At 43.0% G+C, this 243,793-nt stretch overlaps 10 protein-coding genes and 1 non-coding gene across 22 annotated transcripts; 7 read left to right on the top strand and 4 right to left on the bottom strand.

Moving 5' to 3' along the window:
• The first annotated feature begins 8,377 nt into the window (after positions 1 to 8,377).
• Positions 8,378 to 10,184, top strand: LOC106583998 (cilia- and flagella-associated protein 144). The gene is made up of 4 exons (XM_014168727.3): positions 8,378 to 8,661; positions 9,418 to 9,477; positions 9,561 to 9,664; positions 9,782 to 10,184. Exons 1-4 carry the CDS (start codon positions 8,523 to 8,525, stop codon positions 9,893 to 9,895), a joined length of 417 nt encoding a protein of 138 aa, XP_014024202.2. The 5' UTR covers positions 8,378 to 8,522; the 3' UTR covers positions 9,896 to 10,184.
• A 1,898-nt stretch (positions 10,185 to 12,082) lies between these two features.
• Positions 12,083 to 30,421, bottom strand: ebna1bp2 (EBNA1 binding protein 2). Its single transcript, NM_001141750.1, is given in 9 exon segments — positions 12,083 to 12,723; positions 12,876 to 13,080; positions 13,216 to 13,345; positions 13,483 to 13,558; positions 13,678 to 13,767; positions 14,622 to 14,745; positions 15,103 to 15,278; positions 30,027 to 30,110; positions 30,260 to 30,421. Coding segments are annotated over 9 exon segments (1,008 nt in total). The 5' UTR covers positions 30,335 to 30,421; the 3' UTR covers positions 12,083 to 12,675.
• A 399-nt stretch (positions 30,422 to 30,820) lies between these two features.
• LOC106584022 (cilia- and flagella-associated protein 57) lies at positions 30,821 to 56,572 on the top strand. 2 transcript variants are annotated; one of them, XM_045706152.2, is made up of 21 exons: positions 30,823 to 31,279; positions 31,476 to 31,789; positions 32,415 to 32,677; positions 33,003 to 33,159; positions 33,370 to 33,662; positions 34,592 to 34,757; positions 34,876 to 34,989; positions 35,334 to 35,546; positions 37,330 to 37,503; positions 39,329 to 39,490; positions 39,789 to 39,944; positions 44,780 to 44,873; positions 45,090 to 45,280; positions 48,702 to 48,875; positions 49,691 to 49,849; positions 51,243 to 51,386; positions 52,091 to 52,207; positions 52,390 to 52,524; positions 52,613 to 52,756; positions 52,992 to 53,118; positions 54,751 to 56,572. In XM_045706152.2, the coding sequence occupies exons 1-21, from the start codon at positions 31,123 to 31,125 to the stop codon at positions 54,942 to 54,944; spliced, it is 3,648 nt and encodes a 1,215-aa protein (XP_045562108.1). In that variant the 5' UTR covers positions 30,823 to 31,122; the 3' UTR covers positions 54,945 to 56,572. The 2 variants fall into 2 exon arrangements, with proteins under 2 accessions (XP_045562109.1, XP_045562108.1); XM_045706153.2 differs by lacking the exons at positions 44,780 to 44,873; positions 45,090 to 45,280; positions 48,702 to 48,875; ... (5 more) ...; positions 52,992 to 53,118; positions 54,751 to 56,572 and adding an exon at positions 40,920 to 41,348 and having other exon boundaries at positions 30,821 to 31,279.
• Positions 41,855 to 41,907, bottom strand: LOC123729953 (U7 small nuclear RNA). The gene has a single exon (XR_006761649.1). It is a non-coding gene; the product is annotated as a U7 small nuclear RNA (small nuclear RNA).
• A 319-nt stretch (positions 56,573 to 56,891) lies between the features above and the next one.
• Positions 56,892 to 68,323, top strand: LOC106584021 (transmembrane protein 125). Of its 2 annotated transcripts, XM_014168784.3 has the most exons (3): positions 56,892 to 57,530; positions 61,918 to 63,209; positions 64,435 to 68,323. In XM_014168784.3, the coding sequence occupies exon 3, from the start codon at positions 64,742 to 64,744 to the stop codon at positions 65,420 to 65,422; it is 681 nt and encodes a 226-aa protein (XP_014024259.1). In that variant the 5' UTR covers positions 56,892 to 57,530; positions 61,918 to 63,209; positions 64,435 to 64,741; the 3' UTR covers positions 65,423 to 68,323. The 2 variants fall into 2 exon arrangements, with proteins under 2 accessions (XP_014024259.1, XP_014024260.1); XM_014168785.3 differs by lacking the exon at positions 61,918 to 63,209.
• Positions 68,194 to 113,762, bottom strand: LOC106584019 (AP-1 complex subunit mu-1). 5 transcript variants are annotated; one of them, XM_014168777.3, is made up of 15 exons: positions 113,525 to 113,762; positions 106,722 to 106,846; positions 104,443 to 104,944; positions 103,014 to 104,314; positions 92,382 to 92,538; positions 91,490 to 91,557; positions 91,261 to 91,391; positions 81,528 to 81,675; positions 76,284 to 76,410; positions 74,034 to 74,176; positions 73,819 to 73,890; positions 73,249 to 73,407; positions 70,802 to 70,927; positions 70,575 to 70,650; positions 68,194 to 69,599 (listed from the first exon to the last, which is right to left on the bottom strand). In XM_014168777.3, the coding sequence occupies exons 4-15, from the start codon at positions 103,053 to 103,055 to the stop codon at positions 69,577 to 69,579; spliced, it is 1,272 nt and encodes a 423-aa protein (XP_014024252.1). In that variant the 5' UTR covers positions 103,056 to 104,314; positions 104,443 to 104,944; positions 106,722 to 106,846; positions 113,525 to 113,762; the 3' UTR covers positions 68,194 to 69,576. The 5 variants fall into 5 exon arrangements, with proteins under 5 accessions (XP_014024252.1, XP_045562417.1, XP_045562418.1 ...); XM_045706461.2 differs by having other exon boundaries at positions 113,549 to 113,762; XM_045706462.2 differs by having other exon boundaries at positions 113,573 to 113,762.
• Positions 113,763 to 135,174: 21,412 nt separating this feature from the next.
• On the top strand, positions 135,175 to 163,799 carry LOC106584018 (tyrosine-protein kinase receptor Tie-1). 4 transcript variants are annotated; one of them, XM_014168774.3, is made up of 23 exons: positions 135,175 to 135,475; positions 136,295 to 136,603; positions 136,770 to 136,880; positions 137,116 to 137,271; positions 137,406 to 137,537; positions 137,773 to 137,913; positions 141,215 to 141,343; positions 141,531 to 141,676; positions 141,891 to 142,035; positions 142,303 to 142,488; positions 142,665 to 142,802; positions 143,335 to 143,625; positions 143,914 to 144,204; positions 144,722 to 144,915; positions 146,478 to 146,688; positions 151,152 to 151,262; positions 152,163 to 152,353; positions 154,429 to 154,542; positions 155,209 to 155,279; positions 158,876 to 158,916; positions 159,294 to 159,390; positions 159,620 to 159,719; positions 161,769 to 163,799. In XM_014168774.3, the coding sequence occupies exons 1-23, from the start codon at positions 135,433 to 135,435 to the stop codon at positions 161,838 to 161,840; spliced, it is 3,420 nt and encodes a 1,139-aa protein (XP_014024249.1). In that variant the 5' UTR covers positions 135,175 to 135,432; the 3' UTR covers positions 161,841 to 163,799. The 4 variants fall into 4 exon arrangements, with proteins under 4 accessions (XP_014024249.1, XP_014024248.1, XP_014024251.1 ...); XM_014168773.3 differs by having other exon boundaries at positions 135,176 to 135,475; positions 151,149 to 151,262; XM_014168776.3 differs by having other exon boundaries at positions 135,178 to 135,475; positions 142,303 to 142,461.
• A 4,880-nt stretch (positions 163,800 to 168,679) lies between these two features.
• On the top strand, positions 168,680 to 173,361 carry LOC106584017 (thrombopoietin receptor). The gene is made up of 12 exons (XM_014168772.3): positions 168,680 to 168,921; positions 169,566 to 169,686; positions 169,837 to 170,015; positions 170,179 to 170,330; positions 170,606 to 170,771; positions 170,873 to 170,984; positions 171,111 to 171,271; positions 171,543 to 171,685; positions 171,832 to 171,991; positions 172,081 to 172,159; positions 172,272 to 172,359; positions 172,540 to 173,361. Exons 1-12 carry the CDS (start codon positions 168,804 to 168,806, stop codon positions 173,050 to 173,052), a joined length of 1,992 nt encoding a protein of 663 aa, XP_014024247.1. The 5' UTR covers positions 168,680 to 168,803; the 3' UTR covers positions 173,053 to 173,361.
• Positions 173,362 to 180,449: 7,088 nt separating this feature from the next.
• On the top strand, positions 180,450 to 184,704 carry pr38a (Pre-mRNA-splicing factor 38A). Its single transcript, NM_001141758.1, has 10 exons — positions 180,450 to 180,640; positions 181,061 to 181,220; positions 181,403 to 181,524; positions 181,625 to 181,710; positions 181,789 to 181,899; positions 182,022 to 182,131; positions 183,176 to 183,202; positions 183,423 to 183,508; positions 183,690 to 183,738; positions 183,914 to 184,704. The coding sequence occupies exons 1-10, from the start codon at positions 180,511 to 180,513 to the stop codon at positions 183,957 to 183,959; spliced, it is 927 nt and encodes a 308-aa protein (NP_001135230.1). The 5' UTR covers positions 180,450 to 180,510; the 3' UTR covers positions 183,960 to 184,704.
• A 2-nt stretch (positions 184,705 to 184,706) lies between these two features.
• Positions 184,707 to 196,082, bottom strand: LOC106583997 (interferon-induced protein with tetratricopeptide repeats 2). Its single transcript, XM_082967898.1, has 7 exons — positions 195,796 to 196,082; positions 195,494 to 195,556; positions 195,245 to 195,298; positions 195,058 to 195,125; positions 187,523 to 188,259; positions 186,895 to 187,093; positions 184,707 to 186,235 (listed from the first exon to the last, which is right to left on the bottom strand). The coding sequence occupies exons 6-7, from the start codon at positions 186,897 to 186,899 to the stop codon at positions 184,972 to 184,974; spliced, it is 1,269 nt and encodes a 422-aa protein (XP_082824024.1). The 5' UTR covers positions 186,900 to 187,093; positions 187,523 to 188,259; positions 195,058 to 195,125; positions 195,245 to 195,298; positions 195,494 to 195,556; positions 195,796 to 196,082; the 3' UTR covers positions 184,707 to 184,971.
• A 4,796-nt stretch (positions 196,083 to 200,878) lies between these two features.
• pomgnt1 (protein O-linked mannose N-acetylglucosaminyltransferase 1 (beta 1,2-)) lies at positions 200,879 to 229,976 on the top strand. 3 transcript variants are annotated; one of them, XM_014168768.3, is made up of 21 exons: positions 200,879 to 201,077; positions 203,464 to 203,628; positions 203,742 to 203,844; positions 204,034 to 204,149; positions 204,432 to 204,497; positions 205,130 to 205,243; positions 205,455 to 205,572; positions 206,901 to 206,999; positions 214,660 to 214,787; positions 214,895 to 214,965; positions 215,137 to 215,212; positions 215,334 to 215,417; positions 215,647 to 215,688; positions 215,784 to 215,842; positions 219,589 to 219,661; positions 223,926 to 224,054; positions 224,157 to 224,282; positions 224,478 to 224,587; positions 224,862 to 224,997; positions 226,180 to 226,289; positions 226,510 to 229,976. In XM_014168768.3, the coding sequence occupies exons 2-21, from the start codon at positions 203,509 to 203,511 to the stop codon at positions 226,589 to 226,591; spliced, it is 1,962 nt and encodes a 653-aa protein (XP_014024243.1). In that variant the 5' UTR covers positions 200,879 to 201,077; positions 203,464 to 203,508; the 3' UTR covers positions 226,592 to 229,976. The 3 variants fall into 3 exon arrangements, with proteins under 3 accessions (XP_014024243.1, XP_014024242.1, XP_014024244.1); XM_014168767.3 differs by having other exon boundaries at positions 200,892 to 201,077; positions 203,367 to 203,628; XM_014168769.3 differs by having other exon boundaries at positions 200,940 to 201,077; positions 203,467 to 203,628.
• Positions 229,977 to 243,793: the final 13,817 nt, after the last annotated feature.

The following is a 243,793-nucleotide window of genomic DNA, read 5'->3' as shown; positions in this document are numbered from 1 at the left end:
ATTAATAATCTAGACAGCAATGTGAAGCTATGACGAACATACCCACTCCTTGTATCGCCACCTAACCTAGACACAACCTCGCCACTTTAACTCACCCTTTTTCTTACCACCCTTCATACCCCTACTCTCTCCCCTAACTCCCCCCCTACTTCACCCCTGGTCTATCCTCACATCCACCTCCTCCCACCACTCCATCACTTCAATTTTCCCCTCCTTCCCCACCTCACCCTCACCTCCTCGGAGACACAGAGAGAGAGAGGGAGAGACATGGAGACAGGGTCAGGCCCCTCACTCTCTAAGGAAACCCAATCCCTCTTTTTTGCTCGCTGTAAGTGGGTAGCTGCCGACTGACAGACGCGACATCTAGCTGGCCTGTCACTGCGAGTGTGTGTGTGTGTGTGTGTGTGTGTGTGTGTGTATGTGTATATATATATATATATATATATATATATTTATTTGTGTGTGATTTCTTACATAAATTACACTGTTAATTTAATGTGGCTGCTTTCTAGTCGTCCGCGAAAGGAGGGCAAGCTTTTAAGAGATTACACACCAGGTGCTTAACAGGAGGACAAGACAGAGCCAGTTACAGCCAGGGCAGAGCTCTCCTGTCAGTGTTAAAGTTGGTTCAAGTGGATGTAACTGATATATGAGATGAAAATATAATGACATGTCTCATGTCTGGATGAGTCACATTTCACGAGTCAGTTGTCATACAATGTTAGCCTACCATGTTAGCCTATGGATTATCTTGGCAAAGGAGATATGCTCACTAATAGGGATGTAAACAAATTTGTGAACAACATTTTAGAGAAATAAGCTTTTTATGCGTATGGAAAATGTTTTTATAGCTCATGGCACATGGGATCAACACTTTACATGTTGCGTTTATATATTTTTTCAGTGTATAAACATAGATTGAATGAATCATATCCCCATGAACATCAATCTCCAGCTTCCTTTCAAAGTCTGGTGACACAAGACTATATCCTTATTGCTATCCAGAGCCTGTTTTCAGCCTTTCACTAAGGGCAGTGTATTGAGTCATGAAGTGACCTTATCACCTCCAGTGACGTGACCTTCGGGTCATTTTATGATCTGCCTCTGCTCTCTCGTTCTCTCTCTCGCTGCCCTGTCCCTCTCCTCTACACCTGCAGTGACCTGTGACCTCTGGGATGAGTTCTGCTGTCATGACTTCCTGTCACCTGTGAGGTATGCCAGGGGACGTGGTCAGGTTAGGGCATGGCCCCGCAGGTGGATCCCCTTCCTAAACAAAGATCACTCTGCTCTTGTCAGGAATGTGACATGGAGGACGACCCTGGTCTCTTCTGCCATCCCTCTCTCAACAGCAGTACCATTCAGAAGAGGTGAGGCATGGTGAGCCGTGGACGCCGCACTGGTGTCATTAGCCCTGAGCTAAACGCAGGTTGGCATTTATTGTCATGAATCTTTCCCTGAAGGCTGCTCGGCAAAGTCGTAACATCTGATTTTAAACCTTAACCACACCGCTAACCCTAATGCCGAACCGTAAATACATTTTTGTTTTCATGAATTTTTACAATATAACCAACTTTTCTTTGCAGCCTCCAGGGCAAGATTTGTGACAATAAATGTCAACCTGCGCGCTAAGCTGTCCTGCTATGACAACAAAAAATATGAAATTGATTTGTCTCCCTCAGGTAGGCTTTATTGCATATTAATGAATTTGGATAATGTTCCGTCAAACATATTAAAAAAGGTAGGACATGCCTCCAACCCATTTTCACTTGTTGAATTTAAGACTTCATGGCATCGGCGTAGTTAGGGGTGGGCTTCTAAGGCTGCAACCCTGAATGTTTTCAGTCCAGCCCCTAACCTTTTGATGGTCAAATATTGTGAAATTGCGGCCTGTCAAAAAATACCATGCAAACACCTCGGAACGGACAGACAGGCTGTTTGAATATGCACCCAGCGGTTTCTAAAGCCAGCATGGCATGTTAAATTTGTTTTCTTCCTATAAATTTGGCTCTAGCGCATGAACAGCTTGGGCTATTAGCTATTATGACCCCACAAATGAAAGCTAAGACTCCTAGGAACATACAGTATATGTGCCTTCTGTTTCCCTCCACAACGTTCACAAGCCGCGCATGAGTCGTTCGAAGGGACTTTGACAAAACCACTGAATGACTGGGGTAAATTAAATTGAATTAAATTGGGATAATCTTCCTAGAAATTTGGCTCCAGCCTTGGAACGGTTATTCTATTAGCAATTATGACCCCATTCCTGAAAGTTAAGACATATCTTGTGTTCTAAGAAAGATGAAATACACAATGATTGCCTGATGATCTTCCTTCTGCTTCCCTGAATATTCCAATACTTGTACGATGCATTTCAATCACTTGAAAGCATACTTAATTCAGACTTAAATTTTGCATTACCTGATTTGACATATCTTTGTGTTCTTTATAAAGGCCAGATTCAAAAGCTTCATCATTTTTCTTTACAGATTTGTTTCAGGGTCCTAAAATTGAAAAAAAAAAAAGAAAAGAAAGTGTGATGGTCCATGCTATCACTATTTTAAAACAGATATGTGTGTTAATAGGGCAGTAAATATAGTACAGAAAATGCACATATTCAGTGGAATGCACTGTACTTTTGTCATTGTAAAGGTCTGCCCCATCTCTCCTTTGAAAGAAGACAGACATTGGATTATGATGATTTGTCTGACAACAATTGTAAGCATGTTATTTTATTTTACTGAACTGTACACTCACCATACAGTTTATTAGGTACACCCCTCCATTCACGAAACTGGATCGCTTGAGTCGTGTGGCCATGGCTTGCTATATAAAGCAGGCAGACAGGTATCCAGTTACTCTTTGATTAAACGTGAGACTGGGCAAAATGAGTGACCTAAGCGACTGAGTGTGGTATGATTGTTGGTGTCAGGCACGTCAGATCCAGTATCTCAGAAACAGCCGCCCTCCTGGACTTTTCATGAATGGCAGAGTCTAGGGTTTACCGAGAACGGTGCGACAAACAAAAACACATCCAGTCAGTGGCAGTCCTGTGGGCGAAAACAGCTCGTTGATGAGAGAGAGGTTGAAGGAGAATGGCAAAAATCGTGCAAGCTAACAGGCGGGCCACAGACAAGCAAATAACGGCGCTGTGGTGTGCAGAATGGCATCTTGTAACGCACACAAATGATCAATCCTTGACACGGATGGGCTATTGCAGCAGACAACCACTCCAGGTTCCAATCCTATTAACTAGAAACAAGAAGAAGCGGCTCCAGTGGGAACAAGATCACCAACACTGGACAATCGAGTGGAAAACAGCCTGGTCCAACGAATCCCAGTTCCTGTTGCATCATGCTGATGGCAGAGTAAGTATTTGGAGTAAAAAGCATGAGTCCATGGACCCATCCTGCCTGGTGTCAAAGGTACAGGCTTGTGGTGGTGGCGTACTGCTGTCCAATCTGCAGCAACTGCGTGATGCCATTGCGTCAGCAAGGACCAACATCCTTGTGGAACGTTTCCGACGTGTAGAATCAATGCCCCGAATAATTCAAGCTGTTCTGGAGGCAAAGGGGGTCCAACCCAGTACGAGATGGGTGTACCTAATAAACTGTCCAGTGATTATATATTGTTAAGCGGGAGAGAGAAAGAGTGTGAGGGGGCTTGGGTAACAGTGCGATTCTTTAAGCAGTTTGGCTCATTGGAGAAGCCCCGTTTATGCGTGGTTCTAATGTCTCTGTTATCCTAATCTTGTCCACATTCTGATGGTGCTCGAATTTTTAGACATATATAGATGATTAAAAGACACATTGTGATTTGATTGTGATCAGTCCTTCCTGACCACCTCCGGATGTAGTCAGTCACACATTGTTCCTGGATCTGCACAGTGAATCCATTTAAATCACAATTATCCTGCCCTCTACAATCATTGACAGGTTATGCCATTGACTTATCGCATCAACATGTCTCTTAAAATAAATAAATATTATTTTGAAAGACTATCTGCATTTAGGATGTTGAAATTCATTTTTTTCTGGGTGAGACCCCCCAGACCCCCCTACTAAGGTTCCCCATCTTTGGGCTAAGCCCCCAATTTCCTCAAATCCTAGCAACGCCATTAACCGAATCAATGGGGTGTTCAGCAGACACACACACACACACACACACACACACACACACACACACACACACACACACACACACACACACACACACACACACACACACACACACACAGCACACACACACACACACACGCACACACACGCACACACACGCACACACGCGCACACACGCGCGCGCGCGCACCCGAGGGTGCCCCGTCTCTCCGCCTCACTCCTCTAATGCCTCCAGCTAATCAGCTCTGTTAGCAAACAAGGCAGAGAGAATCACCATCCTCCACGCTCCCTGTCTCACTCCAGGCCAGTGATATTAATGAAGATGAGCTAGTGTAGTCAGGAGGGCAAATAGGAGGACAAATTAGATTAAAACACGACTACATAGTGGAGGGCAGAGGAGCGCCATAGATGAGTGAGCTCACATCACCCACTACTGCAACCCGGTGGAGAAACCATGCAACTGCCTGAGACAAGAAGAGAGCAGAAAGCATACAACACAGGCCTCTTGCCTTTGTGACCAAAAAACAAAGATACTACAGTCTGCAGGGAAGGGTAGACTATAAAGTAACTTTGGTCAGATATCTATTCTACAACAAGGTATATTCTAATCTGTGCTGCTCTAATTAGCTGCGCTCAACCAGTGAGAAAGTCTACTACTGGAGGCACAACAGGGAGATTTGAGAAAGGAGCAATGGTGACATATCAGTAAGATCTGATCTGAGGACGGCTTTCCCACGACTGGGGTGTCTCCACTGCACCTCACATAAACAAATCACAAGCATCAGCTGTGTGTGTGTGTGTGTGTGTGTGTGTGTGTGTGTGTGGTGTGTGTGTGTGTGTGTGTGTGTGTGTGTGTGTGTGTGTGTGTGTGTGTCTCCAGATAAACATTCCCCTGCTATCACCTGTCCTGCTGGCTCCATTGTGAGCATAGTATGTATACATGGCTAGACTGAATGGCACTGAATGTGTGGGTAGTGGTGCCTGCTGCTCCACCAAACACAAGTGGAGAGGGGAGACTGGAAAAACACTATCTCACTCAGCAGCTACACACACACACACAGTCAGCCAGTCCCTTCCTTGATGTCGTACCACAGTAGTGTACAGTATGTGTAGATGTGTGTGGGCATTATCTTGGTGTGTGTGGAGACAATAGGCCACGAGAGGAGGGCTGTGTTAAGAGTTGTGTTCAAAATGGGGTGGTGGATGACTGGCAGTCACAGACTGCGCTAGGCTCAGAGGCTCCAGGTACAAACCACAGAGAAATAATTCTCTCACGGTCTTAGGTCTTCACTGGAGATAGCAAAGTCTATGTACAAACACACTGTCTTCTATGGGCTCTCTTCTCTACTGGCTGAGGAGCAGGGTTAGATGGGATTCGTCACTACCTTATCATCATCTCTAAGGTAGTCTTGTTTGCCTGTTTATGTGATAAAAATATAGCTATTTATGTCTTGTATCGCTATTTGATTTGGCATTTTTTTAAATGTCAAATTCCTTTTCTGGAGTCTTTAAAAAAATAAAAAAAGAAGATCTCCCCACCGATTCCATTAATCCCTAAGGAGTCTGATGCATAACATGCACCCTATTTCATAAAAACATCAGTTTATGAAAAAAAAATCAATTTACATCTTCAAAGTGCTATTTCATGAGACATTTATACAGTTCCCTTTGATTCTCATCCACAACCACTCATGTTCCAAAAGGTCATGTTCAGTAAATGAAAAGCTACACAGGAAGTTCATTAAATGACAGTTCTAAATTCCAAATTCCACCACCAGTGTGTTGTTCTTTCCCCGTGGTAAGTAAATATCAGCAGAGTTCATTAGTGGTCATAACTAAGTGGATTAGAGAGTGTGAAGGAATAAAACGCAGGCTCTTGTTAGTTCTGTGTTGGATTAATCAGGGAGAAAATGGCTGTATTATACTGTACATTACATAATGTTTAATTAGCAGGCTAGTTGGAGGGCAATTTGTAATTAGAACATGGCTTCGTCGGGAAAGGTCAAAAGCTGTTGATTGCCATGACGCAGAGTTGGCCTGTCTACTATGGAAAGGGTCGTGAATATTGAGCCGTTATTGGCTTTGATACTGAGCCATGTTCTGGGGCACAAACTCTCGATCTCTCTCTACTTTGCACACACATTAGTTCTATACGACATTATATGGTGTATAAAGTTGCCTTACAATCTAATGTTCTTTTCCATGGCCTTTCTAAATAATAGGTATATTCAAAAATAGTTACAAATTCTTCCATTATGGCCGGAGGATGTGAACTACATCAAAATGCCAACCTGACAATCTAAAAACATTGCCCTCTCTCTGTTCTCTGATCCAGAATGCAAAAGGAGAGAAAGTGACTGTCTTGACATTAACATGGATGGACATTGTGACAGGGGACAGAGGGATGTGCTTGACATGACACACCCCGAGTCCCTCACACACATACAGAGAAATATCACAAAACACGAGACAAACTCTCTCACTCTCACACACACACACCACACACACACACACACACACACACACACACACACACACACACTGGAGCCTACTAATCTGCCTCTAGATCTTCCCAATAACAAAGCTGCACTCTAACACAAGCTGATTCTCCAACTCCCTGGGAAGCTAGTCCATTTTTCCTGTTATTACTTTGTATATTTTTCATTATTTTCCGGAGACAACAATAACCCTTAAATCAGGTTACGACATGGGAAGGGAGAACAGCGGAGGATCTCTGACTTTATTAACCTGTCTCTTTCCATGAGGGAAGCAGTGACACAGAACCATCCAGCAGAGAGACACACTGCTCAGAAACCCTCAGAAGGGGAGGGGGGACAATAATAATTGTCTCAGAACAGGGGGAAGGAACGAGGAAGGGACTAAGGAAGACTGGAGGAAGGGAAATGAAATGAAAGGGAAATTAAATAAAAGGCCTTATGTGATGGGACAAGTGCAGGCACTTCACAGCCGTGAGATTGTCATCACTGCTTTGCAAATACACCAGTGATCCTGAGGGACCCATCCAACCAAATGCTCCATTTACAAGAGGAAGTGTGTGTGCGCCTTTGTAAATGTGCATGTGTGTGAGTGAGAAGCCCTGATTGTGACACTACAGATGGTAGACTAACTCAAGCGTAGTTCTGCACAATCTGAAAACCTCAATTCGGTTTCCAAGCATCGTGCAGTCAGTCACTAGACTGTACTTTCTCCCATTACTGTTAAATATTCATAACAGTTAACCCAGTAGGCTACATACAGTACATCAGCAACACGGAGACGATAACAGATGGAGATGGGGAAAGAGCAGCTGAACACTAAAGTGCTCCAAGTATCTTGTGCCAGTGTCTGCCTGACAAATACCATGTCCCAAATTGCACCCTTTTCCCTATATAGTGGACTACTTTTGTCCAGGGCCCATAGGGCTCTGGTCAAAAGAAGTGCCATGTAGAGAATAGGATGCCATTTGGGACACAGTCCGAGTGTACATCTAAAACATTCTGATTGGTGAGATTGTGGAGAAAAAAAATCACAATATGAAGACAAGAAAAGGTAAGATTGATAGCCACTCGCAAAACCTAGTAGGCATACAACATAAACCTAAGACAAGACAAATGGGTCTCTATGAAAACTCGGAATCAATATCAAACACAACGGTCTTCGAAATTAAATCAACAGCAGTCTGAAAAACAAAAACTCACAGACTGACCAAGCAATAATCTCAGGCTATATATATATTATTCGTCGAGCCTATCAGATATAAATATAGCCCTAGAGACGAGGGCGGCCGAGGACAACCAAGGTCTTGTATTGGAACTGGACACCACCTCTGGCATGGTTAAATAGAGGGAGACCGGGGATCCTCATGTCAATACAGCTATGACCTTGTCATCACATTCTACTCATGCAGCCAGGCCTAAATATAAAAAAAACACGTACTGAACAGAGCAGCTCGTGTAAAGATTTAAAGCCCCAAACGTTTGATATAGTATCTCTAGATATCAAACAAGCAAACTTGGCTTGCATTTCACAATATTTTCTTTGATGTTTTTCAATTGCCAACGTTGAAGTAAATTGATTTAATGGTGGCCTACAAGACAGAATGCACTCTCTTCACTAATAGGGCAAGAGCACAGTAGACTACAGCCCCTGTAGCTCTGAACAGAAATACATTTTTAATTTCATCCGTGGCTGACTGAAAGAAAATGTGTATTGTGCGCCCTCGTGTGGCCACTAAATACCTGTACATTGAGGTTCTGTTTACTGTTGCTAGGCAAAGAGAACTAAAGAAAACTTGTATGCGATTGATAGCTAGTTTGTATTTCGAAGGCTGGCTTGCTACAAAGTTGCACACTACGTAGTGTCTCGCGTGTTTTCTCTGGATTGCGGCCGAATTTTACACGAACCAGGATGGCAGCGGCTAAGCAACCAAAAGAAAAGCATCCTGTGGATATTGTTCATCAGAACGCAATTCACGTCGAGACCATAAAGAAGGAGAATAGGAGCCAACAATTGTACACGCTATTTAGCGTAAACCCGTACAAAAGACGTAAGCACATTCAACCGCCGTAGAAAGGTTTGTGTATTAATGTGAACGATGAGGAATTTCATGATGAACAACTACTGTAATTGCTTTTTGTCCAATCCCCTACTGTGTCATAACCTGGTCACAAGCTAGTATCACAGGAATGAAACCACTTCAAAAGCTTTAGCTATATACAAACTCAAAGACATGGACAAAAAAAAACTAAAACACCTAGCTATCACCACACTCCAATTAAGAAATACAACCTCCTGAGTTAACAGCCTTTTATGTTTTGCCCGACACCTCTGCTGTTTAAGATCACTCAGTTAGTAACATACTGCAAGGACAATACCAGGACGACAAGAGCTTCAACCAGAGGAGTCTGCTCAACTCAGTTTAGGCCGACAGCTTTTTCAGTCAGAGCGTCTGGATTATGGAACACCCTGCCAACCAGTGAGAGTATTTTTGCTAGCTTCAAGGCAGACCTGAAAAAGTGTCTAGTGTAAAACCAGTCATGTGAAGATTAAGGCATTCTGCTACTTAAAATGTCAGATACTGTAGGACCAAAGGAATTTAAACTCTGAAGTAGTATCATTATATTGTATATTTTTGCCTATTTTGATTTGTTATATATATACATATATAGAGAGAGAGATATCTTAAGCGTTATATTGTAATGATGTATTGAAGTATATCGTTTTCTGTCCGGGACTACATATATCAGCTGTCTAGCTAAATCTCTGACAAATAAACCAATAGTCATCTTCTTTTACTTCTCAGTTCATGTTTTGACTGACAAGCCTATGGCCAGCCCCACCCACGACAACATAGAGGAGGATCGTAAGTATGATGGCTAGCTTTTCAATATTATCGGAGATGTTGGCCAGTCTCTTAGATTATGTTTCCCCCCCCCCCCCCCCCAGCTGCTTTCCTGAAGATCATCCACAGGGCTTGTTTGGGACCAACCAAGAAATACACTCACCCCCAAACTGAGAGCCAAGAAATAGGCTGGATATCCAGACCTCTGGTAAGAACTCCCACTTTGTGAGTGATTATGAGAATACGTTTCAAAGTTGTGTCCCTTAGCCTGCTCTGGCACTCCTACAATCTCATTTTTCCTAAAATAGCTTTTTTGCCCTGTCAGATTGTTTCAGATCGCAGTGATAAGAGGCTGAACTGGCCATGGCACAACTCTGAGATCACCAAGTACATGGATGCAGCATGGCGTCTGAAAGAACAGACACAGAACCTGGGCTAGATCTACGGCCTACTACAAGCTGCCTACAAGACCCAATTTGGATAAACTACTGGACCATTGGCCTCTTTGCTGGATATCAATTGAGAAATATTAAATGGAAACATGGCTATGAAGAATATTGCTTTACTGTCCCAAGCAAACAACTGGTTGCAGACAGACCGACTGTATAATGTCAAACACCATAACGTCATACAGAAAATAAATATTGAACTAGTACAAATCATTTATCAAAAATAAAACAGATACAGGAGCAGGTATAGCCTGGTTCCAAGTCTGTTTGTGCCCTTGCCATCTCCATTGTGGTCATTGTCAAGCCAAACATGACACTGCATGACAATGAGTGACAAGGAGTTTGTATAATACCACAGACTGGCACTCAATTCTATTTGTCACATGCGCCGAATACAACAAGTGTAGACCTTACCATGAAATGCTTACTTACAAGTCCTTAGCCAACAACGCAGTTTAAGAAAGCGTTAAGAAAATATTTACTAAATAAACTAAAGTTTAAAAAAAAAAAAAATCAAGAAACGTACATAACAATAGCAAGGCTATATACAGGGGGTATGCATAGATAATAGACAGCGAGTAGCAACATGATAGTTCATTTGTGATGTGGACACCAAGGAACTTGAAACTCTCAACCCGCTCCACTTCAGCCCTGTCCAGCCCTCCTTGTCTTTCTCACATTGAGGGAGACTGTCGTCCTGGCACCACGCTGCCAGGTCTCTGACCTCCTCCCTATAAGCTGTCTCATTGTCGGTGATCAGGCCTACCACGGTTGTGTCGTCAGCAAACTTAATGGTGTTCGAGTCGTGCTTGGCCACGCAGTCGTGGATGAACAGGGAGTGCAGGAGGGGACTAAGCAAGCACCCGAGGGGCCCCAGTGTTCAGGATCAGCGTGGGGGCGATCCGTCAGGAAGTCCAGGATCCAGTTGCAGAGGGAGGTGTTTAGTCCTTAGTTTAGTGATGAGCTTTGTGGGTACTATGGTGTTGAACGCCACTTTGAAGTTTGTGGAAATGTCAAATTAATGTAGAATATAACACAGATCTGGTAAAAGACAAGATATATATTTTTTTTGTACCATCATCTTTGAAATGCAAGAGAAAGACCTTAATGTAATTTTACAGTCCAGACTTTGGGCTCTAGATGGCAACAGTGTAGGTGCAACATTTTAGACTGATCCAATGAACCATTTTAGACTGCCAAAATGTGCCTAATTGGTTTAATACATTTTCACTTCATAATTGTGCACTCTCCTCAAAACAATAGAATTGTATTCTTTCACAATAGCTACTGTATATTGAAAAGTGCAATTAGATTAACAAGAATTTACATTTGCTGCCCATATCAGATATGTCTGTGTCCTGGGCGTTTACTTACAACCTCATGCTAACCACATTAGTCTACATTAGCTCAACTGTCCCACGAGGGGATACACACACCAATCCCGTAGAGGTTGAAGGTGTTCCTCACATCGGCTACGGAGAGCGTGATCACAGTCGTCCGGAACAGCTGGTGCTCTCATGCACGCTTCAGTGTTGCTTGCCTCGAAGCAAGCATAAGACATTTAGCTCATCTAGTAGGCTCAGTCACTGGGCAGCTCATGGCTGGGTTTCCCTTTATAGTCCGCAATAGTTTTCTAGCCCTACGACATCTGACGAGCATCAGACCCGGTTTAGTAGGATTTAATCTTGGTCCTGTATTGACGCTTTGCCTGTTAGATGGTTTGTCTCAGGGCAGTGGGATTTCTTATAAGCGTCCAGATTAGTGTCCCACTCCTTGAAAGCGGCAGCTCTAGCTTTTAGCTCGGTGCTGATGTTGCTTGTAATCCATGGCTTCTGGTCGGGATATGTACGTACGGTCACTGTGGGGATGACGTCGTCGATGCACTTATTGATAAAGCTAGTGACTGAGGTGGTATACTCCTCAGGCTAAACCAGGGGTTATTCTTGCACCAAATAAAAAGTTTAGAATGAACATTTACCCAGATCTATAGAAAGTAACACATTGGCCCATCACATATTAATACTATTGATAGATGTTAAAGGCCAAACATGACAGCTGTTCAATATTACAAAATGTCATGTCACTAGGGGTAGTGAATCTGTGTCAACTCGCAGACTTGAAAGTGTGGATTTTGCAAAAATCTGTAAGTATTAACAAAAACTAAATGACAGCATACATTTTTTGAAGTGGCTTTATCATTGTAAACACCGTCATAAAATAGCTTCACAAACTTACACGCGTTACAACAATGTATAAAGGTTTATTTTAAAAGAAACATGGATTTATTTTTCTTTTTTACAGACAGTAATAAAAGAAACAAAATGTAATGGTCTTTTGATGTCCAAATTCATGTTTGGGGTTTTAAACCACCCCTCCGCTGCAGAGGGAGTGTAGCAGGGCAGTTATTGAATTTGGCGTGTATAGTACGGTACCGCTCAGTCAGGTTGTGCACAAGGTGACATTCTAAAGCTCACATGCAGCCAAGTCCACATCTAACCTCCTCCGTGATATTCTAGGAAAGATCATTCTGAGGGCAGGATGCAAGTGGACATTTTGGGTCATAGTGACAAAGTCCTCCATATCAGTCCACTGCCCTAAGGGCTCAATAACAGGTGGTGTGTGTAATTAAGTATAGAAAGAGAGCACTTCTCTTTAATATATGCGCTGGGATGCAATGTGTGTAACCCAAGACTGATGACGAGGTGCAAACCTGGCTGATGTCATAGACCGAGGGACCAATCAAACTGCAGGACCTTCAGCACTGAACTCCTTAGGAGCGACCCTTCATCTTCTTGCGTGCATTCTTGCCCGGTCGTTTCTGAAAAATCACAAAACATATTAGAAAAGGAGCAAAATTACAAAAGAACTACGATTTCAAATAATATAACAGGGGGAAAAAATGTAATTAAACAATCAATTATTTTTTACTTTAATTCAAAATGTGATCAATGATGTCTGTCAGTCACTTACAGCCCCTCCTTTGGCGGGGCCCCTTCCTCCTTTTCCTCCAGGTCCCGCTTTGCCTCCTTTCCCTCCCTTTCCTCCTTTCCCATGAGCCACCTTGGCACGAAACCCTGACACATCATTGTGACTGTCCTTGGTGTTCCACTTGGATCCACTCTTCTTTCCGCCAAAGCCAAACCTCTGGTCCTTATACTTCCTCTTCGCATTGGGGCTGTCAAGTCAAGAGGTTTGAGTCAAGGTACAGTACACACAAATGTGTTATAAAAGCACTGAATACAATGAGTATAGGTAGGTAGTGGAGAATAAGCATTGTGCAGAACATTCACATCTGTGTGTGGCGTCTTACCCTTTCTTGTTCATGGCTTTTTTATCAGGCGTTTGGCCTCCTGCTGTTTTCCCTGCTCCTCCTTTAGCTGGAGCTCCTCCTTTAGCCGTCTTCTGATCTCCTTCCAGGAAGTCCAGTTTGTCAGTCATGCCTACGAGAGAGGAGGGTGTTTAAACGTTATGAATCGCATTTGGCGGTTTTAGCGGATGCTGTCAACCAGAGGAACTTACCAACGACAAGTGTGAACAAGTTGGGTCGTAACCACAACACGTAGAACTGAGGACCTACCTTTTTGATACTTCTTCACAGCAGACATCATGGCCTTCTTGTCCTTCTGTCTCTTCTGAATAACCTCCACTTGCACCTACAAGACAGATTTCATATGACCACATGTACCAAGATGACATAATAAAAAGTTATGTGCCAGTGAGACCACCACTGCTGTCCTTTAAGGAAAAAGAGATGGGTGGAGAGGATACTAACCTTCTTGCCGTACTTCCTCTGTTCTCTTAGTTTCTTGGCCTTTTCTGACTTCTCCATCATTGTCTGCTTCATGATGAGTTTCTTCCTGATCTGTAGGAAAAGACAAAGGATCGCATTATGCATGACCACACCAGTGTTTCAGTGCCAGTAAAATGTCAGAATTTTGCTGGACAAATGTGAGCTTTACCAGCCATACCAATAGAAATCCATTTGAATGCCTCCACGTGTAAGGTAAAGTTTTACTAGGAGTGCCCACTAGCGATTTATTGACACCACGATGGACGTGAGTGCAATAATAATAGCCCACCAAGGGTACGTTGGCGCCTTGCATAAAGCACGTCTCCCTCTGTCCATCTGGCTAGTCAATTTATTTTTCCAACTTGTGCCTTTATCCTTATTAAAGTAGCTAGTTAGCTAGCTTGATTTGCATTTCTTAAAATATATTTAAAAAACAGCCAACTATTCGACCAGACATTAGTGGAAGAGGAGGAAATCAAAATTACTTCATCTAAATACTCCTTCTTGGTGGACTTGTATGGCACGTCTCACCTGTATGCATACAGTTGTGCCAGTCATAGTCTCACTGGTGCAGGAAACTTTGTGGGCCAGTACCATGATACAATGTTGCTAGTCGGCAAGCGAGAGCCCAAGACAGACTGGCAGATTAGAGATTATGCAATAAGACAACCTGAACCAACCTCCATGCATAGCCAATGTGATTTAAAGAGGATATTGATTTTTGTCAGGATACTTTGTCAAATAATGTTTTTAAGCATTTAAAAAAGTATTATATATCTGCCATAAACAGGCAGTTACAGAAAAGTAAAACAGCAACTCTTTTTATAACCGTTTTGGTGTCAGAGATCAACCCATACCTGATGCAATTAAGTCACATACACATGGCAAGATATCTCTGGGTCTAAGGCTAAGTCAGGGCATCCTACCTTCTGCATTTGCTGGTCCGACTTGGCCATCTCTGCAAAGTAGTCCTCAGGCCTCTTGGTGGCTATCTTAAGCTTCAGGAGCCGGGGCATTGCCTCCAGAACAGCTGCTTGGGCTTGGCGGTAGCTGGAGGACAATGTAAGAGAGGATGTGTTACAATTGCCATAGCTTAAAGAGCATAATATTACACCAAAGTCTCTCTTCAGTATGATATGAATGGATTTTTTTATTTATTTAACTTGCCAAGTCAGTTAAGAACAAATTCTTAATTACAATGACTGCCTACAATGGCCAAACCCTAAGCAGGACGACGCTGGGCCAAATTGTGCACCACCCTATGGGACTCCCAATCACGGCTGGTTGTGATACAGCCCGGGATCGAACCAGGGTCTGTAGTGACGGCTCTAGCACTGTGATGCTGCGTCACACGGGAAGCCCCACACCCATGTATTCAACACCCATGTATCAGGGCAATACACTCACAAGAACATCTCTCTCTGGAAGTCGTCATCCGGGTTGATGTCTCCGCTAGCCTTGTTGTCAAGTCTGCCCTCGGACTTGGCAACGATGTCATCAGCTGGGAGATTGACCATGTCCAGTCTCTCTACCCAGGGCAGTGTGTTCTTACGGAAGTCGGCGAGGCACTGTTTCAAACCCTCCTGTACACAACCATGAAGAAAATAAGTATTAGAAAAGCCACCGGTGATTCACATACTAGGCAGGGCAACCCCCCAATTTGGTGACTTCTGGCATATCAACAAAAATCTATCACAGCACGTTTTTGGACTAATTCAGCAGTTTTACCTTATTAAGTACAATACCATTGGAAACGACCGTTGAAAGTTATTTATATTCCTAAAACTTACAACAATAGTAATCATGTTATTTATTTTAAATTTTTTAAGACAGTGTTGCATTTTGATTTTAGTGGGTCGCCAACGCAGTAAGTGTAACACTTTGTTAATCACTAGGGTTTCTGTTAGCCGGTAATAGCCGGCATTTGGCAACAACAAAAAAGCCCCTAAATAAAATTACTGTCGCCAGGCCAATTGTCAGGGAGAAAAAAAAAAATAATAATCATTGCAAAATGTTTGGCCTATTCATTGATGGAAATACCGGTCGATTAGGGGAATAACGGTACATGTAGTGGTGCCGAACCAGTCGGTATGCACTGTAAATCCAAATGAATAGCCTATAGGCATTTTTTTTCGTTGCTATGCCTACGCTGCGTTTTAAGCCTGCCTGGAGTAAATCTGAGCTGAAAAAACATGTCAGGCTATTCTGTTCAACTCTTAATTGTCGCATTTCAAACTGTCCTTTTGTGAGGCGCAGCCAGGAATGAGAACTGGAGGATGCTCCATCATCGTTTAAATCTCCAGTTTGGGAACATTTTGGCTTCCCAATAGATTACAACAGCGATGGACAGAGCGTTGTGGATAAAACGTTAACAGTATGTCGCCAAACTCAACGAGAATAGGGTATGCGGCTGGCAACAACTCAAATATGTTGACACATTTACGCCAACATCCCTCCAGTATACCAGAGCAAGATGAAAAAGCAAAGAAACACCACAACACCGTCTGTCTCCCCTCTGCATTCAAGCAGCTGATTCTGACTTGGCCAAGAAAATAACAAGAGCGATAGGTAGGCTGTGTTTACAGTCTTTGGTTTATAGCCGTGGCTATGCGCCTATTCTCGGTGGCTGAGAATAGAAGGTTCAGCACCTCGTGAAAGTGCTCGAGCCACGTTACAAATATAAGCAAACCAAAGCTGTGGCGTGGGTCCTCAGATCCTCAAAATGTTTTAGAGCTGCACCAATGAGAGCTCCAACACTTGGTAGTATCTAACAATTCACAAATCTAAAAAGAATGGAATTAAGAAATATAAATATTAGCACGAGCAATGTCAGAGTGGCATCATCTAAAATACAGTAGAAAACAGTATATATAGTACCAGTCAAAAGTTTGGACACCTTCTCATTCAAGGGTTTTTCTTAATAGTGACTATTTTCTACATAGTAGAACATTAGTGAAGAAATCAAAACTACAAAATAACACATATGGAATCATATAGTAACCAAATAGTGTTAAACAAATCAAAATATATTTTAGATACTAATAAGTTGCCATCCTACGCCTTGATGACAGCTTTGCACACTCCTAGCATTCTCTCAACCAGCTTCATGAGGAGCTGAAGGAGTTCCCACATATGTCTGAGAACTTGTTGGCCTCTTTTCCTTCACTGCGGTCAAACTCATCCCAAACCATCTCAATTGGGTTGAGCTTGGGTGATTGTGGAGGCCAGGTCATCTGATGCAGCACTCAACTGTCCTTTGTCAAATAGCCCTTACACAGCCTGGGGGTGTGTTTTGGGTCATTGTCCTGTTGAAAACAAATGATAGTCCCACTAAGCACAAACCAGATGGGATGGCATATCGCTGCAGAATGCTGTGGTAGCCATGCTAGCTGTGTGCCTTGAATTCTAAATAAATAGCAGACAGTGTCACCAGCAAAGCACCCCCACACCTCCTCCATGCTTCACGGTGGGAACCACACATGCAGAGATCATCCGTTCACCTACTGTGTGTCTCACAAAGACACAGCGGTTGGAGCCAAAAATCTAAAAAATAAAACCTCCATCCCAGTCTCAAATCTCTGGAAGACTGAAACAAGTTTCCCTCAAGAATTTCCTTGTATTTAGCACCATCCATCATTCCTTCAATTCTGACTAGTTGTCCAGTCCCTGTCGATTAAAAACATCCCTACAGCATGATGCTGCCACCCCGCTTCACTGTGGGGATGGAGTTCTCGGGGTGATGAGTTTGCGCCAGACATAGCGTTTTCCTTGATGGCCAAAAAGCTACATTTTAGTCTCATCTGACCATAGTACCTTCTTCCATATTTTTTTGTTTGCTTATTTTTTTCTTTAGGCAATGGCTTTTGTTCTGGACTCTTCCGCAAAGCCCAGCTCTGTGGAGTGTTAGTCTTAAAGTGGTCCTATGGACAGATACTCCAATCTCTGCTGTGAAGCTTTGCAGCTCCATCAGGGTTATCTTTGGTCTCCTTGTTGCCTCTCTGATTAATGCACTCCTTGCCTGTGTTTTGGTGGCCGGCCCTCTCTTTGCAGGTTTGTTGTGGTGCCGTATTCTTTCCATTTTTTAAATAATGGATTTAATAGTGCTCTGTGGTATGTTCAAAGTTCCTGATATTTTTTTTTATAACCCAACCCTGATCTGTACTTCTCCACAACTTTGTCCCTGACCTGTTTGGAAAGCTCCTTGGTCTTCATGGTGCCGCTTGCTTGGTGGTGCCCCTTGCTTAGTGATGTTGCAGACTCTGGGGCCTTTCAGAAGAGGTGTATATATACTGAGTAGAGGTCGACCGATTAATCGGAATGGCGGATTAATTAGGGCCGATTTCAAGTTATAACAATCGGTAATCTGCATTTTTGGACACCGATTGTGGCCGATTACATTACACTCCACGAGGAGACTGCATGGCAGGCTGACTACCTGTTATGCAAGTGCAGTAAGAAGCCAAGGTAAGTTGCTAGCTAGCATTAAACTTAGCTTATAAAAAACAATCAATCTTAACAATCACTAGTTAACTACACATGGTTGATGATATTACTAGTTTATCTAGCTTGTCCTGCGTTGCATATAATCGATGCAGTGCCTGTTAATTTGTCATCGAATCACAGCCTACTTCGCCAAACGGGTGATGACTTAACAAGCGCATTCGCGAAAAAAAAGCACTGTCGTTGCACCTAACCATAAACATCAATGCCTTTCTTGGAAATCAATACACAAGTATATATTGTTAAACCTGCATAATTAGTTAATATTGCCTGCTAACATGAATTTCTTTTAACTAGGGAAATTGTGTCCCGTGCAAGCAGAGTCAGGGTATATGCAGCAGTTTGGGCCGCCTGGCTCGTTGCGAACTATGTGAAGACCATTTCTTCCTAACAAAGACCATTAATTTGCCTGAATTGTACATAATTATGACATAACATTGAAGGTTGTGCAATGTAACAGCAATATTTAGACTTATGGATGCCACCCGTTTGATAAAATACGGAACGTTCTGTATTTCACTGAAAGAATAAACATTTCTTCGAAATGATCGTTCCCGGATTTGACCATATTAATGACCTAAGGCTCGTATTTCTGTATGTTATTATGTTATAATTAAGTCTATGATTTGATATAGCAGTCTGACTGAGCAGTGGTAGACAGCAGCAGGCTCATAAGCATTCATTCAAACAGCACTTTCGTGCATTTGCCAGCAGTTCGTCGCTGTGCTTCAAGCATTGAGCTGGTTATGACGTCAAGCCTATCAACTCACGAGATTAGGCTGGTGTAAGCGATGTGAAATGGCTAGCTACTTAGCGGAGTGCGCACTAAAAGCGTTTCAATCAGTGACATCACTCGCTCTGAGACCTTGAAGTAGTTGTTCCCCGCGGCTTTTGTGGAGCGATGGGTAACGATGCTTCGAGGGTGGCTGTTGTCGATGTGTCCCTGGTTCGAGCCCAGGTAGGGGCGAGGGGAGGGACGGAAGCTATACTGTTACACTGGCAAAACTATAGTGCCTATATGAACATCCAATAGTCAAAGGTATATGAAATACAAATGGTATAGAGAGAAATAGTCCTATAATAACTACAACCTAAAACTTCTTACCTGTAAATATTGAAGACTCATGTTAAAAGGAACCACCAGCTTTCATATGTTCTCATGTTCTGAGCAAGGAACTTAAACGTTAGCTTTTTTACATGGCACATATTGCACTTTTACTTTCTTCTCCAACACTTTGTTTTTGCATTATTTAAACCAAATTGAACATGTTTCATTATTTATTTGAGGCTAAATTGATTTTATTGATGTATTATATTAAGTTAAAATAAAAGTGTTCATTCGGTATTGTTCTAATTGTCATTATTACAAATAAATAAATAAAGCCAATTAAATGGGTATCGGCTTTTTTTGGTCCCCCAATAATCGGTATCGGCATTGAAAAAGCATAATCGGTCGACCTCTAATACTGAGATCATTTGACAGATCATGTGACACTGTATTTAACTAATTATTTGACTTCTGAAGGTAATTGGATGCACCAGATCTTATTTAGGGGCTTCATAGCAAAGGGGGTGAATACATATGCACGCACCACTTTCTTTTTTTTTAAGTTATTTTTTTCATTTCACTTCACCAATTTGGACTATTTTGTGCATGTCCATTACACGAAATCCAAATAAAAATCTATTTCAATTGCAGGTTGTAGTGCAACAAAATAGGAAACAACGCCAAGGAGGTGAATACTTTTGCAAGGCACTGTATCCGAGGACGCGTGTTCAAAATCGTGAAGCATGGATTCCGATTGGTCAGACCAACATTGAATAGACTTTAGCGCGGGTACTTCCTGTTTGAGTTTTGCCTATAGGAAGGTAGGAGCAGAATGGAGTCCTAATCTGATTTGCCGAAGGGAGGGCCTGGTAGCCAACCCAGACGGGAGAGTACCTATGGTCGAGAGTTTTTGAATTGCGAGTACTACAGGCAATGTGTTCATAGAACTTCGGTAGTGGTTTCCTTTGTTAAAATCCCCAGCTACAATAAACACGGCCTCAGTATGTGGTTTCCAGTTTGCATAAAGTCTAGGGGGAATATACACGGCTGTGACTATAACCATAGAGAAATCTCTTGGGAGGTAATACGGTGGGCATTTGATTGTGAGGTATTCTAGGTCGGGTGAACAAAAGGACTTGAGTTGCTGTAAAAAAACAAACATGCACCTGCGCCTTTCTTCGTCCTGGAGAGGCCCAACATAGCAATCCGGTCACAACAGACAATGCAAAGAACATTGTGAATGCTGAACACTGAATGGCATTTAATTATCTGCTGAACTGAAATTGAACTGTGACCACATAACCGCGATACATACCTTGGTGAGCCATTACACCCATACAGTCGATGTAAATACATTTGACCACTCATGCTTATTGTTCCATGGGTTAACTTGCATAATTTTATGGAATTAAACTGGCGCGTGTGTTTGTGTGTTAGTTGTTTTGTTTATCACACGCACACAGCATACAGATACAGAGCCTATGAGCGGATAATCTGTCAAACAGCGCGAGTGATGCCGCTACAGCTTCCCATACAGCTCATTCGTTGCCAATGGAGTGAAACATGCTTTTATAAGCCCAATCATTGCGTAACAATTCTAAATGCAATCGCAAACTGATTGCATATTTAGAGCTCCCATCATTTAAAATGTCTAAACTTATTATAAATCTCTGTCACATGAGACCGGCTGCATGTGCCTTTGACAAAGGTTTTGTCCCGCAACTAATTGCATTATGGAGCAAACATTTGTGCACAGCCTACAGCCTTGTGTGCATTGCTGCGCTTATAATGTGAAGAAATAGCTTATCAACATTTTAAGCTAAACATTCTGATCTGTTGCATCAGCCTCATTATTTATAAACCAATGTAGCCTAGGGCTACTGGTTGTATGAATTAGGGCTCTATCGTCCCATAACTGTACCAGTCTGTTTGGAATAACCCATTTCTTTCTCGCACAGAACGACAAGCTGACCAATAGAATAAGTCAACTTTTTTTTTTTTTTTTTACTATGAGGGATATTAGATTGACATAGGCTAGTGATTTTGCTGTTCATTACTCATCTTGTTGGCGTAGGAAAAGTAAATGTGGCAGTTATTCTAACATCTTCAAAGTGCGCATCGGAATTTGGTAAGAACTAGTGCTTGACTTAGTGCTTGACTGAAATAGGTGCCAGTACTCATTTTGGTTGCCAGGACAGTTTACATTTAGGGGCATTCTGAGCACGCCTCAAATCAGGTTATGCACGTTGAACTCAATAGAACATAAGGAAGGGTGATATGGCCAAAATATACCACAAAATAATATAATTTCAGCATTTCCTGCACTCATTTGAGGTCACTTCCATACTGCCACGTAGGGCTGCACGATACTGGCAAACAAACAATCTAGGCCTCATTTTTAACCAAATGTTGCAATTGCGATTTGACTTGCGATTTAGAGCAAAAACACTTGGGTGAACTGTTGGAATCATGGAAATATAATGATTTTTCTAATTCTATAGTTAGTTGTTTGACATGACAACGAATGAAAATGCCAGGAAGAGTTATTGTAGAGTGTTAATAAGTCTTTCCCTGGGGACCCTATAATCTTTGGCTACATTGAATGTTCTCTTAGCTACTTCATGTAGCTAACATATTCAAGCTCTCCCCTGTAACTACTCCCCAGGTCGTTGCTGTAAATGAGAACGTGTTCTCAGTCAACTTACCTGGTAAAATAACGGATAAATAAAATAAATAAAAATGTTCCTCGTATTCCTCTGATACTGTGTAAACAACATACTGATGTAGGTCTAGACCATCACTGGTATTATCAGGCTGTATAGCTAGTTACGTTTGCTCTGACTCTGTACATATATTAGCTAGCTAACACGATTTAGGCCCGACTTACTAAGAAGTCAAACTAGTCATTTACAGATATAACAAACACAAATGAAGAGTGTAATTACAGAACGCTAGTGGATTTATATTAAAAAGAAAAGTGAAAACAGCATCAATGTCACCAACAGTGTTGCATGTGCTGCATTGACCATGCAGACGGAAGGCAAGTGTCTCCTGGTCTAGGAACAACAAATGCGCTCCTTGAGTGACAAGGGGTGGGGCTAGGTCTGTGTGGAAAGCGGCATGGAGAGAGAGCGGACAGAGATGACTCATGTAGCAGAGTAAACTATAAAAATGAACGTTACGCTGTGTGTATCACATTTAACAAACTAAAAATTCTAATGGTGTTATAGAAGGTAACGTAAAAACCTAAAACTGGTCTGTGCACACTTGGTAAATATGAGCAAAACAGGCTGCGTAAAAAAAATATTTTCTCTTTATCCGCTTGGTTTTTCATTCAAAAATATTCACAAAAATGTACTTCAAATGATTCATTTTTTTCAATGTGAAAAATGTTATAAATATTTTTCTCTGAAACGTGTGCCACAATTATTGGCACGCCAAGAAATTCTTATGAGTAAAATCTAATTGAGTTATTAGGAACACTAAGTTGTAAGCCACGACTTCCTGTTTCACTGGGGTGTAAATATGAGGTGACACACAGGCCAAGTTCCCATAGTCATCCATCCCTATGGGAAAGAACAGAGAATACAGTAATGATGTGCGACAAAATGTTGTTGAGCTGCACAAATCAGGAAATGGCTAATAGAAAATAGCTCAATGGTTGAAAATGCCCATTTCCACTACGAGGGTTGTGGGTTCGATACCCACGGGGGACCAGTATGGAGAGAGAAAAAAAAAAGTATGAAATGTATGTATGCATTCACTACTGTAAGTCGCTCTGGATAAGAGCGTCTGCTAAATGACTAAAATGTAAATGTAAAGCAACTGGAGATGTTAACAACCGGCTTTGGAAGAGGACATGTTTCTATATTGACCCCACACACAGTGAGGAGGATGGTTAGAGTGGCCAAAACATCTCCAAGGATCACAGCTGGAGAATTGCAGACGTTAGTTGGGTCTTGGGGTCGACATAAAAAATAACTTGCAGTCAAACAAAAAACTCAAACCTTACTGGAACTTTCAATAGGACTGGGTTGTATGACCAAAATATTGCTTTTTAAAAATTAAACACCAGAGGTGAGTTTGGTGTAGACAGAACGATGGCCATGCAGAAAGGTACCTCAGCCCCCACTATGAAGTATGGTGGTGGATCTTCGATGTTATGGGGTTGTTTTTCTTCCAAAGGCCCTGGACACATGGTATCATGGACTCAATCAAGCACAAGCAGATATTAAATCAAAACCTGACTGCCTCTGCTAGGAACCTTAAACTGGGCCGGGGTTGGATCTTCCAGCAGGACAATGATCCAAAGCACACCTAAAAATCAACACAAAAATGGTTCACTGACCACAGAATCAAGGTTGCCATGGCCATCCCAGTCCCCTGACCTAAACCCCATAGAAAACCTGTGGGATGAGCTGAGGATAGTCCACAAGTGTGGACCTCAGAATCTGAAGAAATTCTGTATGGAGGAATGGTCTCAGACCCCTTGCCATCTGTTCTCCAACCTCATTACGCATTATAGGAGAAGACTCAGAGCTGTTATCTTGGCAAAGGGAGGTAGCACAAAGTATTGGATGAAGGGGTGCCAGAGAGAAGTGAACAAACCAATTTTCTGTTCGTTAACCTGTTTGGGCTAGGGGGCAGTATTGAGAATTTTGGAAAAAATATGTGCCCATTTTTAACTGCCTCCTACACCAACTCAGAAGCTAGAATATGCATATTATTGTTCAGGTTTGGATAGAAAACACCCTAAAGTTTCTAAAACTGTTTGAATGGTGTCTGTGAGTATAACAGAACTCCTATGGCAGGCAAAAACCTGACAAGGTTTCATGCAGGAAGTGGCCTGTCTGACAAGGAGTCGTGCGTCTTGCATCTGTTTATTGAAAAGTAAGGATCTTAGCTGTAACGTGACAATTCCCAGGGCTCCAATAGGATCTCAGGACGCGGGAAAATCATGAAGGTTGACGAGGCAGCCTCAGGCTGAAACAGATTATCATCTTATTCAAGTGTCCCATTAGGTGACAATGGAGTGAGGCGCGTGCGCGATTAGCCCCCGTGGAGTATTTTAATTCGGCTGTTTAGTTTATTGCAGATTCCCGGTCGGAATATTAGCGCTTTTCTACGAGATAAATGGCATAAAAATTGGTTTTAAACAGCGGTTGACATGCTTCGAAGTACGGTAATGGAATATTTAGACATTTTTTGTCACGCCATGCGCTATGCTCGTGACCGTGGATTACCATTCTGATAGTGTCTAGAACTCACGAACAAAACGTCGCTGTTTGGATATAATGATGGATTATTTGGGACCAAACCTACATTTGTTATTGAAGAAGAAGTCCTGGGACTGCATTCTGACAAAGAACAAGAAAGGTAAGAACATTTTTCTTATAGGAAATGTGATTTTGGTGAAGGCTGAACTGCGTGGGTGTCTAAATAACTAGCCCTGTGATGCCGGGCTATGTACTTAGAATATTGCAAAATGTGCTTCATCCGAAAAGCTATTTTAAAATCGGACATAGAGTGCATAGAGGAGTAATGCATCTATAATTCTTAAAATAATTGTTATGCTTTATGTGAACGTTTATCGTGAGTAATTTAGCAAACTGTTAGAAAATTCCCCGGAAGTATGCTAGTTCTGAACGTCACATGCTAATGTAAAAAGCTGGTTTTTGATATAAATATGAACTTGATTGAACAAAACATGCATGTATTGTATAACATAATGTCCTAGGGTTGTCATCTGATGAAGATCATCAAAGGTGAGTGCTGCATTTAGCTGTCTTCTGGGTTTTGGTGACATTATATGCTGGCTTGAAAAATGGGTGTCTGATTATTTCTGGCTTGGTACTCTGCTGACATAATCTAATGTTTTGCTTTCGTTGTAAAGCCTTTTTGAAATCGGACAGTATGGTTAGTTTAAAGAGAGTCTTGTCTTTAAATAGCTGTAAAATAGTCATATGTTTGAGAAATTGAAGTAATAGGATTTTTAAGGTTTTGAAAATCGCGCCAAAGGCTGCAAGTGGCTGTTATGTAGGTGGGACGAATTCGTCCCGCCTAGCCCAGAGAGGTTAACTTTTGGTAAAAAAAATATATTTTACCTTTATTTAACTAGGCAAGTCATTTAAGAACAAATACTTATTTACAATGACGGCCTACCCCGGCCAAACCCTAATGACGCTGGGTCAATTGTGCACCGCCCTATGGGACTCCCAATCACGGCCGATTGTGATACCGCCTGCAATCAAACCAGGGTCTGTAGTGACGCCTCTAGCAATGAGATGCAGTGCCTTAGACCGCTGTACCACTTGGGAGCCCCAAAACTAACCACGACCCTCCATAGTCTATGGGGGTGCCACAGGGTTCAATTCTCGGGCCGACTCTCTTCTCTGTATACATCAATGATGTCGCTCTTGCTGCGGATGATTCTTTGATCCACCTCTATGCAGACGACACCATTCTGTATACATTTGGCCCTTCTTTGGACACTGTGTTAACAAACCTCCAAACGAGCTTCAATGCCATACAACTCTCCTTCCGTGGCCCCCAACTGCTCTTAAATGCCAGTAAAACAAAATGCATGCTCTTCAACCGATCGGTGCCCGCACCCACCCGCCTAGCATCACTACTCTGGATGGTTCTGACCTAGAATATGTGGACAACTATAAATACCTAGGTGTCTGGCTAGACTATAAACTCAACTTCCATACTCACATTAAGCATCTCCAATCCAAAATTAAATCTAGAATCGGCTTCCTATTTCGCAACTAAGCCTCCTTCACCCAGGCTACCAATCATACCCTCGTAAAACTGCCTATCCTACCGATCCTTGACTTCGGCGATGTCATTTACAAAATAGCCTCCAACACACTGCTCAGCAAACTGGATGTATTCTATCGCAGCGCCATCCGTTTTGTCACTAAAGACCCATATACTACCCACCACTGGACCTGTATGCTCTCGTTGGCTGGTCCTCACTACATATTCGTCGCCAAACCCACTGGCTCCAGGTCATCCACAAGTCTTTAATAGGTAAAGCTCCGCCTTATCGCAGCTCACTGGTCACCATAGCAACACCCACCCGTAGCACACACTCCAGCAGGATATCCCACGGGTCATCTCCAAAGCCAAAACCTCATTTGGTCACCTTTCCTTCCAGTTCTCTGCTGCCAATGACTGGAACGAATTGCAAAAAATAAAAATGTCACTTAAGTTGGAGACTTGCATCTCCCTCACTAACTTTAAGCATCAGCTGTCAGAGAAGCTTACCGATCGCTGCAGCTGTACACAGCCCATCTAACCAACTACCTCATCCCCATATTTGTTCTTGTTTTTCTGCGCTTTTGCACACCAGCATTTCTACTTGCACATCCTCATCTGCACATATATCACTCTAGTGTAAATTGCTAAATTGTGATTACTTCACCACTATTGGCCCATTTATTGCCTTACCTCCTTACTTAATTTGCACACACTGTATACAGATTTTTCTATTGTGTTATTGACTGTATGTTTGTTTATCCCATGTGTAACTCTGTTGCTGTTTTTGTGGCACTGCTTTGCTTTATCTTGGCCAGGTCGCAGTTGTAAATGAGAACTTGTTCTCAACTGGCCTACCTGGTTAAATAAAGATGGGGGGGGGGGGGGGGGGGGAAATGGAAACAGTGACAACGGTTGGCTGTTATTAAAGTGATAGATTTCACTGTCAAATTTGTGTATTGGTGTGTGTGGCCAGCGATTTATGGAGACCGCCCCGAATTATTCGTGCCATTTGAGAAAGAAAATGATAGCTGCATTCTAAGTCCTGCAACCCAAAGCGTGTATGACAAAAATCAATAATACAAAATCAAAGCGATATATCTGTTTCAAGCAATTGATAGTGTCATGTTAACTATAAACTTCTCTACTAACAGTATGTAGTAACACACTGTCCACGTCATGGAGTAACGTAATATAAATTAGATAGTAAAACAATTCATTAACTTAATTTAGGATGATAGTAAAATGAAGCAAACAGACTTTTCCAATAATCATATATCTCACTAGTTTAACCTGTTAGGGCTAGGGGGCAGTATTGACACGGCTGGATAAAAAAACATACCCGATTTAATCTGGTTACCACTCCTACCCAGTAACTAGAATATGCATATACTTATTACATATGGATAGAAAACACCCTAAATTTTCTAAAACTGTTTGAATGGTGTCTGTGAGTATAACAGAACTCATTTGGCAGGCAAAACCCTGAGACATTTTCTGACAGGAAGTGGATACCTGATGTGTTGTATTGCCTTTAAACCTATCCCATTGAAAAACACAGGGGCTGAGGAATATTTTGGCACTTCCTATTGCTTCCACTAGATGTCACCAGCCTTTACAAAGTGTTTTGAGTCTTCTGGAGGGAGATCTGACCGAACAAGAGCCATGGAACGATGATGTCCCATTAGACACCTGGCGCGCGAGTTCATGTTGGGTACCCTCGTTCCAATACGTTATAAAAGAGTATGCATTCGTCCACCTTGAATATTATTCATGTTCTGGTTAAAAAAGGCCCTAATGATTTATGCTATACAACGTTTGACATGTTTGAACGAACGTAAATATATTTTTTCCCCTCGTTCATGACGAGAAGTCCGGCTGGCTTAGATCATGTGCTAACAAGACGGAGATTTTTGGACATAAATGATGAGCTTTTTTGAACAAAACTACATTCGTTATGGACCTGTGATACCTGGAAGTGACATCTGATGAAGAGAATCAAAGGTAATGGATTATTTACATAGTATTTTCGATTTTAGATCTCCCCAACATGGCGGCTAGTCTGTATCGCAACGCGTATTTTTCTGGGCGCAGTGCTCAGATTATTGCAAAGTGTGATTTCCCAGTAAGGTTATTTTTAAATCTGGCAAGTTGATTGCGTTCAAGAGATGTAAATCTATAATTCTTTAAATGACAATATAATATTTTACCAATGTTTTCTAATTTTAATTAGTGACGCTGACTTGACTGCCGGTTATTGGAGGGAAACGATTTCCTCAACATCAATGCCATAGTAAAACGCTGTTTTTGGATATAAATATGAACTTGATAGAACTAAAAATGCATGCATTGTCTAACATAATGTCCTAGGAGTGTCATCTGATGGAGATTGTAAAAGGTTAGTGCATCATTTTAGCTGGTTTTATGGTTTTGGTGACCCTGTCTTTGAATTGACAAAACATTACACACAACTCTTGTAAATGTACTGTCCTAACATACTCTAAATTTATGCTTTCGCCGTAAAACCTTTTTGAAATCGTAAAACGTGGTTAGATGAAGGAGATGTTTATCTTTCAAAGGGTGTAAAATAGTTGTATGTTTGAAAAATTTGAATTTTGACATTTATTTGGATTCAAATTTGCCGCTCTTGAAATGCACCTGCTGTTGATGGAGTGCACCACGGGTGGCACGCTAGCGTCCCACCTAGCCCATAGAGGTTAACCATTTAGAGAGAAGTTGTTTTTTATATAGCTAACTCTCTCTCCTCTGCTCTCATCCTTCTAGACCTATCTGCTGCCTTTGATACTGTGAACCATCAGATCCTCCTCTCCACCCTCTCCGAGTTGGGCATCTCCGGCGCGGCCCACGCTTGGATTGCGTCCTACCTGACAGGTCGCTCCTACCAGGTGGCGTGGCGAGAATCTGTCTCCGCACCATGCGCTCTCACCACTGGTGTCCCCCAGGGCTCTGTTCTAGGCCCTCTCCTATTCTCGCTATACACCAAGTCACTTGGCTCTGTCATATCCTCACATGGTCTCTCCTATCATTGCTATGCAGACGACACACAATTAATCTTCTCCTTTCCCCCTTCTGATAACCAGGCGGCGAATCGCTTGACAACTCCCTTGTGTCCTCCTCCCAGAGTGCTAAGAACCTTGGCGTGATCCTGGACAACACCCTGTCGTTCTCCACTAACATCAAGGCGGTGACCCGATCCTGTAGGTTCATGCTCTACAACATTCGCAGAGTACGACCCTGCCTCACACAGGAAGCGGCGCAGGTCCTAATCCAGGCACTTGTCATCTCCCGTCTGGATTACTGCAACTCGCTGTTGGCTGGGCTCCCTGCCTGTGCCATTAAACCCCTACAACTCATCCAGAACGCCGCAGCCCGTCTGGTGTTCAACCTTCCCAAGTTCTCTCACGTCACCCCGCTCCTCCGCTCTCTCCACTGGCTTCCAGTTGAAGCTCGCATCCGCTACAAGACCATGGTGATTGCCTACGGAGCTGTGAAGGGAACGGCACCTCCATACCTTCAGGCTCTGATCAGGCCCTACACCCAAACAAGGGCACTGCGTTTATCCACCTCTGGCCTGCTGGCCCCCCTACCTCTGAGGAAGCACAGTTCCCGCTCAGCCCAGTCAAAACTGTTCGCTGCTCAGGCACCCCAATGGTGGAACAAGCTCCCTCACGACGCCAGGACAGCGGAGTCAATCACCACCTTCCGAGGACACCTGAAACCCCACCTCTTTAAGGAATACCTAGGATAGGATAAAGTAATCCTTCTAACCCCCCCCCCCCCCTTAAAAGATTTCGATGCACTATTGTAAAGTGGTTGTTCCACTGGATATCGTAAGGTGAATGCACCAATTTGTAAGTCGCTCTGGATAAGAGCGTCTGCTAAATGACTTAAATGTAATGTAATGTTATCCTGAACAGTTTAACCAGGCTTAACGATTATAGCCTACATAGGACGTAACAGTCTTTGGAAACAATGGTGGGTTGCGCATGTCAACACTCACCACATTGTTGACACTCTTCTTCGGTTCTTGTGTTGTAAAGTTCAATCCAGGCTTTAACAAACCCTTTGCAAATGCATCTTGAAGCTAATGAAAAAGAAACACCGCAAATTAAAGCTTTTTATAACCTAGCTAAAGTAAAGTTAGCAAAGACATCGCTAACTAACGTTAACTACTATTTAACTTCGCTAATGTTAGCTAGCTACCAAGCACCACGCTATAGAATATCCAGTTACCTCTCCGTCAGATAATTCGCTGTCATCCTCCTCAGACGTCTCACCTAATTGCTCGTCATCTTCGTTAATATCCATGGTATTGTTAACGAGAATCAGTGGATACAAACAGTTATTTGATGTAAAAAGCGGTGCTCACATGGAGCGGTTCACGTGGGAAGGAAGTGGCGGCTTTAACAATCCTCCGAAAATATCTTCCGGTGAAACACTCAGCCCGAAGAAATCAAAGGTTCTTACCCGACGTTTCTTTTTGCAGTATTTACAGTTTTCCTGGATTATAACTCGTGGAGAAAAAAAGACCAGAAGAGTCAGGACAAAAAACATATTCAATTTATATTGATATGGGTGTATGCTTTAATAACTTATATTCATTGTTTATTATGTAATTACGCATTGTATGAATGCTTTTCCATAGTGATAGAATCTAACGATAACATTCTATTCATATTATATTCCACGCCTCGGCAAAACATAGCATGTTAATTTCTGGATGTATCAATGATTTAAAAATAAATAATGAATAAGGAGTTGTGAGGAATCAACAATTTTTTTTCTCCAATAAATGTAAGTAGCTTAGTTAAATAAGAATCATTATTTTTCAAAGTTGAATGTATGGTTCCAAGTAAGGCTATAAAAATGTGCCTATTGTAGATCAGGAGTTGTAGATGTAAATGTACAGGTCCAATAGCGCAATTTCAGATCAAAGTGAAAAGGATCAATATGGTCTTAAATAATTTAATTAGTGTCCTTTAGATTTTTGCTTGCCACATCGTAAAGATAAAGATCAAAACCCTTCTGAATTAGTTTTTTCTTCTTTCCTTTCACTGCCAGATTTTAGTCTGCAGCTTTGATTTGACAACACTCTGATGTCTGCAGTGGTGGCCCAGTGCCACTACAGCTTTGGTTTGCGGAGGGGCGTGGCCAATAACCTGTTCTACTTTGATGAGCAGACTGTCATCTTCCCATCCGGGAACAACTGTGTTCGTTATAACATTGATCAGAAATGGCAGAGGTTCATCCCAGGTATCTGCATGCTCACATCTCAGGAGTACAACAATATGGCTAGTCTCTGACACTACATCACTTTCTCTGAAATCTATTCGTAGACAAATATAAACCTGGCATCATTTGTTGTTGTTGTTGCTCTTAACAACTTGTTAAAGATATCCAACTTCCAGTGATGTTGTCTTTGTGATTCATCTTTGATTTTGCTCCTTAGGTTTGGAGAGGAGTCAGGGAATGTATGCCCTGGCTATCAGCTCAAACCGCCGCTACCTGGCGGTGTCGGAGCGTGGAGAGAGGGCCACCATTACGGTGTACGACCTGCAGCACGAGCAGAACCGGAAAAGGAAGGTGCTGAATGGAGGGGACATCCATGTCCAGGAGTTTGTCTCCATGGCCTTCTCCACCGACTCCAAGTACTTCATTGGCCAGTCAGGGGCGCCAGACTACACCCTCTTCTACTGGATGTGGGAGAAGCAGAAGGTCATGGCCATGGTGAAGACCACTGTGGCCGCTAATCCAGTCAACCAGGTATTGTCGGACTGCTCTCTTGTCATTGGGGCCAGGGAAGAGTCCTTGGCAAGGAAATGGTGATGTGGAATGATCCGCGTGTTCATTCAAAATAGCAGTGTTATTTTTCCATAGATAAGGCAGGGTTTCCCAAAGTCTGTTCTGCCCCCCCCCCCGGGTGCACATTTTTTTTCTTCCCCTAGCACTACACAGCTGATTCAAATAACTAACTTATCATCAAGCTTGGATTATTTGAATCAGATGTGTAGTGCTAGGCCAAAAAACTAAACGTGCACCCAGGGAGGGCCCCAGCACCGACATTGGGAAACCCTGAGGTAAGGCATTAAATCGCATTCCGGGTCCTTGCTCCTTACTCTGTTATCATATTAACTCTGTAGCTGATCACACACATACTTATTTACTTTCACAAGCTATATTATGATGGCACTGTCTCACACTCAACACGCTTAGAAATGAAGGTGAAGGTGCTATGGAAACATAATACACTCTTTGGAAAAAGGGTTCCAAAAGGGGTTCTACCTGGAACCAAAACGGGTTCTACCTGGAACCAAAAAGTGTTCTCCCATGGGGGCAGCCGAAGAACCCTTTTGGAACCCTTTTTCCAAAGAGTGTATTATGTTTCCAGGTCAGCTTGAACCCATACGACAACACCCAGATCTGTGTGAGTGGGAATGGGGTCTTCAAGCTGTTCCGCTATGCAGAGGGGGTTCTGAAGCAGTCCACCTTCCATAAGCAAGAGACCCATAACTTCCTATCCCATGCCTGGATGTCTGAGGAGAGGGTGATTGCAGGGACAGAAGCAGGCAGGCTGATGGTGTTTGAGTCTGGAGACCTCCGATGGGACATGAGTGTGACCACCAAGACCGCCATGTCACAGGACCCAGACAGGTGGGCATAAGGAGAGAGGCTTGTGCTGACACAGTAATAACCTATCTATCTACCATGAAATAAGATGTTACCAAATTAGCTGTTTAGGAAAGCTAGACCAATCTAAAGTGCTCTTGGATATCATACCACAGAGGCAGTTAGAGTCCAGTTTGGGCAACTTCTTTCATTGCACAGGGCACAGAACAGATGTCACACAATTTCCATGCCTGCTGTGTTTCTTTTTACCTGCACACCTAAGAAGGTGAAAGCCGAAACGTCTGTGCATGTTACCCTCCTAATGCCGTAAAAATAATAATAATAATAATACAAATAAAATGTTTTACAGTGCAGAGGGAAATGATGAAGAGACCCCTCAGTTGCCACGGGTTACGGTCATCACAGCTTACTCGAAAGGCTTTGCCTGCTCGGCCGGTCCTGGGACTGTGTATCTGTTTGAGAGAACCGACGACAAGGACAACTACAGGAAGACCAGGGAGATCAGGGTGACAGAATTTATTTCACCAAACTATAACAATCACTCAAGCGAGCTGTATAACGCAAATCTAAGCACCTTCTGTACAAACAGGCTATTTGTAAAGAGTTTTCTGATAATGTCTCTGCCTTTGTTTTTATACTTGTGTGTTTGTATTAATGTAACTGTGTTGGGTGTGCATGTATATGTGTGTGTGTGTTCGTGTATGTGTTCCATTCAGATCCCCCCAGACCAGTGCAGTCACGAGCCCAGCCATGCAGAGCAGCAGCAGATAGTCTCTCTGGTCATCAGTCCATCAGAGGAGACAGTAGTGACCAGCACAGATCGTGGTCAGCTCTACAGTATCACCCTGTCCTCTGCTGAGATGAGCAAGGGGGAGCAGGTCCAGTTTGAGTTCCTGTCCCACTCTTTCCACTCTGGGTCTATCACCGGCCTGTCCATCTGCATCCGCAAGCCCATCATCGCCACCTGCTCCCTGGACCAGTCTGTACGCATTTGGAACGTTGAGACCAAGTAAGAGCTGCGGGTTTCGCAATCCCTTTTAATACAGATTTTCTGGAGTTTATGTCAAGTCTATACAGTGTCCCAGCCTGTGATGATTAACTCAGCTCCTTTGTTGTTTTAGACACTGAATGGTAGTTACAGTATATCTGAGAAAAAACTATTCCTGGCTGGCTGTTAGGTTTTCTAGAGCCTATATTAGGTCTGTTTTTAGAGCTATATTAGGTCTGTTTTTAGAGCCTATATTAGGTCTGTTTTTAGAGCCTATATTAGGTCTGTTTTTAGAGCCTATATTAGGTCTGTTTTTAGAGCCTATATTAGCTCTGTTTTTAGAGCCTATATTAGCTCTGTTTTTAGAGCCTATATTGGATCTGTTTTTAGAGCCTATATTATGTCTGTTTTTAGAGCCTATATTGGATCTGTTTTTAGAGCCTATATTAGATCTGTTTTTTAAAGTCTATATTAGGTCTGTTTTTTAAAGCCTATATTAGGTCTGTTCTTTAAAGCCTATATTAGATCTGTTCTTTAAAGCCTATATTAGGTCTGTTTTTTAGAGCCTATATTAGGTCTGTTTTTTAAAGCCTATATTAGGTCTGTTCTTTAAAGCCTATATTAGGTCTGTTTTTTAAAGCCTATATTAGGTCTGTTTTTAGAGCCTATATTAGGTCTGTTTTTAAAGCCTATATTAGATCTGTTCTTTAAAGCCTATATTTAGGTCTGTTCTTTAAAGCCTATATTAGATATGTTCTTTAAAGCCTTTAATAGATCTGTTTTTTAAAGCCTTTATTGGGTCTGTTTTTAAAGCCTTTATTAGGTCTGTTCTTTAAAGCCTATATTAGGTCTGTTCTTTAAAGCCTTTATTAGATCTGTTTTTTAAAGCCTTTATTGGGTCTGTTCTTTAAAGCTTTTATTAGGTCTGTCTCCCTTTCCGTTCCCCTCAGCACCCTTGAGCTGTATAAGGAGTTCCAGGAGGAGGCGTTCAGCATCGCCCTCCACCCGTTTGGCCTGTTTGTCATGGTGGGCTTCTCTGACAAGCTGCGACTTATGAACCTGCTCATAGACGACATCAGGACCTTCAAGGAGTTCACCGTGCGAGCCTGTAGAGAGGTCAGAATGAAGAGTTCTCAGTGCCAACAGTGCCTCATTGTAGATAGCTGAACATCACTGGTACTAGATTTCTAGCTATTCCAGCTCTTGCAGTGTACTGTATGCTTTTTCCTTTTAGTGTGCCTTCAGTCACGGAGGACACCTGTTTGCTGCGGTCAATGGAAACGTCATCCACATCTACTCCACCACCACGTTCGAGAACATCCTCAACCTCAAAGGACACAATGGGAAGGTTAGGAATGGTACACTGGGGGCGGTCACTGATGGTTTACGGTGTGATTCATCATCAGAGAGTAAGACCCTAGCTAGCAAGCTCCAACTAGTCCACTAGCAGCCTGCCTCCTGCATATTTTCTCGCCCACATCTGGCAGCCGCTTGACCAACCACAGTTCCAGTAGGCCTCACCTCAGGCCAACAGTTCCTGGCCATGTGACCTGACCAGGAAAAACGTTTGGCCCTAGTTATAGCTTTAAGTTTTTCCTGGTCAGTTCACCTGGCTCGAAACACTCAGGGTCGTAGAGATAACGTGACCGCAAGTGGGTATTTTGTTTGAGGCTCGCCTGTCTCCATCTACAGGTGCGCTCCATAGCCTGGAGTGGTGATGACAGCAGGCTGGTGTCGTGTGGTATGGAGGGGGCTGTGTACGAGTGGAACACCCTGACCAGCAAGCGGGAGTCGGAGAGCGTCCTCAAGTCCTGCAGCTACACCAGCGTCACCATCTCCCCTGACGCCAAGACTATCTTCGCCGTGGGGACCGACTGTACCCTGAAAGAGATCCAGGCCTGTCAAGTGAGACCCCAAAAAAGTAACATGTTTCTTCCCTCTAGGGAGTTTTCCTGTATGTTGCTTCTGCTTTGCTTGCTCTTTGGGGTCTAGGCTGAGTTACTGTAAAGCTTTTCTTGACAACTGCTGATGTAAAACATTAGATTCAAATGTTATTGAAATGTCAGATACTCTGACAACTGCGTATTAGTTTTGAGATATAGTCAGTTATAATGATGCTATAAAATTACATCAGGTTTTTCTTGTAATCAAATCAACAACAAAAAAAATTCACATGCGCCGAATACAACAGGTGTAGACCTTACCGTGAAATGCTTACTTACAAGCCCTGATCCAACAATGCAGTTCAAGAAATAGAGTTAAGAAAGTATTTATTAAATAACCTAAAGTAAAAAATAAATAAAAAATAAAGAAGTAACACAAGAAAATTACATAACAATAACAAGGCTATATACACAGGGTATCGGTACCGAGTCAATGTGCGGGGGTACAGGTTAGTCGAGGTAATTTCTAAAGTGACTGCATAGATAATGAACAGCGAGTAGTAGCAGTGTAAAAACAAATTGGGGGTGGTGTCAATGTAAATAGTCCGGGTGGCCATTTGATTAATTGTTCAGCAGTCTTATGGCTTGGGGGTAGAAGCTGTTAAGGAGCCTTTTGGTCCTAGACTTGGCGCTCTGGTACCGCTTGCCGTGACTGGAGTCTTTGACATTTTTTGGGGCCTTCCTCTGACACCACCTAGTATATAAGTCCTGGATGGCAGGAAGCTTGGCCCCAGTGATGTACTGGGCTGTACGCACTACCCTCTGTAGCGCCTTACGGTCAGATGCCGAGCAGTTGCCATACCAGGCGGTGATGCAACCAGTCAGGATGATCTCGATGGTGCAGCTGTAGAACATTTTGAGGATCTGGATATAATAATAGCTATAAGATGGTTTTAATAATTGAGGGGTGCAGTTAGAACTTATTAGCCAGTTCTAAAGTATCTTCTTATTCTTACTATGCAGAAGTTTCCCTCGAGAGCGGTACTATGCTGACTGTTTTGAGTTAATATTTTATTTCCCTTAACTCTTCATAACATTTTTTGATGGTGTCAGTTTCCAGCTGTGTGAAGTGAAGTTCTGAAAGGGAAATAAATAATGTGTCTCTCTCCGTCATAATGACCGGGGCCAGAGAGTTGATTAAATTCACACTCAGCTGTCACTTCTTCTCATCCTTGAGTGACGGCCATCTTTCTGACAGTCTATGAAAATAATCAGGAAAGAGGATACAGTCCGTCAGATAGAGCCCCTTTGAGTTATTCTGGGCTGCTGGAGCTTGGAGAGAAAAACCCACAACAATCATAAACATCTCAATTTGGAAGAGTTTTATCCAGTCCTGAATAGATCAGTGGTTTTGTTGGATGTTGGATGCCTTCATCCTTCCCCATTAGGCTATTTGCATTCCAAGTGTTGGTGAAGTAAACAACTTTCACTGACAGAATATCCACTTCAATAAATTAGTCCCTCGGGGTAACTTAGCTCTACTTAAAAATGTGCATGTACACTCCTGGATGAGGCTGGCATAATAACGCTAATGTTATGCTTGAATGTTAACAACACTTTACCTCTGCTGAATTTGTTTCTTGCCATCCCTTGATAGTACCCTTTATATGGTAGCTTTTATATGGTAGCCTTTATATGGGCTTTTCCTGGTTAAATAAAGGTTAAATAAAAAACAAATTGGTAGCCTTTATATGCAGATCCACTGTGTCCTCATCCCCTGGCTGTCCCTTCTCTCTCTCTGTCAGATCCTACGTGAAGTGCCCGCTGAAGATGTGGCTTACACCACCATCGCTATGTCCCGTTCTGGGCGCACGCTCTTCACTGGAACCTCCATCGGAACCATTAGGGCCATCAAGTACCCCTTGTCCACCCAGAAGGACTGGATCGAGTACCAAGCCCACTCTTCACCTGTCACCAAGGTACGACTTGCAATACCTTCACAAAACAGTAAAATACTGTGCATTGCAATGGAATACTACACAACGCAGCACAATTTGAGCGATTACAGTATAATGAACCACAACAACACAAAAACACACACAACCTGTTTTACAAGCATTTCGCTACACCCGCAATAACATCTGCTAAATAGGTGTATGTGACCAATACAATTTGACTTGATTTGATTTTTGATGACGCGCTGAATTCAATTCAAAGGCCATTGATTTGAGTGCATTCGGGAAAGTATTCAGACGCCTTGACTTTTTCCACATTTTGTTACATTACAGCCTTATTCTAAAATGGATTCAATTGTTTTTTTCCCTCATCAATCTATACACAATACCCCATAATGACAAAGCAAAAACAGTTTTTGAAAATTTTTTGCAAGTGTATAAAAAAATGTAACACTGAAATATCACAGTTACGTAAGTATTCAGACCTTTTACTTAGTACTTTGTTGAAGCACCTTTAGCAGCGATTACAGCCTTGAGTCTTATTGGGTATGACGCTACAAGCTTGGCACACCTGTATTTGGCAAGTTTCTCCCATTCTTCTCTGCAGATCCTCTCAAGCTCTGTCAGGTTGGATGGGGAGCATCGCTACACAGCTATTTTCAGGTCTTTCCAGAGGTGTTCGAACGGGTTCAAGTCTGGGCTCTAGCTGGGCCATTCAAGTACATTCAGAGACTTGTCCCAAAGCCACTCCTGCGTTGTCTTGGCTGTGTGCTTAGGGTCATTAGGGTCAACCTTCACTCCAGTCTGAGGTCCTGAGCGCTCTGGAGCAGGTTTTCATCAAAGATCTCTCTGTACTTTGCTCTGTTCATCTTTCCCTCGATCCTGAATAGTCTCCCAGTCCCTGCCACTGAAAAACATCCCCACAGCATGATTCTGCCACCACCATGCTTCACCGTAGGGATAGTGCCAGATTTCCTCTAGATGTGATGCTTGGCATTCAGGCCAAAGAGTTCAATCTTGGTTTCATCAGACCAGAGAATCTTGTTTCTCATGGTCTGAGAGTCTTTAGGTGCCTTTTGGCAAACTCTAAGCGGGCTGTCGTGTGCCTTTTCCTGAGGAGTAGCTTCTGTCTGGCTACTCTACCATAAAGACCTGATTGGTGGAGTGCTGCAGAGATGGTTGTCCTTCTGGAAGGTTCTCCCATCTTCTCAAAGGAACCCTGGAGCTCTGTTAGAGTGACCATCTGGTTCTTGGTCACCTACCTGACCAAGACCCTTCTCCCTGATTGCTCAGTATGGCCGGGCGGCCAGCTCCAGGAAGAGTCTTGGTGGTTCCAAACTTCTTCCATTTAAGAATGATGGAGGCCACTGTGTTCTTGGGGACCTTCAATGCTGTAAAAATGTTTTGGTACCCTTCCCCAGATCTGTGCCTCGAAACAATCCTGTCTCGGAGCTCTACGGACAATTACTTCAACCTCATGGCTAGGTTTTTGCTCTGACTTGCACTGTCAACTGTGGGACCTTATATTGACAGATGTGTGCCTTTCCAAATCTTGTCCAATCAATTGAATTTACCACAGGTGGACTCCAATCAAGTTGTAGAAACATCTTAAGGATGATCAATGGAAACAAGATGCACCTGAGCTCAATTTCAGTTTTTTAAAATTTCTAATAGCCTTTTGCTTTGTCATTATGAGGTATTGTGTGTAGATTGATGAGGAAAAGTTTTGTTTAGTCCATTTAAGAATAAGGCTGTAACGTATCAAAATGTGGAAAAAGTCAAAGGGGTCTGAATACTTTCTGAATGCACTGAACGGAAGTGTTGAAGTGTGTGTCCTCTCTGTGTTCAGATGGTGATCACTTTTGATGACCAGTACCTGCTGACGGTATCTGAGGACGGCTGTCTGCTCATCTGGAAGATCATAGACAAGGAGGGCCGCGGCCTGAAGAGAGACAAGGAAATCACCTACGCTGAGGAGATCCTCATCACCAAGTCAGACCTGGAGGAGAAGGTAGCCCACCATGTTTTTTTTTTAGCATTACACTGGCATGATACATGGGTTGGGTGTGTTACATTATTGTAGGTTTGCGAGGGCTATGGTCACTCCTACTCTAACCTAATTAATCACATTATCCCTGTCCTGCTGTCATCTCATCCTCTCCTCTTCCCCCCCTCTCCTCCCTTGCTCTCATGCCTCCTTTTCTCTCTTCTCCCACTCTCTTCACTTCACTGCTACTACTCTTCTTCTCTCTCTCTACCTTCTCCCTCGCTCATTCTCTTCCTCACTACCTCCTCTCCTCCTATAACAGAACCAGGTGATGTTAGAGCTGAAGACACGTGTGGAGGAGCTGAAGATGGAGAATGAGTACCAGCTCCGTCTGAAGGACATGAACTACAACGAAAAGACCAAGGAGCTGTCAACTAAGTTTGTTCAGCAGATGGAGTCGCTCAAGACCAACATACAGGTGAGACAGACAGGGCTTCAAACATAATCATTTGCCTACCTCAAACAACTTAACTAAATAAAGTACTTCTGAGGACAGACGAGAAGCAAGTACAGGGAGTGAACATTTTAATAAATAACCGACATGAAACAAACAAGGACAGCGTCTGGACAGGGGAAACATAACGACAATAATGCTGACACGGCGATCAAACTGAGGAACAGACAGATATAGGAGGGGCAATCAACAAAGTAATGGAGTCCAGATGTGTCCAAAGTAGTGCTGATGCGCATAGCGATGGTGACAGGTGTGCGTAATGATGAGCAGCCTGGCGCTCTCGAGTGCCAGGGAGGGAGAGCAGGAGCAGGCATGATAGTACTCATCAATTTGATTCAATTAATTTTGTAAATTAGAGTGATGAAGCTACATTTAGATGGTAAATAGGCTCTGAGATAAACACTAATATGGCATGAACTAGTACGGGAGACCGGGGGCAATTGTAACAGGGACCTTGAATTTCTCCAAACAGAAACAAGCTAGAGTGATGAAACTCTCTCAGCACATGCCCATTTAGGTTCTCTCCCTCACTATTTGCAGGTGAAAGTAGTTTTTATGACTGCAGCATTTTTCTTATACTGTCCTGAGCATTAATGTCCAAGAATTCAAACTATCATAATTTTCATCACTATATGTTGGCTAAACATTGACATATTTGACATGTCACTATTGTTGTCCCTTGCTAGGCACATGAGATTTTGTCATTGCTACTGGGTTGGTGTTAAATGCAGTGTTAAAATGAACCCGAGCCAAGCAGCCAATGATGAAAAAAAAGTTATTAACTTTAGGATTGTACGAATTACACATTAAAGTACTATAGATACTATAGTACTATAGATACTATAGATTGCCAAAGAGGTGGTAAACACATATTACATTTTTTTACATTTATTTAACTAGGCAAGTCAGTTAAGAACAAATTCTTATTTTCATTGACAGCCTACAGCGGCCAAACCTGGGCCTATTGTGCGCCGCCCTATGGGACTCCCAATCACAGCCGGATGTCACAACTTCCGCCGAAGTCAGTCCCTCTCCTTGTTCGGGCAGTGTTTGGCAGTCGATGTCACTGACCTTCTAGCCATCACTGATCCATTTTTCACTGGTTTTGTCTTGTCTTCCATCACACCTGGTTCCAATCCCATCAATTACATGTTGTGTATTTAACCCTCTGTTTCCCCTCATGTCCTTGTCGGTGATTGTTTGTTGTATGTATTGGTGCGCGATGGGTTTGGTACCCACATTCTTTATTTTGTATATGTTGGTTTTCGGAGTTTGTGAGCACTTATTAAACAACTCCGTTTATACCAAGTTCGTTCTCCTGCACCTGACTTCCTTGCCACCAGCACGCACGCACACATTACACCAGATGTGATACAGCCTGGATTTGAACCAGGGTGTCTGTAGTGACACCTCTAGCACTGACATGCAGTGCCTTAGACTGCTGGGCCACTCGGGAGCCCAATATCAGTTGGGCACCATCAAACTATTCAAATGTTTTGAGAGGAACCGAATGGCCATGCGCAAATAAGGGTGTTACTGTAAATATTGGTTACACTCACATGTCAAAATACTATAGTATATTATGGTATAAATACTATAGTATTCACTGTAGTGTTTTTGCGGACTTTACTGTAGTATTTACTGTAGTAAAAGAACTGTTGTGTATATACTATAGTAATTAATGTCGTGTTTTTGCGGACTGTAGTATTCTGTTGTATTTACTATAGGGTTTTTGCGGACTATAGTATTTTGTAGTATTTACTATATGGTTTTTGTGGACTGTAATATACTGTTCTATTTACTGTAGTGTTTTTGCAGACATTACTGTAGTATTTACAATAGTATTTTTGTTATATTATCTTTGACATAGAAGTGGAGGCTTTCTCCTTGAGGAAACCTACTGGAGAAATACTAAAAGAGCACATTTTCCATAACCTGTACGTAGGTAGGACTGGGGTCTGAACGGATAGTTCAGAGCTTCTGCTCTTTTCGATAACCTGTAGGGAACACATTATATGGCATGTAGTGTGGCACAAATTAGGATATGGGGGAGGGTAATGTGCAGGGTATATGCAAATGAAATACTTTAGTATTTACAATAGATAAAAAAGTGTAGTGTTTTTGTGGATTAGTGTGGACTGTAGTATTTTTGCGGACATTACTGTAGTATTTACTACAATGTTTTTTGTGTGGATAATACTGTAGTATTTACAGTATACTCTACAGCAGTGGTTCCCAAACTTTTTATAGTCCCGTACCTCAACCTCCAGCTACGTACCCCCTCTAGCACCAGTGTCAGCGCACTCTCAAATGTTGTTTTTTGCCATCATTGTAAGCCTGCCACACACACACTATATGATACATTTATTAAACATAAGAATGAGTGTGCGTTTTTGTCACAACCCGGCTCGTGGGAAGTGACAAAGAGCTCTTATAGGACCAGGGCACAAATAATAATATAATAATAATAAATCATTTTGCTTTTTATTTAGCCATCTTACATATAAAACCTTACTTGTTCATCAAAAATTGTGAATAACTCACCACAGGTTAATGAGAAGGGTGTGCTTGAAAGGATGCACATAACTCTGCAATGTTAGGTTGTATTGGAGAGAGTCTGTCTTAAATCATTTTCCACACACAGTCTGTGCCTGTATTTAGTTTTCATGCTAGTGAGGGCCGAGAATCCACTCTCACTTAGGTACGTGGTTGCAAAGGGCATCAGTGTCTTAACAGCGTGATTTGCCAAGGCAAGAAACTCTGAGCGCAGCCCTATCCAGAAATCTGGCAGTGGCTTCTGATTAAATTTCATTTTCACAGAACCGCTTGTTGAAACTTCGATGAGGCTCTCTTTTTCAGATATTGGAAGGGATAATTGAAAGGGATAACGAATACAGTTGTTTGTGTCGTCCGTTTCGGGAAAGTACCTGCGTAATTGTGCACCCAGCTCACTCAGGTGCTTCACTATATCACATTTGACATTGTCCGTAAGCTTGAGTTCATTTGCACACAAAAAAAATCATACAATGATGGAAAGACCTGTGTATTATCCTTGTCAATGCAGACAGAAAAGAGCTCCAACTTCTCAATCATAGCCTCAATTTTGTCCCGCACATTGGATATAGTTGCGGAGAGTCCCTGTAATCCTCGATTCAGATTATTCAGGTGAGAAAAAACATCACCCAGATAGGCCAGTCGTGTGAGAAACTCGTTATCATGCAAGCGGTCAGACAAGTGAAAATTATGGTCAGTAAAGAAAACTTTAAGCTCGTCTCTCAATTTAAAAAAGCATACTTTGCCCCTTGATAACCAGCGCACTTCTGTATGTTGTAAAAGCGTTACATGGTTGCTGCCCATATCATTGCATAATGCAGAAAATACACGAGAGTTCAGGGGCCTTGCTTTAACAAAGTTAACCATTTTCACTGTAGTGTCCAAAACATCTTTCAAGCTGTCAGGCATTCCCTTGGCAGCAAGAGCCTCTCAGTGGATGCTGCAGTTTTTGTGGGCGTACATATAAATAATAATATTTATTTCAAAAGTATTACTTATGTCTATGATAATTCATAAACAATAGTGTTTTTTTAAGTTAAGTGAATGTATTTGGTTTATTTTTTAGGAGTTACATTTGACCCCAGCTACTGTTACTGAGACAGATGTACTGTACGTTCCTTATATTAAAAAAAGGGACTGGCCTAGTTCAAGTGGTCTCAATTGCCCCTGGTCTCCCCAACATCTGATTTACCTTGTACCAAGTAACTCTGAGTCTGTTTACTGTACTGTACAGTCTTAGCAAAAAAGGGTTCCAAAAGGGTTCTTTGTGGGGGGATAGGGTTTTTGCAAGAACTGTTTTTGGAAGGCAAAGGGTTCTACCTAGAACCTTTAACATCCTAAGAACCATTTTTGGAGGAAAGGGTTCTTTGATAATTCTTTGTAAGGCAAGAAGGGTTCTACATAGAACCATATATCATATTTCCCAGCATGCGCTAATGAAGGGTGATTTTCAGAATAGTTTGTTTTAATATCTGTGTTTTTGTGTCACGACTTCCACCGAAGTCGGCTCCTCTCCTTGTTCGAGCGGTGTTCGGTGATCGACGTCACCGGCTTTCTAGCCATCGCCCCTCCATTTTTCATATTTCTATTTGTTTTGTCTTGTTTCCATACACACCTGGTTTTCATTATCTAATCACTGCATGTATTTAGTCTGTTCCCCTCCATGTCTTTGTGTGTAATTGTTTATTGTTATGTGCGATGTTCACGCGCTATACTTTTGTACATGTTCCGTGTTTTCTTTTGGGCACTTTGATGTCATTTTGTGCCTATTTCTTGACCGGAATAAAAGTGCGTCTGTTAAATCTACTCTGCTCTCCTGCACCTGACTTCGCCTCCCGTACACAGCCGTAACATTTTGCATGTACAATGATTGGTTGATTATAAAGAACATTCTAGGTAGAACCTTCTGCAAATGGTTCTACCTAGCACCAAAAAGGAACAAAACGAAGAACCCTTTATGGTTCTACTTAGCGCCTTCTTTTCTAAGCGTGTAGCTCAGTATAATACTTTTAACACGGCTTAACTTTCAAAAGTGTTCAGCTCTCATTATGGTATGCACTGAGTGTACTTTGCCTTGTAGGAGTCGGCCTTGATAAGAGCTACTGCTAGATCGATACATGGAAATGAGAATTGAAAGTGGCTCTGGCTGGGCTGGCGTAAGGTGAACACCTCAGTGAGGTGCATGTGCTGAGATATCCCTCTCGCTCTCCACCTTTCTTCATCCCTCTCTCCATCTCTCCTGTCAGATCCTGAAAACAGAGAGAGACAATATGGAGGTAGCTAATCAGGAGACCATGTTCGAGGTCATGGAGAAGCACGCCAAAGAGCTGCAGGATATGGGTAAATTCTGTTCTATTCTGTTCTATTCTATGCTATTCTCAGTTCTTGTCCGTCTTTCAGAAGAAAACAAAAGTGACCTTTAGGTTTGGAGTTAAGAGACTTGAATGACTCCCATTGCAGTGTGTACATTGACAGCAGCACATGATAGCATTGACTGTGTTTTATCCAGGGTGCTCATTGGATATCCTCTCTGTCTCTCTCTCTGCGTTCCCCTAGAATCGGCCAACAGTCAGAAGCTGATGCTGGAATATGAAAAGTACCAGGAGCTGCAGTTCAAGTCTCAGCAGATGCAGCAGGACACCGAGAAGCAGCTGCAGCAGATGGACGAGAGCAAGACTGCTGCCCTGGAGGAGCTCACCCTCTACTACGAGGGAAAGATGCAGGAGAAACTACTGGTGCTGGAACAGGTAGTGGATACTAGGATGTCAAGGGGTTGTATGGGGATGTTTGGAGGTGGGATTTGAGGCTTTATATAGAGTCCTCACAGATAGGGGCCTGTTTTTTTCCCCTCACCAGGAATAACTTTGGGTTAGGGCCCAGAGTTCTTCCTGGCCAGATCATGTAGTCTGGAAAAACTCCTGACCTTACTTCAAGGCGATGTAGTCTAGTCAGGCATTTAGCGGCAGCCTTCACCCTCCCTTCTGTCCCCCCTTTCTCCTCTCCTCTCCCCCCTGCTGTGACACTGATTGGAAGCGAAGAGACAAATGAATATCGAAGCACCGGGTTCTCCATCGAGGATGTCTGCGGAATCTTTAAGGAAATGCGACGTCAACTCCCATCATTGCTAATGGGGGTGTGAGTGGTGGGAGAGGGGTGGGCGGGGTGGGGTATGTGGGGGGCGCAACACTGGGCCTGCATAACCACCTCATTATTTCATTCTGAGAGAGAGAGAGAGAGAGAGAGAGAGAGAGAGAGAGAGAGAGAGAGAGAGAGAGAGAGAGAGAGAGAGAGAGAGAATATCCCCTTTATTGGGTAAAGACCCCACACTACAATACATCACATTACCATTTAGCCCTCAACTTGCACAGCAAGTTGACAAAACACTGGAAGAGAATCCTCCTGAAAGGATTCACAGAACGCTTCATTCCCCCGCACCCAATACATTTCCAGAAATGTTTGTAAAAAGTCTGATGGCAAACCATCAATACCAGGGAGGCCAGAGGAGATCTGCATAACTGCAGTGGACAGTTCCTGCAGAGTAATGTCAGAGTCCAAAGCAGCTCTCTGCTCAGGGCCCAGTTTAGGAAGTCCTTGAAGGAACTGTGCAGTGCACACAGAGTCACAGTCTTCCGCCCTGTAGAGAGCAGAATAGAAATCCACGGCATGGATTGGCGCTGAGACACCGACCACTCTAGATTAAAAAAGAAAGTGCAAAGAGCGGCCATATCCCTGAGAGAGAGTAGCAAAACGAGACTTCTCATGTAAGAATGACCCCAATTCATGTATTTTCTCCAGTGAAGTTCTGTCCAGAACAGGGCCATTCTGAGTGAGCAGTTTCAGTTCAATAGTTTATATCCTGCTCAAGTACTCTGACAGTTTCTTTCATCATCCCTTGTGGCTCAGTTGGTAGAGCATGGCGCATGCAATGCCAGCGTTGTGGGTTCAATTCCTACGGGGGACCAGTATAAAAATGTATGGACTCACTCTTCACTGTAGGTCGCTCTGGATAAAAGCGTCTGCTAAAATGAACAAAAAAAATATTTAAAAAAAATACTAAATAGTAGACGGCGGAGTATACTGTTGACTAAACACACGGATTTGGGCCTTCCCAACCTTTCACCATTGACTCAAAGTTTCCCTTTGTAGCGCTCCACAGGGCCTGCATAATCACCTTATTATTTAACTCTGTAGAGAGAGAGAGGCGCACATGAAATGCAGAGCATCTCAATAGCCTAGTCCTGACTGGGATAATTGAGGATGTACTGAAGGTGCATAAACAAACACCCAACGATGGGATTATCCATCTTCTTCACAGATGCCGTGCTAGGATGACCTAACCTCTCTCTGTGTTGTGAGGCAGAGCTCCCGTTCATACCCTCTTTATCTCTCTCCTTCTGTCCTTCGATCTCGTGCCCTCTGTCTATTTGTCTTATCCTTCTTATCCTCACTCTCTATCCTTTCACCTCTCTCTTTCTCTGTATCTCATTCCTTCTCTTCAACTTAACTCTTCCCATATATCTTGCCTTGTTATTTGCTACCTCTTTCACCTTTCCTTTTTCTTTCTCTATCAAATTTTTTACATTTACATTTTAGTCATTTAGCAGATGCTCTTATCCAGAGCGACTAACAGTTAGTGCGTTCATCTTAAGATACACTACATGACCAAAAGTATGTGGACACCTGCTCGTCAAACATCTCTTTCCAAAATCATGGGCATTAATATGGAGATTGTCCACCCTTTGCTGCTATAACAGCCTCCACTCTTCTGGGAAGCATTTCAACTAGATGTTGGAACATTGCAGCAGGGACTTGCTTCCATTCAGCTACAAGAGCATTAGTGAGGTCGGGCACTGATGTTGGGCGATTAGGCCTGGCTGGCAGTCGGCGTTCCAATTCATCCCAAAGGTGTTCGATGGGTTTGAGGTCAGAGCTATGTGCAGGCCAGTCTTCCACACTGATCTCGACAAACCATTTCTGTATGGACCTCGCTTTGTGCACGGGGGCATTGTCATGCTTAAACAGGAAAGGGCCTTTCCCAAACTGTTGCCACATAGTTGAAAGCACAGAACCGTTTAAGCATGTCATTGTATGCTGTAGCGTTAAGATTTCCATTCACTGGAACTAAGGGGCCTAGCCCGAACCATGAAAAACAGACACGGACCATTATTCCTACTCCACCAAACGTTACAGTTGGCACTATGCATTAGGGCAGGTAGCGTTCTCCTGGCATCCGCCAAACCCAGATTCGCCCGTCGGACTGCCAGATGGTGAAGCGTGATTCATCACTGCAGAGAATGTGTTTCCACTGCTCCAGAGTCCAATGGCAGTGAGCTTTATACCAATCCAGCCAACGCTTGGCATTGCGGATGGTGATCTTAGGCTTGTGTGCGACTGCTCGGCCATGGGAACCCATTTCATAAAGCTCCTGACGAACAGTTCTTGTGCTGACGTTGCTTCCAGAGGCAGTTTGGAACTCGGTAGTGAGTGTTGCAACCAAGGACAGACGAGGTACGAGCTACACGCTTCAGCACTCAGGGGTCCCATCCTGTGAGCTTGTGTGGCCTACCACTTCGCAGCTGAGCTTTGTTTTTCCTAGATGTTTCCACTTCACAATAACAGCACTTACAGTTGACTGGGGCAGCTCTAGCTGGGCAGAAATTTGATGAACTGACTTGTTGGAAAGGTGGCATCCTGTGACGGTGCCACGTTGAAATTCGCTGAGCTCTTCAGTAAGGCCATTCTACTGCCAATGTTTGTCTATGGAGATTGCATGGCTGTGTGCTCAATTTTATACACCTGTCAGCAGCGGGTGTGGCTGAAATAGCCAAATCAACTCATTTGAAAGGGTGTCCACATACTTTTATATATACTGTATAGTGTAGCTAGGTGAGACAACCACATCTCAGTAATTATTTTAATAAAGTAGCTATCAGCAAAACCAGTACTAGTAGGACAAAGTCAAGTGTTAGTACACGAAAAGCAAGGGTGTTGTTTATTTTTTGTGGGGGGTGAGGGGGGGTGCTGTGGGAATATTTAAGATACTCTTTGAAGAGGGTAGGGTTTCAGATGTTTTAGAAAGATGGGCAGGGACTCTGCTGTCCTAGTGTCAGAGGGAAGCTTGTTCTATCATCTCCCACTTATTTCTCACTCCGTCCCGACCCTCTGTAGTGTCAGGAGGAGTCTCGTATCCAGGCGAGGAAGTTTGAGGAGAGCAGGAAGCAGATGGAGGAGGATGGAGACAGGGAGATCCAGGACATCAGGATCCGCTACGAGAGGTGGCTGAGCGACGAGAGGGAGACCAACAAGCGCATGAAGAGAGACACCGGCATCATGAAGAAGAAGGTAGAGACATGATCTTCTCACCCCCACTCCTCCAATCTCTCTCAAAAGTTTCCTTGATTCCCTTTGTCCTCTTGCCTTCTTCTCAGAACATCAGAGGGATAAGAGGAGCGCATTGGAGGAGAAGATCAGAGGTTCCTCTTCTCAGATCTTCTCCAATGCTCTCCTTGCTTTCCTCTGATATTTTGAGAAGGAAGTGGGGAGAGAACGGGAGGATGCAAGATTCACCCCTACTTTGCTTCCAAGTCCCATCCCATCTTACACACCCCACTCAACCCTCTCCCACCTAGCCCCTGCCTGCCTTTTCATCACACCTCCCAGTCAGCTCTTCTCTCCCAGCCTGCAGTGTGGTAGATCATAATTACAGCCAATCAGACGCAGCATACAGCCGGCTGACTGCAAGCAGGGCTTGTCCATCTGTCCACAGTTAGGCTCTAATGTGCTCCCTCTGCATGCTCACTCAATATCACAGGGATCACTTTAATGGAAATGGATGACGTTGAATCAGATCCTCTGCATATTCAGCCATCCTATACACCTGGTCCCATTCTGTCTCATTCTGTCTATCTGTTGCCTTTTCTTGTCTTCTCTCTGTCTTTTTTGTCTCCTTCCCTTTCTTCCTAGATCAAATCTGCCCATTTTTACTGTCCAATATGGTTTTGGATGTGGAGGCCTGATTATGGGTTATGGAAGCCAGAAAGAATATGACTTTTGTGTAAGTGACAATGAGTTATGAGGATTGGTGACTGATGACATTTTCCTCCTCTCCCTTCTACCCCTCCCTCACACACGCACACACGTACACACACACACTGCAGTTCAGCAGCCTGCAAAAGGATATAGACAACAGCAATGTGGAGACGGAGAGGATGAAGTTGGAGCAGCAGAAGCTAAAGGCCATCGTCAAGTCCCTGGAAAAGGACATCCTGGCGCTGAAGAAAGCGATCCAGGAGCGGGACGAGACCATCCAAGACAAGGTGAGTGAGTGGCTGGGGTGAGGGGTGCAAGGGGTGAGGGGGTACAAGTCAGATGCCGTGGAAAGGAGAGGGTTAGTTTTGTTCCAAACGCAGCGAGGCAGAAATGATTGGTTTGCCTCCAAGGTATGCAGAAACATGGAAGGCATAGGTGACTGGACGTCACCGAAACGGTTAAAACACTGAGGAAGGAAAACAGTCCGTTTTGTATCATGGAGATCTACTGGTATGATTGTGCTCCAGTTCAATTTGTTCTAATGCCCCTCTCTCAGAATCAAACACAATCAACTCATACGCTATTATAGATTGTCCATCAAAACGTTTCCTCTCCCCCATCCATTCATCCTGATTGAGTCCCAGTGCCATGCATCACACCAGGCAAGGTGACTGTAAGACTCTCCACCCCCCCAGCGGAAAACAGCACTGAGCCTTGAGAAGTGAAGGTCCACTAATGACTAATCCCACTCAGACACCTGCTCTATGAGCACGAACTCACACAGGCACACACGCGTACGTGCATAGGTGCACACACATGCACGCAGGTATGCACACATGCATGCACGACGTGCGTCAGTGCGTAAAACCTTAACAACATGCATGCTGCTGTTAGCGCTATTGATGTGTGAGACACTGTAGCATGTTATTTCTCTTAAAGAGCATGTACATATTTTACCATCAGTGTTATGAGGGGTAGACAGGGGAGAAAGGCATTTGCATCTTTCTCTGTTGGCTCTCTTTCTGCGTACAGGGAAACTTAATTAGTGTGTAAATGTCACAGATGCTGTCCTATGAAAAGATCACCCCCCTACACACACACACACACACACACACACACACACACGATTAAATGGTTTCAAACAGCTAATTGGACAGAGAGTAAATTTGAACAAAATGGTTCTGCATCAAAAGAGGATCCCCCAGTTCAGTTGAAACACCTTCCTCTTCATGAATAAAGATTCACACTCAGCAGCAATAACCTTGGCATCTGTTGTTCCTACGCTCTCTTGTCTGGTTTGCTCGCTTGTCTCTAACGATAATATATTTTAACATTAGGAGGTGCTGCCCAGAAGTTAAGCCGAACATTTAGATTTGGATCACCAAAGGGCTTTTATTGTTGAACTACCGATCCAAAATGACATTTCCTTTCAATTTCATGGGATCAAAGTTCGGAAGAGGACCATGAACATAATTGAACTTTTAAAAAAGTGACTATAAAAATCTCATGGCTGTTAAATGTGTATTCAGTTAGTGTGAATACGAACTTTATACAGAGACCTGAAGCATATTTATGTTTTCTTACCAACTCCTATTGTTGTTGTGTGACAATGAGTTGGCAAGACAGCACAAACAGATCTGGGACCAGGCTAAAGTATTGTCCTGTTCCTGTGTACTGTAGGAGAAACGCATCTATGATCTGAAGAAGAAGAACCAGGAGCTGGAAAAGTTTAAATTTGTCCTGGACTACAAGATCAAAGAACTGAAGAAACAAATAGAGCCCAGAGAGAATGATATCATGGAGATGAAGGAGCAGATCCACGAGGTAAAACAAGATGGCTTCTCTTCTTCCTCCTTTATCAGCTCTTTAACGGGTTAACTGCCATTTCTGAAATTGTTGGAAACCATCACTGAAATGTCTCTTGAATACATACGTTCTATCGGCGGTTGTCCACAGTAGGCTAACTGAAATGGCTCTTTGATTAGAATGAGAATTCAATATTCACAGAAAAAAAAATCAGTTCCTGCTTTTGCACTTGTCGTCATTGATACTTTTTGAAAGCGCCTGCCAACTTCAGGCCCTTTTCATCTACATGGAAATGAGCACTGGGGTCCATATCGATTTAGGGTTGATCAGGGTTTAGATGAGTCCTATAGATCAGCTGTGTGAGATAGAGGGAGGTGGGAGAGAGTGGAGAATATGGAGATCAAAGCTATGCCCCCCCCCCCCCCCCCACACACACACACACACACACACACACACACACACACACACACACACACACACACACACACACACACTCTACACTCACACTTGTATTTTCCTACTAGCACTGACTTTACACATAACTACTTAATGTGAAGGGAAAAAAATGACTTACCATGACTGTGATAATGTGGGTGTCTCGCCTAGCTGTCTTTAGATGACTGCACTAACGGAGTTGCTCTGGATAAGAGTGTCTGCTAAATGTATTTTTTTTTTTAAACGATGTAAAAAAAAAAAGGCTATTGGCTTCCGGTGATTTGTAGATGGAGGAGGAGCTGGATACCTTCCACAAGAAGAACACTCAGCAGGAGCTGGACATCGCTGAGCTGAAGCTCAAACTCAACACCACTGACAAGGAAATGCGCAAGGGTCTGCAGAAGGTGTGTACTGTATACGTAGCGAGAGAGAGAGAGAGAGGTCCATACGTTTATATTTGTGCATTTATCTTTGTCTGACTATCAGTGTCACCCAATTTGTCTGACAAGTCCACGGTCTTCACCCACCGTCTCACCTCCATCCCTCACGTTTCCTTCTCTTCCTCCCCCTCTCCCCTCCTTCACAGGTGAGAGATGGGGAGGCCCTGGTACGCAGGTTCAAGACGGACCTCCATAACTGTGTGGGGTTCATCCAAGAGCCCAGGAGGCTGAAGGACAGCATCAGAGACCTGTACGACCGCTACGCACAGCAGAGTGACGTGGTGAGACAGCGTTTTCTACTGTGTGTTCCTGTTAAGAAGTAGCGAATGAATACACGTTTTTTTTATGGCTGCTCTTCATGTCTCTCAGCTGGATAAAGTTAGCGTGGACGCAAACGTCCAGAGGGAGTACGCTCGGCAAAGGGACCACCTGGAGAGGAACGTGGCGTCCCTGAAGAGGAAGCTGGCCCAAGACAGCGTGGTCCACCATGCTGACAACGTCAAGATCATGCAGGTGACAGAGACGAGACTTTTCAGAAAGGACTGTTGGAGTAGGTGGATAAGTGTGTCTGCGTGCCCAAAACTATTTTCATATCATTTGTGGATTTGGCTTCATTCCCATTTATAAGACAAGCTAGGCTTGTCGTTTTAGTGTCGTAGTCCTTGACTGGCTGACAGACAGACGGACGGACTAATTGACTGACTGGATTACTTGATTGCTGAATTGGATAATTGATTGGTTGCTACAGGAGAACGTGACTCTAATCAGTGAGGTCAACGACCTGCGGCGGCAGCTGCATCTGGTGCGTTCCCAGGTCCATGACTACAAGAGTCTGATGGGAAAGAAGGGCCTGAAGCAGACCAACACACTCAAAGGTGACCTCTTTCTCTCTCATCGCTCTGATTTACAGTAAAGAGAATAGAGTGCAGCTTTCTACTCCTTGGAAAGATTGGTTGAGTTAAGTTCCCTGAACTTTTCTTTGAAGTACAGCGTACATATTTCTAGCCACTGGGTGTCACTGCGTGAATAGTCTGTATAATAACTTTTATATTCATATACAGTTGAAGTCAGAAGTTTTTCAACCACTCCACAAATTTCTTGTTAACAAACTATAGTTTTGGAAAGTCGGTAAGAACATCTACTTTGTGCATGACACAAGTAATTTTTTCAACAATTGTTTACTGACAAGTTATTTAACTTATAACTCACTGTATCACAATTCCAGTGGGTCAGAAGTTTACATACACTAAGTTGACTGTGCCTTTAAACAGCTTGGAAAATTCCAGAAAATGGTTTCATGGCTTTAGAAGCTTCTCATAGGCTAATTGACATCATTTCAGTCAATTGGAGGTGTACCTGTGGATGTATTTCAAGGCCTACCTTCAAACTCAGTGCCTTTGTTTGACATCATGGGAAAATCAAAAGAAATCAGCCAACACCTCAGAAATACAATTGTTGACCTCCACAAGTCTGGTTCATCCTTGGGAGCAATTTCCAAACACCTGAAGGTACCACGTTCATCTGTACAAACAATAGTTTGCAAGTATAAACACCATGGGACCAAGCAGCCGTCATACTGCTCAGGGAGGGGACGCGTTCTGTCTCCTAGAGATGAACGTACTTTGGTGCGAAAAGTGCAAATCAATCCCAGAACAACAGCAAAGGACCTTGTGAAGATGCTGGAGGAAAGGGGTACAAAAGTATCTATATCCACAGTAAAACGAGTCCTATGTCAACATAACCTGAAAGGCCGCTCAGCAAGGAAGCTGAGCTCCAAAACCGCCCATTTACAACGGCACATGAGGACAAAGATCGTACTTTTTGGAGAAATATCCTCTGGTCTGATGAAACAAAAATAGAACTGTTTGGCCATAATGACCATTGTTATGTTTGGAGGAAAAAGGGGGATGCTTGCAAGCCGAAGAACACCATCCCAACCGTGAAGCACGGGGGTGGCAGCATCATGTTGTGGGGGTGCTTTGCTGCAGGAGGGACATGTGCACTTCACAAAATAGATGTCTTCATGAGGTATTATTGTGGGAAGCTTGTGGAAGGCTACCCGAAACGTTTGACCCAAGTTAAACAATTTAAAGGCAATGCTACCAAATACTAATTGAGTGTATGTAAACTTCTGACCCACTGGGAATGTGATAAAAGAAATAAAAGCTGAAATAAATCATTCTCTCTACTATTATTCTGACATTTCAAATTGTTAAAATAAAGTGCTGATCCTAACTGACCTAAGACAGGGAATTTTTTACTAGGATTAAATGTCAGGAATTGTGAAAAACTGAGTTTAAATGTACTTGGCTAAGGTGTATGTAAACTTCCGACTTCAACTGTAAGTGCTTTAGAAGTGGGTGTCTGGTCACGGTTTCATTCCAAGAAGGCATACGTTGTTTGGGGTAAATCCTAAGAATTTAGGGTAAAGTCCTATTGGTCGACTTCTACTTCCCAATAAAGTAACTCCTGCATGATCTCACTCTGTATTTGGTCCCTATACCCAGCCCTGCTGTCTCCCAGGGCCAACCCCAGTAACATGGTGGTCCGTCTGAATGAGGAGGACGAAGGGGACCGCATCATCCAGCTGCAGCGCCTGGAGATCCAGAGACTGAGAGAGGAGATCCAGGTCCTGATGAAGATACACCCCTACAGACCCCCCTCCACCGCCAAGCTACCCTCCCTCCAAACCAACACATAACCACCACCACCACCCCTACAGACCCCCCTCCACCGCCAAGCTACCCTCCCTCCAAACCAACACATAACCACCACCACCCCCCCTACAGACCCCCTCCACCGCCAAGCTACCCTCCCTCTAAACCAACACATAACCACCACCACCACCCCTACAGACCCCCTCCACCGCCAAGCTACCCTCCCTCCAAACCAACACATAACCACCACCACCCCCCCTACAGACCCCCTCCACCGCCAAGCTACCCTCCCTCCAAATCAACACATAACCACCACCACCCCTACAGACCCCCTCCACCGCCAAGCTACCCTCCCTCCAAACCAACACATAACCACCACCACCACCCCTACAGACCCCCTCCACCGCCAAACTACCCTCCCTCCAAACCAACACATAACCACCACCACCCCCCCCTACAGACCCCCTCCACCGCCAAGCTACCCTCCCTCCAAACCAATACATAACCACCACCACCACCCCTACAGACCCCCTCCACCGCCAAGCTACCCTCCCTCCAAACCAACACATAACCACCACCACCCTCTCTCCAAACCAGTACATAACCTCCTCCTCACCACCACCACTCACCTAACACACAGGCCCATGCAGTATAAGACCTCCACATCATAATAAAATTAATTTAAAGAAAATGTTTACATATTTAAAGTGCCTTACATATTTAAAGTGCCTTTTAGCAGAAGTAATCATTAATGGCACTTAAAAAAAAAAAATGAAGCAACTTGGAAATAAAAAGTAGAACAATTCCTATTTGAGTTTTTATATGTATTTTTTTTATGAGATGGGCCCATTGGAATTTCCAAAAGTGAATGGAGGCTTTTCTTGTTAGGGTGGATCAAATCAATAAGTAATTGTGTCAGACTGGAAATTAGGAATGTTTTATGACAAACTATTCATTAACAAGAACAATTGACATTGTTGGGTATTGTTCATCAAAAACAGATTAAATATTTTATAGGCTTGTCAGTAGCCTTTTTGTGTTTTGATTGATGCATGTGGTGTGCATATTTAACAGGTCTGCTCGGTGAAAGGGTATTCCTGTTGACGTTAACATAAAAACCAACACATAACCACCCCTACAGATTCCCCTCCACGGCCAACCTACCTTCCCTCCAAACCAACATATACCCACCACCACCACCCTACAGACCTCCCTCCAGCACCAAGCTATCCTCCCTCTAAACCAACACATAACCACCCCTACAGATTCCCCTCCACCGCCAACCTACCTTCCCTCCAAACCAACATATACCCACCACCACCACCACCCTACAGACCTCCCTCCAGCACCATGCTATCCTCCCTCTAAACCAACACATAACTACCCCTACAGACACCCCTCCACCACCAATCTACCTTCCCTCCAAACGAAAACATTCCCACCATCACCCCCACTACAGACCCCCCTCCCCTGCCAAGCTACCCTCCCTCCAAACCAATACATAAACACCACCACCACCCTCTCTCCAAACCAGTACATAACCTCCTCACCACCACCAATCACCCAACACACAGACCCATGCAGTATAAGACCTCCACATCATAATAAACTGAATATAAAGAATAATTTGACATATTGAAAGTGCAGAAGTAATAATGAATAAAAAAAATGTAGGCAGCTTGGAAATAAAAAGTACAATAATTAATATTTGAGTTTTTATATAATTGTATTTCTTTTTTTATGAGATGGGCCCATTGGAATATCCAAAAGTGAATGGAAGCTGTTCTTGTCAGGGTGGATCAAATCAATAAGTCATTGTGTCTGACTGGAGATGATTAATGTTTTATGACGAACGATTCATTAACAAGACCAATTGACATTGTTGTTTATTGTTCATCCAAAACAGTCTACACCATATTGATTCAATATTTTATAGGCTTGTCAGTATCCTATTTGGGTTTTGATTGATGCATGTGGTGTGCATATTTAACGGGTCTGCTCGGTGAAAGGGTGTTCCTTCTTATTACAACCATAATAATGGGATATGGCAAAAACGATATGCCTGTCATTCTCTGGCCCTGAAAAAGTATTGGGAAAATCCTATTTTGTCTGTTTGCTCCGTGCTATCTCAACCGTACACACCCCCCAACATGAGATGTGTTTATAATTCCAGGCTAGAGCGCGGGCTTTCCCCGTGGGACGTCGGCGAAAGGTCGCGCGCTGCACTGTAGCCCAAGTAGGATAACTGCATACGTGGAGTGTGTCTGAAAGTGTAGCCCGATCCGCTCTCGCCTCCCAACCCGCGTCGCTGCGGCGTCTTGTGACCAGACCTGCAATAGGGATAGTCCGCTCGACCTGAGCACTGTTCCGGGAGCGAGAGGCACACACTTCCATCACCCTCAGTGGCTCCACACCGCAGAAAGGTAGTCTAGTCAGAGTTGTGCGTTGATTATCGAGACGAGACTGTTTCAAACTGTTTCTGCACGCACCAGATTAGCCGCGGCATATGGTTGGGAATTGGAAATACCTCCCGGCGCCCGAGCGCAGATCTGTGTGTGGAGCGGTTCCGTTTCACGCCACTGAGAAACGGGGATTAAGAGCGACAGGGAACGTGTGAGCAGCACGGACAGGTAAATAACGTACTGAATATAAATGCCAGACAGACAGTGAATGAATCGCACAGTCGTTTTGATCAAATCAAGTCAAATTACCAAAAGCACACTGTAACTTTCTGTTATAATATTAATCGATCCACCTCTTTTTAGTTCCTTTCTGGGCTACTTAATTGAAGTAGGTAGTCAGACCACTGCATAGACTAGCCTATTTCCCATTTTAAATATCCAGTTAATTAATAGAGGTGAAAGGAGTTCATCATATGACAGTGTCATATAGCTTTATGACAGCCTTAGGAAATGTGTTACTGTATGTTAATTGAAATGTCTACCATGTCACCATTCTCATGAGACAATCATCACAGAGTAGGCTACATTGGAGATGTAGCTCACTGCAGTTGCAACACATTGAATTCAAATAACCCGATGTATTTTCTGAAAGACTCCAAGCCTTTTTTCCCTGAAAGTTATCTCCCATGAAAATACATTGTTGCTCATAATTGAGGTATTCTTCACATTTTTTTTAAGTGGGAAATTGGTCACTTGCTTGGTCCACCCCCTCAAAGGTATTTCTAAAACTTTCATCGTGGTTATGAGCTGTTTGACATACGTTTTAATTATTAGTACATTAACAAATAGTGTGAGCAGACCAGTGACCTTACGATACATTTTTTTACAGTCATGAGTTAAAAAAAACAACATTATCCTGTCCATTCTTCAGTCAACATATGATGCAAATAATTTAGTCTTGTCTGTTTTCAGTCACATTTATGCCATACTGGATTAGCTGAATAAATATGAACCTTTTGTTGACCGACCGAATGGGTGGAACAGGACTGAATTGTCTAGTGTGTTTTGATTTAAGTGAACCAGGAAGTAGCCTATCCTGTAACTTTTTTCTGTCAATATCACATCACACCCTAATCTTTGGACCACAGTGTTAGTGTTGTCCAAACTCTGAACACTGTTATGATGTAACTGTGTCATGGACCATGACTCCACTTTTATATAGGCTACCATACAAAAGCAAAGGTCAATGCATGCTTGTGTATGGCAGGGAGAAACCGAGAGAAGGAGAGAGAGAATAGTAATTGAATGTGTGATGTTTAAGGAGCGTGCGCGTCCATGTACAGTTGAAGTCGGAAGTTTACATACACCTTAGCCAAATACATTTAAACTCAGTTTTTCCCAATTCCTGACATTTAATCCTAGTAAAAAATTCCCTGTCTTAGGTCAGTTAGGATCACCACTTTATTTTAAGAATGTGAAATGTCAGAATAATCATTACAGAGAATGATTTATTTCAGCTTTTATTTCTTTCATCACATTCCCAGTGGGTCAGAAGTTTACATACACTCAATTAGTATTTGCCTTTAAATTGTTTAACTTAGGTCAAACGATTCGGGTAGCCTTCCATAAGCTTCCCACAATAAGTTGGGGGAATTTTGTCCCATTCCTCCTGACAGAGCTGGTGTAACTGCGTCAGGTTTGTAGGCCTCCTTGTACGCACACGCTTTTTCAGTTCTGCCCACAAATCTTCTATGGGATTGAGGTCAGGGCTTTGTGATGGCCACTCCAATACCTTGACTTTGTTGTCCTTAAGCCATTTTTCCACAACTTTGGAAGTATGCTTGGGGTCATTGTCCATTTGGAAGACCCATTTGCGACCAAGCTTTAACTTCCTGACTGATGTCTTGAGATGTTGCTTCAATATATCCACATAATTTTCCTACCTCATGATGCCATCTATTTTGTGAAGTGCACCAGTCCCTCCTGCAGCAAAGCACCCAAACAACATGATGCTGCCACCCCCGTGCTTCACGGTTGGGATGGTGTTCTTCGGCTTACAAGCCGAAGAACATAACAATGGTCATTATGGCCAAACAGTTCTGTATTTGTTTCATCAGACCAGAGGACATTTCTCCAAAAAGTATGATCTTTGTCCCCATGTGCAGTTGCAAACCGTAGTCTGGCTTTTTTATGGGCGGGTTTGGAGCAGTGGTTTCTTCCTTGCTGAGCTGCCTTTCAGGTTATGTCGATATAGGACTCGTTTTACTGTGGATATAGATACTTTTGTACCCATTTCCTCCAGCATCTTCACAAGGTCCTTTGCTGTTGTTCTGGGATTGATTTGCACTTTTCGCACTAGTGTACGTTCATCGCTAGGAGACAGAACGCGTCTCCTTCCTGAGCAGTATGACGGCTGCGTGGTCCCATGGTGTTTATACTTGCAAACTATTGTTTGTACAGATGAACGTGGTACCTTCAGGCGTTTGGAAATTGCTCCTAAGGATGAACCAGACTTTTGGAGGTCTACAATTTTATTTCTGAGGTTTTGGCTTTTTTCTTTTGATTTTCCCATGATGTCAAGCAAAGAGGCACTGAGTTTGAAGGTAGGCCTTGGAATACATCCACAGGTACACCTCCAATTGACTCAAATGATGTCAATTAGCCTATCAGAAGCTTGTAAAGCCATGACATACTTTTCTGGAATTTTCCAAGCTGTTTAAAGGCACAGTCAACTTAGTGTATGTAAACTTCTGACCCACTGGAATTGTGATACAGTGAATTATAAGTGAAATAATCTGTCTGTAAACAATTGTTAGAAAAATTACTTGTGTCATGCACAAAGTAGATGTCCTAACCGACTTGCCAAAACTATAGTTTGTTAACAGGAAATTTGTGGAGTGGTTGAGAAACAAGTTTTAATGACTCCAACCTAAGTGTATGTAAACTTCCGACTTCAACTGTATGTGTGTGTGTCACAGATGTACAGTACCAGTTAAACGTTTGGACACACCTACTCATTCCAGGGTTTTTCTTTATTTTTTACTATTTTCTACATTGTAGAATTATAGGGAAGACATCAACACTATGAAATAACACACATGGAATCATGTAGTAACCAGAAAAGTGTTATATTTTATGAGATTCTTTAAAGTAGCCACCCTTTGCCTTGATGACAGATTTGCACACTCTTGGCAATCTCCAGGTTCATGAGGCAATCACCTGGAATGCATTTCAATGAACAGGTGTGCCTTGTTAAAAGTTAATATGTGGAATTTCTTTCCTTCTTAATGCATTTGAGCCAATCCGTTGTACTTTGAAAAATCTCAAATATATTTTGATTTGTTTAACACTTTTTTTTTGTTACTACATGATTCAATATGTGTTATTTAATAGTTTTGATGTCGTCACTATTATTCTACAATGTAGAAAATAGTAAAAATGAAGAAAAACCCTTGAATGAGCAGGTGTGTCCAAACTTTTGACTGGTACTGTGTGTGTATGACACAGATTGTGGTCTACCCTGTGCTGTGTTAGGTAGGTTGCAGCCTGTGAGGATGAGGTTGTAGGTTAGTCTCCTGTTTCCCAGAGCAGGGAGATCTAAATATGCCGAAAGCTGCCTCTAAACCCACAAAGCGACACTGAGATAGAAAAAAAGGAAAAGGTGAACAAAAAAAACAAATAAGTAAACCAGTTTCCTGTCAGCAGAGTGGAGCAAGGCAAGGGAGACAAGACGCGAGGGCATGTTAATTGGTGATTTGATTAGTGGTTTAATATTGCAGCTGTGCTCAGTACAGGCATACTGGGGCCATGGACTCAACGCAGGGAGTTTATCAGGGAGGCCGCTAGGACAAAGCAACGCAGAAAGAGAGAGGAAACAGTCTGCATCCTAGGATAGAAATGCTGTTCAGAACACTTTTCAGAATCGGGTAGGATTATGATGGGGCGTATGGTTACCGTGTGCTTGTGTTCTGTTGTTGTTTCTCCATCCAGTTTTCAGAAGAGCTAGAGCCATGTGTCTGAGACCAGCAGGCTGGGAAATACCAGTGTTTTCCTCATGTTATATGTTTGTATGAGTCTCTTGACCGTCTCCAATTAAAATAGCATTAAAGCAAATATGGGATGGTGTGACTAAACCTAACTGAACCGAACCTGCCCTCCCAAACCTCGCTACATCTCTCTATATCTCCCTTCCTCTCTCATTGCTGACTGAAGGCATCCTGGGTCTGATGGTCTGATGTCTAAGGAGGACACAGTGACAAGGAGACCGAGACACAGGCAGTGAGTCAGCCCATTGTCCTCTCACTGTGCCTAGCCACAGAGAGGGTCCCCAGGCCCCTGACTGGAAAGTGACAGGAACAGAGACACGGCCTGAATAAAGAACCATTCACAACCCTCTGTCTCTTTCTCTCACTCCATCTCTCTCTCTCTCTCTCTCCTTCCCTCTCCTTCTCTTTGTGTACTTACTAACCTCGCCCCTCCCGCTCTCCTTCCCTCTCCTTCTCTCTGTGTACTTACTAACCTCTCCCCTCCCTCTCTCATCTCTCCCTCACTCTCTCCCTCAATCCCTCCTTGTCTCTTTTCCCCTCTCTCCACCCACCACGCCACCTCTACCCAGAACATCCCAGCCTCATCCCCAGACGCCTGCCTGCCGCCAGCCCCAAGCAGCACCAGCCTCACAGCCTCCCAGCCCCCATGGCACTTGGCACTGATTCCCACCGCAAGGACAGATGGTGCCAACCCTGACCCCTCTCCTCGCCCGCGGGGGACCACACCGCCACAGAGAGACCACCCATTGACAGGAACAGGAAGAGGAGGGAGCTCCGTCGCCACGGCAACTCCTAGCCCCACATCCTCCCCAAGGGCCTCAGATAAACACATTCACACAGCAGGACCTCGGTGAGGTCCCTGTTTTGTTTGTCGCCGGCTAATTTGTGCCTTTGAGATTTCACCACCATCAGACTTTTTCTTTAGGCGTTCCATTCCATGCCTGTTTAGACTGATGAGAATGTGCTGATGGACCAGGACCAGTGCAGGAGTATGACATTAGTTTGCTGAAAGCCAGTGAAACTTCATCCTGTCTGGTACTTCTCCTCTTTCCCTCCTGGCTGGCCTGGCCTCTCAGGCCTGGATGAATTATTAAACGGACTCTACAGCCAAGCTCAGGCTCAGTGCTGCTGGGAGCTCTATAGGCCTCTTTAAACCCTTGCTGATTGAAGGGATCGGAGTCACAGGTCATAGGTCAAACGACACTGCAAAGAGGAAAGAGGTAGAAGCAGTTTCTGCCGTTTAACTGCAGATCAAAGCAAAACCTCTGCAACTCTCTGGCTCCCTTGGCTCTCATCTCCTCCAGACAGAAGTCAAACAACCACAATTTTGTTTATTCTTTACTGGAAATTATTATTATATTGAACCCATTAATACTTGATCTACAGACTGATGACCATATAATGGCCGACTCCTATAAAAAAATGTAAAAAACAGAACAGCACTTCAACACAAAATTAGACACTAATGGCTTGGTGGGATGAATTCAGCAGGGCCAAATAACAGAGGAGGGAATACGGTGTCCCTAAAGCATAGCAGGTAATTGGAGAAAAGCACAGCTTCTCTGTCGAGCCGACCGACAGACTGACCTTCAGGCTGAAAACTCGGGAACCAAAAAGGCATGAACTAACTGATTTCCAAGGCTTACGGTTATCTCAGGGATTTCATCATCATTATCACAGAGAACATTTGCATCACTGAAATATGCTGCTCTGCACAAAACCACCATCAACGTTGTTAAGGTGCAGACGTTTGGGAGAAGCCATCGTCTGCACCTGTCTGCTAGAAAATACGGAAGAGAGACTACAGTAGAGCACAGGGAGAGAAAACAGAGGAGCAGACGATAACGGTATTTATATTGAGGTCAGTGTAATCTGGGTGATATGATGGAGAGGTCAGCTGTGATAAGAGAGAAGGCAGAAAGGCTTAGCGAGAGGGAGGGAGAGGGAGAGGGAGGGAGGTTGAATGTGTATAGGTGTGTGTGAGTGACTGCATGTGAGAGAGAGAGAGATGTGTAGGTGTGTGAGGTGTAGGTGTGCGAGTATTGTTTTTGTCCAGCTCATATGCTACCTCAATTACTGCCTTCTATTCCTGTTCTGTCAGTGGCATCAGATCCAAACCTGCTGGGATTTAATTAGTGACTCAACAACACTCTCACACACTGTACACCTCTCTCCCACACACTGCACACCACGTTCTCACACAGTGCGCGCACACACACACACACACGCACACTGTGTACACACATCCACCTCACAGTTATGAACTGAAACCACGTCGAACATTGGGAGTCCAATAAACACAATGCACTCTGTGTAATTAAGTATCCCTTCACTTCACACCTCATGTGAACGCCTTGTCTCAGTGTGCTAGTCCCTGTGTGTTGGTGATGAGGACTCATCGCACCCCGCTGCCGTTCAGCTTCGACAGACAGGTAGTGTTTGTGTAAGCAGGCCTGCCGCTCTGTGCTCGGCTCGCGCCTCGGCTCGCGCTGCTGACTTTGATAGTAAACACGCTGACAGGCTTTTAAAGACGAGTTGTCTGCGGCGTAACCTTGAGAGTCGCTGGGACTACAGGGACAGCTTATTGATAAAGGGATTAATACTTGAGCCCCTTTGTCGTTTGCGCCGCTATCTTAGAAACATCACCCCCCGGGGGAATAAACAAGAGGTTGCTCACAACACGGAGGACGAGAGCTGGGTTACTACACATAGGTACAGGGTGCTGGCCTGCATGCACAGGAGGAGTGAACCGTAAAGATGACAGGCCATGGTATGAGAGAGAGAGATGCGAAATAGAAAGTGTGTGTGTGTGTGTGTTGTTTATTCGATTAGCCTCCGATAGTGGTCTCACCTGATTGCCTCTGTACAAATTTGCAGAGGGAGAATGAGGGGGTTTCAGGTTGCCATTTCAGCAGTATGGTTTCAGTCAGTCCAAACACATCTCTCTGCAGGCTACCTCTGTTTATATGGCAGGAGCTCTACTGTTTACAGCTGCTGTAAAGATGGCATATGCCGCAGTGTGTATGTGCGTGTGTGCGTGCATGTCAGCAGGTGGCTCTTATCTTCCCTGTCTCTCCTCTCCCCAGGTATCTATCAGGATCCATCCTGGTCCCGTAGCTCTGAGGGTTCAGTGACGGGCTGTCCTCTCAGGCTGCAGTGGATTACACGAGGGACCCTGTGATCCACAAATAATACCTGTAATCCAGTGAGAAGGAACTGTGATCCGGAGAGAGGCCCAGTGATCGATCCACTAAGGGCTGCTGTGATTCACTGAGGACTGAGACTTTCAGAGAGAAGGAACTATGACCCAGCACTGAGCGTACCAGTGGTCCAGGTTGTGTCCTGCTAGTGTTCTGCTGTGGTGAGCGTGGACGTCAGGCTGGGAGAATCAGGATGCCAGAGCTGGAGGACTTCCCCCCGATGCGGGGCGACCAGCCGGCTGGTCCTGACCCGGTCCAGATCCAGCGCAGCATACTGGACGAGCAGGTAGAGCTGTGGTGGTTCCGCGACCCGGCCAAGTCTCTGCTGTGCTACGCCGTCGCCGTCCTACTCATCCTGGGCTGCGGCCTGGGGGGCATACTCCTCCTCTCCACCACAACCAGCTTCTCTAGTGACTGGCGCATGGGAGCGGGCATGGCTCTGTGTCTCTTAGCCCTGGCCGTCCTCCTCAAGCAGCTTCTGAGCTCCGCCGTGCAGGACATGAACTGCGTCCGCAGCCGGAGGCGGATCGATATGCTGAAGAGCGGAGGGCTGTCGGATCTGTTAGTGGTTCTCATCACGGGGCTGTGTCTGGTGGTCTGTGGGGCCGTGCTGCTGAAGCTGGCACTAGGACACCACATGCCCAAGCCTGGCGTAGCCCTTAATGACATGTTCATCTCTGGGGTGGTGTTGTTAGCTGGAGGGGGGTCAGCGGTGGTGGGGGTGGGAGTGTACACGGGGGTGCTGTTCCTGTTGGAGAGGACGTGGCCGGGACAGAGGTTCAGGGATAGGGCCATGGGGGTGTTCACTATCTCTGGACGACACATGGACCAGGGTAGGAGGGAGACCACCTCTAGCTTGGCTAACCTCATCTGACCTGACCACCAGAGACATGGCATGGGACAGGTAGCCCAAAACAGCAGATGACCGCAACACTCATATGGCCCAGATCTTATCCATATGTGGGCACTGGGGAGGGTTGGAGCTTATTGGTCAGCTCTGGCTTGAGGTATGTGGGCTTGTAATTGCTGGGCCCCATTTGGTGTGAACGTGGGCCACATCCACCTTGCTGTCTGGGAGGGACCAATGGACATCACATGTGAAAAAGGCTTTTGAGCAAAGTGGCCGCCTTTGAGCAACTAAGTATCAATTCAATTTTGCAGGTCCATGAATTGCATTATGGGATAGAGAGCTGTGTCGACACAACACGTTCTATTTGAATGATTCAAGCATGGGCCATTCTTGGATAATTACTTTTATGAGATGGAACCCCAGCAGAGCACTACTCTATAATGTGAAATAAACAGAATGACAGTGACACAGACACTGGTCCCGGACACAGAACAAAAATGAAGATTCATAATGGGTCTAATGTAACAGCATCATCCACTACAAAAGCAGTTGGTGAAAAAGCTGCTGGAAGGAAGAATCATATCATAGATGAATGTAAACAGACTACTGTACTGTGGGAAGTGATTTCCTGATAAATGTCACATTTTGTCACCTTTTTATGTCACAGGTTTACAGCTGGGTTGGGTAGTCAAAGGCCTTGCAACTCTACAAAGAATCTGAGGAGAATGCCATTGTCGCCTGGTTGAATGGTACAATATGGTTTAATTGAACAAAGCATCTGTGTGTGTGTGTGTGTGTGTGTGTGTGTGTGTGTGTGTGTGTGTGTGTGTCTGGCCCTCACAACTCCTTATCAGGCAGTGCATGTGAGCTGCCTGTCGCTCAGAGACAATAGGGGTCACTGAGGCGGCCATAGTTGTTGTACCGACGGCCGGCCAGGCCAATGGACAATGGGCAGGCTGTGGATCGTAAGGGGTTGGCATCGCCCAGTACGGCTTTCCCTTACCACCCTCTAACACACACACACACACACACACACACACACACACACACACACACACACACACACACACACACCGCAGCGGCAGTGACTGTGGCTGTAATCCCTCATTGACAAGGGACTGTTCTCTGACCTGAAGTCTCTCTCTGTCTGTGCTGTGCAATGCTATGCAGGACATGCTGTTTGGGTGGTGGTACCAAGTAGGTTTGTGCATTCATGACAGAGAGTGTGAGAGACGACAGCCATGAAACAGTGATGGGAGAGGAAGCGAGAAAGAGAAAACAGCACAATATAGCGACACGAGAGAAACCAGACGAGAAAGAGAGGAGCAGAGCTAAACCCTCAGGTGCAGTCCACCTTATAGGCCATAGGGGGCCCATACTCACAAACTTGTGCTTAAACTATCTGCTAGCTTTTCTCATAGGCAAACCTGGCACAATTGGCCATCTGGCTACCATGAGTCATTTGTAGGGTGAACAAAAATATAAACGCAACATGTAAAGTGAAATAAAAATAAAAGATCCCCAAAATGTTCCATATGCACAGAAAGCTTATTTCTCTCAAAGTTTGTGCACAAATTTGTTTACATCCCTGTTAGTGACCATTTCTCCAGGTGAGGCATATCAAGAAGCTGTTTAATTAGCATGATAATTACACAGGTGCACCTTGTGCTGGGGACAATAAAAGGCCACTCTAAAATGTGCAGTTTTGTCACACAACACAACACCACGGATGTCTCAAGTTGAGGGAGTGTGAAATTGGCATGCTGACTGTAGGAATATCCACCAGAGAAGTTGCCAGAGAATTTAATGTTAATTTCTCTACCATAAGCCGCATCCAACGTCATTTTAGAGAATATGGCAGTACGTCCAACTGGCCTTACAACCGCAGACCACGTGTAACCACACCAGCCCAGGACCTCCACATCCAGCTTCTTCACTAGTGGGATCGTCTGAGACCAGCCACCCGGACAGCTGATGGGTTTGCACAACCGAAGAATTTCTGCACAAACTGTCAGAAAATGTCTCAGGGAAGCTCATCTGCATGCTCATTGTCCTCACCAGGGTCTTGACCTGACTGCAGTTCAGCATTGTAACCAACTTCAGTGGGCAAATGTTCACCTTCGATGGCCACTGGCACGCTGGAGAAGTGTGCTCTTCTCGGATGAATCCCGGTTTCAACTGTACTGGGCAGATGTCATACAGCGTATGTGGCGTCGTGTGGGCGATTGGTTTGCTGTCAACATCTGGATACCATGTCTGAAGGAAGTTGCTATTTAGCGTTTGCACAATTGCTAACGAGATTTGGCGCAACGACAAAGTCTAGCTGTTCCTGTAAACTTCTGGTCATTGTGCTAAGCTAGTTAGCATTTTCTCGCAAAACTACCTCTAACTTCATACTGGACACAGATACATAAAAATGGTATCCACAACTTCATCTGACCCTGGGAAAGTAGATAATGGGCTTCATTACCAAAATCGCGAACTACCCCTTTAAGGACGCTTTTATGAAAAAGTGTTGGATCACGTCGAACTACGTCAACAATTTCAGTTGGCTGATACGGAATTTGTTACCGGACATTATCATGCTGTTCAGCTGGTCATACTTAGCATAGTGGCTAATTGTGCCTGGTTTGCCTATGAGAAAAGCTAATTCCGAGACATTTTAAACCAAAGGACTAAACCTCGGTTTAAGCAAAAGTTTGTGAGTATGGACCCAGGGGGTTCAGCTCGTCTGTCCCCATCTTTCATTTGATAAAATACAAATCTCACTGATATAGATGAAAATAACTAGAAGAGAAGGTACAAAGTCATTTATTTATGTATACATCCCATTGTATCCCATTGACTTACATACGGTTAATAAATAAGATATTGAGAGATTGAAAAACACATGTACTAATCATTAAAACCCCACTGGAGAGAATATCTGAAAGAAAATCTTCATATTTGTTCTGTTCCTCAAACAACTATTTTACAAGGAAAGTGTAATATGGGATTTCATACAGTAGGCCTACACACCGCAAACTCATGCACATAACAAATTGACTCTAGCGTCTAGTCTGGGCTGAACCTTTCAACTCTATTCCTCTGGCAGAGACCCAAGGCTGATATGAGGGGTTGGTGCCCAGCAGACTACAGTAACTATACCAACCAACACCTGCTTTGGAAAAGTTGGGTGGTTTATTTTTTATGGAGAAAAATAAATAAATATAAAAACACTAATTTTAACACATTTTGGCATACAATAGCCAGGCAAGGTCTTGTTCATACTGATCCACCTGTATTTCTGGAGGTTTATTTCTTTCTTTTGTGTATTTTCCTCAAGTTATCTGTACCGCCAGATAGACAAAACTACTTCCTTGTCAGTAAACCTAAAAGAAAAATAATTCCTTCAGTCTTTTCCATATAGTTGTAAACTGAGTGCAATACAAAGATGGCGACCGATGGCAATATTGTTTATTTTGTATTTTTTAGTAATCATTGATCTGACCAGCTCGGTGTTCATTTCATGAGACTGAATGCTGTTACAGAACTGACCCTAGATAACATCAACTGATAACCACACCCACCAGATACAAGTTTATATCAGTGCTGTATAAAAGCCACGTTTCAATGTTCACAGACTTTCAACCATGTCTCACACCTTGAATTCTTACGGTAAATAAAATACACTATGCCTTGAGAATAAACAAACTATACAATTTTTACAACAAGACCAATAGGAAAACCCTACATTCATTACTCTATAAACTGAGAAAACATGTCTCCAGATGCTGTAAAACTTTGTCAAAGGTGACACATCAGTCGACTTCTGAAGGGAGACTATGGGAAGGTCTCAATTGCATACTCCTCGCGTCGTCTCTCCTCGTCTCCTTCTCAAAACCCATTGGAGGAGATGGTCAGAGGGGTGGGACCTCTGGCTTTCTCATCCAATGGGTTTTGAGAAGGAGACGAGGAGAGAGGACGCAAGGGGTATGCAATTGAGATCGCCACAGAGTCTTTTGGGTACTCAATGTGTGCAGATCAGGGGCATGATGGCTGCCTGGTCCTTTTGGAGAATGGTGAAAATTGTTACCCTTTCCTTGTCCTCTGCTGTCCCTCACTCCCAGGGAGCCAGAGCCAGAGAGAGAGAAAGGGGGAGGGAGTGAAGATCCATTCATCTGGCAGCAGGCTTGTCCTTAGTTTGTCCGAAGTTGGTAATCTGCCAAAAGAGGGAGATGTAACGGTAATACATTAACACTGTTCTACGCATCATCACTTTGCCCCTGTACTGTGGCGATCACATTAACGTTCAAATTAGCGCTGTTAGCATCTAAACCCACAAAACTGGGGCTCGGCGTGACTGTGGCTTCTGCCGAGTCCCCGACAACCGGATGTTCAGGTTTTCAGGGGGAAATGAAAAGAGAGCCTTTGACATGACTTCCGCTTTTGGATGTGAACAAGGCGACACATCTTAACTCCTCCACATTTACTGGATTGGTTGAACAGTCAGAATAGAACCTCCCCTTACATTTAAAAAAAATTAATAATAATCTCGTCAAGACCAGTATGTAGGGGATCTAGTTTCATGCGTTTGCTACGTTAGGTTAGAGTGACAGTGATCACATTGGGGTCAGTGGAGCATTTATAAATGGCATTACAATAACCGCTTAGAACTCGCTTATGAATAAGTCAACACTGCCAGTGTAAGGTATCTGTGGTGCGCCTCTCGCTCTCTCTTTATCCCCCTCTCTATCTATCTCTTTATCTTTTCTCTCTCTCTCTCTACATCTCTCTCTCTCTCTACATCTCTTTCTCTCTCTCTCTATTTCTCTACATCTCTCTCTTTCTCTCTCTACATCTCTCTCTCTCTACATCTCTCTCTCTCTACACATCTCTTTCTCTCTCTCTCTATTTCTCTACATCTCTCTCTTTCTCTCTACATCTCTCTCTCTATTTCTCTACCTCTGCTGATTACAGTGGAAAGGTGATAGTCACCTTGGCATGCAGAGCCAAGTGACATGGAGAACCTAATGGCACCAAGGCATAATTCAGATCCCCCATGCCCCAGCTTTATAAGGAGGGAGGTAATTGATATGAAAGCTGGGTTCACTACTGGGCCGTATTGTGCTGAGACAAGGAGTGTGTGTGCGTGTGTGTGTGTGTGTGTGTGTGTGTGTGTGTGTGTGTGTCTCACCTCCACTCTGTGTTATGTAGCGTACCCATGGTAACGCCTGATAGCCGCTCTTCTCAATGATCTTAAGATAGCGTACCTGAGGAGGAGCAAAGAACAGTTACAAAAACAACAGACACACACCACACATAGTCTGCTCCTTCCAACCTGTATGCATTATTCAATGAAACTCATGTGTGGTTCTACGAGGGTTCACTGTTAACAGAGATAAATGGGTTCTGTTAACTTACCTGGATACCAGATACAGTGAAATAGGGGATCTCAAAGTTGACAGTGATGGGCCTCTTCCCCTCCAACTCATCACTCTCCACACTAGGCAGCCCAAAGTGAGCCCTCATCATGTACTCCTTGCCTCCCTACACAAAACACACACTTTCATTGGGAAATCTGTGGCATTTCTCTTCTGTAGGGTTCTTTGTAACATACCTGATCTTAACAAAACAAAACTAGCTAGACTACGCATTCCTATACTTGTAAAAGTCTCCTCACACCTGTGCTGGTGTAGGATACATCAGCAGTTCACAGGACTGCCTTGTCCCATCAAGGTAAAGTAAACAACTACAGAGGTGACTTGAATGTCGTTGGTCCCACATTAAACCCATTCCCCTACCACACACACACACACACACATCACTATAACACCACTACACAGTTATTAAAACTGTCCATGCGGCTCTGTTGTTTTTCAAAGCCAGGAAGGATGTGGGTTTACAGCAGCAGAGAGAGCTGACAGTCATGCTGAATGTAATGTTAATAGCCAGGCCATGGGGTTGAGTGCAGTATCCTTATCGGTCTTTATCAATATGAAGTGTTAGGGCGTTTATATTTCCTCTAAAGCCGTTATCAGTCATTACTTGGCTAACCTCCCCTGGGTTCGTCTGGTGGCAGTGTAAAAACATGTTATCTATAAATGTGCTGCTTCCTGTGAGAATACTGTATGTACTGCCTGCCCAGAGAATGGTAGGACAAGACTCTATTTTTACTACTTAGTTACCATTCAGTCGATAATTACACACAGGGTTGTTCCACCTCAAAAAGCTCACGAAAGAAAATAATGTTAGTGTTCCTGCAACATTATTTTGTTGAAATATAATTTGATCTCTGAGAAATGAAGTTAATTGATTGCATCCAAACTGGCCATTTTAATTTATAGGATTCATATAATATTTAATAGATATAGATTTGGACAAAACGTTTTTGACTAACAATGAGTTGGACATAAGGAATAAGGTCAATAGCCCCCCACGGACACCCTACACCCTACGTCAATCCCACCCCAACAACGAGTAGATAGTATCAGTTCACTGTGTCTGACAGTAGTACGGAGCTGCGGCTCTGAGTATTGTTTCTTCATCCTATGTGATGTATTCCCAGTGAAATTTGTGACGTTTTTTTTTGAAATCCTCTTTTTATTGAAGTTGTTAGGTTTATGTCCCATCCTAAATTCTGTTATTACCAGAATGTTAAAGGGATAGTTCACCCAATTTACAAAATGACATTGGTTTCCTTACACTTTAAGCAGTCTATTGACAAGGTATGATAAGCAACTCATGCTTTGGTTTTGTTGGCCACTGTTTCAAATGCTAACTTTTTAGCATTTGTGGCACAAATCCAATGCAAGTCAATGGTACCTATATCAGTAATTTCACGCTTCATGTTTAAATCATACTAAAGTATCTAAAAAAATAACTCAATGGTGTTACTTATAGATTATTTGGATATGAGGTGTGAAAATGCTAATATAGGTACCATTAACTTGCATTGGATTTGTGTCACGAATACATACTTAGCATTTGAAACAGTGGCCAGGTAAACATAACCAAAGCATGGGTTGCTGTTATACCTTGTCCATAGAGGAAACCAATATGTCATTTTGTAATTTACGTGAACTATCCCTTTAACATTAATAGCAGGAACAGAACCATCTAGTGGTCAGAACCCGGTATTATCAGGATGTAGGATGGGACATAAACCTAACAACTTCAATGACTTGTTTCTATGAATGGGGGAGAAAAAAACAAAATATTCCAAATTTCACTGAGAATACATTACATAGGATGAAGAAACAATACTCCGAGCCGCAGATCCATACAACTTGTCAGACTTAGTATCAGTTTTCTATCTACTCGTTGTTGGGTTGGGATTGGCGTGGGGGGGTCCATGGGTGGCTTTTGACCTTTTCTTTGGATTCCTCATTTAATTTTTTAAAAGTTTGGTCCAATCGAATGTAAGGTAATATATTTATTGAATATTATATGAATCCAATAAATTAAAATGGCCAATTTGAGTGCAATCAATTCTTAATTTCTCAGAGATCAAATTATATTTCAACATAATAATGTCGCAGGAACGCTAATCTTATCTGTTTCTAACTAGAGAAACGATTTCAGAACAATCGGAGATGGTGGGTGTGATGGCTTCCTGAAAGGACATGGAATGACCCCATAGTATGGTAATGAAGAGTACAACTGTTGTATAGCCCTTGTATTACTCTTGTGTGCGGAAGGCTTGAACAAATAGCATCTAAAAACACATGGTGACTGTTACAATATCTATGACAATAGCAGAGAATGCACTAACAGGAATGCATCGACTGCCATCTGTAATAGGTCATTAGCATAGTAAATGTTTAGTTTATCTCATGACGCTAGCTGTGATGTACATGTAGGCTACTTACAGGGAAGGACTTGATGTTCCACTGCACCACGCTCTTCTCGGGAAGATACTTGCAGCTGCCTGTGCTCGTCTTGAATTTAGGCGAGTCGGCGTCGCTGGGCACGGGTACCATGATGGCTACGTTGTTGGCAGTGGAGCGGCTCTTAAACTGACTCTTGGCCTGCAGGGTGGAGGTGAAAAGGTAAGGGTCACGGGGTTACCGACAAGGACGTGCAGTGACGGAAAGAGGGGGGGGGGGCAATTTATGGGGTATAACCCGCTTTTACAATACAGTGATGATGACACAGTCATGAGGAAAGAAACACAGCCATGGACATGGAACGGAGGCTATCGTTTGAAGAATTTCCTCTTCAATGATTAACTTGCTATGAGTTTAAGGGTGAGGAAACAGTCCCAACCCAAAGGTTTTCGCACATTGAAGCAAAAAATGGAAACATAACATGGATCTGCGTCTATGGACTTAAGAGTCTAGGTCTGGGTCAATGTACTTAAGAGAGGTCAGTGTTGGAGCTATGGTGAAACACAGTAGATGTTGACAGTTTGACAGTGAATGATGGTGGACATCCTTTACCTTAACCTTGATCTCAACTCGGCTGTGGGAGAACTTCTCAATCACACTCTCGATCCATATAAGAGGCTTCACCTGTCACGGAAAGGCCAGGAGAGGAGAGAGAGAGAGAGAAGGTCATCAGGTTAACATTGGGCAAGGGAGGGGTGTGTGTGTGTGTGTGTGGTGTGTGCGTGTGTGTGCGTGTGTGTGTGTGTGCGTGTGTGTGTGTCACTGACCGTGGTGTTGAGGCGGTAGGACATGAGCTCACTCTCTCCGTCCGGGGGGATGAAGGAGATGGTTCGATCGTTCTCGAAGCGAGACAGACGGACACACTGATGGAACTGGACATCCTCCAGCTCTACCGTCTTACTCTTCTCTCCTGATACGACACACAGGCAAGGAGGGGGTTATTGTATGCTATGTCCTAATCCAGTCAACTCCTTAGGAGTGCACATTGGATAAGGGCAAAATCTCAATAGCAGTCCATAGCAGTTCACCAGTCCCAGTTAAAATATTGTACATTCCAGACACCTTATTTGCCTCGGATACTAAATTTAAAAAAAAAAAGGCTAATCTCCTGTATGTTCCACTGTCATCCTTCCTGATCTGAAAACACACAGTGACACTGTACACACACACCACTGTTTCTTCTTCATAAGTACTTTATAAAGAGTTCCATCAATCAGCTCTTACAAGAGAAAGCTTCGGGAGACCACTCTCTTCAGTAGTGGGCTAGAAAACAATGTCATGGCAATGTGGATGTGTACTGTAGTGAGAAAGCCTAATGTTCTTGTTGTTTTCCCCAGAGTAAATGGTCCAGCAGAGCTGCTGTTAAAAGCTCTTATAATGAATCGGGGCCGTTGGGCTTTCTCTTAAATCCCCCCCGTGAACCTAAAAAGAATAACCCTGTCCACAGCAACGACTGTATATGAACGGACAGCCATCGATGGATGCACGTGACACCACTCATTCCTATGTGAAGACTCAACAGTGCACTGAAGCCAAATGAAGTCGGTTAAGAGGCGTCGTATGGATACAGAACTAGAACACAGAGTCTAGTCTTTGGAGAGACCTACTAGACAGCTCAAATCCCAGCAGGTAAGCCCTTTGGAGCACTGGTCCACGACACAGGTATGATGTCCCATGTTGCATCATCACTGGGTAACTGTGGAAAGGTGAAAAAGGAGGCACAGTCCTTTATGTTTTGGCTCTAAGGGGGTGTACACAGTCCCCTGTGGTTCACCTGAAAGGCTGTGCTATCTCCCTAACGAGGCAGCGTAACACTCATGTATCCATATCAGATAGGAATCCTGCGTTTGATTTGTTTTCACAATTTGAACTGTTTCAGCTCTCATATATCTCATGTCTCATCAATCTACTTAAAATCTCTCCCTGTACGCATGTGTCTTGATTTCCCTGCAAGTTTCATCTGTATGATTTCCTCACACCCAGATTTGACTGTCCTCGCTCTCCCGTCTCTTCCACAAACTGTATGTAGTAACAGGCTCTGACCAGAAGAAGGTGATGTTAAACCCATGTCTGTTCACGCGTAGAAAGCCAGTCACAACAGTGAGCGTGACTTCACCTTGAAAAAAAAATGCTTATTAGTAATCAAACACACAAGCATTTGTGGTTGAAAGTTACTTTAGGATTGCAGTGGGGTGTTTCTTGAAAGGGATCCATACGTATAACATGCACAGACACAGATCAGTAAACACACAAATAAGAAAGATATTAAAGTGTATGCCTCCTCCTCTGATTATGGTACAATAGGGTGAGTGCAGAAGCCCATTTTAAATTCACATGCTTATCTATTCATAATTTGTCGGAGTAGTTTTCCTTTTCTGTTCCAGACATCCAACTCCACTTCCAGTCCGTGGGCAGCATGCACATGTGAGGAGCCGTCCAGGGGGCATCTTTCATCTGCCAACAGCAGCAGTAGCCTCGGGGAGGGATTAGCAATGGGGCTAGACCAAGGAAGAGTAATCCACCAGACGCCCCACAACCAGGGCACATGAGGGGTGAGACCAGGGACTGGGGCGGTGAAGGGGGGGGGGGGGGGGGGGGTGGAGGTAGGGATGGGGAGCAGTGGAGTGGTGGGAGCAGGGATGGGGAGAGGAGGCAGGGGGAAAGGGGGTGAGTTGGGCAGGATTGGGAGCACACTGAGATTTTGAAGGGTGAGGATTTCACCATGGGAGTGGAAGATAATTGTCCATGTTACCTATATTATGACCATCGCTCTCCAAGGCTGAAGAGTCAAATTATTTGGGTTTGGTATAATAGTCTTTACCTCTTGTTGTCCGTTTACATACTTGTAGGAGTGTGTTTGTACAGTTTGTGTACTTGTGTGAGTGTGTTGTGTGTGTGCACATTACACATTACCCAGCAGCCAACCTGTTTGCACCCATTTAATGTATAAGTAAAATACTGTGAAATACAAACACCATATCCCCTCAGTGTGTTATACTGCATGTGTTGTTACTCACTTCCTGTGATCTCGAAGAGCACTTTGTCGTTGAGGCCCAGTCTGAGCTCTGGCATTCCAGACAGAACCACTTTGAGCTTGATGCTGCCCATGATCTCACTACGCAGGACACTGCCGGTCGCACTTACCTTGCACAGGGAGACAGACACGGTTACATTAAAGGGAAGCTGAAGTAAAAAAAATAAAAATACTTCTCTGGTTGAAAAAGGCCTATGTTGCATCGATATTAGTCAGAAACGTTGATTCAAGTGTACAAATTTACTCCAAAGTGTAGTAAATTTTTCATAAAGTCAGTATTTTCCCAAAACAGAGATTTGTGAGATTTCTTAGATACAGTGGATATTTGAGGGTTGGGTTTTGATTTCAATCATGCCCACTAACACGGCATGGTAACGCCTAGGGAGAATTGTCATGCACGGAGAAACATCTGCGCTGATTGTGCTCTATCCAATCGTTTACATAAAAGATAACACATTGCCAATGTTATGTTGAAAGTACACTTGGCCCATAAGCCCTTTTATGGAGTGACCACTTGCTGATGTGGCCACTTGCTACTAGCTAGCTTCATTGACAAACACAGAGATGGAACTTTGGCAATGGTAAACAGTGTGTAGTTTGTGCTTTACTTACAATAGTTTGACAGCTTGCTGATGAAGTTGTGGATGCAGCAGCAGCTGACTCGATACTGTCTACCTAGTTTCCATGCAAATATTTTAACTTGAGAAATACTGCAAACACCTTTGCCTGATGTAAAATTGTGCAACTAAGACCACCTCGGCAAAAACGTTCAAATTAATTAGAGATTTCTTCATTTATCTTCGAATAATTCTGACTATTTTGAGGGCGAAATGTTGCTAACGTGACTCAAGAGGGACAAAAAACAATAACTCCCAGGGTACAATATAGCAAACATAACACACCCCCAAGATGCAAATCTCACTTATTCTTAGTGAGAAGCAGAAAAATCCAGGCAGAATCGGTGAGTTCAGCCCCCCTTTAAATAGGGAGAGACTACAGCAGGACATTTACAGTTTAGATAGTCTTGTGTTACCACACTCGCAATGCGAAGTCTCCTTCATCACGAAGGAACCAAAGAAATCAGGAAACCCTGGATTTCAGTATAGATATGACAAAAGGAGTTTTAGAAAGGATGAGAGAGGTATGGAAAAGATGGGGGGGTATGTTAGAGAATGACCTAGAGACTGAAGATGAAAAAGTGTATTGTCACAAAAAGGGAACTCTTGGGAAAGCCAGCTATCTAGTTAAATGGTAATGTGGCATGAGAGGCCCATCAGACTTGCGCTTCCTTAAAATCAGTCAGTTAGCCAGTTATTAGTCTCTGTCTCTGACCCCTGGGATACATAAAATGGGCTCAAGGGGCTGGTTACGTGTCAGACCAAAGGGCCGTGGGTATCCTGGTATAACACCGTTACAACAATCCTCCGGTTTCTGTGGTAAGAAAGGAAATCTGAAATAATTTCCTCCCAATTACTTATGACAATACATGTTGGGGCTCCCGAGTGGCACAGTGGTCTAAGGCAGTACTAGATGCATCACTACAGACCCTGGTTCGATCCCGGGCTGTATCACAACCGGCCATGATCGGGAGTCCCATAGGGCTGCGCAGAATTGGCCCAGTGTCGTCCGGGTTAGGGGAGAGTTTGGCCGGGGAAGGCCGTCATTGTAAAATAAGAATAAGAAGTTCTTAACTGACTGGCCTAGTTAAATAATGCTTCTCTGACACAACACTGATTAATACTGTCAACCTGACCTGGTTTCTTAGTCTGCACACTGCAAATGATTATCAAATCTTTAAATATATACAGTTGAAGTCGGAAGTTTACATACACCTTAGCCAAATACATTTAAAAACTCTGTTTTTCACAATTCCTGACATTTAATCCAAGTAAAAATTCCGTTTTAGGTCAGTTAGGATCACCACTTTATTTCAAGAATGTGAAATGTCAGAATAATAGTAGAGAGTATTATTTATTTCAGCTTTTATTTCTTTCATCACATTCCCAGTGGGTCAGAAGTTTACATACACTCAATTAGTATTTGGTAGTATTGCCTTTAAATTGTTTAACTTGGGTCAAACATTTCAGGTAGCCTTCCACAAGCTTCCTAAAATAAGTTGTGTGAATTTTGGCCCATTCCTCATGACAGAGCTGGTGTAACTGAGTCAGGTTTGTAGGCCTTCTTGCTCGCATAAGCTTTTTCAGTTCTGCCCACAAATTTTCTATGGGATTGAGGTCAGAGCTTTGTGATGGCCACACCAATACCTTGACTTTGTTGTCCTTAAGCCATTTTGACAACTTTGGAAGTATACTTTGTGTCATTGTCCATTTGGAAGACCCATTTGCGACCAAGCTTTAACTCTCTGACTGATATCTTGAGATGTTGCTTCAATATATCCACATAATTTTCCTACCTCATGATGCCATCTATTTTGTGAACAGTACATATCCCTCCTGCAGCAAAGCACCCCCACAACATGATACTGCCACCCCCGTGCTTCATGGTTGGGATGGTGTTCTTCGGCTTGCAAACATCCCCCTTTTTCTCCAAACATAACGATGGTCATTATGGCCAAACAGTTCTATTTTTGTTTCATCAGACTAGAGGATATTTCTCCAAAAAGTATGATCTTTGTCCCCATGTGCAGTTACAAACCATAGTCTGGCTTTTTTATGGCGGGTTTGGAGCAGTGGCTTCTTCCTTGCTGAGCGGCCTTTCAGGTTATGTCGATGTAAGACTTGTTTTACTGTGGATATAGATACCGTTGTACCCCTTTCCTCCAGCATCTTCACAAGGTCCTTTGCTGTTGTTCTGGGATTGATTTGTACTTTTCGCACCAAAGTACGTTCATCTCTAGGAGACAGAACGCGTCTCCTTCCTGAGCATTAGGACGGCTGCGTGGTCCCATGGTGTTTATACTTGCATACTATTGTTTGTACAGATGAACGTGGTACCTTCAGGTGTTTGGAAATTGCTCCCAAGGATGAACCAGACTTGTGGAGGTCTACAATTTTATTTCTGAGGTGTTGGCTGATTTCTTTTGATTTTCCCATGATGTCCAGCAAAGAGGCACTGAGTTTGAAGGTAGGCCTTGAAATACATCCACAGGTACACCTCCAATGGACTGAAATGATGTCAATTAGCCTATAAGAAGCATCTAAAGCCATGACATCATTTTCTGGATTTTACCAAGCTGTTTAAAGGCACAGTCAACTTAGTGTTCGTAAACTTCTGACCCACTGGAATTGTGATACAGTGAGTTATAAGTGAAATAACTTGTCAGTAAACAATTGTTGAAAAAATGACTTGTGTCATGCACAAAGTAGATGTCCTAACCGACTTGCTGTGGTTGAAAAACCACTTGAGTGGTTGAAAAACGGGTTTTAATGACTCCAACCTAAGTGTATGTAAACTTCCGACTTCAACTGTACATATATCAGACTATTAGAAATCTAATTTGAACAAAAATGGATCTACCCTGGAAACCATGTTTGATGAATTTGTTACCATTCCACCAATTCCGCTCCAGTCATTACCATGAGCCCGTTCTCCCCAATTAAGATGCCACCAACCTCCTGTGCAGCACGCCTGGAGTTTTAAAAAAGGCACGTGAAAGACTCTGAGAGCATAAGGAAAAAGATGCTGTGTGCAAAGCATAATGTAGGATATAAACAGGCACAACTTTAGACTGGGGCTGTATACAGCCAAAGCAAGGCTGAAATGGCTTCAGAACAAGAATGTGAAACTCCTTGAGTGGCCCAGCCAAAGCCCAGACTTGAATCCCATTGAAAACCTGTGGAAAGACTTGAAGATTGCTGTTCGCCACCTCTTCCCATCTAACTTAACAGAGCTTCAGAAAATCTGGAAGGAAAAATGTGACAAAATCCCCAAATCCAGATGCGCAAAGCAGATACAGATATACCCAAGACCAGCAGCACGGTCGACCTGGCCGTGCTGCTGCTCCAGTTTCAACTGTTCTGCCTGAGGCTATGGAACCCTGACCTGTTCACCGGACATGCTACCTGTCCCAGACCTGCTGTTTTCAACTCTCTTGAGACAGCAGGAGCAGTAGAGATACTCTCAATGATCGGCTATGAAAAGCCAACAGACATTTACTCTTGAGGTGCTGACTTGTTGCACCCTCGACAACTACTGTGATTATTATTATTTGACCATGCTGGTCATTTATGAACATTTGAAGGTCTTGGCCATGTTCTGTTATAATCTCCACCCGGCACAGCCAGAAGAGGACTGGCCACCCCTCATAGCCTGGTTCCTCTCTAGGTTTCTTCCTAGGTTTTGGCCTTTCTAGGGAGTTTTTCCTAGCCCCTGTGCTTCTACAGCTGCATTGCTTGCTGTTTGGGGTTTTAGGCTGGGTTTCTGTACAGCACTTTGAGATATCAGCTGATGTAAGAAGGGCTATATAAATACATTTGATTTGATTTGATTTGACTCAAAGCTGTAATCGCCGACAAAGGTGCTTCTACAAAGTATTGACTCAGGGGTGTGAATACTTTTGTAAATGAGATATTTCTGTATTTCATTTTCAATAAATGTGCAAACATTTCTAAAAACATGCTTTCACTTTGTCATTATGGGGTCTTGGGTTTCTAAAAATATATATATATAATCCATTTTGAATTCAGGCTGTAACACAACAAAATATGTAATGAATCAAGGCGTATGAATACTTTCTGAAGGCACTGTAGTACAGTAGTAGATGTATATACAGTAAAGCATAGTAAAACTATAAACAATAAAGCTGAGGTGTAATAAAGGCCTTTTTATCAGGGGGTGCTGGCTACTTCCTGCGGGTGGCTATGGGAAAACCTGGGACTATTTTAGACTTAATAGTCCCTGTTACCCTAGAGTAGTTTTTCCCAACCCTAGTCTTCGAGTACTGCCAAAAGTACACATTTTTATTGTAACCCTGGACAAGTACACATGATTCAACTTGTCAACTGATAATCAAGTCCTCGATGAGTTGAATATGTCTTTGTCCAGGCCTACGTCAACAAATGTGTACTGTTGGGGGGAAACAGTGCCCTAGAGACACCACATTATTAAACAGATACAATAATCACAGACTGAAATCATAGTGCAGACCCTCACTAGCACGTTGTGGCTACTGTGTTCATGGTATACTAGGGACCTTTTGATACTACCCATGATTAAATTACAATACTTGAGGTGTTTTTACTGACATCTGAGTGAAAAGCCTCCTCACCAGCAGGTTAACGGACTCAATGACGTCCATGAACACCTCGTTCTTCCTGTACTTGATGCCCTCTGACCTCCAGGACACTGCATTGGTGACGGTGGCGGGGGGGCGAGGGGCGCCCACATCCAGTTTGTGACCCTGCTGGGTGATGTACCTGCAGAGAGAGGGGTTGGGGAGAGAGGGGGGAGTGGGGGAGGCGAGAGGACAGATACCATGTAAGCTTATTCAGAGGAAAAAGAATGCTGTCGTCGCTACCTCACTTTCCAACTAAGGTTCGAGAACAGAGGAGAAAGCAGAATATGAAAAATATTAAAGTAGAATTCAAGAACGTGAGGATCAGTACAAAGATGTTTGTTGTCTAGGTGATATCAATCTTTCTATATATATTCATGATTAATGAGCTTATGATAAGATACCCCAGAATAGAAAGTTAATTTTATTAAACCTCACTGGATTAGATAGATTAATGAAAGGATTTGTCTTGGGTTGTGAGCAGGTTAGTCATGGGTGTAATTGGAACAAGGGGGTTTACATTGTGATTCTATTGTGATTGTAACCAAAAGACTAAAATGGCACTAAACTAACTCTAAGGCTCAAATCATCCTGGAGTGCATTTTGTGTGCTCATTTAAAAGGTGCAATCTGCAATAGTTAAAAACGATAAAGTTGACCTGACTGTCAGGCCTTGTACCCATAGCTCTGTGAGAGTGGTTACATGTCTCTAGCCTAGCTCCATCCCATTGTGTCTTTAAACACAGTAGACCTTGCATGTCTATTATCTACTACTGGCTGTACTATCAATACCTTAAGCTGCAGGATGATGTGATGAGACGGGGAGTGGGTAGGAGGGAGATGATATACAGTACCTATGCAAACACATTACCGTTTATTCCGTAGGTGGAACACCTGCCCGCTGCCTCTACCTCTCACTGACAAACAACCAGGGTGACAGACAGCAACGCCATGTACTTCCTCAAATACACACACACACAGTCCTGCCGCCCGACCTGTAATCCCACCAGATAGATCTCTCCTCTGCCTGCATGTCTCCCAGATCTCCCTGTGGTAATGACAGACTGATCCAATCTCAACCATAGATCCTTCTGATGCCTGCAGACTTTCTTTCCTCCACTACCCTTCCCTGGGCTCCTCTGAGAATCCCCTTATCGCTCAGCTTGAAAGAGGCTTGTGTGGTTCAAAATGTGTCTGCACATTGCAAAGGCACTGAAAGCCTCCCCCCAAAATTGCCCAACAAATTACATTACACTGGTTTGAATTCACCACTTGACACAGGATATGGTGACCTCATATAGTGTTTTATGGTAATCCCACGTGATACAGGGAGATCATCTCATCTTAATACCTCATCTTGACTCAAGGAGAGTGGAAAGAGATGAAAGTCAAGTGGAGACAATTATTCTTTTTTATTTCTACTTTATTTATTTAACCAGGTAGGCTAGTTGAGAACAATTTCTCATTTACAACTGCGACCTGGCCAAGATAAAGCAAAGCAGTTTGACACATACAACAACACGGAGTTACACATGGAATAAACAAACATACAGTCAATAATACAGTAGAAAAAAAGTATATACAGTGAGGGAAAAAAGTAGTTGATCCCCTGCTGATTTTGTACGTTTGCCCACTGACAAAGAAATGATCAGTCTATAATTGTAATGGTAGGTTTATTTGAACAGTGAGAGACAGAATAACAACCAAAAAATCCAGAAAAACGCATGTCAAAAATGTTAGAAAATGATTTGCATTTTAATGAGGGAAATAAGTATTTGAACCCTCTGCAAAACCCTTGTTGGCAATCACAGAGGTCAGACGTTTCTTGTAGTTGGCCACCAGGTTTGCACACATCTCAGGAGGGATTTTGTCCCACTCCTCTTTGCAGATCTTCTCCAAGTCATTAAGGTTTCGAGGCTGACGTTTGGCAACTCGAACCTTCAGCTCCCTCCAGATTTTCTTGGGGATTAAGGTCTGGAGACTGGCTAGGCCACTCCAGGACCTTAATGTGCTTCTTCTTGAGCCACTCCTTTGTTGCCTTGGCCGTGTGTTTTGGGTCATTGTCATGCTGGAATACGCATCCACGACCCATTTTCAATGCCCTGGCTGAGGGAAGGAGGTTTTCACCCAAGATTTGACTGTACATGGCCCCGTCCATCGTTCCTTTGATGCGGTGAAGTTGTCCTGTCCCCTTAGCAGAAAAACACCCCCAAAGCATCATGTTTCCACCTCCATGTTTGACAGTGGGGATATTGTTCTTGGGGTCATAGGCAGCACTCCTCCTCCTCCAAACACGGCGAGTTGAGTTGATGCCAAAGAGCTCCATTTTGGTCTCATCTGACCACAACACTTTCCCCCAGTTGTCCTTTGAATCATTCAGATGTTCATTGGCAAACTTCAGACGGGCATGTATATGTATTCTTGAGCAGGGGGACCTTGCGGGCACTGCAGGATTTCAGTCCTTCACGGCGTAGTGTGTTGCCAATTGTTTTCTTGGTGACTATGGTCCCAGCTGCCTTGAGATCATTGACAAGATCCTCCCGTGTAGCTCTGGGCTGATTCCTCACCGTTCTCATGATCATTGCAACTCCACGAGGTGATTCGCACCAACTGTTGTCACCTTCTCACCAAGCTGCTTGGCGATGGTCTTGTAGCCCATTCCAGCCTTGTGTAGGTCTACAATCTTGTCCCTGACATCCTTGGAGAACTCTTTGGTCTTTGCCATGGTGGAGAGTTTGAAATCTGATTGATTGATTGCTTCTGTGGACAGGTGTCTTTTATACAGCTAACAAGCTGAAATTAGGTGCACTCCCTTTAAGAGTGTGCTCCTAATCTCAGCTCGTTACCTGTATAAAAGACACCTGGGAGCCAGAAATCTTTCTGATTGAGAGGGGGTCAAACACTTTTTTCCCTCATTATAATGCAAATCAATTTATAACATTTTTAACATGCGTTTTTCTTGATTTTGTTTTTGTTATTCTGTCTCTCACTGTTCAAATAAACCTACCATTAAAATTATAGACTGATCATTTCTTTGTCAGTGGGCAAACGTACAAAATCAGCAGGGGATCAAATACCTTTTTCCCTCACTGTATACAGTGTGTGCAAATGAGGTAGGATAAGGGAGGTAAGGCAATAAATAGGCCATGCTGGCGAAGTATTTACAATATAGCAATAAACACTGGAATGGTAGACGTGCAGAAGATGAATGTGCAAGTAGAGATACTGGGGTGCAAAGGAGCAAGATAAATAAATAAATACAGTATAGGGATGAGGTAGTTGGATGGGCTGTTTACAGATGGGCTATGTACAGGTGCAGTGATCTGTGGGCTGCTCTGACAGCTGGTGCTTAAAGCTAGTGAGGGCGATATGAGTCTCCAGCTTCAGTAATTTTTGCAGATCGTTCCAGTCATTGGCAGCAGAGAACTGGGAGGAAAGGCGGCCAAAGGAAGAATTGGCTTTGGGGGTGACCAGTGAGATATACCTGCTGGAGCGCATGCTACTGGTGGGTGCTGCTATGGTGACCAGTGAGCTGAGATAAGGCGGGGCTTTACCTAGCAGAGACTTGTAGATGACCTGGAGCCAGTGGGTTTGGCGGCGAGTATGAAGCGAGGGCCAGCCAACGAGAGCGTACAGGTTGCAGCGGTGGGTAGTATATGGGGCTTTGGTGACAAAACGGATGGCACTATGATAGACTGCATCCAATTTGTTGAGTAGAGTGTTGGGGGCTATTTTGTAAATTACATTGCCAAAGTCGAGGATCGGTAGGATGGTCAGTTTTACGAGGGTATGTTTGGCAGCATGAGTGAAGGATGCTTGGTTGCGAAATAAGAAGATTCTAGATTAAATTTTTGATTGGAGATGCCTAATGTGAGTCTGGAAGGAGAGTTTACAGTCTAACCAGACACCTAGGTACTTGTAGTTGTCCACGTATTCTAAGTCAGAACAGTTGAATAGCATGCATTTAGTTTTACTTGCATTTAAGAGCAGTTGGAGGCCACGGAATGAGAGTTGTATGGCATTGAAGTTCGTCTGGAGGTTAGTTAACACAGTGTCCAAAGAAGGGCCAGAGGTATACGGAATGGTGTCGTCTGCATAGAGGTGGATCAGAGAATCACCAGCAGCAAGAGCGACATCATTGATGTATACAGAGAAGAGAGTCGGCCCGAGAATTGAACCCTGTGGCACCCCCATAGAGACTGCCAGAGGTCCGGACAACAGGCCCTCCGATTTGACACACTGAACTCTATTAGAGAAGTAGTTGGTGAACCAGGTGAGGCAATCATTTGAGAAACCAAGGCTGTTGAGTCTGCCGATAAGAATGTGGTGATTGACAGAGTCGAAAGCCTTGGCCAGGTCAATGAATACGGTTGCACATTAGTGTCTCTTATCGATGGCGGTTATGATATCGTTTAGGACCTTGAGCGTGGCCGAGGTGCACCCATGATCTGCACGAAAACCAGATTGCATAGTGGAGAAGGTACGGTGGGATTCGAAATGGTCGGTAATCTGTTTGTTAACTTGGCTTTCGTAGACCTTAGAAAGGCAGGGTAGGATAGGAGGGGGATGACCGCGGCAACTTTCCAATCTTTGGGAATCTCAGACGATACGAAAGAGAGGTTGAACAGGCTAGTAATAGGGGTTGCAACAATTTCTGCAGATAATTTTAGAAAGAGAGGGTCCAGATCATCTAGCCCAGCTGATTTGTAGGGGTCCAGATTTTGCAGCTCTTTCAGAACATCAGCTATCTGGATTTGGGTGAAGGAGAAATGGGGAGGCTTGGGCAAGTTGCTGTGGGGGGTGGAGGGCTGTTGATCGGGGTAGGGGTAGCCAGGTGGAAAGCATGGCCAGCTGTAGAATAATGCTTATTGAAATTCTCAATTGTAGTGGATTTATCGGTGGCGACAGTGTTTCCTAGCCTCAGTGCAGTGGGCAGCTGGGAGGAGGTGCTCTTATTCTCCATGGACTTTACAGTGTCCCAGAACTTTTTGGAGTTTGTGCTACAGGATGAAAATTTCTGTTTGAAAAAGCTAGCCTTAGCTTTCCTAACTGCCTGTGTATATTGGTTCCTAACTTCCCTGAAAATGTGCATATCACGGGGGCAATTCGATCTAATGCAGAACGCCACAGGATGTTTTTGTGCTGGTCAAGGGCAGTCAGGTCTGGAGAGAACCAAGGGCTATATCTGTTCCTGGTTCTACATTTTTTGAATGGGGCATGCTTATTTAAGATGGTGAGGAAGGCACTTTTAAAGAATAACCAGGCATCCTCTACTGATGGGATGAGGTCAAAATCCTTCCAGGATACCCGGGCCAGGTCGATTAGAAAGGCCTGCTCGCTAAAGTGTTTTAGGGAGCGTTTGACAGTAATGAGGGGTGGTTGTTTGACCGCAGACCCATTACGGATGCAGGCAATGATTGCTGAGATCTTGGTTGAAAACAGTAGAGGTGTATTTGGAGGGCAAGTTGGTTAGGATGATATCTATGAGGGTGCCCGTGTTTACGGATTTGGCGTTGTACCTGGTGGGTTCATTGATAATTTGTGTGAGATTGAGGGCATCAAGCTTAGATTGTAAAACGGCCAATTGGGCTTGTTTGGTGTGTTGGTTTTGGTCCTGATTCTGCCCAGAAATGCTAATGATGTATACAACAAGAGCATCTGAGTTGGCGGTAAAATCGTCAGTCATACTACGAAACAACACACACAAACACACTCTTTCACATACACACACACACACACACAAGGGAAGACAATGGAGGGGAAGACAATGGAATGGTAGCCAGGCCAGGGCCCGGTTCTCAAAAGCATCTTAAGGCTAAGTTTATCGTTAAATCCCTCGTAAGAGCACCTTTCATATCTGAGCCGTTTCCCAAAACTGTCTTTTATTAATGTTGCACTTGAAAGCGATCGTAATCTAAAGACCACTCGTAGAACAGCTAAGTGCGTTGTTAGATCACTGTTTTCCCTCTGCCTCTCCCGCGTCACTTAACACACAGAAGATCTCCGCTAAACATAGAATGAAGATGTTTATTTGTCTCTGTGACCTCCAAAAACATCATAGTTTAATATAAAAAGCCAAAAAAGTTTGCAATGACTACGAGGGGTTGGGTTAAATGCGGAAGACACATTTCAGTTGAAGGCATTCAGTTGTACAACTGACTAGGTATCCTCCTTTCCCAACGTAATAAACAAGCGAAGCAAGGATATAAAAACATATCTAAAAATGAAAACCGATAACCTAATTATACGAGTGCTAGATTAGACCACATATTGACATCACTTTCATGTAAGTGCAATCGCTAGATACCTAGTATTAGGTCATTAGGCTACACCTAGGCTACATTATATGAAAGCTCAAGCATTTCACTGTAGCCGAACCAATAACTTAAAAGGTCAACATATTACTGTAGGTATATGTACATTTGTAGTCTAGGCCTTTATCATCCTATTTTTAGGGCACGTTGATATTTTCTAAATAGCGAACGAGGGAATGAGCGACTTTGACTTTGGCTTTATTCATTCTTGCTCACAGTTTACACAAACTGAATAAATGCTGAATTTAGCCTACATAATAAAACATTGCATGCAAAATATCAGGAAAAAAATACTAGCCTTTATAGTCGGGAATAATTTCCGCAAGGGACAGCTCCTGTAACGGCACAGTTAAATTCCACTTTGTAATGAGTGCATCGTTAAACAGTCATAAGCCTAAATTCCATAGCTATCGGGAAATCGCGCCCAGGTGGGCTGTATTTTAGGGTAAGGGGGGGGGGGTTGTTGTGGAAGGGCCTGATTGGGGGGAGATGGAAAAAGAGGAGAAGAAGGGGAGGATGGAGGAGCATCGGGATGAGGTGGAGGGGCTCCTTGGCGAACCGAGGAGCAGAGCTGAGCTCGTCTGTCTGGGTGTCGAGTGGAGCCAGCTGACAGTGGCATTGTGTATGTCTCAATGGGAGACAGGCTAGCGATTATCAGCCCTATTCAGGCCCACATTCACAGACAACACAGACAACACACTGATAAAGACCTCATCAAAGCTCAGGGCAAAAACACATCTTCATACGTCCACATCAGACAGTCACCATATTATCAAAGTAAACCATCTGTTTGAGCAATTATAAAAAGACAAAATTACATTATATGATGTAACAAACAGGCTTTCAATTAAAGTGTAAGACTAATTACAAACAGGTAATTAAGGAGACAAGATAGGCAGATTGCCATGGTAGTCTGGACTTAATTAAGTGAACACTGCACCTTCTGCCAGAACATGGCACCATTCCCAGGGGCAAGTAACAGAACAGGAAAACAAAGTCCTGTTAACGAGCTAAACCCTCTGAACCCTATAGGCTACTGCATATTGTCTGGCACTAGCCTAGATGCTAGTCTTTTATGGCATCAAACGGCAAGCCATCTAGTAGAGAGATGAGTAGACAGAGGTGTTGACTGACTCGAACTGACTTTACTCTTTAGCAGAGAAAAAAACATGAAATATAAAGTCTTATTAACATGCTAAAGCAGGGTTTCCCAAACCTTTTTGGCCCACGACCCCATTTTGATATCTGAAAAATATTGCGACCCCACCCATGTGAAAAAATAATGTAATTAACAGCCAATGTTAACTTTTTTATTTGGGGCTATGTCAGTCAATTGAAAAACATTCAAACAGTATTTCTGATTGTGATTTGAGAAGACAATTGTATACTTTTCATGTGGGGCAGTCAATTGCAAATTAGTAATGTCTCTTATCTCACCACCACTAATGAGATGGGTGTGCTTGATGCATGTCTCGTCGGAGCTTCTCAAAATCAGGGGGCGTGGTCGACAGTGCGCACCTCATCTCTGCTGTCACATCCAACCTGGATCGTATTTGGTTTTAATACAGACGAGAGCACTGAATCCAGCTTGACACTGATATGAGCTGGCGAAGGGTTGCCTACCATGTGTTTTATGGTGATTTCGAACCAACTGGGAACTCTGAAAAATACTAAGACAAATCATGACGTCAGTGATGAAAGTCAGAGCTCTAGAAAAAGGCCCGAGTTCCCGAGTTGGAATTCCGAGTGGCATGACCGTTCAAAACAATTTTTTCCAGTCGGAGCTCGTTTCTTTCCGAGTTCCCAGTTGTCTTGAACGTACTGAAGTTGGAGATTTCCGAGTTCCCAGTTATTTTGAACGTGTAATTAATGCTCAGAGGGAGACGGCAGGGTATTTCCTTTGAGCCAGGAACCAAGCCTCCTCTGTAGTGAACCGTAAATGTGTTGTCTGTAGCATTCGGTCACATGACAGCTTGATCAGCTGTACAATTCCATTTACCGTCATGTCAACTGAGCCAGGATCACAGTCAAACGGATTGGGAATGAGGTCAGTCCCAAAGTGCTCTTCCAAGCATTGGAGGTGAGCAGCCATCACTCGTATGGGACACACTGATGTTGTTTTCTGTTATTTTCTTTTCATTACACAGAAAGTCAACCAAGTCAGATTTTTTACATCCATTGTGAATGACAAAAGTTCCTCTCTCAATGTGAAAAATCTTTCCAACACCGCCTCAATAACCACCAAGCCTCGATGTGAAATAGAACAGTCATGCTCTGATCCCATATCTCTACATAGTTTTGCGAAAAGGCGTGCGCGCAATTGATGTGGTTTGATGTAGTTTACAATCGAAGATACCTGCTGCAGTATATCTCCGAGTTCCGTGCTCAGCTCTTTTGCCACCTTTTTCCTCTCGGTTTATCATACAATGTGTCCATATGGCAGATGGAGACACATTCATAACTAGAGTGCAGAGGCCTGCCCGCCGTCCTGTGATAGATGGAGCCCCATCTGTGCAAAAGCCCACCATTCGATCCCATATGGAATCAGTTTTTTGTCAATATAGCCACGCAGCACACTGAACATCCCCTATGTCTTTTCATGTTCAGGAATCGGGAGACAGAACAATATGTCCTTGTGAATAGCATCTCCCGACATGTTTAGCATCCCCCGACATGTTTAGCATCCCCCTACATGTTTAGCATCCCCCGACATGCATGGGCATCTCGGCCCTCACAGCTAACGTCAGTTTGAAAAGCATACGCTGGGGAGTTTGAGTCGTTCAGTTAGAGTTTCCTCTTGATTGCTAGCAATAGCATACATTATTCCGTTAACAGTGCTAGCTGACAAAGGTATTGATGCGAGTTTCTCTGCCCCTGCCTCCCCACACATTCTTTTCACCATATCAATTGCAGCTGGTAATATCAAAGTCTCTGCAATAGTGCGTGGTTTCTTATCCGGCCTAGCCATTCACCATGGGAATGATTTAAGTGCAACGGTCAAGTGCGGCCCTTTTCCATGATCTAAGGGCATTCTCTTTAGATTTTAATAATTTTCATTTACATTTTTATGGTTAACCACATTACAATAATTTTGAGATACAAATACGATATTATAATATATATATATATATATATTTTTTTTTTGTTGCAAATATATATATATTTTTTCAGGATTTTGTAAATTCTCCCGCAAGCCCCATTTTCATATCAAGCGACCCCACCTGAGGTCACGACCCCTAGTTCGGGAACAGCTGAGCTAAGGCCTTTGAACCTTATACTGTAGCCTACTCAGCAATATGGTAGTCTGTTGGATGGTAGTCTGTTTTAGCATTGCCCCTGTGTTGCAGTCTAAAATGACAAGCCTTCCAGGCCAGACTGTAGTCTTGACTGACTGTAACTGAGTCCTCTACTCACTCTTGCAGGATCTTGCTGTCTGTGGTCTGGGGAAAGCCAAAGTCCATGACCTCGTCCATCAGCTCATACACGATCACAAAGTTGTCACGGATACTCTCCTCCTCCAGCTCCTTAAAGTACTCCTTAAACACCTACAGATTTACAGACAACTTAATACAAGATCAATACAATACCAGAATAGTAAGCACGGTGTATTATAGTAGGTATTGTCAGTGAAGCACACACTCACCTGTACTATTTTGTAGAGGAAGGAGTATACCAGAGCAGCATTGGCATTCTTCTTGGTCATTGCCACCACTAAAGGACGACTGTTAAGTATGTACTAAACTGTTGAACAGAAAAAGGTACTGTGCCACTGCTGTTTTAAATCTATCAAATGGAACATTTACAATCTGCAGTTGCTACATCTATTTTTGGACTTATATATTAATGATACATATATTGACTCTTGAAGAATATAACTTAGAAATGCCTCATGAGCTTAGTTCAACTGCCTTAGCCCAACAGAACCCAAAATATAAGCTTGCTTTACTCCAATGTTTGTAAACAAATTAAATGTAAACAAACACTAGATGGCCTGAAAACATGGTTAAAACTATAATTTGATATCATGGGATGGTCAGCCCATGCATCCACAGCCCTGTCTACGAATTTGAGTGGTTACATTTCTCTAGCCCCATCCCTCAGCTTTTTACCAAATCAGATCAACTTTTAAAAATGCACACCTGTTAATTGAAATGCATTCCAGGTGACTACCTCATGAAGCTGGTTGAGAGAATGCCAAGAGTGTGCAAAGCTGTCATCAAGGCAAAGGGTGGAAACTTTGAATAATCTAAAATATAATATATATTTATTTAACACTTTTTTGGTTACTACATGATTCCATATGTGTTATTTCATAGCTTTGATGTCTTCACTGTTATTCTACAATGTAGAAAATAGTAAAATAAAGGAAAACCCTTGAATGAGTAGGTGTGTCCAAACTTTTGACTTGTACTGTACACAGCGCGACATCATGAATCTGCATGCATGCAGTGAGGGTGTGAACTGTGAATTGTGTGATACGTCTCGTGAGCAAGACAGAAGCTGAGACAGACGGACTTCCTGTTTGGACAGGATACGGTAGAGGTTGCTGTGTTTGATCCACAGGAAGTGTGAGGAGCCGCTGGTCACCAGGGGCGACGTGTCTGCGTCCTCCTCCATCCTCATCATTATAGGCATGAAATGGTCGATCTCATTCATGTCCATGTTTCCCATGTAGTTACGACTTATCAACACCTACAAGGAAAACACATAACATAAAAATAGAGGGTGAAGATTTGTAACATGTCCATGTTGCTCTTGTAGTTACGACATATCAACACCTGGCCAATTAGATAACGTGACATAAAGGGCATTGTAACACATTGATGTACATTCATTTTCTATTCAATTCACTTAATCTTCATTTAGATAGTATATTTCAATCAGCAGAAATTCTAAATGTTTTCCAAGGAGTCCATAGTGGAAGATATGCAACAAATTGAAAAAGATCCGAAATGGAGCATATGTCCTTCCCTCGTTCTGACGGCTCAGCGGTGAGTTGTGTAAGATCATAAAATTGTCTGTCGAAATGGGCAGCAGCCTTTGCCAGGAAGACCACTGTTAAGAAACAGTAAATTACTAGTCTGTGATCACAACACCCAATCACAGCATTGTGCAATATACACTGGAGTGGCCCGAGGGAAGCATCACTCTCTCTCTCTCTCTCTCTCTCTCTCTCTCTCTCTCTCTCTCTCTCTCTCTCTCTCTCTCTCTCTCTCTCTCTCTCTCTCTCTCTCTCTCTCTCTCTCTCTCTCTCTCTCTCTCTCTCTCACCCACCTATGTCTTACTATACTTGTGAGCAGTGGCAGAGCCCCACATTTTAAGCCCAAAGAATTATAAATAAAAAAAAGTGCCTGTTTTGCATGTTATTTTGGCATTAACACGTGACACATTTCAGTTTGTAAACATAGTAAAAAAATTATAAAAAATAAGTAATTGCGTCAATAAAGTCTTTTTTTTTTGCTTTCTTGAGTAAGGCAGCTTCAAAATGCAGGTGTTTCAGCCTAGCTCAGTGCTTTCTGTGGTGGTAGGGCAGCAAGCGGAAAATACGGAGCGAAGGTGTTGGTAATGTTCTCTAGTTGCACCGTGATTGGCACAGTGTTCTGTCACTCATGGGGACACTACGTCACCGCCAAGTCTACGGGTAAAGCAAAAAAATTCAAGCCTCTTGGGTGCTGCCATAGAGTTACATTAGAAGTGCCCATCCAAGAAGGCTCAAGGTCATTGGCCACAGATAAAATTACGTCAAATCACATTACATCTACAGTAGCTTTGATTGGACTGATCATGTCAACATCATACTTAAAAAATCTTAGCTAGCTGTCATCCTCATGAATCAAGTTGACAATCTACTGGCAAATCCTTTTTAATCCTTGTCATTTAAAGAGAAATAATGAAGAGAAATTAAATAAAACGTATCGGTGCTAATCGGCCATTGCACATAAACATTGGAAATCGCAAATTCAACAATGAGTGGTTTGGAAGGAATCAGTGGCTAACTGCAAGCATTGCAAAGCAATCACTAGCCTGCTATTTAGTGTAGTGGCTGTGTGTGTGGTCCCAAGGGGATTAAGGGTCTCTTTCCAATAAAAAAACTATAAACATTCAACATTGGCCATGCTGCCAATGAAGCATGATTTGTGCCGCGCTCAAAACTGTATAATGCGAAATCTGAGTTCAGTGAGTTCAAGACAACTGGGAACTCGGGAAAAATTAGCTCAGACTGGGAAAATAATTTTTGAACGGTCATCCAACTCGGAATTGAAAATCCAGAAGTTGAGCCTCTTTCTAGAACTACGACCTGAAGATCACTGACGTCATCATGATTCAACCTTGTTTTTTCAGAGTTCCCAGTTGTCTTGAAAGCACCAGACTTTGATGACAAAATTTGCCCACGAAGAACTGCCGCGCCAACTTCATGTTCAAGTGAGCACGACAAAGTGTGTCCAAAAATGTCTTGTATGCTGCTGCATAAATTACGTAATATGCCAGAGCGATATGTATGCTGTAGCTAAGAAAAGTAATACTAAGTATATGTTGTGTAGTAAACTGTTAGTAGCTCATGTGCCTCACCCTAATAATTTGGTCTATTTTCCCCTCTTAATTTCGCCTATTGTTCTGACTTGGTGGTGCACATGTAGCCTATAACCTGTTTTAGAGAAATGTAATCAACAAATATTGTAAGAGCTTTCATTGTCTACTTATATGCCCCCTTTACTTATCCTACGGTTCTGACTTGGTGTACAGGGAAAATACTGTAAGAACGTCCCATATTCTGAATTCTGTCACTGTACATTTCAAAAGTGCTGAACAAATAGTTATATTGACTACATCCGTCCTAGCTCGCTCATTAATGTCTTAATCGAAATTACGGATTGCCTCTTGTCGTCCCTTTATGCCATAGCTTGTACATCTCAATTGTCTGTAGAAACCACAATTGTTTAAGCATATCATGTTTTTTTAAAGGCAGTAAATGAGGCTGAATGAACTGTTTAGCTGCCAAACAAGGCTCCAGGTGTGGCAGTGGTAAGGTGAGTTGACTGCTGTTGGAACTCTGCTGTTGGGACTCTGCTGTTGGGACAGCTTTATGTAGGCCCTAACAGTTTGTGGGCCCTGTTTGTCACCGTTATAGTGCAATTAATGTATTGTTGAGTGTTGTGTAGTGGCTTTGCTGGCATGCATCCCACAAATATTTTTTTTTGCCCCACCAAGATTTACATGGTAAAATTGCCACTGCTTGTGAGGACTTTTTGGGGACCAACAATTGATTCCCATTCAAAATCCTATTGTCCCTAACCCTATACCTAACCCTAACTCAAAACCTAACCCTAACCATTACCCTAACCTCCAACCCTAACTCTAAACCTAACCATTACCCTAACCTTAACTCTAAACCTAACTGCTAACCCTAAACCTAACCCTAAGCCTTAAATAGCCTTTTTACAAGAGAGGCCGGCAAAATGTCTTTGAATTTTAGTTGGTTTCCTATTCTTTTGAGGACTTCTGGTACTCACAAGTATAATAAAATGTGTACACACACACACACTCATTTCAACACAAATAACAAGATGAGTCAGCGTTGAGAGTCGCTGGGCTGGAGCCCTCACACTCTGAAATAAGTGTTGAAAGAGATCAAAGCCTATGCTTGAGGGATCTCACACACTGAAGACATGGCCTCAACCCTCTGTACTAGAGGGGCCTCTGTGCCGGGGAGATCACACAGGGCAGAGACAACAAAAGAGGAGGAAATAACAAATAAGACAAAGGAAATACCAAAATGAAAAACTCATCACACAGTGAAAGGATACGGACAGGCGGAACCCCAGACAGACGGACAGACATTTCAAAGGTTGTTGCATATAAAAATCAGTCTGCCCTTGCAGAAAACACAAACGCTACCTGAATGTTAAGAACGTAGAGGAAAATGATAGATTTCGGTGTTCACAATTATTACCATTTTGAGAATAAATATGGCTTTGGAGGACGTGTTTGGCTTCTGCTTAAAATTTACATTAAACTGCCATTGAGGTTCAAGGAAATAAAAAGTTTAAATATCGTTCAAACCCATTGTCACCAACCCTTCATCATGGCCATTGCAAGTTCCTCATTCCTGTTTTAATCCCCAGCCACTGTCTGCAGTCATCCTGAGCTGACAAACCTCACTCCAGCCACCTTTTGTTTTTCATTAAAACACTTTCTCTGTTGAACCATTACATTTGTATTCTGCTAGCCTAGACTCCAGCCATTATACAGTGTTGGGGTCTGGTACCGTGAGACTAATATTCTGCTAACTCTAAAAAGGTGAACCTAAGGACACACACACACACACACACACACACACACACACACACACACACACACACACACAACAACAACTCCAATGGAGTTAGCCAGTGCATCTTGCTACAGTACTGCAGAGACCAGACAGACAGATCTGACAGACTGCTGCAGTGATGTGGTAAGTGTTAAGAGATTGAATGAGAGACATGTCTGGGAATATGAAAGCAGGCTTATGGTTCAAGTTCAGTGACACTGTTGGCTGACAAACAGTCAAACACACTGGCTGACTATGAGGGCCTGATTTATTCACTCACACACAGACACAGACACACACACCATATCCCCTTAAAAAAATGATGGGATGATTCAGCCAGGGGAAGTTTGTTTGGCAATGGGACACTGGTTATTGTCAATGAGGCATTGTTTACAATCAATAGGAACTACCGTCTGTACGACATCTCAGTTAAGGTAAACAGACCAGAGATCCCTCAGGTTCCATCTCAAATGGCACCCTATTCCCTATGTAGTGCACTACTTTTGAACAGGGGTCAAAAGTAGTGCACTGCATAAGGAATAGGGTACCATTGGGAAACAAGCTCAGTGATTTGGAGGTAAACATCCATGAAAGATCTATGACGCTACCAGAGGGTCTAAAATGACTTTCCCCTCTGAGAATGACATGGTTTGACAATCAAACACACATCATGGCTACTATATTTCACCTTGAAAACAAATGTCAGGTTATATTTATGAACATGTCCCATCACGTCAGGCTATCTATACATTGTGGTGTCTAGTTTCTCATACAGTGCATTCGGAAAGTATTTAGACCCCTTCCCTTTTTCCACATTTTGTTACGTTACAGCATTATTCTAAAATGGATTAAATAAATGTTTTTCCTCATCAATCTACACACAATACCCCAAATGAAAAACAGAAATACCTTATTTACATAAGAATTCAGACCCATTGTTTTGAGACTCGAAATTGAGCTTAAGTGCATCTTGTTTCCATTGATCATCCTTGAGATGTTTCTACAACTTGATTGGAGTCCACCTGTGGTAAATTCAATTGTTGGACATGATTTGGAAAGGCACACCTGTCTACATGTCAGATGAAATCTCGCGTCTTGTGACGGCCGGCCGCCCAACAACCTGCCCACTTGACCCTATCCCCTCCTCTCTTCTCCAGACCATTTCCGGAGACCTTCTCCCCTACCTCACCTCGCTCATCAACTCATCCTTGACCGCTGGCTACGTCCCTTCCGTCTTCAAGAGAGCGAGAGTTGCACCCCTTCTGAAAAAACCTACACTCGATCCCTCCGATGTCAACAACTACAGACCAGTATCCCTTCTTTCCTTTCTCTCCAAAACTCTTGAACGTGCCGTCCTTGGCCAGCTCTCTTGCTATCTCTCTCAGAATGACCTTCTTGATCCTAATCAGTCAGGTTTCAAGACTGGGCATTCAACTGAGACTGCTCTTCTCTGTGTCACGGAGGCTCTCCGCACTGCTAAAGCTAACTCTCTCTCCTCTGCTCTCATCCTTCTAGACCTATCTGCTGCCTTTGATACTGTGAACCATCAGATCCTCCTCTCCACCCTCTCCGAGCTGGGCATCTCCGGCGCGGCCCACGCTTGGATTGCGTCCTACCTGACAGGTCGCTCCTACCAGGTGGCGTGGCGAGAATCTGTCTCCGCACCACGTGCTCTCACCACTGGTGTCCCCCAGGGCTCTGTTCTAGGCCCTCTCCTATTCTCGCTATACACCAAGTCACTTGGCTCTGTCATATCCTCACATGGTCTCTCATATCATTGCTATGCAGATGACACACAATTAATCTTCTCCTTTCCCCCTTCTGACAACCAGGTGGCGAATCGTATCTCTGCATGTCTGGCAGACATATCAGTGTGGATGACGGATCACCACCTCAAGCTGAACCTCGGCAAGACGGAGCTGCTCTTCCTCCCGGGGAAGGACTGCCCGTTCCATGATCTCGCCATCACGGTTGACAACTCCCTTGTGTCCTCCTCCCAGAGTGCTAAGAGCCTCGGCGTGATCCTGGACAACACCCTGTCGTTCTCCACTAACATCAAGGCGGTGACCCGATCCTGTAGGTTCATGCTCTACAACATTCGCAGAGTACGACCCTGCCTCACACAGGAAGCGGCGCAGGTCCTAATCCAGGCACTTGTCATCTCCCGTCTGGATTACTGCAACTCGTTGTTGGCTGGGCTCCCTGCCTGTGCCATTAAACCCCTACAACTCATCCAGAACGCCGCAGCCCGTCTGGTGTTCAACCTTCCCAAGTTCTCTCACGTCACCCCGCTCCTCCGCTCTCTCCACTGGCTTCCAGTCGAAGCTCGCATCCGCTACAAGACCATGGTGCTTGCCTACGGAGCTGTGAGGGGAACGGCACCTCCGTACCTTCAGGCTCTGATCAGGCCCTACACCCAAACAAGGGCACTGCGTTCATCCACCTCTGGCCTGCTCGCCTCCCTACCTCTGAGGAAGCACAGTTCCCGCTCAGCCCAGTCAAAACTGTTCGCTGCTCTGGCACCCCAATGGTGGAACAAGCTCCCTCACGACGCCAGGACAGCGGAGTCAATCACCACCTTCCGGAGACACCTGAAACCCCACCTCTTTAAGGAATACCTGGGATAGGATAAAGTAATCCTTCTAACCCCCCCTTAAAAGATTTAGATGCACTATTGTAAAGTGGTTGTTACACTGGATATCATAAGGTGAATGCACCAATTTGTAAGTCGCTCTGGATAAGAGCGTCTGCTAAATGACTTAAATGTAAATGTAAATGTACATAAGGTCCCACAGTTGACAGTGCATGTTAGAGCAAAAACCAAGCTATGAGGTCGAAGGAAGAGTCCGTAGAGCTCAGAGACAGGGATTGTGTCGAGGCACAGATCTGGGGAAGGGTACCAAAACATTTCTGCAGCATTGAAGGTCCCCAAAAACACAGTGGCCTCCATCATTCTTAAATGGAAGAAGTTTGGAACCACCAAGACTCTTCCTAGAGCTGGCCGCTAGGCCAAACTGAGCAATCGGGGGAGAAGGGCCTTGGTCAGGGAGGTGACCAAGAACCCGATGGTCACTCTGACAGAGCTCTAGAGTTTCTCTGTGGAGATGCGAGAACCTTCTAGAAGGAGAACCATATCTGCAGCACTCCACCAATCAGGCCTTTATGGTAGAGTTGCCAGATGGAAGCCACTCCTTAGTAAAAAGCATATGACAGCCCGCTTGGAGTTTGCCAAAAGCCATCTAAAGGACTCTCAGACTATGCGAAACAAGATTCTCTGGTCTGATGAAACCAACTCTTTGGCCTGAATGCCAAGCGTCATGTGTGGAGGAAACCTGGCACCATCCCTACAGTGAAGCATGGTGGTGGCAGCATACTCTGGGGAGGTTTTTCAGCGGCAGGGACTGGGAGACTAGTCAGGATAGAGGGAAAGATGAAAGCAAAATACAGAGAGATCCTTTATGAAAACCTAGTCCAGAGCGCTCAGGACCTCAGACTGGGGCAAAAGTTTACCTTCCAACAGGACAACGACCCGAAGTACACAGCCAAGACAACGCAGAAGTGGCTTCAGGTCACATCTCTGAATGTCCTTGAGTGGCCCAGCCAGAGCCCAGACTTGAACTCGATCGAACATCTCTGGAGAGACCCGAAAATAGCTGTGCAGCGACGCTCCCCATCCAACCTCACAGAGCTTGATAGGATCTCCCCAAATACACGCGCGCCAAGCTTGTAGCGTCATACCCAAGAAGACTCAAGGCTGTAATCGCTGCCAAAGGTGCTTCAACAAAGTACTGAGTAAAGGGTCTGAATATGTATGTAAACGTGATATCAGTTTTAAATTTGTAATACATTTGCAACAATTTCTAAAAAACTGTTTTTGCTTTGTCATTAAAGGGTGTGTAGATTGATGAGGAAAAAAAGATGTATTATCCATTTTATAATAAGACTGTAAAGTAACAAAATGAGGAAAAGGTCAAGGGGTCTGAATACTTTTCGAATTCACTGTATATTACTTAAGACAGCAAACGTATGAGTGTAGTTTAAAAGTAGCCTAGTGTACACACATCCAGAATTGCATGCGCACAAAGTAAAGTAATGAAATAAAGAATAGATACCACACAATGATAAATGCTCCAATTGTTTAATTTGCTTAATAAAACAGCTTGGGATCATTCATCAGTGTGTTGGTGTAAACGTTTTATTTCAAATATATGATTGTAGTCAGTGTACAAAACAAAGCAGCCATTTATCAGCATAACAATATATTTCAAAGAAAGACACATTCAGTTGATCAATACAGCATAAAAAGCTACATTCATAGCATCTCAAACTTCAAGAACAAGCACACAATGTGTTGATACAGTGACTGTATCCTGACACTCTAGTCTCGATCGATCGATCGATAGATAGATACATAGATAGATAGATATCCTCAGCCTCCAGTACAGCCCGTCTGGGTTGGTTTTAGCAGGGAGAAGGCCTGAGGGCAGAAAAGGCTTTAGCACTGATAGGGATCCAGGGATCCATCCCCGTAATACCCTCAGGCTCTCCTTCTCCACAACATTATTACCACAACCACACGAATAAGGGAAGTCAGGTTTGGCTTGATTAGCCTATAGTCTGCTGTCTGAATGTGCAGGTACCCCCGTACCCCCCCCCCCCCCAGACTTTGTATGCAAACAACGGTCCATGAATGAGCCAATTAAACTAGGCTATTATTGCACCTTATCTTGTGTTCATAGAGTTGCCTAATAAGACATTAAACGTGACATGCCAGCCCATCGGGGGCAGCCGACGCTAGTTTCTACTTAACAGTAAAGGCTGTTTGAGGGACATTTATGTTTTTTCTTTCAGAAATGCTTTCTTGAACATGTGAACTTTCATGTGCCTTAATTACAAACTTGTATGGGATCTGTAAATATTCATTTGTATTTTTATTTTATTATGAGCCTAGTTTAGCCAATGAGAAAGCACTTAGCTATATGTGACCCACCACCTGGATTCGGTCATATGTAGCAACATTTGACATTGGATAAAAGTAGAGACTCCGAGCTAGAAAATTGTATATCATACTGTGCAGTTGAGGAACAATGAGAAAGTCATTTTGATAAACTTGTAACTCCACGGTTGAGAAAATGGCCTGTGAATGGTTTGGTACACCTACTGGAGACCTTTCCTTTGTCTACACCCATTCGGCATTGTTCACACCCATCTCTTTAAGGATTCACAGTGTAGTAAACAACCAAAGGTTTTCAAGACTAAAAGTGGTGAAAGTGGTAGCAAAAAGTAGTAGTAAAAATAAACTTCTAGTCCTTGGCCTATATTCTAATCTGATTTTGGTGCAGGACATGTTGTTCTTCACATTACCGTCTCTGGTAAACACACACCATATCACGTTTACTCGTCACATGCACAGGGTACAGAAGGTGTAAACGGTACAGTGAAATGGTTACTTGCAGATTGGAGTCTTTTGTTTAGACATGTAGCTAGCTAGCTAAACAATGAACCATAATCCCAACTCTTAATGCCACGTTCAAAACAACTGGGAACTCATATGGAAAGCTGTGAAAGCCTGTTTGCAGATGAAGAGAGAGGTCCCAATGAAGGTCCCAAGACTGAGACTAAGGGTATAACCTATATAATGGATTATACAGTATGTTAGAAAATGTTGTATACAAAAATGCAGTTAAAACATCACACACAATGTATATACCTTCTATAACTGGAGCAGGTCAACCCTGCTGGAGGTCTGCTGGGTGTGCAGGGTTCTGTTTCAGCCCAGCAATAACACACCTGATTCAACTTGTCAAACCTACTGTAATGAGTTGATAATCAAGTGTGCTATTGCTTGGCTGGAACAGAAGTCTGCTCACCCCGTAAAGAGCAAGGGTCAGTGGAGCAAGGTTGGCCACCTCTGGTATAGATTTATTTTTGTTGTTCACCTGAAATTATTCTTTCGTAATAATAACCTACTTGTATTACTCAATTATCTATTGTTGTTTAGACTGTAAAGAACGAGTGTCAATGTTGATTAATCACAAATCACAATCCTGCAATAAATAGGGGACGGAGTGATAACATTATCACTTATGTGCTGGCTGTTTAAACTAACTGCACATCTTTATCAGTACAATCCTATCCTGCCCTGAATGGAAGAGTTTAGTTCTTCTCCAACACCATCCATCCATGATGAGCCTGTCCTGCACACTGCTACTCCCTCGATTTTTTTAAAAACAAGTTTCGCCATCTGTGCTGTCCACGCCTATACTGTGAGTCTCCTATCCTCCTCAATTGTTCATGTCACCAGCCTCCACTGGCGTTGAACCATCATAACTATATTGAAATAATCTATCTAGCATTGATTAAGGTTAAAAATGTTATGGCCCCCCCTAAACGGGGTCTGTGCCACCCCATTTAAAATGTTCTGGACATGCCACTGCCTACACTGCTGAGAATGTGTATAAGTGATTGAGAAATAACTTGTCAAGACATTCGTTTTACTTGATGTAGGTGTAGGGTTCAGAGAGTGCTGAAGTAGATTGCTATTTCTCTGCTGATAAAAATTGAACGGAAAATTGAGCCGATCACGAAGTTAAATCGCTATGTTGTGAATGTAATATGACATTTAAGTATTCAGAAATAAACGACATTTAGTTGTAAGTAATCAAAGATAATAAACAAGTATGTAATTTTACTATAGCCTGCCCTACCGCTATCTTTCATATTCTTATCTGCGCTTATAGTTTTATGCATGGATTACTGCGCTACACTGGCAGGTGCAGCCTGTGCTCAGCGCTGTTGATCTCGATGCATTAACTATAAACTTCTCCGCCACATAAACTGTCAAATCTCAACTCACCTTGCCTTTAAGATCCAGAATGAATATAGCAGACGCCGACATCCTGATAAACTAATACCGGACAATATACTGATGTTTCACGTTCAATATCCCTTACAACATTATATTCAGTGAACGTCCTCTCTCGCTCTTTTCCGGGTAGTATTTCGTCGTCAGACCTGTCGAGCAGCTTTCAACCCAACAGAGCAGGCAAAACCAACCCACACTGTGGACAGTCATTCTGTGCGAGAGTCGCTACATCAATGAATGGGTTTACATACCACGGTATCGATTATCTTCTGTTCTTCTTCTAAACTACTACCAGGAGTGTTTGTCTATTGTACTATATAAAACATTGTTATACCTTATTATAGATCGATGCATACCTGTGTTTCAAAATAATGTGATGGCTTTTTCTACAGAAGTGTGCTACTGAAGTTAAAAACGTTTATTTGATCTACAAATGTAACAAAGTGGAGTGCAAGCACACACAAAAAACAAATTATGCCAGAACTCAAAAAAGCTAAATCAAAACAAATGGATTGATTATTTGATCCACTTTGTATAATCATTTTCCAACATATTTGTATTTCAAGTCCATACAAACAGTCAACCCTACTTGGAAATCCAATGAAAGACACACATCCACAGGTACCCTATTGCAAAGCTACATTGAGTTGGCTCTGTTCTGAGAGAGATTGCTATTGTCAGTTTTGTATTCATATGTGACTGTTTTTTTCCATCCCAAGATGATGGAGATAGACATGCATATATTTAATATCGGCATTGGCCCTAATCAGTGTCCAAATTGGCTACAGTGACCTCTCTCTCTCTCTTTCTGTCTCTCTCTGTATGTATGTCTGTCTGTCTTTCTCTCCCATCTCTCTCTCCCCTCCCATTCCACGTCTTCTAGCCAATGGAAAATACCATGTCATCCTCCTCTTCCTGCAGTTCCAGTGCCCTCTTAGCCCTCTCCCTCTCGCTGGCTTGTATGTAGTTATCCTCTATGAAGCCATCATCATCATCATCCTCCTCATCCTCCATGTCCATCTCTCCCTGGGGGACAGCAGCAGGGTGGGTGCTCCGTGCCTGTCCCCCATGGTTATGCATGGAGAAGCCTACCTCCAGGCTGTTGGGGTCACACTGGCTGGCTGTGTCCCCCTCGATCAGCCGGGTGTGACGGTAACTGGCCAGGTAGCGGCGGACCAGCTGGCATTTGGCCAGGACAGCGATGAGGAGGGAGAGGGAGATGGCCGTCACCAGTACTGCTACCAGGTACTGCCAGCTTTTGGATAAACGGCTCTGACCACCATCCTCACTGCCTGTTGGGAGAGGGGAATAGCTTTTACTGCTCAAATCAGTAAGCGTGACAACAGATAATTGATACTAAGTACATAGAAATTAATTGATATAATGAAGCAGAAGTAAGTTATATAACTGAGATCCATACCATTAGTTGTAGTCATTGAGTTAGCTGGAGTTGGGCTGGGAAGTTCAATGACCTCTGTTAACAGTTTCCTATGGAATGGTGTTCTGATTCCTGTCGACGAATCATCAGAGCCATGGTCAAGCTCTTGGTTCCCATGGAGATCCAGGAAGGATATAGTTTGAGCAGAAACAGACAGGGGGGCTTGCAGTATGTTGTGCCCCAGAAACAGCTTCCCTAACCTTGGTAAACCCTGCAGAGCTCCAGCCTCCATGGAGGTCAATTTGCAACCACTGAGGTCTAGTATCTGCAGGAAGGGCAGGCTGCAGAAGTGGCCTTTCTCCAGCAGAGGGAGGTAGTTTCCTGAGAGATTTAGGTTAACCAGCTGATCCAACCTCTGTAGTTGTCTGAGGTGTTGAGGGTTAGTAAGGTTCAGGTGGTTATGAGAGAGGTCCAGTGCGGTTGCATTGTTCCATATCTCTGTTGGAATATGGGCCAGTTTCCTCCAACTGCAGTTAAATGATGCCTTGTGGAAGAGATGGACAAGATTGGTCAAGCCAACCCTTCCAATTTTGTGGTTGCCATTTTGTTAGAATCAAGAAGAGTTTTGAAAAGAATAAATCAACATTAGGATTTTCTCCCTAAAACCATTGTATGGGTGAATTGAAAGGGAATTATTAAAATGGTGATGTTAAAATACATGAGGAAGGTCTTTCCACCAAGTCAGTACCTATAGAGAAGTGTAACTTGGTAAAAAAAAAAAGTTTGATTTCACCTAATTATAACATTCTGTCATAAAGAGCACATGTTCAATGTCATGTAACCAGTTTTCCCAACTCAAGAGGTGAAATTTAAAAAAATACTCTAGTAAGTGTCTATTAAGTGCCTTTGTAGGACGTCATCGTAAATAAGAATTTGTTCTTAACTGAATTGCCTAGTTAAATAAAGGTCAAATACATCAAATAAAAATAGAGCCAAATAAACAGGGTTCACCGTAACAGGGTTGACGACTTCTTCTTAAATCAGCCATAAATCCCCTTGTTAGAGGGGGAATGGAAGCTTCTTGTGTGCAACAGAGAGTAAAAAAAAGGTGTACAATTTGAATTTTTAAAAACATATCTAGCCTGTCTACCTATGGGTACCAGGGTTGACGTGTTATGCTTGATCCGCTCCGTTTTCCACCACAAAACACCAGAAAATGGCCAAAAAGAGTACAACCAGCTCACCTGCTTGTACTCTATGATTTGGCTATTATATTTATTTATTTATTTGTATTTTACCAGGTAAGTTGACTGAGAACACATTCTCATTTACAGCAACGACCTGGGGAATAGTTTCAGGGGAGAGGAGGGGGATGAATGAGCCAATTGTAAGCTGGGGATGATTAGGTGGCTGTGATGGTATGAGGGCCAGATTGGGAACTTAGCCAGGACACCGGGGTTAACACCCCTACTCTTACGATAAGTGCAATGGGATCTTTAATGACCTCAGAGAGTCAGGACACCTGTTTAATGTTTCTTTAAAAATAAATATTTAAAAAGGAATAGTGTCACCATATTAAAACAAGAGTTCAGTGCACATAACAGGGTTGACCATAAAATGAGGGACAGACGTAAATGAATCACTAATCACATGAAATAAATCATCTTCAGACATGACTTTGTCAAAACAACAAAATAACTAAGGCTGTACAATGATAGTGAAATGTGGAGAAATGTTAGGATTAAGGGGGTTAAAATCTTCCTAGAGGGGACACGGGGTTGACGGAGGGACATGTCAAAATGCAGTATTTTTGCACTTTAGCAAGCCTTTATTCACATAAAATAAAACGGATTTATTGAATTGTCCATGTGGTCTATATGAAAGGGCACTTCATTTAATATAACAGGCTTTTAAAATTCAATATTGGTGCACAATGTCTACTCAAAAAATCAAAGGCCCTCATTTTGTCAAATGACCCAGGAGTCTTTGCAACTGTCTAGTGCTAATAACTAAATATTGAATGTAATCACTTTAAAACAGAAAGATAAAAGAAAACCATCTAATATTTAACGAATCAATTTGTGAAAAACAAATAGATTTGCTGAAAGAAGCACAATCTTGACATATAATTCTAATGTTGATATCCTATAACGAAGTAGACTTGACTCCCAGAGGTAACACTAGTTTACTGTATGATCAACAACAGGAAAAGTGTAGCACAAACAGGAAATTCTCCATCGTGTCATCCTCGTGTGACTGCTTAGAACTGAACAAAGGGAAGAACATGGGGAGAAGGACAAAGCTGTGTGTGTCTTTCTTACCGTGCCAGTATTGACAGTACACGGGCCAACAATGTGACCGTGAAGTGTGTTCCAACTAACTGTTCCCCAGAAACACAAAACCACACACAGACCGGGGCCCCAGGACCCCATGGTTCCCCTACTTCCTGTAGAAATGACAAATGGAGAAACACAATACATATTAATCAGACTGAAAAGTAAGTCATAACTAGAATTGGACTGCATTTGTGTAGCCATTATAACCTGACTTATAGGGTATATAGGGCCTATGACCTAACTGAAATATACCTGACCAGGAAAAACTACTGGCCCTAAAAAACACCAGAATTGGGTTGAAAAACATAAACCGTTTTTGACATGTTCAATCAAAGCTGCAACCAGTGACCTCTGTGCTCTTCTGTAAGTGAATATGTTAAATGTACATTTGTTTGCATGCGATGTTGATTCATGCTGTCATAAATGACTTATTGCACTCTGAAGATGTCTATTGGCATGTTCTCACAAAGACAACAGTCAGTCCATACCAGTTTAGTGTTCCCGCCAGGTTGGTGTTGTACATTTTCTATGAAGATGTGTGTACACACTTTCTATGCACTAAAAAGTTGATTTAAAGTGTTTAGTTATAGAATGAAGAGCTTTTCACACACAATAGCAATAGCTTTTGTTCTGCAGAGTGCTCTTATGTAGTTCTTAGAACCACTTGTATCTTTCTCTCTCTTTATTTTTTCACCCTTCCTTTTCTGTTTTCAGAGTCCTCTTGGCACCATGGTGATTTTTCGCAGAGGGGCCAGGCTGGCTGGTCGGTCTGCCATTAGGCCTCTTCCCCTCTCCTTCTCCTGCTATTCAGCTCAGCATTGTTGGCTGTAAACACCCGAGTGGGGCTCTCTTTATCTCTTCCTGTCCTCACACAGCCAAGGCACAAAAACAACACTCCAGGCCTGGGAGCTATGGAAAGCCTAGGAGCCCACAAGAGGCTGTGTGTGTAATAGTAGGGTGTGTGTATGTGTGTGTGCGTACATCTAGCGTGTGTGCATGCTTGTCTGTGTGTCTGCATCTGCATTAGCGTTTGTGACTGCATGAGTGTGCACTGTATGTTTAAGAGTAGGCTTTGAAGGCCTCCTGGGTGGCGCACTGCATCGCAGTGCTAGCTGTCCCACCAGAGATTCTGGGTTCGAGCCCAGGCTCTGTCGCAGCCGGCCGCGACCGGGAGGTCCATGGGGCGACGCACAATTGGCCCAGCGTCATCCGGGTTAGGGAGGGTTTGGCCGGCAGGGATATCCTTGTCTCATCGTGCACTGGGCCGGGCGCAGTGCACGCTGACCAGGTCACCAGGTGTATGGTGTTTCCTCTGACACATTGGTGCGGCTGGCTTCCGGGTTGGATGTGCATTGTGTCAAGAAGCAGTGCGGCTAGGTTGGGTTGTGTTTCGGAGGATGCATGGCTCTCGACCTTCACCTCTCCCGAGTCCATACGGGAGTTGCAGCGATGAGACAAGACTAAGTACTACCAATTGGATACCACGAAAATTGGGGAGAAAAAAGGGGTAAAAAAAACACACCTCCCTCTCCCTCACACACTCCCATCCCTCCCATCCCTGCAGCTCTTGCTGTTCTGTAATGGGTTGCCTAGGTCCTGTCCTTCTCCTCTCTCTCCTCTCTGGGTATAGAAGTCACACACAAAGCCATCTGATCACCTGGTATGGCTACTCTGTGGTGCAGCTGAGCAAGTCATCCTTCCACCTTCCTCCACCTCCTCAGTCCTCATTCATGGTGCCATATATATATTTGTGTTATTCGTTTTGCGTTTTGCATGGGAACTAAGCTATGCCATTGTTTGTCAAGAATGAAGGACATGGTTTGATCACACAGTGATTGGAAAAACAGCTGGCAAAGTTGTTTATGAGGAAGATGTTTTAGGCATGCAATGGGTACAGGGAGCCTGCTAGGCAGGCTAGGGTGGTATTCTTAAAAATAGTTATTCTTTACTTTGAATGAGTTTCACATCTACGACTGCAACTATGTTAATTCTACTGTTTGTCCTAAACAAAGAAAGTGTCAATGGGTACAATCGTTTCTAACATTTGCATAAAGGCCTACACACTCTGCAATGTCATCAATAGAGCCAAGCAAGTACTGCAAACAAAAACACCATGATACTGATATATTTAGCTTTAGAGGTTAGTCAGATAGCAGAGTAATACATTTGACGGACTAATACCTCTTACCAGTGTTGTGTTCAAGACCACCTAAAGCGAGACTGATTCAAGACCAAGACCAGAGGGGGACAAGGGGTCTGAGACCGAGTCAAGACCGAGGCCAGAAAAATGAAAGTCCAATTCAAGACCATGATTGTAATTTTGTCAAATCACCACCATAATAAGAGTTCAAAATGTCCAGTTTTTCTGTGTTCATGTTTCAGACCAACATATTGATTCTTTTGACATTCTAAATAGTGAAAAAAAAACGCATGCTGAGGGAAAATAGAGCCACTCTACAAATGATTGCTAACCCAAACACAGTGGGGAACAATGGGCCTTCTACTCCTTCAGAGAAGGGCTAAGGATTTATAAAATAATGATTATAATAATATAACTATAATGATAACTATATTACTATTTTCAATGATGTTCTAATTTAATTGCTTCAGTTTTTGTTGGAAAGGAAAGGGCTAACACTGATGAGAAAAAAAAGATCCAATCAAGATTTTTCTTTGCTGGTCTCTGGGGAGATAAATCTAGCTAGCTAAGTCAGCCATTTGCTAGGCCATCAGAACCTAGATAAAGACATCTGCTATTCACCTGTATTAGGGCACAATTTTGGAGTGCCAGTGGAAACAACCAATCACATTTTGACTTAATGAGTGGGACCGTTTTTACTAAAACTTATGGAAACATCTGCCTTCTTGAAAGTCAACGTACAACCTGATTTCCCCCCTAATCCATATCAGTGATTTTTTTGCTACTTGCCAAAACAACAGCGTTTCTGGTGCTTGTGTAGTTTATAAGGAGCTTGTTTTAAAAAATACAAGTAATATGATTATTGTGGCAGATGTTTGTGTATATAGCACATGTTATGCTTAGGTTTTCAATATATCACAAACTGTTTCTGCATATTCGAGCAGTAGTTTTCCCACGGTCTAGCTAGCTAGCTTTTGTTGTCGGCTAGTTTGCAGTGGCTGCGGCAGGTGTTATCAAAGAGGATGTTGTTGCTAATTTGTTAGCTTCTCCCTTTCAAGATTAACTTTAATCAAGAAGTGAAGTTTCAAATGATCATCTGGTGAATGGAACTGTGTTTTTTTTGTTGCAGCTCTCTTGCTGTTGTTAGCCATCTCTTTGAAAATAACTCGTTTGTGAAACATTGTTGCATTTATAGTGGAACTGACAGCATTTTATCAACATGACATCTTATTAAAATTTGTTCATACACACACCAAGGAAGAATTAAAACATTTTCTGACAAGCGACTACTTAGATACAGTATGGTCATTTTCATAAATTCTTAGTATGTTTGTAACGACGGTCGTCGGGAATGGACCAAGGCGCAGCGTGTTGAGTGCTCATAATTAACTTTAATGAAAACACTTATACAAACAAAAAACGATGGACGACGAATACAGACTTGAAGGCAAACGACAGCAATTCAAGTGACAACCTCCCACAAATTACAAACACACCCTAATATATAGGACTCTCAATCAAAGGGAACTAAACAACACCTGCCTTCAATTGAGAGTCCACACCCCAATTAACTAAACATAGAAACAGACTAACTAGAAAGAACATAGACTAACAGAGCAGTGACCAAAAAACCCCGGAATACATAAATCAACTACCCTCTACATAATACACACACCCCGAACCACATAAACCAAATACCCTCTGCCACGTCCTGACCAGCCTACACTAACAAAATAACCCTCATACTGGTCAGAACGTGACAATGTTTGGGAATTATGTATACCAAGGCATAGAGTGGGAAAGTGGCTGTGCATTTGGACAATTAATAGACACTGCAGTAAATAAAACGGAATAAAAACATCTGTCTTGTCCAGTCCCGGAGTCTACACAGACCGGTGTGCTATAGCCAATCTGAGCTACAGTGGACCTTCATACAAACAAGCCATTTGCCACACGGGCCTGCTATCATTCACTTTCAACTGGACTGTGTGTTTATAGGCATGACTTTAGATCATTAGAACTCATTCGCCAAAAGCCACAAAATACACCTGAATGGATTTCTGCAAATATGTATTGATCAAACAACCATGAACAGGTAGGCTCTCTCTCCCTCAGTTATGCACATCAACAAGATCAACAACTAATGCTAGCCAGAGCGAGATTTGCTCAAATCTAATGAAGAAACATTAGATAAACCCTCATACGTTTTCAGCTAGTTGGCCGTCAAAATAGCTCTGATAAATGATGGGGGAATTGTAGCATCCTTGTGTATAGCCACTGAAAAACAATATGAGGGGAAAAAGTCAGTCACTCACCCACTCCTCCAATGGCATGGCATGACATCCTCCTAGCAGCTAGCTAGCTATCTAGCTAACGTTAGGCGCCGTGTTTTTAGCTTGCTACATAAATAGATCCGCTAGCCTATTAGCCACATTATGACTGACTTGTGATCATTGCCCTTGCTGTTTTGATTGTATTGACATTCCCAGCGTTAGTTACATTTTGTCCTTTTTCCCTCCAGAATATTCAGTCATTGAAACTGAAACAGTGCGTCCCGAATGGAGGCAGCAAACAATGTACCAGGCCAGCTGTGATTTACAACCTAAAGACAATATATTTTTGACTACCAAGAAATGTATTAGTGAATTATAATAATCATGCATTGAACCTCGTGTATCTATTCTGCCAACAATGCCTTAGTGTACGTCATGGAACGTTGAGTAAAAAAAAAAAACTATTTTTAAAACGTCTTATGAAGTTGGTTTTGAAGCATAAACTGGGAATTTGATATTTTTTTACTTATATTATGATTGTCTGTTTCATATCTGTTAAAACGCTGTCAGTTCCACTTTAAACTTTAGGTCAGTGATTACTTTGTGTGCTAAACATGAAATGTTTTTTGCAATGGGAAGTAATAGTTGTACATTTTGATTGGGAAATGCTTAATGGGTTTTGTTTACTTATGATTGGGACCTACTGGCTTATTATGTCAGAGTTTATAGACTGCTTGTCCTTTACCATCATGCTGTGTGTGACTGCTGTCTTTCCATTGGCCCTATGCAGAGGTGTAGTGGTGCATGGAGAAGTGGGTATACTCTAATTTAGCTAAAAAGTTCCCCATGAAAAACCCTGTCTGAAAAATCATTTTTTTTGTGTGAGTTTTTCTATGGATTTTTCAGGTTTTTTTCCCTCATTTTTTTTATATTGAAAAAAAATACACATTTGATGGTCAGTCCACGACAATGCTTCAAGCATGTTAATCTGATTGGGTGGGCCTGTAAGGGCCTGGCTCCCCAGTGGGTGGGCCTCTGTCCACCCAGGCCCATCCATGTCTATGCCCCTGATGCGAACAGCACATAATGACAATTGCAAATCACAAATAGCCAACTAACCAACACTTCGGACTAAACTTTTTCAATACCTGGTTTGCATACCCATTGTTGCCTTTGTTTGTATTTGCTGGTAGATATCATACGTGGAAACGTCTTTCCTACCCTACCGGCTACCGATGTCAGTCTTCTGTGAGCTGCTCCATGTTAAAAACCAGTTGATAGGTTGTTTTTTTTTACTCATGCTGCCTGCACATGATATTCCGCTGAAACTAGGCTATGTGTGTGGCGCGCATGTGAATACTTCTCACGTTCCTTGCGATTGTGTAGGGTACTTTGTGCATGATTTCTCTATTGTACTAAAAGTCGTATACCTCCACTACACTACTTTGATACGCATCAGTGTGTTTTAAGAACTGAAAAAAAGAGAATATACCCTCCACTACACCACTGGTCCTTTGTGTTTTACGAGAAGTGCACTCTCCTAACATGAGTGCGCTGGTATTACGGTTGCTGTCCTTTCAGAATCACGAACCTGTCACACACTGAAGGCGAATATGTTTGGCACTGCGCAAACATGTTTATAATAGATATAAAGGCTGTTAAGATATTAATGTTTCATATTTGGCCTGGCGAAGCGGTTTTATGCGCTGACTGAATGGAAGATGATAATTAGGATTTTTTTTTACTCCGCTGGTCTCGGGAAGAAATTACGAATCCTCACTGTCCCGAGACCGAGTACACCGAGACAAGACCGAGACGCTCAATATGTAGTCTCGAGGCCGGGATCGAGTACTACAACACTGCCTCTTACCTTTAGCGCTCTACTTCTCCTTTGTAATGTAACTGGACCTCACCACAACATCCTGCCTGAATGAACAATGGTCTACATTATTATCAACACCCTGGCTGAAAAGTCAGCTGCTGTCAAAGGTTTAGCCTTATTTTGTGTGGGCATGATTGACTGGTAGAGCAGCATTGGCTTGCAATATGATATCTTACTCAGAAATGGACCCATACATCTATGTATTTATTTCTCTCTCATTAATCTACTTCCATTTTATTATATATCGCCATATCCATTAAAATATCATTTGTGATATACAGTATACTAGTTGAGATTGTTCAAAAGGATCTTTCCATTTGGTTATTATACTAGTACGTTGTCGTAGTAATATATACCAAGATACTGTAATTAGTGTATGCACTGAAATATCAACAGGGAAGTCATATGATCTCAGTGTTGACAAATGTAAACAATGTAACACAGCCCAAAAGGTAAAAGTGTTGAGAAAGTCCACTCATTAGAAGTGTCCTACCTGGTCAGCCTGGTCTATATGTACCTGAAACTCAGGTCCGGATATTACCTTCTTCCTTATAGCTCACATTGAAGCAGCATTGTCACTGAACGTTTGTTTTCACCTTTGCTATAAAATGGAGGCTGAAAGGGGTGCGTTCGCCTCAATCATGTTGTGAAGGACAAGTTAATGAGTAACTTTGTAACTACATAGGTGCGCTCGCCTCCTACTTTCACTAGACCTGGCCTCAGTCAATATTGCCATGCAGTAAAGAAAGAAGGTGGTTGCTTTGAAATTACATGCTTTGTCCTGCATGTCCTTTTGTTGACACACAATAGCAGTCTGTACTACAGATAACACTTTCCAGTTATCTGAGTTCACAGCTGAGAACCCATGTTATTTACACATCAATACAAATTCATATTTACACATTACATAGGCCTACTTATCAAAACACGGTCTATCTACAGTCAGGGTATGATATAGCACAGACAATACTGTACATTTAAACTAAATGTAATCAAAAATGTGATCTATGTAACGCCAAAATAAATTATTTATCACCAGAGGCCCATAAAAAATAACTAGTAATTCAGCATACTCCAAGAAAGGTTCAAATCTAAACTTTCTGGTAAAAAAAGTTATAAATTCCTGAGGTGTAGTCCCTTTTGAGGACACAAGCTCAAGTGCACAGTACAAATATGAAAAATATTTGATATGTTGTATTTCCTATTCAACAAAACTGCATGGATAAGGCTTGAAATGCTTACATGCTTTCTAAATATAGCATAATCAAATTATAAAACCACTAACTATAAGATTTCACCTTCCTTATAACTGTAAAATACATATTTGTATGTTTAGTGTTAGAGAAAATGTGCATATTTTCTAAAGGTCTCTCTTAATCAAAACGTCTGCCTCCATCGCTGTGAACGTCTCACAGAGCTCTAGCTAGGCTTCCTGAAATCATTAGGAACTCACCTTTCATCTAATAATAATCTTGTCTGTCTATGACAAACAGCAAGTGTTTTCTTTCTTTAAAATCTATTCATTATTTTTGATTAATGGCTATATATCGATCTCTGAATGTGCTACCGTGATGAAACCGCTCTCTCCTGCTACACTACAATGTAACGATTGTAGGATTCAGCCAGGAGTCTGTGTCTGTGTGAACAAGGGCTGTCACTTAATGCAAACCATTTCGATCTATGGTATACACAGATCGATTTATAAGCTAAAATATCGGTTGGGACTAGAACCACACAGGTCCCCTTTACGACCCCTTTACATTTATTAATAAATCACAAATTGGATACCCCACAGACACACCTTGCTTTGATCTTATAAAACCACCTCATCTCTGAACGTCTTGAGGTGAGAGAGTGAAACAGAAAATATATGTGTAAAGCGTTTTTGTGTCTAGTTAAGAGGTTTCAGCCTTGAGGGAGAAAGCAGGCCTTCTGCAGCCCTGGAAGGAAAAGAGGGGTGACCCTGAAAACAATAGGGCCACATCCCAGCCTGCTCCAAACCTGCAGCATGCACTCCATGCCTCAGACCCTCTGTGTGCTTCTAGCAAGTTTCTAAGAGGCCTCAGTTGGTCTTAAGGCAGGCAGACGGGCAGGACAGTAGGGTCATATTTATTGGGGGGGATTCAGATTTAGGAAATGTACGGCTTTCCTACACACAAAATGTACGCCATTCCTACACACGCCTTTCCTACGCACTTCTCAGTATTTGCTATTCAGACTTACCTTATTCAGTCCTGTAATGCACTCTGCAGATGTGCCTACCTTCAGGGGAGGACTGGGACAATAATTAGTTTCTGGCATTTTGATCACACCAGCCCACATCAATGCATGCACCCCCACCTGCACCATCCCCCTACCACCCACCCAGCTGGCCACCAACCATACATACACACCCCATCCCCACACGTACACCCTACAACTGACCCGACACACCCTACTTAGACAAAGGCAGTAGTGCTGACACTTAACATTGGCAGTACAGTACAACATTTCTCAACCATTTCTGTACCAGTGACTGACGAGACATGGTCGTCCTCCTCTTTTTTAACCAGCTCATGTTGAAAACAAATACAATATGTAAAAACACACTGGAGATACAACTGACCACTATAACTTTGCCTCTGCTCTAGCCATTTTGTTTTCCTCCATGTTGTGGTGTCTATCTGTCTCAGCATCTTCTCTGCTGCCAATCTGTTCTTCTTTTATTGTCTGTCTGTCGGTTTAAGACTTATACAGTTGAAGTCAGAAGTTTACATACACCTTAGCCAAATACATTTAAACTCAGTTTTTCACAATTCCTGACATTTAATCCTCGAAAAAATTCCCTGTCTTAGGTCAGTTAGGATCACCACTTTATTTAAGAATGTGAAAAGGCTGAATAATAGTAGAGAGTAATGATTTATGATTTATTTCAGTTTTTATTTCTTTCATCACATTCCCAGTGGGTCAGAAGTTTACATACACTCAATTAGTATTTGGTAGCATTGCCTTTCAATTGTTTAACTTGGGTCAAACGTTTCGGGTAGACTTCCACAAGCTTCCCGCAAAGCACCCCCACAACATGATGCTGCCACCCCTGTGCTTCACGGTTGGGATGGTGTTCTTCGGCTTGCAAGCCTCCCCCTTTTTCCTCCAAATATAACGATGGTCATTATGGCCAAACAGTTTTTGTTTCATCAGATCAGAGGACATTTCTCCAAAAGGTACGATCTTTGTCCTCATGTGCAATTGCAAACCGTATTCTGGAGTTTTTATGGCGGTTTTGGAGCAGTGGCTTCTTCCTTGCTGAGCAGTCTTTCAGGTTTTGTTGATATAGGACTCGTTTTTACTGTGGATATAGATACTTTTGTAAGTGTTTCCTCCAGCATCTTCACAAGGTGCTTTGCTGTTGTTCTGGGATAGATTTCCACTTTTCGCACCAAAGTACGTTCATCTCTAGGAGACAGAACGCGTCTCCTTCCTGAGCGGTATGGCGGCTGCGTGGTCCCATGGTGTTTATACTTGCGTACTATTGTTTGTTTGTACAGATGAACGTGCTACCTTCAAGCATTTGGAAATTGCTCCCAAGGATGAACCAGACTTGTGGAGGTCTACAATGTTGTTTTCTGAGGTCTTGGCTGATTTCTTTTGATTTTCCCCTGATGTCAAGCAAAGAGGCACTGAGTTTGAAGGTAGGCCTTGAAATACATCCACAGGTACACCTCCAATTGACTTAAATGATGTCAATTAGCCTATCAAAAGCTTCTAAAGCCATGACATCATTTTCTGGAATTTTCCAAGCTGTTTAAAGGCACAGTCAACTTAGTGTATGTAAACTTTTGACCCACTGGAATTGTGTGAGTTATAAGTGAAATAATCTGTCTGTAAACAATTGTTGGAAAAATGACTTGTGTCATGCACAAAGTAGATGTCCTAACCGACTTGCCAAAACTATAGTTTGTTAACAAGAAATTTGTGGAGTGGTTGAAAAATGAGTTTTAATGACTCCAACCTAAGTGTATGTAAACTTCCGACTTCAACTACATTATTAAAGCCAAACTAACTAGGCTATATTGCAAATACATTTTTGTCATATGTGTTCCCCTGAATCAACACCTAACCATAGTGCTAATTACTATTACAGGGCTTCAGACTAACATTTTCCCATGTTGTCACTGGTGTCACTGACTTTGACAATTGGTTGCACCAGCACGTGATTTGGTCGGACCCAAATCATGAGTAATCATCTTATAAAGTAAGTCATAGTGCTTTATTAAGAAGTATAATAAATAGGCTACTGAGGTATTCAATAAATAAGTTGTTTCATCTAACATGTCCAAGCAGGAATGCAAGACTCAAGATATTTTGTAAAACCTAGTCCAGTGACTGTCAGGAATTTTGGGTTCACAATTAGACTTTAGGTGCTACGTTTTATTGTCAAAATAGGACTCCATAATTTTCAGATTTTTTTTTTCAATAGAGATGAATTACATGTATCTTTATGTGCACTAACTAAAATCATAGGCTAATTAATTTGGGGTTCGACACCCGAGGAAGTGGAAACTCAAAAACACATGATCTAACTAGATATACTATCCACTGCTAGTATCCATTAATTCAGCCAACAGTAAATGTAATGTCCTAAAAGACTTAGCAGTTGTAGGCTACTACCATTGAGATCTATGGCCTCACTATGGCCGGTGCGCACTTTGCGCGCGTAGTTGCAATAGTTGCTATTGAGCTGACTATTGAGTTGAGAAATAATATCTACAGAAAGCTGAGGCCCTTCTCTCTTCGAAAGGGACGAGTGGACGCACCTTCCAAAGCTGTGTTTTTCCCGCAATTGCATTTTCAAATATTATACAATCAGAACCAATTTTGCTCTGTGTTTTAATTTTATATGTGAGTTTGCATGACCTCATCTCAGCCTATCAGAAAACCAGGCTGGCCCATCTTGGTAGGGGGGCTGGTCGTTGCCCACTGATAAGTCAAACGGTGATTATAGATTAGTATAACAGAGAAATTGTGTAAAAATCTTACAAATAAAGAACTTAACAGGCCCATGTACCTGCCAACCATGTCACCTTTTCGTTTTTGTATTTTTATGTAAAAAATATATATTTTTGTGTTTGTCAATTTTGACCAGCCCACCCAACTAAAAAAATGACCGAGCCCATCTGGCATTTGCCAGAATTGTCAGATGGCCAATCCACCCCGGCTACCTTGTGCGCTCTGAATAAATGTAATTCAACCAAATCCACCCATTTACTGGCCAACTGATATTCTCATGGAGTTTTAATTCAATATGGGTTTCAGAACATTTATGTTAAGCTACCCCTTTAAATTCAGTGTATCTTTTATTCAAATTTTGTGGACAGAGATTTTTTTCTTTTATTTAACCTTTATTTTAAACAGTGAAGACTTATTGAGACTTACAGTATGTCTCTTTTTCAAATGCGCCTTGTATAATACAACATAAATATTCACAATTATACACAACAACAAAAAATACACAGTACCATTTTTTGTGGAATTTCTGTCCTTAACATGTTTGAGCCAATCAGTTGTGTTGTGACAAGGTACACAAGATAGCCCTATTTGGTGAAAGACCACGTCCATATTATGGCAAGAACAGCTCAAATAAGCAAAGAGAAACGGCAGTCCACTTTCTGGATGACCGAGTTTTGAAGTCAGTGGAATTCAAGTATGATAGCTAAGGAGATGGAGAAAACACCTGTCTGTGGATGACATCTTCAGATTAAGGGCAACCATGGTATCCGACAGGAGACATGTCCATCCATGATGTATACGGGTAAGACAGTCTAGCTAGCTACATTTTCAGATATTACACGTTTCTAATTTTGACAGAAAGTGGTTTCATTTCATGTTAAAGTGTACTTTTAACTAGCCAACGTTAGCTGGCTGGCTCGCTAGCTAACGTTACGTGTATGATCTTATTATTCGTATTTCATAGCCATTTGCTTGACTAGTTATAGCCTAATGTTAGACCTGGTTAGTTAGCTACCTGCAGATTCATGCAGGCTAGTCACGTTATGAGTTGGGATTATGGTTCATTGTTTACCTAGCAGGCTACATGTCTTAACAAAAGACTCTCATCTGAGTGTGCCAGAGCGCAGAATAACTGATGAATTTACGAACGCTCAACACCCGTTGAATATGGCCGGAGTCAGTAAATGTCGGCAAAAAAGCATAATCAAATTGTTGCCAGCAGCACAGTTATAGTCACCAACGCTCTGGATAACATGAAAAACATCTAACCAGCTCTGCTAGTGCGAGTAAAATGCAGGCCGTCTCAGGAGGTTCCGGGCTGCAGGCCGTCTCAGGAGGTTCCGGACTGGGAACTGTCGCTGGAAGCTCTGGACTGGGAATGCGCACTGGAGGCCTGATGCGTGGGACTGGCACAGGTGGCGTCAGACTGGTAACACGCACCTCAGGGCGAGTGCGAGGAGGAGGCACAGGACGTACTGGGCTGTGGAGGCGCACTGGAGGCCTGATGCGTGGGACCGGTACAGGTGGCACCGGGCTGATGACACGCACCTCAGGGCGAGTGCAGAGAGGAGGCACAGGACGTACTGGACTGAGGAGGCGCACTGGAGGCCTGATGCGTGGGACCTGTACAGCTGGAACCGGGTTGATGACGCGCAATTTTTTGGGGGGCTGCCTCTCGCACTTGCCTCGTGGTTGGTATAGTGCCTCATAATATCGCCGCTCCGCCTTCGCTGCCTCAATCTCCTCCTTAGGATGGCGATAATTCCCAGCCTGACTCCAGGGTCCTTTCCCGTCCAGTATCTCCTCCCAGGTCCATTCCTGTCTCTCCTGGGCACGCTGCTTGGTCCATTGGTGGTGGGAGATTCTGTCACGATTGTCGTAGGAATAAGCGGACCAAAGTGCAGCGTGTGTGTCGTTCCACATTTTATTTATACTGTGAAACTATGCAATACATAAATAAACTTGAATGACAAAAAACCAACAAACCGTGACGCAGAGGTGAAACAGACACTACTCAAAACTAATCTCCCACAAACCCAGGTGGAAAAAAACCCTACTTAAATATGATCTCCAATTAGAGACAATGAGGACCAGCTGCCTCTAATTGGAGATCATCCCAAACAAAACCAACATAGAAATACAAAACTAGAACATGAACATAGAAATACAAAACAAACACCCCCTGTCACGCCCTGACCTACTCTACCATAGAAAATAACATCTTACTATGGTCAGGACGTGATAGTTAGTTTTGCTTCGTCAAGCCTACCATTGTTTTTCCCTCTGTTCCCGTCTCTCGATTGTTCCTGTTTTGACCTTTTCTGCCTGCCCTGACCCTGAGCCTGCCTGCCATCCTGTACCTTTGCCCCACCTATCTGGATTACTGACTCCTGCCTGCCCTTGACCTGTCTTTTGCCTGCCCCTGTTGGACTAAGTGTATCTGAGGAATAAATAGAAACATATTTTGACTTGTTGAAACAAAGTTTAGGGGTAGATTTTCAGATTCCTTTCTCTGCAAGTTGAACAAGTGGATTACTCAAATCGATGGCGCCAACTAACTGGCGCCAACTGACTCGTTGGGATATAAAGAAGGATTTTATCTAACAAACACTACATGTTATAGCTGGGACCCTTTGGATGACAAATCAGAGGAAGATTTTCAAAAAGTGAATATTTAATCGTTACATAGGAAACCTGTGCCACTGGAAAAATATTTTGATGTGGGGCACCATCCTCAAACAATCACAAGGCATGTTTTTGCTGTAATAGCTACTGTAAATCGGACAGTGCAGTTAGATTAACAAGAATTTAAGCTTTCAGCCGATATAAGACACTTATGTACCTAAATGTTTAAAATCCATAATATTTATGATTATTTATTTGAATTTCGCCGATCCTTTTAATAAACTGTTGTTAATTCGACGTTATCTGCATATGGGTCTTACCTGAAAGTACAAACTGGCCCTGACTGACCCAACAGACCTGGGCCAGCTGCGCAATACCATCTCCTCCCAAGGAGCCACCATCGGTAGGCACAAGGAATTGCTTTGTGGCCTTATGGAGGGGGTCCAAACATTGGCTGAACACCATGACCGGGCATTGGCTGGAGAAATTCCACAGGTTGTCTGGGAGGCATTCCATCACAGTGGTTACCCCACAACCCCTCAGTAACTCAGCTGTTAGCAGTGCCATCTCATCGGTCACTCCACCTTCAAGAGCCCTTCTCACCTCCCCCGGAACTATTCAATGGAGAAGCCGAGCACCTGTCGGGGATTTCTATCTCAGCCCTCCTCCTTCCCCTCGGATCGCTCCAAGATAGCCTACCTCATCACACTGATGTCCGGGAGGGCTCTAACCTGGGCTACTGCTATATAGGAACAACAGCCAGCTATATGCGTTAGTCTGGATGGGTTCGTGGGAGAGATGAAGATTTTTGATGCCCCGTTCTACATTTACATTTTAGTAATTTAGCAGACGCTCTTATCCAGAGCGACTTACAGTAGTGAATGCATACATTTCAAACACTTCAGATTTATTTTTTCCCCCGTACTGGTCCCCCGTGGGAATCGAACCCACAACCTTGGCGTTGCAAATACCATGCTCTACCAACTGAGCCACACGGGACTTGAGAAGCTACCTGGGAATACACCACATAGTCTGCCACACAGCAGCAGACTGCTGTGTGGCAGACTATGTGGTGGATTTCCGCAAGTTTAGCAGCGGAGAGTGCTTGGAACCAGGAAGCGCTGTTTGATATCTTCCTGCACGGCATCTCGGAAGTCAAGGTTGAGCTTGCTGCTCTGGAGTTACCTACAGATCTCGATTCCATCATCACGTTGACCATCCGATGGCCAATTACGGGAACGACGGAGGGAGAGGAAATTCGATTTCGCTCGCACGTCCAGGGATTCCACCTTGCCTCCTAGTCATCCCAGAAGTCCCCAACGGTCCTGTTGCCAAGAGAACCCGAGGCTTCCTGACCTCCTCGAGAGCCGCGGAAGATGGCCGAGTCACCGCTTCCCGAGCCTACAGTGGTTCCTCCTTTAAAAGTTGCGGCACACCTTGCATGCTGCCTCAGCATTCTGTGGCATGTCATTTAAACTGTTCTGTGTTCTTTTTCTCTCTTCCTCTCTGCCTATCTTGTTGTACATGGAACCTGTCTCACATGCACAGTTTGGAGGAAGAAGGATACCTTGACCTGTAGAATTCTATCCACCTCTTCTGTGTGGGATATGTGTTCCTACCTCGTCTGCGGGCAGATCTGCAGCATTTCAGAGAGTTGGAATAACCACCCTTAAATACGGAGGCGAACCTGACACCTCACCAGCTGTGGCACATCGGAAAGCTCCAAACACCTGTGCACATTTTTGTTTTTGCCTTAGCACTACACAGCTGATTCAAATGATCAAGTCATCATCAAGCTTCAAGTGGTATTTATGTCTAATAATGACATTATATTCTATTGTTTGTCCTCATGTGTATGTTTTTCAGCATAAAGTATTCTTTGGCCACTTAGTGTGGACACCAGGTGAGACCACACACACACACAATAACAGTCTCTCTCCTTTACTTCATCCCTGTCTCCCCCTTCTCCCTAATTCCTCTAGGTTATATCAGCTGTGTCGGTGAACCTGTCCCGCATCTGAACTGGCTGACACAGAGGGCACAGCATGATCATAGGTGAGGTCAGGTCAACAGGAAGTATTATTAAAGAGCTGGGACCCTGGGAACCTTACCTGGGACCCTTGGGATTGCAAACAGAGGAAGATCTTCAAAAATAAGTGATTTATTTCATCGCTGTTTATGATTTTGTGAAGCCTGTGCTGGTTGAACAATATGTTGATGTGGGGTGCCATCCTCAGACAATCACATGGTATGCTTTCGCCATAAAGCCTTTTTGAAATCGGACAACGCAGTTAGATTAACAATAATTTAAGCTTTTAAATGATATAAGATACTTGTATGTTTATGAATGTTTAATATTACGATTATTTATTTGAATTGCGTGCCCTCCAATTTCACCGGATGTTGTTGGCTTGTGTCCCGCTAGCGGGACGCCTATCCCTAAGAAGTTTTTAACTTGCTAAATTGCGATTTTCGTAAATTAACTTTATGACAAAATATGTACAAAATATGCACAATTGTTTGTCTCTACATTAACTAACATATTCCTCTCAATTGTACATTTTTAGCTTGACTCGTTATGACGTTATAAATCTACTTACATCTGCTTTCCCCGTAATGTTTTGTCAGTCATCTTTGATGAAGAAAGCCACCAGGGATGGGTGGTCCGCGTCAAATTCATCATTGGAACCACTCGATACGATTGGTCAAATAAAAACCTTGGGACCCAAATGCATAATGAGTGCTCTAACTCCCCCTTGTGGTGGTCTGAAGCAATGAAGCCATGATGCTGGGTACCTCTAAGTCCCGCAGTGTAAGCTCACAACTTTTAAAGGAGCCACGGTATGCAACTAGGCAGAGCTGGGCTGTCACCAGCGGAACGGCAATACAGGATCAACCCGAAGAGTTGTCTGTATTGCGGGACTCTTGGTCATTTTGTGTCCCCTTGTCCTTTAAAAGACCAGGCTCACTGGTAGGAGCAAGTACTCTGGTGGGCCATATGGATAACTTTTCTGCTTCCCTTGCTCGCACCCCTTTTCATGCCATTCTGCTGTGAGGAAACCAGTCTAAATCTCTCCGGGGTCCTCATTGACTCTGGAGTCGATGAGAGCTTTTTGGATGATACCCAGGCTTCCGAGCTGAACATCCCCTCTCCGTTCCCATGGATGTTAGAGCGCTGGACGGGCGCTCTATAGGCTGGGTCACTCATAATGCCACTCCTATCAACCTACGGGTGTCAGGGAATCACAGCGAGACTATTTAATTTCTACTCATCAGTGCTCCTCAGATTCCCGTGGTTTTGGGATTCTCCTGGCTCCAGCAACACAATCCCCTCATCAACTGGTCAACGGGGTCATGGGCTGGAGTCCGATCTGCCACGCCCATTGTCTGAAGTCAGCGCAACCTGCCCCCGGGACGTCTCCCTGGGGCTTGGAAGGTGCTCCGGACCTCTCCACCATCCCTGCAGAGTACCAGGACCTCCGGGAGGTGTTCAGCAAGGCCCGGGCCACTTCGCTTCCGCCACACCGAGCCTATGGCTGCGGGATTGACCTTCTCCATAGCACCACGCCACCCCGGGGATGTCTGTACTCTCTGTTGGGACCGGAGACCAAGGCTATGGAGACCTACATTGGGGACTCCCTAGCTGCAGGATTTATCTGTTCCTCTCCTGCCGGTTCAGGGTTCTTCTTCGTGGAGAAAAAGGACAAGATCCTGTGCCCATGCATTGACTACAAGGGCCTCAATGGCATTACTGTTCAGAACCGCTACCTACTACCACTCATTTCCTCGGCCTTCAAGCCGCTCCAGGGGGCCACTGTTTTCCAAGCTGGATCTACGGAACGCCTACCACCTGTTGCAGATATGAGAGGTGGATGAGTGGAAGATGGCCAGCGGCCACTACGAGTATCTGGTCATACCTTTTGGCCTCACCAATGCCCCTGCTGTGTTCCAGGCTCTGGTAAATTATGTTCTCCATGACATGTTGAACCGGTTTGTCTTTGTCTACATTGATGACATCCTCGTTTTCTCCCGCTCTCCCCAAGAAAATGTGCTCCATGTCCGGCAGGTTCTTCAATGCCTTCTGGAGAATCAGCGGTTTGTGAAGTGCGAGTTCCATCTCTCCATCATCCCCTTTCTGGGTTACATCATCTCTGCTGGGAGTGTCCAGATGGACCCCGGGAAGGTGAGAGCGGTGGTGGATTGGCCTCAGCCTACATCCAGGGTGCAGCTGTTTCCTGGGGTTTGTCAATTTTTATTCCCGGTTTATCCGGGGTTACAGCACCCTGGCTTCCCCCCTGTCTGCACTCACCTCTACCAAGGTTCCATTCACGTGGTCCTCTGCCACTGACCAGGAGTTCCGGGACCTCAAACACTGTCTCACCACTGCTCCTCTTCTTGGTTCATCCTGACCCTTCCCTTCAGTTTGTGTTGGAGGCCAATGCTTCAGATGTCGGAGTGGGGTCTGTCCTGTCCTAACGTTCTGCCCTGGACCTTAAGCTGCATCCCTGTGCCTTCTTCTCCCACCGCCTCAACACCACGGAGAGGAACTACGATGTGGGGAATCGAGAGCTTCTTGCGGTGAAGATGGCACTGGAGGAATGGAGGCACTGGCTAGAAGGTGCGGAACATCCGTTCATTGTGTGGACCGACCACAAAAACCCGGCAGATAACTGGATGTTTGTGCCGGACGCTGTCCGATCCGCGGTCCTGGAGTAGGCCCATTCCTCCAGGCTTGCCTGCCTTCCGGACTCCCGTCGGACCCTGGCCTTCGTGCGACAATGCTTTTGGTGGCCTACTATGGTTCCGGATGTCGCCGCGTTTGTCACCACTTGCACTGTCTGTGCTTAGAACAAGACTCCTCAGCAAGCTCCGGCTGGTTTTCTTCAACCACTGCCTGTCCCTCACCGTCCCTGGTCCCACATATCCCTGGATTTTCTCACAGGTCTCCCCCTGTCTGAGGGCAACACTGCCATCCTGACTGTGGTCGACTGGTTTTCCAAAGCTGCCCACTTCATTCCTCTCCCCAAACTACCCTCGGCCAAGGAGACGGCCCAGCTCATGGTGCAGCACGTCTTCCGGATCCATGGATTGCCCGTGGACATGGTCTCCGACCGGGGTCTTCAGTTCTCATCCCGGTTCTAGAAGGCGTTCTACACCCTCATTGGGTCTTCGGTCAGCCTGTCCTTTGGGTTCCACCCCCAGTCCAATGGCCAGTCGTAGCGAGCCAACCAGGATCTCGAGACTACTCTCGGCCCTCCTCCAGACCACCTCCAGGTATCGACGACAAGCGGATCGCCATCAGACCCCGGCACCCAGGTATCGTCTCGTACGGAAGACCCGGGATCTGCCCCTCCGTGTGGAATCATGCAAACTCTCCCCCCGGTTTTGCGGCCCGTTTCCCATCTCTAAAATTATTAACCCCTCTGCTGTTCATCTTTTGTTGCCCCGTACCCTTCGTATACATCCCACCTTTCATGTGTCCAGAGTTAAACCCATGTCTCACAGCCCTTTGTTTCCTGTTTCCAGGGTTATGGCCCAGAGGAGAGGTGCTTGGTCCCCACCAGGGACATCCTGGACCCAGGCCTCATCGCGGATTTCCAACGCCGACACCAGTGCATCAGTGATCAATTAATTTGTTGTGGCAGAGAGAAGGAAGTAGAACCCTTCAGGATTTAGCCAGGTTATCATTTTAATCCAAAAGAGTGGTTACTTAATAATCAGATTTAGTCTTATTTGTCTTACACAATTATTCCTCAGTTGCTTAAAAGCTTGCTAGTCCGGGCCTAAGCCTGTGTTCCTGGTCTTGAACCAAGCGTCATCTCTTTTTTTGAATGACTTCTGATAATTCCGGAGTGTACCAGGCATTCAATCTACCTTTAACCTTTCATTTTATGAAGGGAGCATGATTATCAACAAAAATACTGACGACATCGGCAAAAAAGGTCCTCTTTGTGATGATGCAAAGCTTTGATTTTTGTATTCTCACATCACTAACACAAACAATTGGGGATCAATGAAAGTCATCTAAGTATATGCATACTCGTCTCCATTTCAGCACCAATTGATAGATTTAAAAATTCTCTGATCTTGTAGATTATTTAAGTTTAGGAAATGATTTATAAATCATAAAAAAACAGGTTTGAGGGCCTTTACGCACAAAAGACAGAAAACGGTAGTTAGAGTCATTCTGAAAATTGCCACAATCAGAGTCTTCAACCCATGTTAATGTTGGATGATTAATGTACATAGAATTATAGTAGGGAGAATAGTGTACAGTAGTAGGCTATACCTTCATCTATTACCTGCACTAACCATGGAACTGTGTGATGACACGACCAAGTATTGCGCCATGCGATGGGTTCAAACTGTTACAGCTTGGTCTGCGCTCCACTCCATAACGATTTAATTTAGCCTACATGTCTTTTTTATATGTTCTCTACTGTTACTAATGATCCTCAGCAACAACCACACGTTCGTGCCAGCGTTTACAGAGGAAGCAACACATTTTTTTATTTTTATGGAATGATAATGTAGGTTGTACCAACTGAAGGGAACTAACAGTAAATTGGCAGCTGAATATGTGTGGTTATTATGCCTACTGACGGTCGATACTGATAGTGGCTAATATTTAACATGATAGGGAACAGAGAAAGTCAGGGTAACCTATAATTAAGAAATTGTAGCGTGGCCATCCCTTGAGGTTAAAAGGCAGTACAATTAAAACATCTGCATAATGGCACAGCATTTCATATGTTGATATGCTTCAGTTTGCTGCCATATGACTGGTTTTTCCATTTGTCTAAAATAGATGTCATTGAAATGTATATTTATATTTACAATTCCCTTATCCAAGTGGATTACTCATCTACTTGCTCTTATAAATAGCTCTTATCAAGTTGTAAATTACAGTGCACGAATGGTGTTATTTCTATTGGAAAAAATGAAGTGCAAAATATGCTTTTCCCACTTGGAACTGGTAGGTTCGCCAGACCTTATTCATGGTTTCCTCACGTATAAAGGTGGTGGAATTATTAGGGAATTAAGTCAAGGTCAGAATATGCTGTATCGGTAGACACACCTCTGTCACACCTTCATTTATTCCATCTCCATCCCAAACGAATAGCGGGTGAATAGCATGCTATTCTCATGCTTAAATTCAAGATCAGAATACGCATAGAGAAAAGTGCATAAAAATATAATTATGTTCTATTTATGTGAGCTTAACTCGGGTTGGAATTCCCCCCCCCCCCCCCCAGGCGCCAAACAAAAGAAAACTGAATGAAACAGGGAGGGACTACCTGAACTTGTATAAAAATAATTGTTTTGTTTTTGTCTTCCATTGCAAAACAATTCTGCTACGATGTGCCCTAATTAATGTGACCTTGCAAACTGGCCACTCAGCAGTCAAGCAATCGTAGGGTTTCTCCAGGGGTTGAGTGCTGTTTGTCTCTTTTTAAAGCAGGGTAAATAACAACACGTGTACATGTGTATAGTATATTACAATGGAGGGTGGGGGTCTAGCTGTTTGCATTTCACACTTAAAATGTCATTAAGAGATTAGATTAGACCTGCACTTTAGATTCAATACCAGAGCTGACCTTCCACTGCCTGTGCATCAACATGCATCACTATCAATACATCACACTGTTCTTAGATACCTCATCTTTAGCTTTTGGGAACTACATTGTCCCTTATCCCTGGGCTGAGGGCTGAGCAAGCACCCAGAAGACAGGCTTTCCTGTCTCCGCCCCTGCTCCAGGCTGCCCATGCCTGGTTCTGTCTGACTGGGCTGCACACTGGGTGATTCCTGCCCTGCGCTCCAGCCACTTCCTGAACACATATCAGCACCTGCAGCACAACGTCCTGTGCTCAAGAGCCTTCCACTGGCTAGAGCGCGAACTGACTAGCAGAGCTCATGGGTTTGTCTCTCTCACTGTCATTCTTCAGCTCTTTGTCACTCTCACATGCTCGCTAATTTCTTCTCACTCTTTTTTTCCTTAGTCAAACTTTTCTCTCTCATTTTTTATCTTCTCCTTCCCTTTGTTTTGTGTCCTCGGGAACACATTCTGTTTCTTTTTCTCTTGTTTTATATTTCTACTGCTATATTTACTACTCCCCTCTATTTATTTTGCTTTCTCTCTCTTTTTCTCTCCCCCTCCCTTTTGTCTTTCAGCCAACGACTCTCCAAAGGGTTATTCAACTTCCTAATCTACTGTAATATTCCAGAGACATTCTGTCTGGATAAAGTATCACAACCCCTCCCCTTCCTTGTTAATCATAATTTACATTTACATTTTAGTCATTTAGCAGACGCTCTTATCCAGAGCGACTTACAGTAGTGAATGCATACATTTCATACAATTTCATAGATTTTTTTTGCTGGCCCCCCGTGGGAATCGAACCCACAACCCTGGCGTTGCAAACACCATGCTCTACCAACTGAGCTACAGGGAAGGCTATAATATTCCGATGGGAAAGCTATTCTATTCCTGTAGTCCTAATTACAATTTCAGCCTATCAGGCTGAGAAAGCTCGAATATAAGTAGAAGTAAAAAAAGGGCTGATTTGATCTTCATGCTCTTATTCTCTAACTCAAACCATATAGTTTATTGTAGTCTCTTAAATTGGCTACTCATACAACACACATAGTAATACATGTTGTTATGATTAGCACTTCCTTCGTTTTATCTGCTGATTTTCTATAATCACATCAGTGGAGTTTTGGGTGGTGTGTGTGTTCGGGAAAGTACATGCTTATGAGCGTGTATATGCAGACATTAGGTATGGCCATTGTAGACTCAGGTTTGTGCAGTAAGAACAATCTCCGTGCCCTGCCCCTGTTCGGTGCTCTGTTGCCCCGGAGCTATGGGTTAACCCTGTTCCAGAATGGGACCCATGTCACCCAATCCTCCTCCTTCCCCACCCCCACTCCCACTCTCACCCTCTCCCTAACCCCATCCTCCCCCTGCCCCACCCTCACCCCAGGGCAGCAGCTGGGAGGCTCGCTGGGCCTAATGAGTACCATGTTGTCTTTCCAGGACAGGACAAACTAAGGGAGGGAGGGTACAGCTGGAAACATGGCGCCCGGTTCCAAGTACATGGAGCAATAAAGTGGTGCCAATTTCCACTCAACTGTCACAATACAGAGGACGCACAGAAAGTGTCTAGAATGGTTTGTAACGAGAGAAGCCAGTATAAAACCATTGCACTGTCTCAGTCCTTTTAGATATCACTGAACTTTAGAGATGCACTGTCTTATTGATTGATTGATAACTGATACGTTGATGGCAATGGGTTGTGGAATTACATTAATGCCAATTACTTAATTGGAAAAATGTGTAATTATAAGTTCACAAAAACAAGCTGTCTAGTAAATCAAGCTGAAGAAAAACATAAATATGTATTGTGCTTCTACACATTAAAAACAACAGTTTTACTGCAGCAGGAAAAACCTGGGATTGGGCATCGGATAGGTCATAGGATAGCTGTGTGTTGTGTTGAGCATGCTGTAAGATATACTCTATCTGCATGACTCAACACATTTGTTTGGCGATAAGAAGACTGTTGAGGAACAGAGGAAATGGGAAGGATGGAGCAAAACCGAGCAGACATTCTTTCCATGGGCACTTCACTTGATTCATGAGGAGTGTGCAGTGTTTCAACTGAACGTAAACTGTTTTATCACTGCACATTGTTTTAGAGTCTTAGAGTGATACTGACATGATATGATCATGGTGTGTGTGTGTGTGTGTGTGTGTGTGTGTGTGTGTGTGTGTGTGTGTGTGTGTGTGTGTGTGTGTGTGTGGGGTGTGCAGCTTGCAAAACCCTAGACTATCACATAGCCTTACCCCCAATCTATCTCCCTAATGCTGAGTGCCAAGCAGAGATGCACCTTACCATGTTTACAGTCTTCGGTATGACTCGGACGGGGATTGAACTCGCAAACCTTCCAATCTTCCAATATACTACATACTAGCTAGCTAAGCATTTAGGATAGTGGTTCACTCGACGTTATGCTTACCTTATATCATCTTTCCACAAGACAGTGACACACGCCAACCTCACATCCCTCTGCTGACTGTCACTTCACTCAGTGTCACCCCATCTGACTAACCACAACACTGTCTTCATCTCCTCTGATGATGGAGGCGGCTGGGTGGATGCTGTTTATTATTACACAGAGCTGTGGCCAGATAACTTCTCCAGAGCAGGCGTGGGATTTGCTGAGTGGTTTATTCCACTGGCTGCCCGGAGGAGCGGGAAACATGACAAGGCAGGCGAGATGACAAGTGTCATCACCATGGTACACACACACACACACACACACACACACACACACACACACACACACACACACACACACACACACACACACACACACACACACACACACACACCACACACACACACACACACACACACACACGAGAGAGAGAGAGAGAGCACTAGAAGTCTCCTTGACTTGTTGTTCAGCCATACTGATGACAGATAGACAGCGCTCTGACTATGAAAGTGTACAAAACACAGGAGCCCCACGGCTTGAGTTTCCGAGCCCGGCCAAAGATTTCACTTCTTTATCTCTGGGTAACTCCCTACACGTTATATACACACTGAGAGAGGTTTAATGTAATCACTGGTTGCCCTGAAGCCCCCAGGGGTCTGGGTTAGGGTCCCAGGAGTCGATTTCCTTCCCAGACTGAGGAGAGGGGGCAAGGGAGGAAGGTGGTCTCAAGGGGCCAGAGAGGTGTACACTGCACCTCTACCCCAGCTCACAGGGGCGTGCGCGAGTGAGTCAGTGCATGTGGAATTCTGCCAGCTCTTCACACAATGGGTGGAAATGGGAATTTAATACAAACGTTCTCACAGTCTCAAGGACCTTACCCCCCCCTCCTCCTCCTCACTTTCACCCCCACTCCCGACACCACTAAAACCACAACTAAATGTCCAAAAAGTACTAAAACATGGAGGGGAGTGTGCAGCTGTAAATTCAACTCTACGGTTTGAAATGTATTCACAGACCAGCTTTGTCCACTAGATTTTGAGGTTTGGTGTTTTCAATTCAGATTACCTTCAAGCAATAAGACTGTTACAGTTACAGTGCAATATGCAAGATAATGGATGCTGCTGGCCAGCATATCCTACACTCTTGGGAAAAAAACTGCGATCTAAGAACATAAAAGGGTTTTTCGGCTGTCCCAGTAGGAGAACACTTTGAAGAACCCTTTTGAGTTCAAAAGAGTTCTACCTGGAACCAAAAAGGTTTCTCCTATGGGGACAGCACAAGAACCCTTTTTCTAAGAGTGTACTGCTCTTTACAATAACAGTAACAGAATACAATCATCATGTGATATGAGCCAATGTAAACTCCATAAACTTGATTGTTTGCTCTCCCACTGATGACCTTGTGCGAGGCAAGCGGAGACTGGGCGCTTTGCCTTTGTCTGGCTGTGCCATCTAAAGCAAACCGAAATAATCAGCAGCCATCGCTCTGACAACAAACACTACTGATAATTACCTCAGGACAACAAAGAGCTCGCTGGACAATGGACCATGTCTGAGGAGTGGAGGGCCTGGTTTCCACCCTTTATATCCCCCTAAAACACGCACGCAGGCAAGCACACATGTACATGCGCACCACACATACATGTAAATGTATGGGTGCACACACACACACGCAAGCACACACACACAAACACCCTGTCTCATGCTTCTTGAAGCCTCACTGCAGCCAGCAGTCAAAGTAACTATGTTGACACAGCATCCAGTCTTTTCCCCTGTGGGCTTCCTCTCAGAGTCCACTCTCCCTGCAACTACCAAGATGTCTGCTTGTCTCCCTGCATGTCTGTCTGCCCACATGTTCTACTCTCGCTCCAGCTATCTCTGAGAGCACACAATACCAACTTATGCACAAAGATTGCACAAATTTCCTCCAAAAAACATGTATGAAAATGACTTATTTATTTGCATTTTAATTTTCTTCTGAGAACTAGTGGTGCAACATTTTTCATTCTTTCTGGGAACAAGCAGTGTAAACTCAGTACTGATGCAAACAAAATAAGTGTGGAATTCACGTGACTCTGAGAGAGTCTAGTAGTGTGACTGATTAGATGAGTCTCTGTCCTCATTGTCTTCATAGATAAGTCAGTCTTGTGAGCATAATTTTTGTGACCCTGTGTAGAGGAAATAGGAAGGACCTCTTAAGGTCTATTTACATTATCAGGGACATGGAGGTCTCTGTCATAGAACCGAAGAGCCAGCAAACCTGAACCAACACAGTATAGTCCTCTGTTTGGACTGTATCAAAATGAAAACATTCTGACCTGGAGACATAACAATAGTCTCCTGCTCTGGGCACCTCATCATAGTCTTTGCATAGCAAAGTCTTTGTATTATCCTTTGTGTGATCACATACAATGGTACAGTAAAATGTTGTTTCCTCACCTATTTCAAGCAGCTTAATACAATGACATAAGACAAGCATAACAAGTGAATTGTAGGTTATATCAGAAGAGTATTTATCTGAGCCCTCCAAACCCTCAGAAATAATTATGCTCCATTTAAAACCAGTTAAATGTAACTAAATGCAATCGAAAATGTAATCTACATAAATCCCCAAAAGTAACTATTTATCATGAGGGCCATAAACAATAACTAGTAATGCTGCATACTCCAAGAAAGGTTAAGATCTCACCTTTCTGGAAAAAATAGTTGTAAATTGCTGAAGTGTAGTCACTTTTGAGGATGCAAGCTCAAGTGCACAGTACAAATATTATAAAATATTTTGTGATGTATTTCCTATTTCAACAAAACTGTATGAATAAGGCTTGACGTTACTTATATTTAAAAAGCATATAAGATAAACTAATTATAAATTGACTAACTACAAGATTTCACCTTCCTTATAACTGTAAAATACATATTTGTATGTTTAGTGTTAGAGAAAATGTGCATATTTTCTAAACGTCTCTCTTAATCAAAACGTCTGCCTCCATCGCTGTGAACGTCTCACAGAGCTCTAGCTTGGCCTCCTGAAATCATTAGGAACTCACCTTTCATCTCATATTACTTTTGTCCAACAGAAAGTGTTTTTTTGTTTAAAATCTATGAATTGTTTTAGATTACTGGTTCTAAATCAATCTGAATGTGCTACAGTGACGAAGCTACTCTCTCCTGATGTGGTATGATGTAAGGATTCCAGGCATATGTGTTGTTAGTGGATGTGATGTAGGGTTCAGCCAGGAGTTGATGGACAGTTGGAAGAGCGAATGAAATGGTAGGAGGGATATCCCAGCTTCAAGTGGTGTCAGATTTCACATCCTGCTTCACACAGGCAAAATAGACATAATCCTGTATCCATGAGAATTAGGGCTACCGCTCAATGCAAGCCATTTCGATCTGTGGTGTCCACAGATTGCTCTATAAGCGAAAATGTCGGTTGGAATCGGTACCAGAACATCACAGGTCCCCAAAACGGGATTTTACATCTAAGAGGTTGTTAAAGAAAATCTTGAACTCTCTCATCGAACACAGGACATTTGAAACAATTAGAAGTTGGGTCAACTTCAATTGTCTGGGGCCATCAGGAAACATTAAAGAAAACATTACATTTCAAAGCCTGCCCCTCCAGAAATGAGAAAAGTGTGTGGTACTTTAAGTTTCTCATAATGAGCGTTAAAAAGTGAGAGACTGGACCTGATCCATCTGATTGCAGCTGTAAGCATAGATACAACAAGCAGAATGTACATCATCTTTTGGACCCTAACCGAAAGGTTGCTGGATCGAATCCCAAGCTGACAAGGTAAATATCTGTCATTCTGCAAGGCAGTTAACCCACTGTTCCCCGTGCGGCGATGACGTGGATGTCAATTAAGGCAGCCCACCCCCACCCCCCACCCCCCACCCCCCCCCCCACCCCCGCACCTCTCTGATTTAGAGGGGTTGGGTTAAATGCGGAAGACACATTTCAGTTGAATGCATTCAGTTGTACAACAGACTAGGTATCCCCCTTTTCCTTTCCCTTCCCTTTCATCAGACTGGTTGGAGCAGTGAAGGATAGGCCAAATGACCACAATCTGCAGGGATTACAACTAACTTACTTCAGGGAAAGAACACACCTATTACATTACCCAGCTGTTGTTATTTCATAGATCTGGCTTTGAAGTTTCAGAACATATCTGCAGAAAAAAAAATTGTGCATACTATTAGCATGGCAAAATTATGTGTCAGCATTGTGCATGTAGAGTGATAGAATATGTCTGTTTTTGTTGGGCATCTTCAAAACAGTGTGCAAATACATAAAACAATGAAGACATTTGTTGCTAGATCATTTTTCAATTATTGACTTGGCTAACAATGCATTTGGTGGACAAATGGAAATTGATTGTGAAAAGAACTTAAAATTCTACGACGAGTATAAAGTCTAATCTATAAAATTGTGCAACATTCTTCTCCAGATCCTGAAATCAAAACCAATCTTGGCTGGAGAGTAAAAGCGACCTCTTTCCCCTCGTGACGCTCTTCCTTCCTCTCCCACCCAGAGTAACCCCATTTTACGAACAACAGATTCAGAAGACTCAGATCGGAGAGGAGAATGTGAAACGGTCTGGAACAGAAACAGGGACAGAGTTATCGTTAAAAACAGTTACTGGAATTTATGGAAATGGGCAAAGACGCGCGGTTCTTTGGCGCGCTGGGGACCACCGATGGAATGTAGAAGTGTCTACTTTTAATGAAATCATTGGATTAGACACAACTGATTTCGGAATCGTCGCTGTGAGGATTACAATTATGATCTACATCTTATTTTTGTTGTGCCTCATCCATGTGTCAGGTAAAAGTCAAACTATCTTATTTGTATCCTAGAAATAATAGGTAAATCAATTATTATCTTCTAAAATTACAGTACATGGCTCAAGGTGCTTGTCCTTATTATATTAACAATGTCTACAGAGAGTGTAACCTACAGTAACCCCAGAAAGTCTAACTTTTGCAAGGCAAACCTAACTACGATTTCTGAACATCAAAATGAATTTGACACAACAAATGACGGGCTACAATAAAAGTCAAAGTGGAAAGCAGAAGGCAGCAGCCCCTTGAGAGAGCAGGAGCTCATACCAGTTTCCTGCCATTGTTCTGTAGATCAGGTCTAGAATGCCACAGAACAGGAATGTCATTGGATTTAATGTAGCAAAATGACCCACCATATGGTTTTGTTATTTAGCTCACAATGATTTAAGTTGGGGGAACTGATCCTAGGTCAGAATGTAACTGGAATGTGTCAAAAGGTTGTTGTGTTATGCCTGGCCTAAAGCCTTCAAATAAAAATCTGGACCTCAAGCCAGTTCCACTGCTTATTTTCATTATTTCCTTGAAATCAGGGACAGATTTAGACCTGGGACACCATGTGGGTGCAATTAATTATTAGGTAGAACAGAAAACCAGCAGTATTCTGGACCTGGTAGTCGTAGGGTACGATTTAACTAACCTTGCCCTAAGGTCTAGTAATGTTTGTTTAGATTAGAGTAGATAAACTGATCTTACATCAGATTGTAATAAGCAATAGGTCATTACAGTAGCTGCCCTTTGTTGTTTTACCTCATAACAGTTCAGATGACTGTATCAAATGAGTGGTGCCATCTCGTCCCTACAGGTGCGGTGACAGACCTGACCGTCATCTCCAACGCTGAGGCCTCCACCCCTCAGCTCTTCTCCATCTCCTGCCTCACTGGGGAGCGGGATGCAGCAGAGCTAGACCTGGACATCAAGAAGGACAACAGCATCCTCATCCTCTCCTCACGGCCACGTTACAGAGTCAAAAGGCCCAAGACCAAGGAGGTGGTGGCGAACGAGTTCGTAGGTGTGATGGACCAAACAGGCATCTTCTACTGCCATGCGTCCCAGGGAACTGATCCTCTTATAAACCTGGGTAAAGTGACACTCATCAACAACTTTGCCAAAGGTAAGGAAGAGGCTCTAACTGAAAGAGAGAGTGTGTGTGTGTGTGTGTGTGTGTGTGAGAGAGAGAGAGAGAGAGAGAGAGAGAGAGAGAGAGAGAGAGAGAGAGAGAGAGAGAGAGAGACAGAGAGAGAGCGTTAACTTGTATTCTTCTGTATTGTTCCTATCAGCCCTGTTTGTCCCGGCCTACCTCACGGTGACAGCAAACAGAGGAGACACAGTTCACCTGGCCATGCAGGTCCTGAGCTCCCAGAGAAGAGACGTCACCTGGAAATACAACGGTGAGTCACACAGGGATAGAGGGAGGCATGGATGGGTGGATGGATGAAGGGCAGGCATTTATGTGTGAGCAGGGAATAGATTCATCTAAATGAAACGATGGCAATATAGGCATTGTTTAATCATTCCCTTTTGTATTTTATAACAAGTATAAAGTAGCCCCACCGTGTGGATTATAACGTATTCACATTATTAAGAGCTTGTCCTACGTGCTGACTCGCTGTGTCGTAAAACCAGGTAACTATTTCTACACGACCCACTGGGGTGATGTGTCCAACAGTACGGCTGTACTAACCCTGGAGGACGTGGCTAAAGCCAACGAGGGTATCTACAGCGCCGGCTTCGTGGGAGACAGTCCCATCAATGGAGCCTGGATGAGGCTGATTGTCAGAGGTACAGTAGGGCTGTTCTCATAACATATTTATTAATACTGACCATTACAAGAGTATGTATGATGATTCACATATGGATGAGGTGCTTGTATTTGGGTGGGTTGGCCACTGACGCTCCTCTACTGTCTTGCACAGACTGTGGCAGTAAGAAGTGGGGTGCCGACTGTGACAAGGACTGTCCAGAGTGTCTCAATGGAGGGGTGTGTCACCACCGGGACGGGGACTGCATCTGCCCACCGGGGTTCATGGGGATGCGCTGCGAGACAGGTGGGTGTGTGTGTTTGTGTGGGAGGGGGGGGGGGGGGGGGGGGGTGGCAATATGTTAAAGCATAAGATTATAGTTGTTGAAGCTGACACATACTACAAATTAGCAATAGTGTGTGTGCTTGCGTGCGTGCGTATAAGTGCATGTTTGTAAAGGCAAGTATATTATATTGCCAAACTGTCTGAAGTAACTGTACCAGTCCTGTACTGTATCTATGTGTACTGCATTCCCTCCCAGCCTGTAGAGAGGGAATGTTTGGGCTTAATTGCCAGGAGTCATGCAGGCCAGAGATGGACTGTAGAGGGCTGAGGTTCTGCCTGGCTGACCCTTACGGATGCTCCTGTGCCAGTGGCTGGTCTGGGAACCACTGCAACAGATGTGAGTTCATTTGCTATGCAGTGCATTCAGAAATGATTCAGAGCCATTGACTTTTTCCACATTTTGTTACGTTACAGCCTTATTCTAAAATGTATTGTTTTTTCCCCTCATCAATCTACTCACAATAGTCCATAATGACAAAGCAAAACAGGTTTTTAGACATTTTGCAAATGAAGCTCCTTTAGCTGTGATTACAGCCTCCAGTCTTCTTGGGTATGACGCTGCAAGCTTGGCACACCTGTATTTGGGGAGTTTCCCCCATTATTCTCTGCAGATCCTCTCAAGCTCTATCAGGTTAGATGGGTCGCTGCACAGCTATTTTCAGGTCTCTCCAGAGATGTTAGATCGGGTTCAAGTCCGGGCTCTGGCTGGGCCACTCAAAGACATTCAGAGACTTGTCCCAAAACCTCTTCTGCGTTGTCTTCGCTGTGTGCTTAAGGTCGTTGTCCTGTTGGAAGGTGAACCTTTGCCCTGAGCGCTCTGGAGCAGGTTTTCATCAAGGATCTTTCTGTACTTTGCTCCGTTCATCTTTCCCTCTATCCTGACTAGTCTCCCAGTCCCTGCCACTGAAAAACATCCCCACAGCATGATGCTGCCACCACCATGCTTCACCGTAGGGATGGTGCCAGGTTTCCTCCAGACGTGCGCTTGGCATTCAGGCCAAAGAGTTCAATCTTTGTTTCATCGGACCAATTAGTCTTGTTTCTCATGGTCTGAGAGTCCTTTAGGTGCCTTTTGGCAAACTCCAAGCGGGCTGTCATGTGCCTTTTACTAAGGAGTGGCTTTCGTCTGGCCACTCCACCCTAAAGGCCTGATTGGTGAAGTGCTGCAGAGATGGTTGTCCTTCTGGAAGGTTCTCCCATCTCCACAGAGGAACTCTGGAACTCATTCAGAGTGACCATCGGGTTCTTGGTCACCTTCCTAACCAAGGCCCTTCTCGCTAGATTGCTCAGTTTGGCCGGGCGGCCAGCTCTAGGAAGAGTCTTGGTGGTTCCAAAATGGTTCCATTTAAGAATGATGGAGGCCACTGTGTTATTGGGAACCTTCAATGCTGCAGATATTTTTGGTACCCTTCCCCAGATCTGTGCCTCGACACACTCCTGTCTCGGAGCTCTACGGACAATTCCTTCAACCTCATGGCTTGAATTTTGCTCTGACATGCACTGTCATCTGTGGGACCTTATATAGACAGGTGTGTGCCTTTCCAAATCATGTCCAATCAATTGAATTTACCACAGATTAACTCTATCAATCAAGTTGTAGAAACATCTCAAGGATGATCAATAGAAACAGGATGCACCTGAGCTCAATTTCGAGTCTCATAGCAAAGGGTCTGAATACTTACAGTGGGGCAAAAAAGTATTTAGTCAGCCACCAATTGTGCAAGTTCTCCCACTTAAAAAGATGAGAGAGGCCTGTAATTTTCATCATAGGTACACTTCAACTATGACAGACAAAATGAGAAAAAATCCAGAAAATCACATCGTAGGATTTTTAATGAATTTATTTGCAAATTATGGTGGAAAATAAGTATTTGGTCAATAATAAAGTTTATCTCAATACTTTGTTATATACCCTTTGTTGGCAATGACACAGGTCAAACGTTTTCTGTAAGTCTTCACAAGGTTTTCACACACTGTTGCTGGTATTTTGGCCCATTCCTCCATGCAGATCTCCTCTAGAGCAGTGATGTTTTGGGGGTGTCGCTGGGCAACACGGACTTTCAACTCCCTCCAAAGATTTTCTATGGGGTTGAGATCTGGAGACTGGCTAGGCCACTCCAGGACCTTGAAATGCTTCTTACGAAGCCACTCCTTCGTTGCCCGGGCGGTGTGTTTGGGATCATTGTCATGCTGAAAGACCCAGCCACGTTTCATCTTCAATGCCCTTGCTGATGGAAGGAGGTTTTCACTCAAAATCTCACAATACATGGCCCCATTCATTCTTTCCTTTACACGGATCAGTCATCCTGGTTCCTTTGCAGAAAAACAGCCCCAAAGCATGATGTTTCCACCCCCATGCTTCACAGTAGGTATGGTGTTCTTTGGATGCAACTCAGCATTCTTTGTCCTCCAAACACGACGAGTTGAGTTTTTACCAAAAAGTTCTATTTTGGTTTCATCTGACCATATGACATTCTCCCAATCCTCTTCTGGATCATCCAAATGCTCTCTAGCAAACTTCAGACGGGCCTGGACATGTAATGGCTTAAGCAGGGGGACACGTCTGGCACTGCAGGATTTGAGTCCCTGGCGGCGTAGTGTGTTACTGATGGTAGGCTTTGTTACTTTGGTCCCAGCTCTCTGCAGGTCATTCACTAGGTCCCCCCGTGTGCTTCTGGGATTTTTGCTCACCGTTCTTGTGATCATTTTGACCCCACGGGGTGAGATCTTGCGTGGAGCCCCAGATCGAGGGAGATTATCAGTGGTCTTGTATGTCTTCCATTTCCTAATAATTGCTCCCACAGTTGATTTCTTCAAACCAAGCTGCTTACCTATTGCAGATTCAGTCTTCCCAGCCTGGTGCAGGTCTACAATTTTGTTTCTGGTGTCCTTTGACAGCTCTTTGGTCTTGGCCATAGTGGAGTTTGGAGTGTGACTGTTTGAGGTTGTGGACAGGTGTCTTTTATACTGATAACAAGTTCAAACAGGTGCCATTAATACAGGTTATGAGTGGAGGACAGAGGAGCCACTTAAACAAGAAGTTACAGGTCTGTGAGAGCCAGAAATCTTGCTTGTTTGTAGGTGACCAAATACTTATTTTCCACCATAATTTGCAAATAAATTCATTACAAATCCTACAATGTGATTTTCTGGATATTTTTTTCTCATTTTGTCTGTCATAGTTGACGTGTACCTATGATGAAAATTACAGGCCTCTCTCATCTTTTTAAGTGGGAGAACTTGCACAATTGGTGGCTGACTAAATACTTTTTTGCCCCACTGTATGTAAATAAGTATTCTGTTATTTTTTTTAATACATTGCCAAAAAATAATATATATATATTTTTTTTAATACATTTTAGAAAAGGGCTGGAACGTAACAGAATGTGGAAAAAGTAAAGGGGTCTGAATACTTTCCGAATGAACTGTATGTAGGTTTATGGCATATCTTAGATTGCCCAATTAATATTGATTGTAATTGTACAACCAACCTATCAACATGATTGCATGTGTTGAAATAGATACATAGAGTACATAACATGCATAGACATATCAGGTAACAATTCCATCACGACAGACTTATCAGAATCCCAACAAGGATTTCCCATCCTAATGTCACCTCTCCCCCTCTTCCCCAGTCTGCCACAGGGACATGTACGGGGCAGACTGCAGGCTGCGCTGTAAGTGTAAGAACGGTGGAGTGTGTAACCACTTCAGTGGATGTCAGTGTCCCACTGGCTGGAGAGGACAGCACTGTGAGAAATCAGGTAGGTAGCATTACTTCCTCCTCCTTTTCCTTGCGCTCTTCCTCTTTTTCATCGCCATTGACACTACCAACATCAATATTAATCACATTATCACAAGTAGCAGTAGCATCTTCGCCATCAACATCATAATCATCACCTTATTTATCATCTTCCTCTTCCTCTTCATCATCTGTTTCTTTCCCATCAGACCGTGCCCCCCAGATCTTGAACATGGCCAGTAGTCTAGAGTGGAACCTTCACTCCAGCCCCAAGATCCTGTGTTCCGCCACAGGCAACCCCCTGCCCAGCCACACCAGCATTGAGCTGCGCAAACTGGACAGCACTGTGCTCAAGGTAGAGGCAATGGAAGGATGGGCGGTCATTTTACATTTGATTATTCAATTACTGGGAAACAAACTGTGATGGTGTAGTCAGTGAGATTTGGTGAAATTCAATGTTTTTGTAATAGTGAAAATATGTCAATATTTTTTATGATAATGTCAGTTGGCTCAACATTACTTCAGACTGTAAGCAGCCTTACCAAAATATTTTTGGAACTCTAATTCAGGCGTCTCGTACCACCATGGATTCCAATAAGAGCACAGCCCAGTTTGATATTCCCCGTCTGTCCACTGAGCATGCTGGGTTATGGGAGTGTAGGGTTTCCACCAATGGGGGACAAGACTCAAGGAAGTTCAACCTCATTGTCAAAGGTGAGAAGAGAAAAGTATTTTACTGGTCTATTTCAGTCAATGTGAGGTGCTTAACATTGAGGGCAGGTTTTCCAGACAAAGACGAAGCCTAGTCCTGGACTTGAACTTGCTTTTTAGTCCAGGACTAGGCTTGATTTGTGTCTGGGAAACCAGCCCTAAATATACACTGAGAAATGGTCTAGCGATATGGATTTAATGTTCTGGTTGAGACTCATCAGATCACTCATTATTCAAATTCTCACCCACTTTACTCCCCTCTCTCGCCAGAGCCACCGTTCCCCAGCACCCCTCCCAAGCTGCTGGAGAAGAGGAGTAAGCAGCTGGTGGTGTTGCCTGTGGAGTCCTACAGAGGAGACGGACCCATCGACTCCACCAAGCTCCTCTATAAGCCCATGGAGACAGGAGACTCCTGGTCCTCCATCATAGGTGCATACAGATGGCGTTTGATCTCATGTAAAGTCACAACTACTATCCTGGCAACATAATATATCATCCATTTCACAGGAAAAATGGCCTTGCCTCAAAACAATGCAAGACAATTTGCCAATTTGTCATTATCGATATTAGATCCCTACTCTATATGGCTAATCCTGTCTGATTCTCTATCTCTCTGTGTTCCTGTCTCTTAGTGTACAGTAGAGAGCCTATAACGCTGATGAATCTGAAGCCATCTACACGCTACCACGTCCGTGTCCAGCTGACCCGTCCTGGGGAGGGAGGGGAGGGGACTCTGGGGCCTGAGGCCATCATGGAGACTGACTGTCCAGGTGAGCAGCAACAGTACGCCGGGATTAGTTTTTGCGGTGTCGAAAAGCAATAGTCAGAGCAGAGGTTTGTGGTCCCGTGTGGCTCAGTTGGTAGAGCATGGTGTTTGCAATGCCAGGGTTGTGGGTTTGATTCCCACGGGGGACCAGTACAGGAATTTTTTTTAATGAAATGTATGCATTCACTACCGTAAGTCGCTCTGGATAAGAGCGTCTGCTAAAATGTAAATGTAGTAAATTGGTGATGGTGTCTGTGTGTGTGTGTGTGTGTGTGTGTGTGTGTGTGTGTGTGTGTGTGTGTGTGTGTGTGTGTGTGTGTGTGTGTGTGTGTGTGTGTGTGTGTGTGTCCAAGTGGACAGCTGAATGCAGGTTCTAAATCTGAAATAATGGTTCTTTAATTCTGTCTAGTGACCTAATCAGAATGTTCTTTGCCCATCTGTAAACGAGAGGCTGTGTCTCAGTAAATAGGAGAAGGAGAAAGCATCCCAGGCTGGAGGACCTTTCCATGACTGTGTGTTCTGTGTTGCTGCTGTAGAGCCCACTCTTCGACCAGAGATTGACTTCAGCTCGCTGGAGGGCCGCAACGCCACTGTGCGCTGGCTGTTGCATGGCAACGCGGACAGGGCCAGCGGGTTCTTAGTGCAGCTCTTCGGGCCCTCCCCCTCAGGAGAGATGCTGAGAGAGGAGACCACCCTGCTCAATGTGCTCTCCACCAAGTTCTACAACCTGCAGTACCACCAAGACTACACAGTGATCGTCAGGCTGCTCAACTGTGGCAGTCTGGGGCCCGCCTCTAAGCCGTACAACGTCCGCATAAACAGCCAGGGTAACTAACAAGAGCTCCTCCTATTGGCTTAGCAGTGAGTGTTGACAACTGTCATTGGTGGATGGTTGGTGGCTCCCCCTGCCCTCATATTGTGTCCGGGTTAAAGATGGGTGCATAAAAGAAAGTACATTTAGGAATGGATGACTTACTAAGGAAATCCAGAAAGAAATTCAAGCACTTTAATGGTACAGTTTGGCAATAGCCATGTAGCCTAAGCTAACACCTTCTGACCAATACTAACCCCGCTGATGTCTCCTCTCTGTCCCTCTCCTCCCCTCTTTCCCCCAGGTCCCTCATCTCCTCGGAACGTCCAGGCCCTGCCCCTGTCTGTGTCTGCAGTGCAGGTGAAGTGGCAGCCCCCTGAGGACCCTAACGGGGGCATAGTAAAGTACATCATAGAGTACCAGCCGGTGGGTCAGGGCAGCCTGCACCCCTGGGTCGACACAGACGATGGCAACAAGACAGCTAAAGATGTGACAGCGCTCAACGGGAGTACTCTCTACCAGTTCAGAGTGAGGGCCTTCTCTAAAGTACCCGGGGAGTGGAGCAAGTTTGTCCATGCCAGGACCCAGGGAGATGGTGAGAGATAGTTTTAAAAAAAACATGTATGGAGTAAAAGGTGTTAAACCGGTTAAAAAGGCATCAAAGTACATGGATTTAAAGATTTCTACTTGAAAATCTAAGTTTTTTAGACCTTTTCAGAACTCAAAAGTGGTCAAATGTCAAGGTTTGTTTGAATCCCACATGATCTGTTGTTTAGATCAAGCAATACTGTAATCCCCAATGAATAACAAAGAAGGGTACCTCCATCTCATTTAATCACTTTAGATGCCAATCTTTCCCACTCATTTGGGATTGAGGTGTAAAACTGGATCTAAACAACAGATAGTATGGGACATGGACTCATTTTGACATTTGAACACATTTGAGGTCTGAAAATGTCCCAAAAATGTTGAGTGAAATTTTTGAGTGAACATAGATTTTTTTTTTGTGAACTATCACATTAAAATGTGAGGATACTTACATAATAAATAGGATAGAGTCAATGTTCATCTGCATAAGAGTGTGCATCTCCTCATATCACCTCTCCCTCTAGGTCCCCAGGACTTCACTCCTACCACCCAGGGTGTGGGGGGGCGTCCAGGCAGTGAGGGCTACTATTTGTTGGTAGCTGTGGTGGGGTCTGTGACGGTCACCTGTGTCACTATCCTGCTGGCCCTGCTGGCTCTCTTCTGCATCCGCAAAACTCTGCTCAACCGCAGACGCACCTTCACTTACCAGTCTGGATCGGTGAGAGAGAGACAAAGAAAGAGAGAGAGAGAGAGAGAGGACTCACAAACACACAAATATGCCATAAAAACACACCTAAACTATAGTACCAGTCAAAAGTTTGGACACACCTACTCATTCCAGGTTTTTTCTATATTTTTACTATTTTCTACATTGTAGAACAATAGTGAAGACATCAAAACTATTAAATAACACATATGGAATCATGCAGTAACCAAAAAAGTATTAAACAAATCAAAATATATTTTATATTTGAGATTCTTCAAAGTAGCCACCCTTCGCCTTGATGACAGCTTTGCACACTCTTGGCATTCTCTCAACCAGCTTCATGAGGTAGTCATCTGGAATGATTTTCAATTAACAGGTGTGCCTTGTTAAAAGTACATTTGTGGAATTTCTTTCCTTCTTAATGCGTTTGAGCCAGTCAGTTGTGTAGTGACAAGGTAGGGGTGGTATACAGAAGATACCCCTATTTGGTAAAAGACCAATTCAATATTATGGAAAGAACAGCTCAAACAAGCAAAGAGAAACAACAGTCCATCATTACTTTATGACATGAAGGTTAGTTAATCCGGAAAATGTCAAGAACTTTCTTCAAGTGCAGTCGCAAAAACCATCAAGTGCTATGATGAAACTGGCTCTCATGAGGGCCGCCACAGGAAAGGAAGACTTACCTCTGCTGCAGAGGATAAATTAATTTGAGTTACCAGCCTCAGAAATTGCAGCCCAAATAAATGCCTCACAGAGTTCAAGTAACAGACACATCTTAATATGAACTGTTCAGAGGAAACTGCGTAAATCAGGCCTTCATGGTCAAATTGCCGCAAAGAAACCACTACTAAAGGACACCAATAAGAAGAAGAGACTTGTTTCTGCCAAGACATTAGACCGGTGGAAACCGGTCCTTTGGTCTGATGAGTCCAAATTTGAGATTTTTGGATCCAACCGCCGTGTCTTTGTGAGGTGCAGAGTAGGTGAACGGATGATCTCCGCATGTGTAGTTTCCACCTTGAAGCATGGAGGAGGAGGTGTGATGGTGAAGCATGGTGGAGGTGGTGTGATGGTGTGGGGGTGCTTTGCTGGTGACACTGTCTGTGATTTATTTAGAATTCAAGGCACACTTCACCAGCATGGCTACCACAGCATTCTGCAGGGATACGCCATCCCATCTGGTTTGCGCTTAGTGGGACTATCATTTGTTTTTAGACATGACAATTACTCAACACACCTTCAGGCTGTGTGAGGGCTATTTGACCAAGAAGGACAGTGATGGAGTGCTGCATCAGTTGTCTTGACCTCCACAATCACCCGACCTCAACCCAATTGAGATGGTTTGGGATGAATTGGACCGCAGACTGAAGAAAAGCAGCCAAACTGTCCAAACTTTTGATTGGTACTGTATATTTCTTCACTAACAAGTTGGATAACCTGATTAGATAAATAAACATTCCACACTATCTCAAACTACACATATAGACATGTTATGAGAAACACACCTCAAATCTGATCATTTCTATGCTTTGATAAAAGAAATCCAACAAAGCTATCATTGCAACCCGTAGGGAGAGGAGACCATCCTCCAGTTTAACTCTGGGACCCTGACCCTGACAAGGAGGCCGAAGCCTACCTCTGAGCCCCTCACCTACCCCATCCTGGAGTGGGATGACATCAAGTTTGAAGATGTGATCGGAGAGGGCAACTTCGGCCAGGTCATCAAGGCCATGATCAAGAAGGACGGGGCCAAGATGAGCGCTGCTATCAAGATGCTAAAAGGTAGTAGGTACCACACACACATGTACCAACGCACGCACACAGGCAAGCACTCACACACAGTGACGGTCGGTGATGTTTAAGATGGAGGATGATATATTTTTTATGAGCATGGCCTTATTTCTATTACAACATATTGGATGACTGTCATTCATATTCCATTCACCCAGCTCAATGTAACATCGATAGGTTTAGGCTATTACATGATACTCAAATTTTCCCTATACCCATCATGATGTTGCTACAACCTAGTCTATGATTGACAGTTTACAACGTAGGTGCACAGGTTGAGAGAGCATTTTGAGTAATCGAGGTGACAGACAGTGACACATTCAATACCGGCTTGCACACTATTGCTTGCATCTAGCTGATCTAGGGTGTAATCATTAGTCCAACAGTTGCAAACAAGTGTTTCTAATGGACAAATTCAGGTATGTTTATCCCAATTTTGTTCCGTTTGCTTCCGTTTAAGAAACATTTTTCAACAGAATCGGCGGAATGAATACACCCCTGATCACACGTAAACACAGTTCACTTTCATAGCAGCCACGTATGAACATTTTGCTCGTTGTACAATTCCTTCTCGCATCTACGCACTCTCCTCTCAACTTTTCCTTTCACTTGTGGACTTCAGTGCTAACCGCTAAACACAGCCTACATCGTTGTCACCATATTAGCTAATGACATTAGCAACGCCATAGTCAACATAGCTATTAGAACTACTAATGTGTTAGTAAACCTGCTACAATCATGCAGTATAGTATACAGTCAGCATCAGTTTAGCAGTTACACCGGAGGGCCCCGGTAGCAATAAATAAATTAAAACCGCTACAATCATGCAGTACAGTATACAGTCAGCATCAGTTTAGCAGTTACACCGGAGGGCCCCGGTAGCAATAAATAAATAAAACCAAAAGCTTACCATGACTTGGAAGAGTTCCAGTGTTGGATAGCCATAGCTAGCTAGCTAACATAGCATCCCTCTCTGTTTGAGCTGGGTGTTTGAGTAGGCTAAACTAGCTAGCTAAGTGAAAGTTAAAAAAAAATCTCTCTCTCTCTCTCTCGCTTCTCCTTCATTTTTAAAGAAATGAATTTGTTCAAACTGTTCAATTATTGTTTTTCTCTCTCTTTGCGTCAACTACTGACCACATTTTATGCACTGCGGTGCTAGCTGTAGCTTATGCTTTCAGTACTAGATCCATTTTCTGATCCTTTGATTGGATGGACAACATGTTAGTTCATGCTGCAAGAACCCAGATAGGTTAGAGGACATCCTCTGGAAGTTGTCATAATTACTGTGTAAGTCTATGGAAGGGGGGGAGTGGGGGAACCATGAGCCTCCTAGGTTTTGTATTGAAGTCAATGTACACAGAGGAGGACGGAAGCTAGTTGTCCTCCGGCTACCCTATGGCCCTACCCTACAGAGTGCTGTTGAGGCTACTGTAGACCTTCATTGCAAAATAATGTGTTTTAATTAATTATTTGGATTATTATGTGAATATACAGTACCGTTCAAAAGTTTGGGATCACTTAGAAATGTCCTTGTTTTTGAAAGAAAAGCAAATTTTTTGTCCATTAAAATAACATCAAATTGATCAGAAATACAGTGTAGACATTGTTAATGTTGTAAATGACTATTGTAGCTGGAAACGGCAGATTTTGTATGGAATATCTACATAGGCGTTCAGAAGCCCATTATCAGCAGCCATCACTCATGTGCTCCAATGACAAGTTGTGTTAGCTAATCTAAGTTTATCATTTGAAAAGGCTAATTGATCATTAGAAAACCGTTTGCAATTATGTTAGCACAGCTGAAAACGGTTGTTCTGATTAAAGAAGCAATATAACTGGCCTTTAGACTAGTTGAGTATCTGGAGCATCAGCATTTGTGGGTTCGATTACAGGCTCAAAATAGCCAGAAACAAAGACTTCTTCTGAAACTCATCAGTCTATTCTTGTTCTGAGAAATGAAGGCTATTCCATGAGGTAAATTGCCAAGAAACTGAAGATCTCTTACAACGCTGTGTACTACTCCCTTCACAGAACAGCGCAAACTGGCTCTAACCAGAATATAAAGAGGAGTGGGAGGCCCCGGTGCACAACTGAGCAAGGGGACAAGTACATTAGAGTGTCTAGTTTGAGAAACAAACGCCTCACAAGTCCTCAACTGGCAGCTTCATTAAATAGTACCCGCAAAACACCAGTCTCAACGTCAACAGTGAAGAGGCGACTCCGGGATGCTGGCCTTCTAGGCAGAGTTGCAAAGATAAAGCCATATCTCAGACTGGCCAATAAAAATAAAATATTAAGATTGGCAAAAGAACACAGACACTGGACAAAATAACTTCATTTCTCAGAACAAGAATAGACGAGTTTCAGAAGAAAATTCTTTGTTTCTGGCTATTTTGAGCCTGTAATCGAACCCACAAAAGCTGATGCTCCAGATACTCAACTAGTCTAAAGAAGGCCAGTTATATTGCTTCTTTAGACAAAAAATGTGCTTTTCTTTCAAAAACAAGGACATTTCTAAGTGACCTCAAACTTTTTAACGGTAGTGTATGTGAATATACTTAACACTTAAACAACACATCCTAGATCTGAATGAAAGAAATAATCTTATTAAATACTTTTTTCATTACATAGTTGAATGTGCTGACAACAGAATCACACAAAAATAATCAATGGAAATCCAATTTATCAACCCATGGAGGTCTAGATTTGGAGTCACACTCAAAATTAAAGTGGAAATCCTTAAAACAAGTCAAAATGAGGCTCAGTAGTGTGTGTGGCCTCCACGTGCCTCCACGTGCCTGACCTCCCTACAACGCCTGGGCATGCTCCTGATGAGGTGGCGGATGGTCTCCTGAGGGATCTCCTCCCAGACCTGGACTAAATCATCCGCCAACTCCTGGACAGTCTGTGGTGCAACGTGACGTTGGTGGATGGAGCGAGACATGATGTCCCAGATGTGCTCAATTGGATTCAGGTCTGGGGAACAGGCGGGCCAGTGAGGTCTAGCATTGTCTTGCATTAGGAGGAACCCAGGGCCAACCGTACCAGCATATGGTCTCACAAGGGGTCTGAGGATCTCATCTCGGTACCTAATGGCAGTCAGGCTACCTCTGGCGAGCACATGGAGGGCTGTGCGGCCCCCCAAAGAAATGCCACCCCACACCATGACTGACCCACCGCCAAACCGGTCATGCGGGAGGATGTTGCAGACAGCAGAACGTTCTCCACGGCGTCTCCAGACTCTGTCACGTCTGTCACATGTGCTCAGTGTGAACCTGCTTTCATCTGTGAAGAGCACAGGGCGCCAGTGGCAAATTTGCCAATCTTGGTGTTCTCTGGCAAATGCCAAACGTCCTGCACGGTGTTGGGCTGTAAGCACAACCCCCACCTGTGGACGTCGGGCCCTCATACCACCCTCATGGAGTCTGTTTCTGACCGTTTGAGCAGACACATGCACAATTGTGGCCTGCTGTAGGTCATTTTGCAGGGCTCTGGCAGTGCTCCTCCTGCTCCTCCTTGCACAAAGGTGGAGGTAGCGGTCCTGCTGCTGGGTCGTTGCCCTCCTACGGCCTCCTCCACGTCTCCTGATGTACTGACCTGTCTCCTGGTAGCGCCTCCATGCTCTGGACACTACGCTGACAGACACAGCAAACCTTTTTGCCACAGCTCGCATTGATGTGCCATCCTGGATGAGCTGCACTACCTGAGCCACTTGTTTGGGTTGTAGACGCCGTCTCATGCTACCACTAGAGTGAAAGCACCGCCAGCATTCAAAAGTGACCAAAACATCAGCCAGGAAGCATAGGAACTGAGAAGTGGTCTGTGGTCTCCACCTGCAGAACCACTCCTTTATTGGGGGTGTCTTGCTTATTGCCTATAATTTCCACCTGTTGTCTATTCCATTTGCACAACAGCATGTGAAATGTATTGTCAATCAATGTTGCTTCCTAAGTGGACAGTTTGATTTCACAGAAGTGTGATTGACTTGGAGTTACATTGTGTTGTTTAAGTGTTCCCTTTATTTTAATTTTTTTGAGCAGTATATTTAGTATAGTTTTATCTAAAAAGGATATTTTTTTTTATGTTTCACTATTTTTATGAAATTCACTGAGGAGGATGGTTCTCCCCTTCCTCCTCTGGGGAGCCTCCGCTGACACACACTTACACTACCACACAAGCATGTACACACACGCACACACACACACACACACACACACACACACACACACACACACACACACACACACACACACACACACACACACACACACACACACACACACACACACACACACATCACTAAATCATACTCACACACATAACAGTCGAAGAAACAAAACACATTCTAACACATTCCTACACACACATGTCTAAAGTCAGTGATATAATGTTACAAAGCTTCTTTCTCTGTACATGTTTGTAACTTGCTGTGTGTGCTGTTTTGTTTTAAGCAGAGTTTGCCTCGGAGAATGACCACCGGGACTTTGCAGGAGAGCTGGAAGTGTTGTGTAAACTGGGCCAACATCCCAACATCATCAACCTCATAGGAGCCTGTGAAAACAGGGGTGAGCACCCCACCTACTGGCCATACTGGGCAATGCTCTTAATTGATACTATACTAAAGTATGGACATTGTAATCTCAAGGGAAGACTTTTAAAGAACTGTATCTCTTTAGGAAATATTTAAATACATATGTCTGTATTCTTATATGATAGCTATAGTATGTTGATAGTGATTTTAATATTTAAATTTGAAACTCGGTTACACTACATTGTGTTAACGTACAGGCTTACTTTATATACATTTCGACCAAACTCTGAGCATGAAATTTCTATTTCCTAACCACTTCTGACAGTTTTGGGAAATAATTGAATTGCCTGATTCTCTTTGTACAAAGATCTACGATTGATAACATATTGTGGGGAGGAAGTTTAGAGTGGAAAGTACATTACCGGAGATTAAAAAAAAAAAAATCATCCTATTAAACCACCGTGTTTCACAATCCTAATGGTTCTCAAGTAGCCTTGACTTAGCATTGGTGATTCTCTCTCTCTATACAATTATGATGATCACAGCACAGAACTCGAATTCTATTTCTATGGATTACAGTATGATACTCTGTTAATGCCTTCCTGCCTTGAGCATGATATTCTTATGGAGCCACAGATGGAACTGTTAGCGGGCAGAGGTGTGTCTGTGATGGCCAATACAGCACGGCTTGGAACACTGCTCGTCCAATCAGCATCCAGGATCCAAACAACCAGTTTTATAATGATGATTACAGCACAGGACAAAAATTATATTTCTATGGATTACAGGATGATACTCCATTAATGCCTTTCTACCGCTCCATGGCAAACTTTTCTGCAAACGGTATCTCGCTAAACAACCTTCTCCATACAGTGTACCAGTAAATCATAAATGTTCTTTACTTTCCCCTAACTGCCTCTCTCTACCTGTGTAGGGTACCTGTACATTGCTATTGAGTACGCCCCATATGGAAACCTGCTTGACTTCTTGCGTAAGAGCCGAGTCCTAGAGACAGACCCTGCCTTCGCCAAGGAGCACGGCACAGCCTCCACCCTCACCTCACAACAACTGCTGCAGTTCGCTGTCGACGTGGCTACTGGCATGCACTACCTTAGCGACAAACAGGTAGAGTATACACACAGGCATAGCTGTGGGAAGTAGTGGTGCTGAGGGTGCTGCAGCACCCCCTGAAAAATCGGAATTTAAAAAATGTATTAGGAAACAAAAGTAGTGCACTTGGCCTTTACTAGTCCTGTATTAGCAAACCAGTAAAAAAAAGTATATTACCAAACTTGGATATAAACAACATAGAATTGGAACCCCCCCCCCCCCCCCCCCCCCCCACCCAAACTACTTCCTGCGGCTATGCACACAGGTACAGTTGAAGTCGGAAGTTTACATACACTTAGGTTGGAGTCATTAAAGCTCGTTTTTCAACCACTCCACAAATTTATTGTTAACAAACTATAGTTTTGGCAAGTCGATTAGGACATCTACTTTGTGCATGACACAAGTAATTTTTCCAACAATTGCTTACAGACAGATTATTTCACTGTATCACAATTCCAGTGGGTCAGAAGTTTACATACACTAAGTTGACTGTGCCTTTACAACTTGTAAAATTCCAGATAATGATGTCATGGCTTTAGAAGCTTCTGATAGGCTAATTGACATCATTTGAGTCAATTGGAGGTATACCTGTGGATGTATTTCAAGATCCTACATTCAAACTCAGTGCCTCTTTGCTGGACATCATGGGAAAATCTAAAGAAATCAGTCAAGACCTCAGAAAAAAAATGGTAGACCTCCACAAGTCTGTTTCATCCTTGGGAGCAATTTTCCAAATGCCTGAAGGTACCTCATTCATCTGTACAAACAATAGTACGCAAGTATAAACACCATGGGACCACGCAGCCGTCATACTGCTCAGGAAGGAGACGCATTCTGTCTGCTAGAGATGAACGTACTTTGGTGCGAAAAGTGCAAATCAATCCCAGAACAACAGCAAAGGACTTTGTGAAGATGCTGGAGGAAACGGGTACAAAAGTATCTATATCCACAGTAAAACAAGTCAGCAAGGAAGAAGCCACTGCTCCAAAACCACCATAAAAAAGCCAGACTACTGCACATGGGGACAAAGACTGTACTTTTTGGAGAAATGTCCTCTGGGCTGATTAAACAAAAATAGAACTGTTTGGCCATAATGATCATTGTTATGTTTGGAGGAAAAAGGGGGAGGCTTGCAAGACAAAGAACACCATCCCAACCGTGAAGCACGGGGGTGGCAGCATCATGTTGTGGGGGTGCTTTGCTGCAGGAGGGACTGGTGCACTTCACAAAATAGATGGCATCATGAGGTAGGAAAATTATGTGGATATATTGAAGCAACATCTCAAGACATCAGTCAGGAAGTTAAAGCTTGGTCGCAAATGGGTCTTCCAAATGAACAATGACCCCAAGCATACTTCCTAAAGTTGTGGCAAAATGGCTTAAGGACAACAAAGTCAAGGTATTGGAGTGGCCATCTGTGGGCAGAACTGAAAAGGCGTGTGCGCGCAAGGAGGACTACAAACCTGACTCAGTTACACCAGCTCTGTCAGGAGGAATGGGGCAAAATTCACCAAACTTATTGTGGGAAGCTTGTGTAAGGCTACCTGAAACCTTTGACCCAAGTTAAACAATTTAAAGGCAATGCTACCAAATACTAATTGAGTGTATGTAAACTTCTGACCCACTGGGAATGTGATGAAAGAAATAAAAGCTGAAATAAATCATTCTTTCTACTATTATTCTGACATATAAAATAAAGTGGTTATCCTATCTGGCCTAAGACAGGGAATTTTTATTTGGATTAAATGTCAGGAATTGTGAAAAACTGAGTTTAAATGTATTTGGCTAAGGTGTATGTAAACTTCTGACTTCAACTGTATGCCTGTGAACTCTAAATTGCGTCCTTGAGTTGGGAGGGTGGTTGCCAATTCTATGCTGTTTATATCCAAGTTTGGTAGTATCCTTCTTTTTTTTACAGCAATGCTATTCAATACACAAATGATGATTGATAAATATGACAGGGAATCTACAGGAACCTACATCAATGTAGATTTCCTCTCAGCATAAATTCATATGATATTCCCAGATGTGAGCTTCATGTTTTCACCCCCCCCCCCCCCCTCTCTCTCTTCTCCTCTCTCCCTCTCTAGTTCATCCACAGAGACCTGGCAGCGAGGAACGTTTTAGTGGGAGACAACCTAGTGGCCAAGATAGCAGACTTCGGTCTGTCCCGAGGGGAGGAGGTCTACGTCAAAAAGACCATGGTGGGAGCTCAGTCACATACAGCACAGTGCATTAAGGAACAATAGCTAGGATTCTAGTTTGTATCATCATTGGTCAGCCAACATCAAATAGAACATTCTGAAGAGAATGTGAAAATGTTGCATGGTGTCTCACACAATAGCACTACATACACTCCCCTCTGTATGCATTTGGACAGAGAAGCTACATTTTTATATGGCACATTATTCACCATTTTGTTCCTATTTCATCAAATATAATCTGAAAGACTGCAAATGTATCCAATGAGTTTCTGGAGTCACAAGCTTGATGAAGTCATTGAGTGCAAAGAATATGGGACCAAATACTAAACCTTTTGAAAACATTTGCTGGAGTATAGAGCCAAATGTAAAAATGTTGCTTTACTGTCCAAATATTGTACATATGGAGGGGAGAGTATGTCAGAAATGGAAATAAGACTGACGTAAAAGTATCAACTGAAGAGGGCAGGAGTGTTTGACATGGCAACAAGTTACCTTACAAGACCAATGTTCCCTTACAACTAGTAATGAGAAGAGAGAAGCACAGGACTTGACCCTTATAATTCTGTACCAGACATACTCCATACTGTCGGTTAAAACCACATTTTACAACTCAATTATACCACGTTTTCTAATGGGATGTCTTGGCTTTTTCTCTTTGTGTTGCAGGGGAGGTTGCCAGTGCGTTGGATGGCGATAGAGTCCCTAAACTACAGTGTGTACACCACCAAGAGTGACGTGTGAGTATCTGACTGGGAAACGTATATTCAACTATACTGAACAAAAATATAAACGCAACATGTAAAGTGTTGGTCCCATGTTTCATGAGCTGAAATAAAAGATCCCAGAAATGTTCCATACGCACAAAAAACGTATTTCTCTCAAATGTTGTGCACAACATTTGATTACATCCCTGTTAGTCAGCATTTCTCCCTTGTCAAGATAATCCATCCACCTGACAAGTGTGGCATATAAAGAAGCTTATTCAACAGCATGATCAATACACAGGTGCATCTTGTGTTGGGAACAATAAAAGGCCAATCTAAAATGTGCAGTTTTGTCACACAACACAATGCCACAGATGTGTCAAGTTTTTAGGGAGCGTGCAATTGGTATGCTGACAGCAGGTATGTCCACCAGAGGTATTGCCAGAGAATGTAATGTTTGTTTCTCTACCATAAGCCACCTACAACGTTTTAGAAAATTTAGGAGTACATCCAACCAACCTCAAAACCACAAACCTTGTGTTTACCACACCAGCCCAGGACCTCCACATCCAGCTTCTTCACCTGCGGGATTATCTGAGATCAGCCACCCGGACAAACTGTCAGAAACCGTCTCAGGGAAGCTCATCTGCGTGCTCCTCATTCTCACCAGGGTCTTGACCTGACTGCAGTTCGGCTTCGTAACCAACTTCAGTGGGCAAAGGCTCACATAAGATAGCCACTGGCACGCTGGAGAAGTACGCTCTTCACGGATGAATCCAGGTTTCAGTTGTACCGTTTTAGATGGCAGACAGCGTGTGTGGCGTCATGTGTGTGAGCGGTTTGCTCATGTCAAGATTGTGAACAGAGTGCCCCATGTTGGCAGTGGGGTTAAGGTATGGGCAGGCATAAGCTACGGACAATGATCACAATTGCATACATTTCACCCATTGAGCATGTTTGGGTTGCTCTAGGTCGACGTGTACAACAGCGTGTTCCAATTCCAGCCAATATCCAGAAACTTTGCACAGCCATTGAAGAGGAGTGGGACAACATTCCACAGGCCATAATCAACTGATCAACTCTATGTGAGGTGGTCACACCAGATACTGACTGGTTTTCTGGTCCATGCCCCTACCTTTTTTTTTAAAGGTATCTGTGACCAACAGATGCATATCTGTATTCCCAGTCATGAGAAATCCATAGATGAATTTATTTCAATTGATTGATTTCCTTATATGAACAGTAACTCAGTAAAATCTTTGAAATTTTTGCATGTTGCGTTTATATTTTTTTTCAGTATAGAACAAATCTTTAATTTATCTTAGACACTTATGCCATGTCTTACACAGCTTCCAGTAAGGGCTAGAAGATAATACAATGCCAGCAGTCACATAATTTTGCTCTCTCTCTCTACCTGGCTGTCCAAAACAACAAATCATGTTCCCTCCTTCCTCCTCCCCCCCAGTTGATGGTGAACTGCTAACATAATGCAGAGGAACTGATAACAGAACCCAGGAAGCCTAGAGGCATGGCCAGCCCACTCATTAGACAGGATTAGGATTAGGCTTTTTAGGTGAGCGCTGATGCCACCCTGTGATAAGCAGTGCCCACTTTGTCAAAGGCAGGGGCGCAAAATCTTTTGCTTGTCCATTCCCTGCGCTCCTCCTCCAGGGTGCTGTTAGAGAGACACATTGCTGCTGCGCTCCACCAAACGTTCTGTCAAAGAACAAATCCTCTTATAGAAATCGTGTAGCAGATCTAGGATGTGATAGAAAGAGTATGTTGCCTTTTCTGTAGCCTACAGGCTGGAGATAAAATGTATGACAGTGTAATGAGACGGACACTTTTGACATCATGCAGGTTTCTCCGATCAAATAGCCTAACCTAAAATGGCGCCCAATCAAATAAAAAATGTGCTGTCATGTTAACAAACAACATATCCTAAAAACAGGACTGGTCAAAGTAAAATGAACAACATGGAATGGACAGATACAACTGTTGTCAATGAGTTTCACCCCTTTGTCATGATTAGTGGTTTCAAGTTTGTATCTGTACATTTTGGACAAGCTGATAATAGCAAAAAATAAAATAGGCCTACTTCTGCATTTCCTTCTATGTAAACACATTGCAAATAGGCTCACGATAACTCCTGATGAAGTTGGGTAGCTGATATTCAGAGCTTAAATAACCCCATTGATTAGTCACAGGAATAAGGACTAATAAAGCCAATGCAACAGCTTGTTTTACAAATGGTGGGCCTACCACATGGATGGGCGTTCATAAAATTCCATAGTGGGCGACATGGTAGGCTACACCCCAGTAAGCACGAGTCGATGTCTTTTTTTGGTGTTTTACAAAGGTTTGGCCTACCACATAGATGGGCATTCATAAAATGTTATTTCAGGCAACACTGTAAGCACGGACCAACACTGACGCTTTTTGGATGTCTTTTTTTTTGGTGCAGTCCTGACCGGCCTTGATTTCGACATCCACGGTCGTTGGTTTTTGGTCTAGTCCGTACCAAATCTGACACAAATCATAGACGTTTATCTTTGGTTCAGATTCTGTCTGGTCTGGACCAGCCTTGATTTGGCCCAAACATAGATGTCTATAAATTACGTATTTTCAACTTTCATTCAGAATCAAAAAGGAACCTGATTTCAATTTCCGGAAAATACACATTTTCAACATCTGGAAAATACGTATTTTCTACTTTCATTCAGAACTTAAAATGAACCTAACTTCATTGTCTGGAAAAGACGTCTTTTAGACGTATTTGACTTAATTTTGCTGACTGGGACTATTTTAGTTTAGCAGGGGCACATTTTTTGGTCTTGCCTAGGGCGGCACAATGGCAAGGACCGGCCCTGCCAAGAAGAACATAGAGCCAGTGGACAGCCACACTACCACACAGAGCCTGTCAAACACTGACTATTTATACCCGGCTACAGGAAGTGGAACGAACGAGGCTGGTTAGGTTAGCAAAGAGGAGAGACGTTTCTGTAGTAAACAAGTTAACAAGCTAGCTACAGCACTAAGTGTGTGTGTTTGTGTGTGTTTAGCCTTGTGTTGATGAGAGCAAAGGCACTAATTTTGTGACACACCACAGAATATAAACAAAGATAACCAGACCGAGAGAGAGAGAGAGAGAGAGAGAGAGAGCGCGAGAGAGAAAGCGATAGAGAGAGAGCAGGAGAGATTGTTTACTTCAAGCTGAGTCAATGGGTTCCTCATTGTATTTGTACAGAATGACTGACAGTTAACTGATTAACTCGCAGTGAGTTGGCTACATTATCTTGTTAGTTGACAATCACATAGTCAGATGGTGGCTCTGTACAGATAGTGAAGAGTACTTGTTGTTTCTCTCTTTGCTTTTACAGTTGTGAGGCTGCTATAAAGTCATCTGATTTTACTGTAATAAGACACTAGGATGCATTTACATGTCGTGCTATTACAAGATTATTCGGTATCAGTCAGTTGCATTCACAAGCTAATGTAAAAATATGTAATTAACATACATAAATAATTGAATTACAAGGCCACTAACTGTTCAATATCACTTAGATCTTCCTCATTCTCTTCCTATATTTTCCCTCTTTCTCTTTCCTCTCCCTCTTTCTTTTTCTCAGGTGGTCTTTCGGTGTACTTCTATGGGAGATAGTGAGTTTAGGTAAGTTGATGTGTAGTGATGCTGTGTGAATGTTATACACATTATTAAATGAGGAATAGTAATAGCCCATAGTCCTAGCAATGTGGGTTGTCACAGTGAAAAAATATATATCCAGTTCCCCCACAGCTTTCACACCATACGCCAGAGAGAGAGGGGGAAGGTTCCCCAGCTGAGAGTTAACAGAGTAGGCATGCACAGAGAGTCAGCAGAACATCCCCCCTCATCTGGCTTGCCCGCCTGATAATGATGATGATGATGACAATCATGACAATGACAGAGAATGACTAAGACAAAGATGAGTCAATCAACTCGTTTCTCTGTGTCACTGTAGCAACGTAAAAGTGACCCGTTCCCCCTGTCCTCTCTTTGTGTATCAGGTGGTACTCCCTACTGTGGGATGACCTGTGCTGAGCTCTATGAGAAACTCCCTCAGAGCTACAGGATGGAGCAGCCGAGGAACTGTGACGACGAAGTGTAAGTGATGACCTGTGGTTGGAACTGTGTGTGTGTGTGTGTGTGTGTGTGTGTGTGTGTGTGTGTGTGTGTGTGTGTGTGTGTGTGTGTGTGTGTGTGTGTGTGTGTGTGTGTGTGTGTGTGTGTGTGTGTGTGTGTGTGTGTGTGTGTGTGTGTGTGTGTGTGTATGTATGTGTATACTGTATGCGTGCACCGTTATAGCTGGTTCATTAGTTTTTTTTTTCTTCAGGTATGAGTTAATGAGGCAGTGCTGGAGAGACCGGCCGCATGAGAGACCTCCTTTCTCTCAGATCTCTGTACAGCTCAACAGGATGCAGGAGGCCAGGAAGGTAAGGAGACATTCACCTACAGTTTCACTTAGGACTCATCTTTTCAATAAGATAGCAATTCCCTGATCTATCCCATAGGGCACAGAGGTAACCTGGTTCCAGACCTGTTTGCATTGTCTTTCAGGAGTTGGCTGAGAGGGTCCTAATTAGATAGAATTCCTCTTCAAATTGCATTCCTCACCCTAGTTCTCTAAATGATTCTACAGTCATGGCCAAAAGTTTTGAGAATGACACAAATATACATTTTCACAAAGTCTGCTGCCTCAGTTTGTATGATGGCAATTTGCATATACTCCAAAATGTTATGAAGAGTGATCAGATTAATTGCAATTAATTGCAAAATCCCTCTTTGCCATGCAAATGAACTGAATCCCCATAAAAACATTTCCACTGCATTTCAGCCCTGCCACAAAAGGACCATCTGACATCATGTCAGTGATTCTCTCGCTAACACAGGTGTGAGTGTTGACGAGGACCAGGCTGGAGATCACTCTGTTATGCTGATTGAGTTCGGATAACAGACTGCAAGCTTCAAAAGGAGGGTGATGCTTGGAATCATTGTTCTTCCTCTGTCAACCATGGTTACCTGCAAGGAAACACGTGCCGTCATCATTGCTTTGCACAAAAAGGGCTTCATGGGCAAGGATATTGCTGCCAGTAAGATTGCACCTAAATCAACCATTTATCGGATCATTAAGAACTTCAAGGAGAGCGGTTAAATTGTTGTGAAGAAGGCTTCAGGGCGCCCAAGAAAGTCCAGCAAGCGCCAGGACCGTCTCCTAAAGTTGATTCAGCTGCGGGATCGGGGCACCACCAATACAGAGCTTGCTCAGGAATGGCAGCAGGCAGGTGTGAGTGCATCTGCATGCACAGTGAGGCGAAGAGGAGGATGGCCTGGTGTCAAGAAGGGCAGCAAAGAAACCACTTCTCTCCAGGAAAAACATCAGGGACAGACTGATATTCTGCAAAAGGTACAGGGATTGGACTGCTGAGGACTGGGGTAAAGTCATTTTCTCTGATGAATCCCCTTTCCGATTGTTTGGGGCATCCGGAAAAAAGCTTGTCCGGAGAAGACAAGGTGAGCGCTACCATCAGTCCTGTGTCATGCCAACAGTAAAGCATCCTGAGACCATTCATGCGTGGGGTTGGTTCTCAGCCAAGTGAGTGGGCTCACTCACAATTTTGCCTAAGAACACAGCCATGAATAAAGAATGGTACCAACACATCCTCCGAGAGCAACTTCTCCCAACCATCCAGGAACAGTTTGGTGACGAGCAATACCTTTTCCAGCATGATGGAGCACCTTGCCATAAGGCAAAAGTGATAACTAATTGCCTCGGGGACACTAACTTCGATATTTTGGGTCCATGGCCAGGAAACTCCCCAGACCTTAATCCCATTGAGAACTTGTGGTCAATCCTCAAGAGGCGGGTGGACAAACAAAAACCCACAAATTCTGACAAACTCCAAGCATTGATTATGCAAGAATGGGCTGCCATCAGTCAGGATGTGGCCCAGAAGTTAATTGACAGCATGCCAGGGCGGATTGCAGAGGTCTTGAAAAAGAAGGGTCAACACTGCAAATATTGACTCTTTGCATCAACTTCATGTAATTGTCAATAAAAGCCTTTGACACTTATGAAATGCTTGTAATTATACTTCAGTATTCCATAGTAACATCTGACAAAAATATCTAAAGACACTGAAGCAGCAGACTTTGTGAAAATTAATATTTGTGTCATTCTCCAAAATGTGGCCACGACTGCACACAATTAGAAAAAAAGGTGCTATCTAAAACCTTAAAGGGTTATTTGTCTGTCCCCATAGGAGAACCCTTTGAAGAACTAGTTTTGGTTCAAGGTAAAAACCCTTTTGGTTCGATGTAGAACCCTTTTCGGTTCCATGTACTGTAGAGCCCTTTCCACAGAGGGTTCTACCTAGAACCAAAAAGGGTTCTCCTATGGGGACAATTGAAGAACCCTTTTGGAACACTTTCTTCTACGAGTGTACTATCTAACTACCATCATTTCTCTTAACCTCCCTCCCTAGGCCTACGTGAACATGGCGCTCTTCGAGAACTTCACCTACGCCGGGATTGATGCCACGGCCGAGGAGGCCTGACTACCAGCCCCCACAGCCCCCAGCAGGTCACGTAGCCCACGGGAGAGGCCCCGAGGCTCAGCCCTGCGTTACTGCCGCCCCCCTGCTGCTGCCCAATGTGGGGACCGATGGAGTAACAGACGATCCACCTGGACCACAAGGGTATAGAGGGAGGACTGTGAAAGGACACTGTGGAGGTCTTATGGGGGCTGGGAAGGGAGATGAGGAACTGGACACTGCAGTCCTTTCTGAAGGAAAGTATAGAAGAATAAAGGGCTGCATGATGTGCTTAACAACCCTGCCAGGTGGGTTGGCGGGTGGGGCTGAGGGTTGCCTTTGGGCGTGTTTGGGAGATGTGACACTAGACTTGGGACACGTTGCGGTCCTTGTTTGAAGGACAGGATGGACAAGGAAGATGCTCCATGACATGATACTACACTGCCGGAGTCACATGCTATTATACTGCCAGAGTCTGATGGGTGCTCAACGAACTTTCAGCCCTTCATCCAAACGGAGAGAGGACTTTTTTTGTGGACATATGCTCACACGTGTAGTTAGCTGTCCATTCTGAGATGGATTGAGATGGATCCGACTGGGGGGGAAAAAAACAATGTAGCACTTGTCTATTCACTTATTTCTTGTTTTGTTGTAGGGGAGAGTGGGGTAAGTTGAGCAATTTTTTACATTCATCATCACTCCATTAAGGGAAATATAGTATCTTTCCATCAACGATATCTACATATATTTCAGGATGTTGTGTATCCCTGGAAATAATAAATATGCATGTAAACATTAGTTTTGAAAACATAGCGTGACCAAATAAAGTGGTCTCTTGGTGCCACTTACCTGTGTACTGAATTAACTATTACCACTACATTTTTTAAATCATCGTAAGCATATTTTAACACAGGCTTAACACCTAACAAACACTTTATTCTCGTTTTTGACACTTTTAATATAGACCCTGTCGTTACCTCATGTCCCAGTGATAATGCCATGCATTATGCCTGGAAAGAAAACACTTGAATTTGCTCAACTTGCCATTGGCTCAACTTAACCCAAGGCAAACATTTTGACTATATTAGCCCACACAGCTACAAGGATGCACTTTCATGCTAGGTTTAGGCCCTCATATTGAAGCTCCCGTAGGGCGGTGCACAATTGGCCCAGTGTCGTCGGGGTTAGGGTTTGGCCGGGGTAGGCCGTCATTGTAAATAAGAATTTGTTCTTACATTTACATTTTTACATTTTAGTCACTTATCAGACGCTCTTATCCAGAGCGACTTACAGTAGTGAATGCATACATTTCATGTCATGCATTTTTTTGTACAGGCCCCCCGTGGGAATCGAACCCACAACCCTGGCATTGCACACACCATGCTGGCATTGCAAACACCATGCTCTACCAACTGAGCCACAGGGAACTGGCTTATCTAGAATCTAGAAACCCCAACTGATGCATAGAACAATCTTAAAATTATCTACTTTGGTTTAGATAAAATTATCATGAAATCTCTAACACAATAAATGTATTTGACTTGGTGAAAATGTGCTTATCATTTTTTTCCATGTGGTTTCTTCCTTCACAGACTCCATGAAATGATGACCTCTTCCTAAATATTTGGTCAAATTATTAATTTTGTGTATTGTTTCCTAGAAACAAGGGTGGCTCAGCTTACCCCTTTGGCTCAACTTACCCCACTCTCCCCTATGCCGTTTGCTTTACATAAGAATGTACCTACTGTACTGTATTTGTTCCTTAATGTGTCCTTATAGAATATATCATCCTCTTGTAAAAGTGTAGTATAAATCTTATATACAGACAATTTGTTTACCTTTGTGACATACTGTATGCTACCTGTATCCCTTTGGATGGTGTATCTACTGTAACTACTCTGTGAGAAAAGGTTTTGTTTTCAGTTTTCTTAAATAAAACCTCTCAGTGGTGACTGACTGGACTGAAGCACATAAATAACTTGAGCTTTGAATCTAAAGTAGTACATTTTACTCTTTCATTTTTTTTCTGTTGGATCTAACCTAGCATCGCCGGGAACCCGGTTTTGTGACAACGACATGATTTTGGAGGTATGGCAATGCGAGACTAGATCTAACCCGTCAACAATGCCCCTATTGCCACTGTTTCTCAGAGTCCTGGAGTAAGGTAGAATAAAGTGTTGTTTTTACTCATGGTGGAGAGTGGGGGCACACTATTGGCTTACTATTGTCCCTCTGAATGTCAGCGTGTTTGGTGTCAGGGCTAAACCGCAGCCCAGGCTCTGACCGGGGAGGCCTGAGGTTGACAGGGCCCTGGCCTCTTCCCTGGTGCACAGAGCTGATCTTTTAGGACAAACACCGACACACACCGACACCAACACACACACACACACACACAGGGCCTGGCCTCTTCCCTGCTGCAGGGAGCTGATCTGTCATTGGATTTCCTCCTGCTGACAGGCAAAGCACTGAGGACTGACACGCAGGGCCCCGCTGAGTTGAGCTTCCTGACAGCAGAACACATACACACATACCGTAGACAGTCACACACACACACAGGCTCACAGGCACACACAGACGAATATATACACACACATACATGCACACACACATGTTTGTCTTACCAAACAATTGATTCCCATTCAAACCTCACCTTAACCCTGAACCTAACTCCTAACCCTTAACCCTAACGGTGAATGTGCTTGAAGATGGCGACTCCCATGTACTTACCACAAATTCCTAGTTTGCTAAGTTCGCCATATTCTACATTGCTCTCTATTAGCACAATATACATTATCCAAATTATAGCTCAAAGATGGAGTCAGTAAACAAAAAATATGAAAAAGTAGATAGTGCTGATTTACTGGCAGATTGAACCAGAGCATTGTAGTTTAACAACTCTGTGGGTAGTGCTAAAACGATGACATCATATCTGAATTCCTCCATCTTTATGTACCTTTGCCATTCTAACCCTAACTGTAACCCTAAAATAGCCTTTTTCCTTGTTTTACTGTCCTTAGGACTTCTGTCCCCACAAGGATAGTCAAACCAAAAACACTATAACATAAACTGGACCTAAGAGACACAGTGCACACAGGAGAAACGCACAGCTGTATCCTGCTATCTACACAGATGCCCCCCTTAAGATTTCAGCCCTTCTACTAGGAAATAGGAACTGAATAAGGATGCAACTTCTATAGAAGCACCTCTGTTTATCATCCCTGTCTGTGGTCCTCTTTGAGGCAATGCTCCAACTGGTCCTATGGACCTAGCTGTCTCCGGTCAACTGACCAATAGATTAGTTGGAAGAGATAGTTGCTGAATTGTGGTCATAATGTGTTGACACAGTGCCTTCAGAACGTATTCACACCCCTTTACTTTTTCCACATTTTGTTGTCTTACAGCCTAAATTTGAAATGGATTACATAGAGATTTTGTGTCACTGGCCTACACACAATACCCCATAATGTCAAAGTGGAATTATGTTTTTAGAAATGTTTACAAATTAATAAAAAATGAAAAACTGAAATGTCTTGAGTCAGTAAGTATTCAACCCCTTTGTTATGGCAAGCCTAGATAAGTCCAGGAGTAAAAATGTGCTTAACAAATCACATAATATGTTGCATGGACTCACTTTGTGTGCAATAATAGTGTTTAACATGATTTTGGAATGACTTCCTCATCTTTGTACCCCACACATACAAGTATCTGTAAGGTTCCCCAGTTAAGCAGTGAATTTCAAACACAAGCTGTGTTCGAATACCCATACTAACATACTGTATACTACATACAGAATGAGAATATACTACATACTATATACTATTAGTTAATTTTAGTATAGTGTTAACGAACGGTATCCTTTCAGTTGAGCGTACTAGCGCTATGTCTGTCTACCAGAAGTTGATGCTGTTGCTATGCAACCTCTTGCTAGCATGACAAATTACTAGCTAGACATTTTACAACTTTGGGTATGTTTCGTAAATCCAGTCTGAAGTGCCAGAGTGCGCTCTGGGCGTTTGTAAATTCAGAGCGTTGTCAGTTTGTCCATTCGTAAATTCAGAGTGTTTCGCTCTCGGAGCATTCAGAGCGCACACTGGACGCTTTGGCCGAGGAGTAGGACCTCACAACGGCAGTCAAGCACCCAAGCTAACTGGCTAACGTTGGCTAGCAAGATAACACCTCAGACTGACCATTTTACTCACCCTAGCATAGCTGGTTAGGCTGTTTTCATGTTATCAAGAGCGTTGGTGACTGTTGTTGATGATTAGTTATTTGAGAAGGAGACCAAGTCAAGACGTTGGACCGGGTGGATTCAGTTTATAGTAAGGCAGTTTATTATGAGACAAAGATATTTGGCTGAGCGTGCACGGACTCCTTCGTTTAGCTCATAGGGAACTAGCAGAAGAGAGCCCCGAAACATAGTGTACATCCAATTTATACAATGAAATAACAGTGTGTTGACGTTGAGTCTAGTAGGTCCGCTCTCCTGACTGGTCGATGAGTGGAGGGACGGTCCACTCTCCAGGTGGTGTCGACTTCCCATTGGCCCTTGGCAGTGTCCTTTGTCCTCGGAGTCCAACACACCTAAGTGTGTGTGTGTGTGTGTGTGTGTGTGTGTGTGTATTTCTGGTAATTCGTGTCTGGGTGCTTGCGATATTCATGGAATGTTGTTCTTTACACCAGTGGTCAGTCCGTGTGGCTAGGGTGCTTTCATGTCTTGACATTTTTGTGTGAGTGCTTAGTCCGCCATCAGTCTCTGGGTGTGGTCGTGATTGGTATCAGTTGGTTGCTCAATATGTCTCTGGAGTTTTGTTGTGTGCTGTTGTGAAACATGTTGTGCAAATGCCCTCCTTATATATCATTAGGTAAAACGTTAGATTATCTTTATTACACTGTAAATGAGCTGTTGGCAACCATTTAATTATGCTTTTTTGCCGATGTTTACTGACACAGGCCATATTCAACAGGTGTTGAGAGTGCATAAATTCATCAGTTATTCTGCGCTCTGGCGCACTCAGACGAAAGTGCTCTGAAACCGGAGTAGATAGCCAGAGTGAATTTACAAACGCACCCGAATGTTAGCATATAGTTAATATACTGGCAAGTTCGATGTATTAGTAGCCAACAAATTGTCAGCCAGCATGACATGTAGCGTAACTTATTTGAAAAGTCATTACTTTATTACATTGCTCAACATTTTCTTAACATTTGTCATAATTAGTTAGCAATGAAATTGTATCCACTCTCGTCGAACTTCGGCTGTATATTTTCCACCATTTTCTTCAAATCTGAAAATGTTATGAAGCCACGCCCATTTTCGGAAGAATTGCATTATGGGCCTAACTGTCCACTATACTTTCTATTTAGGCGAATGTAGTACGACATCCGGGAACTTTTGGCATACTAACTATATACATACTAGGACCAACAAGCATACTACATACTCAATTTACTTCACAAATCGTAGGGCTAGTGCGGTTAGTATGAGTATTCGAACACAGGTACAGATTCAACCACAAAGACCAGGGAGGTTTTCCAAATCTTCGCAAAGAAGGGCAGCTATTGGTAGATAAACAAAAAAAGACATTGAAAATCCCTTTGAGAATTGTGAAATTGTTAATTACACATTGGATGGTGTATCAGTACACCCAGTCACTAAAAAGATACAGACCTCCTTCCTAACTCAGTTCCTGCTCAGGGATTTCACCATGAAGCCAATGGTGATATTAAAATAGTCACAGAGTTTTAATGGCTGTGATAGGAGAAAACTGAGGATGGCTCAACGACACTGTAGATACTCCACAATACTAACCTAAATGACTGAGTTAAAAGAAGGAAGCCTGTACAGAATAAAAATAGTAAAAAAAAAAAAACATGCATCCTGTTTGCAACAAGGCACTAAAGTAATAATGAAAAAAATGTGGCAAACCAATTCACTTTTTGGCCTGAATACAACGTTTTATGTTTGGGGCAAATCCAATACAACACATTACTAAGTAACACTTTCCATGTTTTCAAGCGTATTGGTGGCTGCATCATGTTATCGGTATGCTTGTAATCATTAAGGACTGGGGAGTTTTTCAGGATAAAAAAGAAACGGAATGGAGCTAGGCACAGGCAAAATCCAAGAGGTAAATCTTTCTACCAGACAGCGGAGTTGCTTAACAAGTAGTCAGTGAATGTTCCTGAGTGGCCAAGTTAACATTTGATTTAAATCTACTTAAAAATCTTTCGCAAGACCTGAAATTGGTTGTCTAGCAATGATCAACAACTAATTTGACAGAGCTTGAAACATTTTGAAAATAGTAATGTGTGGAAAGCTCTTAGAGACATACAGGGAAAGATTTACAGCTGTAATCAGTGCCAAAGGTGCTTCTACAAAGTATTGACTCAGGGGTGTGAATACTTATGTGAATTAGATATTTCTGTATTTAATTTTCAATCTATTTGCACACACTTATAAAAACATATTTTCACTTCGTCATTATGGTGTATTGTGTGAGAAGAAAATAATTTTACCCATTTTGAATTCATGCTGTAACACAACAAAATGTGAATAAGTCAAGGGGTATGAATACTTTCTGAAGGCACTGTATGTGTCATATAACTGACTTTTTCTGCAGACTCTGAATAAAGGATGACATGTTCAAAGATTTCCATTTGATCTTAGATTTTTGGTGAGAGAGTTTAGAGTAGCCATAATGGCTTATAGTGTAAGAGAGGTATGTATTGAGTGTGTGAAAATATCAACTAAGTTTACAATGTGTGTCAGAGGCCAACCTCTCTTTTACCCCCATCTGTGTGCCTGACTGGCTCAATCCACACAACACACACTTCCTGTAGCATGAGGACCTGTCAGATAGGGCCTCCCCTCATTACTACCCCCCAGACCACAATGCTATGTTGACACACAACACACTGACACTCTCAGACATAGAGGTTAATGGATAGTGATGGGGTAGGTTAGACATACCTGTGGATGTATATGTCATGGATCTCAATCTCACCCGGAGGATACTCTGTGTCTGGCTCTGGACCATAGCATGCTGGGTGGATGTTCTGGGGCAGGGGACCAGGGCTGGGGCTGTCCCTCATCTGTCAAAGAAAGGTATGACATTGGAGCACCTGTTTTATCTTAAACAACAAATCAATAACAACAGTAAACTGTCCACCAGTATGTACAATATCTGAAATAGTGTCACTGTCAGAGCTACACAAATCAAGGCAATAATGTTGATCCTCTCACAGCTGAACTTCTCCCTTGTTCTCTGCTGAGGATTTATGCCAATTTCTATGTTAAGCACTGATATGACATGTTCACAAACAAGTGCATCCGTAGACTAAAGGAAAATACCACTCAAAAACAATATTTTGGTATTTGTTTCATTAGTCCACTGTTGATAAAGTACCAAAACGTTTTGCATGTCAGCAATCAAGTTTTCAAGATATAGAACTTTCAAAATACAGAACGTGCCACAGTATACCACAGAAAACTCATCATCCTGTGACACTTTCTGTATTTTGAAAGTTGTATATCTTGAAAACTTGATTGCTGACATGCAAAACGTTTTCAACAGTGGACTAATGAAACAAATGCCAAATGATCGTTTTTTTGAGTAGTATTTTCCTTTAACGACCTGGGATTCTATGTTAAAGTGTTATACTAAGTGTTATACATTATATGCATAATTTCCTTGACACAGTATATTTCATGAATCCCATCCTATCGGTATGTACTACACTCCATAACAGATGTCCTACTGTTGGCGGATGATGCAGATCCAAAGTGTTTTACCAGGACACAGTACGACTTCACCTGTTTCTGGGAGGTGCCAGACAACAAGTCTTATGACTTCTTCTATAGTAACGATGAGTATGTTCAGTATATTCTGGTCATTTACAAGACAACAATATTTTCAGCAAGAAATTAAATACACTAACGTGTATTACAGTTGAAGTGGACCTGACATACACTCCATTCTGCCAGTCACTGATGCCAGTCATATTCTCTCTGTCTGTTCAGTCGGGAGGAGAAGAGATGTAATCTGATCCTCCAGAGGACAGAGGAGGAGGGGCAAGTCCTCCATGTCTGCTCCTTCCCTCCCTCTGATGTCTTCCTGTTCACCTTCACACACATCAGAGTGATGGAGAGCAGCTCCAACTACACACTATACACACGCACTGTCAGCGTCGAGGACCAGGGTGAGAGAGAGAGAGAGAGAGAGAGAGAGAGAGAGAGAGAGAGAGAGAGAGATAGAATGCACATTTTTGTCATTTGAAATCTAAAGTTCTTACTTTCCAGTAATGGGATATCCTCTCTGCTTCATTCTTTCTTCTCTCTTCTTTCTCCTCCGCCTCTCCTCAGTTCTCCTGGACCCCCCTGTGAATGTATCCCTTCACCCGACAGGGCAGATTGGGCAGTTCCAGGTGGCGTGGCACACACCCAGAGAGTGGGAGAACAACATGCAGTATGGGATACGTTACTCCTCCCAGAGCCTGAGGGAGAGAACGGAACTGGTAGGCCTACTGAAACTCGAAAACATCACCAATTGAACCCGTGAAACACGAAATCAACACCAATTCAACCAGTCAGATTAGCTGCAAGGGGAAAAAGACAGATGAACGGTTGGTAAAAAAAAAAAAATCTATCATGACTGGGACATTCACTATTAGTTTGTCTACTCAACTTGATGGTTGGCTACAGGGCATCCATTTGTGTCAGAAAGTCATCATCACCCAAACCCCATGCTGGTGTAGAACTCCTATGATTTCTGTACCCTCCCTGTCCCCAGATAAAGCCAGTGAGGTCCCAAATCCACAGCCTGGTCTCTCTGGCGCCAGGGGAGGTGGTCAGCATCCAGCTGAGGGTCAAACCCAACGGCTACAGCGAGAAAGAGACCAGCGGTCATTGGAGCGACTGGTCGGTCCCCAAAACTGCCATGGTTCCCCAGAGTGCAGGTCTGTGGTAGTATTTCTGTAAATGTGGTATAGAGAAACTGAATATGGTCACTTTCCATTACTGAGTTAGGTGATGGAGTTTTACTATAATTTTTCCCCAGCTGATATCTCATTGTTGTGCCACACTTCTGACCTGCAAAACATCAGCTGCCAATGGAATGGGCAGGCCTACAGAGATGATAACTACACCTTATACTACAAGCTGGGACCCAGGTATTAACAAATTCATTTCTCCAATGATCTTCATGCAAAACCCTCCTCAAAGTAATCTAAATGTAGTTTTACAGCCAAAACATGATCATTGGCTATTTAACCTCTCTTGTTGTGTATTCTCTGCAGTGAAAGTGAGGGCTGGAGAGAGTGTATGCAGAATGAGAACATCTTCTACCATTGCCGTTTCCATGGAGCAGAGTCCAGTGAGATACGGGTCAAACTCAGCGCTGGTCCTGCTACTCCCAGGCGGACCTTCTACACTGAGCCTTTCAGACTCAACAACAGCAGTGAGTCACACTGATAAAATACCAACTGGCAGCTGAGAAATCCTCCCTTCATTAAAAAAAGGAGGCTACCGTCTACCGGTATACTACATTTCCATTGAGTAAAAAATGGAAAGTGGTCGAGTCTAGCATGCATCTTACTGTATTGCTGACAATGAAGTAAGATACTGAGAGTCATCTGTAACAGACAGTACACTCTGTATTGCTGGACATACACTAATCATCTCTGCAAAACTCCTGTTGTCTCTCTCTCCTCTCCCTATGTTGCGGTCAGTTCAAACAGCCCCTCCTGGGAGGCTGAGGGGACAATGGGAGAAGGGCAGGCTGTGTCTGAAATGGGACACGCCCCTATTGGCCCTGTCTGTCCACCTGATGTACCAGCACCGCTACCAGCCTCGAGAGGAGTCTGTCTGGAAGGTACAGTATTATCTAAATGATCTTCTGTTTACTTCATTCTGTTGTGTGGTATAACCCTGCCTCTGTCCTTATCGCATGTAAACAGAGAACTACATGTTTTGTCATGAGTTTGTATTTTGCAATTGTGTGTTGTCCTCTCTCTCCAGCTGGTGATCCTGCAGGGCCCAGAGACCAGTACCTGTCTGGACATTCAGACTGGACTTCAGTACTACATCCAGGTCAGAGCCAGACCCAACGGGTCAGTCTACGCTGGCTACTGGAGCGACTGGTCACCCCGACTCACTGTGGACACGCCCTCAGACATAGGTACAGTAAAACAATCACTTATTATGTTTAACTTCTGGAGATATCCTCCTTCTCAAACTCTTCTAGAATTCTTCAATGTAACTCAACAGGTGCCCTCATCTCCTGCATCCCTCTCATGATGATCGTTGTATCAGTCGTCTTTATCTCCATGCTCTCCAGGTACCTCAGGTAAAATGCATTTTTAATTTTGTTTCATAATAAAATCTGTTTTACCATGAATGTATTCTTACCACCCTATTCATGGACATGTGTACTGAAAATTTTTATCTTCTTCCACCAGTAAGCTCAAACAGTATCTGTGGCCACCAGTCCCAAACCTTGACAAAGCTCTCCACGGCTTCCTGACAGATATCAACGGACAGACTTGGGTAAAAAAACGTAATTCATTACAGTACACCGTGGATTAACGGACCTAGGTCAATTGAAAGGGTCAAGTTTTAACAATGGAAATGTGTTCAATATGCAACACGTTTAGTTTATCGTTGTGCGCACGCATTGGAAACCATTGGATCTGAGTATGTCTGTACGCTCCCGTGTAACCTCCATAGGACCCTCCCTTCAACATCAAGCAGTGTTCAGAGGAGACCCCAGCCTGTGTCGTGGAGATCATGTCTGAGAGCGAGGCTCCAGGCAGAGGGATGCTTCCCAGGGAGTGCCCCTTACTACTCTCCCCAGAACAAGGCACTTCAGGCAGGGAGGAGGAGTGCCTGCCTACCCTGGTCCTGGAGGTCAGTCCGGACTACGTGACCCTGACCACGGATGACGTCATCCCCCGTCTCCGAGGGAATGAGTACGTGTACGATGGGGAGGTGGGGGCGGAGTCTCTGAGCCTGGGGGTGGGGGGAGAGGAGGTGCTCCAGATGAGGTGTCACTGCTCCTTTACTAGGTCCTCCAGCTTCCCATCATCGTCCAGTACCACGGACATCCTCAACCACTCCTACCTACTGCTGGCCGAGCAGCCCATAGAGAGACTGGACTATCCAGGGCAGCAGGGCGCCCCTCAGGGCAGCAGGGTCTATGTCAACCTGGAGGGCACAAGCTCAGCAAACACAAATGCCTGATTGGCACTCTGGCACAGCACAACACAACAAGGGCACACAAATTCATGAAAAAGACATGGGAAAAATAGATGAAACCAAGTACAAAAGGGGGAGGCTTTAAATATCAAATGTGATATTCTCAAAACAAGGATGTATTTAGGATATTCAACTTTGCACAATGCTGGATGAAATAACTTAACGTGTCTAGGAAAATGTAAGACACAGCTCAAGTGTGCTTGTGGATATAAAAGGGACTTCGGAATGGACAGTTACAAAACATCAACACAATATCCATTACATCACTAATAAAACAGGTCATTGAATATGTTATTCATTTGTAGCATGTACAGTACATTGTAAAAAGGTGCGACTATTATAATAGATTTAGTTTGGGATTTGTGGGATAACATGCCAGGTGTACCCAAATCTGGATGAACCAAGAGGGACTTTGATATTTTCCTTGGACATACTATAATCATATCTATTTTGCTTGTCTTATGCCTGGCTATACAGTATATTGTCTATCATTATCTTTTCACCCTACAAACTATGCTTTCTTCATTCTAGCCATGTCTGGAAAGCCATACCTGTGCAAGTAATGTGTTCAAGTAATGTACTCATGAGAACATGAAGAATGGAAAAGTAAACCTACAAGTATTGTTAAATATCTTGATGACATTTGTATATTCAAACAAAAATACAGAAAATCATAAAAGCAACAAGAGCAACATTAACATGTTTGAATAGGGATAAATTAGGAAAGTTAAATGGCTAACTCTGATGAGGAACTCTAGTTCCCCCATCAACACAATGAGTTAAAGCCAGATCTAAATATCCTTCCAAAAGTTTGTAACAAGGGTAATTTTCAGCAAACACACACAAAACCAATTAAGTCATGATCCCGTGTGCTTGGATTAGAACAGAATTCCATAATAAAATACGATGCCGTTTCCCTTTCAAATGCTTCCAAAAACGAATGGTGCTGACAACAATGACAACATTGAAAAGCATTCGTAAAATAAATATTAAAAACAGAGGATCCTTGTCCTAAAAAAAAGAAACTCTGCCTCTCAGAAGACAGCATAAAACCAAACTGTGAGCCTCTAAAAGAGCCACCATATCACCTTGTATATGGTCAGATTCATGGACACAGCCGTGGGTGTCTGTGGGATTCATGATCCCAGTCCTGAGTGGTACAGTAGTATTGGCTGTGGTCAAGGGCAGGCATGGGACTATGTGGTGCAACGGTTGACATGGAGAGTTTCAGTGTGAGAGAGGGATCTTGGTTCTCACAAAACAGTACATCGATCAATTGACCGGACAGAGATAGTCATGATAGAGCCCGTTTCCTTTTCCTATCTGGCTCAGGAACTGAGATACTTACAGTTGAATGCTTGACTGCAACTGAAAGCTGGTGATACTGCAGCTGTCATGAACTGAGAAAAAAAATCGTTATGTTAGGACCAACCTTGTCAGAAAACACAGGGTGGACCCCTGCCTGGACCCCTGGTGGTCTCTCTGTCGGCCTTGAGTGCGTAGAGCATGTCGTCCTGGCTGATGTCGAGTCTGACCCGCTGTAATACGTCTAGATGGCTGGCCTCCAGCAGCAGCAGACAACGCCCTCAGGTGCTGACACACGGCTAGACCCTCGGACACACTGATGGGCTGCAGGCCCTCCACACGACACAACGCCTGGTGCTGCATTAACACCTAGGGGGAGGGTGGGGGACAGTGGACTGTAAATAAGGGAATTTCGGGAAAAATTCACAATGCAGGTAAAAGAGGGAACAGATGTGTGTTGAGCAAGAGCTGTAGTAAGTCGATGTTGACCTCAGTAGGGTCTATACCTGTTGGAAGGTGGCCGCCTCCAGTCCTAGCCGACTGAACTCAGTGATGACCGCCCTCAGGAAGAGCTGCTCCTACACCAATGCACACCTAACAAACAAAGATTTCACATAGATCGCCAGCTCTCTGGGCCAATGGGACAACCAATTGACAGCTCTGTGGGCCAATGGGGTTTATCTTACCTGATGGCTTTGATGTAAGAGGAAGAGAACTTCTCATCCAGGGCCTCCTTGACATGATGCCCACCAATCCTGTGGAGGACGGGAGAGGGACAGCAGTCAGAGACAGACACACCACTCAATTATAGGTACTGCCAAATAGAACACTTCAGAGTATCACTGGCAGACCTTTCCAATCCATGGTTCCAATCGATGACATTAACTGATCAATTAAGAGGCAAGAAGAACAAAAACCCAGAAGAACTGGAACGCAAGGACCTGAGTTGTGCACCCCTTGGGATGGATAATAAAACAACAAAAAGGCCTACCTTTCTGGAGATGAGCTGCAGAGCATCCTCCTCAAAGGCCTTGAACTTGTTCAGTCTGGACGTGATGATCTGCTGCAGCTGTACGGCTGGAAAGACATCCTGGACACACAAACACAGAGAGAGAGAGACACACACACACACACACACAAACACACACACACACACAGTTTTAAACACCGTAAGATGCAGTTAAACACACTCAAACACTTTCATCCACACTGCACACACCATTAGAGTTGCAAGAATGCAAAATTATATTTCATAAGCAATACAGAAACAGAATATATAAAGTTGAATACCTGTCAGAAGCTCATTAGTAAGCTCCTTAATAAGTACAAATGCAATGAAAGTAGAGGTGATTGAGAGCCTGGACACACCAGTAGAACAGCACCCTCATGTGGTGGTGGACCTCTTTGGCCAATCAAACAGGTTGTACATGACGTTCTACTTTCTGGTCCACAGCAAGTCCAGCTAAGGAGTGGAACACAGGGTCAGTCATAGAAATGGAATGACTTGAGCAAGCATCCCCATTCAAGTCAATGATGTGTAATTCTATTGCAATGGGTCCAAGAAATATGTAGAGGAAAAATAATGAGACAAGTATGGAATGGGCACAATCCTCTGTCTTGATATCTATCACTGGCATCTCCCACTTGGGGTCAACGATGGTTACAACCAAAATAAAAAGACATTCTCCTATCCTTACAGAGTCGAGACAGTCTCAGCCAATTGCAAGGTGGTCTCCTTCTTGGGGGCGGGGTTACTGAAACTCTTTTCCAATAGGGCTATTTGGCTATTTCAGCCACACCCGTTGCTGACAGGTGTATAAATTCCAGCACACAGCCATGCAATCTCCATAGAGAAACATTGGAAGTAGAATGGCATTACTAAAGAACAGTGACTTTTAACGTGGCACCGTCATAGGATGGCACCTTCCCATCAAGTCAGTTCGTCAAATTTCTGCCCTGCTAGAACTGCCACGGTCAACTGTAGGTGCTGTTATTGTGAAGTGGAAATGTCTAGGAGCAATGACGGCTCAGCCGCGAAGTGGTAGGCCACACAATCTCTCAGAACGGGACCACCGAGTGCTGAAGCGTGTAAAAATCGTCTGTCCTCAGTTGCAACACTCACTACCGAGTTCCAAACTGCCTCTGGAAGCAACGTCAGCACAAAAATAGTTCGTCAAGAGTTTCATGAAATGGGTTTCCATGGCCGAGGGATGAATCTCGGTTTGGCGGAAGCCAGAAGAACGCTACCTGCCTGAATGCATAGTGCCAACTGTGAAGTTTGGTGGAGGAGGAATAATAGTCTGGGGTTGTTTTTCGAGGTTCGGGCTAGGTCCCTTAGTTCCAGTGAAGGGAAATCTTAACGCTACAGCATTCAATGACATTCTAGACGATTCTGTGCTTCCACCTTTGTGGCAACAGTTTGGGGATGCCCTTTCCTGTTTTAGCATGATTATGCCCCATGCACAAATCGAGGTCCATACAGAAATGGTTCGTCGAGATCGGTGTGGAAGAACTTGACTGGCCTGCACAGAGCCCTGACCTCAACCCCATCGAACAACTTTGGGATGAATTGGAACGCCGACTGCGTACCAGGCCTAATCACCCAACCTCACTAATGCTCTTGTGGCTGAATGGAAGCAAGTCCCCGCAGCAATATTCCAACATATAGTGGAATGTCTTCCCAGAAGAGCGGAATCTGTTATAGCAGCAAAGGGGGGACCAACTCCATATTAATGCCCATGATTTTGGAATGAGATATTTGACGAGCAGGTGTCCACATATTTTTGATCATGTAGTGTAGTTCCTCACGGAATTACGTTTCAGTGGACACGCCGCTCTGCTGGGGAACGGATGCTCTGCTGGGGTACGGATGCTCTGCTGGGGTACGGATCTGCCATTGGCGCCCATTCAAATTTGCCCTAAGGTTGCCTTGTTAAATCTTGTTCATTCTCTTAAATTAAACACCATGACTGGTTTCTCATTAGCTGGGAATGTTGCTTGAAATGTTTGATACAACAGACTTTGGTGATGTTGTGATTTTGTAATAGACTGTCATAGACCCAATTAAAAAAGTAAACATTGGCCATTGATTATATAACTTTTTTTACATGGTGGGGTTGCAAAACATTGTTGAAATCAAAACGGGGCCGCAGACATGCAGATAGTTCATTAGCACAGGTACACCTCTATTGGTTTTCCGTGCTGTAACATGGAAATATGTGGGAACCCTCAAGGCGTCCGCAGACATAGGTTCGTTTTGCTCCTAGCAGAACTTGGCTAGGCGAAGTGAACGTCTGTGCTTGCATACTCCCTTAAAATACCTTTGTTTGAAAAACTAGAGAAAAGCGGCAATATTATGGTTTGTCCCTCTTGAGACACCGTAGCAACAAGTACACTTCCTCAAAATTGTCAGAATTAATCAAAGATAACTCAAGACTTCTGTTATTATTTTTTACGTTTTTGCAGAGGTCTTCGTCGAACTATTTTACACCTAACTAACTCAATTTAAAAAATGTACATGAAAACCAGTCTTCTGTCGTTGAATGACAACAAACACTTAATTGAATAATCCATACTGCTGACCAATCACCAATGAAGGGCATAGACTTCGGCTACTGAACTGTGACAAGCCTCAAGAGAAAATGTGTGCTGAACAACAACAACAAAAATATGTATCTTATTAAACTTTCAAATTGTACAAACATATACGGAAGTTGAATTATACATTCAAAATACATATTTATCAAATAACATAGGTTTAAGGCGAACAGGTTTAAGAAAAGGAAATAGAAGAAAAAAAAAAAAAAAAAAATATATATATATATATATATATATATATATATATATATATATATATATATATATATATATATATATATATATATATAGCTAGCATGCTAACCTTATTTAGCCAGCTAATTGCTACACCTTATTCAAAAGATTAGCCAGCTGGCTACAGTTGGTTCTGGAGCTGGATTTGTCATAAGCATTTAGGGAAATGTTCACCAGATGGATAAGGGAAACCAGTATCTTTGATTTTGCCATCTATTGTTATATCCAAAGTCCTGGCATATTTCATAAATTGCGGCTCCGAATCCGCCATAGAAATAGAAAACGTAATATGGATAGCCTAACTATTGAATGATTTGGACTAGTGTCGCGTTGTTCTATATTGTAATGGACACGGTGCAACCTTTGGTTGGCTGCTGGCAGGCTATTCAGCTGTGCTATAGCAGTGATAAGTCAGCCTGTGCTCAAGTCATGGTTCTCACAGCTAGGGGAAGTCAAATCATAGGCTACAATGACTTTGCTCATGATGCACTCCGCAAATGATATGTAAAACCACCCAGTTTATAATATAGGATAAACACTTGTGATTTCTAGCTGCACCAATCAAAAGCAGTGAAGCGTGGTCAAAACCATTAATCTTGGGGTGGTGGGGTGAGCGGGGTTCCAAAATGCAATCATGTTACATGCAAGTTTACCATTTATAAAATGGTCATATACACTCAGTGTACAAAACGTTAAGAACACCTTCCTAATATTGAGTTGCACACCTGGACAGTCTATGACATGGAAAGAAAAGGTGTTCTTAAAAAAATGTTTTCTACACTTAGTGTGTATAAACTCAGCAAAAAAAGAAACGTCCTCTCACTGTCAACTGCGTTTATTTTCAGCAAACTTAAATATTTGTATGACCATAACAAGATTCAACAACTGAAACATAAACTGAACAAGTTCCACAGACAAAACCGTGACTCGTCAGTGAAGAGCACTTTTTGCCAGTCTGTCTGGTCCAGTGACGGTGGGTTTGTGTCCATAGGCGACGTTGTTGCCGGTGATGTCTGGTGAGGACCTGCCTTACAACAGGCCTACAAGCCCCAGTCCAGCCTCTCTCCGCCTATTGCGGACAGCCTGAGCACTGATGGAGGGATTGTGCGTTTCCGGTGTAACTTGGGCCGTTGTTGTTGCCATCCTGTACCTGTCCTGCAGGTGTGATGTTCAGATGTACTGATCCTGTGCAGGTGTTGTTACACGTGGTCTACCACTGCAAGGACGATCAGCTGTCCGTCCTGTCTCCCTGTAGCGCTGTCTTAGGCATTTCACAGTACGGACATTGCAATTTATTGCCCTGGCCACATCTGCAGTCCTCATGCCTCCTTGCAGCATGCCTAAGTCACATTCACGCAGATGAGCTGGGTCCCTGGGCATCTTTCTTTTGGTGTTTTTCAGAGTCAGTAGAAAGGCCTCTTCAGGGACCTAAGTTTTCATAACTGTGACCTTAATTGCCTACCGCCTGTAAGCTGTTAGTGTCTTAACGACCGTTCCACAGGTGCATGTTCATTAATTGTTTATACTTCATTGAACAAGCATGGGAAACAGTGTTTAAACCCATTACAATGAAGATATGTGAAGATATTGGGATTTTTACGAATTATCTTTGAAAGACAGTGTCCTGAAAAAGGGCCGTTTCTTTTTTTTGTTGCTGAGTTTATATAATTTGTCGCTGATATGAAAGATAGCGTTAGGGCTTTTAACAAACTTCCCCGGCCAGAAAATACTATCGTCAGTATGTGCTAACTAGCTAGCTGCCATCCTCACAAAGAGACAGGAACTCATATCTGAGTAAACGGCTAAATTGATCAAATTCCAGGCAGTTTAAAATAAATAAAAGACAGGGCAAATAATAGAGCTAAATGAAGATGCACATATAATGTAGCCACAGGGCTCCCGAATGGCGCAGCGGTCTAAGGCACTGCATCTCAGTGCAAGAGGCATCACTACAGTCCCTGGTTTGATACCAGGCCGTATCACATCCGGCCGTGATTGGGAGTCCCATAGGGCGGCACACAATTGACCCAGCGTCGTCCGGGGTAGGTCGTCATTGTAAATAAGAATTTGTTCTTAACTGACTTGCCTAGTTAAATAAACTTTTTTTTAAATAGTTATCCTTAACACGCAGATAGTTATCCTTAAGCGAGGAAATTACGTGTTTGGCATGTGACTGAAAAGTTTCAGCCAATGAACGCCTTCACAATCTGCCCCGGAAGTGTAAATTGTTGCACCGGAAGACATACTGTAAAAATGCGAATTCGTTTCGCACAAAAAAAAAGAATCATTCAGTTTTGAGCTGTGAAGATGGCAAATAGGACGGTTAAAGATGCCAACAGTATACATGGAACAAATCCACAATACTTGGTGGAGAAAATTATTCGTACTCGAATCTATGAATCAAAATACTGGAAAGAAGAATGCTTTGGACTGACGGGTGAGTTGTGGCCATAGAGAATGATAGAGGCCCTGTGTGGCCAAAATGACTTTTTAGCAAGGGCCGCGTCGTTGAGGGCTTCCACCATTTTAAAGTAGTCAAAGTAGTCAACTGGGTGGGGATTCCCATGGGTTGTAGCCTCAATGGCACTGTCCATAGACGCAATAATAGCAGATATAAGATGAGTCCTCTATCTATCTCTATGGTCTGAACTAGCTAACGCTAGTTAGCTTGAAATACAAATACCACAAATGTAAACAGTACTAGGAAGTGCGCTAGCTAGCATCTAGTCAATTTTACCCTGTTACATTTAGTTAGTTACTCTCAATTGAGGTTTATGCACATCAAAAGTACTAGCTAGCGAGTTATGCCTGGTCCATATTGATTCTTTCTCCTCACTGGTTTCTCTCTGATCAACAGCTGAGCTTGTCGTTGACAAAGCCATGGCGCTGAAGTTTGTCGGTGGAGTTTATGGCGGAAATATCAAACCTACACCGTTCCTGTGTCTCACTCTGAAGATGCTGCAGATCCAGCCAGAGAAAGACATCATTGTAGAATTCATAAAAAACGAGGATTTCAAGTAAGATTTGGCTTTCAGGCAGGTTGTAGTATAAGAAGCCTTTCTGTATTTAGTTTTTAAAACTTTTCATTTATCACCATCTTCTAACTCCGAGCTTGACAAATGTGATAAACAAAAATAGGAACCTAAATACCTTACACACCCATTGTGGCAACCTCACTGTGATGATTTCCACACCATAGATATGTCCGCTTGCTTGGCGCCATGTACATGAGGTTGACTGGGACATCGGTGGATTGCTACAAATACCTGGAACCACTGTACAACGACTACAGAAAAATCAAGAGTCAGAACCGAAATGGGGGTGAGTCCTTACGTTTACATGTATCATGGAATGATTATACAATGCGAAATTGCCTACTTTTGATTTAAATGGCACTTTCTCCTCTCACCCTCTGTTTCAGAGTTTGAGTTACAACACGTCGATGAGTTTATTGATGAACTGCTACACTCTGAGAGAATGTGTGACATAATCCTTCCCAGGCTTCAGGTAAGTCTTCTACCCGTGTACGTGCTCGCGTGCGTTGTTTCACTGACCTAGATCATTGATTGTGTGTGTTGACTACAGAAAAGGCAGGTTCTTGAGGAGGCGGAGCTGTTAGACACACGCATCAGTGCCCTGGAAGAAGACCTGGATGAGGTGGAGACCAGCGAAGAGGAAGATGAGGAAGAGGAGAAGGTAGTACTACCAATAACCTGCATAAGCTAACTGTAAAGTTGCGTAAACTTACACTAGTGTAGTGGGTGGAGGAATTCTGTTTCACTGTCCATGTCTGTCCCTGTCTGTTCAAATGTCTACAGACAGAGAGAGTTCAGACCCCAGAGCCCCACAGACGGAGTTACCGAGACAACGATCGGCCTCGCCGCTCGCCCTCTCCACGCTACAGACGCAGCAGTCGTTCACCCAGACGGTAACTAACCAGCCATGTATCTCAGTTTATAGTAGGGATGTAATGAATGTTTAAGATACGAGTGCATCGATCAGCGAGACCCCAAACCGATCCAATTGTAGCATGCGTCAGTTTTTTTTTTCATTACTCATTACTTTCTTTCTACCTTCTGAAAATAACTAATCTTTTGTGACAACTGATGTCATTTTTAGATATATTGGGTAACGTTAATAACTTCATAACGAGGACCACAATCACTTTGTGAACTGCATTGCATGACCAAAAATGGAGAGAAGAGAAGCTCCGTAAAAACTTCCAAATGTTTAATACCTTTTTAGTTTTTTTTAGACTGGGGAGAAATCCGAAGTTGTGCTATACACTGAGTGTACAAAACATTTGGAACACCTTCCTAATATTGAGTTGCATCCCCTTTTGACCTCAGAACAGTTTCAATCAGTTGAGGCATGGACTCTACAACTTGTCAAACATTCCACAGGGATGCTGGCCCATATTGACTCCAATGTGTTTCAAAGTTGTGTGAAGTTGGCTGGATGTTCATTGGGTGGTGGACCATTCTTGAAACACACAGGAAACTGGTGACTGTGAAAAACCCAGCGCCGTTGTAGTTCTTGACACTCAAACCGGTACCATACCCTGTTCAAAGGCACTTAAATATTGTCTTGCCAATTCACCCATACACAATCCGTCTCAATTGTCTCCTGGCTTTAAAAAAAACATTCTTTAACCTGTCTCCTCCCCTTCATCTACACTGATTGAAGTGGCTTCATTGGCTATGTCATAGCTAATTTCTTAAGATAAACATTGATACATTACTAGCTCAAACACTTATAATTTGCAAAAATGACAAGTTAAGTAGTAGGTGGTGATTTAAGATCAAAAGTGGGGGGGACAAACATTCATGACCCCCCCCCCCCCTCTTCTCTTATGGTTCAGTTTAGGTGACGACATACACTGATAGATGTCTTGAAAGATTCCTAGTTCATAGTCATTTCCTATAACATCCTCAAGACACTAAAGATTGTGCATCCTTTTTATTCCGTCTAGGAGGAGTAGATCACCTAAGAGACGAAGGTATGTAGCTATGTTCTCTGCTTGGATTCTTCTCTGCTGTATTTCTTATTTTCCTTTGTTTGAATTCCAAACTGATGCTATTGAATATAATAACACAGAACCTACTTGAAGTGTTTAATTTATACATGAACTGAGACTTACTTCACTAGGGTCCTGGTTACTTGCAAACAGTGCCCTGTATTAATGATGCCTGTATTGTTTGTCTCTCCTTTGCACACAGCCCATCTCCCAGACGAGAACGTCACCGCAGCAAAAGCCCACGTCGCCACCGCTCCCGAGAGAGGCGTCACCGCTCAAAGTCCCCAGGTATCATAGCAATGGCTACCATACCGTCCTGCAAAGCACAAGATTAGAAAGTCAAACCAGTGTTTATATTTGTGATGTGACATATATATATTTTCAGCTGTAATCATTAGACTTCAAAATGTTTGTAACAACAACATCCCCCTGCCCAGTCTGACCTTGAGCTGTCTCCATTTTGTCCCAGGGCATCACAGAAGCCACAGGCACCGCAGTCACTCCAAATCCCCAGAGAGGTGAGTGATGGAAGAAGAGAAAGACCCTCACCACTATACTAGGATCTACAAAAAAATGTTTTAAACTGCTCTGTGTTCATGGTGTTGTTGAACTGTCTGAATACCATCAAATGAGAGGGAGACATTTTAGTGAGTGTATATCACCAACTTTTGTTTTGCTTCATCTCTATTCAAGGAGTTCAAAAAAGAGCCACAAGAAGAGTCGAAGAGGAAACGTGTGATCCACGTTGTATTTTGTTCTCTTGGATAGTTCCCTTTTCTGACCTGGACATTAATGTGGACACATTTGTACATCTGTGTATGGAATCCCTTGTATTTTGTTTTAGAAAGTCATTGCATTTTAAGATATTTTCAGACCATGTTGCAGAAAGAATCAATCTCAATTTTTTTTCTAAAATCTGCAGCTCATATGAAACTGTCCACAACCCTATGCATCAGTGAATAAAGTTGCTTGGTGGTTTGAGCATAGAATGTCATGTCTGCACAGTCTCCTTGTATGAATTTTCTGGTCAAGCAGGTTAGGGACCATGGTAATAATGGTTGTTAATCCCAATTATATTAGTTTTTACCAAAACCATTATTGAGAGCTGTTGTAAAAACAATTGGTAATGTGATGCGTCTCACTACAGAAGTGGGGAAATGGTTGCATTTTATTATGGGTGTCTGTCATCAATGCATACAACGATGTCCTCGTTTGCATGTGTGACTGGTTTGTGGTATGAGTTGCACCCTGAAAGTGTTAGCCACATTTATACAAATAAATAACTTATTTTATGTGCTTTTGACAAAACCATTTGTCACAACTTGCTTAACAGTAACCCGGCAGAGACCAAAGACAAGCAAAACAAGACATACAGTATGTCACCTTCAATTTGGTTAACCTTTTGATTGGTTAATTTTACTCCTTGCTCTTGTTTTTATGTTAAGTGTTTTGGATATTATAAAATAAAGATCTCCTGGAGTCCACGTCGAACCAAGATTTTATTTCTGAGCTCAGAGAGAATAACAGTTAAAGTGCAGTGTACAGTCAAGTCCAAAGCTTTGAGTGATATCACATTTATTGTTCTTGGGCGGGACTCTGTTCCGTTTTTATCTATACAAGGACACAGGATTACACTCCCAAGAACAGGAGTTGATAATTGGACGTTTCACAAGATTAGTCACATGCTCCGTTATGTGGACACACAAAATTTTCCCATTAGTTTGCAAGAAATTCCTGGATTTCTGCACATCTTAAATTCTTCCTCTATCTCTGATCTTCCTCAAAATGTTTATACTTTTCCTACCATATTTGTTAGAATTTGGTATTTCTGCTGCCTTCTTGTGATAATCAATTGATCCATTGTAATCCTTAATGGAGGAATACAGGTATGTAGCGTATTGGTTGTAGAGAAACTGTAACTTGGATGGCTCCTGTACGCTGGCGAGTAATTCCTCATAGATCTGATTGGCTAATTCCCTCTTGTCAATTCTTGATTTTGCGTAGATGCTTGCAAGTTCCAGTTTGACCTTAATTGACGTCTCTGGGTATAGTAAGACCACTTCCATATAGACACTGATGGCTTTGTTGATCAAGCTCTGGCTCAAACTGTCACCCTTAGACCATCTACCTCCTGAATTGATTTTCTGTTTGTAGGACTTTGCAAGCCGCTTTTTCAGGTAACGCACATTTGGATGTCTTTCCAGAGCCTTGTGTGCAAGGTCAATAGCATCATCATGTGAAAAATATTGCCTGTAAAAGCAAAGTAAGGGTCTAATACCATTATAGCAGCTGACAGGTTTCTTTAAAATTTGCTTCGCTAGCCATTGTGCTTCCTCTCTTCTCACCTGGCCACTCCTGCCAAGTCTTAACAGGTAAACACTTGCTACATACAAGTTGTCTGGATCATGTTCCTTGGCAAGTCTCAACTTCTCTAGAAACTCAGACGCCTGCCTTTTAGAAAAGATAACTGAGTCTAGGGCCAAGACGTGGCTCGATTGCCACTCCTTTCTCCCAGGCTCCATCCTAATAGCCATTTCGAAGTACTCTATCGCTTTCTGTCTTTTGTCCTGGCCAAACTTCATGAGGGTCCAGGCTTTTTCAGCACATACCTCGTGCAGTTCTCCCTGGGACGGTGAGGGGTAATCCCGTATCAGTGCCTCGACCTTTGTCACATACCCCTGGCTCTCTGCCTGGTTATCCAGGTGATAGTGAACCCAGGCAAGGTTTCCATAGTGGACCAGCAGCCAAGGACCCGTGTCTAAAGGACTGTTTTGGTGAAAGGCCTCCTCTGCCTTATTACTGAGGCACTGCAGGGCCATGTCAGTGGAGCCCAGGGTGTGGTGTACATAAGCCCACAAGTTGTACTTCTGACCCAGCCATGGATAGCTCTCGTCACTGCCAATGTCCTCCAGGTGATCTCTGATACTGAGCAGCTTGTACCTGCTGACCTCCAGCCCCCAGGTGAAGTGACACTCCAGCTTCTCCAGTTTAGTCCTCAGGGCTGACTGAGTAGGGCTGGTTAAAACAAGGGTTTGAACAGGGCAATTCCATGGTAACGTAATTACATTGAGACTCGGATTTTTCACTTTAAAATGTATACCAAACAAAAACCATTGATTTCAAAGTTTAACAAATCATACAACTATGAACAAGGACTACTTTGAAAAAGTTAAACTTGTGCAGATAATGTTTGGCAACAGAATAAATCTGAGGGAGATTTTACTGTAACTTTACAGAAATGTGCATCTGCATAGTTTTTCCAGTAAATGTTTATTTTATTGTTCAAAGTAGACATTGTGCATAGAGTTGTATGGTTTGTTAAACTATGAAATCAATGGGTTTTTGTTTGGCATACATTTCAAAGTGAAAAATTGTAGTTGCAGCGTAATCCCGTTTCATGGAATTGCCCAACATTAAACTTTGTTAACATTTTGCAAGACTCTCTTATCCAGAGTGACTTACAGTAGTGACTGCATACATTTTTGTACTTTTTCATACTGCTCCCCTATGCGAATCAAACCCACAACGCTGGCGAACCTCTACCAGCTGAGCCACACTATTAAGCATCAATATTTAATGTGACAAGTCCATCACCCATCTACATTTAGTTATTTTACATTGTAAACGATTGGATCTGCTGTTTTGTTGTAGATTTTTATTTACAGAGTACTTACTTCATAGTTGGGCAGTCGAGTAATTATTGTGGATGTCCCTGAGTTTCCTGGACAAGTGAGTGTCAGTGAACACAGTTATTCTGCCCTGGAATTGCGTTCCCATGCAAAACTCGACAGATCGCTAATAACGGAGTCTTCAATAAAACTCCCAAGGCGTGACTTTTCTTTAGATAATATATTGAAAACGTTTGTTGTTGAACTGCAAAATACAGAAAAGAATATACTTTAGTATTCAAATCACATGGACATACTGTAGCTGTACATTAAACATTTCAAGTCGAGGTTGCATAAATGCAAAGCGCGTGACTAGGTACCATGTCTGGCATGACGCCAAACCAGATAGACAATTACCATACGAGTAGCAACTAGCCAACTCCTTTCATTACTTTATTAATGTGCAAACATCTCTGTACAATAACAAAGCATATTACACTAACGTTAGAAACAGTAACAATTGTATGTTTTACAATTCGCATACATGACGCACGAGCAAACTAATACAGCTGACGGCAAACATGAAAGGCAAGTCAATTTGCGTGAGTAAATGTAACCAACTAACATTGATAAGTCAGCTATTCTATCAATAACAATATTATCATCACTAGCAGCGTTATTGAATTGAACTTACAAACAAATATTTTCCGAGGCTGAAACGTGACGTTGTTTTTAGCTGCTGTCTGCGTGCATGACTACTCTACTCTACTTCCTGTTTCCGTGCATTCTTCCTTAAGTACCAGACATGAAAGTCAATTTTAACCACTATAATAAAATAATATGTTACCTTTCTCGGTACATTGCAGTCAATGAGTGTCACATGCAATGTTCCCTCCAAACTGCGCACGTGCGCGGGCGCGCTGCTCACCCAGGATTGCAGTCAAATTTCAAATCAAATCAAATTTATTTTTATATAGCCCTTCGTACATCAGCTGATATTCTCAAAGTGCTGTACAGAAACCCAGCCTAAAACCCCAAACAGCAAGCAAAGCATGTGAAAGAAGCACGGTGGCTAGGAAAAACTCCCTAGGAAAAACTCCCTAGAAAGGCCAAAAACCTAGGAAGAAACCTAGAGAGGAACCAGGCTATGAGGGGTGGCCAGTCCTCTTCTGGCTGTGCAGGGTGGATATTATAACAGAACATGGTCAAAATGTTAAAATGTTAAAATGTTCATAAATGACCAGCATGGTCAAATAATAATAATCATAGTAGTTGTCGAGGGTGCAACAAGCACGTCCGGTGAACAGGTCAGGGTTCCATAGCCGCAGGCAGAACAGTTGAAACTGGAGCAGCAGCACGGCCAGGTGGACTGGGGACAGCAAGGAGTCATCATACCAGGTAGTCCTGAGGCATGGTCCTAGGGCTCAGGTCCTCCGAGAGAAAGACAGAAAGAGAGAAAGAGAGAATTAGAGAGAGCATATTTAAATACACACAGGACACCGGATAAGACAAGAGAAATACTCCAGATTTAACAGACTGACCCTAGCCCCCCGACACATAAACTACTGCAGCATAAATACTGGAGGCTGAGACAGGAGGGATCAGGAGACACTGTGGCCCCATCCGATGATACCCCCGGACAGGGCCAAACAGGCAGGATATAACCCCACCCACTTTGCCAAAGCACAGCCCCCACACCACTAGAGGGATGTCTCCAACCACCAACTTACCGTCCTAAGACAAGGCCGAGTATAGCCCACAACGATCTCCGCCATGGCACAACCCAAGGGGGGGGCGCCAACCCAGACAGGAAGACCACGTCAGTGACTCAACCCACTCAAGTGACGCACCCCTCCCATGGACGGCATGGAAGAACACCAGTAGGCCAGTGACTCAGCCCCTGTAAAAGGGTTAGAGGCAGAGAATCCCAGTGGAAAGAGGGGAACCGGCAAGGCAGAGACAGCAAGGGCGGTTCGTTGCTCCAGCCTTTCCGTTCACCTTCACACTCCTGGGCCAGACTATACTTAATCATAGGACCTACTGAAGAGATAAGTCTTCAGTAAAGACTTAAAGGTTGAGACTGAGTCTGCGTCTCTCACATTGGTAGGCAGACCATTCCATAAAAATGGAGCTCTATAGGAGAAAGCCCTACCTCCAGCCGTTTGCTTAGAAATTCTAGGGACAATTAGGAGGCCTGCGTCTTGTGACCGTAGCGTACGTGTAGGTATGTACGGCAGGACCAAATCGGAAAGATAGGTAGGAGCAAGCCCATGTAATGCTTTGTAGGTTAGCAGTAAAACCTTGAAATCAGCCCTTGCCTTAACAGGAAGCCAGTGTAGGGAGGCTAGCACTGGAGTAATATGATCACATTTTTTGGTTCTAGTCAGGATTCTAGCAGCCGTATTTAGCACTAACTGAAGTTTATTTAGTGCTTTATCCGGGTAGCCGGAAAGTAGAGCATTGTAGTAGTCCAGCCTAGAAGTAACAAAAGCATGGATAAATTTTTCTGCGTCATTTTTGGACAGAAAATTTCAGATTTTTGCAATGTTACGTAGATGGAAAAAAGCTGTCCTTGAAACAGTCTTGATATGTTCTTCAAAAGAGAGATCAGGGTCCAGAGTAACGCCGAGGTCCTTCACAGTTTTATTTGAGACGACTGTACAACCATCCAGATTAATTGTCAGATTCAACAGAAGATCTCTTTGTTTCTTGGGACCTAGAACAAGCATCTCTGTTTTGTCCGAGTTTAAAAGTAGAAAGTTTACAGCCATCCACTTCTTTATGTCTGAAACACAGGCTTCTAGCGAGGGCAATTTTGGGGCTTCACCATGTTTCATTGAAATGTACAGCTGTGTGTCGTCCGCATAGCAGTGAAATGTAACATTATGTTTTCGAATGACATCCCCAAGAGGTAAAATATATAGTGAAAACAATAGTGGTCCTAAAACGGAACCTTGAGGAACACCGAAATTTACAATTGATTTGTCAGAGGACAAACCATTCACAGAGACAAACTGATATCTTTCCGACAGATAAGATCTAAACCAGGCCAGAACTTGTCCATGTAGACCAATTTGGGTTTCCAATCTCTCCAAAAGAATGTGGTGATCGATGGTATCAAAAGCGGCACTAAGATCTTGGAGCACGAGGACAGATGCAGAGCCTCGGTCTGACGTCATTAAAAGGTCATTTACCACCTTCACAAGTGCAGTCTCAGTGCTATGATGGGGTCTAAAACCAGACTGAAGCGTTTCGTATACATTGTTTGTCTTCAGGAAGGCAGTGAGTTGCTGTGCAACAGCTTTTTCAAAAAATTTTGAGAGGAATGGAAGATTCGATATAGGCCGATAGTTTTTTATAATTTCTGGATCAAGATTCGGCTTTTTCAAGAGAGGCTTTATTACTGCCACTTTTAGTGAGCTTGGTACACATCCGGTGGATAGAGAGCCGTTTATTATGTTCAACATAGGAAGGCCAAGCACAGGAAGCAGCTCTTTCAGTAGTTTAGTTGGAATAGGGTCCAGTATGCAGCTTGAGGGTTTGGAGGCCATGATTATTTTCATCATTGCGTCAAGAGATATAGTACTAAAACACTTTAGTATCTCCCTTGATCCTAGGTCCTGGCAGAGTTGTGCAGACTCAGGACAATGGAGCTTTGGAGGAATACCCAGATTTAAAGAGGAGTCTGTAATTTGCTTTCTAATGATCATGATCTTTTCCTCAAAGAAGTTCATAAATTTATTACTGCTGAAGTGAAAGCCATCCTCCATTTGCGAAGGCTGCTTTTTAGTTAGCTTTGCGACAGTATCAAAAAGAAATTTCGGATTGTTCTTATTTTCCTCAATTAAGTTGGAAAAATAGGATGATCGAGCAGCAGTAAGGGCTCTTCGATACTGCACGGTACTGTCTTTCCAAGCTAGTCGGAAGACTTCCAGTTTGGTGTGGCGCCATTTCCGTTCCAATTTTCTGGAAGCTTGCTTCAGAGCTCGTGTATTTTCTGTATACCAGGGAGCTAGTTTCTTATGACAGATGTTTTTAGTTTTTAGGGGTGCAACTGCATCTAGGGTATTGCGCAAGGTTAAATTGAGTTCCTCGGTTAGGTGGTTAACTGATTTTTGTCCTCTGACGTCCTTGGGTAGGCAGAGGCAGTCTGGAAGGGCATCAAGGAATCTTTGGGTTGTCTGAGAATTTATAGCACGACTTTTAATGCTCCTTGGTTGGGGTCTGAGCAGATTATTTGTTGCAATTGCAAACGTAATAAAATGGTGGTCCGATAGTCCAGGATTATGAGGAAAAACATTTAGATCCACAACATTTATTCCATGGGACAAAACTAGGTCCAGAGTATGACTGTGGCAGTGAGTAGGTCCAGAGACATGTTGGACAAAACCCACTGAGTCGATGATGGCTCCGAAAGCCTTTTGGAGTGGGTCTGTGGACTTTTCCATGTGAATGTTAAAGTCACCAAAAATTAGAATATTATCTGCTATGACTACAAGATCCGATAGGAATTCAGGGAACTCAGTGAGGAACACTGCATATGGCCCAGGAGGCCTATAAACAGTAGCTATAAAAAGTGAGTGAGTAGGCTGCATAGATTTCATGACTAGAAGCTCAAAAGACGAAAACGTCATTGTTGTTTTTTTTTTGTAAATTGAAATTTGCTATCGTAAATGTTAGCAACACCTCCGCCTTTGCCGGATGCACGGGGGGTATGGTCACTAATGTAACCAGGGGGTGAGGCCTCATTTAACACAGTAAATTCATCAGGCTTAAGCCATGTTTCAGTCAGGCCAATCACATCAAGATTATTATCAGTGATTAGTTCATTGACTATAACTGCCTTGGAAGTGAGGGATCTAACATTAAGTAACCCAATTTTGAGATGTGAGGTATCACAATCTCTTTCAATAATGGCAGGAATGGAGGAGGTCTTTATACTAGTGAGATTGCTAAAGCGAACACCGCCATTTTTAATTTTGCCCAACCTAGATCGAGGCACAGACACGGTCTCAATGGGGAAAGCTGAGCTGACTACGCTGACTGTGCTAGTGGCAGACTCCACTAAGCTGGCAGGCTGGCTAACAGCCTGCTGCCTGGCCTGCACCCTATTTCATTGTGGAGCTAGAGGAGTTAGAGCCCTGTCTATGTTCGTAGATAAGATGAGAGCACCCCTCCAGCTAGGATGGAGTCCGTCACTCCTCAACAGGCCAGGCTTGGTCCTGTTTGTGGGTGAGTCCCAGAAAGAGGGCCAATTATCTACAAATTCTATCTTTTGGGAGGGGCAGAAAACAGTTTTCAACCAGCGATTGAGTTGTGAGACTCTGCTGTAGAGCTCATCACTCCCCCTAACTGGGAGGGGGCCAGAGACAATTAATCGATGCCGACACATCTTTCTAGCTGATTTACACGCTGAAGCTATGTTGCGCTTGGTGACCTCTGACTGTTTCATCCTAACATCGTTGGTGCCGACGTGGATAACAATATCTCTATACTCTCTACACTCGCCAGTTTTAGCTTTAGCCAGCACCGTCTTTAGATTAGCCTTAACGTCGGTAGCCCTGCCCCCTGGTAAACAGTGTATGATCGCTGGATGATTAGTTTTAAGTCTAATACTGCGGGTAATGGAGTCGCCAATGACTAGGGTTTTCAATTTGTCAGAGCTAATGGTGGGAGCCGTCGGCGTCTCAGACCCCACAACGGGAGGAGTAGAGACCAGAGAAGTCTCGGCCTCCGACTCCGACTCGCTTAATGGGGAGAACCGGTTGAGCATTCCTACAGCGTTTCCCTCCAGAAGCCATGAGAAAGATGTCCGGCTGCGGGGACCGTGCGAGGGGGTTTATACTAACGTTACTATCTGTACTTACTGGTGGCACAGACGCTGTTTCATCCTTTCCTACACAGTCAGAAGAAATATCAGCCAGCACTGAGAAGCATGAGATTGAACTCCACTCAACTTTCTAGTTTTCCCCTTTAGTTATTAACACGATAAACTTTTCCCTTGAAAAGCAAATCAGGTAAAGAGTTTTTCCCCCTGTGTTAAAGGGGTGGTGTTGTATTTTGAGACAGGCTTGAATAAATTAAGTAGCCAATAAGCAGTGGGTAACATAATTTGTCTGAATCTCTGTAATAATGGTATGGGAATAATAATGCATTTTATTTTGTAAAGTGGTTTCTTGCATCAAACAACACTTGGTTGATGCAAGAAGGACAAGTGGAAAAGACCTGCATGTTTTTTTCCAAAAGTCTCATGGAATGTAGGCCTACATGGAACACCACATATTGCCTGCTACTGTAGCCTGAATGATAGAACAGCTATTTCCATGTTAAAATGTTATGGGATGCATTTATCCATTGTTTTTGATGGTAGGCCACTCTTATAGGCCTACATTATGATCAAATAGCCACAGTAGTCTACTTGGACACTGATATAAGGGTAACCTAAAGCGGGTACAGTGTTCACAGTAAACACTCACCAAAAGTTGCACATCATTTTCACAACGTTCAAATTTACGCACTCAGCATACCTGAAATTTGCTCAGTGCCGGAAATAATTAGAGGGAACATTGGTCACAGGGATGACGATTTTCTCAATACATTGCAGTCAATGGGAAAAGATGAGTGTCACAGGGTTGACATTTTATTTTGTTTCTCTCATGTCTGTCTCCCACTCTCTACCGCTTTTTACTCTCATTCTCTCTCTCCCTCCCTCCCTCCCTCCTTCCCTTTTCTTTCACCTCCTCCCCCTCTTCCCCTTTCTCTCTTACTCCTTCCTTCCCCTCCATTCTCTCTAATCCTCCTTCTTTCCCTCTCTCCACCTACTCTCATCTCCCTCTTCCTCCTCTCTCTATCGTCCCTCCTTCACCCTCTTCCCTTCCCTCACTCTCCCCCCCCATACTCTCTCCCTACTTCTTTCCCTGCCTACCCCACTTCTCATCTCTCGCTCCCTACCCTTCCGCTCTCCCACCTCTGTCTGTCTGTTGACTCCCTCTTCTTTCCCTCCCTCCCTCCCCCTCCTCTCATCGCTCTTTCTCTCTGCTCTCTCCCTCATCCCTCCTTCACCCTCCCCTCTTTCCAACTCTCTCACTCTTTCCCTCCCCCTCCATTCTCTTTCCCTCCTTTCCTTGCCTCCCCCATCTCTCTCCCTCTCTCTCTCTCTCTCTCTCTCTCCCTCCTCCCCATCTTCTCTCTACCTCCTCTCTCCCACAGACAGGCTCTTAGTTTCTAGAGCTGCAAGACCATTGTGTCCAGTGGAGGCCAAAAAAGCTTTTGGGTTGAGTCAGGGGTGTTAATACTTATGGTAAATGAGATATTTCTGTATTTCATTTTCAATACATTTGCAACATTTTCTAAAAACATGTTTTCATTTAGTCATTATGGGGTATTGTGTGTAGATGGGTGAGATAAAAATGTGTTTAATCCATTTTGAATTCAGGCTGTAACACAACACAATGTGGAATAAGTCAAGGGGTATGAATACTTTCTGAAGGCACTGTAGAAGATAATAGGAAATCCCAGGACATGGTGTCTATAATACTGTATGTAATAAGCTCACATAGTTGCTGTCACAAACTCCAAACTCCACACAGTTGTCACTGAATAGTTGGATATTCATTTCCCACTAAGCAAACCATTTCTGTACTTACAGAGTTAATATAAATACATTTTTATCCGGGTTTTGCATTGGAAGACTTTTTATTTATTGACATTTGTCAATACAACTCATAAATGCAACTGTTTATGTCAATGTTTTGTGTTCTACGTGTAGCCCTTGTTATCCTGAAAAGAAAATGGTAAAACGCTTCATTGTGAGGCTAAAAATAAGGGCTGCACATGCAGATGAATGAAAGTCAGTTAATTGAAAAGCCCATTTTTGCTGGAGTCTTAGGACTGTGCATCTGAAAATGTACTTAAAGTGCATCTAAAAATGTATTTAAAATGCATTTAATATATTTTTTACAAATATATGATTTGGCCATTTCTTTATATTTTCAAATGTATTCTTGAAATGCATCTAAAAATATATTTTACATATATATTTTTCAATGTAACATTAAATAAACACCGTGTTACTTCTTAATCTGTCAATATTTATTTTAAACCATTCTGGAACTGAATCTGGGTTGTTTATTGCCTTTGGTGGGGTGTTAATCTGATTTCATATCTGTAAAGAAAAAGGAAATGCTTGAGCATTTATTGAACACATATTCAACTTAAGTTCAATCTTACCTTAAAAAAATGACACTGCTATCATTAAGATATCAGACAGGCACCATCAGTTTGCACCATCACTGTTGCTGTGGAAAGGGGAATTAGTAATTAGGGGGGTTCATTGCATTGTTTTGAAAAAGGATTGCAGGACGACAACATTCTTAGCATTAATTCATAAATCCAAGCCCTATTAATCTCTGCTTACATTTATGTTGCAAACTTCTGGGCTGCACAGCACATTCTTTCCATTAACTTCAGCCTATGGAAAAACAAAATGGGACAGACACATTTTAAGACATTTATTGAAGTACTTAGAAACATGACAGTTAATTCTTGCAAAGTCATACATAGAACTATAAATATCTTCAACTCTGTGAAGAAAAGAGACATAAATAAATAAATATACATTGCTTGACTGTTAATTGAACCTTATTTAGCAAAAGTTCAATCTTACCTGAATTAATTATGCTGCTATCTTTAGGACCCCAAGCACCATCAGTTTGCTCCATCTGTGTTGCTGTGGACAGGTTAATTAGTAATTAGGGAGGTGTATTCATTGATCAGCATTTTATAATTAAAAGTGGCTGCATGGTTCTGCAGATTTGCAGCTTGTTCAGCATTTTTCTGTCACATTTTGTCAAATTCTTAAAAATGTAAAAAAAAATGTAAAAATTGAAAACGTACTTATTTTAGAAGATAATAGCTTTAGCTAGCGAAATGTAGGCATTTGTGTTCATTTTAAAATCGAAAACTTACTTGACAGTGCTTTTCCCGAACAACCCTCTTCAGTTATTCCTTCAAATAAAAATCCCGTTTGGAGCAATGATATCACCGTGTCACTTTTGAATGATCAATGTAGCCTTTTCTGAAATATAAACTGCTGTATTTTTTTTAAAGAGTAAACTATGCAGTATGTAGTACTCACTGGCCCATATGACATACAGTAATTGCCCTCTTTTAACATTCACCTTTGAACTCTGAAATCAAGTATGTGGCTGGACAAAATATCAAATGTAATCATTCTTACGTGTACTGTTTGGGCGTCAATTAGCGTGTTGTCAGATACTGTCCAGGTGGATATTTTGCAACATGTTGATGAAAGGTTGATTGTTTCATGATCCGGTCCGTTGTTTTTATTTTTTTTATTCAACCTTTATTTAACTAGGCAAGTCAGTTAAGAACAAATTCTTATTTACAATGACGGCCTACCAAAAGGCCTCCTGCGGGGACGGGGGCTGGGATTAAAACAATATTAGACAAAACACACATCATGACAAGAGACACCATGACATGGCATGTTCCAGGATGCAATACTTTATCTTTATGACTTCTATGAAAGCGAAACTTGAAAATAGAACTCATCTCGTGACCAGACCAAAACTGACTCAACATGAAAAAGGAATTGGACGTCAATAGATCTTCTCTTGGTCTACTCCTTTCATCTTCAATGACGTGAAAGAACTCATCCACTTTATATGGTAGTACGACATCTGTTTTAGATCCTCAGCTTCCTGAAGTAAATGATGCTCTCTATCAATAGTAGAGGTCAATTATTCTTCAATTCAACTACAATCCATTGAACATAGAACATGAGTGCAAAGCAACTTCTATTTTATAAGACGTTAGTGTAACTAATCTATTTCTTATTCTTTGGCGCTCCCTGCTGACCATAACATTGTTGAACATAGCTTGCATTTTTTTTCTGTGTAGTACCACATTCTGACCAGTTCGAGGAGCTGTTTGTGGAATGATGAGTACAGGCAGGAAATATGTATGCTACACTTCATATATACAGTCAGATGCTACGAAAGCAGTTAGCTTGCCTGGCTAGCCAGACTCCTTTCTCCGGCCAAACGCTACGCCACGTGAATGACTAGCCTCACAAAGCCACCTGATCCTGCGAGCTTACATAAAATGATGTGCAGCGCAGCGTTTAATGCAGGGGAGAACAACTACCCCATCTCATTGAAGCCACAAAGTTCAAGGCCGACCGCCTTCATGGTAGCAATAATTACTTCTATTACACCAGATGTAAGTCCTTGAACCGATTATTTTCAAAAATCGCACACAGAATAAGTTATAAGGATCATTTAGTAGCTAATAGCAGCCTGCAGTACCCCGGTCAGCCTTTAATTTGAAAAACTAAAAACTAAACTAAATCAAATTTTATTGGTCACATGTGCCGAATAAAACGGGTGTAGACCTTACAGTGAAATGCTTATAAGCCCTTAACCAACAATCCAGTTTTAAGAAAGAGAAGTGTTAAGAAAGTATTTACTTTAAACTGAAGTAAAAAAATAAGCTTGGCCCCAGTGATGTACTGGGCGGTGATGCAACGAGTCAAGATGCTCTCGATGGAGCAGCTGCAGAACATTTTGAGGATGTAAGGACCCATGGCAAATCTTTTCAGTCTCCTGAGGGGGAATAGGTGTTGTCGTGCCCTCTTCACAACTGTCTTGGTGTGTTTGGACCATGATAGTTTGTTGGTGATGTGGACACAAAGGAACTTGAAGCTCTTGACCTGCTCCACTACAGACAGCCCCGTCGATGAGAATGGGGGCGTGCTCGGCCCTCCTTTTCCTGTAGTCCACGATCATCTCCTTTATCTTGATCATGTTGAGGGAGAGGTTGTTATCCTGGCACCTCCTCCCTATAGACTGTCTCATCGTTGTCAGTGATCAGGCCTTCCACTGTTGTGTCATCGGTAAACTTAATGATGGTGTTGGAGTTGTGCTTGGCCACGCAGTCATGGGTGAACAGGGAGTACAGGAGGGGACTGAGCACACACCCCTGATTTGTTGTTACCTACCCTTACCACCTGGGGGCGGCCCGTCAGGAAGTCCAGGATCCAGTTGCAGAGGGAGGTGTTTAGTCCCAGGGTCCTTAGCTTAGTGATGAGCTTTGAGGGCACTATCGTGTTGAACACTGAACTGTAGTCAATGAATAGCATTGTCAAGTAGGTGTTCCTTTTGTACAGGTGGGAAAGGGCAGTGTGTAGTGCAATAGAAATTGCATCATCTGTGGATCTGTTGGGGTGGTATGCAAATTTGAGTGGGTTTCGGGTTTCTGGAATAATGGTGTTGTGAGCCATGACCAGCCTTTCAAAGTACTTCATGGCTACAGACGTGAGTGCTATGGGTCAGTAGTAATTTAGGCAGCTTACCTTAGTGTTCTTGGGCACATGGACTATGGTAGTTTGCTTCAAACATGTTAGTATTACAGACTTGGTCAGGGAGAGGTTGAAAATGTCAGTGAAGACACTTGCCAGTTCGTCCGTGCATGCTCGGAGTACACAACCTGGTAATCTGTCTCTGAATGTTGACTTGTTTATGATTGTCTTGCTCACATTGGCTATGGAGAGCGTGATCACACAGTCATCCGGAACAGCTGGTGTTCTCATGCATGCTTCAGTGTTGCTTGCCTCGAAGCGCACATAGAAGTCATTTAGCTCATCTGGTAGGCTAGTGTCACTGGGCAGCTTGCGGCTGTGCTTCCCTTTGTAGTCCGTAAAAGTTTGCAAGCCCTGCCACATCCGATGAGCGTCGGAGCCGGTGTAGTAGGATTCAATCTTAGTCCTGTAAGATTGACGCTTTGCCTGTTTGATGGTTCGTCGGAGGGCATAGTGTGATTTCTTATAAGTGTCCGGGTTTTAGTCCCGCTCCTTGAAAGCTGCAGCTCTACCCTTTAGCTCAGTACGGCTGTTGCCTGTAATCCATGGCTTCTGGTTGAGGTATGTACGTACGGTCACTGTGGGGACAATGTCATCAATGCACTTATTGATGAAGCCGGTGACTAATGTGGTAACCTTTCAATGCCATATTCCAGTCTGTGCGAGCAAAACAGTCCTGTAGCTTATATCTGCGTCATCTGACCACTTCCGTATTGAGCGAGTCACTGGTGCTTCCTGCTTTAATTTTTGCTTGTAAGCAGGAATCAGGAGGATAGAATTATGTTCAGATTTGCCAAATGGAGGGCGAGGGAGTGCTTTGTACGCGTCTCTGTGTGTGGAGTAAAGGTGGTCTAGAGTTTTTCCCCCCCCCCTCTTGTTGCACAATTGTATTTTTTTAATGTTTTTATTTAACCTTTGTTGACCTAGGCAAGTCAGTTAAGAACAAATACTGATATCTGCGTCTTCTCTTCACAGGGATTTGGGCCTGGTCGGGTATCTGGAGTAAATCCTTCGCATCCGACTCGTTAAATAATTTATTTTGGTCCAGTTTGAGATGAGTAATCGCTGTTTTGATATCCAGAAGCTCTTTACAGTCATAAGAGACGGTGGCAGAACTATTATGTACAAAATAAGACTCTTAAAGAATTTAATTGAAATTTTAATTTAAAAAAATTGATCACAGGAACAATGAGAAAATATGGAAAAAATAAGTAAATAATTAAATGTTATATAAAGCAGCCCATGTAATCATCTGCCAGAGAGTAGCCCCAATCGGCCCGAGACCCAAGTAATACATTTGGGCCAGATAACTCACACCGGAATCGGCCCGAGCTCAATCCCTGAATCCTAGCCATAAGTAATACTGCATAAGGCGGCCCAGACTCGGGCCACATGATGTCGCCGAGTCTGACTCAGCCGGAATCGGCCAAGATCGACTGTGCTAGCTGGGGTACGTTCAACCATTTGGCAGCTATTTCGCTCCATAAAATGAACTTACACGCCAGAACGGTAGGTGGAAACAGTGCTACATAAGAAGAATAGGTAGGCTGTGAATGGCCTCATGTAACAGGGTTATATTGGTGATTCCCCTTGCCACTTTATTGTTAAGCCAATGTTGTTTTTTTGTCTTGCCTTCACCTACTCAACATGGCATCTCTTATTGGCTGGTTTGTGTGGCTTACTTACGAGGGAGGATGTTTCAGTTAGAATCGTCCCAGTGAATAAGCACCAAACCAGCGGTAAATTGTTGGTTGCAAAGCACTGTACGTCAAAATGGATTTTTATACTCCCAAGTGATGATTTGAATGTACAATTTATATCAATTCGTTTGTAAATGTTATTAGAACATTACACAAGATGCAGCGTTTTTTTCTTCATATTCTTTGCATATTTTGCATATCTAGCTAATGCTAGCTAGCAACTTACTGTGTCTGGTAGTGGAGATTCGTACATTTTGTACAGTGTGTGAGTGCAGAGTTGGAGGGTGAGCCGTGCAATTTTGTGCTGTTTCTATCAGGTACATTGTTAAAAATAGTAGATTGTATATTGTAATTGCAGTATTATTTTGGTAACTATGTTGCCCAATGAACAAGCACCAAACCAGCGTGCGTGAGTGCAGAGTTAAAACCCCAAAAAGTATTTTATTTACATTTTTTATTAACAACAAATCAATACTGGAAGTACATGTGGGAACCCAAGTATATATAAATAATATACAAAGGACAATTGGGATAGGGTACAATATCACATTACACAAGGACCCTAAGGGACATACATACACTTATTATTCTAACAACTTTTTTGTTAGTAGAGTATTTTATTGTCTTAAAATACAGTTCAATTTCTTTTTGTAAGGTAAGAAAATGTGGTGTTTTGTTTTTAAATTTACATTTGTGAATATGAAATTTGGCCAAAAGAATAATGAAATGAATTACATAAAAATGTTTCAGCTTATTTCTATCGTAGTGCGTGAGTGCAGAGTTAGATGGGAAGCCGTGCATTGCATGACGTGCTGTTTCTATCAGAATAAATCTCCATGACTGGTGCTACAAGTTGGTTCGTGTCGATGATTGATTGTACACAACGCAAGAGTACTGTTACACTCACACTCCAATACAGTAGGAGGCGGTGTAAACACCCCACGGTTGCGATACGCCAATACAAATTTGAGGAAGAAGAAGAAGAACGAATCGTTCATGAACTCACGTCACTAAAGCTCGCAGGATCAGGGGGCTTTGCGAGACTAGCGACCGACAGAGCAGCGGAAGAATTTAGTGTGAGAGTCGTCAGTCTAGCAGTTGGCAGCCGATAGACAGCTTCCATTTACACAAAAGCAACTCCCGCGGTTGTCCTGCAAGCTACGGCCGGCGTAAGTGTTGAGTTATTACTTGCTAGCTAGATAGATACTACAATTTAACATGAGTTGTTACGCAACTAGATACATATCAGACAACCAGTCGGCAACGAGTGCTCATGTTACCGTTAGCTAGTCAGCTAATGTTAGCTGCATTGGTGTGTTAAAACCTCATTACCGTTGTCCTGGCAGCAGGATATTATTCTGGCAGGATGATCGCGGATATTTATTCAAAATAAGAGTCCCCATACAAAGATATGCTAAACTTTGGCAATATCGTTTTTTTCCCACTCTAGTGCAATATAACTGTTTTCACAGCGTTGCAACAAAAGCGGCAATCAGAAGTTGAAACGATAACAAAGCGTAGTCCCCACAGCTTTTTTACTGAAACAGGGAAGGGATGGGTCTGGAGAAGTGTTCAACTCTCAACTTAATTGACGGAGTTATGGATGCAAGGACTGACCATCCATGAAATCAACATTATAGTTTTAAGCATGTTTTAAGGCTAAATTAATGGAACATTTGACCAACTTTTATTTTTTATATTGTATTATTTATACCTGCATTTCTGTAGAAAGTGTACACCAGTACTAGTATGTTGAAAGCTATTATGTAAGGCTATATGTTGCCTAGTTAAATAAAGGTTATATATGTAAAGAAATACACTTTTAATAAAATACAAATATATATGTGATTGGAACTACTCCATAGTCTACAAAACATGAATTGGTCTATTGTGTTGGGCAAAGGGTTTAATAGAGCGTGCTGGTGACTCCTTGTTCCCCCTCATTCCATTCACTGATATGCAATACGCTGCATATGAATTAAATATTGGCTTATAGAGAAAAAAAGTCTCTGCCGATGTAAAAGTAGGGTTGGGATTACTCCCTAGGGTCTGTAAATATGGTGTTATTTCTTGGGGGACTGAGGTTTACATACCCAGCAGCACTTTCAAATCCACCCATTCCAGTGGTCCAATGAATTAACTGTAGGCCTATAAATTACATATTGGCCTACATAAAAATAACTGCTTTGTTAAAGTGGGGTTGGGAGTACTCTAGGGTCTGTAGAAACTATATATGGTGTTATTTCATGGGGCACTGAATAATACGTAGTGTTGCTGACCTTATATGCCACCCATTACATTGGCCACAATGCAAGTCACTGTATATGTATTACATATTGGGTTAAAGATATATTTTTTTACAAATAAATCTTACACTTAGGATCCCAGCATAAGTATAAGCAGGTGGGCCAACAGGTGAGGCTTGAGGCTAGGGTACTAATGGGGTCCACTAGAATTGGTAGTCCTGGAGATCTGGCCAGCATTACTTCCACTCCCAGAAGTCAAAGTTGCACCCATGCACCGCAGTTCCTCGAACGAAGTGTCAAAATTGGCATAATCATCACTCAGGTGTACTTTATCGTGGCACCAGAGGCACGGTGAGCCCTTCTGTAAGTCACACCCAGCTCCCGTGCTTGGCATTGATACTCCAATGCTAGCTGCTCCTGGTACTTTAGATATTTTGGGAAGTCAAGGATTTGGCATCGGCACAGTGCCATCCACTAAGGCACCAAGGTGGGAACCACCAGCACAAACTGAAAGAAAAGGATGCACATTATATTTAGAGATGAATGCCAAGTTTTTGTGACACTAATTATTTTATGCAAATGAAACAACTTCTCACCTCATTATTCGAGATCTGTCTCGGTAAGACCGTCTTGTAATGCTTGCTGGGGTTGATGGTTGATTTCCCCCCCCTCAATCCCCCAGTGCACGTATTGGTTTTTGCCCTAGCACTATACGGCTGATTCGAATGATCAAAGCTCGATGATGAGTTGGTTATTTGAATCATAAATTCCTTCTTGCATTCTTCAACATTGATTAAAATGTAATATATTTTCAATGAGTTGGCCACCTTGCAATGTTTTGAAATACAGGCTTTTATTTTAAAGGTTTCCTCATTACCATAGGAAAGTGACATCTTTGTTAGTTTTGCTAGCAGAAACATTAAGACCTCCTAGCTAGCCAAATACAGTATCTATGGGTGTGATGAACCTGTGGGGGTGTTTTAAAAAAAAAACACAAAAAAAAAGCACCTTTTTTATATATCCTTCATTAGTTCATTTGAATTATCTTGGTGTGTTAGCTAGTAATTAGTTATACTACTAGCCATGTTATGTTTGTTGTCAACAATTGTTTTGCACAATCAAATATTTGTTGTTTATGCTACCGTTCGCTAACTGTGCACATAAACTAGCTAGCTACTGCATCCTTCAACTTCTGCTCTCTCTGCTTTCAAGATGAAGAGGTGATTGCAACTAATTAGTCACTGCAACTGGTCATCAGCTTGGACTGGATGCTGTGTAGGCATATGCGTTATTGTTGTAACGTGCTCAGCAGCAGGAGGTGGAGAGGGTTTGCAGTCCCGTGCCACAGTCAGGGATGGACACCTGGACACCGAATCCTCGCGCAAAACCGTTCATCCCTCGCCAGCAACGGAGCCTCTATCTCACCTGGAAGTACAAATTAACTAACAAGCGAGCTCTCCGCCGAGGCTGCCAGGTGAACCCAGATACATGTTGTTTTGCCAGTTCAGCTACCATTCACTGTCACTTTTGGTAAGCCTACATTTGAGGTGTTTTTGAGAAATCAACTTGACTTTTTCCTCTGTGCAGGCTGGAGCGGTTCTATTTCTGCTGGTCACAGTCATTGTAAATATCAAACTAATCTTAGACACAAGAAGAGTAGCCAATGAGGAAGAGGCAGTGCAGGAGTATGGTAAGTCTTGTCAATTCTTCCATTTCTTTCACACTTTTCCATTTTCCATGTAAAAAGCTGTTTCTCACTTACTATAGCCTAACAAAGTTGTTGATCTATGGAATTCATACTGCTGAGCAATGTTATGTCAACTTATGAAGCAACGTTCCACAATTCAAAATGTCTGAACTTTCCCGTGCTCGTTTAAAGACGACGCCCTGCCCAACATGGAGACCCCGCGCAAGACAGCGAGCGGTAGGAAGGTCCTGGACATTGAGGTGTACTCCAGCCGCTCCAAAGTCTATGTGGCAGTGGACGGCACCACTGTGAGTACTTGTAGGCATTTCACTATAAGCCTACCCTTTTCACACTACTGAGCCAAACCCAGCTGAACTGCACTGGCCTAGGTACATATCGTCCGTAGTCTCTGGAAAAGACCATGTTTAAAAAGAAATTGAATTGAAAAAGATCTGAGCCAGCGCAGTCTGGCTCTAGTGTGAATCTGGTTTATTGTTGATGTGTGTCCTATAAACTGGGTTTCATAGTGTGATTATGATGTAACTATTGATATTGGAAGGTGCTTGTGTTGTCTGTGTGTCCCTCTCCAGGTGTTGGAGGATGAAATGCGGGAGCAGGGCCGAGGCATTCACGTGATAGTCCTCAACCAGGCTACAGTAAGTAAGCATTTCTGACTCTTCACCTAGAGACACACTGAAACTGGTGGGGTTTTTTTTTTCTCTGCACTTGTGAGCAGTGTTTCAATTTAGCCTTTGTTTTTCAAGCATTCATGAACCGCAACATGTCGATAACATAGTGAGATGAAACTACTAGTCTTGGTAGTAGGCAATTCCATGGTAAGAGTGATACAGAGACTCAGGTTTTTTCACTTTAAAATGTCAAACAAAAACCAATCATTGCAAAGTTAAACAAACCACACAACTGTACGCACAAGGTCTACTTTGAACAATTCCCACGTTTTGCTGAAACACTTTTACTTGAGCAACAGTTAAGATACGAAGTTTGTTAAGACAATGGTTTTGGATGTTTGTACCGTCATTCAGTTACCAAACTTTTCATTTGCCTTGTTCTCCAAGTAAATGTGTTTTTGTAAAATGTTCAGTGGAAATTGTTAAAAGTATGGTTTAACTTTGCAGTCATTGGTTTATAGTTTAACATTTTTAAAGTGAAAAATCTCGTCTCAGTTTGTTACTGTGGAATCGCCCTATTGCTAAACCAACCTCTCCTCTCTAGACAAGGTCTATTTGTAGGTCTGCAGCATAAATGTCACTTTGTTGTGTGTGTGCAGGGCCATGTGATGGCCAAGAGGATATTTGACACCTACTCTCCCCATGAGGACGAGGCCATGATCCTCTTCCTCAACATGGTGACGCGTGGCAGGGTCCTCATCTTCACCATCAAGGTGAGTCACTCACTAACTCCCTTCCGGCTTTGCATATATTATAGTATAAGCTAGTTCTTGATGCACTAGTAGTGACTTGCATCAAAGCTATTGTATTTGCATGCAATAACCTTGATGCGCTAAATGGGCTAATGTAGAGTAAGGCTAATTAATTAGCCTGACGATGCAGTGTTTTGTGTCTGTCTGTTTGTGTTGTATTGTTTACCTTTAGGATGAGGGGACGTTCCACCTGAAAGAGTCTGCTAAAAACCTGCTGAAGGGGCTTGGGAGCCAGGCGGGCCTCAACCTCAGCTGGAGAGACATGTGGACCTTGGTGGTGAAGAAAGGAGGTATAGGAACAGATGTTCACTCACTCTTGAAACACACACACACACACACACCACACACACACACACACACACACACACACACACACACAGAGATCAATTTTCACACAAATGGCAGTTAAAGCTAGGGGTGTAAACGTTTAAATGAAATTGGGATCTTTACGTTAAGAAAAATCCCTAACCAAAGACTTTTTTTTGCTCCACAAAATGTAAATCAAAGTGCAGTTATCACAAAACGTGTTATAGCCTAACTTGATGACCGGCTATAAAGGCCTGGGGAAAGTTGTAATTTAAGTAAAACCAGAGAGGAAGAAGCGAACGTAAGGCTACTTTGGTGAATTTGCAAGGCATACCTTGACATTGCAAGGTATAGATTAATTATTTCTGCCTGCCCCCTCCTCTCTCTCCCATGCGCTGGCTCGCCTGCTCTTTCTCTTCAATAATAATGTGAGTGTGTTCAGTCTTTGGTCTGTTGCATGTAGAATATTCTAAGCTATTCATTGATGATAAGCCCTGCTTTACTGAAGTTGCGTGAAATTGCAACATATTGCATTGCGAGATACAGCTTTTTTTAATGTATTGAAGATGGGCCTAGTGCACGGTCCTGACTGTCTGCCTGGTGGCCGACCTGCCTGTACTGTGCCCCTCCCCTCTCTCTCTCCGTTCCTCGCTAGTTCGCTATAAAATATGCAAGCGTTTGATTAGTTGCCGTACTAATTCCTAGCGGAATCGAATCTTGATATTCAGAAATGGGAGTCGACACCGGGAGTATCGGCTCCACCACTACATCATTGTCTTTAAGTTGGAAAAATGCCAGAGACAGGCAAGCGACCTTAGTGAATTCCTGTATGGCAATACCTCGAGAAGTAAATGCAAACTTTGCGAGGTGGAATTGAGGTACAGTAATGGTATTTAAAAAAATATCTAACTTAATTTAACCTTTATTTAACTAGGCAAGTCAGTTAAGAACACATTTTTATTTACAGTGACGGCCTAGGAACGGTGGGTTAACAGCCTTGTTCAGGGGCGGAACGACAGATGTTTACCTTGGTCAGCTTGGGGTTTCGATCCAGCAACGTTTCGGTTACTGGCCCAACGTTCTAACCTCTTGGCTACCTGTACTACCATTACAACAGTAATGGTAGTACAGGTGCAATGCTTATCCATCTGATAGGGATGCACTGTGAGACCCAAACCGCTGCTGGCAGCAGCGCAGCTGCATTGTGAAATGTTATGAATTTTTCTTATCGTTTTATCATAGTTTTTGTCCATTTGTGTGTCATGCGATGTGGGCGTGTTGATGATGAGCTGCTTGGGATGTTTGTTTTCAGGTCAGTTGTATGGTGAGAAACACTCCAAGTCCCCAGCCCTGTCCACCTGGGGAGATCCTGTTCTACTGAAGACTGAGGTGCAGCTCACTGCTTCGGAAGGTACCTACCTAGCCTCCCATCCCCTCTACTCCCTCCTCACCTTGCTCAACAATGACCAATCATCCTTTATATGCAGCTATTAAGAGAAATGATCTCAAATATACAGTCGATGGTGAAAGTCTACCCAACCCTTGTGCAGTCTTCACATTTTGCTGCCTTAAAAATCTATCTTTAAAGGGGTTACATTAGAATTTTGTTCTACTGATCTTCATAACCTACTCCACACTTTCAAAGTGAAAGAAAAATAAGATAACATTTTCCATATGAAAATCAAGATGTGTTGATTGCATATGTCTTCTCACCCCATAGTGGAAGCTTCTTTTAAAAACGGAATAATTTTGAATAAGATTCTACCAATCTTGCACAACTCTTAAGGCAATGTATATCAATTGTTCTTGTCAAAAATGGCTCAAGCTCAGTAAATATGGTTGGGAACCTTTGATGGACAGCAATATTCAAACCTTGTCTCTAATCTTCAAGCAGATTTAAGTCAGGACTGAGACTGGACCATTCAGGAACATCTCACCAGCTCTTGGAAAGCCATTCTGGTCTGTCTTTGGCATTAAAATGTGTGTAATTGTCCCTCTGAAAAATACAACTATTCTTGAGTTAGGCTTTCAAATCAAATTGTATTTGTCACGCTTTCTAAACAGGTGTAGACTAACAGTGAAATACTTAGTTGTGGGCCCTTCCCAACAATGCTGAGAGAAATACAAAAATAATAACCCGTCAAATATACAATGAGTAACGATAACTTGGCAGTACACATGGGGTACCAGTACCGAGTCGATGTACAGGGATACGAGGTAATTGAGTTAGAGTAGTATTCATACCCCATGGCTTTTTCCTCATTTTGTTGTTACAAAGTGGGATTAAAATTGATTTAATTGTAATTTTTTGGTCAACGATCGACACAAAATACAGCAAAGCAGACTGAACCAGGTTTTCCTCTTGGATTTTGCCTGTGCTTAGCTCCATTAGGTTTATTTTATCCTGAAAAACTCCCTAGTCCTTAACGATTACAAGCATACCCATAGTATGATGCAGCCATCACCATGCTTGAAAATATGGAGAGTGCTACTCAGTAATGTTTTGGATTTCCCCCAAACATAACACTTTGTATTCAGGACAAAAAGTGAATTGCTTTGCCACATGTTTTGCGGTATTACTTTAGTGCCGCGTTGCAAACAGAATGCATGTTTTGGAATATTTTTATTCTGTACAGGCTTCCTCCTTTTCTCTCTGTCAATTAGGTTAGTATTGTGGAGTAACTACAATGTTGTTGATCCATCCTCAGTTTTTTCCTATCACAGCAATTAAACTATGCAACGGCTTCAACCCTCTAGTCTAAGCTGGGGGGGAATTGTTTTAAGATGCTCATACCAAGGATCATGTATCTATTTGATTTAAAATTGTAGGCCCCCCCCCCCAAAATACACTACCGTTCAAAACTTTGGGATCACTTAGAAATGTCCTTGTTTTTGAATGAAAAGCACTTTAAAAAAACAAACATTAAATTGATCAGAAATACAGTGGAGACATTGTTAATGTTGTAAATGACTATTGTAACTGGAAATGGAAGATTTAAAAACGTTTTATTTTTTAATGGAATATCTACATAGACCATCATCAGCAACCATCACTCCTGTGTTCCAATAGCACGTTGTGTTAGCTAATCCAAGTTTATCATTTTAAAAGGCTAATTGATCATTAGAAAACCCTTTTGCAATTATGTTAGCACAGCTGAAAACTGAAACTTAAAGAAGCAATAAAACTGTCCTTCTTTAGACTTGTTGAGTATCTGGAGCATTAGCATTTGTGGGTTCGATTACAGACTCAAAATGGCCAGAAACAAATACTTTCTTCTGAAATTTATCAGTCTATTCTTGTTCTGAGAAATGAAGGCTATTCCATGCGATAAATTGAAGATCTCGTACAACGCTGTGTACTACTCCCTTCACAGAACAGCGCAAACTGGCTCTAACCAGAATAGAAAGAGGAGTGGGAGGCCCCGGTACACAACTGAGCAAGAGGACAAGTACATTGTTGTCTAGTTTGAGAAACAGACGCCTCACAAGTTTTCAACTGGCAGCTTCATTAAATAGTACCCACAAAACACCAGTCTCAACGTCAACAGTGAAGAGGCGACTCCGGGATGCTGGCCTTCTAGGCAGAGTTCCGGTGTCTGTGTTCTTTTGCCCATCTTAATCTTTTCTTTTTATTGGCCAGTCTGAGATATGGCTTTCTTTGATTTAATTTAGAATGACAATAGTGTAATGATGGTTTTATTTATCAGCAGCAAATAATTTGACCACGTGCCTTGCTGGTTGATATCATTCTGTTTTACGTTATAAAAATAAGCTGTTATGGGACTGTTTTATTTACTATAACTATTGCTAATCACATTTATTGTAAGGGACACAAAAACATGCTACGTGTTGCAGTAGGTCTTTTAAAATATTGCAAAACATATCCTTGACTCTATCCAAGTTGATGAGCAGGAAACAAACGATGCCAGTCAGCCTGCCCAGCCGGCCCATCGAAACTACACCTAAACCACAGGAGGTTGGTGGCACCTTATTTGGGGAGGACGTGGTAATGGCTGGAGCGGAATAGGGGGAATAAACACATGGTTTCCATGTATTGATGCCATTCCATCTTTTTGCTCCATTCCAGCCATTATTATGAGCCATCCTACCATCAGCAGCCTCCATTGACCTAAACTATACCGAAGAAAATTTCACACATAATAATGGTTGGCCTATAGACAAGATTAAATGGACAATATCAGTTGTCAAATCGTACATGAAGAGAGAGGTGCATCTTGTAATTGACAGATGCAGGGAAAGGAGCATCACTTTATCAAATCACATGCAGGTAAAACATTTTCATTTCTATATAGTATCAGAAAGAAACTGCAGAATTTGCTCTGACACTTACCTTTGTCAAATAATGCAAAATTCAAGAGGTGCAGCTCCATTTTCAAATGTAACTTTTTCCAAGAGTATCCGTGCTGTCAATGCGTTCAGCACATGACCACTCACGCGGCAGCAGTGCTTTGACTACTTAGCAAAAACTAGTAACTTAATAAAATATGCTTTTTTGTCTTCAATGGATGAGTGGGCGATAGAAACCAGAACTGACAATGGTGCATGTGACTTCAATGAGCTGAATGATGAGGGTGATTTCAATTTGATTGATCTGAATGTTGAGAGGGAAGAGGATGATTGAATTTAGAACAATAGTGTAATGATGATGATGAAGAATTGTGGGCGGTGTAATTTATTTGATTATGAAAGCCTGGAAATGGTGTATATAATCTCTCCTCAGAGTCAAATCGGACACAGCACAACATACAACGCGTGTCGTTCACAATGGCAAGCCGAACCAAACTAATTGATACACTGACAGCATTGCAAATGCTGCAGAATTTATGAGTTGGAGGATTGGAAATTGAGCTTAAAATTGACGTTGCTGACTGTGGACCCGACGCATAAAGAGAAGACGATGCTTAAAAGCGCAGGTATAAGGGCACAATAGTGTCCGATACACTCAACAAATGACTTATATCTTGTGATTAATATATTTCCACAAATATTTCTTTATGCATTTCATCCTTTACAATTGCTCATGCACTGGTGCTTTTGTTTAGGAATACGGCAAAAAAAATTCACCTGCTCACTTGGTTATCTTTTTTGTTTCTACTTTGTTTCTACTTTTGCAAGCATTGGATGTCGATGTTTGCACACCTTGTGGTTTGATATGCATCTGATGCATATGCTGAAGTAGACGCCCGGCAACGTTCTTCAGCAGGTACTTATAGGCTGAAAGGTTAGGCTGTTCTATTTTTTGTTTGTATTTTTTTTTGCACTAAACTACACTGCTCAAAAAAATAAAGGGAACACTTAAACAACACAATGTAACACCAAGTCAATCACACTTCTGTGAAATCAAACTGTCCACTTAGGAAGCAACACTGATTGACAATAAATTTCACATGCTGTTGTGCAAAGGGAATAGACAACAGGTGGAAATTATAGGCGATTAGCAAGACACCCCCAATAAAGGAGTGGTTCTGCAGGTGGTGACCACAGACCACTTCTCAGTTCCTATGCTTCCTGGCTGATGTTTTGGTCACTTTTGAATGCTGGCGGTGCTTTCACTCTAGTGGTAGCATGAGACGGAGTCTACAACCCACACAAGTGGCTCAGGTAGTGCAGCTCATCCAGGATGGCACATCAATGCGAGCTGTGGCAAGAAGGTTTGCTGTGTCTGTCAGCGTAGTGTCCAGAGCATGGAGGCGCTACCAGGAGACAGGCCAGTACATCAGGAGATGTGGAGGAGGCAGTAGGAGGGCAACAACCCAGCAGCGGGACCGCTACCTCCGCCTTTGTGCAAGGAGGAGCAGGAGGAGCACTGCCAGAGCCCTGCAAAATGACCTCCAGCAGGCCACAAATGTGTATGTGTCTGCTCCATCGGTCAGAAACAGACTCCATGAGGGTGGTATGAGGGCCCGACGCCCACAGGTGGGGGTTGTGCTTACAGCCCAACACCGTGCAGGACGTTTGGCATTTGCCAGAGAACACCAAGATTGGCAAATTCGCCACTGGCGCCCTGTGCTCTTCACAGATGAAAGCAGGTTCACACTGAGCACGTGACAGACGTGACAGTCTGGAGACGCCGTGGAGAACGTTCTGCTGCCTGCAACATCCTCCAGCATGACCGGTTTGGCGGTGGGTCAGTCATGGTGTGGGGTGGCATTTCTTTGGGGGGGCCGCACAGCCCTCCATGTGCTCGCCAGAGGTAGCCTGACTGCCATTAGGTACCGAGATGAGATCCTCAGACCCCTTGTGAGACCGTATGCTGGTGCGGTTGGCCCTGGGTTCCTCCTAATGCAAGACAATGCTAGACCTCATGTGGCTGGAGTCTGTCAGCAGTTCCTGCAAGAGGAAGGCATTGATGCTATGGACTGGCCCGCCCGTTCCCCAGACCTGAATCCAATTGAGCACATCTGGGACATCATGTCTCCCTCCATCCACCAACGCCACGTTGCACCACAGACTGTCCAGGAGTTGGTGGATGCTTTAGTCCAGGTCTGGGAGGAGATCCCTCAGGAGACCATCCGCCACCTCATCAGGAGCATGCCCAGGCGTTGTAGGGAGGTCATACAGGCACGTGGAGGCCACACACACTACTGAGCCTCATTTTGACTTGTTTTAAGGACATTACATCAAAGTTGGATCAGCCTGTAGTGTGGTTTTCCACTTTAATTTTGAGTGTGACTCCAAATCCAGACCTCCATGGGTTGATTAAATTGGATTTCCATTACATTCAACTATGTAAAGAAAAAAGTATTTAATAAGATTATTTCATTCATTCAGATCTAGGATGTGTTATTTTAGTGTTCCCTTTATTTTTTTTGAGCAGTGTACTGCATATGTGCTTCCACAAATTTTTTTTTTTTTTTTAACTGGCTGCCTTCAGGTGAAGCTTGTGGGTATCCTAGAGCAAAACAGGTGGGGTTTCCTATAACTTTTTACCTGGGCTTTGCTTCGTTCATATTTAATTTGCTTCTGACAAACTTCCCAGTCCCTGCTGTTGACAAGCATACCTATAACATGATGCTGCCACCACAATACTTGAAAATACAGTAGTTTTCACTCTGTTATATTGGATTTGACCCAAACCTGAGGTTTTTAATTTAGGTCCAAACGTTTATTTATTTTCAGTATTACTTAATGGCCTTGCTGCAAACAGAATGGATGATTTGGAGTGGATTTTTTTTTTAACACAGGCTTCCTTCTGATGGGTTCTAACTCCTAAACTTGAAATATTGTTAATTATCAGGTATCCTATGGAAATGAGGAGTGCCATAGTCTGGTTTCTAAACCGGAAGTTAATCTGGAGGAGGAATGTATATGGTTGGGGCAATTAAGTTTGCCTTTCTTTTACTCAATACATTCCAATCACATAGTTGCAGGCACTGATAAGGGTGGAGAGATGTGGTTTAGTGAGGAATGGATGCCGAGGTCAGGTCGCATTAAGGGAGAAGGAACAATTTATTGTCCGCATCGCTTAACATTACATCTTTATTGCTAGGCAAGAAGTTAAGAGAGAAGTAGGATATTGCACCCAAATTGGGGTGTATATATACCTATGCTGGTAGCAACACGTCTTTGTCTGTTTAGGTGTCCGACCCTTTGGGTGAATAAGCTTGGTTTGAGCTTTTATAGTTGTCGATCAGTTTTAACTCGGTTCATTTAGAACAGGGGTGGGCAAACTTTTTGGCTCGAGAGCCACATTGGGATTTAGAAATTCACTGGAGGGCCGCATTTTTGGGGGGATTAATTGTTTGTTATAATCAATTTGCGGGGGACTCCTGAGTGACGCAGCGGTCTAAGGCACTGCATCACTACAGACCCGGGTTCGATCCCAGACTGTGTCACAGCTGGCCGTGACTGGGAGACGCGTGAGGCGGCACACAATTGGCCCAGCATCGTCCAGGTTAAGAGAGCGTTTGGCAGGCCGAGATTTCCTTGTCCAATCGTGCTTTAGCGACTCCTGTGGCGGGCCGGGCGCATGCATGCTGACACGGTCGCCAGGTGTACGGTGTTTCCTCCGAACATTGGTGCGGCTGGCTTCCGGGTTAAGCGGGCATTGTGTCAAGAAGCAGTACGGCTTGGCTGGGTCGTGTTTCTTAGGACGCATGGCTCTCGAACTTCGCCTCTCCTGAGTCCGTACGGAAGTTGCAGCGATGGAACAAGACTGTAACTACCAATTTGGATACTGCAAAAAAAGGGGTAAAAAACAAATGTACAACTTTTTTTTTTATCCGGGCCGTACTTTGACCCCCTTGATTTAGAACCTAACACTTCTTTTCACTTTATCATACATGCCAGTAATGTGGCGTGAATGCAGTGTTGTTGATCCTCTGTATCTTTTAAGTATTTTGGTGGCAGCATCATATTATGGGTATTCTTGTCACCAGCAAGGACTGGGAAGTTTGTCAGGATCAAAATACATATGAGGAGCAGAGCCCAGTTACAAAAGTTAGAGGAAAACCTGCTGTAGTCTTCTGAAAAATTCCACTATCCCAGGGTTAGGTTTTCAGCTGGACAATTACACAAATGTTAATACCAAAGTCACACCAGAATGGCTTTCCATGAGGTGGTGAGTATTCCAGAAAGGTGCATTCTCAGTCCTGATTTTAATCTGCTTGAAAATCAGGTTTTTAAATATTGCTGTCCGTCAATGATTCCCAACCAAGTTTACTGAGCTTGAGCAATTTTGAGAAAAATAATTGATTTATGTTGTGCAAGGTTGGTAGTCTTATTCAAAATGATTTACAGGTGTGAAGGCAAATGCAATCAATACATCTTCATTTTTTATGAAGATTAGTTTTCAATATTTTGTCTTACTTTGGAAGTGTGGACTAGGTTGTGTAATCGGTACATTTTTTAAATCTAATTTGAGGCAGCAAAATGTGAAGACTGAAAGGGGTGTGTATACTTTCACTATGCATTGTAAGGTGGTTTATGCTCCTGCACCATATCAACCACCATCTCAACTCCTTCTACTTGTCATGTGTACTTTATACTGAATGCCACACTCGATGTCAGTTAATTATAATTGGGTACCATTCTCCTCTCTCCCCCTGCAGATGCAGAGTGCCATTGGGCTGACACAGAGCTGAACAGGAGGAGAAAACTCTTCTGCAGTAAGGTGGAGGGCTACGGCAGCATCTGTAGCTGCAAGGACCCGGCCCCCATTGAGTTCAACCCAGACCCAGTAAGGCTCACGTCCCAAATGGCACCCTATTTAGTGCACTACTTTTTTATAAGGGCCCATCTGGATGATTGAACTCAAGCTGTCCCCCCTCCCCCTCCTTTTTCTAGCTCCCCAACAACAATGTGTTCAATGTTCCTGTGGCGGTCATCGCTGGGAACAGACCTAACTATCTGTACAGGTATGACTGAGATTCTGACGGGAAGGGATCTGAAAGTAGGGTTCAGACCAGAAACATTGTTTTGATCTTACAAATCAGTGCTGGTTTTCTGAGGCCAAATAGCAAACCCGAAATCTAAGACTGCCTGATGTCTTATCATTATTACGACCAGCTCTTTCTTCTCCATGTTAGGATGCTGAGGTCTCTGCTCTCGGCCCAGGGGGTCAACCCACAGATGGTCACAGTCTTCATCGATGGATACTATGAGGTACTGAGTTCCTTCTCTTTATCTTCACCCTCCTCCTTAACCATCTTCTCAACTGTATGGCATTTCATTTATTGCGCTTAAAGTCGTATGTGTGCATGCGTGCATGCGTGTGTGCGTACAGGAGCCCATGGATGTGGTGGAGCTGTTTGGACTGAAGGGGGTTCAACACACTCCCATCAGCATCAAGAATGCCAGAGTATCACAGGTGAGATGTCTGTCAGCCAACTCACTTGTCACACTCAGCAGCCTCCATCACAGACCAGCTGAAACGGTGTCAGTAATACAGTCATTAGTCAACTGGAAGTCACTTGTTTTGTCAAACACCAACAAATGAGACAATCAAAGGCAATGTTGTGTTGTAATGCACACAGTGTTTTGGCATCCATCACCCACTCACTACCACCTCTATACATCTGTCTGCTCTCTCCTTTCAGCACTACAAAGCCAGTCTCACTGCAACCTTCAACCTACACCCAGTGAGTATTTTCACCTTTCTGTCCACCAAATCCAGATCAGTAATTATGGTGTGGTTGATTTCTGCCAGTGTGGTTGATTTGTGTTTGATTTGCAGGATGCCAACTTTGCCATAGTCCTGGAGGAAGACCTAGATATCTCCATAGATTTCTTCAGGTAAGATCTCTAGTTTTAGATTGATGGATTTGGATCTCACGTGACTGGGAATACAGATATGCATCTGTTGGTCACAGATGCCTTTTTTTTTTTTTTTTAAAGTAGGGACGTGGATCAGAAAACCATAGAGTTTGCATAGAGTTGATCAGGCTGTTGATTGTGGAATGTTGTCCCACTCCTCTTCAACTGCTGTGCGAAGTTGCTGGATATTGGCGGGAACTGGATCACAGTGTTGTTCATGTCGATCCAGAGCATCCTAAACGTGCTCAATGGGTGACATGTCTGGTGAGTATAAAGGCAATGGAAGAAATGGGACATTTTCAGCTTGCAGGAATTGTGTACAGATCCTTGCGACATGGGGCTGTGCTTTATCATGCTGAAACATGAGGTGATGGCGGTGGATGAATGGCACGACAATGGGCCTCAGGATCCTTTCATGGTATCTTTGTGTATTCAAATTGCCATCTATAAAATGTAATTGTGTTCTTTGTTCATAGTTTATGCCTGCCCATACCATAAACCCATAGCAACATGGGTCACTCTGTTCAAAACGTTGACATCAACAAACCGCTCGCCCACACGATGCCATCTGCCCTGTACAGTTGAAACCGGAATTCATCCGTGAAGAACATACTTCTCCAGCGTGCCAGTGGCCATCGGAGGTGAGCATTTACCCACTGAAGTCAGTTATGACGCCAAACTGCAGTCAGGTCAAGACCCTGGGTAGGACGACGAGCACGCAGATGAGCTTTCCTGAGACGGTTTCTGAGTTTGTGCAGAAGTTCTTCGGTTGTGAAAACCCACAGTTTCATAAGCTGTCCGGGTGGCTGGTCTCAGACAATCCCGCAGCTGAAGAAGCCAGGTGTGGAGTTCCTGGGCTGGTGTGGTTACACGTGGTCTGCGGTTGTGGGGCCAGTTGGACGTACTGCCAAATTCTCTAAAATGACATTGGATGCAGCTTATGCTATAGAAATTAGCATTCATGATGCAGTCAGCATGCCAATGCAGGCTCCCTCAACTTGACATTTGTGGCATTGTTGTGTGACAGGTGCACCTGTGTAATCATGCTGTTAAATCAGCTTTTCGATATGCCACACCTGTCATGTGGATGGATTATCTTGGCAAAGGAGAAATGCTCACTAACAGGGATGGATGTTAACACATTTTTGCACAGCATTTGAGAGAGCAGCTTTCTGTGCGTATGGAACATTTCCTGGATCTTTTATTGCAGCTCATGAAACATGGGACCAACACTTTACATGTGTATATACAGTGCATTCTTAAAGTATTCAGACCCCTTCCCTTCTCTACATTTTGTTACGTTACAGCCTTATTCTAAAATTGATGAGGGATTTTTTTTTAATCAATCTACACACAATAATGATAATGACAAAGTGAACAGGTTTTATTTTTGCAAATTTATAAAAAAAACAGATACTTAAGTATTCAGACTTTGCTATTGAGCTCCAGTGGATCCTGTTTCCATTGATTATCCTTGATGTTTCTACAATTTGATTAGAGTCAACCTGTGGTAAATTCAATTGATTGGACATGATTTGGAAAGGCACATACCTGTCTATATAGGGTCCTACAGTTGATAGTGCATGTCAGAGCAAACACCAAGCCATGAGGTCGAAGGAATTGTCCGTAGAGCTCCGAGACAGGATTGTGTCGAAGCACAGATCTGGGGAAGGGTACCAAAACATTTCTGCAGCATTGAAGGTCTCCAAGAACACAGTGGCCTCCATCATTCTTAAATAGAAGAAGTTTGGAACCACCAAGACTCTTCCTAGAACCCTAACCCAGCCAAACTGAGCAATCAGGGGAGAAGGGCCTTGGTCAGGGAGGTGAGCAAGAACCCAATGGTCACTCGTGATTGAGATCAAGAGTTCCTCTGTGAAGATGGTTGTCCTTCTGGAAGGTTCTCCCATCTCTGCAGCACTCCACCTATCAGGCCTTTATGGTAGAGTGGCCAGACGGAAGCCACTCCTCAGTAAAAGGCACATGACCGCCCGCTTGGAGTTTGCCAAAAGGCTCCTAAAGGACTCTGACCACGAGAAACAAAATTCTCTGGTCAGATGAAACCAACATTAAACTCTTTTGCCTATATGCCAAGTGTCACGTCTACAGGAAACCTGTCACCATCCCTACAGTGAAGCATGGTGGTGGCAGCATCATACTGTGGGGATGTTTTTCAGCGGCAGGAACTGGGAGACCAGACAGGACCAAGGGAAAGATGAACGGGGCAAAGTACAGAGCGATCCTTGACTAAAACCTGCTCCAGAGGGCTCAGTACCTCAGACTGGGGTGAAGGTTCACCTTCCAACAGGACAACAACCCTAAGCACACAGCCAAGACAATGCAGGAGTGGCTTCAGGACAAGACTCAATGTCATTGAGTGGCCAAGCCAGAGCACGGACTTGAACCTGATCGAACATCTCTGGAGAGACCTGAAAATAGCTGTGCAGCGATGCTTCCCATCCAACTTGACAGAGCTTGAGAGGATCTGCAGAGAAGAATGGGAGAAACTCCCCAAATACAGGTGTGCCAAGCTTTTAGCGTCATACCCAAAAAGCCTCAAGGCTGTAATCGCTGCCAAAGGTGTTTCAACAAAGTACTGAGTAAAGGGTGTGAATACCTATGTAAATGTGATATTTCAGTTCAAAATTGTAGAAATATGCTAATATTTCAACAAACCTTTTTTTTCTTTGTCGTAATGGGGTATTGTGTAGATTGAGGGGGGAAAACGACTTATTAAAAAATGTATTAAGGCTGTAACGCAACAAAATGTGGAAAAACTGGAGTCAACACTTTCCGAATGCATTCTACATGCATACAGTGCATTTGGAAAGTATTCAGACCCCTAGACATTTTCCCAGTTCTTTTTACATTACAGCCTTAAAATAGATTTTTAAAAAAAATACAAATTCCTCATCAAGCTACCCCCATAATGACAAAGCAAAAACTGATTTAGAAATGTTTGCAAATGTATAAAAAATACAGATAAGTTATATTCCATTTACATAAGTATTCAGACCCGCTTCCGACATCTTTTAGAGTCCATGCCCACGATGAATTGAGGCTGTTCTGTGGTGTGAGGTGCAACTCAACATTAGGAAGGTGTTCTTAATGTGTAGTACACTTCTTAATGTGTAGTACACTCAATCTCAGCGCAAAGATCATTGGAAGGTTGTCAGTCAGTTTAATGTAGCCGAGTATGTGCTTTAGAATGAATATTGCTATTATTGACCAAAAGGGGGCAGTAGATCCACATGTTTCCTGCTTTACTAAATCTCTCTCTCTCCTTTGTTTGCCCCAAGCCTTAAATGTATTAACTGTTGAACATGTGCTACTTCTCCAGCTCTGTCCTCCGTTAACTAATGAGAAATGGCTTACAAACATTTGGAGTATGGGGCCAACTGAATTCAATGCTTTTTTAACCTCGCAAACATGCTCTTCAAAAGAGCTGGTAGAGATGGTTCAACTGTCACATACAGGAATGGAATGCATTTGTGGTAGGGAATCATAGACTTGATCACCTTTATTGATCCCCAGCGTGAAGACATCCAAGTGTTGTGGTGAACTCATGCTGTTGTAGTAGTGACCATTGTCTTCAGTCAGATGGTGTCATTCCTATGCGACTCTTGTCCCTCAACCAATGTGACAGATCAGTGCAGGCGGAATCGACGCGACATCTGAAATAAGACAATGGTTGGTGACATGTTATGGTTGTTTTTCCTGTCCAGTTTCCTGAGCCAGACCGTCCATCTGCTCAACGAGGACGACAGCTTATACTGCATCTCAGCCTGGAACGACCAGGTCAGTGTCCTCCTCCTCTCGATACTTTCCACCCTTTAAACATTTTCCTTTCGTTGCTGTAGCTCAGTTGGTAGAGCATGGCGCTTGCAGCGCCAGGATAGTGGGTTCAATTCCCTTGGACCACTGTACGTAAAATGTATGCATGCATGCCATTTGCAGGCCCAAAGTGAGATTTGGTTAGGGGGCCCCCCACCTCATGGCAAAGCATTTGTGGCCCCTCTTGATGACGGAGAGAGAAATGTACATTTTTTTAAAAGTAAATTTCGTGCAATTCTACACATTTTGCCATACAGAGAAAATGTGTTTTAAATGCCCACGAGTAGAATTTCACTTTTTGTCAGCTGAAAGACGATGCCAATAGCTTACCAATGATGTTGCACAACAATTTAAGTCTAGTCATTGTTTTAGTATGATATACTGTATTTGGAGTTGAAATGGGAAATCCCGAAGTGGTAACTTATGATATTTTCAGTGCCAATGCCGTGTGTTTCCCCTATATGACGTGCTAATACTTTTCAGTCTCTTTTCAGAGCTGGGTTTTATTTGAATGTTACCACCCACCAGCATGGCATTGTTTATTAATCAGAAACACCTGCAAAGTTCTTTCTCTTCGAGTTGCGACTGAGCTGAGCAATATAATAGATAAGGTTTGGCTGAGCCAAACCGTTTTCCCATAGCCTACACTTGGCTGCCTGAGATGGGGCGCAAATTAAACTTATGTTTTTGCATCTCCACTTTTTTACCAGGAAATTATCATAATCCATTGGATAATTTGTCAAATTTCACTTATTTTTGAGCTAGTCTGTATAAAAATATAAACTCAGGAAAAAAAAGAAACGTCCCTTTTTCAGGACACTGTCTTTTAAAGATAATTCATAAAAATCCAAATAACTTCACAGATCTTCATTGTAAAGGGTTTAAACATTGTTTCCCATGCTTGTTCAATGAACCATAAGCAAGTAATGAACATGCACCTGTGGAACGGTCGTTAAGACACTAACAGCTTAGACGGTAGGCAATTAAGGTCACAGTTATGAAAACTTAAGACACTAAAGAGGCCTTTCTACAGACTGAAAAACACCAAAAGAAAGCTGCCCAGTGTCCCTACTCATCTGCGTGAATGTGCTTTAGGCATGCTGCAAGGAGGCATGAGGACTGCAGATGTGGCCAGGGCAATAAATTGCAACGTCCGTACTGTGAGATGCCTAAGACAGAGCTATAGGGAGACAGGCTGGGTAGCTGGTCATCCTCGCAGTGGCAAACCACGTGTAACAACACCTGCACAGAACGGTACATCTGAACATCACACCTGCGGGACAGGTACAGGATGGCAACAACAACTGCCCGAGTTACACCAGGGAACGAACAATCCCTCCATCAGTGCTCAGACTGCCCGCAATAGTCTGAGAGAGGCTGGAGTGAGGGCTTGTAGGCCTGTTGTAAGGCAGGTCCTCACCAGACATCACCGGCAACAACATCGCCTATGGGCACAAACCCACTGTCGCTGGACCAAACAGGACTGGCAAAAATGTCTCTTCACTGGTGAGTCACGGTTTTGTCTCACCAGGGGTGATGGTCGGATTCGAGTTTATCGTCGAAGGAATGAGCGTTACGCCGAGGCCTGTACTCTGGGGCAGTGTGTCACAGCATCATTGGACTGAGCTTGTTGTCATTGCAGGCAATCTCAACGCTGTGCGTTACAGGGAAGACATCCTCCTCTCTCATGTGGTACCCTTCCTGCAGGCTCATCCTGACATGACCCTCCAGCATGACAATGCCACCAGCCATACTGCTCGTTCTGTGCGTGATTTTCTGCAAGACAGGAATGTCAGTGTTCTACCATGGCCAGCGAATATCCCGGATCTCAGTCCCATTGAGCACGTCTGGGACCTGTTGGATCGGAGGGTGAGGGCTAGGGCCATTCCACCCCCCCACCCCCCCGAAATGTCCGGGAACTTGCAGGTGCCTTGGTGGAAGAGTGGGGTAACATCTCACAGCAAGAACAGTAAAATCTGGTGCAGTCCATGAGGAGGAGATGCACTGCAGTACTTAATGCAGCTGGCGGCTACACTAGATACTGTTACTTTTCATTTTTACCCCCCCTCCCCCTTGTTCAGGGACACATTATTCCATTTCTGTCATGTCTGTGGAACTTGTTCAGTTTATGTCTCAGTTGTTGAATCTTGTTATGTTCATACAAATATTTACACGTTAAGTTTGCTGAAAATAAGCGCAGTTGACAGTGAGAGGACGTTTCTTTTTTTGCTGAGTTTATATACACTAAGTGTAGAATCTTTAAAACATTTTTATTTAAGAACACCTTTTCCATGTCATAGACTGTCCAGGTGCGCAACTCAATATTAGGAAGGTGTTCTTAATGTTTTGTACACTGAGTGTATATGACCATTTTATAAATGGTAAACTTGCATGTAACATGATTGCATTTTGGAACCCCGCTCCCCCCACCACCCCAAGATTAATGGTTTTGACCACGCTTCACTGCTTTTGATTGGTGCAGCTAGAAATCACAAGTGTTTATCCTATATTATAAACTGGGTGGTTTTACATATCATTTGCGGAGTGCATCATGAGCAAAGTCATTGTAGCCTATGATTTGACTTCCCCTAGCTGTGAGAACCATGACATGAGCACAGGCTGACTTATCACTGCTATAGCACAGCTGAATAGCCTGCCAGCAGCCAACCAAAGGTTGCACCGTGTCCATTACAATGTAGAACAACGCGACACTAGTCCAAATCGTTCAATAGTTAGGCTACCCATATACCATTATTATTATTTATTTTTTCCGGAGCCGCAATTCATGAAATATGCCAGGACTTTGGATATAACAATAGATGGCAAAGTCAAAGATACTGGTTTCCCTTATCCATTGAACATTTCCCTAAATGCTTATGACAAATCCAGCTCCAGAACCAACTGTAGCCAGCTGGCTAATCTTTTGAATAAGGTGTAGCAACAACAGATAACATTAGCTGGATAAATTAGGTTAGCATGCTAGCTAAATACACTGACAGCTGTCAGGGCCCTACTTGTGATATCTCCGCAACATGTGGAAATCAACAACGTTCCCACCCCCAATTCGTGAATATGTATTAGCAGGTTGCGTCATTCTTCGGAGGTGGAACCTAAACGAGAATTTCCTCTATAGGACAGTAATCATGTAGAAATAGGGGTGGAATTGCCCTCTGGTGGGGGCCTTTTTAAAGTTACAATTCTACACATTTTGCCATGACTTGTGCCACGTTAATATGATATCTGAGTGAGAATGACTAACAAAATCAATGGGGGGCCCATGGAGGACAGGGCCCCTGGGCACGTGCCCGGTCAGTATTTGGCCATGATTACTACAAGTTTAGATGGCTGGTTAGACTACCTACCAATCAAAACATTGACATTGCTAATCGAATGACTGACATAAAAAAAATTGCTGTTGCACAACCAAATTTCAAAATGGCACCTGGTATATTTGACTATTCTTACTCTCAATAGTAAGTTGAGACACTGGCTGAGTTCTGCCTTAAGGTTCTGGGGGCCCTTAAGGCGTCAGCATGCTTCAGTTCGGCTGGCTCCTAGCCAAACTCGCCTAGCCGAACCAACGAGTGTGCTGACATACTCCCTTAATAGACCTTCGCTTGAAAAATGAGAAAAAAAGTGTCAGTAGTACTGTTTGTCCATTTTGAGACACCGTTGCCAGTATACACTTCCTCAAATTAGTCAGAATCAATCTAAAATAACTCAAATATGTCATACATTTTTGTTTTTGCAGAGGATCTTAGTTGTGTATTTTTACATCTTACTAAGCTGTTTGGTGCAGTATTTCTCAATAAAAAATTTGCATGAAAATGAGTCTCTCAATGAATGACAACAAAGACTTTATTGAAGAATCCCTACTCTTGGGCAATCACTGACGAAGGGGCGTAGACTTCGTCTCCGAACTTCGGCTTGCCTCTAGAAAAAAATGTTGTGTGCCCAAACAGCCTTAAAACCCACACCGAAGTCCAAAATGAACAAAAACGTCACGAAATGTCATAATATATGCACAAACTCTTCCGAACTGTTTTGGCTGAGAAGCATGCAGACACCTTAAGCCACCACTTATTTCGCTTATGCCTTGAGCTGGCCCTGCACCCATGACACTAAGTTGCTTTGGATAAAAGGGTCTGGGAATTTACATATATTACTGTAATGTGTGGAAATTGTGTTTTATGTAGTTTTTAATATCTGTTATAATGCTGCTGTGCAGGGTTATGAGCACACAGCAGAGGACCCAGCTCTCCTCTACAGAGTGGAGAGTATGCCAGGCCTGGGCTGGGTGCTGAAGAAGAGTCTCTACAAGGACGAACTGGAGCCCAAGTGGCCCACGCCTGAGAAGGTACTGGCATACGTGTGTGTGCGTGCAGTGTTTCTGAAACTGATAGTTAATATTTTCTGTCTGATAATGACAATGCGCGCGTGTGTGTGTGTGTGTGTGTAGCTGTGGGACTGGGACATGTGGATGCGTATGCCAGAACAGAGGAAAGGCAGAGAGTGTATCATCCCTGACGTGTCCCGCTCCTACCACTTTGGCATCATCGGACTCAACATGAACGGCTACTTCCACGTAAGGCCCTCTTCTTCACTACTAGAATACTATGGTTTAGCCTTTCATGCCATCTGCTCAGGCTGGCTTACATTTTAAAGTGAACTTGATGATGAATCAGGATACTGACATATTTTCTCAGTGGGTTTTCATAAGCCGATTATGGGTTTGACCTGTCTTGCATTTGAGTGTTTCTTCCTAATTTATCTCCTCTAGGAAGTGTATTTCAAGAAGCACAGGCTCAACACGGTCCCTAATGTCCAGCTGAAGAATGTAGACGGCTTGAAGAAAGATGCCTACGAGCTGGAGATTCAGAACTTACTTAAGTGAGTGAGCATGTATCAGATATAGTCCACAAATTAAGCTATGTGTTGGTTTTACACACATGTGTATATATATTTATCTCCACCGAGATTCACTTCTAAATGGGTAGTTGTTGCCTCAATAACTAAGTCTATGGGAACAGCTAGCATGTCAATATGCTAACGCTAGTAGCAAAGTACACAGCCCCCCCCCACCACCCTTGCCACCACTGCTGTAAAAAATCCTCGGGAAATCTTTTTGGTGACTAAAGTGTGTGTTATTCTGTGTTGTGCTCAGAGAGGCTGATGTGCTGGACCACAGTAAGAACCCATGTGAGGACTTGTTCATCCCTGATACAGAGGGGAAGACCTATGTCATGTACATCAAGATGGAGCTGGAGACTGACACATCCACCTGGACTGAGCTCGCCAAGGTAAAGGTGGAGGAAGGGGAATTAAGGGGGAGGGGAGGGAATGAAAGGGAGGGAGGGGAGATACAGAGACAAGCTCTTCACATTTCAATATACAGTGCCTTCAGAAAGTATTCAGATGAGATGTTTCTACATCTAGATTGGAGTTCACCTCAGGTCAATTCAATTGATTGGACATGATTTGGAACGGCACACACCTGTCTCTATAAGGTCCTACAGTTGGCAATCCAAGACTCTTCCTAGAGCTGGCCAAACTGAGCAATCAGGGGAGAAGGGGCCGATGGACACTCTGACAGAGCGGCAGAGTTCCTCTGTGGAGATGGGTGAACCTTCCAGAAGGAAAACCATCTCTGCAGCACTTCACCAATCAGGATTTATGGTAGTGGCCAGACTGAAGCCACTCCTCAGTAAAAGGTACATGACCGCCCACTTAGAGTTTGCCAAAAGGCTCCTAAACCAAGTTTTTCTGGTCTGATGAAACCAAGATTGAGCTCTTTGGCCTGAATGCCAAGCCTCACGTCTGGAGGAAACCTAGCACCATTTCTACGGTGAAGCATGGTGGTGGCAGCATCATTCTGTGGGGATGTTTTTCAGCGGCAGGGACTGGGAAACTAGTCAGGATCGAGGGAAAGATGAACGGTGCAAAGTAGAGAGATCCTTGATGAAAACCTGCTCCAGATTGCAACAGGACAACGACCCTAAGTACACAGCCAAAACAATGCAGGAGTGGCTTTGGGAGCCCGGACTGCAACCTGATCGAACATCTTTGGAGAGACCTGAAAATAGCTGACAGCTTGAGAGGATCTGCAGAGAAGAATGAGAGAAACTCCCCAAATACAGGTGTGCCAAGCTTGTAGCGTCATACCTAGGAAGACTTGAGGCTCTAATCCCTGCCAAAGGTGCTTCAACAAAGTACTGAGTAAAGGGTCTGAAAATGTGATATTTCAGTTTTTAATGTCTACAAACCTGTTTTGCTTTGTCATTATGGGGTATTGTGTGTATATTGATGAAGAAAATAACAATTTAATAAATTTTAGAACGAGGCTGTAACGTAACAAAATGTGGAAAAAGTCAAGGAGGTTTTAACATTAAAATGAATTGTCACATTATTATTTATTATAATTTTTTATTGTTTGCCTTGTCTTTGAAGAGTGTTTTGTGGACTAACGTATGTGCTGTCCTCAGTGTCTCCATGTGTGGGATCTGGATGTGAGGGGGTACCACAACGGCCTGTGGAGGCTCTTCAGGAAGAGGAACCATGTCCTGGTTGTGGCCGTTCCTATCTCACCATACTCGTAAGTTATTATAGTGCATCACTGTGGTTATGGTTAAGGCCCCTCAACGCTTTTACATTTTTTTTTTTTTTTTAACTAGGCAAGTCAGTTAAGAACAGATTGCAGTACTTCACAACAGAGTGACAATGTATACTCAACTAAACTTTAAAAAAAAGAGTCCCATCTAACTTATTTCCATCGCTAATATCTATATTTGTTCCTCTCTCTTCACTTTGTTCAGTGTGAAGAAGCCAGTGAACATTACACCCATCCACCTAGAGCCTCCGCCCAAAGAAGAGGGAGCCCCCATGGAGCAGCGTTAGCCCAACACCTCCACACACCCTCTCACAATGCTATCGACTGGTAATAAGGTCATTCTTGCAGGGGCTTGTGGCGTCGGAGAGCCATTTTCTTTACACTATATCACACAGAGGGGGGTATGTGGTGTAGAAGTGATCCACACTGCCTACTGAGGTAGCTTGAGAATCTTGATTCCTGAGGTCAGATTTGGCACCAGATTCGTTTCTTTACACTGCAAAAATAGTCTCTTTTGAAACTGGTTTCAAAATAGCATGGTGTAGAAGGTGGAGTAGCCCACCACACACACTCTCTCTAGCCTGGCCTTAACGCCAACACCCTTACCCTACTACCAACACCACCCTCCTGGCCTCACCACAGACAGCAGGGCTTCTTGGAAGTAGTGTTTTTATGGTGGTCAGACACTGACTGGACTGCACCACTGATCATCATTGGTCTTTCACTGTGTGGAGGTTCACTAGAAGAAGGTTTTTGACGAAGTGGGAGATTGACCGTATTAGGCTGTGGCACAGGATTCCATCCAAATGGTTACGTATATATAGCTATGCCCCTTACTGACACTCCACCTGTGAATTCTCGGAGAAGAGGAGAGGGGACAAAGGCTGGACCAGAAAGGAGTACAAAAGGGATCTGTTAACATTTACTGCATCTTTGATGCGTCTCCTTTACGACGGTTGGATGATGTTTGAAAGAAACAAACTGGATGAAAAGGGGGAGAAGGAGAGGGAGGATAATTGACGCTCAAATCTCACCCCCAGCTTTGTGGGGACACATCCGCATAAATAAGTGGCTTCTGATGAAACTTGCCCAACCAGAAAATAATGTATTTTCTTTTTATTTCTAAGTGCTTTGTCAATCCTGTATACATTAACTTATGTTTATTTATTTCACTTGCCAGTATATCAACCAACAAGTGTTTGAAATGTTTTATTTTTAATCTGATTTTTATTAATATCAATTCATTAAAAAAAAAAATTTTTAGGCCTAACGTTTACAGATCTGATATAATAATGTACAGTTGAAGTCGGAAGTTTACATACACCTTAGCCAAATACATTATTTAAACTCAGTTTTTCACAATTGTTGACATTTAATCAGAGTAAAAATTCCCTGTCTTATGTCAGTTAGGATCACCACTTTATTTTAAGAATGTGAAATGTCAATAATAGTAGAGAATTATTTATTTCAGCTTTTTTTTATTTCATCACTTTCCCAGTGGGTCAGAAGTTTACATACACTCAATTAGTATTTGATAACATTGCCTTTTTAAATTGTTTAACTTGGGTCAAATGTTTCCGGTTGCCTTCTACAAGCTTCCCACAATAAGTTGGGTGAATTTTGGCCCATTCCTCCTGACAGAGCTAGTGTAACTGAGTCAGGTTTGTTGGCCTCCTTGCTTGCACATGCTTTTTCAGTTCTGCCCACAAATCTTCTATGGGATAGAGGTCAGGGCTTTATGTTGGCCACTCCAATACCTTGACTTTGTTGTCCTTAAGCCATTTCGCCACAACTTTGGAAGTATGCTTGGGGTCATTGTCCATTTGGAAGACCCATTTGCGACCAAGCTTTAATTTCCTGACTGATGTCTTGAGATGTTGCTTCAATATATCCACATAATTTTCATACCTCATGATGCCATCAATTTTGTTAAGTGCACCAGTCCCTCCTGCAGCAAAGCACCCCCACAACAGGATGCCACCCCCGTGCTTCATGGTTGGGATGGTGTTCTTCGGCTTGCAAGCATCCCCCTTTTTCCTCCAAACATAATGATGGTCATTATGGCCAAGCAGTTCTATTTTTGTTTCATCAGACCAGAGGACATTTCTCCAAAAAGTACAATATTTGTCCCCATGTGCAGTTGCAAACTGTAGTCTGGCTTTTTTTTGGATCAGTGGCTTCTTCCTTGCTGAGCAGCCTTTCAAGTTATGTCGATATAGGAGTTGTTTTACTGTGGATATAGATACTTTTGTACTTGTTTTCTCCAGCATCTTCACAAGGTCCTTTGCTGTTGTTCTGGGATTGATTTGCACTTTTCGCACCAATGTACGTTCATCTCTAGGAGACAGAACGCGTCTCCTTCCTGAGCGGTATGATGGCTTTGTGGTCCCATGGTGTTTATACTTGCGTACTATTGTTTGTACAGATGAACGTGGTACCTTCTTTGGAAATTGCTCTCAAGGAAGAACCGGACTTGTGGAGGTCCACCATTTTTTTTTCTGAGGTTTTTTCTGATTTTTTTTGATTTACCCATGTCAAGCAAAGAGGCACTGAGTTTGAGGTCTTGAAATACATCCACAGGTACACCTCCAATTGACTCAAATTATGTCAATTAGCATATCCGAAGCTTCTAAAGCCATGACATCATTTTCTGGAATTTTCCAAGCTGTTTTAAAGGCACAGTGAACTTCTGATACAATCTGAACGGCGGAAATAATCTCTCTGTAAACAATTGTTGGGAAAATTACTTGTCATGCACAAAGTAGATGTCCTAACCGACTGGCCAAAACTATAGTTTGTTAATAATACATTTGTGGAGTGGTTGAAAAACAAGTTTTAATGACTCCAACCTAAGTGTATGTAAACTTCTGACTTCAACTGTACATCTAGATATCTATCTGAATAAAAAGGCTCCGCTTATAATTTTTTTTCTTCATTAACCTGTGTTTAAAGTGCTAGTTTTTGCATATTAGGTACATAAGAGATATGGCACCCTATTTCCTATATAGTGCGCTACTTTTGGCCAGAGCCCTGTGGGTCCCGGACAAAAGTCGCACACTCTTTAGGGAATAGGGTGCCATTTGCCATGCAAATAACAGTGGTTAACATCAACCCATGAACACTAAAGTCTGTTGTCAGTCTGTTTCTGCACAGTGTGGTTAAGAGACATTTTGAGGTACTACTGGTGTAGTATTTCAGGAAGCCTATCTTTTTTAAAATTTTTGATATGTTATCAATATATATCTACTGTAGGGTTGAATGGTGATAATTGTTTGTACAAGTAGGTATATTGTATATCAGTTTTTGCAGAGGTTTTTCTTTGTGTGTGACTGCAATGTGTTTCATCAGTACTATGCCGATATTCTGCAGCTAAAACAATGTTTTTCAGTTCAGTCATAATAACCACTTGTTATTTTGCAGTATCACAGGACTGTGTGTGTGTGTGTGTGTGTGTGTGTGTGTGTGCGCGTGCGTGCAATGGACATTTCAGCGGGAAGAACCTGGTCATGATCATCTCGTTGTCTAGCTCTACAGGCCTCTAATTTCAAAGACAGATCTATTATAATGGCAGTTTGTCTGTTTTGATAATGGTCCATAGACATTTGTTTTGCAGTTTGACTTACATGTGAAGTATTAGTCTTTCTCATTGAAATGAATAAATATGTTTTTTAATTCTGGTGTCAGTTTTTCTTGCAGTGTTTGTATTATTGATTGGGGTAGTGAAAGAATGCTTAGGTGTGTGATTAACATAAGCATGTGAATTTATAATAGCGGTGAATCTACAGCAGGCGTAACATTGATTTATTACTTTGGAATATTTGTAATTTTCTCGTTCTTGGTGAGGTTTTCATTCAGTGTGGAAAGTAATACAACAAAAAACGCACACACTTTGTAATCAAAACTTTCTCCATCTATAAATCAGTATATGTTGTTGAATACTGATTTAATACCTGGGTGTGTATTATCTCTCATTCATATGTAGGAACATACTGTTAAAAAAATGTAACACCAAGGCAACCTATCAGACATGGCACTACAATTACTACCTATTGTATGTTCAACAAAACATCTCAGCAGACATTTTTAGCCAGGTAGCAACGCATGTACATGGACCCCACCGCGGCTGCCACCTAGGAGAGAGAAACGTGTTAGGAAGATTAGATTACAGCTATAATGACATGGCTTTAATTACATGTAACAGCCTCTGTTTCCAACACTAGCTGTCATTATGGCCACAAGGTTTTCCTGACATGACATGACCAGACCTACGTATGACTGAACCATAACAGGACAAACTCCTTAGTCCTTCCCTAGTCTAAATATCCTATAGGATGAGTGATTTTCCAATAGGATTCTTCTCTCTAGTTTTTTTCTAAGTCTGCAATCTGGATCCCTGCACAGTCTCATTGAAGATAATGATCACTTTTCTAGTCTCTCTGGATTAAAACCTAATTATGACAAGTGTACCATATTACGTATTGGATCGTTAAAAGACAGTGTTTACACTACCTTGTAGTTTACCAATAAAATGGGTGGATGGTGAAGTAGACCTACTTGGTATTCACATCTCAAAAAATATACTGCTCAAAAAATAAAGGGAACACTAAAATAACACATCCTAGATCTGAATGAATGAATGAAATAATCTTATTAAATACTTTTTTCTTTACATAGTTGAATGTGCTGAAAACAAAATCACACAAAAATAATCAATGGAAATCCAATTTATCAACCCATGGAGGTCTGGATTTGGAGTCACACTCAAAATTAAAGTGGAAAACCACAATACAGGCTGATCCAACTTTGATGTAATGTCCTTAAAACAAGTCAAAATGAGGCTCAGTAGTGTGTGGCCTCCACGTGCCTGTATGACCTCTACAACGCCTGGGCATGCTCCTGATGAGGTGGCGGGTGGTCTCCTGAGGGATCTCCTCCCAGACCTGGACTATAGCATCCGCCAACTGCTGGACAGTCTGTGGTGCAACGTGGCGTTGGTGGATGGAGCGAGACATGATGTCCCAGATGTGCTCAATTGGATTCAGGTCTGGGGAACGGGCAGGCCAGTCCATAGCAACAATGCCTTCCTCTTGCAGGAACTGCTGACACACTCCAGCCACATGAGGTCTAGCATTGTCTTGCATTAGGAGGAACCCAGGGCCAACCGCACCAGCATATGGTCTCACAAGGGGTCTGAGGATCTCATCTCGGTACCTAATGGCAGTCAGGCTACCTCTGGTGAGCACATGGAGGGCTGTGCGCCCCCCCAAAGAAATGCCACCCCACACCATGACTGACCCACCGCCAAACCGGTCATGCTGGAGGATGTTGCAGGCAGCAGAACGTTCTCCACGGCGTCTCCAGACTCTGTCACGTCTATCACGTGCTCAGTGTGAACCTGCTTTCATCTGTGAAGAGCACAGGACGCCAGTGGCGAATTTGCCAATCTTGGTGTTCTCTGGCAAATGCCAAACGTCCTGCACGGTGTTGGGCTGTAAGCACAACCCCCACCTGTGGACGTCGGGCCCTCATACCACCCTCATGGAGTCCGTTTCTGACCGTTTGAGCAGACACATGCACATTTGTGGCCTGCTGGAGGTCATTTTGCAGGGCTCTGGCAGTGCTCCTCCTGCTCCGCCTTGCACAAAGGCGGAGGTAGCGGTCCTGCTGCTGGGTTGTTGCCCTCCTACGGCCTCCTCCACGTCTCCTGATGTACTGGCCTGTCTCCTGGTAATGCCTCCATGCTCTGGACACTACGCTGACAGACACAGCAAACCTTCTTGCCACAGCTCGCATTGATTGCCATCCTGGATGAGCTGCACTACCTGAGCCACTTGTGTGGGTTGTAGACTCCGTCTCATGCTACCACTAGAGTGAAAGCACCGCCAGCATTCAAAAGTGACCAATACATCAGCCATGAAGCATAGGAACTGAGAAGTGGTCTGTGGTCCCCACCTGCAGAACCACTCCTTTATTGGGGGTGTCTTGCTAATTACCTATAATTTCCACCTGTTGTCTATTCCATTTGCACAACAGCATGTGAAATCTATTGTCAATCAGTGTTGCTTCCTAAGTGGACAGTTTGATTTCACAGAAGTGTGATTGACTTGGAGTTACATTGTGTTGTTTAAGTGTTCCCTTTATTTTTTTGAGCAGTGTATAAATTAACTTACCACAATCAATTTAAATAGATAAGATTCTGCAACCATGGAGAGGTAAATACTTGTTTATTTTTGGAAAAATCACATTGATTAACTGTTTGGTCCTATCACAGTTTACTTACTTACTAATGGCACTGCCTACTCCAGACAACTCATTTTTTAAATATGAGCAAATAATATTTCATTTTATTTGGAATGCTAAGCCAGACAAAATTAAACGTACCTATTTATATAAAGAATATGAGTTTGGGGGGATAAAATGATGAAATATTAAAGCTTTAAACCTCTCACTAAAAGCTTCACTCATACATAAATTATACTTAAATCCAAAATGGTTCTCCACTAGATTATTAAGAAAAGCTCATCCTTTTTTCAAAAATGGCCTTTTTGCCTTTATACAGATTACAATTTCTCATTGCCGACTAATTGAAAATTAAATTTGGTTTAAAGTATCGCCCTTTCTTAAACAAGCCAAACAAAGCTGCTTACAATTTTTTATTCTCCAGAAAAGATGGAACAAATATTACAACAAATGTTATGGTTAAACTCAAATATACTGACTAATAAAAAAACATTCTTTATGGATAAAAAAAAGGTATTATATTTATTCATTATATTATGAATAGAAATGGAGGAGTTATGTCACATACACAGCTATCGAAAATATAGGGGAATATCTGCTCAATCCAAATTTACAACCAACTGATTGCAGCGTTACCACAAAAATGGAGGAGGCAAGTGGAAAAGGGAAAAGGTAGGGAACTTGTTTGCCTGCCATATATTAAAGATACAAATTGGCTGAAAGGAACTGGCATAAATAGAAAAACATACCAGTTTCATTTGAGGACAAAAATGTTGACAGTTGCGCTATACAGGTTGCAAAATAAATGCAAAGAGATTTTCGATGTACCAATTCCATGGCACGTGGTTTATGAACTGGTACAAAAAAACTATTGTATTGTCCCTAAGTAGCTTGTTTCTGGCCACAGGTTCAGAAATGATTTTAAAAAATCACAACATATGCTTAAAATTAACCTTACAAACAGCAGTGTTGGGCGAGTTGGAAAGCCATAGTCAGTCAATAAATAATATAATAATACTCATAGGAATGGTTTTCAGCTTTATCTTACAATTTGTGGATACTATACAATTGGAAAGGTAAAATAATTATGTAAAACATCACAACACAATTGAAAAATATAATGGCACATGGAAACCAAACGAGGGTGTTCTATGGTGATAGGTGGGATGGGCTGAGAGTGGCTGAGGGTTGGGATTAAAGAGTTTATGTTTGGTAATGTATTATTGTTATCTGACTGCTTTATATAAAAGTACCATGTAGGTAAAATATGTATGCAAAATGTGTATGTAAAATGTATATGTAAAATGTTTGTTTAAGTAGCAGAAAAGCTGTAAAAAAAACTGATATTTGTCCTCCGAAGGGGGGGTAAAAAATTTTTGTAGCCTTCCACAAGCTTCCCACAATAAGTTGGGTGAAAATTGGGTGAATCCTGACTGATGTCTTGAGATGTTGCTTCAATATATCCACATAATTTTCCTCCCTCATGATGCCATCTATTTTGGTTAGAATGTGTTGACTAGTGTATGGCAAACTCAGCAGGTATGTGTAAAAATGTCAGTCATGAGGACTCCCGAAGGACTTGGATGGTTCAGGCTCACCATTCTCTAACAATGATGGTACCTGTCTGTCTTGCTTTTTGATATACTGTTAGATTTAGGTAAACATACCTCTGTCATGGTGTTGTTCCAGATCTCGGTGACATACTGCCATACGGATTCTTCAAGGCAGGGGTGGCCCATGCTTTCAGGATTCCCTCGGCCTGGAGACAAGACACGCACACAGATACCTGTAGTGCACGTACACACACTGCAGCACATAGAGCCACTAAACTCCTACCGTCAAGGACCGCAACACACACACACACACACACACACACACACACACACACACACACACACACACACACACACACACACACACACACACACACACACACACACACACACACACACACACACACACACACACACCCCCCTCCACACCACCGAACGAACCCACAATATATAGGCTGCTTTTATAGGCTTGGAGGGTAGATCTCAGGCAGTCACCTATGCATCAATAATGAAATACATTTCCATCTGAACCAAAGAAAGCACATGGGAAATAAACAGCCATAGCCTGAACCTCAGAAACTTAAATGGGCCATTTTTTCTATTTTCTCTTTTGTGCTTGTAAGTGGGAACATTTACATATATATTGATGCTTCTGGTCGTCCAGTCAAGGCATTTTTTCCCCCACTGTTTTTTTTATACCATATCTATTTCATGCAGAGAGAGCACATCTATAAAATACAAAGGGATATGTTCATGCCAGAGCGCTTATTGTAGAGAGAGTGGATTCCTGCTTGTCATCAGCAAGGACTAGGGATTTTTTTTTTAACTCAGGGTTGTGAATACTTATGTAAATTATATTTTTATATTTTTCATTTCTATAAACATGTTTTCACTTTGTTATTATGGTGTATTGTGTGTCGATGGGTGAGATTTTTTTTTTTTTAATCCATTTTGAATTCAGGTTGTAACAACAAAATGTGGAATAAGTAAAGGAAATTGAATACATTCTGAAGGCAGAGGGTTTTCTTTAATGGAAAGTGGATAGAGTGTGGTGTTCCTCAAGGCAGCTGTCTTGGCCCTCTACAGCTCTCTATTTTTACTACCATAGCAAGTTAAATCCCTGCAACCCTTAACAAAGAGCTGCAATCAGTTTTAGAATGGGTGGCTAGTAATAAGCTAGTCCTAAATATATTTAAAAACTTAGCATTGTATTTGGGACAAATTATTAGTTAAACCCTAAACCTCCTCTAAATCTAGTAATCTAGTAATTATTAATGTGGTTGAGGAGACTAAACTACTTGGTGTAACACTAGTGTATGTGCTGCAAAGAGTGACATAGGCTAATTGCAGTTGGCCCAGAACAGGGCAGAACGTCTGCCCTTAAATGTACATGGAGGGCTAATATCAACACCATGCATATCAAATCTCTCCTGGTTCAAAATAGAGGAAAGATTGACTGCATCACTACTGGTCTTTGTGAGAGGTATTGACGTGTTAAAAGTACGAACTGTCTGTTCAATCATTTAATGCACAGCTCAGAAACTCATACATACCCCACAAGACGTGCCACCAGAGGTCTCTTCACAGTCCTCAAGTCCAGAACAGAGGCTCGGAAACATACAGTACTATACAGTATATAGCCATGAGTACATGGAACTCTCTTCCACCTCAGGTAACTCAAGCTAGCAGTAAAAAGAGATTTAAAAAAACAGATAAAAGCAACACCTCACCACACAACGCAAACTGTGAAGAGACACACACTCTAAAATACACACACACTCCACACACCATTCTTAGTAATATAATGTAGTATTGTAATGCAATAATGGAGCAATGCAAATTGGTATAATGCACAATGTTTTGTATGATATAATGTTTTATCTCTTTTTGGACCCCTAGGAAGAGTAGCTGCTGCCTTGGTCAGTAAAGAATTGTGGTCAGTAGAGGAAACTTTAAGCTCGTCTCTCAATTTAAAAAAACTTGTCAATACTTTGCCCCTTGATAACTAGCGCACTTCTGTATGTTGTAAACGTGTCACATGTTTGCTGCCCATATCATTGCATAGTGCAGAAAATACACGAGAGCTTGCTTTAACAAAGTTAACCATTTTCACTGTAGTGTCCAAAACGTCTTTCAAGCTGTCAGGCGTTCCTTTGGCAGCAAGAACCTCTTGGTGGATGCTGCAGTGTACCCAATTGTCGTCGGGAGCAACTGCTTGCACGAGCGTTACCATTCCACTATGTCTGCCTGTCATGGCTTTTGCGCCATCAGTACAGATACCAACATGAGCAGCAGAGTAACAGTTAATGTGATTGGATGTTAATTATTTGACTAGGTTACCTGTATTTGACATTGTGTTGTTATTTTGCTGAACACTAGATGGTTTAATTTTATTTTTGGCAGTGAAACGAGGCTACTCAGGCAAGAATGTATAGCCCCGTTGGAAAATAGTGCACATGTGGAAGGTGTGTTCCACGATGCATTAGTGCATTAGTGGAGTGGAAATGACCTTCCACAGAGTTGCATTATTTTCAAGAGAATGCATAGAGCCCTGAGTTGATTATTTATACCATGGCTATAAATGAACACATTTGCCGCTATAAATGTATTAATTTGCCAGTAGAAATGTGACAGCATCCACTGAAGTAGCTAGCAATTTCACTTGCTAGCTACAGTAGTTGCCTTGGTAACCAAACAAACACTTGCTAGTTTAGTTTACCAAATCATCATCCCAGCTTGTTATTATGAAAAATCGAATTCAACAATGCCAATAATGTTTTCAATTTGACTTTTGCTTTCAAAAGCAGCTCAAAAATAGAACATGTAGGAATGAACTTCATAGCAATTTGAATTATTCTGTGCATTATAGGGAAATAATGCACACTCTAGGATGCCCTTCAAACCAATCAGAAATGAGTATTCAACAGTGCTATGGTATAAACAGTTATACGTAATTGTGCCACTCCTATGTAGAAGTTTGTCAGGGTGTTAAGGGCCATGCCAAATTTCTTGAGGGAGAGGCTATTTTCCTGGCACCACTCCACCAGGGCTCTCACCTCCACCCTGTAGGCTGTCTCATCGTTGTTGGTAATCAAACCTACCACTGTCGTGTCATCAGCAAACTTTAATGATTGAGTTGGAGTCGTGCGTAGCCATGCAGTCATGGGTGAACAGGGAGTACAGGAGGGGGCTGAGCACACACCTCTATGGGGCACCCGTGTTGAGGGTCAGAGTGGCGTAAGTGTTGTTGCCTACCTTCACCACCTGGGGTAGGCGCGTCAGGAAGTCTAGAACCCAGTTGCACAGGGAGGAATTCAGACCCAGTGCCTTGAGCTTAGTGACAAGCTTGGATGGCACTATGGTGTTGAAAGCAGAGCTGTAGTTGATGAACAGCATTCTCATATAGGTTTTCCTCTTGTCCAGGCGGGATAGGGCGGTGTGCAGTGCAACGGCGATTGCGTCGTCCATGGATCTGTCTAGGGTGTCTGGTAAGGTGGAGGTGATTATTGTCCGTGACTAGCCTCTTAAAGCACTTCGTGATGACATAGGTGAGTGCTACATGGTGACAATAATTTAGTTCAGAAACCTTAGCTTGCTTAGGTACAGGAACAATGGTGGACATCTTGAAGCAAGTGGGGACAACACACTGGGATAGGGAGAGGTTGAATATGTCCATGAACACTACAGCCAGCTGGTCTGTGCATGCACTGAGGACGTGGCTTGGGATGCCGTCTGGGCTGGCAGCCTTGCAAGGGTTAACACGCGTGAAAGCTTTATATCTTTTACAACCAAATCTCTATTGTTGACATAAATTACATGTTATAGAAGCATCCGAATCACTTCCTCATCCTCGTTGTGCAGTATGGGGGCCCTCGAAAAACATGAACAAAGGCTCCAAAAACACACAAATATGTCATTTTAGAAACAGCAAAGCTCTCAGTATAGTGATACAGGTCTTTAGATGTTGTACACATGAAATTGTGTCATTGCCAAATTTATCCGCACCGGTAATTTAACGCGTGCATGCGTGTACTTCCTCGTTCCCAATTCCTGGGGGAGCGTGCTACCGGCACAGATATAGCTAGCCAGCATTATATTGTCAGTCACTCACAAGATGAGGAAGCACTCAGGCCACAACAAGGATACACTGACACAGTAGACCGAAATAGTTTATAGTTGTTAGGTAATTCGCTGAATATTAATGAAAATCCCAACATGCAGCAATGCAATGAAAAAACATAGTCCGATAACTTTTCACAGACTTCCTTTGGATGACCCAGATCTACTTAGGCTTTAGCTAGTTGTTCTGCATAGACATCGAATCTATGAGCATTTTTGCAGAGAGCATTTTTCTCATGATGACTTCTGTAAACCACCATGAAGAAGACAAGTAATTGAACACTTTGAAGAAAACAGCATTACCAACCATAGTAGGATGTCGCCAGACCAGTCTATGACCTGCTGATAATGGAATTTATATGTTTAAGGTAATGACTAAAGAACTCCACCCTGAAACGTATTTATTAGATTATGTAACATGTATAATGAAATGTGTGTGTGTGACTAAGAAAATACAGAGGACAATTAAACTATTCATGATCTGACCTGGTTGGAACTCTAAGAAACTTACGACAGGAAAGGGAGTCCTGTCAAGATCCCTCTAATCTCGGGAGGATAGAACTGCCAGCCTGGTAGTGATAAACGAGGAATGAGGACTGTGGGGAAAGATACATCCCACCTACTGTTTGTGTGTCTGTGTGTGCGTGGAAGTAGGTGGGGGTGAGAGTTATAAAATGACATGTCTTTGCATTTTGGACTTTAGAACGTTCTCATGAATAAAGAACCAACCTTTTGCAGAATCTAAGTCTTTGCCTAAGTCTTATTAACCCTAGCTTTACAACGTAGGGGGAATTGGTCAAAGCTATATTGATTGTTATCATCATTGAGATTGAAAATTCTCGTGACACCTGCAGAAAGTGAAATTGAGGTAAGAGATTGGCTATAACGTTAGCTAGCTAGCTAGTTAATAAAATAACATCATAGATGAAAGGGGAAACACGGAGTCTGTTTTTTAGCTAGCTTACATTAGCTAAAAGTTTGCTTACGTCATGTAGAATGTACATCTCGCAAATCGCATCCTGAAATGGTTATGTTCAGGTCTTGTGAAAGCGAAACATATTTTGTGTAATTGTCACAAAAGCTCCATAGAACTGAATTTCAAATGTGAAAACGCCCCTAAATTGAACAACATGAGCCAGAGGTAGGCTGACAGTGGAATACGGATAGCCACTGTATTGTATAGTGACTTGATGGTTCTATTATTGGGTAGGCTACTGTGTGGAGTGCATGATAATGTGGGACCCTGGCTAGGATGGATCCAGTTGTTTTTCATGTAGCTTTCTGTCTATGTTGTACAGGCTGATGTTGGCGGCAGCACAGAAATGAGTGGATATTGCTGCTCTCCAGTCCACAGCAGGCAAACCCACGCAAAACGTGTTCAACCTCAGGGATCTACCTTTACACTTTACCACCGGGGCAATGGTAATTCAGTCCTTTCTTACTGGTTATCAGAAATAATCATATGAACACAGCTCATCAAAACTGTTATCACTGTTTTCTCTTCTATATAAGACTAATTTGGCATTGTTGTCTTGTTGCTTATATTTTTCTGTCACAGGACACCTCAAGTTAATTAACCACTGCTCCAAGTCAGCCAGAACCAACCCATGAAGTTGCATCAGAAGTAGGGTTGCAAAGGGTAGGAAACTTTCCGCGAAATTTCAGGAAGTTTCCCGAAAACTTCCCATGAGAATGTAAGCCCTGGAATTTTGGGAATTTTGCTTAAATTCATCAAAAAAGTTAGCTTATACAATGAACCTTTTTTGTGGGATACACATAAGGCAATTGTAGGTCTTATGGCATATTTTGGTTAAACTATACCAAATTCAATGGAATTGCAACCCTCTGCATGCACAATAAATTCTTCCATCACATGTACAGCTGATTCTCAATATCTTGCACACTAATGAGATGCTATTGAGCCCACACTATTACACTGTCTGAGCCAAGGACTGCATGCTTTCTGGTAAGTTTTGATTACAATAGTGGGTGGGGTGAATATATTTCAAATGACATACATGATTTTTTGTTAACTAGTCAATAGTAGCCTACAGCAAAGTGTGTTTAAATAATTTCTAACTTGTTAACAATTTCTGCTTGTTAGTTTTTGCTACCATGTGGGTTTTAGCTTGCTTGATCCTGCTAACTGAGGAGTGTTAATTCACCTGTTTCCATACATGTTTCATTTGAAGGAGTTGTTTAATCCGACTGCTTACCTATTTATCTGTACATGGAATTGTATTCAGGTTTTTTTTACTATTTTTATCTTTTAATCTTTACAGGAAAATGCCACGGGCACTATCTGATGTGTGGAGACATTTCACTGCAGCTAATGTAGAAGGAAAAGCTGTGTACGTTTGCAAATACTGTGCCAAATCATATGTGAAGAATGCAACAAAGATGCTGAATCATTTGGCCAAGTGCATAAAGTTCCCTCAGCGCTCACAACAAGCAACCTCTGACAAAAGTCCCTCTACTTCTATTCGAGGTGAAAATGATGAATCAGACACCTTATCGATAGCAACAGCTCATGGTCCTCCTGGAATCAGAAGTGTTTTTGACTCAATGAAGGAACGCAGTCAGAGAAATGCTGATGAATGTCTTGCCCGAGCTGTCTATGCAACTGGTTCACCTCTAATGCTCACAGGCAATGTGTATCGGAAGAGATTTCTGAATGTTCTTCACCGAGCATACACTCCTCCAACCAGACATGCTTTATCTACTAATTTGCTGGATGCAGAGTTCAACAGAGTTCAAGTGAAGGTGAAGCAAATCATAGAGAAAGCAGACTGTATTGCAATCATCTCTGATGGGTGGTCGAATGCTCGTGGGCAAGGAATAATTAACTACATCATCTCCACCCCTAAACCAGTATTCTACAAAAGCACAGACACAAGGGACAACAGACACACCGGTCTCTACATTGCAGATGAGCTGAAGGCAGTCATCAATGACCTTGGACCACAGAAGGTATTTGCACTGGTGACAGACAATGCTGCGAACATGAAGGCTGCTTGGTCTAAAGTAGAGGAGTCCTACCCTCACATCACACCCATTGGCTGTGCTGCTAATGCATTGAATCTGCTCCTCGAGGACATCATGGCACTGAAAACAATGGATACACTCTACAAGAGAGCCAAGGAAATGGTTAGGCATGTGAAGGGTCATCAAGTTATAGCAGCAATCTACCTCACCAAGCAAAGTGAGAAGAATAAGAGCACCACATTGAAGCTGCACAGCAACACCCATTGGGGTGGTGTTGTCATCATGTTTGACAGTCTCCTGGAGGGGAAGGAGTCTCTCCAAGAAATGGCCATAACAAAGTCTGCTGATATGGACAGCCCCATCAAGAGGATCCTCCTGGATGATGTATTTTGGGAGAGAGTGGTAAGCAGCCTGAAACTCCTGAAACCTATAGCAGTAGCCATTGCACGGATTGAGGGAGACAATGCCATCCTATCTGATGTTCAGAATCTGCTTGCCGATGTAAGAGAAGAAATCCGTACTGCCCTGTCCACTTCACTGTTGCTCCAAGCAGAGGAAACTGCAGTTCTGAAATGCATCAAAAAGCGTGAAGACTTCTGCCTGAAGCCCATACACGCCACAGCGTACATTTGGACCCCAAGTATGCTGGCAATAGCATCCTGTCTGGTGCAGAGATCCACAAGGCCTATGGTGTCATCACTACCGTGTCTCGACACCTTGTCCTGGATGAGGGCAAGGTTCTTGGCAGTCTGGCGAAGTACACTTCCAAGCAAGGGCTTTGGGATGGAGATGCAATATGGCAGTCGTGCCAACATATCTCATCAGCCACCTGGTGGAAGGGACTTTGTGGATCTGAGGCTCTTTCCCCTGTTGCCTTCGCCATCCTCCAAATCCCACCAACATCAGTTGCCCTCAGAGCGCAACTGGTCCTTGTTTGGGAACACACACACCAAAGCACGCAACAGGCGTGGGTTGAAAAATTGGTGGCTATCTGGGCAAATTTGAGGCTTTTTGAGCCTGACAATGAGCCATCCTCAACAAGGTTGGAAAGTGACAGTGAAGATGAGGCCTCAGAGTCTGATGTTCAAGAGGTCCAGGGAGAAAACATGGAAGCCTGAGAGGAAGACAACCAAAGCTTTAGTTTCAAGACTATCATTTTACAGATGTATGTTTAAAATGTTTTTGGGAGATGTGATGGATCATTGGGGTTCATTCAATATTCCCTTTCTTTTGTTGTTCAGTGAAATCATCCCATGTGAAGAGTCAACTCATTTAATTGAAGTTAAATTCGTAACTAAAAATAGTTTTTTAAATGTATTTCTAAATGAAGGATTTAATCATTTGCAATTACGTCTATTTATGATAAGGTATAAGGTTGATGTTTCTGTCTCCATACGATATGGTAAATAAATCCAATGCAAAAACATCTACATTTAAATGGCATTAATATAATTTGCATATATTTATGTTAATTCCCACGGAAAGTTTCCACCTCTGAATATTCCCCAAAAAGTACAACATTGTCCTCTTACAAGCATTTATTTTTCTACGTGTATTAGATTGCGTCGAATTTGTATATCTTACACGCTAACATGTGGGTAGATTAACATGGTCTACTTATCTGGCATTCTACATCATGACTGCCGAGGCATAACTGCATACACAGCATAGTTACCTGCAATAATAATAGGTGCAAATTGTACTGAATGATTACATAGGCAGTTCAGTAAAAACCTCACCATTCATAACATATCACAGAAGAAGTTGCTGGCCCTGTCCAAGAAGAAAGAGAACCATGAAGTTCTTCCCTGGCTAAGGTCCATCGGGAACCATTTCTGGTGGTTATGCTCAGCATGCAATAAAGACCCAGAGGTGAGAAATTAAAACTTGTAAATCAAAACATGTCGTTACATGGGGCATAAGCAACTGTTTATTTACCTGGGTAATCAATGTGTTTTGCCTAATTCAGACTGCAAAGCCATTTATCAAGTTAGACACTATACAGCCAGTCACTGTTGATCAGGGACCATGTCTTTGAAGGGTCTCAGATTAGGATTGTTGCTAGGATCAGGCCATCCCCGTCCATACACTGACATGGTGTGATCTACAAGACAAGGCTAACTTTTATTTTCAGGACTTAAAACGTCTGTGGTCAACGCTGCTCAACCATATCTGTGGAGTCCACCGCTGCACAGAAGATGGAGAGGAGCAGACTTGCAAGCACCCAAGTCAAACTGCAGATCAACAGAGGAGAAAAAAGGGGCTTCAACAAGATTAACCTGAAAACAAGGCTCTCTCTTCTGTGGTGTTTGACAGAAACCTTCAGAAAGTCCTCAGTCAAATGGTCCTCTTCAAACATACTGGTGTGTTCGCTCTGCACACAGTGGAAATGAAGGAACGAAGGAAAGTTTAGCCAAAGACAGAGAAACACAAACTTTGCTTCAAGCTCACCCTCTTCCTAACGAGCATGTGATTAAAACACACACACACACACACACATTGAGGAAGTGATGAGGAAGTCACTGTTTGGTGAAGTTTATCAAAAACAAGTGAAATCACAAAGGTGTCTGGACCCTTCTATAACATGCCATG

This window comes from Salmo salar, chromosome 23, assembly GCF_965601325.2.
Source record: "Salmo salar chromosome 23, fSalSal1, whole genome shotgun sequence".
Lineage (NCBI taxonomy): Eukaryota > Metazoa > Chordata > Actinopteri > Salmoniformes > Salmonidae > Salmo > Salmo salar.
Note: the sequence above shows the minus strand (reverse complement) of the source record. Positions and strands in the feature narration are given on the sequence as shown.

Coding starts and splice junctions, on each gene's coding strand:
- LOC106583998 (XM_014168727.3), top strand. CDS start 8,523: ATGGCAGCGGCTAAGCAACCAAAAGAAAAGCATCCTGTGGATATTGTT. Junction 9,478..9,560: donor CGACAACATAGAGGAGGATC/GTAAGTATGATG, acceptor CCCCCCCCCCAG/CTGCTTTCCTGAAGATCATC. Junction 9,665..9,781: donor GCTGGATATCCAGACCTCTG/GTAAGAACTCCC, acceptor TTGCCCTGTCAG/ATTGTTTCAGATCGCAGTGA.
- LOC106584022 (XM_045706152.2), top strand. CDS start 31,123: ATGTCTGCAGTGGTGGCCCAGTGCCACTACAGCTTTGGTTTGCGGAGG. Junction 52,757..52,991: donor ACAACGTCAAGATCATGCAG/GTGACAGAGACG, acceptor TGGTTGCTACAG/GAGAACGTGACTCTAATCAG. Junction 53,119..54,750: donor GCAGACCAACACACTCAAAG/GTGACCTCTTTC, acceptor CCCTATACCCAG/CCCTGCTGTCTCCCAGGGCC.
- LOC106584021 (XM_014168785.3), top strand. CDS start 64,742: ATGCCAGAGCTGGAGGACTTCCCCCCGATGCGGGGCGACCAGCCGGCT.
- LOC106584019 (XM_014168777.3), bottom strand. CDS start 103,055: ATGTCGGCGTCTGCTATATTCATTCTGGATCTTAAAGGCAAG. Junction 91,558..92,381: donor CAAACACAGCAACCTCTACC/GTATCCTGTCCA, acceptor GTCGTCCTTTAG/TGGTGGCAATGACCAAGAAG. Junction 73,891..74,033: donor CCTACCGCCTCAACACCACG/GTCAGTGACACA, acceptor TTTCCGTGACAG/GTGAAGCCTCTTATATGGAT.
- LOC106584018 (XM_014168773.3), top strand. CDS start 135,433: ATGATCTACATCTTATTTTTGTTGTGCCTCATCCATGTGTCAG. Junction 137,538..137,772: donor GGGGATGCGCTGCGAGACAG/GTGGGTGTGTGT, acceptor ATTCCCTCCCAG/CCTGTAGAGAGGGAATGTTT. Junction 142,803..143,334: donor CATGGAGACTGACTGTCCAG/GTGAGCAGCAAC, acceptor TTGCTGCTGTAG/AGCCCACTCTTCGACCAGAG.
- LOC106584017 (XM_014168772.3), top strand. CDS start 168,804: ATGGATCTCAATCTCACCCGGAGGATACTCTGTGTCTGGCTCTGGACC. Junction 170,772..170,872: donor CATGGTTCCCCAGAGTGCAG/GTCTGTGGTAGT, acceptor ATTTTTCCCCAG/CTGATATCTCATTGTTGTGC. Junction 170,985..171,110: donor TACTACAAGCTGGGACCCAG/GTATTAACAAAT, acceptor TATTCTCTGCAG/TGAAAGTGAGGGCTGGAGAG.
- pr38a (NM_001141758.1), top strand. CDS start 180,511: ATGGCAAATAGGACGGTTAAAGATGCCAACAGTATACATGGAACAAAT. Junction 183,203..183,422: donor AGATCACCTAAGAGACGAAG/GTATGTAGCTAT, acceptor CTTTGCACACAG/CCCATCTCCCAGACGAGAAC. Junction 183,739..183,913: donor CACTCCAAATCCCCAGAGAG/GTGAGTGATGGA, acceptor TCTCTATTCAAG/GAGTTCAAAAAAGAGCCACA.
- pomgnt1 (XM_014168768.3), top strand. CDS start 203,509: ATGGACACCTGGACACCGAATCCTCGCGCAAAACCGTTCATCCCTCGC. Junction 205,573..206,900: donor CTTGGTGGTGAAGAAAGGAG/GTATAGGAACAG, acceptor GTTTGTTTTCAG/GTCAGTTGTATGGTGAGAAA. Junction 219,662..223,925: donor TCTCAGCCTGGAACGACCAG/GTCAGTGTCCTC, acceptor GCTGCTGTGCAG/GGTTATGAGCACACAGCAGA.